The following is a 243793-nucleotide window of genomic DNA, read 5'->3' on the forward strand; positions in this document are numbered from 1 at the left end:
GTTCGCAAGGGCTCCTGCCCCAGACCGGCCGGAGACAAGGAATTCCCGATCCCCGCACCGGGGGCTTAAGGCTCTCCGACAGCCGGGACTCTGCGCCGTCGGGGGGATGCCTGCGGTGCGGTGCGCGCCTGGGGGTGCGCGCTGGCCGTGCCGGGGCCGCGGTGGCACCGAGCGGAGCGGGCCGCGGTGGCACCGAGCTGGGGCCGCGGTGGCACCGAGCTGAGCCTCCCGCGGTGGCACCGAGCTGGGGCCGCGGTGGCACCGAGCGGAGCCTCCCGCGGGGGCACGGAGCTGGGGCCGCGGTGGCACCGAGCGGAGCCTCCCGCGGTGGCCCCGAGCGGAGCAGCGCCCGCCGCCCGCCGCGATATCAGCGCCCGCCGCCGCCGCCCGCGCCGCCCATTGGGCGCCCGGCCCGCAGGCGCCGCTCCGATTGGCCCGCGCGGCCGCAGCCCCGCCCCCCGCCCGCCCGCGGGTGCGGGATGGGCGCGGAGCGGAGCGGCATGGGCGATCAGGTGGGGAGCTCTCATTGCGGGGCGGAAAGGAGTGGGAGAGGAGGAAAGGGAGAAAAGAAGGTAGCAAGGTAGCGCTCGTGATGGTGACAGCTAAGAAACCCGCTCCGCGGGCGAGCGGCGTCTCCCTGCCCGAGGAGCGGGCCGGGGGTCAGAGTTTAAAAGCCTCAAACAGCCACCGCTTTTTTCGTTTGCGGTCGTTCCCGTTGCTTGACCCACTAGTGGAAGGTACGCATGGCAATGGTCTTTTTTCCGAGTCTGAAAATGCGGCGGGATCCTTTGCCTTCGAGAATTAAGGCGAGGAATATTTTTCTAGCTATTTTATAGCGTTCCCTCCCTTCAGAGGGAACGTTTTCCACGGACCACTGAGGTTTTTCTCCTAAATAACTTTATTTCCCATGAGTAACTTTATTCCTGTCCCTCCCTGAGGGAGGCTGCTCTTTAGGAGCTGGGTAATGTCCTTTGTCTCCCCAATCAGAGAGCGATCGAAATTGTGACCAAAAAAATCTCAGTCGAGAAGCGGAGAGGCTACAGCTCCGTGCTTCTGCCAGTGAAAATAGGAATTCCCAAGAGGTAGAAACGGACAGACTACACCTCGGCCGCCTACAGCACCGGGCAGGCGAAATACTGGTTTATTTAAAATTTAAACGGATTTTGCCAGGGAAGAAAAATTATAAAGGCATGCGGGAGAGCATTAGTTTCCCACCAGTGTGTACTGATCGAAATCTAACTACTTGCCGAACATATGGCCGAAACTAGTTCCCTAAAAAGGGAAAATATTTTGCTCTTTCCCTGAGAAGCGCGTGTGTGCAATAAATACTGACAGTATTCATGTATATAATAAACACGGGCGTCTACTCGCGGTAAGCACACGGAGCAGCTGCCGGCCGCCGCTTCGGCACGGAAAAGCCCTGCCCTGGCAGGCCTTGGGGACAAAGGCCACCGGGCGAGTGGCGCAGGCGGGCGGCTGCGTGAGCCGGCGGGGGCCCGGCGCCCGGAGCCCCGAGCTCCGCTGCAGCCCCCAGGGCACCAAGGCTTCCCTTCGGCCCGCGGGCTGCGGGCGCCCGCAGGAAGGAGGGAGGGTTTGTTCCCAGGGAGGTTTGTCCTCCCCGGGCGGCGCCGTCGGGAGAGCGGGGAGAAGGGAGCGCATCACCCGACGGCAGGTATTATTCATCTCAAAAGAAAGCCCGGCTACTGTTTGACTTACAAGCATGACTAAAAGGCAAATACCCAAGGAATTCCACTTTCCCCCTTGGGGTCCCTCTTAAAAGGCACAAGCATGACAAAGGACCTGCTAGGTTAGGAAACAGAAGTCGCCTTTGTCTGTAAACCGACACCAAATTACAAAGTACGATTCTGCGGTCCGCTGGAGTAAATTACAAAACAGTTCGCCTCCTGTTTACTTTATCCACAGGGAGCTGTGAAACCCAGCCACGATTTTAAAGCGTGTTTGTATAACTTTCTTCTGCTCCTGTTGTTTGCGCTCCGCAGCGCTTTTGAGCTCCCCTCCAGCCACTCCCCTCTCTCCCGTCTGGAAGAAGAGGTGTCTCTGCCATCCTTCGGCGGGACGCACCCGCGGGAGCAGGCGGAAAGCGACCTCAGGCACTGCCTCTCCTGCTCAGTCCTCCGCTTTGCTCCGCGGTGTCAGCCGTGCCCGCTGTGAGCTGACACGGGCAGAAGAGGCGCCGTGCCGTGCTGGGAAAGGCGCTGATTTCCATGCGAGGAGGAATTTCCATGCTTTGAGGCCCGCGATGTGCAGCTGTGCGTGTACCTGCTCCGCGCAGCCTTCCCAGCGCAATTCCCGCCCTTGCGCCAGCCCCGGTGCCCTCTCGGGGGCTCGGGGCTCTCCGGGGCACCCCCGCCCGTGCCTGCCCCCCTCCGGGGTTGCCGCGGGGTCCCCCCGGAGCCGGGCGGCCCCAGGCGGGGTGTGGGGGTGCCGGACCCCGGCGGGGCCGGGGCCTCAGGCCTCGCAGGCGGCGGGGGGCTGTGCCTCTGCGGCAGCGCCCTTTCCCCGGCGGCGGAGGAGCAGCCCCGCGGCGCTGCAGCCTCGCCTCGCCCGAAGGCCAGCGGCCCCGGCGCGCCCGGCGCTGGGCCCTGCTTTGCATCGTGGACAGGTGCAGGTGCAAGTGCCGCAGTGCCCCGCGCCTGGCCTCCCCAGCCCTCCCTTCCCCCGGGGAAATTTATTAGCGAGGTTAGGGCAGGCTAACCAAACGGCAGCTCCGGGCGCAATTTCCCCGGAGGAATGCTTTGATCCTGCCCTCTCTCCGCGCCGTCGAGGGCAGACTGCAATGACAAACGCGGGCGATCCCAGCCGCTTGTTCGGTCAGAGATGTTACCGTTTAATCTGAAACAAATTGCCCGCGCCCCGCCCGCCCCTTCCTTGCCCTCTGCGGGTCCCGCCGTGCCCGCAAACGCCGCGCCCCGATCCAGCCAGGATCGGCCGCGGACCGCAGGGGCTCTCCTCCACCAGCCGCCGTGAATTTGCTGCACCGAAGATACTGACATTTCGCGGGTGATCTCGAATGCGGGAAATAGGGGAGTCGGATAGGGGAAAATATATAATTAAAAAAAAAAAAAAAATAAAAAGAAAAAAAACTCCAAACCCACGAAGATATCACCTTTTCCCGTTTTATCTAATCATTACAAACCACCGTTTCTTTTGCAGTTTGTTTTTTTTTTCAGTAAAATGTGGATTTTATATATATGTGTATAATACTCAATCTGTCTCTTGTAAATAGCATTTAAGTAAACCTTAGCACTAAAATAAACCTGGGTAAGATTTTTATTCATGACATAGACCTTTCTAAACTGATTGTACTTTTTAAATAAGTTTAACTGATTGAAGTTTTAAATAAGCTAGTTTTTCAGTTTGGATCTGGGTTTTCTGGGGCTTTGTGGGTTTTTTGTTCTGTTTTAAATGACAGTTTAATTTTTGCCTAACAGATGTGTAGGTACAGAGTCAGAGGAAGGGTTTTCTGTTATTCCTATATGCCATTCAAATACATATAATAAATACATATTATAAGGAGGTAAGAAATGTTGAGGTAACGTATTCATATTCACTATATCATGATATGGCAGAAAATTTTATTGAAGAAGGGTTTTCTGTTATTCCTATATGCTATTCAAATAAATATAATAAACACATATTATAAGGAGGTAGAAATGTTGAGATAATGTATTCATATTCACTATATCATGATATGGCAGAAAATTTTATTGAACGTGACAGTAATACCCCTGCCTTTGTAAGAATGTTTGCTTTGGTAAGGAGGGCAAGGGTTAGCCTCTTTGTAGGAAGACTTGCTTATCGTACCAGGATAATCTTCTGTCCTACTAAACTGGAATGATAGCAGAAGCAGTTCAGGTGAACAGAGCAGAACTGCCACTTCTGACACAGCTAGTGAAAGCCTGACAGGCAGTGCAGAGTCTTCAATGGAAGGATTCACATGGACATAGACAGCTTTGGATTCAGCATGGGGTGCAGCAGAGTTTCCCGTTTGCAGTCCTTCTCACCCTGGCAGCTGAAAGGATGAGCTCCCATGAAGGGAGAGGAATAAACTATAAAAGTAGGGCAGTTTAGCCCTCTGTGGTTGGAGACTCTGCCCGCTCTCTGGGGGTGTACCAAGGGGGCAGAATTTGGCCTCTGAAAACAGGACCACACAGTCCTGGAGGTCATTTGTTGAAGGAAGAAGAAACATATCTCAGTAAAAGAGAACTGCTTCTTCTGCAGCCTCCGGATTCACGGCCAGGGCCTATGAGGGCAGACCTGGATAGAATTTAAGTCAAAACAAGTCCAAACACATTCCCATCCAATTCTGTACTAAAATTTTAAATTTAAAAGGAAAAGAAAAAAAAAAAAGAAAAAAGAATCATGAGGAGTGTTTGTGTGCCATTCGTGGCAGCTGTGCTGTGGCTCATAAACAAGGCTGATGTTTGATTTGCCAGCTTTTAACAGGCCAGTAGACATTTGGCAGCTCTCTTGCTAAAATGTACTACAAAGTTGGATCAGCTCTCAGCATGAATATCAAGAATCCACTATGCAAGCAGTAAGCACAGCAAATTGTCAAGTCAGCAACTAATATACTTCCCTATAATCTTCCCAAATGTTCTAAGTAGTTTGGCAAATCTCTTGTTGCAATAAATTCTAGTGAAGTTTCAGGGTTTCTTCTTTTTTCAACATATGGCCTTAAAAAGTAACTTAGCCAAGAGTATTTTTGGAGTCAATGCAAAGTTTGCCGGAGATGTTTTCTCAAAATTTGTTTGCACTCTGGCAGTTTTATTCAAATGTCAACCAGATGCAGAAAGTGTAGAACTTGGGGTTTTATTTTACAGTCCTGGAAAGTAAAGGTCAAGTCTCTGCAACATAAATTGTGTTTTTGATTGCCATATTTTAGCAGAACAGCAAAAATCTTACTAATTACCTGGTTTGTGGTGTTTTGTTTTGTTTTTCTTTCTTCAGGTTGCAATATAATCATATGCAAAATATTTTAAATGCCAATAAGACACCTGCTAAATCAAATAAGTTGGGTAGGCTTAGCAGTAAAAATTCCATTATATAACTGCAACAAGCCAGACTGTAGCATTGCAGTCTCTGAGCAACCTTACTGAAGTTATTAGGATGACCTGAGGTAGCGGTCAGCATGAAAACCAGCATCAAAATCTGGCAATATATCAGTTAAAACAAGCCAGCCAGCCAGCCAGACTCGGGCCAAATGATCCTTGTGGGTATCTAGGCCACACTCATTATACTCCAATTAGCAAGAAAGCTTGTAGAACTATTTTTAGATTGGGCTATTATACCATACTAATACAAATATCAGACTCTGTCTCAGTGTGGATCCACTATGGAGCATACAGGTGCCTGAGGTGGCAGAGGGAGACCACGTGAACTCAGCATGGAGGAGTGAGTGCAAGACAATTGGGCTCTTTGAATATTGACAATTGGCTCTTTGAAAATCTACTGGGCCATATCACCACCTGTGACATTTCCACCAAAGTTCTCAGAATGATTTTACCATCTATCCTTATGAGAACAAACCCTGAAAATCAGACAAGCTTGTGCTGTAGCTCTACAACCAAGGATCTCAGTCTATGCGGCGCACGGGTACGGGAAGGTACTGAGAACTCTCACTCCCGTGATTCTTGGGCATCAGTTGGGAAAACAGCAGGAGATGTACTACCAGTACAGCAAACATGATGCTGATGTGCCTCAAACTCCTCTCATAATTAAAAGAAAGTATCTATGCATGCAGAGTACACTCCCACAAGATTTTAGGTAATGTTTGAGGTAGAAGAGATTTCTGCTACTATACAAATAAAATCAGAGTCCTTTAAAAATTAATTTTTATTTTCTTCTTTTTTGGCTAGTACTTCTGCACATCTTCTGTTTAGCTCTTTGAGACTCGATTCAGCTACAGCAAGGGGAAAATCTGAGAGAATCAGTAAGCATGCAGAGGACAGCGATAGAAGTGTGTATCTTTAAGAGTCTGTAAAAACAACCCTTTCATTGGAGGTGTTTTTAGTACCTCAAACAGACTGGCACGAGTATTCAGTATGCTACACTTGGTCTCTACAACATTCCTATTAAGTATTTTAGAGAGGGGATGAATATGACCCCTTCCAACCTTTGTCTCAGCTGCCATCATTGGGACATCTTGTGTGAGGAAGCAGAGAGATGCAGAGACTCCACGCAGGTGCAAAAGAGAAAACTTTATTGCAAAAACTATGTCTTTTTAAGCAGTTAGGCTTTTATCTACAATACAACAATTCAAAATACAGCAAACATCATCCAACCACCATCCAACAACCACCATACACAACGATGTGAACACACAATGGTTATACAACTTGTTTTTCTATCTCTAACTCTGTTGAGTCACTAGCGGCAGTCTTTTCGACGTAGACGAAGTAACAGGAGTGAGCCATGATTTTACAAGGCTTCCTTTTGTAAAGTTTTACCTATCCGCAACACTCTGGCTGTTCCCAGAGTCAATAAAACGGAGGCCGGACACCAACATCGGCTTCTGAAGGGGTGGTACTGCCATGACAGGAGGTGAAACTCGTGCCCTAGCTGGACACAGCACCTACTTGCTAAGGGACATTTAGGACAATCTCATTTGCTGCCTCTCTTGCCCTGTTGTTTGTGCACTCTTGGTTGCAGTGGCTAAGAAGTGGTTTTGCATACACTCTTACCAGACAGAGGTACATCATCCTGTTTTTGTGAATTTGTCCCATGGCAGGTGTGAGCTGAACTGAAGTATCCATTCTTCTTCTGACTTATATCCATGAAGAGGAATACAGGACTTTTAACTGCTTCAAATCCATTTCTTCTCTCAAGGGAAGCTGCTCATTTGCAGGCTTTAATTTGATTATTGGAATAGATCCTGATCATATCTCTAGGCAGAGAGCACCATTTGTCACTGTGGCTCAAAACCTGCCCACATGTCTGATTTATCTGGATGCACAGTTTTCAGAAATCATCAAAGAGAAAGCAAGCAGTACATTAAATTATTCATACAGTAGACAGACCATTAATAGCATTGAAATTATTATAAATATATATTTAATAAATGATGCATTTATTATTATAAACACAAATCTAGGTGAAAATCCAAGGCATAAAGTGTTCCCAAAAGGTGCGGCCATTGAGTATTCTGGGATCAAACTTTTCCCTTCATTCCATACAGACACCCCATTGAAATCCTTGAGATTAAATGAGCACGAGTCTGAGTTTAACATATTGCAGATGTGTATATACTTATTAAGAACATTGGAAGCATTGTACTCTAAAATGCTATTTTACTTATGGTATTCTTTCAGCACTTATGATTACTGGCAATAATAAAAGAGACTATCCCACAACGTGCACTAAGATCATATGACATAGAGAGGACACTGTCATCTACTTCATGATTTAATATCTGTGACACTTAGGTAATTCATGGTTTTTACACATCCAAGATCATATCAACTATAGAAAGTGTCAAACCATTCAGTGCATAAAGTTAACCAGTTCTAGGAGTAAAGGTCTTCAACGAGCTCTGCTGAAGTCAGTAGAAAACCTCCTGTGCCAGCTGCCCGGGAAATTGGGTAAGGTCCACATTTAATTAATTTTGCCTTAAAAGAGAAGACAACATGCTGGTCAGAGATTGTACCTGCACTGCATGACCAGTTCACTGGCGGTATGATCCACAAAACCCTGGGCTTCAAGAGTTTCTTTCCAGGTCTTCCTTGACGGTTCAGCTCATAAAGGAGGAGGGAGGAGCTGCTGTACCACAGAGCTGGGGCTGAACTGCCTTGCTGTCTTTGTTCTGCACATCTCCATCTCCTCTGTGACTTCCACCTAAGGGACATTTTCTTTAGGGGCACTTTCCGAGTGTGTAAGGGACAACTTCCATCCTGTAGGTGTCTGCAGCACAGAAACACTAGCATGTCAGACAGAGTGTCCATCCAGCTGCACCCATCTGGTTTAGCCACATACTAGAGACCTGGAGGACACACAACTGGGGGACAATATATAGCTATAAATAACTAGCTCCTTCTTCTAAATAGTAATGAGAAAACTATTTCAAACACATTTATGATAGAAAGATACTCACAAATAACCAGTTCAGGAAAGAAAAATCAATAATCTAAATTTTTTACCAAGAAGTAAGAACACATGAGGATATACCCAACGCCCAAGGCAGTTGTTGTGGTGTACTTACCTGCAAAATTTGTCATCTCTCCAACACCGTAACAGATTTTCATGCCATAATGATCAAACTAATGCTGTCTATAATCAGCACACCAAAAGATGTTCAACAGCAGGAGATACATCTAAGCCTCAAATGCTAGTGAGTCAATTCTACTGAGTCAGAGACAAGCACCATAAAATCCCAGCCATGAAATTGTGGAAGTAAACGGCAGTTTGCCCATGACTTCCACAAAGCCAGACTGCATACACTTAGGGACAACTGCAACACAAATGTGATAATCTCTTGCTGCCCAGATTCCTTCCAGATTATCTTTGCCTATACATCATGCATCTTTAAAATCAGTGGAATTAGAATACATTAAAAGGAGCATAATTCAGGGAATTACAGGGATGTCACTGTCTTTCAGTACAAGAAAAAATACTCCTAGGACCTAAAAATAAGTGATCATATAATCAAGAATGAATTTTAATTAAATTTTTACTACTCTTTTTTCAGCCTTTTCTGTTGAGGAACTGCTGTAAGCCTGGGACAATCATATTAGTAAAGGTTTACAATAAGCTTGTCATTGCAACTTAACAGCAAAAAAAAAAAAAAAAAAAAAAAAAAAGGATGCAATTTAACAAATAAGGTCTTGCTTTCATTTGTATGGGAGCAGAATGTGCCCCCCAACACACAGACATCACTCCACAAGTCAGGATTCCTCTGCCTGTGTTAGGGCTGCCTGCTTAGCAGCAGGTAACATGCACAGATACTACTAGCATTGTACACTATTTGAGAACTCTGTCCCATGATATACCACAATAATAATGGACAATAATAAATTAGAGTCCTCGGTGCTCTTCTTTGGCTTAATAGGTCTAGCTGAGTCAGAAAAGACCGCGTCTCATTTTTCCAGTGTGTACTTTTGTTAGGTCAATAGAGGGACTGTTACAGAGTGGTAATGTGAGCTGGGTAATGTGTGCAGGTTCTGGGGCTTTATTGTGTCCCTGCTATGTTAATTAGTATTAGGAACATGATGGATTGGCAACACATGTATTTTCTGAGTCTTAAACCAGCCCTGAGAGTTTAGCACTCCATTAGTTACACATCACAGGAACCCAGGGATGTTTACTTAAAAAAGTATCACTTACAAGAATGAAACACCCTAACTCATTCCTGATAGGAACTGTGGGGAATACCCGCCCAAGAGTCAGGTTCTGCAGGACAGTGCACCAGTCCTCTCCAGGGTCACCCTGGGAATCCCACATCAAAACTTTCTCTGAAACATCTCCCGAGGGAGTGACAGATGGAGAAACACCAGCCTGGAGAAGCAGACGTTTTTTCTCCACAGTTTGTCTGGTAGAGAAGATAAGCTGTGGAGAAAAGAGCTGGGAGTTTGGTGAGAGGTGTGTAAGACACATCTCTCAGCGCAACTGCTCCACAGAAGAGAAATCAGAGGAACAGACAGGGCTGTTGCCTTCCCCTGGCTGTAATAACTCTCTCTCCCCAAGAAATGCTACCATACCAATATACCAGCCAGCAAGAGAAATTTCCTCTCTGCGATCTAGGGGTGCAAATCAGCATGGAGGGGCCAGAATTCCAAAAGAGCCTCAGACCTTCTCTGAGGCCAAGGAGAAGTGGTAGCAAGAGATGCTGAATACAATTTTTCCATAGCCAAATCCAACAAAATGATCCTTCCATGCACCAAATAACATAAAATCCTGGTCCCTGATGATGTGCCTCACTGGAAAAATTCTGTGAAGTTTCCTATCCTTCACTAGCATGGGAGAAGGTCACTTGTCTGACATAAGTTTTCCAAAGAAGCACTGGTACCTCTAAAAGACAACAGCCACTCTATCTCCTCTTGTCGTGCAGTCTTTCTTTCTCTTTACCTATCAACCTCTGGAGTATCAGGAATAGCTGTCTTCCTTGCACATAGCTTTATTCCCCATCCCAATCTCCCTCACCTCAAACCTGGTCTGGCAGGCTAATATTTGTTTTCTGACCATTAATATTAAAATTTCCGCCACAGAAATCTGCAAGTACGGCAACATAAACCAAAAAAAAAAAAAATCATTATGTAGTGCTGATTTTGGCAAATGTCCTAAAACAACTTGGTGTTCTGAATGTATGCATGAGATTATCCTTCATCATCCCAGTTAGAGTGGATAGTAATTAATAATTAGCAGAGTGGGCTATGGTAGACTAGTGGAACTGAGGCTGACCTGATATTTCTCATGGGTCTTTCAGCATGGCTGACAGTAGCTAAAAGACCAATGATGTGTGCAGCCGAGCCTTCAAAGAGTAGCAATTGTAATTGTAATTGTAATGAGCTGAGATAGCTTTATCTGTTAAATGCAATGTGTTGCAAACCCCAGAAGTGCTAATCCAAGTGGTTGATTGCAATCAGAAAAGGAATGTCAAAATCACTTCCAGATTGTCATTGAACTATTTTCACTCTACAGACCATGATTTTATAGTCAGTTATGTCTGTGTAATGTGACAAATTAAATATTCATACCCGTAAATTTGACTTGTTTGTGTCTTCCTGGACAAATATTCTTATCTATAGACAAAGCCACTTTCTCCTGTGTTCAGTTGTCTGTAGGTTTGAATATGGCCTAGTGAGGCCAGCACATTTACAATTATCATGTGAAATTGGCATGGCCTTGGTGATCTTGCCATACTGGCAGTCAAAAAGGAAAGTTACTTTAACTTAAAAGCTAAAGTTGGCCACCCTGTATCTTGGTGGATGCAAAAACATATTCAGTATATTATTTTAACCAGTTTTTGGGGTAACCATACTTTAAGGACTTTTGCGATTTTAATTTTTTTTTTTTTTGGTGAATAAAAGGAGTGCTAGCAGTGCTGCTGTCAACAGCTATAAAGCTAAGAGGCAATTCAAATAGACAAAAACCAACACCATCTAAAGAGATATTTTTTCAGATCTGTGTCACATCCTACAGTGTACAGCATGTCATCAGAGCTCATCCGCCACTCGCTGTCAGACCTTGTCAGCATCTGAGCAATAAATAACACACCTAGGACAAGCCAGATGTGCTGGCATAAATGACCAATTTGTTATTGTTACAGAGAAGCCAGACCACCATGTGGCAACGCACGTGAGCACTGAGACAACTTTGCCACTTCTTAGTGCATAAGAATGATCAAAATCAGGAGTACAACGACCACCTCTCACAGATTGCTCTCAGTCAGAGCCATTCTTGCAGTTGGGCAAATGGTCCTTCAGCTCTGTGCTGAAGTTTGCATTAGGAGGGCAAACTTAGTAACTTGCATTCTGCATCAAACCTTGCACACTGCAATCCTCAAACTTTACAGCAGCCTCCAAGCAATGCCAAAACACAAGCAGGCAAGTCTAATCGTAATCCTTTGCAGGATGTTGTGCTCCGTAGTAATTTCCTGCTTCCCGTAGTAATTTCCATGTAAAGGTAACAGACACAGATAAAGAAGCTGAAATGGGCTTTATAATTTGGCACATCTCTAATAAAACAAGAGCCTTGATCACCTGAAGAAAAGGACAGTTCTGGGATATAAATACTGCAGCACTTTGGAACGGCTGTGGCAAGAGGAACATCTGTTTATTACGTTTTCCAGTGTTTTATTTTCAGTTGCCCAGGACAAAGAATCAGAACTTTTACCAGCACAAACCACTCTCAGTCATAAACGCAGCACTATCCTTTTGAGTTATACCTTGAGCATTATAAAGCAACAGCTTTATTATAGGGAAGTCACAGAGTCAGAAATCAGGGCATAGGAAAGACAGAGAACAGGCCACATTTTATGAAGAAAGTTTTTTACTCACAGGTAAGGGGATTTGTTTTGTGTGAACACAGATACTTTAGGCAGCATGAAGGATAATTTTGAGAAAATATTCTTGTGGTAAAACAATTTACACTGGAGTTCTCCACAAAATCCCTACAACGATATTAACCTACTGACACTCATCTCAAGGAATGAATTTTGGTAACATAAACTTTACTCTGTGTTGTACATTAGCTCAATAGCACTACTGAACAAGAAAGAAGATGTGTTCCAAAAATGTTGTTGTTAATGGGAAAATCAGAAAACACCACTCTCAGCAGTGAAGTCCATAAGGAAATTCACTTGAGTCCACATCCAAGGTATTACTATCCTTGGTTTAGTCTTCATTTTATGTGCACCATTGAAAAGTGTTACATGGTGAACTCACTTCGCTGTAATGAAATGGTTTTTTATTAAATATTCCCCTGATGGGTCTCTGGGTCAGCCAAAGACCTCAGAATGATGCAAACATAAAGCAAAGCAGTCATCTAGTAAAATGAACATCCTAGTCAAACTCAAAACAAACCAGACCAAGATATCTTAAAAAAAAAAAAGAAAAGAAAAGAAAAAAAAAGGCAGTAGCTAACTCCACTGAGAAGGAGCCAAATATGACTTTAGAAAATAAATCTATTTACACAACTAGCTACATTGCAAAAGCTTGCACACTGGAGACAGGCAACCAGCTTTTCCACAGAAACTGTCTCCTAAAACACTTATGGCCTGAGCATCCACACAAAAAGATATTTACAAAGGCAGTGGGGCACTGTGTCTGTGTACTGCTTATTACGGTCATCTCTCCCAACACTAAAGACTTGTTAAAGTACATGATAGTAATTGTGTCAATGCAAGGAAAATATCCCAATGTATATTCTTTTCCTATTGCAGGAATGCTACTGAACGGGCTGGATCTTTTTTTTTCTCCCCAGCATCTGAAGTTGCAATAGGAATTAGCAGAAAAGTAGTGGCAATAGGAAATTCTTATGCTGTTGAAGTGGAGAGCTTAGTTGTAGAGAGATGTGGAAGAAATGTTGGTGACCTGTAATTTTCACAGATCCCTGCCTCCTGACAGGCCAACCCCTACATTTATTCCGGATACAGAAACAGTTAAAAGTACAGCAAATCAAACCCACACCACCTGTCCCTCATTCAGAATTGAGATCTTAGCACTATCAAATAGCGAGGCAGTTAGGATATTTTTAAGGTAAAGGAGAAGAAATTCAAGCCTTTCAGGAGGACTGCTTCACAGACAGGACATAATAGGGACTGTTTGGCATAAAAAGAAAGATAGCCTAGGTAAATCCTACTTCCAGTAGATACACAAGGCATTACCACAGGCACTTTGTTTTGACTGCAAAATGTTTTTCATTTGAGAACACAAAACAAACTGCTGCATCTGGCATTAGTCCTACTTTCCAGCAGACTTACAGTTCATATTCTGATACAGCACACTGAAATAATCTAGTATGAACTGTAACCAAGAAAGATCAAGATAATAAGTACAAAAAAAGGGGCTTGAGATGCCCAAGACAAAGGTAACTGGTTTACATTTTCATATCAAAAAGCAGCTAGCAGCTAGTGGTTCAGCACAGACAATCTTGGTTGAAAGAGCATACACGTCATCCACGTATATATTGACATTGCCAGACATCTCTGGACTGACCAGACACTATCCCACTGACATAATTCAACTGCCTAGTAGCAAGAAAAATGCAAAATTTTGGTTTTTTGATGAGGAAAAGAATAAGCCTCTAGAATGGTAAAGGAGAAAGGAAATATAAAATACCTTGAAACACTGATACACTAGATGAACCAAAGGTTTGTCATATGGCTTTGTCATGCTTTCAGCTGGGATAGAGTTAATTTTCTTCTCAGGAGCTGGTACAGTGCTCTGGTTAGGATTTAGTAGGAGAATAATGACAACATACTGATGTTTTAGTCATTGCTCAGGAGTGCTTAGTGTTAAGTGAGGGACTTTTCAGATTCCTATGCTCTGTTAGTGAGTGGGGACACAGGAATATGGGAGGGAGCATAACTAGGACAGGTGACCAAAACTGGCCAAGGGGATACTCCGTACCACAGAGCAACTTCATGCTCAGTATATAAATAGGGAGTAGTTGTCCAAGAGCAGCTGATTGCTGCTGGGGGACAGGGTGGGTATTGGTCAGTGGGTGGCAAGCAACTGTACCATGCATTCATTACTTTTTCCCTTTGGTTTTATTTCTGTCTCCCCCTGTCCTTTCCATTATAAGAGTTATTATTGTTTTTACCATCATTGTTAGCATCTATAGTAGTTTAGTTTAGTTCAGTTTAATTTAGTTTGAATTTTTGAACTGTTCTTATCCCAATGCTTAAAGTTCCCTTTTTTTATCCAGTTCTTCTTCCTATCTGGGGTCTGGCGGCTGAGCAAGTGCCTGCATGCTCTAAATTGACTGTTGCGGTTAAACCACAACAGGCTTCCTGAAGTATTCCTTCTTTATTTGTTGGGCCCACTTCCACAGTCAAATAGGGTGTTAGACATACCTTTGACGTCTTTGACTTTTTGTGAGAGAGGATTTCAGAGAGAAGATGCTTGTGTGCATACATACACATGCAAGGTATATGGGAACTTGCTGGCTCTCCCACTATGCCATGGGAGCTCCATGCTGCCCAGGAGTAGGCAGAGGCTGCAGTGAAGCCGATGCCTGCTATGGAGTCTGCCTCTTGTCTTCAGGTTTGAAGAAATAGGTGCGATGAGGCAGGAGTCCTGGTGACACCCACCCTGCCACCTCCTCCTCGCCGCACTGAGCTGACCCCCAAAGCAGATGACAAACCGAGCCCTGGCCAAGCTGCCAGAGCCACACAGAATTAGGCAGGGACAGACCAATCCCTCGTCATTATAACATCATCCGACCATTAACTCGCCCAGCCACATTATCACCTGGTCACAACATCACCTGGCCACGACATCACCCAGCCACAACGTCATCTTGCAGCCACAAGGTCATGCGGCCAGAAGGTCAGGCAGCAGCAGCCACTTGCAGCGGGGTCGTGCTCTGTGCCTGCTCCGTGCCCGCTCTGTACCTGCTCTGTGCCTGCTCTGTGCCCGCTCTGTGCCCTCTCTGTGCCCTCTCTGTGCCTGCTCCAAGCTCGCTCTGTACCCACGCTCTGCCCACGCTCTACCCGCTCTGTGCCCTTGCTCTGCCCATGCTGTACCCTCTCCATGCCCGCCCTGTGCCTGCTCTGCGCCCTCTCTGTGGCCTCTCTGTGCCCGCCCTGTGCCCTCTCTGTTCCCTCTCTGTGCCTGCTCTGTACCCGCTCTGTGCCCACTCTGTGTCCACTCTGTACCTGCTCTGTGCCCGCCCTCTACCAGTTCCGTGCCCGCTCGGTACCCGCTCTGTGCCTGCTCTGTTCCCGCTCTCTGCCCGCTTTGTGCCCACCCTGTGCCCGCTCTCTGCCCGCTCTGTGCCCTTGCTCTGCCCATGCTGTTCCCGCTCTGTGCCCCCACTGTCACCAGGTGGGGCCATCGGCTGGAGGCACGAGGGCTGGGTCTCAGCCCTGCTCCTCCCGTCCCAAGCTGGTCACCTCTGCTCAGCCCTTGCAAATCCACCCGGTATTTGGCTGAAATACAGCCAGACCGCCTTATTTTTATGTGAAGACAAGGCCATGCTTTTTATGTCCAGATCACGTAGTGCTTGACAGCATTTACTTTAGGTATTTGTTTTAATAGTATATGTTATGTGGTCGGAGTAATATATGTTACAGTCATTTGCAACTGACTTTTTCCACTTCTAGTCTCAACTCGGGTGAATTCAAACACAGTCGCAATTCTAGACATTTGGAAGGGAAAAATATAGCCTATTTCCCAAGGAGCTCTCAAATATCTTGTACACACAGTTCACATTTTTGCCTGGACTTGTATTTTCCCTGTTTCAGAGAAGATAACTGTGGGCTGGAAGACTGCACTCACCGGTTCTTCACCACCACTGATTATTTAGGGTACTAGTGAAATAAAAATAGCAATTTGAGTCCTTTCAGGCAGCAATTTTAATCCTCTGCAGGTGAATTAAAACCAGGTCAGAGTAACTAGCTGACCAGCATTTTCAGGCCTCAGAAAGTGTGCAAAAACATTGGAAGAATGGTGCTGCAAAGGAGCTGAGAGGCAAGAGAAGAGCCACTAAAAGCAGGATGGTGGTGATTGTACTGCCTCTCACCACACCCACTACCACTGTTATTTCTACTGTCAGAACAAGAGAACAGCAGGAAAAAATTATAAACTGTTAAAACAACAGAGAGCAGTGATGGCCAAATCAGGAAATACATGAATGCCAACAGATAATTCAACAAGCAAGGTGTTTGCTTGAGTTTTTCTATGTCAGAAAATAAGCCATTCACCTGGGAATTGGTCATAGCTTTTCATATGCATACGCCATGCAAGTCTGCTAAAACCTTATGCAGTGAACTTTCTGGGAGAGGAGGGAGGCTTGAGCACAGCACGGGCAGACCAGCTCCTTTCATCCCCTAGCTCTGGTATAGATTACTCTGTTCCCTTTTCAAGGCAACAGCAATGTGGGCATAAACTCTGATAGCTCAAGCTTGGGCCTGGGAAAGACCCACTCCCCAGAAGCTATTGAAGGTCAGAAATTATCCTTTCCTTCCCTCCCCTCTCCCTCCCCACCTCCTCATGTGTTTCAAAGCTCAGCAAAGAAGTTCTAAATCCAGCCCAATTTCCACTTGTGTGCAAGGGCTGTACCAATTGCTGCCTGTAGTGTGTTCTCACCAATATAGGCGAGAATTGCTGAAGGAAATATGTGTGGGTAAGTTAAACTAATGGTATCTTCCCTTTGGAGCCTTATAAAACTGACCAGTTTTGTTTCGTAAAATTTTTGAGAAAAATTAAAAATAAATTGACTTCTCCCTCATACCATCCTGTTCCTGAAAATTGATTGTTTGGCAATGGAGGTAAAAGAAGAAAAATACGTGTGGCCAAATGTTCCTTTTGTTTATATCTCTGCAGACCATTAGAAAAACAGAAGTTACAGGAGAAAGGGCAAGGAAGAAAATTCATGACTTACACATAGCTGACCATAATTCTACTAGTGACTGAGTCACATGGTCTGAAACATAACGACTGGGCTGAGAGTTGAGTTTAATCTGTGAAGGGTATTGAAGTCTCCTGAAGAGGGTTTGAAGAAAGGATGAATCCATGTAGGATAATTTTCTGTAGTTTAGGAATGTTTCTCTTGAGAGCATGTTGTTTTTTTCACACACAGAATATGTAGGCATACCAGACACTGAGCATTATCCTTACTTTACTAGAGAAAAAGGCATGTTCAAGGTGAGAATCAACTGATTTTGGTCCCAGGAAAGTTGCCAGCTGTGCAATGTGAACAGCTGCAAGTACCCTTCAGTAATCTGTTCCTAGTGAGTCAAGATATTAATATGCAGAGGCAGAGAAACTTAAATTTTTATCACAGTTCTCCCTCAGGTACAATGGCCTGTGAGGATTGCTTCTGTATCCCTCATCAAATGAGTCATTTAGCTCTTATAAGTGATAAAGAGATTGAAAAAATCTAGATTTGACAAGTAGCACAGAAGTATTTCTGAGTATTTCAATGTCTCCTTTATGTTTTCCTGCGGATGGTGTGAATTTTATCTCTCATGAATTTTATCTCTCACTCACCGTGTCAAGAAGGAATGTCAGCAATATGCAGAGGGACTAGGCTGCAGAGAAAGATGTTTCCAAAACTGGTGCATGCAACAAAGCAGGAGAGCTTCTGTCGGTTACCACAAGCATCTTCACAGCCACACTACTCCCTGCAGGCTGCCTTCCTCCCGCTGGTGTGTGCCCACTCCTGAGGGGCTGCAGCCAAAGCTGAGATCAGACTGCTGGCCTAAGTGCCAGAGCATGCTCACCCTCCCCAGAGAGAGGAGGGGAAGAGCAGCTTCTCCTGAGCCTGCACACTTCCCTGAGCCACAGAAGTCCTGGAAGAATGAATAGATTTGTTTGTCTCTCGAATTCTGCTTTTTCACTTCTCTTCAACCTTTTACTGATTCCTGTATTCTCTGACTCTTGTGGGGGGAAAAAAAGGCAATTAGTACAATTTTGTCTCAAGATTTCTGGTTTTATCTAGGTGTTACAGAGGAGAAAGTTGGAATGCATAAAGTCAACAAACTCAGAAGAGGGAGGAAGAAAGAACCCAAACAGTTTTTACCTTAGGTCTCACAACTTTTAGCCATTTTGTGACAGTTGTTTGCTCAGGGCTATCTAAGGATAACCCTAAGGCTTTCTGGAAAATTCTTGCTGAAGACAGTCACAGGTCAGACATTGAAAAGCTATAGACTCTCACAGAGAAAAAATCAGAAAGAGAATCCTACATACATCATCTGGTAAACACTATGTTCTACTCTCTTACTTACAGAACACTTAAACTCTTTGTGAATTTTCAGATAAAAACAATTAAATCCTTGTCGCAGTTATCTTTATCTCACAGGAAGGGAAAATTCTTCCTCAGAGTGTAGGGCAGAGCAAGGATGTAACCTTGCAAAGGTTTCTCCTGTCTATCTCTCATCTTAATCTCCTGCACAGCTTGTGAAGAGATAAAGTAGCAAACCATACTCCTAAGGTGTTGTAAATATTTTCTTTCTGTTGCAGCTTGAAGAGCAAGAGAGCTCTGGCAGGAGGCCTCTTTAAAGCATATCTCCCTCTGCAGAGACCAAATCTTTCCGTACATTTGATTCTCTGTATCCATCCTCTACATGATCTGGTAGTGATCTAAGGGTTGGATTCTCCCCTTAGGGCTAGGATTTGGCCTCTGTACAGGCATGTTTAGTGAATAGCTGTGGCCATGGCTCTCTAGCACTGCTGCTAATGTGGAAATTTATTAAATTAATCTCTAGTGAGGAGCACAACCCTTAACCAATACTCCTATGGATGCAACACTGAGTCATACATGAAATCCATGACAGTGCAGAAATGTTGCAGGGAGCACATTAACAAAACATCATTTAGGGTAAAAAGTCCTGTCTTTGTTATCTTCCAGTAGCCAACTAGTGTGAGAATGTTAAATATTGTATTAAGTTAGTTTTTATAGGGAAGGGAGAAGAATGATGCGTCAAAGTTAAATGTCCACTAAAATTGAAGTTTAGATAGTATGCATTCAGAAATAATTTTATTTTCCAGTAATGACAATATGCAATATCACGTAAGAAATGAAATTGAAGAATTGATCTTATTCTTCAAATACAGGATAGCTTCAATATTAAAATTAACATATAAATTTAGCATAAATCTTATTTCCCCACTCATGTCTGCTGAGTAAATGCACATAAAGAATGAATCACTGAAACAGTACACTGAGAGAATCAGAGTCATTTTTCAAAGATGCCAGCACAAATGTGAGGTGAGCCTGTTCACCAAGCATACAACAAATATTGCAGAGGTGGCCCTTCAGACCCACTAGCGGGGTAAGTCAGGGACCCCCAGAAAAGCAGCACAACACCAGCAAGAACAAGGCTAGGGATAGTTTGGCACAGGACATCCCCATTGTGCTGTGCTTACCCCTGCCATCCCTCTGACTATTCCCTTATCCACAGGTATGAGAGATACCGGAGAACGTGAGCATCACACTGGGGCTCTCCATGGCATTTGAGGGAGAAATTATTATTGTTACTGTTTACGTCATTGTTTGCCTTAACCACCTTGTCACAGCTAGAGGTCAGCTAGCGGGGGTCTGGCAATGTGCCTCTGGGGCAGCTGCCAGCCTCTGCAGAGCCCACTGCCCTGGTGTGTGTCAGGCTGCACAAGCAGACCTGTGAGCAGAGAGAGCTTTCTGTGGCATATCCCAGAGACCTGACAGTGAAATCACCTCTCTGACAGGAGAAAAAGCAGTTCTGAGGCACCCAAAAAAGGCTCCTGAGGGGCTGTTCAGACAGGGGCAGGAGCTGTGCAGAAGGCTTGGTGCTGAAGGTCTCTTGCTCCCAGAAAGCCACAGCCGCTCTAGTACCCCAAAAAAAAGGCTTTAAAAAAACCCTAAAAAAACCCCAACAACCCGTCGGACTCTGAGATCTACAGAGACCTCACCAAGCTCAAGGCGTCCTACTTGATATTTGAATTTTTTTTTTTTTTTATTTCCTCGGGGTGTTTCTGAGCATCCACGCTTCCAGCTTCACCCCTCCTCATCCCGATGCCCGCTCTGCCTCAGCTCGGACGAGGATATACCCTTATTGGCCACAAGATGGAGCAGGGAAACGCAAGTTCTAGGCGCTGCCGGGCCGCGGGGCCGAGGGAATCCCAGGATGCTCCCGACGCGGGCGCTCCGCGGGCTGAGGAGCATCAGCTGCGGCGGCACGGCTGTCGCCGCCCTCGGGGAGAGCACCGCCTGAGCCAGGCCGGGCACCGCAGCTCCGGGAGCCCGCTGCGGGCCCGGAGCGGCTCCAGCAGGAACGGCGCTCCCGCTCCCCGCGCTCGCCCCGGCTGGAAGGGTGGGATGGGGTGGGCAGCGCCCAGCAAAGGTCTGAGGAACAGGTCCCAGCACCGTGTGGGCAGAAGATTCCTGCCAATATGCCAAGGGATCCTTAAAAATTTCACTGCCTGCAGTGCCAGCCTGGACAACACAGCTGGATGAACAAGGCAATTTCTCAAAGGTATCATTGCAGGCTCGAACATATATTAAAAAAAAATCTTCTTGATAACTAAAATATTGCATGGTCAAACAAAAATTAGTGTTCAATACGAAAATTTGCGTTTCTTATTTTGAACACAGATATATTTGCTTTATTTAAGAAAAAAAAAGTTTGTCAATTGAGTCAAGAGTTATTTTATAACACGAGAGACAGGATTATTTTAACTTGTTTCTTTTTTCAGAAAACGGCTTGTCAGAAGAGATAGAATTTTAAAAATCATACCGTCAAATTTGCATTTTTCACCACAAGTGTGATAATAGTTCATTCCATGTTAGCCAAGGGTCATCTTTCTTTGAAAGATGTGTCCCAATGCTAAGATGCCAAAATTCAATTCTCTGAAAACCCACAGACCACAGAGGGTATGAGCTTTTGCAGGTATCACAGTTTGGTCTTTCTGCTGAAGATGATTCAACATCTGTAGCAAAACAAACAAGCAAAACAAACAAAAAACCTCCACTGAGATTTCATTTAAGGTACAGGGGATGCCTAACATTTCTGCAGGCAGGAAATCTGCTCAAAACTGGAGCTCCAGGGCCTGTCTGCTCTTATCTAGCCTTGACAACTTCTCAGAAATGTGTCAGAGCACCGTGCTTCACTGCCACCTGCCTTTCTGCTTGCAAGATCTATTTTACATATTACTTCTCCCTCTGGAGTGGCTTTAAGATGAATTTGTTTACAAATGCCATGGGAATGCAGGAAAATCTGTCACTGCACAACTGAAACCCTGCATTTAGGAAAACTCCGGATGCTTGCATTTCTATATTTCCATATTTCCTTAAGGGAATTCTTTTTTTTTCCTCTCTTCCCCTGCTTTTATGTCTTTGTAGCATAATCAATAAAATGCTTTTCAGAACAGGTTGGAAAATTATGCAAGATAAAGTATCTTTCAGTTAATTTATCCCCGGAGGAAAATAAAGTCATTATTTTATTCTCCTTTTTGTGCGTATCCAGTACCTTTATAAATCATGTGCACAAGACTTACAGAACATGAAATGCTAAATGAGAACACAGGCATTCGTATCAACAATGACACCAGATAACATGCCTGATACACTTATATAACAGTTTTAAAGCCCATCTGCTTTAGAGTCCAACTTCAGGGTGGCCTCACCTTTCTTTTGAGGTGTGGGACTAATCCCCAGACCTGAAAGACAACAGAGACATTTCATCTGCATTCAGAGGTGTGTTTGGTAAAAAGTCAATTGTTAAGCATACGTAGTCACTTGTGAACAGTTGAAAAAAATTACACTAAGAGCTTAACAAACTTCTAAGTGGACATTAAACTTAGAGGCATTCCTCATCAGAAGCAATTCCTAATGTTACTCAGACACACATAAGATATGCAGTGTAATCAGTGCATGCAATCATGCAATAAATTGTTCAAACCATTACTTTTCTAGGGGAAAAGGGGAGCTGCCATTTGGCTAAAAATTATTTTAAAGAAATGCCCACTATTACATCCTATTCCCGTTTGGGTTTTTTTTTTGGTTTTCTACTTCTACAGAATAGGAAAAAAAGACACTTCTGAAGCATTGGGAGAGCCTTTTGTTTTCTGCTTTCTGTGATTGTAGCAAGCTCTGCTTTATGCAGCTGAGCTTGGAAATATCTGCAGTACAAATACAAGAGACCTCAGCTTCCCTGATGACAGCTTTTGCCTAATCTCAGTTGCAAGTTACAAGTCACAGAAGCAAAACCCAGACTTGGAAAAAGAGGTTTCCCCTGACTGCAGCTGCTGGAGCTGGACATTTTAACCCCGGCTCTCTATCTTCAGAATGTTATTTGCCCAGTATAAATGACATAAACCAAGATCATCATCTTAGTTTATTTTTCTAGAGTCCTTAGCATGCTACATTAACCTGACAATGCTTAATCTGGTGTTCATTTCACAATACACTTCATGCAATTCACAGCTGTAATTGGTTTTACACTGACATTACACATTTTGACCTAGCCATGGGAAAAGAATAACTCTTAATAATATTTCTCTGAAAAGTGTCCAAGCTCAAGCAGCACAGAAGCAGCTCATGTTAGTTACATGTGTGTATTTCTTTCTTCTGCCTTTTCTTTCACTGCAAGGATGATCACTGGCATAAGATTATAACGTCCTTGTTTTAGTCTATTTGCAATTGAACTATGTTTGCTTGATTTCTTATGTCCTGAGGAGTTCTCAATTATAAAACAGCATTCAAGTATTCTAGTTTAACATCCCCATTTTTCTGAGTTAAGGAACAAAGTAGACCTTGGGCTTCTGTTTCCATTATGAGTCTTCTAGAGTCCCATAACTGGTAGCCATAAAGTCTTCCTTTGCAACACACACTCAGCACTAAAGCCAGAGTATTGCTATTTGGCATTATCCAGTGAAGTGCAAGAAATTAAATAAGTTACGTCTTTATTGCTATAGTACAATACCAAGCAACTTTCAAATACAATTGCAAGAGTTTTGTAGAGTACATGTCCCTCCTCTTAGGGGCCAGTAGTTCAGCTGCACTGTGAGTATCGCTTAGCTGTCACATGCCAAATGTCAGTCTAAGAAGATGTGTTGAGTATTCTTGAGTCTGAAGAATCAGACCTGTCCTCATACTCGTCTTCTGTGTAAATTGGTTGCTTAGACACAATTGGGCAACCATCATCAGGAATTGAAATCCTAGGATCTTCTGACGAGCGGGAAGGAAGGACAGGCGAGCTTCGGAAAACAGCGGCTGAGTTGCCAGAGAAAGGACTGACATACTGGGACCGCAGCTGGTACTGCTGCTGCAATGTCATGGTGTTCCACAGGGTGACGTCGTTGGGCAGGAATGGGCTGGACTGGTTTCGCGCCAAAGTGTTCCTCAGCATCAGCGGGTAGCGTGGTGGCTGAGGAAACGGGTGCTGCAAAGGTACGGCTAGAGGATTTGGCACAACATTACTGGAATCAGCAGAGAACCTCAGAGTGTCGGGAACCCTAAATGCCGAGCCCACAGACCACTTGGAAGATGAAATAGGATAGGAACTCAATGTGTGTTCAAAAATATGCCCATTGGAAGGCAAAACAAGACCATCCGATTCTGCAGAAGTTCTCTCTCCACTGGCCACTGACGACCGACTGGATAGGAGAACCTCTACAGCACTCACCAGGTCACCGCCACACCCCTTCAGGATCAACTCTAGCACAGCTGGCTTTTGGTTAGGGAAAATCTTTTTCAAGACTTCAAGCGGGGGTCTGTTTGCTTTCAAACTGAATGGTAAAGAAACTGTCCCAGAAGGACCTTCTATCAGGAGGTGGTTCTGCTCTGGGTGGTACTTGGGGCTCTCTGGACGGTTCTCTGTGCTCCCAGCATTTTTCTGAACTGCAAAACCGACCTCATCCACTGAAACAATTTCGGGGCTTTCAGGGTTGAAACAACTTTTGGCTTTAGTCATGTCTGGGGAACTCCTTTGGTCTGTGTCTTTGTCACTGTAGGTCTCGGCATTGTCTGCTCCACTGGCATCACCCAACCGCTCCTCATTCACGTCTGCAAAGAGAAGTCAGAGAAGTTAACAGAAAACTGAGGCCAAAAGCTTTTTACAGAGATTTGAGGATGCTGTCTTCTTAAAATGAACAGACCAGGACTCTAAGGGGGAAAAAGTGCTTTTTCTCAGAGACCCTACAAAAATTAAGGTATCTTTGCAACATGCCATGAGAATAAAACTGCAAAAGGATAATGTGACCTGATCTAGACATACTCTGTCTCATTCTCCCATGTGCAAGCAAAGAATGTGATCATTTTTCTGCTGCATCAAAAGTGCTATATCTATCCTTTCTCACTGGTTACAAGGCAGCAACCCACCATCAAACTGCAAGATTTCTCAGAGGAACTTTAGCGCTCTCAGATCATAATACCTCATTAGCACCATCTCATTATGTGTGAGCTGAAGAGGGCACTTAGGAGATGAAAATTCCCCTGCACTTACAACAGCATTGGTGGAACCACTCCGTTGTGACTACAGATTGAAGGTTTTAAAAGCCTTCAAACAAATAAATGTATTACAGCTCTAAGGAATTGCAGCTTTTCCTCTAAACCCTTAAATATGTCTGATGCCTTGTACCATCCAAGCAGATATTCTAGAAAAGTCTGGTTTGGAGAAGACATCTGGAAGGCATTTGGTCCAACATCCTCTTCAAAGTGGGAGCAGCCTTACACAAAGAGCAGGTTGCTCATATCCCTGCTTAGCTGAGTTTTAAATAATTCCAAGGATGAGGAATTATTCCTCACAACCTCTCTTAGCAATTGTTCCAGGTATCTTGCTTTCTATATGCTAAACTAAGAAGAATGAGAGCTGAGTATGGAGCTGAAAACAAGCCCATTGACCATGCTGTCTCCAGATGGACACTCAACACTCTTTGGTAATGCCTGACCAGAGTATGGACTCTTTGAAATAAGACTGCTTGTTGGCAAGAAGAAGGGAAGGATGCTTGCTTATGCAAAAGAGGATCAATGTACTTGCTTGAGATTGTTCATTGGTACTTCCCAAGAACGCAGTTCTGCTGGCTTTCCTCATTGAGCAGAATGTTTACATTCTTGGGAAGCACCAATGCATGGAGCGAGGATCACTGTCTAAGCTGCAGCTGACAGTCTACTTTAACCACACAGGGCAGTGCTTTTGAACACACAAATTGGAAGGACTATCTGCAAAAACCAATACAACTATTTTCTTAGTTTTCCAAGCTGCTGACAAACACCCCAACTAGATAAAGTATCTGTTAGAAGCAAGCAAAGTTTCCTAAAATGTGCTGATGATCCCACCTGCCCAACTGAGATGGAACCAGTTAAGATATGGAGTTAGAGGTGTGCACCTGAGTTAGAGTTTAGCACCTGAGCCTCACTGCTCACCATCTCCTACCTTCCTCTCACGGCAGGAAAAAGCAGAGCATCTGCTCATCAGTTAGTGGGCTAAGTTTAACATTTAACAGATCAGCATGAAAAAAAGACTATTAATGGAATTTATCCACTAGACAGAAAGAAGTCAGGGTCTGAGCAAGCCTGAGCTGAGCGAGAAGCCACTGTGCTCGCCACAGTGGGAGCTATAAATAAAGAAGAGATCCTGGCAGAGCACAGCCTGACAGTGTGAGCATGTGAGCAAAGAAAGGTTCTCCTCATGAGGATGGCTGTACCTGGCAGAAACAATGGGCCATCCCACAGAGATGTGGGATGCTGCTAATTTGGGCTGTGGAAGATAGGTATGTAGCTGAGGAATACAGATGCTCTTAGAAAAATCTCACTCCCTTCAGCAGGATAACCCATTTTGGCAACTGGTTTTTACACTGGTTATGCCACCTGTTATCTGCTAACAGGGAAGCAGTAACTCTGCATGTTTTATATTAGTGAGAAGCCTATGTACATTTCCTCTTTCTCATACGTTCAGCGCATCAATCTTGCTTTAGCAGCTAAAGCAGAATGCAGGAATCGCTTGCCGATGGCAAACTGGCACCTGCATCCTTTTGAGGAGGTGCTAAGATATTGGCATAGCTCATCCATTATTGAGAAAACGTGAGACTCACACTACCTTTCCCTTCTAATCCCTTCACTATGTATTTATTACAAATCTTGGTGAGTGGACTGTTTATACAGTCAAGGCTTAGCGGGCAGTCTGAGAACATCCTTGTCCCTATCTTGACAGAGTTAGAGAAGCTGTTTAAGGAAGATCATTGCCCTAATTTTCACATAAATAAATTGCACTGTGGTGGTAAATATCACCAAATGGACTGAAAACAAGGAGAACATATTTCAGAATTACCTCAGGCTCACGTTTAGAGTGTATCTTTATGAGATGAGAGCAAGTATGGCTGTGGAGAAAATATGTGTTTATTTAAAAAAACCAACAATCAAACACCCTCAGATCAGGTAAGTTATCTCAAATATATTCCCTGATCCTTACAAAATGTTATTTTCAGGATATTTCAGATTTTCTTCATTTTCTGTACTCTTAAAAATATTCTTATGAGGCTTGCCTAAAAAATTTTTATCAAATTCTGAAAACTTGTCTGACTGAATTTTGCGTCTTTATCATCAGGAGACCACGCAAGACGCTGGGTCTTAGCTGTTGTGCAGGGGCAGTCTCGTCATACAGCACAGGTCACAGCGACACATCTCACTAGGCTGCGATACTCGCAGGGACAGAGCCAGAAAACAAGCCTTCGTTGATTTTAAATCGAAGTGGCGCTATTAACACACAGAGAATTACCCTCTGCTGGCTACCACTGAGCATGGAGGCTGCTGTGTTTTTCCCTCTTTGGGCGCATTTCTGGGTGCCGGTGCCAGGCAGCTCCCAGCCCGGGCTGGGGCGGTGTCGCACGCCGGGGCCGAGCCTGTCGCACCCGCCCGGCCCTCGGGGCTTCCCCGTCTGTAGGCTGCGCTTGAACTGCTTTAAACACCCCTTTCCTGCTACGCTGAAGGCTCGGGGAGGATCAGGCGAGCTCCGGGGACTGTCCCCAGCCCTTCATGGGAACCGCCGCGACCGGGATTTGCGTTCGTTTAAAATTGGCACAAAACAGCCATCGTCAAATAAACGAAAATTTGTGAAGACGCAAAATAGCCATTGTCAAATAAACAAAAAATTGTGAAGATACATTGCAAATGTCCTTATGTGGACACTGAATTTTAGGAACATTATATGCATGTATAATTACAAATGTTTGTATTTTCAGGTACAAAAATAATTCTGTATTTAGAACGTACTGCTCCTCACCAAAGCTTTTTTTCTTTTCATAATTCGTAACTTGTACATGAGGATATTCTCGGCTTCAAGAAAGAAATCTCCTCCTCAGATATTTTTTACGATTTTGGGGGTTTGGATATTACATTTTGTCCTGTGTGAGCTCTGAGCTTTTTTGCTGTATTTCTGGTGGTGGCTGTGTTTTGGTGGTTTGCTCTTTTTTTGTTGTTTGTTTTTGGGTTTTTTGTGGATTATTTTTGGGTTTTTTTTGTTTTGTTTTGTTTTTGTTTTTTGGGGTTTTTTTTGTTTTTTTGTTTTTAGGGGGAGGGGGGTTGCTTGTTTTGTTCCTGTCTTTTTGTGGGGTTTTGGTTTTGGGAGGGTTGTTTCTTTGTGTGGCTCTGGGGTTGGATTTTTGTCTTTTGGGGGGGTTGTTTTGTTGCATGTGTGTATGTGTGTGTGTGTTGGGGGTGTTTTCCCCCCAACACCTTCTATTTCGAATTGCCTGCATTGAAGTATCCAGTTCGTAATTCCTGGAAAAACTAAGGAAACTATTTTCCTACTGATACAAAAGATGGGGATATTCACCTAATAATATGCATGCAGGGAGAGATACCAACCCAGATCAGAGATGCAGTGCAAATACAGATACACATGAAACAGAACAGTGGGAGAACCATACATGCATTTACAGTAAAATACAATACAAATTCAGCCCAATATTTACTCCAATTCTTCTTGACCATCTCTACATTAATAACCATGAGCCAAATGTTGTAAAGGGGCCAAATAAAAGTAAAATAAATGAGAGGGAAAAGCTGTTCTCAAGTTAGTAACTTGTCTGGAAAACTTTGTCTAATATTCTGGAACCAAATTTGCTTTTCCGATATTCCAGCTGCTGAGTCTGTATTAAAACAGCATGTTCTTCGATTGTTAGAAAATCTTTTTTCTCAGCACAGATTTTCTTGTATCTCAAAAGTACCTGCTACCTTAATTGCATTATTAGGAAAGGCTGATACCAGAACTAGCATAACTGCACATAAAGCTAAGGCTATGTTTTTGGTGGGGGCTTTTTTTGTTTGGGTTTGACTTTGTTACTTTTGCTGTCTGTTTGGAAGAGTGGGGTGTTTGTTAGCTTGATTTTGGTTGTTGGGGCTTTGTTTAGGTTTTGGTTTTAATTACTTTCACTTAGACTTTCTTCCCTATATTCAAAGATCTAAATACTCTGTAGGAGACTAATCACTGCTCTCAAATTAATACGGGGACAGCTGCACTGCATTAAGAAACTGTCTCTGAAATATCAGATGACAAATATAGCATTATATTGTTAACAAGTCTTGATAACTACTACTAAGACAAATATAACAAATATTCCCTTCCCGTGGGCAAGGGAAGTTCCTGAGCACGGTATCAGGAGGAGGAATCAATCCAGGTTAGCAGAGGCAGATGCAGCAAGGGTAGTTTCAGAGCTTCGCAATTGTCCTACCGAAATGGCCGATTGTAGCGGGAATAAAAGCAAACGGATCTGATTTTACCATATATTGGGAAATATCCCTTCGACAATGAAAAACTTTTCACGAGAGTAACATCCTCGGGGAGGAAGGAGTGCGTGTGTGTTTTAGAAAGTGGATGGACAGCAGGTTTATCCTCTGTTTTTACGGCAATTTTAATGCAGTTAATGGAAAGAGAAGAAAGAGAAAACCCTGCTACTCAGAGCACACAGGATAATTGGAAATAAGCAAGTCGTGTGGTCAAACAGTGTCTGGTGGAAGGTGACAGCAGGCATCTCTAAGGAGCCCATTTTCCACCTTGCTCTCATGCATTCTCTTGTTCATAAAAAGTGAGGGGGAAAGCCGTCTGTGACAATCAGGGACTGGGGACCACTGACTGGGTGATGTCTGTGGGATCAGAAAGGCTCCCCGGTGGTCCTGGGGTACCTCGGTCCCCCCAGCCCGGCCTCACGGGAGGGGACGGGGGCAAGCACAGCGCCGAGGGCTTGATTTATGGAGATCTACGTTGTGGTTTGTTGTTTGTTTATTTGGGTTTTTTTTTTGCTCCGTAAAGCTATTATCAGAAAGTGCTGACTAGCTGGCAAGGAAGAATTTCTCATCAATACACTTCGATTGTATTTTGCAAACAAAATGCCTGTTGCTTGGTAACATTTCACTTGAGCCTGACCTTCCCCAAAAGTTATTGCTATCAGATTCGATTTACACTCTCCTCCCGTGATTACTGTAATCTTTTAAACCGGGAAGTTCATACATCAGGGTGAAGGAAAGTTGAGCGCGCAAGTTAATATCGTTCCTATCTGGCAGATTTATATCGTGCTGGCGGATGGGAACTTTCATTTTCTCGAAGAAGCAAGGCGGGTTTTTCCTCTTCTCTCCCCATCTCCTCGGCCTTATCCCCCGCTACCTGCACACAGGGAGGAGAGCGCGGAGCGTCCGCGCCGGCGGGAGGCTACCACCAGTGGGAAATTTGGGGAAAGACCCCCATGCCCGGCCCTGGGGGGAGGCCGACGGAACTGCGCCGAGATGTGGGGGAGGGGGCTGCCGGAGGGCAGGCAGGTGGTACCAAGGGCCGGAAAATGGGAAGCGGGTCCCAAACCAGCGGCATCCTCGCCAGAGTGTCGGACTCAGCCGTGCCGCCGCCTCGGGCCCGCTGCGTGTCCGCTCCGGTGCTGGAGGAGCAGGGACCTATGCTGGAGCCCTGGTGGACGCCTCCGTGGCCGGACTGGCTCCACAGCGCACACGGCCCGGCGCGGCGGCAGCACGGGGCTCGCCGCCCTCGTCCCGGGGCAGCAGCCTGCCTGCCGAGCATCCCTGTCGTGAGAGACAGCTCCCGCTCAGACAACGCACGGAACGCGACTGCGGCTCCGGAGCGTCAGTTTTGCCTCCAGAAATGTGTGCTAGCGACAGGTCGCGCTCACCAGGGGCCCATTGCAGGCGGTAGTTTCGGCACCCCCGACCTCTCACAAGCCGCCCCGGACGCGACCCGAAGGGACAGGCCTGTGCAGGAGGACTGCCCCGCTCAGCCCCCGCCACCACTGCGCTTCCCCCGGTCGTCACAGCTTCGCAGAAGCCTTCTTGCAGGTCCTGTCCCGTTCGAGGTCCTGCAGCCCGGTGCCCGGGGTGCGGGGAGCGGGACAGCGACTCCGGGAGCGGGACCGGGAGAAGCAGAAAGACATGCTGCTGTGATCCACGCGGGATGCGGCCCGCTCTCCGCAGACCTGAGGAACGGGCCCAGAAGCGGCACGTCGGGGGCTAGCCCATTGGCAGCCCTCTAGTTGTCTCTACTTGTCTCGGTGGACGCGATTCTGGCTGGGGAGCGGGCCGGTCACTTTGCGGCTCCATGCTTTTTAAGAGCGATAAGGTGTACCCGACGGAATTCCTCTCCATTCCCTTCCCACGGAGCCCGTCGGGTGAAAGGGAAAGCCTTCGCCTTTACTCGTTCCGGCCCCATCCCCCAAACCCCGCAGGCCGGATCCCTTCCCTCCCGCCCCGGTACCGCGGTGCCCGGCCCGGCCTCACCTGCCTTGGGGAGCGGCCCCGGGAGCGCGGGGGGCGGCTCGGCGGCCCAGCGAAGGGCGGCGGCGGCGGCCAGCGCGGCGCAGGGCGACGGCCCCGGCGGCGGCGTGGGGGGCTCGGTGCTGCCGGGCGGCCCGGGGAGGGAGCGCAGGGAGTCCGGGAGGAGGCTCTCCAGGCTTTCGTTGGCCTGCTGCCGGCGGAGCGCCACCTGCGCGGCCATCACCCGCTGCCGCTCGATGATGAGGATGCACTTCTCGCAGGTGCAGTCCTTGAAGCGGCAGTAGCGCTTGTGGCCCTTCAGCCAGGACAGCACGCCGTGGTTGCGGCACCGGGCGCACTTCGGCGTCCGCTGCAGCGGAGCCCGCGGCGGCTGCGACACCGGGCCGCCCATGTAGAGGTACGGGGAGCCATAGCCGTTCATGCCCGCGGGAGGAGCCCGGCCGGCTCCGGGGTGGAGAAGGCCTCAGCGAGGGCGGGCGGAGGCCGGGGCGATGGAGGAGAGGAGGCGGGCGGCTCTGCGGGGGGCACCCCAGGCCGGCGCGGAGAGGCACCGCCCGCCGCGGTGGCACCGGCGGGCAGAGCGCTGCCGCCGGCCGGAGCGACAGTGCCGCTGCCCGCGACCCTCCTTCCCCGGCGCCGACAGGGGAATGGAAAGATAGAGGAAGAGAGGGAGGGAGAGAGGGAGGGAGGGAAGCGGTGGCGGGGGGGCCTCTGCCCCGCCGTCGGGGCGGCGATGCCCGTGCCGTGCCGTGCCGTGCCGAAGGGGTTCGTCCCTGAGCGGACCGGGACCTCGGACGTTGCCACCCACGCCCTGCCCCTCACGCCCTGAAAGCACCCGGGGCTGACAGACGAGCAGGGTCTAGGAGGTTTCTCCGCGTCGGCCCCGCCTCGAAAGCCCCGCTGCCTCGGCGGCACGGGGCATGGCTGCCATCGCCTGTGGCACGGCGTCGCCAGCCAGTGGCGGGGCGTCGAGATCAAAGTTTTGCCAAAGTTTTGCCGCTGCAAAGAGATGCTGAGAGCAGGAGCTGTCCGGAACCAGGAGCTGCCCAGAACAACTGGGCGCAATCGGTCTGCGGCCGCGTCCCCGCGGGATCGCGCCGCAGAGCGGGAGAGGCGCGGCAGGCACCTGCCCCGTGGGGTCCGCTGCCTCTCCTGCACCCCGCGGCAAGACAGCTACCCAAACGCAAACGGTGGCTGTAGAAAGGAACGTGAAATTCACGGCAAGTCAGGTTGCTTGAAACCTAAATGATAATGTCTGATGCGGCGGACTTGTGTTCTGCATTTCCCTACGCCGAGGGGTTTCTCGCTGAAACACGGGTATTTCCCGTGTGGCAGCGAGAACCTTGAATCCAAATGTAATATATTGGTGGGAAAAAAATACCAAAAAGTTATATGCATTTTGGCTGGAGGGAACAAATTTACCGCAAGCGTTCATCTGCCCGCGGCGTAGCGTCCGCGGGCGGGCACGGGCTGCTGCTTGGAGCCGAACCCATTTCGTTGCCTCAAGACCTTCCCTGCTCTTCCCAGGCATCTTTCCACCATAACCGCTACACGAAATAAAGATTTTAGCGAGGCTACGTAATTAGGAAATCAGATTTAAAACTCGGGGAGTATCTCGCCGGAGAGAATAAAAGGCACAGTGGTACCTACGAAGGTATTTGCGTGGTATTTCATTACTAGGCTCTTTCCTCGTTACTTTTCTGCTTCTAGAGGAAGAGTGATTCTTTCTCCCCCGGGCTGGGCGCAGGGTGAGAGGAGGATGAGCGCTCCACCTGTAAATCGCACCGAGCCAAGGAGGTGAATCGGATCAGATACGGGGAGCAGTGCATTTTCTGTCAGTAGAACATAATTTTTTTGCACGCACTGAACCCTGCAGCTCGCAACTGACCTCCCCCGCGGGGCCTCTTGCGCACTCGGGAGTCCCAGTCGAGGGGAGAAAAAGACAGAAGAGGACCACCCATTCAACTATCACAGAATTACGCAAGATGATGCGCACCCACTCTTGGAAATCCCTCTAAACGAAGAAACGGGGTGCAACTGCCTGAGGCGGTGGTGATCGTGGTGGAAAACCCTACTTCCCCACTAGCTGCAGAGGGTCCTGCGGGGCGCCTCCGCCACCGCAGCCGGCCGGGCGGCTGCCAGATCCCGAGCCGAGGTGCGGCGGTAGGCTGGCGGAGGGAGGACCGGGGGCCCCTCTCTCGCCTGGCTGCACATCGGGCTCTTAGGCTGAAATGCCCGTTTGATATAATACTGTAATCCTTTTCTCATATTTGATGGGAATGGTTTCCATGTCCTAGTATTTGACAACATCTACCCACAGGGCCAGATTCGTATTTATGTTAGCAAAACGTCCCCTGTCTGAAAGTCCATTGTAACCCAACACCTGACAACCCCGGTTCCCATTTCTGCTCGCCGAAAAGGTTTATTCAAGCACATAATGGGATCCCAGCAGAAAGCTTTTCAGACGAAGTGGCGATGGTAAACTGCGCCACATGAACTCCGTTTCCAGGGCTATTAAGCTTTTAATTGCAAAACAGCAGAGGAAATTTCAAGGTGACAATGAGGTGTTAGCAGTTAGCGCCCAGAATAATAGACCGAAAGAGAATGAATGTGCGAAACATATGCTCCAAATAACATTTAGCGGAAAAGACCGGCTCAGCCAAAGGGCCAAAGAACCCCTGCCGACCGGGCAGGGCGGGAGACGAGCTGGAAACCGGCCCGAATCCGCTGGCATTTCGCGACTTTTCGATGTAGAGCCATGCGGAGGACTCGGCGCTACCGCCCAGTAGCTGCTGGAAGCCGCCGTGAGCCGCATCTCTGCCGGGCGGACAGGGGCGGCCGCAGGGTCTGCTGCGCCGGGGTGCCCCGCCGGCCCCGCGTCCTAGGGGCGGAGGAGGGGGTCGGAGGAGGGAGTGCTCGGTAGTGCTCGCACTGCTACAAAATAAGCTTTTCGGGAGAGGGCGTTCGCGGGATGCTGGTGACCACTTGAGCGAGTGCGAACGGCAGGATTAGTTCGCCTCGCCCGAACTGCTTTAGGGCATTACCGGCGTTACAAGGAAAAGGCAGGAATAAATTAGGCATGATTGCCCGCTCGGAGAGTGACTCTCGGTGTCTCTGACCGTCTGTGAGGGCACACAGTAAGGAGGTAGAGGAGCAAAATGCCAGCTCTGCTGGGCTGCGTGGTGGGGCGTCACGCTAGAGCGGGGCGAAACTTTCATGGATGACTTCGAGGAAAATGTGAATTCCGCACAGGGTCAGGCAAATCAGCAAAGCTGCCTGGCGCTGGGCGAGGAACGCGGTTTTTGAGAGGAGTAGCATTAATAAAGGTCACTGCTTACCAACCAGCTAGAGATACTTGGGAAGAGGGTGACTTGCGGTGCGGTGGAAAAACAAAATAGTAACAACAAACGAACAAACAAAACAACACCCCCAACCACAAAACCCCCAACCAAAAAAGGGAACAGAAACAAAACAGTCGCAACAGAGAAACCAACCACAGACACAGACAAACCGAACAAAACCCAACCAAACCCCAAACTGCCCCAAACTCCAAAAAGCCCGTGAAAAGTCTCCGTGCTCCATGCAACAGCCCCGTTAGTTCTGCTCGGAGGCGTCCCAGAGATCAAAAGGAGGAACGTCCCGGGCCGTGCAAATGGAGAGCACCCATGGACAGGCCAGGGAGAAGTGCCAGCTCCCCGCGCGGCCGCGCATCCAGCATCCACGGGGCAGCCGAGCATCCAGCCGGGCCGGCGCTCCCAGCTACAGCCACCGCCTTCCCACGGGAGGGGGCCCAGGCTTTCCCGGGACATCACCCCGCATCTTCCCACTCTTGGTGGGGTGGGGCGTGAGCTTCTCAGCCGTCCTTCATCGGCGATCTTTTCCACCGAAGTTCCCTCCGTGATGAACGTGAATTACTCTCCAGGTGCTCCAGGCAGCATTACCCGTCTTCTTAAGGATGCTGTTTGTTCCCCCCATAAGTTACTCTCAACGCCCTTGTCACCAACCAGGTCCCACACTGGTCTACATAAAAGCAGGCTTTTCCCCCCACTCCCCGTGTGCCACTGGGCACGTCTGTCCCCAGGGCTGCTGCCCGCTCAGCCGGGCAACCAGAACCAGGCCCAGGCCGCCAGCGGCACAGGTTTCACCGAGGGGCATGCCCCTCCCGGGGCACCTCCCGGAGGGTTTGCCGAGCTCGGGAGCACACGGACCCTGACCGCGGCAGGAAGCACAGCCCGGGGCTGGCGCTGCACCCCTCGGGATGCTTTGCGCTCGGGGACGGGAAGGGGAGAGCGGAGGGGAGCCGTGAAACCTACTCCAGGAATTAAGAAGCTGTATTTCAGCAAGGCCTGAGGACTGACAGAGCAGGGGTGGAAGCGAGCACCTGCCTCCGTCCGGGTCCCGCCTGCCGCGCCCTCCGGGGAGCCGCGCCGCCGACACGGTGGTGGCAGCGGCAGAAGGGCACGGAGCCGCGGGAGCAGGCTGACAAGTGTGATAAAATGATCTTCCTTAACTAAACTCGTAAAGCACTGGGCAATAAAACTCAATCTTCTGTAAAATCCAATTAAGTCATTATCTGACTGATTGTATCTTTAATTGAAAACAGAAGTGACAGTAAATTTCTGTGATATATCAGGATCAATCGATACCGCTATACGATTCAGCCTCAAGAAGTGATTTATAATGTCAAACCTATATAGGTAACTCCACATTATTCTCTCTAAAACCACTGGTGGATGAAATTAAGAGTAAGTGCATTTAATAAAAAACAAGATGGTCAGGTTATTGATTACAACAGATGGGGGTGAAATCAAATAGATGTTTTCAAAGCAGAGAGCGAAGAAAATACAAGTAATTTCTTTTTTTTTCTGTTTTAATACAGCTCAACAAATATACACACAAGAAAATTCAGTCATCAATAACATTTTTATTTCAGGTACAGCTGCAACTACAGAGAACAATGAATTTTTCTAGACTAGTTTCATTTCAGATTGGCTTTGGTAACAGGAGGAAAGAACACCATAGCCCATTTTTAACAAAATAACAAACGTCAAAACTCATGGCAACTCTTAAGGGACTTACTTGCAGTTTAGACTGCAATCTAAGGCAAGGCACTCAACTGTAATATGCAAAATATGTTAATTTGGCGACATGAGAAGAAAACTCCCAGACCAAGCAGCAGCGTTAGCCTGTAAGGAACCGTCAGGAAGACATAATAGGATGATGTTTCCCACTGATGAGTTATGGGTCCCTGCACGGGGAGGGGCCGGCACAGGACTCCCTGTTATCTTGGCTCCCGCTGCCCGGAGCCCCTGCCCGCATTTCGGCGACGCTCTCCCCGCCTCTGCCCGACGGCGGCCCCGGCCCGAGCCAGGCGGCGGAGGCACCGCGCTGGCTTCTCGGCAGCACGATGCGTCAGCCGGCCTGGCGGCGGCGGCGAGCCCCCACGGCGGCCCCCGGGGAAGCTGGCGTCCCGCCCCGCACCTGGGAAGAAGAAACCAAACACCCCCCGCCCGTCCCCCGCAACCCCCGAAGAGAACAAGCAAACCAGAACGCTGCTGCTGTACCGCCCCGCCCGGGCCGGGGCCGCCGCGCCGCGGCTACTCGCCGCTCTCCTGCACCGGGCTCATCGCGAAGTTGCCGGGCTCCGCCGGGGGCTCGCACTCCAGGTCCCCCTTGGTGCTCTCGCTGCTGCTCGACAGGCACCCCAGGCCGGAATCCTGGCTGCTGGGCGGCGAAAACACTGCGAGTGAGGGGAAGAGAGAAAAAAACCACAGTGCCTGAGATACCCCTGGCCCCGACCAGAGGAGACTCACACAGATCTCCCCTCTCCGGGAAGAGGGGCGAGCTGTTCCCTCGTGCACGCCGGGGTGCTGGTCTCCCTCCTCCCGCCAAGGTGAACGGCGGCAGGAACAATGGGAAGAAAACAACTTCAGGTCTGGGGGCTATATCCCTCCACCCACAAGGAAGCTACTTGCCTACAGACCCTGCCCAAGGCTGAGGCCAAATATTATGAAATTTAAAACTAATGCGGTGCTAGGAACGGTTGCAACATTGCAATTTGCAGTAGATACAAAAACCATGTAAAAGGGTCTCTGACCTTCCTAACCTTATACGAGTTGAGATCCACCCCCAACACTCCCTTCCTGCCTACCATGAATATAATTAAGGGGAAGCTGCACTGGTAATTTCTCTCCTCATTAACTTCCTGATTGGTTTCAGGCTCAAGATTCCAGCAGCCGGCAGTTTGTCACCAATTCCAAATGGCCAATCGTTAATACTAATGTTTGTGTAGCTAACTGCCAGCATCTGCCACGGCTTCTTGTACAACAATAATAGTGAAAGGGTAACATTAGTGCTTCCCGTGTTAATTCAGATTCTGTTCATCAATAGGAAAATCTATGATGTAATTAGCAAAATGCATCGGTAGCTGAGGCAGTTGGAGGGAAACTAAATCACAGCAGGAGCTCCATGAGCCCCTGACACCTTTATCATCAACACTATGTTCTGGATTTTACTGTTCAGTGGAAAGTATTACCAGCCTGTGGTCTTTTAAAAGAGAATATTGTTTATAGCCATTGCTGGTTTCTTAGAAGCCATGATGAATCTAGTACAACTGCACAAAAACAAGGAATACGGAGTTGAGGCTTAAACTCTGTCCTGAAATCACACTGCTGTGCCTAAGCGAGCTGCTCCTCCACACTTGAGACCTGGGTGCTTTCACAGTGGGGACTTCTAGTAGTCCTGAAGTTCAATGAAAAAGATGAAGTCAGGCTTGACTTTATAGCCAGTCAAACTCAACAGGATTCAAGGAAAGTAAACTGCACCATGTGGGTGCAGAAAAAGCCCACTTTTTCCATGAGAAAATTAGAAATACACCCCCAAAAAAAAAACATTAAAAAAACAAAAAAAAACATTCAATTTCTCTAGAATCCTGTGTTTCTGCAGAAACTTCCATTTGCAGCTCAGTTGCCAAATTTGTCCTGTTTTTAAACACAACACTGACCAAGAGATTGAAAAGACATTATGAAGTTGACATCACACACATACCATTTTCACCTACTTAACCCACGAGCAGACCAAATAGCCATTTCCATTCCTTTCAGGGAGTTTTGACCATTTTTGATATTGGAGAACCTGACGCCTTGATTTAATGCAAGTGTCTCCTTTGATGCATATAAGGGATGACTAAGGCTCTAACATCACTCTGCCAAAGCAGACCCTATTATTGTTTTTTAGAGCTGACATAAATTTTTTAACTCTAGGGAATGGGATATTAACCCTGTATTACATTTTTTCCCAGATAAAATACAAAGAAAAGAACACAGTGCTTAGACATGAGAGAGTGACAAGGTAGTCAAGGCAACTTCCAATAGTTTTTATATATTCTGCAAATGCTAATTGTTTAACAACACAGAAAGAGGAATCTGGTCTGCAGTATCATGTATTCCTTTGCTGTATGGTCAAATGGACAGAACTGCCAAACAGGTCTCCAACACTTCCAGGACTGAAATAACCAGTGTACTGATTGCACTGATTTGCACTTGGAACAGGCTGGAACTGCACCTACATAACCTGCAGTTGGGAGCAACTGTTTAGATTTCTACCTTTTCTAGCCCACCAACCCACCAACCCTGAAAGTAAGTGTTGCAGAATCAGAAATGATCCTCATGGTTTCCAAGAGCGATCCTTATGGTTTCCAAGAGCGAAACTCTCTTCTGCCGTAAGGAGACCACCAGGAGATTCCTAATGGTGTGTTACACCATTATATCATCCTTTTTAGTGTTTAAGCCGGGCTGGTATCAGAGTCTAAGGATAAGCCCCATCTCCTCAGTGTCTGGATGAGGATACCACTTCTCTTTCCCCTTCACTTCCTCTATTAAGTCATTTCATCATGGCCTAAGAGCTCCTAGAGGACTTGAACCAAGTGTAAACACGCAGATTACAGGAAACAAGCAGAACAGAGAAACATTTCTGTTCCTCTGCAAGGGAAGCAGCACAAACATAGTCACTGTATGGCCCAGTCTGCACCACACTCCCATGATCTGAAACACACATTGTGCACTATTTCAGGTGAGTATCTTGTTGGAGTGGTTAATCCTTTGACTATTATGTAGTAACAGAGCAGAGATGCTCTGTAGGTCCACATGCCAATATCTAAGGGGAAATCACTAACAGAAAATGCAAAATTATCACCTGTCCTGATGTGTTCTACAGACTAGCTCCTCAATGGTAATTCACAGCTTTAGGTTGTGCCTGCCAACAACTGCAGCTTTGGTAGGATATGGCCAGGTCTAGCACCAGGAATCATCTCCTCCTCCATAAGGTGCCTTTGCATTATGTACTACTGCAACTGGTATCACCTCAACAGGGCTGCTGGCTCAAGGGCTCAGCTCTCCAACTCTCAGAACCTCATTCTGCCCTGATTTAGCAAAGCCCAAGGTGTGTGAAGGATTAGGACATACTTGTAAGGGTTTTGTGTGTTCTTGGACTCCAGGACAAAAGTATGAGGGAAGTGACTGAGGTTAAAAGGGGATAACTTTTTGTTTAATCCCAAGTACCCAATGGGCAAGAGGTTTATTTATCCTAAAGGATTTGTTAATGCTTCTAAGCATGCATATGCCTGAAGTAATGTAAAGGCCCACTTTTAAATACTGAGATCTATAAATCCCTGCAACAAAGTTTCAGAAAGTGGTTTTGTTTGGTTTTTTAAAACTTATTTTCCAAACACAAAGAATCCAACAGATTCAACATGCTACAGTACAGATGTTAAAACCCTAGCACAGCAAAACTGCCGCTTTTGTTTTTGTTGTCTACTTTTTGAGCAGCTCTATGTTAGTTTGGTACAGACCTGTGGAATGACACAGAGGACAACTTTCTTTGGTAGACAGACAACCAAATCTGATTCTTAGCATCTAAACTGGTGGCTCCTAAGTCTCCTGGACAAATGAAGCTTCACCAGTTTTTCCACTGACTTCCAAATTAATAAAAGTTTTGCTTATTAGGCAATTTGGGCTATATACCCTGCTCTCTGAATACGTGTAAGTGTATGTAATAAGAGCCACAAAGGTTTTAAAAACAATCTGTCACTACCAAGATTTATCTTGAGCAGGTAAGACTGCTACTTCTGTATCCAGACCTGGACTGCTTTATTGAACAGACCTCCACTGCAGTCAACAGTCACTAAAGTCAAGCAAGGTGCAATGCTGATAGAAAGTACAAGATACTCAGATTGGGACTTGTAGCTATAAAAAGGCAGCAAAAAGGAAATAAGCCATTTTGTTCCAGTGTTTTAATCATACAGCAATAAAATGTAGAAATTCCAAGTTCAAAGAAACAAAACCCATGTTCTTTTTGACTTAAGTATATGAGTTTCATCTGTTTGAGGCTTGTGGCTGATCCTCCCACAGTTGTTACAAAGCCCTTATCTGTGTAAATAACAGTACCAGAATTGGGACAATGACAGTTTTTAAAGACCATTCCTTAATCTAATTAACTTTTACCCTTGGGAGAGCACCTGAATACTTTTGAGCCATATGAATCTGAAAAAAAATCAGCTAATATCACACAGGAAAAGTAGTGAGAAAGATCCCAACCACAGACACAAAACCTTATGTCTTCTGACACTGGTAAGTGCATTGACTTTTAACTTGAGCGATCCCCAAAATTTAGTGGACTGAAAAGACTAATACACTTCCAGTGATGCAAGAAATCAGAAGGACATTCATGCTTGCAAAGTATATATTTTCTTGAGTACACATTTAAAAAACGATCAAACTCTAAATAAGGATTAATTTGTAAGGATTTAAAACTGAGTGGTACAATTAATTTTTTAAAACTCTCACCTTTCTTAGGGAAAGTGAGTAAGCAGGTCAGGCCCACACACTGCTAAGGGTCATTCATTTCTTCCTGGTGTGCACAGTTGTGCAGTGTCAACACAGCCACACATGCAGCATCTAGTCAGATGCCATTGGCAGTTTGATGGCATGGGAACATCACTAAAGCATGCCTAAGTTTTTGGCATGAGGGTGGACAGAAACTGCTCTTCGTAGTACCTTCTCCTCCAAAACACTTTCCTTCTGCAAATACTACTGCTGTTCCAAGCAGCAACTTTCACTACAGAGATCCCACATCAAGGCTCCTGAAAACCAGACTGGTCTGGGAAACCACTGGCAGTCAAGCCAAAAAGCAAGTCATGATAGACACCTGCACAAACAAAGGGCAGAATAAGAGAAAATGGCACTGGCATTCTCCTCAGGATCCCAATTCAAACCACTAGAAGACATAAAGGGTGCCTGGCCATGCTGGCTGACTTGGTGGCTTGGAAATAAGCACAAGTCAAATTCAGTTTGACAACAGTCCCGTTTCCACCCAAGTCATAGGTACCCTGTTACTCTCCTGCTCAGACTGTTGCCAAAAGGACCGACTCTACCTCCCAGAATCAGCCTGCCAGGCTACAGCAACTAAGGTAACACTAAGGTCACTGCTTGACAAAGCATTAAGTCAAAAGCCCCAAATCAACCAAACCTCCAAAACAGTCAGCGCTGCAAAATCAGACATTAGGAATTTAGAGCACTATCAGAATCCTCAGCTGCTGTCTCAGCAACTGAGAAGACATAAAAAAAAAAAAAAGACAATGGGAGAAAGGATATTTTTCCTGTTATGAAGAAAACATTAGAATGGCAGCAAGAGTGTCAAGGTCTGTCCTCATGTCGCTGTAGATGATAAGATGGGCAAGATGCAGCCTCCAAGTAAACACATGCAAGAAGGTCAAGTAAATTCTCCTAACAGTGAGAGGCACTCACCTTTGGGAGTACTTAACCCTATGTTCTTGAACAAGGACTCAACTCCTTAAGCAGAGTTAACTACCAAATGGTCAAAAAGAAAACCTACCTCTGTGATACCGCTCATGTGATCCATTCCTGTGTGAATGCTCCATTTAAAAAGATGGAGGACTACTGACTTACGCCAGGGTGAAAAAACTGGTGAAAAAACATAAGCTAGCCATGCAATGTGTTCAGTCTCATATTCCGGTATTTGGCCCTGTGCAGATCTAAGACACCAACAGTCAAGAGCCTATAGGTCCAGGGGTTCCTATTAGGCCACAGAGAAGCTTCAAGAAGAGACAAACTTCAATCAGCTATGTTTTCAAAATTTTCTTTTGAAAATTTTCTGAACACAAAGATTCCAATTTTGTAAAGCCTCAGCAATGCATGTTCCTGAAGGACATTTGCACTTGGTGAATCCCAAATATATTTTATCTCTTTTGCTTCTACTCTGTATGAACTAAAGTAAAAAAACCTCCAACATTACACTGGAGGTATTTTACTTTAGGTAAAAAAGTACATTACATCTCATTACATCTTTCTTGCTCAGGATGACTGCAAGGATGAAATGGCTCTTACTGAAAATTCCTGCCAACATCCACAAGTGTATAAATGCACTATGCATTTCTGTATTGACTGTCCTTCCCCTCTGTCCTTTGGGCCTACCAGGGGACAGCTTGCACAGGGATAAATCCTGGAAGCCCACTTGAAGCCAAGGGCTTCTGCTTGCTGCAGGTGGTTGCCACAACATAGTGTGAGTGCAGACTTCTTCGCAGCAGTATGATGCGCACCAATGTGTAAGATGAGGAGGCTGATACTAAGCAGTTTACAAGAGAAAAAAGAAAACTCAGCTATGGGTCTGCCTTAAAAATAAACTCCACATATTACTTTGATCAGCTGAAATGTCTTTGTGGCTGTTCCTGTGATCAATCTGTAATGGATTCATCTGTGCTGACCACAGTGCGAACTGACTTGCAAGAACACAGGAGTGATGATCCTTTTCTGCTTTGCAAACTATTAACACAATGGGAACTTGTCCCATTCTAGAAATATATGTCTGTAGATTTTTTTCTGCTGAAAACAAGTTACAGGAGCAACAAAGAGAGCTGCTTTTTGATGCAAAAATCAAAACAAGCCTAAGGATCTTGAAACAAATGCACACTCATTTGTGTCTCTTAACACAGGTGTAGTATTTCACTGCACTGCCCTTCTCCCCTTCTTAAACACCCACTCTTGTCACTAACATTTAAGGCAATTAGGATTATCCTGGATGCCTACACTAGGACACATTTATTGAGTATTTTCAACAAGCATTAATTTCTGGCATTAGGAACCCAGAACAAAAGGTAAAGATCTAAATAGAGATCTTTATTCAGTATGCTTTACCATGGATTACTGCAATTCTTTTCCAGTTCATGCTTGCAGTTTCAGCAACTAAGAAGGTAGGACTATAACTGATGTAATTAGAAACCAGAAGCCAGAGAAAATATTCTCCTGCTGACTCCCTCACCTTAGGTTTCAAATTCTCTTACAGTAATATGTGAAACAATCAAATAAGGCTTTCCACTTGTCACCCACTACCAGCTAGACAAACAAGTTGCTAAAATGGTACTTGGGAAGCTTAGGCTTTTTACTCAGACTCCAAAACATAGCTTGAAACTATACCAATCTTCTATAAAGCAACTGCTCTTCATGCTTGCATGCACAAACTGGAGCAGAGCAGTACTGATGGACCAACGCTCTCTCTTATCACCAGCTTCACATTCTGAGGCTAACTTGATGTCATTAAGCCACTGCAGCAAGCTAGAAAAGGCACAGGATGAACAACCTCAGGAAAACTTCAGGTGTGCTGGGTGTGTACCCTTACTTTGAATGACTGAAAGGTGGCACACAGAATTCAGCTGATAGAAGCTCTCTTTGTTTGGCAGACATGAATGGCTACTTGCCTCTTGTGGATGTACTCATCCCAAGTGCTCACTCTACCGAGTCAGGTCCCAGCTAGGTACACCGCCACAGAAACCTCCCCAGTTTATATTCCACTGCCAGGAACCCTAATGGCTAGTCCTCTCCAAAAGAAAGCATTATTTTAATAATTTCAGAAAGATTTTGTGCTGGAAGACATGAAGCGAAATGTTCTCCAGCATCTCAACATAAAGCAGGCATCTCCCACTGTTGGGTAACAAGGTAAACCAGGCATTTCTGTAGATTGTTTTTGAGTCACCTGTAAGTGAAAACATTCTGTACGATTACACATAAAGCCTGACCTACACATAAAACCTCAGCCACAAAAGAGCTGACAGTCACAGACTTGACCTACTTTCAACGTGGTAGTAACACTACTAAGAAAGGCGTCATGATTTAATAGAAAAAGTATCTCCCTTTTCCCTCCCTTCTTCTCCAGTCCTTTATTTCATCCTCTGTGTTGTCCTGGGCACACAATTGCACAGCAACACCGGGAATTGTAATGAAGAATAGGTGTTGTAATTGCCAGTACTGCAGAGATACACATGCTTCTCCTTCAGGCTGTAACTCTTGACCAGCAGACCTACTTCTAGAGATCCTTACTTCCCTCAGATATTCACGGCCCACCAGAGAACCCAGTGGTTTGCACTGCTGTACTCTGCATCAGAATCCAACAGGAATTTCTGAAAAACAGAAACCAGGCCACCAACAAACCATTTACAGATTCAAGATCAGAGAACAGCCACAGAAACATAGGAGACGGCACTGATTTCCAGAAAAGGAAGATTTAAAAAGTGGCTGTGAAGTACAGGGGGTATTTGGACATCTGTCACTAACTGAGGAGCAGCAAGGAATCTCAGAGGAATGAAGTTATTTGCTTCATCATGTAACAAGACTGTGACAAAGATGGGACCTTCAATCTCTCTATTCCTGGAAGTCAGATACTATTTCTCTATCCTACACACAACACTGGAGACTGATTCTCCATCAAAAAATATGTCCTTGGTCAGAAGACTGACAAAAAACAGGCATCACTAAGAAAAAAAAAAAGAACTTCAAATTGACTCTTTGGACTGTCATTCTTACTCCTACAGTAATCAAATTCTAACAACAAGATTAAAATATGAACATATTTATTTTGTGGCCACTTTCTGAAGTCAGATCCATGAAATGAATTGTGTTTACAGAGGTTTGTTTGGTTTGGGGTGTTTTTTTCCCCCATGAAAAGAGAACAAACCATTCCACAAATCAGAGTCACAAGAGGCCACACAACCACATGAATGGCCAGCAACCCTTGACAGTAAGGCAAGAACAGCAACGGACTGCCTACAACTCCGAATCTTTGACAGGAATCATAAAACGGTTTGGTTGGAAGGGATCTTTAGGCCATCCAGTTCAACTCCCTTGCAGTGAGAAGAGGCATCTCAAACTAGATTAGGTAGCTCAGAGTCCATTCAACCTGACCTTGAATATTCCTGTGAATGTTCCCACTTGTGAACTCTCTGGACAACCTGTGCCAGTATTTTACCACCATCATTGTAAAAAACTTCTGCCAGTATCTAGTCTGAACTTACCCTCCTCCTTTAGTTTAAAATCATCATTCCTTCTCCTATCTACTAAAAAGCCAGTCATGCCCTTATCAGCCCCCTCTAACTAACTGAAAGGCCCCAGAAATGTCTCCATGGAGGTCTCTTCTCCAGGCTCAAAATGGACTCATCATCTATGTGATACTGCTGAGGAAAGCAAGCTAGCTGAATCCTCTGTTTGTTCTGTTCTAAGTTTGCAGAAATACTTGATTTCAGCAAAAACAGTAAGTGGGTTAGATTTTTCCAAGGCAGAAGTTTCTATCAGAACAACTTCCAGCCAGCTCTAAAGAAGAGAACATGGTATTGTCTCTTGTCACCCTTGAGTTCCCTCAGACAAAGTTAGGTGACTTCATGCTAATTTTGTGGAGACTGATTACTGTCCATCTCCTCTGGGTTCTGCATATTCTCCTATGCTGATGAAACAGGCTTTTCCACACATCCCAAACAACACCTAACTAGCAAATAATGCCACACTGAGGTGACTGAACAGGAAAAAGACTTTTTTGTGGGATGACTGCTGACACTGGGGATGCAGATGGAGGTAGGAACTGCTTCCTGTTTCAAGGGAAGACTCACAGCCTACATCTGTCTCCTGGATCAACACAGGAGACAACTAGGGAGTCCCAACTCCTGGGGCATATGCCTCTGGGCACCACTACAATAGACCTAAAAATGCACTGCCATTTGCAACAGCTGAGGCAACAAAATGTTTTTTGAAAAAAACGGTTAATTTTAAAGGAAAGAGTACACTTGAGGCTCAAGATAATGTTACCAAGTAGCAGAGTATGTGGAGACACAAAAGGCACAAAGTTCCTCCCTTGTGTAGCTGTGCTAAAGGAAAGAAACATGATTCCAAGAGCTTTAATAATCACATAAAACCTTTCAGTATTTAGCACAGAAATCCAAATACAACATTATTTTGTCTGAATGTCTCTCCACTCTTGAGTCACAAAGGCTGTTAACCTTCACTAGTATATCAGGAACAAAAAAATAGTTTGCATGACACCAAGACTAGCCATGTAAATGTAAGCGTTAATTCTGGTCACTTCTCTTCGTATTTCATCATTGCCAATGTCAATTTATAAAACAAGGATGAAATCCATGCCCAGGATCATCAGTCCTAATGCTCAAAGCATAACCAAATAGTTAATAATCATGGACTCAGCTCTTTCAGGTTTAACAATTTTTTTTAAAAAAAGCACTGTCTCAGTGCAATAGTGCTGTATTATACAGCTTAGATTTTTTTTTGGACATAACTTGCAAGCTTTTGGAAGTCAAGAGGTTACTAAACAATCTGTCAAATTACTAGATCTAATGCAAGTGATCTATTATGGTAAATACAATGTATTTTCAACTGGAAAATAGGTTCATTTACTTTTAAAATTCTCTTATAATTCAATTGTTTCTGCTAGGAAGGGAGAAGACAAAGATCTGCAAATTGCACCACACTTGCAAAAGGAACAGGAGGTTTGTCACAGACCTCAGCATGAGCAACACTATATTCACCTTTGAGTGTGACCAAAATTGAGTAAGATGAAAGAAAGAATCACTTACATCTTACAATTTAAATTAATCTGCAATTTAAAAAGCTCAGAAGGCTTTAAAGTGACTTAGTATTACCATGGCATTATAATTTCTACATTTAACTTTAATCTGGATGCAAGTTCAGCAGATCTGCAGTAAAATGGTTCAATGAGTATTGATGAAATAAACAGCACAAGATGGGTATGTGCAGAATAAAAATGTTGCTACTTGTTTTAAAGTGAGATTTATTCCCCTCAAAGTTTAGGAACCTTGATGCAGTAAGTCACAATACTTGAGTAAATAGGGACAAAAACAGAACACAAAACATTTTTGAGGTAGTCAAGTAAGTTAAATGAAGTTTCACACAACATTAGGCTTAAGACAGATCCCGTGCTGTATTTATATTCATTTCCATGAACACAATACAAGTAATACTGAGTGTGTGCCATCAGCTGGAGGGCATGGGCTGTGTCTAATGATGCTGCTGGTGCTGCCAGCTGCATCTCCACAGGCCCAATGATGTCTTGCAGCCCACCTGGTGATGCCCACCTGGTGGGAAGGTCAGCCCACCAGTAGCCAGCATTTTCTTCTGGATCCTGACAGCAGCAGCCTTGCTAGGAAGGACCAAAACTCCTCTGAGATCACACTGGTTACACTCTACATGCTGTAGAGCCTGCCAGTAGGGCCCAAACTCCTTGGCTGTGTTAGCTTCCTTCAAGGGTACTACGTCCTCTTGTGCCATCTTTCCTTACTAACACTGGAATGGGAGCAAGTCTAGCCAAGAAGCTTCAACATGCACTTCCCTGCCCTTGCCTGGCACTCTCTGAAGTCCAGACAGCAATAGTGGCAGGAAAGTTCAGAACTTTCAGAACTTTATTGTTGTCATCTGTTGTATAGAAAATTTTAAGACAGGTCTCTAGACTCAATCCAGACCCTGGTGGCAGTATTGAAGACTGCCCACCTCCAAGGAAACCACTTCAACACTCCATCTCAATTGATTTCAATAGTACTGACTGCAACTCTGGTCAGTAAGGTGGTTCAACACTCTAAGGGCAAGTCAGGGTGAAGGTAAGTGAAAACTGGAGCTCATCATCTCCTGCATGACACAGCCCTGCTGCAACCCACCACAGACACGGGGCAGTGAAGAGCGTCAAGAGCGTGGGCTGCAAGGAACTTGCACAACACACTAACTCCGTATGTGGTGCTGTTCAGGGTCAAAGCAGGGGTTTTCCCTTTCTTGAAAGACGGGGAAGGCAGCCCTATTCCACACACATGCGGCAGTTGAAAGGCAGAAAGAAAAGCAGCTGAAATGGTCCAAGCTGGAAAGTTCAGAGTCACAGTTATGGATGTCAGCTCCACAGCTGAGAAGCGCAGTTATTTTCAAACTAGAGGCCTACACTCTCGTGAGCCTTTTAAACTACAATTAGGCAGCAGCATATTGATTTCGGGAAGTCCCAGGGAATGAATGTAGCCACCTAACAGGGAAACACCAGACACCACTTAACAAGCCAGCGTTATTTCAATCCGCTATAGATTCTGTTTGCACAAACCTGTGCACAGTGTTTATGCCTTTGGAAAAATCAGAGACTCAATCCACAAAATTAAAGATCCTGAAAGCACCTGTGATTCAGGGAAGCACTGGGGCAAGATGTATTGGTAGAAACAGCTTTATGAACTAGAAGTTCCTATTTATCCAAAGGAGGAAACAGCAAAAACTAACATGAGTGAAGCCTTGATTGAGAGTAACCAGAAAAATTTATTCTATAGTTACAGATACACATCTATTTCAAATCTGCCTCAAAACTGAAATTTATCAAAACGTGTTTCATAAACTCAAAGCCAATACAAAAACAATCACTAAAACAAAAAACCTGTGTAACAGTTGTCCAGGGTGGTAAAACAGAACCCTCCTTGCAGTGACTGCAATTGCTCAGAGACAGAACTTGAAAGGCAAAATGATTTATAAACAAATGGGAGAGAGCTCTCATTGATTTTTCTTTGCCTTTTATGTTCAGAAAGGAAACAAAACTACTGGCCAACTAGACTACGAACATTCTTTTACTTTCAGCAGTCTAATATATGACTAATGCTATGCTTGGAATAAATAACCAACCACACACAGCATAGAGGGTGTGATTCAGACCTCAGACAAATCTTCAACTTGAGAAATGTAACTGATTTAACAGATACTGTGAAACAAACATCAGGCACAGAGCTCTGAAAGTGACACTGTAAAATTATGAGAAAGGAGGGAATAAATGCAAATATGTAAATGCCAGTGTTAAAGAAGAAACTAAATTAAAATTGTTTATTTCAATATGAACTACACTGAATACTCTGTATAAGTTGGCTCCCATTTTTTCCTCATCACTTAGTAAAATGAATCCCCAAGAATTAAGTATTCAATTCCCAACATAATTGGAAACCAATCTCAAGATTTTGTCAGACTTTAAAGAAAAGTGTATTTCAAAAAAATAAATGCTCCCCCCAATCCCGTCAAACATTTTTTAAGGGAGCTGTAAAATCACACACAGAGGCCTTCAGCTTTTCTTCCATCAGCCTGTGGGTACCAAGTGCAGAACCTTTAGTAGCACAGGCAGGGGCACACATTAGGGAAGGGTAGGGAGCTGCTGGCATTTGCTGCTGCTGCACCACTGTGTGTGTAGTGTGACACAACAGGAATGTGCTCAGCAAAAGGCAATCAGTGGACAACCACCCTAGCGGAAACCACCAGGTCTCTTTGGTCTTCTCCTTAGAACACCAACACCAACAGCACTAAAAAGGTAAAACACAGACACTCTCCTAATTACAAAGAGTAGAGGTGAGTCTCTCTCCTATTCTGATTATTCACAATCAGCATTAATATTTATATATGATCATAATTTACACATGTGGAAGCAGTAAGGGGAAGCAAATACTTTTATGCATGCAAAACAAGTTCACTGGCTTTGCACCAATATAGCATTACAAGCCTGGTATTTTTCCATTTTTCCAGTGAAGGCACATTTTTTCTTGTTCTTTGTGTGTTCTCAGTTCTGCAGACTACCAAGATGTCACAAGCAAAAAGCAGCTGTAACACTGGCATGTCTGATCTACTTCAACAAGTTTGGAAGAAACGAAATGTAATATATTATAGCCTATTTATGTCTGCAACAATTACCCTTCAAAACCCGAAGGAGAACAATGTAATTGAAGGTACATGCCTTCTTCCCTGCAGAAACCTCAAACAGCCTCAGGCAAGAGCCAATACAGATGTAGTACAAGGCATTAAGAGTGCTGGATGCTGTAGCTAGCAATTATCCTGGTATTTAAACAAATCTATCGCTCATCAGGAAAGCGTTTAGTGCAGTAGTCGGAGCGAGACAGGCTGACACGGAGCACAGCCACTTAACTGTCCCCTCCAGCGATTACACTTCCTCAGACTGAGTGTCATGTCAAATTAAACAACTACACATTGACTTTTCACTTCTATAAACATTAAGGTATGATTGACAATTCTTGGATGCTATAAGGTAGTCATTATAATCACCCAGCGTACTGTTAGCTAATTTGTGGCACAGGTTTTTTTCCCCTATTCTGAGCCATTTCTCTTGGACTATTTTTACAGTGTCCTATAGATAGCATCTGCTTTGGCTTTTTTCAGAGTCACCATAATAAAAGGTCATTGCCACCACAAGACCTTCATGTAAGAAAAGAAAATAAAATAAAATTAATAAGTGACTTAAGCTCTACAAAGTAACATTTTCTTCTCTTAGTCCTGGCCCACACTTACCCATTCAACTCAAATTTAGAGATGTCTGGACAGCAACAATTGGATGCTAACACTGCAGTAAATACTGTTCATATGGCATCTAGAATATTTTTTCTAATTCCTACCCTAAGTCATGGAGATCTCTTTGCTCTATGTAAACAGACACGGCAAGAGGAAGAAATCACCTGGAAGAAAGGGAAATTAAATTACAAGCTCTACAGAAGTGTTCTGAGTACATATTCGTAAAGACCTCAGGCTTCCTGAGGCCATTATAGCACCCCTATGACAGGGCACCACTTACTAATATCTGAAGGCTGCAGCTTAGTAAAGTTACTAGAAATTGAGCAGATACATAAAGCAGTCAAGGTTGTGAAGAAATACACCCCTTTGATTTTACGTGCAACACTGTGCTGCCTGAAACCACTATGATATAAATGACAGCTTTACTCTCTATCCCACTAATTCAAGCCACAAAAGTAATGGTGTCCAAACTTTCCCCTCTCAAAATAAAAGGAGTAAAAAAACCCTACATAAATAATACTTAACACTTCTACCACCAGTGCTATCACCACCTTCTGCCCATCCTCTACACTCCCTCCTCCCTAAGAAACCTCACCAGATTTGTTAAAGCCTCTGGTAAAGAAGTAGGTGGGATTAATACTATATCATTAAGCTAATTATTGTAGGAATGTAAAAAGGTAAAAGACTTTAGAAAGCGCAAAAGGGCTTCAGAAAGTAGACACAAAGCTAAGAAAGGCTGGGAAATTTCTAAACTTTCTCATGGGAAACGAAGAAGTTAAAAACCTTTATTTTGGCTGTAGCAGACCAGAAGATCAATTTCACAGTGTTGGCTTTTTCAGGTAAATGTAACAAATCAACCAAATAAAATTAGAACTAATAAACACATTTGTGAAAACTGTTCTGAGCTGGAAAAGTACAGTTTCACTGCAGTATTAGCACTTAAAACAAAAACAAATGTAGGAACTGACAATAGGTGAGGAGGACAAATTAAGTGTAGTTATCTTTCCTGTCTGGTAGTTACAACTGCAGTTCCAGTCCTTTATCCACTTCTGAGCTATATATAATACCTGAGCACAGGTCTCAGAAATATAAAATTAAATATAACAGCATTTCAAATATATCTCCCCCTCTGGTTGAAAAGTCAGGCAATAACAGAATAAAAAGAGTTCAGTGAAGATTCCACAAAATGACAGCTTTGTTTCAACCTCAGGAGATAAAGAAGTCACAGTAGTGAAGACAGTGACATATAACTTAATTCACAGGCTTTGCAGAACAGCACTGAACTAAAACCACACAAAATGACAGGAAGCATTTAAAAACTTCACTGTCTGTCTCAAGTATTTTCTTTCTTTTTAATCCTTTAAATACCACCAAAGTACCTAAGTTTTCCTGAAGCAAGTTATTATCCTTGTCTGTAAGGCCAACTAGCACAGCGTGCTAGTCCACTTTATACAGCTATTACTGCTTACCTCAACTCCAGAAGTGATTCTCTGAGACCACCAGCTGCCCAAGACAGCACATTTATCTCCAAAGACTTAGTCTTAACTTACTGATACATGAAGTGTTTTGGTTGTATTTTGCACTGACCTCCCACTTATGTAATTAGACAAAGGCGCCTACTATTTTATCCTATTCTCAATGACCTTGTGTCCACACTGCAATTGAAAGGACTAACACAAGCAAGGAGCACATCAGCAATTCCAGCACATGGCCAGGTGTACAGTAACTTCTGTAGTTTTTGTACTTTAAAGCTTCCGCCTAAGTTTTTCCCAAATCTTCTGCTCAAAGCTTCACCTTCCAAGCTTTAGGAGACATTCACAAATAAAAAAATCCCACAAAACCCAAACTTCTTCAGCTCTTTTCACTGGTTATCAACCAACTGCACCACCTCTACTGTAGATAGAAAACTCTTTGAAAAACGAATTTTTTGAAAAGAAATGGCTACTTCGCTGAAGAGATAACACTAAAATGCAGCACTTTAACAAAATACTGAAATAATTACTAAGAAACAGCATAAACATAAGACAGGGTCCTGTCAGAGAAACCTGTGAGCACATGCAGTCTTTGTATACAGAATGTGCACATAGAGTATGTGTATCTACATATCCATGTATATCGATCTAGGCACCCACACACAAGTGCAGATATGTGTAGATTATATATATTATATATATAAAGCTAACTTTCAGTCCTCAGAAAACAAAAGCTATCCCCATATAACAGCCAAATTCCTACATAACTCAATTTCGACATCTCATCTGGTGTGAACTGCACTCATTCCTAGTGTAAACCCCAGCGCGCTCTGCAATGATATACTGTAATGTCACATCGCAATCTGGATTTACTATAAAGGGCTGCTGACGAGTTTCAGAGCAGTAAACATTGCTGCGAGGTGTATTTCACACTGAGCTGGTTTTTATGAAGAACACTTCACCGCCCAGCCACAGCACCCAGATGATGAATGGTGAAAGATGCATGACAAGCTTCATCATTGTTTGTAAATCTTAACTGTTCCTGCTCACTAACTCTGCAGGCAATTTTCAAAGACAGCGGCCGACAGAAGGACAGCACAGCTTTCCTGAAGGTTATTCAACTTGTACTTGGCCTGAGCTATGCCTGTGAGGAGCACTGGAAATAAACTCATTGGCTACACTGAATCATAGAATTAAAAATGTCTGATGAGCAGGCACGCTGATGGTTGCCAAATTAAGAAAGCTGTTAAGTAGCCTTGGTATCTATTCCCTATCCTGCCCCACAGGACTACATGCATCAAGGGCAGGGAACATACATCACTATTATTTACACATGCAATAGAAATATCTGTATTTATAAACAGGCAGAATTAATTATGGTCCTGCTCCCACGTGATGATTCCCTGTTATCCTGCGCAGTTACACACAGTGCTCCAACATCCCCCAGCAACTTTGCCCGCTTGTAGCAAAGCTACTTCTCCTCCGTCAGAAGTGACAGGGGAAAGGAAAAGACAGAAAACTACTCATAGCATGCAAGCATGGCAACGGGACAGATGCAACCCTTCTTTGTTTCCCCTGAGATAATTCAGGGAGCAACACCATAGATGCAACAACCACTTGTGAAGAGTCACAGTTAGCTCCCTTCAAGAGGCAAGGTCAGTCTACACTACAGAGCCTTACTAATTCCTTTTCTTTTCCCTTTTTCCTTTAAAGCTCAGCAAACACTTCTGCTAGAGTCTCTCACAATCTGCACAGGCCTCTTTTATAAGCAGAAGAACTAGCTCAGATGGAGACTCTCACCTGAGCTGCAAAATGGGCATGAACTGCAAGGTAGTCTAGAGAGGCTCTCCCATACTGAAAAATTATAGCTAAATATGGAGTTCTCTCTTCTCTTAACTAGACAAGTTACAAGGATGCAACTGCACATTAAAGCAAAGCAAAGAGGTGAGCGGTATCACTGTTACAATTACAAATCATGCCTAGATAATCACTACTGTCCTGGCAAGATGTCTCCATTTGTTCTATCACTTTATGGAAAACTCTGATAGTTGATTTCTACCAATTTCTGTCACAGTGGGAAAAATTCTGTATCCAGAGGTAATAAATTCAGAGCATCAAAGCCACACCAGCTGTAAAAGAAAGCAGCTCAACTGACAGTGTTGATTTTTTTCAGTGAAGGACCCAACATCCTTTAAAGCATGAAGAAAAACCCCACACAGCCTCATCAGCTATAGTAACATCCACCATCTGACACAAAAGAGCAGCTCATACATGCACAAAGTTAAGTCCAGGAGTGCAGCAGGTATAAGCCACTGGTCACTCAATATATGGCTCTAAAATGCTTGTAACTGCAGAAGGCACTGAGAAACCTTCCTCTGCTACTAGAATGTGAAGCAGAAGAGGGAAGGTGTCCAAGGAAAGCTAACAGAGGCATTATATATTACAGGATAGCACCCTGGCAGGCGCACAGAGAGATGCTGATGTACTGTGCAGGATCCAGTGCAGCGGCACCACTCTCCCACTGCTGGGTCTCTGCTGCCTGCTCAGCAAGGCTTTCCCAGCTGGGATTGCTGTGACACTGCAAACTTCTTTTCATAGAAGGAAACTGAAGAAGTAGAGATTTTGGCAGTACACATAAATGCATTGCTTTGGATCTGGCAACCTGCATCTGGTACCACTGATTTAAGTTTCTTCAGAATAGAAGGACTTTCTTCAAACCCTTGTTTTACAAACTCAAAGTCTGAAACTTGTAACAAAATGCAGGCTTCAATTGCAAACATACTGCATCCTTTGATCCACACAAAATACTAAACAATGGACAAATACATCCAATGAAGAAAAACTCAGTTTCTCCGACAACTATGCACATGCATGTGGTTTTGCAGGTGGGGGAGGACAGGGTGCCACTGGCAACTGCTGAGGGTTTGAGCTGTCCCACTCTCTCTTGCTAGGATGATGAAAAATGAAGGCATTCCCACACAGTTTCCACAAGAGCTTAAAATTCCTGCTAGGCGATCCTAAAGCCTCAGTCCAGCAATGCCTATGTTTCCACAAAAACAGGTGAAAAGCCTTCAAAAATACAGTTTTGTTCTACTACTCTGGAGGCAGGACCACTGGCTGCTTCCAGGTCGAACAGCAGGGGTTTGTCAGTCGCCCTGACATGAATCAGCAAAACCTGCAATCAGAAAAAGTCACTAAACAAGCCTGTAATTCTGCAGCCATCCAATGCAAAGCTGTTCTGTGTGCTTTTTAGTGTTGCATTTAAATAAGAAACTAGTAAAATGAGCCTTTTAATCAGGTCTGAATTAAAGAGGAATAAAAAAAAAAAGAAGCTTGTATTACTTTATTTCTAGGAATTCCCATCAGACCTTATAAACTTATTTTAATATTGCTCAAATCTTCACTAGTACAACCTCATTTATAACACAGGCCAGTAATTTATAAAATGACTTCCATACACAGAAAAATGAGCTTATATTGCATATGGCTTACATTATCAAATATATTTTGACAGCTGCCATTACAACTACTGAAATTATCAAGTATGATTAACACCATCATGAATCAGGGTTAGCAACCTCACTAGTTTAAAAGGTAAAAAAAGGCCATGCTCAACAACTGTCTGTTCAGCTACACCCAGAATTCCAATTTTTAATGAAAATGATATGTTAAAAAGTCATTTGCCTAAAGAGATCTATAAAACATTACAATGTGCATGCAACATAATTAAGGCATGCAGAAATATAATACAAAATCTGCTCACCATCACTGTAATCAGTACCAAAGGGAAGCTGCATGCAGCATAGCCACTGAGGACTGCAAGATGCAGAGATGAGAATGCACAAAAAAATAAATAGCTGCCCCAAGTTCAAGTGATCCACTTGAACAAACTCGAAAATCTACAGATTTAGATCTTTACCGCTTTCCTCTTCTTTGGTGCTATCTCAAAATCTGTTGCTAAGAGTTTGATGTAAAATGATAGTGGAAACTAGAGTCTTAAGTTTTCAGCAAACACTGCTTGCTCCTTCATCATTAAGGACAGACATTCTTGAGTAGAGGTCACTTTTTAAGCAAACAATACACAGATAGACACACATACATAACACACAAGCTAAATACTGATGAATTTTTGGGTGCAAAATTTTATCCTCCCCATACACTCTGCTGCTGAAACCCTTCCAATCTCAAGATGATTTCTGGTGATGCTCTCCAAAGAGGTGCACAAAAAAGCAGTAGAAGTCTGTCTCACACCTGAAACACCTGGACCGCCTGGGACTGAAAGAGCTACTCTTCATCTTACACAGATTGTGGCTAGCCGACTGACAAAACATAATTTGGGCTATTTGCTATAGTTGTTTCCTCGTTCCTAAACACTTTATTAGTACAGCTTTGTCAGTGCATCTTACCAGCTAGCTGCAAATTAAGAGCAGACAGAGGCAAGGCTTTTTGCTATTCTTTGGGGTAATTTCTCAGCCATATCAAACCAGCCAGCTTTGTTTGCAGTTCCATCTTTGCAACTTCAATGCTTGCAGAAAGCAGTTCAGATTCATGGAAATGGTCTCAGTGACCTTTTGCTTACCAGAACTTCCTGACCTCTCTGAACTACAGCCAAGTGCCACCTGTGGCTCAGAAGTGTTACTTGTTTGTCATGGCATTCACTTCTGGGACATATATTCACACAAAATTAAGATATATAGAAGGCCGGAAAAAGTTTTGGTACCAAAAAACCCAGCTGGGAAGAAAACATCCAATCTGTGAATCTCTCAAGCACGTTTCTGGAGCACATAGCATTCCTTTCATTCCAGCAATGTTTTTGTCAAAGTGAAACTTTTTATCTTAAGCAGGCAGACCTCTTCCAACATGCCCTTTCTTGCGGAACTACTGGAAGAGGCTCTTTACAGAGCTGCTCAAGTTTGGCTGGGCTTCTCCCATGGCTCAGTACTGCTGTTGATACAGCATGCAAGAACAGAAGCAAGGCCAAGTCTCTAAATGCAGATTCCGAAAATGTCTGTGGCGCTTTCAGTTCCCCAACTGTAAAACGGTGCATACCTGCTGCATACATTCTAGAAAGCACTGTGAAAGGGCTGGAAGTAGTTATGCTGACACAGAAAACCTGTTACGAGAAATGTTCTTCTTCAGAAAATGATGTTTGCTTATTTACACAAAACTGCTGATGCTTTCTGCATCAAGATAGAGTCTTTTCTTACACATCTTCAGACTCCTGCTTAATGTTTAAGCTGCAAGTACAGCACTGCTCCAGTGCTTAATTCCTTGTATTTCCAACACCCATGACACTTAGGACATGAAAATAAAAATTCAAAACTGTCAAGCAGCTGGAACAGAATCTTAATGCAAGACATTTTTTTTCACCATAGCCATATAGTGTAATTATCTCAACATTTCACACAACGATGACACAGAGGAGGTTTCACTCCATGCTAACTTTAAGACCAGATAACTACTCTAAAATCTGAAGTGTCTGCAGATACAGGGATGTTTTATCCTTTGCATCTTTGAATGTTAAATTTTTCTGCCACTTTCCTAAACCTGGTTAAACACTTTCATAAAGATAAGCAAATGCTGCACTTTCACGCAGTGTAAACAGAACCCAGAATGAGACACATGACTTGCATGTGCTTTCTTGCTCTCTCAAAGCAAGGCTTTGTGCAAGTTATTTCATAAATATTGGAGAGGCTTACTAAAAATCTAAATCTTACTGAAAATCTTACTGAAAAAACTGAAACGTGGAAGGAGAGAGACTAATCTGGGTAGTGTGCCAAACCTAAGAAGCTTCACTAAAAAAACCAAAACCAAACAAAAACCCAACAACAAAAAAAGCATGCAGCTGTCCTACAGGAATCAATGGGAATAAAGTGTTTGGATTTTGGAGATTAAATACCTTAATACTCTCTCTTCTCCACTTCCCAACTTGTCTTCCAAAACTATAATTTTGCATGTACGGATTTTGGAGATTAAATACCTTGTTGTGACCCACTCTCTCTTCTCCACTTCCCAACTTGTCTTCCAAAACTATAATTTTGCATGTACACGCATAAGATTTGACAGTCTTTGCATATGCACTTTCCTTCCATTGCTTTTTCAGAAAAAAGGAGACGGAAATATTTTGCAGTACTGAGTATAAAATCTCCCTCCCACCTAGAAATTACCACCTAAAACTTAAAACTTGGTGACCTAAGGAAGCCCTCTAAAAACATTCTTTTGCTGTTCGTCACTGGTTTATCAACTTTTTCTCCCCTTTTTTCCCATTTTCTGCTGAAACAGCAGCAGCTGTGCTTAGCTGGAAGCAAAACATGTTACTTGGAAACACTTCAGACTGCAAGGAGGTTGTCTTGATGGTCTTTTGCCACTCAGAAAACATCAGCCCATTACTATATGTAAGACACTGTAACATGCCATGATGGTCCTGTACAACTGCTAGAAGCTTCCAGAGATCTTCACCGAAAGAAAGAAAGAGAAAGAAAGAAAGAAAGAAAGAAAGAAAGAAAGAAAGAAAGAAAGAAAGAAAGAAAGAAAGAAAGAAAGAAAGAGAAAGAAAGAAAGCGTAGCTAGTTCATTTCTCACCCCTTTTATTGTAACTAGTCTAAGCAGGCAGATAACTTACTAGAACAGAATTAGTTAATGGTCTCAACTCAAATACCATGACAACACATGAACTGGCAAAGCCTCTATAATGCTGAAGCTGCAGCTGAAGTGCAGGTAACAGACTGTATGTGTGTGTAGTAAGACCACTGCAGATTTGTGCCTGGGAATTTAACAGCCATTTTTGCTAAAGATGCAAATTTTGGATGTTTTGAAAATGTGGCTAAAACATCAGTGTTTTATTTTGACCTGCAGCTCTTCTAAGCACACTGTTACCCTTCTGCAAAATTTCTGGGTTAGCAATACATAAGTCTTCACAGTGGTCTTAAAAATATAGTCACAGGTTTGCTGCAGCAGTTTAGGTGACGTTTTAGAGTCTACATTACATAACAAGTTTAATTAGATGATCCTAATGTTCCCTTCTAGATCTAAAATCCATCAATACATATCTTTAAAAAGAAAGACTCTGAGCATGATTACCACTTCAAACATATAAAAGGAATGAATAAACTATGATTTGCATTTTTAAAAACGCACTAGAGTTGTCTTCAGCAAGTAGCAACCTCTAACGCTGCAGAAACATGTGACTTAGACTTCATAACAAAGGAGTCAGGCACTGAAAGGACAGGACAAAAAGCTCAGCCCAACGATCAACAGAGAAATACCTAAGAATGTATCTTTTGCAGGAGACAGCAACTGCAACATGTGCAGTCAATACTTTGGAGAAATGATCCACACTCTTTAATACACATGATCCACCCAGCACTCACACAGGTGACAATAAAGAGGCAACAAACCTCTAACCCTCTCAGGTCTTTGCAAAGCAGCCGAAGAAAAATGTAATGGAAGAGTAAATAATATATTTCCTGAGGATATTCTTTTGTCTGTAGACAGAAACAGTAAAAACATCTCCTCCAAGAACACACCTAAGAAAAAAGAAGATGCTTCTAAGAAGCCTGTTGGCTATGATCCTGCTCACGGGTTCAAATTTCTTCCAAAAACATTGGTGCCTCTTTCACCCACTAGCTCCCTGCTATGGAAAAACACTTCTTCAGAGTCTGGAAAATGCTGTTTGATCTCAGTAAATTACATCTCACTGCTTGTCGGTTTCTGATTGATGGTGTAACTTAGGGAACAATATCTGTGTGTGGAATAGTGTCTGGAGAAGCAGTCAGGGATTATTGAAAATACAGTATTTATGCAGTTTAAAAATCAGTAGAACATTACGTATAATTTTTTTCTAGAGTGATGAAAAATTACTGAAGTGCATTTGGGAACAAAGGGTATAAGGTCTTTTGTCTATTTTTAAAAACACTTGGCTGGTAAGACCTCTTAGTGAGTTAGTAGTGATGGATGCAAGAAAAAGTGTCAACTGCAGTTGAGCATAAAACCAACTGCTTCTCCAACCAATGGGCAGAAAGGAAGACGTCACTGTTCAGTGGTGGTTAGAAAAGAGGGAATAAAATAAAGCTGAAGAAAAGAGAAGGAAAATGAACCAAGGATCACTGATTTCTCTAAGCCATTTAAAACTACTGGAGAAGTAGGAAAAGTCTACGGTTTCATCACACCATATGTTGTTTCTTCATCTATCTAACATGCCACAGTTAGTTGGAAGACTTTGAAAAACAGCCCCTATGAAAGAACAGCCACCTCCTCAACAGAAATGATTCTGGAGTTAGTGAATACAAGGGCTCGGTGCTGACTTACACAAGGTATGACTTTATACACACTTCACCTTCCAAAACATCACTTGGATCCTTAAGGTCCTGTCATGACACGATAGAAACAGACACCAGGACTTCAGCCACAGAAAGACCACGACTGAGAGCAATTATGGAACCTATACAACATACATCCTTCCACCAGACAGAAGGAGAAGACTAATTTCAATGCAGAAGGAAAGAGAAGCAAATGAGGATGGATGCTGTTATCAGTGCTGTGACTCAGTAAAATAAAAAAACAAACAAACAAAAACAACCCACTAAAACTTGGCAGGTATAAAGTGAATGAAAAAAAAATACTTCCCACAGACCATACAAAATTAAACTGCCAAGTTCACTGATTGGTACAGAGAAACAAAACATGTGAAAAGCTTATTGTCCTGGCTCAGGATATCTTGGAATGCTGGAGAATGTCAAGATCTTGTTCTCTGTTTCTCTTATTTCTCCAGCATCAGTTACTGACCTGATTCAGTGATGGAGAGGCAGCTCAGTGGAGTTGGATTACTCCAGCAGAGCCATGTTAACGCCTGTCTTCTATGGGAGTAAGGGAACAAGGAAGTGTGAGAAACACTGTCTAAACCATGGGGTAAATCCACCAGTGCTGGAACTTACTGAGGATTACAGTAATCCTTAGGAGAGCCTGAAACACAATATGAAAAGAAAGATTCATCTGCAGTAGTTTTAAATTAAGTAACATGGTATGATGAGCTTGAAAAAAGAAAACAAAAGCAAGTCTGCAAAGGGCTTCATTATATGGTTGGGATGCAGAAGTAGCTCCCACTTGTGGTTCAGAAAGGATGGAAAAGGTTCAGTGGGAGGCCTGTGAAAAAAATCACAGTATTTCTGTGAAGAAAGGTAATTCTGAGGTTGAAGCACAGATTGTTATTTACTCCTGTGAGGGAGCCTGGTGGTAAGCACCAAAGACAGCACCTCAAGTGCTGCACAACTTAAGGGACATACCTAAGTGCAGAAGGTAACAAGTGATTTGACTCCTGAACCATGAGGCTTCTAAAGTGCAAGACTGTATGACTGTACACCATCACTACAAGCCTTCCCAAAGTCAGCCACTATCTTTAAACAGCTGTGTGATGATGCTTAGCTTCCTTCCCAGCAGCAACCCACACCTCCTGGGTGTAGGTCCAAAGCATGGTGGTGCCACGCGCCCCAGTGGGTGCACTTACCTCTCGCTTTTGACTCCGAGGAGGAGGGGATGTCCTCAGGGGTCAGGATTTGGGGGAGGCACATGGGAGCGCCAACCCCCTGTCCCAGGTAGGAGGCAGGGGGGTAGTAGGAACACATGCGGTACTGGGGGCTGACGGCGTGGTGTCTCTCCATGCCCTTCACCTGTCAGGACAGAGAAATGCAACAGCAGCCTGTGAAAGCAAAGCCCCAGTGCCATGGGGGCACCCTGCTATCCCTCACCCCCACCCCTCCACGGCTTTGAAGGAGGTCACAGTGGGTGCATGGGAAGTAAAATTCTGACATGCTAGCCTTGGGTTTTTGATTTTTTGATTTTGATTTTGATTTTGATTCACAGTCTGCCCACATTGATCAGCTACAGATGGTGTGGTGTGAGATGTGACCCAGCAGCAGCAGCAGCAGCACACCTATGGCTGTTTTACCTTACTGCAGATAGAGATGCATCTGGCACACAAGCAAGTATCCTTCACTGCAAGCAGCTTCCTGCCAAGTCCCCAGCTTATGGCACATTCAAGTGTATACACCTGACCAGTGTCAGAAGTGAAGTGTCCATCCAGCTTCTATGCCTCTTCAAAGACTAACCCATCTCAGACTGCTGATAACTGCTCTGCCAGGGACCTGACTGGGTGGCTAAGGAGGACAGTCCTATCAATCGATTCTCACAAGATGTGCTCCATGGCATTGAGCAGTGACACACCCAAACACAAGTACACTGTTTTTCTTACAACACTGTAAGATGGGAAAAATATTTTCTTTTACTGAACAAAAACCAAGCTGTGTTTAGACACAAGAAGCTGGTTGCGAAGCCACAACTGGACAACAGCCAGCAGATCTGCCATGTCATCACAGCATCAATCAGATATCCCTTTTCCCTTCTACAGATTGCAGCAAAGTGGCAACACTCAGAAATCAAAGTTTTTTCTACTCCAATGCCCTGATATCATCCAAACTGATCTCCTCAGAGGTGTGGTAATGCTTTCTTAAATTGTGTTTTATGAAAGAACTAACAACTTACTATTATTTGTTACAAAGCCCTAAATGCAACATGGCCTCTGTGCTCCAAAAATGCTGCCAAAACAAGATTAACAGAATTAACATTCTCAACAGGAAAGGTAAGACTAGCTGGTTTCTCTAAGTATGCTGGGAAATGAGTGACTGAAAGACGGAAAGCTTCTAGGCAGAGACAAACTGTCAGAGTTTTGCACTGGTTATGATAGTAGCAGTGCCAACAATAATGCACATCCAGCCATGCAATTACACAACGTCTGTAAGCAGACATGCCTGACAGCCTTTTCAGCTAGGTCCCACCTCTGGTCTGCCTGCTCCACTGTGGCTCCCTTGGGTCCCTGGAGCCCTGCCCCCCAGCCCTTCCCAGGCTGCAAAGCTGAGAGCCAGGGAGCAGGGGAGGCTGGGCACACACCTGCTGTCCCAAGCCAGCACACCTACAGCATCTGGTCCTAGCAGTAGGAGCCACCAGCACCTCCCAGAACCACTCCACAATGCAGTCACCCCTTGTTTTCCAAGGGGAATTCCCTGTAAGAATGCCATATTCATTTTCATATGCTTAGCTGCAATTAATGGGGCGCAAGCCACATAAAATCCTGTTGGTGCTCTCTGAGGCATGTTTTCAGTGAGATTAGGTATACAGAGAGAGAATGGTGGCTATTTACAGGAAGCAAAGTGCACTTCTGCCTGATTTCTGACAGCAGCACCCTTGCATATACTTGCACATGTACTGAGGGACTTGCTTTTAGCCTGTGAAAGTTAAGAGCTTTTCTCCTATAAATTAAAGCAATACTTAAAATTTTTGTTTTTCTACCTTCGCATGCAGAAAAAGTTCAACATACACTGAATTTTCATCCAGAGTAAACAGTAAATTGCTCTTCAAAAATTTAATGAGTCATCCTGAGGAAGTCTGAACTCAACCACTGACATTGCTTCTCTTCTGACAAAAGGCACTCTCCTTTTTGGAAACAAGACTCCCTCAACAAAACAGTGCCTCTGTGCAATACAAACTGCCCAAAAGCACAGTCCAAAGGGCATTTTGAATCTGCACACTTGCAAAGCTCACCAGCTCTGGAAGTACTGGGGAAAAGAAGTTAGGCAACTACTCTCTGTCTGCTGTGTTGCACACAGTTTTCCTTGCCTTGGTGGGGCAGGGCAGCATCCACAGACCTCACATCTCCTCTTCTCCCCCTTACGCAAGGCCATGTGTGCACACATACAACCAAGAAAAGGCTGCCTGCCTTTCAGGAGACAGATTATGTCAGCTGTAGCAAAATGGAGGGATCACTCCCTGGCACAAACTCAATCATGCGCACATTTCCCCTCCCTGTAGAGTGGATGCAGTGATCCACCTCCTTTCAACACTTTTTTTAGGGGTTTTCTCAATTTCTTAAAAAACCAACTCACCTAAAATCCCTAGATGCAATGAATTACTACTACTATTATTATTAGTGTGTGGTAGCTGACTAGCAAGAGACATGTTTTATAATCTTATTACCCACACCAAGTCTATGAACCACAGTTCGACCGACACCCAGAGGCTTGGCTCTGCAAAGAATATGCCATGTAACCACTGAAGAAAATCCAAAAGCCTTTTTCTTTTATCAAACTATTTAGAATCTACACCACAGTAAATCTGAACTGTAAGGTTTCCTTTTTACAGTGCTTAGCAATCTTATTTTACAGTAACAATAAAAAAACCAACCAGTTGTAAAAATTCTTGACCTTAGTGCTGCATTAAAAAGGGGGCATAAAAGACCTGTATCTCATGAGAAGGGACATTTGGTCTGTATTAACTCCTGCAGCTCTGTGGAATCCTTGCAGGTTTTTGGGGGCCAAGAAAGGAGATCAAGACAGCCTTGGGGAGACCTTTGAATATTCAGATTATTTTCATCCTGGGGCAGTTCAGCTTTCAAAGTGCTAGTCAGGTACCAGGTTTGGGATCCTGCGCTAGTTCTGTCCAGGGGGAATGCTGGGGTCATGCATGGATCATAGGAGGAGAATGCCTGGCCTTCTGGTGTTTCCTGCCTCCCTTGCCCCTTCCATCCCTACAACACAGCTGAGACAGGAATGAGCTGGGACAATCCCACAAACCACTCTGGTTTGTATCACTGCAGGCTACATGCCAAAAGAACAAGGCATATTTTAGGTGAGCAAGAGCTGTGGAAGGGAAAAGCATGCATTAGTCTCTGCAGAGAGCATCCTGAGCTCCTAAGTTGCTTCCCTTCCAGCCACACAGTGCTTGTGCTCTGCTCCAGCTGCAGCATTCACCAAGCAGCTCACAGACTTTAGTGGGAGACACATATCATCACAGCAGCAGAGTTGGCCTATGCAACATTTACAGGTTCCCCTAAATTGTACAACACAGCACACACTCAGTAATGTTTTAAAAGATATACTGCAAGCAATGGTGAGATGCTTACAATTCATGAACAAATAAATATGGTCTGATTGGAAGGCCACGAGTGCATTGGCAATTCTTTCCCTGTGCCTTGAAAAGCCACTGTGAGGAACTGAGAGGCAGCTACAGTTTGCCCTTGCACAGATAAGCTGGAAACAGGACTTGGTCATCACTGAGCAAAATGGCCAGTGCAGCCCTCAGCTATGTCCAACAGTGACAGCATACATAGCAAAATCCAGGGAAAACATGAGGAAAATGCTCTTGCATCAGACCATTCCTGTAAAAAGCCTTTCTCAACAGCTGGTGGAAGAGCACATAAAGCCCAGTGCCTCTTCCCAAGCTTCTGGTAGCATCTGCATGATTTCTACATATCTTCTTCATAGAAAAAGAGCTGAGGAGAGAAGGTGGCCAAACCAGAAACAGGGAGGTGTCAAAGCAGGCACCAAGTGGTGACTCATCTCTCTAGCCTCTGAGATTAGAAAATTATTCTGCTCTTCCCAGATATTTGTTTAGCAAAACATCACCTATGTAATTCTTTTATTTGCAGAAGCTGCCAGACACAACCTCTTTGTGAGCCAGCCAGTGTTATCTTCACACTTTACAGCTGATCCCAACTATGGAGCTTGTTTCCAAGAAAGACAAACAGGATGAGGTCATGGATGCTATTCCTGGGTGACAAAGCCTGCAAAAATGTATAAGCAACACGGTGCAATCCTTCAGCTCTGCCACTGGTGTGCCACATGATCTGGGCCAAATCACTTTACCCAGGATTTCCACCCTTTTATTTTGCCCATGACTCAGCAGCAACTTACAAATCTCAGTAATTATGGAAATATCAGAGAAAACTGAAAGTTTAACATGGTCTCCTCCTTCTGTCTTGATCTTGATGTCAATTTCAGTGGGCATAAAATTGCATTTGTGTCACTGCTTGCAAACAACAGAATTCACAGGTTGGTTTCGTTGCCACTGGGCAATGAAATTGAAATTCAGGCATCAGTAATCCCCCCTGTCATCTGTGAGCTGTGTGACTGTGGCAAGTTATTTGACACTTCCCTGCCTCAGTTTCTGCAGTTATAAACCAGGTTTGCTGCTACTGTTCCACCTTGCAATATTACTGCTCATGTGCTGACCACTCACAACTACTGTTGCACTCATACTGCCCAAGGTGTTTCATTCCTAAAACCAGCTAAGCATGTTTTCCAGAAAAAAGAAAAAATGAGTCTATGATACCCTGCCTTGACTTACTTTGATTCTAGCACAGAAAATACAAGACACATCTATATCTGTCCCTCCTTGATAGACAAACTTAATTAACCTTTGCTATTCTGTTCCAACCTATTCTTTTAGACAAAGGCAGTGACCCATAAACAATATGTTACCATCAGAATCTCAACTGCAGTGACACCTAGAGATATAGCCCTATCAGCAGTATTGGAAAATAAACCACTTAGATTAGCTCCTCCAAGAAATATGGATTGCATTCATGTCACACATGAGCTGTCAGAAACATTAGGATACTTTTAGCATAAATCTGTAGTGTGAAGGGTATGTTATGAATACAGTACATAATTCACTGCTTACACATAAAATTGGGACTGTCTTGGGTGACTTGCACAATGTGTATATATTTACACACACATGCACACATTTCACACTGACTTCTGGAGAGTAAGACTGCAATTTCTATGAGAGACAGGCTTTTTGGAGGAAAACCTGGGCCAGAAAACAGAAGTAGGTGGAAGAAGCTGAAAAGAGACATCTTTTTTTTACTAGCAAGTGGCTATTCTTCAACTTCCTAGCTGTCCTGTCACAGCCACATTCTTCTGTATTTAGTAAAAGAGAATTTTTCCAAATTTGGTACTTCTATGAAATCTTTGCTACTTCTAAGAAATCCTTAAAAATCAGTTTCCTACATCAGCAATACTAAATACTTTACAGATGGTAAATGCAAATCCCACTTGCTAGAAAGCAAGTCAAAATTTCTCACAAGTTATTTTTGTTCTAAACTGGTGTAAGGAAAGAAGAAAAAAAGTTGAGATTCTGAAAATGAGAACACTGGTTTGCCAACAATGGGAAGGGAAGTTCTGGGAAGGAAAGGAAAAGGAAAAGGAAGCTGAAGTTCTGAAATGTGTCTCAAATGTCCACCAGCCTTAACCTTCCCCAGGAGCAGGATTCCTGGAGCTACCAGAATACCAAAGAAAAAGCAGCCACTGGTCCCAAGGTGTGGGGGCACATTCTGCATCTTGCCAATTTTTAACGGTTTAGCTGTATGAACCAGAAGTTTTAACATTTTTGGGGGATGATGTTGACTCACAATGACTCCAGATTAGACTTGTGTTATGGATCACATGGCAGCAGTTTGTCAGCTTTGAAAATCAAGTCTGATTCAGACATGTCCAACAAGGGTCTACTTTTGCTGTGATAGAAAAGACTGCAATCACCTCATATTTTCCCATTGCAGTGAGAGAAGTTTCAGAAGCACCAACTTTCAAGTACACCATCCCACTCTGACATGCAGTACTGATGTTGGCAAACTGATTTTACTGTTAGTTAGATGGAATTGGATGGAATGCACACAAATTCCCATTGTAAAAAGCAACTATAAGAGCTTCAAGGGAGAGTCTAGATGCTGACACAGGACTGGAGGAAAAGGAGAGGTACAGTAACCACCAAATCTGCTACATTTCCTACCAACCTAGGCTTGTCTCTTCCTCAGGTGCAACACTAGACATATGTGATTATCTGCCTTAGCGCTGGAAGGAGCAGCAGAATATAAATGACCAAAGGAGAGTCAACCAAAACAATAATCTTCATTATGCTTATCAAATCGTGATGGATACAACTTCTGGTGTGACTGTATATAGATGAGGAAAACCTACAGAGAAATACATAAAATATTTGCACCTTTATGAATCCACTCGAGCATGCCAGCCTCTGCAAAGAACAAAGACTAATGAAATCTGACATTAATCTACATTAAAGATTCAGCGATTCAGTTTATTTGCCAATGCTCAATGATGCATTAATCCTCATCTCATCCCACACACACTCACATGTTTCCTCCCTGGCTATTCTCTCTTGCTCCCTAAATTCTGAAACAGCAGACAGCTGGGCTGCTCAAGGCCTTGTCTTAATCCAGAAGTTAAATATGCAATTCTCCCTGTGTGGTTGAAGTTAATCTAGGATCTGTGAGCCTTCACCAAGTGAGCCTGGAAAAGCCAGGTATCTTGTCTACCCAGCTTATACTAGAATACCTTCCAGTGAGCACAGTGACTTCTACCATAAAAGAAACCCTCCTGTGAGCTCACACCTTAGCAAGCTGCCTGCTGTAACCTAACTTGGTTACAGCAGGCACTGCTGAGCTATGATTCTGGCAAAGAAAAAACAGTTAACAGCCATACAAGTTAGGCAAAAAAATGCACTTGTACTGGAGTCTGGTTTAATAAAGCCTGTACATGCAAAAAATAAATTCAGTCAGTACAAGCAGCCCAGCAGAAGTCCCAGTGTAGGTAACAGCTATGTGTTTCTCTGAGGAGGATAAGCACACACAGGTTTGCCAGCCAAACCTCCTGAATGTAAGCAAGGTCTGATTCCTCTTTGAGGATCATTCTTTGAATGAAACTCTCCTTTAATTCCTTACTGCGCTTGACAGAAAAGCTCGTTAGTTATTCATACTCCATTTATTTCTATTTCTGTGATGTTCCCTTGCTGGTAACCCGCGTACGCAGAATTTATGTAAAACCACGTGCAGCAATTGAGACCTTATTCCTCTAAAAATAAACCATCTTCAGTGCCACACAGGGTTTTACAACCTCAGCATCACTGTACCCACTGCCATCAAATGTTTTCTAGCCTCTCACTAAAACTTATCATTATTTGTGCAATTTTATGCTGTTTTAAGAGTACGCAAACTCCAAGACGCAGAACTCTTCCAGCAATAACTATCCTACTTGTAGATCAGTCTGAAAAACAGCTTTTAAGTTACAAAACATTGACCTTGAACTACACCCTGCCCTGCAGCAGGGAAGAAGTTGATCCTCGTTTCAGGACATTTAGAAGCTGGGGAGACATCAATTCTGCAGGCAAAAAGCAGCACCTTTTTTCTCACTTCCTGGACATTCAACTAAAACAGCACTGAGGGATCCCAAAGGTCTGCTCTGGAAAAATTAAAATCTTAGATGTGGTAGACACTTAAATTCACATAAAGGTGAATGGAATAATGTGGCATATCCCACAAGAGACATTCACAGCTTTGAGCCTACTCAAAGGTGGAAAGAAAACCGTCCTTTTTGACTTAAACCATGTAGTTTTTTCCTTACTTACCTCTTCAACATCTCACTAATTTGAATGGCACTTAAGCAGAAGTTAGTTTCTGTAGGGCCTGAAGAGAAGAATTACGGAAACCACACAGTTGTTTTAATTTCTTTAAGGGGTGTCAAAGGTTCCACAAGCAGCAGGTGATCTCACAAGTGAGACACAGACTTTCTAAGCCAAGGCTTTCTATATACATTACAGTACCTGCCAACACAACTGTGGAGACACTACATCTTCATTCTAAGGTTTAACATGTTTTAAGATACTCACGTAACTCTTCCTCGAACACCATGTGCTAGGTGAAGTGTGGGACTAGCAACCTGCAAGAACGTTATTTTCACAAGGCAAATGTTGCCACCCTTCATTTGTGTTGTGATTGTGTCTCCATGCATCAGCAAGCCAAGTCCTGCAGATGCTTGAGAAGTAACCTTCTATATGAAATACTCTGCTATACCAGGCTAACCCAATCAACCAAAATGAAAAAGTTGAAAAAGCACTTCTCACCTCACCCCATAACCATGCACAAAATCCTGTAAGTCGCCTTGACTAATTTTTCCCTTGGCCTGGTGATTGAAGTCATCAGCTGGAGAGGATGCCACCAACTGGAAAGGTGTACCTTCATGTATCAACACACTAAGAGAAGAAAGCTCTTATGGCATGGACTTGCACTGCAGAAGGATGGGAGATAGCTCTTTATCCCCTACTGCTGAACTCACAGCAGAAAAAGGGACGCGGAATAGTGGCAAGTGCTACAGTAATTGCAATCACTCTGGCATTAGTTTCAGCTCCCTGGTATCAAAAATTAAAATGCCCTTTCAGAGCTGGTCCCTGTGCCAGAAAGACCTGGCTAGAGAAACTCCCTGTCAGCAAACAGGATGACCTATCTGCTCACTTACACAAGGAGGTTTCGGTGGACATTTCACTGTTGAGTGGTTTCACAACACAGCCTTTGCAGAAGCAGCCTGCCCTGTCTTGATGCTCCACAGAAGAGGTCTGCCCTCTCCTGTCCTTACACAAGGGACACAGGCATACACAGACTCAGAGGGTACAGCCTTACCAGTTCAGTCTCAGACAGAAAAAGCATCTCTGCTGTCCAAAACCAAACAGTCCCAGAGTCACTGAAATGTTTCCACTTTGCCAAGAATCCCCCATATTAGCAGATTTTCCCTTTTCCAGTTTCTGCCTGATACTGAATTGGAGGCTACAATTATCAAGTCCTAGAGTGAGAGGGCTTGATTTGCTTTTTGTCCTAACAAAGTACATAGAGCTCTGGTTTGAACCTCTCAGGTACTGCCTGAAACCTGAACTACATGTGTAAAAATCACAAGCTCTGGAGCTGCCATTGCCAGAACACATAACTAGCAATATGCCACGTCACATTCAATAGACTGCAATCAAACCACTGGACAACAGCCTATCTCCCAAGTCACTTTGGCACCTTGGATGTGAAACATGGAAAAACCCATGCTTCTGAAGAGCAAAGCCTCCCAGAAATTACACCTTAGACTCCCAAGATGTTATGTTGGGCAATTGAGTTGGACTCTTTTTTCTGGAAAACAATTCATAATGTACTGTCACATAGGAGATAAAATCAAGTTTGTACCGTTTGTGCTTGTGGCAATATATCCATACCATTATTACTATCCAACTATGTAATTACTTTCGTTATGCTGCATTGCAACCACCCATTTTTGTCTGACTTTCTTAAAACAGGTCCTAATGCCACCCCGGAATATGATTCTGGTTTTGCACAGCCATGAAACCAGCAAGGCGGAGATCATACCTGCCACTGTTTTCCTGACTGGCTCGGCATGTATGTTGCTGGGAGACTCCGAAGGCTGTTCTTCATGGCTGACCCTACAATTGTACCCCCTGTCTCACTTGAGGAAGGCTCACTGGCCACTGCCATCTGGTACTGGGAGTAGTTGTACAGGTTGTTATAACAAGGATACAGAGAAGGCTGGTAAAAACTGCTGTAGTAGGCGGAGTCCACAACCAACTCAGATGTGCTCTCCAAGTGCCCTCTGCTGGGGATGGAAGGGATGTCCTGAATGAGCATCCGTCCCTCTGGAAAAGAAAAAAAAAAGAACATTATGTTTCACCTTCTAATGAGCTACTACTCCTCCTAAAGGCTGGAGAGAGAGTGGTAAATAAGAAGAAGTAGGAGCTGAAAGCTAAACATGGCTGAGTGTTCGCTGGAAACTCAAGCGGACCAACAACTACTCACAGTCCACGATGCCACCTACACACACCACAGACTGCAAACCAGCAGACAAAACCAACTGCAGGTTAAGACAATGCTCTGAATCCTCAACCAGTGTCAATGGTGGGGACAATGATTTACATCGCCTAACTTTGCAGTCCCCTACAACTTTTTAAGCTGTAACAGTGTGCCAAGTCTCTTGTAACTCTCTAGAAGCAGAGAGGATCTACAGAATGCTACAGAATGACTCCTCCCAGCCAGTGTCCTCAAGGTGAGAGGACACCTTCTGAACATGCCTCTAGGAAGGGCAAACAGCCACAAGGCAAGAGAAGTTTCAGTGGGCAAAATACCACAGGAATAGCCAAGGTGTCCAAGGAACCCACATGCTACCTGTGAGCAGTATTGTCCTCAATCCTTGCCGAGCCTTCATACCCAAATTTAGCTCCCATACCTAGAAAATCACAGAGCAGAACAAGATCCCCCAACCACTGGCAAAAGAGGAGGAAGAGGAGGAGGAGGTGCAGAAAAGTATTGCTTGTGACTTGCTGCATCCACTCTGGACTGACTCCAGATCAGGGGTTAGCTGGCTGCACTCCCCACAGGCAAGGTATGCCTCCCTGTCATTCCGAAGACGGGGATGCTTCTCAGACAATGAGAAGCCACTACACTGTCAACCAGGGCCTTGCAGTATTTGCAGGCTTGAAAAATAGAAGGTGCTTGTTGGTACTATTGCATACCCAAGCTCTCTCTCTTGGCATCAATTACATTGCCAAGCCAGACACAACAAAAAACTGCCACAATCTTATATGTACTTTTACAAGGGAAAAAAAGGAAACATCCAGATCCCTCCATATCTGGCTCTAGTTTGCATGTCTGTGACCCTGCCTTGTACCAGTTCTTTGTAAGAAGCTACTCTTCTCCCCATGATGTTGTCCAACTGTTTTGTAGAGAAGAAAACTATGTGGTTTAAAGCATACAGATGAACTCCCAAGAGCTATTGGTATGGACATGAAGCAGCATGGGCAACAGGCACATAGGAAATAACAGCCCTAAGACACATTTTGGGCAGGTCTAGTTTGTTCTGGATCTTTCTCTTGATGTACCTGGTATCTTGGTTACTTACCTGTGGAACAGCCTCTCAGTGTCATAGTAACAACATCCACAGTCCTGTGTATTAGCTGCATATTAGATCAATCATCAGTTTTACCCATTATTGCTATTTACAATACAATTGTGTTTCACTTCTTCAGCTATAATAAAAGCTTTCTGCAATCATGGATCATCTCCTTCCAGATCACTAAATTACACAGTGCCCCCATTCAGTTCTTGCTGCCATTCTGTTGACACCAATGAACTATTTATTAGCAATGACTGTTTTATGCCTCCTGCACCTGATTTTTCTGCAGACCCATGTTAGCTGGCCTTGTTTATCTGGAGTATTTCTCAATTTTCCACACAAAACAGAAGTGTCTCCAATGCCACAGAAGACTTTTCACAGTTTGTGTACTTTCATTTCTATAATTTTTAAAATTGTTATTATTCTGCTTCTAGGCAAGACTCATAGATCCTTTTGTCTGCATCTGATAAAATCAGAACTTAGACCACAGACACAGCGCAAGCTTGACTCCCCTCCCTAAATTTACCTCTCAAATAAAGCTGCATTCCAATTGCTCTGCTTTAAATGTTGCAACATAGAAGGCAAAACTAAAAATCCTCCAACACATTCCTTGCTGGGATATAGATTTCAGATGACAGAGACATGCAAGGCAGTCACCTGCTGAACTTCTCACAAGGCTATATTATGTTGCACAAATGCACAATTTCTTCTAAAATCTCTGCAGTGTCTTGCAATTTACAATGCATCATTAGAAGGGCTACTACTCCCTATTAAAAATACTAGCACCAGGAAGATGAGGCATTTTTACACCTGCATGATCTGGATGAGATGATCAAGATTATCCTCAGTCAGTTCACAGACAACACTAAGTCAAGCAGGAGTTCTGATCTGCTGGAGGACAGGAAGGCTCTACAGAGGGATCTGGACAGGCTGGATCATGGGCCAAGGCCAGTGGTGTGAGGTCCAGCAAGGCCAGTGCTGGCTCCTGCCCTGGGGTCACAGCAACCCCAGGCAGTGCCACAGGCTGGGGCAGAGTGGCTGCAAAGCTGCCACAGGAAAAGGCGCTGGGGGGGCTGCTGACAGCAGCTGAACATGAGCCAGCAGGGCCCAGGTGGCCAAGAAGGCCAATGGCATCCTGGCCTGGACCAGCAATGGTGTGGCCAGCAGGAGCAGGGCAGGGATTGTCCCCTGTACTTGGAGCTGGTGAGGCCACACCTTGAGCACTGTATTCAGCTGGGCCACTTACTCCAATGAAGACACTGAGGTGCTGGAGCATGTCCAGAGAAGAACAGGAGTAGGGAAAGGTTCTGCAACACTTGTCCCATGAGGAGTGACTGGGGTTGTTCAAGCAGGAGTAAGGGAGGCTCAGCGGGACCTTACCACTCTCTGCAACTACCGCAAAGTAGGTTGTAGCCAGGTAGGGTTTGGACACTTTCCCCAGGTACAAAGTGGCAGAATGCCAATAAAGGTTCATACTGGACATCAGAAAGAACTTTGTGGAAAAGGTTGTTAAGCACTGGAATGGGCTGCTCAGAGAGGTGGTAAAATCACCATTTCTGGAGGGTATAAAGGAATGACTGGATGTGACACTAGGTGCTGTGGTCAAGTTGACAAGGTGGCGATGGGTAAAAGGCTGGACTCAATGATCTTAACAAGGCTTTTCCAATCTAAATTATTCTGTGATTCTTATTCTCTAATACACAGGAGAGATCAGTCACCCTGGGTGCCAGCAGCTAAAAGGAAGAGGGGGAGAAAGTAAGAGGTTTTGTTGCAACCTTTGGAAAGGTCTTATGCGCTACACTTCCTAAGATGGGACAAGATGGGTTAGGCTGGAACAGAAAGCTACCCATAGCTATCCACCAAATCTCACAACCATTCCTGATATTCCTGCTGCTTCTGTGACATTCTGGCAGCTGTTAGTGGTACAGCTCCCTCCTGAAGAGCAGCAGTGGCAGTATTCTGCTCTATTAAGGAGAAGGATAAAAAAAAAAAGCTTTTCAATCCTTCTTTTTTCTATCTGTGGTTTGGGCTACCATCATTTGGCACCAGCGGTGCAAAAGGCTTGACTTGTCCCGCATTTTCTTTTATGTAGCTGCAGAATGTGATTCTTATCCACATCAGTGAATCAGAGTTCAGGGCTGTTAAAACTCAGCAGAAGTGCTCTCTGCTTTCTTTAAGCCATCGCTCCATGCTCCAAGTCCTTACACTACTATCAGCTGCTATGTCCAAAGCTGGTCTGCAGAGCTGGCTCAGGCACCCATATGCATAAATCCCCAAGCATAAGCAACCTGGGGCATTTTTTTCCCTTATAAACCCAGAGTTATGAAATCCATGGTCCTTGTAACATCTCTGGAATACAACTATTCTGAGCCACAGGGCCACTCTACAGACATGTGCCCAGCAGATTAACAACAAAAAATAGGAGCAAAGGGAAAGGTAAAGTTCAAATGAAGGGAAAGACACTCCCAGCTCCTTGAAGAACTAGGACTCCTGTGACACTATCGGAAATACAGCCAGAATAGTTAATTTTCCCTAAATCCAACAAGACACCACACTTCTAAATGTGGAAGGACAGATCTGCAGGAATCAACATCTATAACTATCTAGCTGGGGTAACTCTGGTTGGTCTTTGGCCCATACCTGTACGGGTAGACTCCTACCTACTGGCTGAACCTTCCTACAGCCATGCCTCCAACCACTCAACCAAGTAAGTGTTCTTCTTAAGGAAGCTGTCAGCCTGTGACTGTGACTGTTTTCTGCCAGCAAGCAGAGAACACCAAGGTTAAAGAAGCAGCTTTCAGCAGATTTCTTTCTTTCTTCCAAATTCAACACATCTGAACGGCTCTCCTGGCAAGAAGAGGATTCTCCCTTGTCTTAAAGCTTGCAGCATTACAACACCTGCATATCAGGGTGAAATTTTTGAGAGGAAAAGCTCTCAAGAAGTAACCCCTACTGCACTGTGAAGCTCCTACTCTGCCCCTCCACATGCACTTAAAAATATGAGCTTTGCTGCAGGATCTAGGCTTATGCCTTGGCTGTCTTCACTCTCCAGACGCAAAAAGTAGGAAGGGCACCTGGGCCCTTCCCTTGCTGTTACACACAAATTTAATATTTCGGAAGTTGCAAACACAACATGATAAAGAATGGGACTGAGCCTGTACAAGGATATATGGAAAATAGAGTAACAGTAGCAAAAAAAGAAAGCAGTTTAAATTCTCACTCAGATTTCAGAATACCAAGTCTACTATGTAGGCCATCACAGGCTCTTCATCCACGAGCAACACTTTTGCAGCAAAGACAACAGTACCTCTTCATGCAGCTGTGCCCTTGGATCTCTTAAGTTCTATGTCTTTAATAAGTCCCATAGAGAACCGATGCTACTTTTTTGCACTATGTACACAGTTTGAAATATGGCCCACTGTTTCATAGAAGATCAATATGATGCACAATAAATACTGGTATGGATCTTTCAGTGTTGTAGACGACTCTCCAACTCTATGGCATATTAATAGTAGTTAACCAGTAATTCATTTCAGGGTGGCTGGTATTTTCTTTTAAACAAGGTGAGTACTAGGGGTCAGTTACACATATATATCTTTTACATTCAGTAACCTATGATGGGCTCCTGCCTTTGCTTAGCAGAGCACAGTGAAAAACACTGGTCCAGTCCTTAGGTAATGTAAACCAGTCTCAGACCATTTACTTCAATAAAGCTATGGTGATTTACACAAATTACGGATATGCATGGCAAAATCAACACAGAGGCCAGTATATAGATCATTTGGGAGAAGAAAGGAGAAAGACCAGGTGATTTACAGGAATTTCCATCATCATCTCTTTCTCACAGATGCAAATGCATTTTTAAGGTTATATACTGAGAAGTAAAAACACTGAAGTTTAAAGGCTGCATAAAAGCATAGACTATTTTCTATTCCTACTGGTACTGTTAAAGGCCAGTTTTACATCTTATTATGTGCTGGCAAAGGTAATTTAAGTATGTGCGGGTAAGCCTCTGATATGAGGTCAAATGACATAAGAGTCCCAACTATTAGACTTTCTGAGCAAGTAAAACAGGGTGGTAGCACCAAAGTGCCCATTGGGAACCCACAGAGAAATATGGGGGATATTATTAGTCACCTTACTTGTGACAGATGCACACCAGCAACTGTTTTATAAATCAGGATAGCAGAGCCACATTTCCATGTCTGGGAGCATGCTGTAGCATGGTTCAATTTAGTCATGTGGCATTAGACTGGATTAGTTGGGAATTTCAGAAAAGGGATTGGCATATGCACTGTGGCAATCATGAGAATTTCACTGCCCCCATTTACTGGCATGTGTTCTTATATAACCCAATGGTTCACATTTATTATTTTTTCTATGCCTACAGAGACTCTGCACATACACAGCTCTGCTGCTGAAAATACAGAACTGGGAGTACTCAAATAACATAGTGACTCAACAAGCAAGTAAGCACTGCCCAGTGAGCAAGCTGAACTAGTGGTAAGTTTACATTTCCTGCAGTTTTCAATTTAGAGTGACTGTTTTCACCACTTTTAATACTTCCTGCAACCCAGCTTCTGCAGCAGGGACAGCTACACCATTAAAACACAGAAAAAATTATTCAGTCAGGAAACACCTGCCTTCATATCTCAAAAGAATCTTGTATCTGACAATTTCTCCTTGCTCAGTACATAAAGCATTGACACACTCCTATTAGCTGGTTTAGCAATATTAAGCAGTGCAATGCATTAGTTTAGTTCAATTCGTATCTGGCTTTGAGGTTGGACAGTAGCCTTGAACAAGGCCAGTGTGAAATCACTCCCTAACATCATAATCAGAAACTCTGGTACAATGTGTTTCTCCCACCACACAATCATGACAGAGCTATTTCAGATGTCAAAGAAAGCTGGCACTATTGCTTTCTGCTGAGAAACGCTGCCTCCCAGGGTACAAAACCCACATGCATGCTCCGTCTTTGAGAGGAGTATTTCTGCTCTCTTCCCATTAGAAGTTGTGGATTATCTTTGGTTCCAGCATTCAACTTTTAACTTGATATAAAGTTAATGTGCTAGACAATGTTCATTTCAGGCAAGGCTGTGGGGTTGTGTAATTTTCTGCCACCCCCAAAAAAGGCCATTATCTGTAATTACCCATTACCATGCATAATTATTTCTTCTATTCTGGTCTATGGCCCCCAGGACTTCATGATGTTACAGCTCACTGCATTATCTTATCAAATTTGTTAAGGAAGCTTTTTTGACCTTTCGAGCACTTGTCACAGCATATACAAAAGCCAGCAATAAATTGTCTAAGCATGTACCATGTGATTTATTATTTGTACCTTGCATAGTGATACCGTACAAAATATTACTAATTAACATCTTCCCTATTCTCACTCCCTGCTTTAGATCAAGTAAGAAGAGGAAAAGAAATCCCTCTAGCAACAGAAGGAAGGGAACGGAAAAAGGCTGGAGTCACTCAGTGGGAATTTAAGAAGCATGACAGCAACAAGAAGCTAAACCGGAACATCAGCCTCTGAAGATGAGACCCCAGCTGCTCTCTTCTCCAGTGCCACCTTTTCTCTTTCCTCTTTCTCCACAGAGTCTGTTTCATCTTGTTTTCACACCTTTGTAACCTGCTGATCCCTGCTCTTTCACAGGAAGTCGATTTACTGCTCCTTTACTATGCAGAATACAAACCACCCCATTCCCCACTCACAGCTTTGGTTAATGCAGTATAGGTTCTTGACAGACAAATTTGGTCCACTATGACATTCACAGGGATTGTCTTTTATGTACACTGATGTGAATGTGCAAAGAACCAGGGTTTTGTCTACATTACTCTCAAAGCTCCCAGAAAAGGACCAGGCAGTGATCAGCATCCCAGCACTACCTGCTTTGGCTAAGAGCTTCACTGCACTATAAGTCCATTTACTATGCCCCTCTTCTTCCTAAGGGCACCAGAACTGGAGGTGACAGAGCAGGGCACTCAAGAAAACAGGAGAGATAATGCCCTGTTAGCCTGACTTTTGTCTTCCACTTAGTTCCCTATTTATCAATATACTCCAGAGACTGCTTTATCCTAAAACCTCTTGTTTAGGTGCTTGTATGCATAAAACTCTCAACTCACATCTCTATCTGCAAAGACATACTGATGAAATTATGACTTAAGAAACTGTAGTACAAAAAAGAGGTTTTGGTGCTTTTGAACTATGTCGTTAAATATATAAACTTCCCAGGAATCAGGAAATCTGAGACACTCTTCTATCATGACAAATAGAAGGAAACATCAAGGATCAGGTACTTTGTACTAAAAGAGAACAGTATGAATTGCTGTAGCACAAGGTATGCAGAATCATGCCTTTCAAATCTGTCAGTGAAAGCCTTCTCCCTTTAAAAGAAGACTGAATCAGGAGACCCCGGATCCCTAAAAGTAATCCTGAATTCAAATGCTAAGAGGTAGCTACTCAAGGCACTGCTGTGAAGGTAAAACCTTTCTGTGTTTCTCTGCAGTTTGCAGATCTCTGGCCCTTCACTCTGTGCTGCCTCTCAGGCAAGTGGGGAGGTGGAGACCACTCTGCAACCAAGATGATCCAGCAAACACAGGCAACAAGCAGGGTCCACAGAGCAGAAAGGGAGATCATGCTTGTACCTCTGTCCTGGAACCTGGTTTCTGAGATGTAAGGGCTCTTTCTCCTATTGAAAGCCAGATCTGCAGCACTCCAAATTGTTTTGGCCGGAAAGCTTTTCAGGAAACTGTGTCTCTTCCTCTCTCCATCAACTGCCAATGTTATGGCTATTGTTATGGCTACGTTGAGCTCAAACGTGAAATCTGGTGGTTCTTTTTCCTTTCTGTTCAGACTACCTTCCCAGACAGCCCTGGGTATGGAGCTGCGCTCTAACACCTGTTAGAGACAGAAAAATAGCAAGTACCAGCGATATCAGTCACGAGGGCTAACAGCAGCTATGTCTCCAAGTTAAGAATAGCCAAAACACCTTACTGACAACCCAGTACCTCTCCAACCCAAACCAGAAATATACATTAATTCTTCTCAAAGCAGGAATACACATTTAAAACAAACCCCAAAGTGTGTGGTGTAACAATTCTGAGCCTCTTGCGGGCCTCTGGCCTCTTCCCTGAAACTGGAGTGTACAAGGACCAATCTATTCCACCTCTTTATCGCGGCCATGCGTTATCACCTCCCAACTCCTACCATTTGCTTTTCACCTCCTCCCACCACAGCAAGACAAAACAATCAGTCATTGCAGCTTTCCTGCAGTGGGTCTGAAAACTGTATGGGTGTCATGAAAAATTCCTTGCTAGGTGCAGCTGCTGGACCATTGAGTTCAGACAGCATTATCAGTGAGGAGCTGGCATAATGGCAGCAATGTCTATGAGTACAAGGCATGCTTCTCAAGGGCTACCTGACTGGAAGAATTCAATTTCACCTGGAAGGAACCAGTATTATTTTTTTCTCCCTTCTAGAAAAGGGAGAAAATAACTGCAGAGTGGTCTTTGAGCAAAATGGCATTTACCTAGTTCTACTTCTGAAGAGCTAAACCAGTTCTAAGTGGGACAACAGATTTTAAAAAGGATAAAACTTGCCAGAAAGAAACACTCTATGATAAATGTTATGCAAAGAGGACAACACATTTCAGCGAAAGTTAGGAGACCTCAGAACTAAGCTTATTTCCTATAGGCCTTCTTGAGCCTTATGGTGAATTCACAGGATTTTGCATCCCCAATGCTGCTGCTGTTCACAAGACCAAACTTAACTCCATTAAATAACACAGAAAACTTTAACTGGAGCTGGCATAGTCTGGCAAAGGCACAAGCAATCAGAACAATCATATTGGAGATCAAATAAAGGTTACCTAAGGAGATCACTAAAGTGCAAAATAAACTGCTTTCACTTCAGTACATGTTCTCTGGTCTTTCAACAATTTCTTTGTCTCCTCCCTGAGCTCTTCCAAGTTAAAGTCCAGATGTGTGGGTCCAGACCATTGCTACATCCCCACCACTAGCTATAATGAGAAACCTAGACAACAGTATGAACAGGGAAATAAGACTACTTCCCTTGTCCCCTCTCCTAACTTTACACTGGTTTTGATTCAATTATGCCCTCCCTTCCAATATTCATTTTGAGCCCACTTTCTGGTATGTACCATATTCTCAGGGCAGGAGTCCCACTAGCACTAGTTTCATGACCACCCCACCAGCTCCCCCAACCACATACCTGCCTAGAAGGACTGTGCCAGTTCATCCTCTTTCACCCAGAACCACTAACATTCAGCACAGTATCCCCCAGGATCACCAGCTGTGCAGCAACAGTGTTTCTTTTGGATGGACTTCTTAATTTTTCACTTCTCATATGGTTAAAACAGCTTTTGCTTTTATGTGACCATCATCTAACTAAGTCTCCCTGCACTGCACTTTTATCTTCTGCAGTGCTTGCCAGTACTATCATCTAAGTCTCCCTGCACTGCACTTTTATCTTCTGCAGTGCTTGCCAGTACATGTACCTTTCCATATTACATACCAGCATACTGTGATGATGCCAGATTTCTTTCCAAGATACCAGTGAGATGACTACAGCAAAGAGCACGTCCCTGTGAGATGCCTCCAGAAACAATGATTTTCTGTCAGTTCAGGTTTCTAATCAAGATGCCAGGTGATACAAAAATCCAATGCCCTACAGGATTTGTGACTGCATGAGTATGTAACTTCACCAAACAATTTTGTAACTATGTAAGATTACCAACTTGACAGAATTTTTACCCATAAACTTCTGTTAATCTATGCTGTGTGAACATCATTTGACAGCTGCATTTCTCCCTTTCTTGCATATTTTATTTTGCTGTGGATTGTTCCACTATTTTCAAAAAAGTGATGTCAAGCTGATAGATTTGCAGCCACATACCCTACCACACCCACATTTCTTGAAGTCTTGGCATGACATCATCTTTCTTTCAAGATTTAGGAACATTCTCAGGGTTAAAAGATTTACTGGAAATCACAGACTGGGGCAGGTTGGAAGGGATGGCAGGGAGTCATCTAGTCCACCAACCCTGCTCAAGCAGGGTCAGCCTACAAGACATTGTACACTATTGTGTCCAGGCAGTTCTGGGATATTTCCAGTAAGGGAGACTTCCCATATCCACAGCCAAATTACTGTTCTTTTCTTTTTTCTTCTTAATATTGCATATTGAGTTGTCCAGTCCTGCTGATTTTAGTTCCTGTTGGAACTGGAATGTCACCATCTCCATATAAAGCTATAATACTACATGCCTTTTTGTAAAGTAAGGACCAGAAAAAAATTACTGAATGTTTATTCCCATCTTCCATATGTAGAGTTATTACTCCATAATGGGTAAAATTATTGCTAACTCTGTATATGTGTTTCTAACACAATTCAAAAACCCTTTAAATTTCAAGATTTTTGGTTAATTTTAATCTTCACACAAACCTGTATTTTAAAAAAGAAAATGTAATTTGTGCAAAGAAAAAAAAACCCAAAACACAAGGAGAGAGCAATTTCATCCAGAAGACTGCAGCCTGGCATAGTAAATTTCTCAGCCCCACACACAGCCCCAGTGCAGATCCAGCTAACAGCTAAAATATGCCTGATTTCAGTAGAACTGGAGAAGGAACATTTTGTTCACATTTAGTGTACACTTAATAAAAATGATCTGCTGCAAACATTTAGCATGCAACTTAACAATCCTCCTAATACAGTAGTAGAAATAAAACCTACAGAAAATAATATTTCAATTCCACAATTAATTTAAGCTCCAGGCCTTCAGTAAGATATCTATGGCAGCAAATTCAACTTTCAATGTCTCTGTCACTGACTATAGCAGAGTAGTTGATCTTTTTACGTGAGCTGGGGGGTTAATGCTTGTTCTTTCTTTTCTTGCACTTTTGTTCATTATAACACAGCTACAGTGATCATATTCAAATCTTAAGTGGAAAAAATATGAATGGCTTTGGTAAATAAAATACATTCAAAATCTTTTAATATGGCTTTGACTCTATTTTAATGCTCAGCATACGTTTGTCCACACTGAACTGTAACAAATTATTTACAAATTATTTACAATTATTCCTCTGTGAAGGTGGTAGGCACTATTTTAATGCTCAGCATACGTTTGTCCACACTGAACTGTAACAACAGGATTATTTACAAATCTGAAGTTATTAGCATGTCAAACCACGACACATGTGTGATAGCTAACAGGATCAGGACCAAATTATTTACAAATTATTTACAATTATTTACAGATTATTTACAAATCTGAAGTTATTAGCATGTCAAACCACGACACATGTGTGATAGCTAACAGGATCAGGACCAATAAAATAAGTGCTTCAGAAATTAAGGGCATGAGAACAAGGACCATTTTCAATCCTCAGCATAAAAGCTGGAGTATGACTACTGTGTGTGCATATCTATGTCTACATGTTATTACTCACCTTGAGATATACAATTTCAGAAGGAAATTTACAAATAGTTAACTCTTTGTGTTCATGCTATCAAATCCAATATGCTACTAAAGTGGGTAATGGAAACAAAAGTAAAATCACAATTTTTAAAAAACAGAGGAAGAAATTAAAAATTATAGGAAATTAGGAAAGAAAACCAGATTTCTGGACAATGATGGAAAACAGCCCAGACACCTGCATGGGCAAAGAAGCAAATTCAGAGGAGGAGAAAGAAACTCGGTGTGGATTAAATCTAAAGGGATTTAAGTCATTAATGAGAGATCAAAGAAAACATTAGAAGGGAGGGAAAGCTTCACAAGTGTCTGAGATAGGAGACCTTGGAGGAAATATGACTAGGTTAAAATCACTATGCCTCACACTAAAAATAATAAAGGGAGTAGGACAATGGTTGGAATTAGCTGGAGCCCATACTTGGTTGTAAGCTATTATCATGACAGAAACCCAAAAGTTTCTACAACAGACCAACTGGAAATAACAGGAGGGCTTTTTAACTCTACCTAGTATGTGATGCAAAAACTAATAGCAGGTGTAGTGACAAAGCACTGCAGACATCCAGCAGACCTAACAAGAGAACAAGAATCACACAAATGTGCATAACTTTTGTGCATGATTGCCAGTGTTGCATGGGTGCAACAACATTTGCACTCACATAATTGGCTTCAATGCAAATGGAAACTGATCACTAAGGAATGGTGTTCATGCATAACTGACAGAAAAGCACAGTGACAGGAACTACAGTGGCTTAGCATCTGCTGAGGTTCAGTTGTGTCCATTACTATAGACATCCAAATAAGCAAACAGTGGCCTAACCTGTAAGCAATAAAATCATACAAATAAATACTGGAGACAGGAATTAAAAACCAAATAATCAGACATCCATTCTCATTGCAAAGGAAGTCAAATTCAGTATTTAACTAACTCTCTGCAAGTTCTTCAAGAAAACACAAGACAGATGTGCACGAACAGTGTTTGTTATTTAAGTAAAGGAGCTGTTCACGATCCTGATTAAGACTAGCAGGTACTCAAACTCAGAAGAAAGCTTAGTAAAGTTCAATAAAGCAGAGGAATGAGAAGAAGCATATGAAAAGGCATTCCTACAAAAGAAATGTTCAAAACTGCATTTTAGTTCTCATGTTATTAAGTGACAAATCTACTGTAAATGGAAAATGGTTGAACAGGCTGAAATAGGAAGTTATTTGATAAATTAAGCAAATGAAAGCAGTCTTCAAGGTACAATAAAGCATGTGAAACAAAAAGAGAAGCAAGAAATCAAATCAGTGCTCAGCTAGGGAAGCGTGCAGTACTCCTTCACTCCTCACTTATATCTTTTCTTTAAAACAAAGAGCCCCACACATTCAGAGAAGTTATAATAACTGTTTCAAGGACACAGAAAGGAACAAGAGATTAGCTGCAGATAGTGAATAATGTGCTCATGGATAGTAAATTCTTAGAAACTCCTAGTACATTTTCTGCTTCTGCTCCATTACTTATCTCAGTATTCATAATAACAAATGAAAAGCACAATCTGGCACAGATAACTCTCTAAATCTGAATGCACATATGCAAATGCCAGTGTTACAGAGGAAGAGCTTCCAAGGCAAAAGGAACAACTGGATGTGCTGACCAGCCCTAAGGTATTAGGTGGGAAGGAAATCTGGTGCTAGGACACTGTACAGAGCAAAGTCTGTCCAGCACAAAGCAAACACCACTCAGCTGCTACCTTGCTATAACCACAGATATATGTCTGGAAACCTCATGTGGTGTGAAAAAACTTGGGACAGCAAGATGCTGAAAACACAGACAGCCCTGTGGTGAAGTAGTTTTGAAAATGAAGTAAAAACCCTAAAAAAAAAGTTCTACTGAAAATCCTTCTGGGGGAGAAAAAATCTCTTCCGAAATGTGAGGAAAGGACAGAAGTAACTGCTGAGGTTTATGTGCTTTGCCTCCATCTTAGGACTGAGCAGCCTTTCTCTCTCAAAGTAAGGAAGTTGGAGTAGGTCATGACTGGTCCCTGGCACCCTTGCTTCCCTGGCATGCTGCAGAAACCTCTCCCCAGTCTCTGCCTCTGGTGAAGACAGCCCTAGACAATGTTCAGAATACCACTTGCACACAAAAAGAAAAACAATATTCTCTGAGGATTTTCCAAATCTGTTTATAATTCTATTTGTTTTTACACTTCCAGTGAAGCATCACACAGGACTGAAAGCCTGACAGGAAAAATAAAAACTTCTTAATTCAGACATTTTGAGAACTGCTGTTAGCTCTACCTTGTTTCACCAATACAACTGCAATACCAGCCTTTTGATGAGAGTCAGTGCCTCACTGAATGGATATGTACAACACTTCAAACATTAGCTCAGTTAAAACACAGGCACACACACATGTGTGTTTGCAAAGCTGCAGTAACGAATACTGCTTGAAAAGAGAAGCAGGAAAACTGCAAACTTTGCAAGTGAACTGGAGAATGGACTGGAAACATCTAATCAGGGATGCAGAACCCTGTAACATTATGATTTATTTAACACAGTCAAAGAATGGCTAGAGGCAATGAATCATATAAGAGATGACAAAGCTGTAGGAGATTTCCGTCATCTACTTTAACCTGCACATTGATCAGAGTTTACCCCCATATTAATCACTTGAGATCATAATCTAACACACTCTTAAACACCTCTCCTGATTACGCTTCACTTACCCCCTTGTCCTTATGCAGGTCACTCTGTTGCTAATTGCACTACTCGTTAGGAAAAAAAGTGTCTAGTGTCTAATTTAATTTTGCCTTTTTTAGTTTCAAGCCGTTGCTCCTTGTTATGCTGTCTCAAGCACTGTAAATAATCCCTCCCCCTCCTCCATATTATTACCTCTCAAATATTTATAGACTGTTTATATCCACCCTTAGTCTTCTTTTCTACAAGCAATGCATCACTTTTGTCACCCTTCCCTCTATCCTTTCAGATTTATCTATGTCCTTTTATAATGAGATGCTCAGAATTCCTCTACCATTTTCCCAAGTACAGTGAACCCAAAAAAGCAGAGAGAAGCTGAAATGCCCACTCCTTCTTGTTTCACAACCAACTCCTTGTTCCATAACTCTGAGTGAAACATGTTATTTTGATAGGAATTGAAAATTATAAAGCCATGGTCACCACACTGTGGAGTGCTTTGTTCATTGCATACTTGTATCAGCCTGGGATTAAAAATGCCTATTCAGGATCAATTATATCCTAAATCAAGGGAAGATTGTTCAAAGCTCCTGTAATATTTACTTAGTCAAGCTTGAAAGAGATTTAGTAACTAAGAAAACTACTACACAGGCAGAAGACCACTTCCAGCAACTACTTCCCAAGACAACTTGTGCTGTGGAAATCATGTCATTCCAGGAGGGGTAAGAAATCCACAAACTCTTACAAGAGACACAAGCAAATGTGATTCTTTTCCTCTCACCTTAACCACAATGAACTGGAGAAAACCAGATGACGATGATGATGGATTAGTTATTCATAGGTGAAGGACAAAGAACTTCTCTCTGTGCTTGTTACAATCCAGTAAAGACAAGTCATGTTTAACTGCAGTCCTCACTTTTTAAAGAGATTTGTTGACTCTGAGAGAAGACAGGTAAAAGCACGAGGAAGCAATGGAAGGAGGTTGGCAGGACCAAGAGGCAGCCAGCAACTAAAACTGGTAAAGAAGCAGCCATGGGTGCAGCAGGAGAAAATCATCCTTAGAAAGTAGTGAGGAGATCAGGAGAAAAGTGAAGAGCAGGAGGATGGATCGAAAACCACTGCAGACCCACCAAGGTCTCCGAAGGCATGCAGCCATTATGTTAGTCCTAGCACAGGCAGGCAAAGCAGCTAATGCTGCCTTCTCACTGCCAGCCTTGTTGAGGCTGCCACCACCTGAACTATCAATCCCTTCCACCAGCTTTCAATCCCCACAATGCCAACTGTTTGTTTAAAAAAAATATCTACCATCGAGCATTGCTGGGTCAAAAGAGTTAAGATTTCTTTCACAGGCTTGCAAATGCTTATCAGTATTGAGGCTGACTGAACTTCAAATTTAAGTATGTTGACTTAATGTCAATGCAAGCAAGTAGAAATTTCAGTGATTCACAAAACAGTCTAGCTTGGAAAGGATCTTTGGAGACCAGCTGGCTCAAACTTTACCCAAACCAGAGCCAGCTTCCCAGGTGGATCATGTTGCTTATACACCATCCAGCCAAGTTCTGAGTCTCCCCAAATATGGAGACTCCAGAACCTCTCTGGATAACCTGTTTCAGCCCCCAAGCACTCTCACAGTGAAATGGCCACAGGAGCTCCACAGGATCAGTTGACTAAAATGAGACTTCTTTGATGAAACTGAAAGTTTGACAGCACATTACACTATACTATAAATACTGTTAAAGAGCTTTCTTGCAAAAAGAAAATTTCTCACTTTTTTAAACCAGGCTATGCTGTTTTTCCATTATAACAACTACTTTTTTTTAAACTCATCACCTATGCAGCACAACAGCTGCAAGATCTGGCATCAATTTTTGAAATCACAACACAGTGATCAAGAAAGTAAAGGAAGAGTAAAGAAGGCATGGTGGGGTTTTTGCAGACAGCTAGGGCACTATAAATTCAAAGGAATCCTAGTACCATCACACATTAGGCATTCTATTAGTGCTGACCCCACTATGGTCTGTATTTATGAGTAGATAAAACCCCTTCTATTTGTCAAAGAGTTTCAAAGTGAAGACAGCAGCTACTTAGAGGAAAAAAAAAAAAGAATACTATTTTGTTTCTGTCAAACATAATAAATGTAACAAAGGGAAATAACAAATACAAGCTTACTATTCACAATTCTTGAAAATTATGTTTGTCAACCATTGATACTAGGAAAGCACCTGAACACTGCCGTCATTGCAACTACAACAGGGGAATGACCACAACAGAGCATAGGACCAGGAGCTGGCATTTTGCATCACACAGCAGCCCCATCTATACTGGATGCTTCTAAACTGGGCCAACGAGAGTGCAGAGCAGCAGAAATAAGGGGTGCTTTCCAGCACCTTCCAGTCATCTGGTGATGTATCATGCAGCCACTCCACTGCCAAATGCCAAACATGAACCTAAAGTCTGTGACAAGGATCAAATATAATGAAGCAAAGCTGAAAATGCATTCTCCTTCATTCAGTATGAGCAGCTTTCTTTTTTTCAGTAAATCCCAAGGTGTTTAGTGACCTCATCTGCCTCGCCTCTCTGACCTCCGTGACTGCTAAATATCAAAATGGCAGAGGCTCTAAATTGACACAAACCAGTGAAGAACACAGATGTTATGAGAATGTCTGAAAAGCACATTCTACATGCTTCACCATAATCTTTCCTATATTTTGCATATCTGTTAACCTAACAAGATATACCTATCCTACAGAAGGGAGGACAACTACATCAAATGCTCTAAAATAACGACTTTTGCTACTCTGTACAATTAAATGGCCTTTTCTTTCGGCAGTCGACAACTTTTTAAGGGGAAATGCACAAGAACAACAAATTCAGTCTGTAAGACATTCTACTAATGCCCTGAGACCATGGTCTGCTCCCTTCCAACTACCCTACAAATTCCCAGTTTACTTTTTTAGTGGGAACATACACTCCAACCAAAGTAAACATGCCTGACATGGTTAATGTTCAAACACCTCTGACCATGATAATTCATTTTTCCCTTTTCAAAAAAAGCATGTCACAACGGGATCTGAAAAACTGCCTCTGGTATCCAGGTGTCATACTATTTCTGATCTGCTAATAAAATGGATACAGCAAGCAATGACTCTCTCTCTGGCACTATGTCTGATTTGTGTGACTCCTTCACACATCACTCCTCTGCTGGGAAACAATGCTCCATGTGATGGGAGTCCGAGAGAAGAAATGTGCTCATAAGCCAAAAACCTTAGAGAAGGAACAGAATTACTGCTGTCAAAATCATCTCTTGCCCAATCTAATGTGAATCATACAGGACACACTGTACTCCCAGAAGCCACCACTTCCCCTGGGGCTTGCAGGGAACTGCGGACTCCCCTTGCCATGAAGGGTTTCACTTTCCCTGCTTCCTTTAATAATTACTGTAAGTTCTTGAAAAATCAGCACCTCAGCCTACCAACCTGAGACAATGACACTTGCTCCAATGGGGTCTCTCATTTGCTTGCAGTTTAGGGTACTAATAAAATCATAAAACAGCAATACAAGAATCCATCAAGTATCTGGTCCTGAAACAATCCAACATCTGAAGACAGAACTTATGCCACCTGCAACTTTTTCATCTGTAAAAAAGATTGTTATATGCTAAAAAGAAAAGCATGGGGATATTTAGGCTATGTTCCTCACCAAAGCTGGTACTCAAACACCTGACAAACCACCCCACAGATCTGGATAAATGCACAGCAACCTTCAGCTTCAGAGCCAGCAGACAGTCACTGGTATAAAGTCAAATCCCATAAGTACTTACACTGTTTTCAGCAGATGAACCTACCAAACTATTAGGGACATAACTTTATTTATGCAGTGTAGTCACCTCTGAACTAAGCACAATGTCTGTTACTACTTAGGTGCCCAAAAGCAAAACTATGAATCTGATTTCCTATTTAGTCTCAGATGCTTCCATTTCTGGTGAACAAGGTTGATGCTGTCTTGATTCTTGACTTGAATCACATCTTCTTTCTGGAGATGAAGCTGTGTATTTCAAATGTTGTCACTCACAAACAGTTATTTATTTGGACACAAATAACAACAGTTAGTTATTTAGTAAAATGCTTGAGAAACAATGTATTTAAATTGCTCATTGTAAGAAAGATGACTGCTCTGACCAAAAATAGTTGAACAATTCAAAAAAACACTTTAAAATTAGGTATTTTTATGTTTTCAAATACTTATTCAAGCATGTGAATTGCTTTAAGCCTGTTTGGTCAATGCTTTTCATTAAAATACTAAAATTCAATTAAATTAACTAATAATTATTAAAATGGGATTAATAAATTAAATACTGTCATTTTAAAAACATTAAAACTTATGCCAGTTTTGTCAACAGTAAAATTATTTCATTCTTTGGCCTTTCTGTACAAGCAAGGATCTTCTTGTTCTCCTGAGTTACCACAATCTCTATATATTACTGAATATACTACTTTAATCTTTAGCCAGCTTTTTCCATGTCTATAGACAAAGCATGCAGTAATGCAAATATGAAAGGAGTAACTGCATCAATTCAAAGGTGACACTAACATAATGAAAACAAAAAAAGCTAATAAAAAGCTATTTATTGCTTTATTAAGCAGTTCCTTTAAAAGCTTCCCAACAAAATTCCTCTACAATGGTCTGAAACTGCCTGTCTGCACTAGATCCAACAAATCCATCTGACATACTTTTAATGGCCTGCAAAACAGAACAGACTCACTTGACAGACACAAACATGCACTGTCTTTTTATTAATTAATGCAAGGCATTGCCCACTTTAGAATTACCTTTCTATCTGGCAAGTATACCTGTATTACTGGCATGTGTAGATTATTAAAAATGAATAAAACTTCCTTTTCATTTTATCTGTATTTGTTTGCTTTCTTCTGTCTATACACAAGAAATCAATTACACCAGCTCCTTTCTTCTACGTATTCAATCACTGTATCTGTCAGGCATAGTTAGAAAAGGGAAAAGGCAATTTGCATAGGAAAAAACATTTTGCCTAGAGTCTCCACTTGCCTAGCCATGATTTTACTGAATATACAGGTAAGATAAATACTGTTTCTTCTTGTTGGTTTTTTTTTTTTTTTGGTTTTTTTTTACAAGTGTTAAATGCAATACAGTAACTGTAGTGAAAGAGAAGGACTACATCACTCTTTTGTTGTGTTGCACTAGTTTATTTAGTTGTTCTTTTACAGTGGGTGATTGGGAATTTGCACAGAGTAGTTTTTATATTGCACTGAATAGCTTATGCTATTTCACATGGTTTGTTATCCCTTTCCCCATCACAAGGTCTTTCCCTCACCCACTCCAGTAACCCCTGGTGGTCTCTTCCTGAGTGAAGAGAACCTCCCCTCGCCACTCCTCACTGGTATCCTCATTGGCTATGGACCTCTCCCTCTGTCCCCATCTCCGGGGTCTGAAAGTCCCCTGCCACCAGGGAACACCCTCTTTCTCCCATGGGTTTGTCCACTTGACATGTCTCTTGGAATAAAGGAGAATGTCTCCCATGTGGAGAAGAGCGCTTCTCAATTTTTTACCTTTGTCTATGAAATATTGCGTGGGCAAGAGTCTATAGCTAGCCAGAGTGGACCCTGGCAGAAACCATGTTAATTCACTCTTTCATAGTTCATCACACCACGCCACACAGAACCAATGTGCCACCACATCGAGTTTTGTAAGGCTGGCAGATCTCTGGTGCTGAGGTCAATAACGTTACCTATGTACTTGGCTTCTCCATAGTTGTAGAAACTCTTGAATTTTTAAGAAGCTACACAGGCAGCCAAAACCCATTTATTATGACTGTAGTAGGAGTACATGTTTTGGGAAAAAGGACAAAAGCTTCCCATAATTCTCTACTTGCAATCACACACCCTATAGAATTTTATATTTGGCACCAGTCCATTTGTAAGAAATTTTGATTTTCAAGTAAAAATAATCAAATAAAATATTAAAGACTGATACTGGATCCTTCCCTTCTGCTAACTGTACCAAAAGTACAATGTTGTTGGGGAGAGGACTCTCCATAACCTGTCACTGCAAAGAGGGAACAGGCATCAACAGCGGGCATAAGCAGAGCTGGCCATGGCCCTCGGCCGTGAGCACCGCTCTCCCAGCACCTTACCTGGTGGTGTACTGGCTGTTGTCATGGCTGTACCTGTCGAGTGCATTGGGCTGCTGCTTTCCAGCGAGAGGCAAGAGCTGCCACCACTGTTCTTCTTAACAAACGTCTCAGGGACACTGGGCAGGGGCACTGGGTGGCTGATTCCCAGTTCCTCTTCCTGAGCTTGCTGTCTTCTTAGGGCAACCTAGGAATAAAATAAAAGACAAGAACAACCTAGGAATAAAAGACAAATCATAGAGTACGCTCTGTGATTTGAGCACAATTTATACTGGCAGCAATGAATGACTCTGATTCAAAGCTGTTTTTTCACTATTCCTACTATAGAGTAGTAGGAATCACTAAGGCTGGAAAAGACCTCCAAGAGCACCGAGTCCAGTTTTCAACCAAACACCACCATGTCAACGAAACTACACCACTAACTGCCAGGTCCAGTTGTTTCTTGAACAGCTCCAGGGACGGTTCCTGGTTTCAGTACTTGACAATTCTTTCCGTTCCTCCTGATGCCAACCTGAACCTCCCCTGGCCCAGCCTGCGCCCATTTCCTCTCGTCCTGTCCCTACTGACTGACTGCCTGGAAGAAGAGGCCAACCCACCACTTCCTTTCAGACAGTTGCAGAAGGTCCCTCCTGAGCCCCCTTTTCTCCAGGCTAGACAAAGTCAGTTCTCTCAGCTACTCCTCACCCAACTTACTCTCTAGGCCCTTTGTACAATCCAGCCAATGGGTAGAGAAGTATATAAAGCAAAAACCAACACATTTTTGCGTACAAGCACAAATGAACAAGCCTACAAAATGCTGGTGACAAACAGATCTTCCCCCACTGAGGCCAGATGAACACGTGTTGCAGCTGACTACACTCCCACAACACAGCTGCTCTTGGGACAAGCACACTGTGAAGAGTGTAGTCACTACCCTCCTCTCTGCTGATACACAGCTGCTGGGATTAAGAAGTTAGTCTGCTTGCAGGGTTCTGCTGTGCCTCTTATCAATATAAAACAGCTTTTCATGAGGGCTTGTACCTGCAATCTGCTGCTCTCTCCAGGCCTGCTAGGTTCCCTGCTGGCTCTTTGCTGGAAATGTTGTTCTTCAATTAAATTTCAGCATACAGTACACTGTACAGAGAGAACCATTATGGAAGAAGCACGGCAAATGTAGGGTGCCATCCTGCAAGCATCTCAGACAGCATCACACACATTGAAGAGAGCTGGGCAAGTCTGGAGAAGCTGGAGCTTCCCATTTCTTTCCCAATACTGACAATGTTCCAAAGCCTAATTGGCACTGGCCAAGCCTGTAGGCACTACACAGTCTGGATATGGGTGCAAACAAACCATATTCATTGCTTGCAGACAGCCCCTTCTGCCTCATCCGAACTAGTAGATCAATTTAACACCCATGCCATATATGTCTGGGGAGTATATATGACACTGCTACAGCTACATACCCTGCTACTTGTGAGGGGACTGACTTGCATCTTTACTTGAACCTTGGAAATTTGTTCCAGTTTACAGACTGGGATCATGGACATTTCTTGCAGGAAATTCTCCTGGGTATCTGGGACAGGACTTCCCTACATTTTGATGTTCAACAGCCACACTTTTTCCTAATACAGATTTATAACCATGTTAGTTAATATTAGCCTTTGCAATAAGAAACATCCCGTACAGGAGGTGCAGACTTGCAAACACCACTGGAACTTCAACTTCACAAGCCAATAACCTTGACCTGTAAAATTCCACCAGCATCAAGGGGCTTACTGCAGAAATATATCAAAACGGGGAAAGACAGACTTTCAATGTGTAACTCCTACACAGATAAGGTTTAGCAAGGGAGGCTTTCAAAGCTACTTTCAAATACTCGGCAGGGAAGGGAGCACCCCCAGGAGGACCATCACTGGCGCCTGCTAGCAGGAGGCACCCACTGCCTGACAGAAGCAGCTGAGCAGCAAGATTCTGTGCCCACGGGGCACTTTGCACGGGGAACACTTCACTTTGTGCTCCCTTCCCCGAGGCAGACAGAAAAGCAAGTCACTTTATTTTTCCAAGGTTCATACCAAGCAGAGTAAGTCAATGTACTTGGGCATAACAACAATTTCTGGACTGCCATACCACCAACAAAGGAGGAATTGTTTAAATGAACGAAAACTTACTCCTATTGAGTTCTGAGGACGTTTTATATACCTGCACTGAATAACAAAATTTAAAAAAAAAACCCCAAAACAAAAAAACAAACGGGGATTTAATCTGGATTTAATCTAGCGCTGCTTAGGTTTTTAAAACCTGTCAGCCCGACACACATCTTATCCGGTATCACGAATCTCTGAGCAGACAGCAATTGCAAGCTGATGGGTGGGTCTGGTGATGTACCTTCACTCACACCAGGAGCTGAAAAGCCTCGTCAATTATTTGCTGGCAGGTGATCGTTTGCACTAACGAGGGCGTAAAATGCCCCTCGCAGAGCTCAACTACTCCAGCAGCCGCTCCAGTACACGCCCAGGACCACCCTTATTAAAGTTGGCAAGATAAAGATCACAAGGGCTAATAAAGCCCTGTATTTACACCTCCAGAACGGTGACTTCAGCGGGACGACCCAGCGAAAACGTTATTCCCACCCTGGACTGCACACCGTTTGTGTTCTTAGCCTCAGAATACGGAGCCCTCGTTGATGCACCTGCACAGCTATGTCAGGAACTGCTACTTGCAAAATTTCTAACAACACCGTTAAAAAAAATCCCCCAAAAAAGTTAGAAATGAGCTCAACTGAAGCCACCAGCACTAGGAAACGTAGTTTACACCGAGTAAAAAAACCCACCAGCACAAAATATTCCCGATAAGCAATTTGTTGGCTAGATTATTCATTTTCTAGTTAAAAGCAAGCGGGAAAACGGCACTGAGGGTAGCTTAGGTCCTGCTCCATGCAGGTTCCACAGCCCCCGGGAGCTGTCCACAGGCCCGGGCTGTACCCGGCCCGGGGGAGCGGCGCTGGGCCGTGCCCGGCCGGTGCAGCTGACCGCTCACCGCTGCCGCTCGCCCTGACTGCAATCCTCCGCGCCTTCGGGGCATCTCCCATTTTTTATGGAACGCCAAAAATTAATAATTTGCGAGAAATACGGTGACAAGTCTCACTAACACAGGAAGACAGCGGTGTAACTCCTGGCTCCTGCCCGGGGCGAGGCTACCCGCGGCTGCGGTCTCGCAGCGCACCGCATCTCGGCGCGGCCGCTCGGCCCCGAACCCCCGGGCGCGAAGCACACCCGGCTCGGACACAGCTCACCTGCGCTGCCATGACGCGCTGGCGCTCGGCGATTAGGCTGCACTTGTTGCACTGGCAGTCCCGCCACATGCAGAAGCGCTTGTGCCCCTTCAGCGGCGAGGAGTAGCCGTGGTTGCGGCAGCGGGCACACTTGGGCAGTCGCGGCCGCTTCTTCCCCGCTGCAGCGGCGCCACTGTCCGCCGGGGCGGCCGCCATGGGGGCCGCTGCCTTCCCGAAGCTGTTCGCCTTGTCCCCCGGGCCCGCGACGTCCGAGGGCTTGCTGAAGGCCGGGGTGTCACTGGGCATCGCAGCAGGCGGGGGGCAGCTGTGAGAGCAGCCTGCGCGCTTCTGCCCCGTCCCGTCCCGCCACCCCGCGCGTTTTGGCGGGCAGCACCGGGCGGGCGTCGCTCCTCCTGCCGCGCCTCCCCCACTCCTGCTCCGGGGGGTCCGTGGCCGCGAGATCCTTGCTACCCCGAGGGAGCGGCCACCCTTCCCTTCGCGCTCCTCCCTCCCCCACCAGGCCGGCCTGCGGCGGGAAAGGCGGGCCCCGTCCAGGCCGGTCCCCGGCAGATGGAGGGCGCGGGGCCGCGGCGGCCTGGCGGCCGGAGGTGCCGCGGGGGCTCGGCTCGGGTTCCGCACGACAGGATGCCCTGGCCCCCGGTCGGAGGCTGCTCCGCGGCCGTCCTGCGGCCTCTGCCCACCCTCCGTGCCCCGCAGCGGCCAGCGCAGGCCGTGTTCATGGTGGTGATGCTGGACGAGGTGTGCGACAGCAAGGCGCAGTCGATCCGGAGAGGCCGTGTTTGGGCCCAGTGGTCGCCTGGGTTGGGCAGGTCAGGTTTGGGCAGGCGATCAACGTGGCCTGGCCCAGGGAGAGGTGAGACGCCGATTAAGACGCCCCAGTTGCCGCAGCCCAGCTGCTCTGTCATGGGGCTGCTGGCGTCTTGCTGGACTCCATCCTCCCTTAAGGCATCACCTCGCACTCGTATCGTGCAATGCGTATAAAGACATCTTGGTCAATATCTGTGTGGGCAGGTGATACCAGCAGGTATAGGGGCGAGTGAGAGCACCATGATAAGTCGGTCGCCATCACCTCTGGAGCTGGTGTGGGTGACAGAGTGGCTGAACTCTGCAGGGGAAGACAAGCAAAGATGCTTTTTTCTTCTTTACATAGGCCGCCCTTCCAACCTGGCACTATGTGATTTATAAACACATGCAGCTCTACAGATATTATTTACAGTATTAATATTTCCTCTGTAACACCTTTAAATCTTTCTGGGCTCAACTTTAGATGACGCTATCTTCATGCTGAAATGAAACTATTAAATTACATCTCAATCTAAGATGAATGACAACTGTCAAATGAGTGAGTCAACAGAGATGAAGCAGAAAGCACCTCAGATTATGTGAGGCTGATTTATAAAGATTGCATAAAGATTTCTATAACCCCAGCTTCATGACTCAGCATATCAGATGGCAGTAAGTTACAGTAGGTAGAAATTTATTTCTGCTAGAAGAAGCCAAGAAAGGCATCTCTCTCTTTGTGATCAGCTAACTCCAAGCTAATTCTGCTCAGACTGAGCCCCCATGCTGGAAACAATGAGTGCCTATCTTAACCTGAAGAAAGCCCCAGATCCTTGCTGCTTGATGCTTTACATTAGCTTTTAATAAATTACATTTAAAGAACTTGTTTCTTCATGGTGCAAGATTGGAGACATTTGTGGCACTTCTCATTCTCCAGAGAGATACTTCATTCAGACACTCCTGTTAAGCTCCAATCGCAACCAGTCAGATGGTGCTCAAGTGAAGGCTGAGCACAAGCTGTGTGGGCTTGGTGTGACCATCATTCAGCTCACAGAAACTGAAACTTTTCCCTTGCATCACTTTTCTGGGATTGACATTTCTGATGTCAGTATCTACACATTTTCCCACAAGACAGAAGAAGATGAACATGATCTTTAGAGGAACAAAATTAGGATTTGCCTTTACATATAGTGGTGCATATCACTAATATTTAAGGTGAACAATGTAAGCTTCGGATATCAAAATATAAAATTCCTCCCTGAATGAAACCAGTTGAGATCTTCTCAAGTTATATGGGCATTGAACAGTTTCCAAAATTTTGAAGGGAGCAAGCCTTGAATATCCAGTTTGTGAAGTTCATTGCATGGTGGAGCACACACAGAGAAATATTTCCAGGAGCTCCCCTACAAATTATCTTAAGCCAACTGAAAATGCAGATTAAAAAGTAGATGAAAGGAGGCTAAATCAAAAGACAAAAAAAAGGCAAAATAAAATAAACCCAACAGAGATAGGAGAAGAAAATCAGAAATGACTGCAGGAGTGGAAAAGGAGAAAAGATAAGAGAGAAGGACAGCACATAAAGCAGGCTTTTCACTAGAAACTAAGTGGGACAGCCAACCTCAGAGATGAAGTACAGGATGCAAAAAATGCAACAGTTCCAAGAAGAACATTCATTCATCACTCTTTCACATAATTAGTATTCTCTACTACTGCCTTTCAGGCTAACTACACAGATCTTTATTATCCATAATGTTACAGAACATACCATACAGAACAAAATATTAATGTTGTTAGTACCTGTCTGGTATTTTGCGTTTTGGATGAATATCACCAAAATATTTAGATGCCTTAAAGTACCTGATCAGTCATTTAAAATTAATTGTTTTAGATTTGCTAGCTCAAATCAGACTTTGAGTATGGTTTAGAGTGCAATGTTTTTCTCCAGTTTTTTTTAATGGGTGTATGGTGAGGTTGACAACACACTTCTGAATTTGTCATATGTGGAGTAATGAAGCAATAGGAGATGGTCATAAACTGCCATTAGTCCTAAGACAAATCATAATAACTTCACTGCAAGTCTTCAGGAAATTTTGTCATTCATTTAATTAATGTCTGGGCAAATCTGGTTCAAGTCGGTCCAGTGATGATGTCAGTGACTTAAAATTACTGCAGTTTACCATCACCTTTGCAAATAACTGTAATTAATATTTCTGATTACAAAAATAACAATCAAAAGACATTTTTTTTTCTTTTGTCTTAATAGATATATGATAGTTGCCCTTTAAATGACCTTTTTCTTTAAAGTCCCTAATGTCATCTCTTAGTGATCATCTGTCCTTTGCATGCCTTTGGCTGATCCACTGAACCTGGCAAAAATATTTTATTTGCTAACAAGACTATCATTCTGAGGGTCAGATGTGAGCACAACCTGATCCTACCACCACATTTGGTATGACTCAGCAAGCCAGTGGAGAGATGACAAATTAAATAGGGTTTAATTCTAACACTGTTGCCTGGAAAGTGAAGACCTTCAATTTCCCAGAAATCAGTGCAGTTGAGTGGATTTCATTTTAGGATCTGCTAGACTTGATTCTGTTTAATTTTTGTTTTGTGGGTTGTTTATTTGTTTGTTTGTTTTTGTCCGTGGGTCAAATCAGAGAGTTTTTGAGATATTTTTTGACTGTGACAGATAATTTCATAGACTGTATCCCTAGGGCTGGTTATGGACTCCCCAAAGAGCCTCAGTGACACGAGTGGCAAGGGATAGAAGATAAAGCATGCACACTGCCAGTCTGCATTGTCTGGAAACATCAACATGTCCATAAACACACTCTGGACATTCTGAACAAAATATCAAAGACAGCCAGAGGGAGTCAAGCAAAGGAGGGAAACCATGCCAGCACATCATAACCGTAATTTCATAGTCCATAACCAACCCTAGGGCTGGTTATGGACTCCCCAAAGAGCCTCAGTGACACGAGTGGCAAGGGATAGAAGATAAAGCATGCACACTGCCAGTCTACATTGTCTGGAAACATCAACATGTCCATAAACACACTCTGGACATTCTGAACAAAATATCAAAGACAGCCAGAGGGAGTCAAGCAAAGGAGGGAAACCATGCCAGCACATTCCTTGAGGCACTGATAGGAGCTGGGAAGCTTCTCAGTGTTGAACTTTAATGCTTGCCTGCAGCTTTGGGTGTCTGGGCTGCCCTAGAGCCATCAGCTTAGCAGAATAAACAGGTGTAGAGCTACCCTCCTCTCTACTCCTCCAGCTATGTCAGTCTGTACATGCATTTACTCATGTGTCATCAGCTGGATTTCAGCTGCTTTACTTGAGTGAGTAGTCTCCCATGCAAGCGTATTTGCTGGAGTGACAGACACATAAAACACTTGAAAAGACACTTCAAGAAAAATCCAGTAGGTGGCATAAATAAGCTGTGCTCTTTTTTTTTATTTTTATTTGTACATGTTTGCCATTCTCATTCATTCTTTATTTTAATCCTTCTTTAACTTAGAGAGAAGCTGAAGTTTTGTCACTCGGCTCTTAAAACACAGTCCTTCAGACAAAGTTCTGTATTCGAAGCAGAGGATTTTCTTGATGCTTTCTGGCAGTGTATAGGTCTTTGGGTTGTTTTTTCCCCCCACCTCTATATTTATGTTTCTAACAGTTTCTGTTTTCAGGTTATACTACCTGCAGGTCTCGAACTGCCAGCACCACAACAAAAGGAAAGATTTTCTTATTGGCCATATATCTGAACACAAACCTTGCCTTGAAATGCTCAGTATTTACTAGATTTTAAAGTTGGCCTTACAGCTGCTCTCTCAGACATTTCTCTGATAATATACAGAGTATTGGCACCAGGAACACTACTCCAGATCAGTGAAATCTGATGGCTTTTGGTAAAAGTCATTTCAGTGAAGCTGAATCTTTAATTCAGACCTAAGATTTTAAGTGCTTCAGTCTTCCTTGCTCCAAAAATATTTCTATGGCATGGGCATTTAGGGATCTGGAGTTTCAGTGTGCTGCTATGTTCTCTTTTCCTAAAACTCCTTTTTCCTTTAGGGTTGTTTTTGTGTCTGGTTGTTTGGGTTTTTTTTTTTTTGTTTTGTGTATTGGGGATTTTTTGTTGTTGTTGTTGTGGATTTGGTTTTTGTTTAGTTTTGGTTAGGGTTTTTCAAACTCCTTTTTCCTTTAGGGTTGTTTTTTTGTCTGGTTGTTTGGGGGTTTTTTTGTTTTATGTATTGGGGATTTTTTGTTGTTGTTGTTGTGGATTTGGTTTTTGTTTAGTTTTGGTTAGGGTTTTTTTGTTTATTTTTTTGGGGTTTTGTTTGTTGGTTTGGGGTCTTTTGGGTTTTTTGGGTTTTTTTTTGTTGGTTTGTTTGTTTTGTTTTGGTTGGGGTTTTTTTGTTTGTTTGTTTTTTGGGGGTTTGTTGGTTTGGGGGTCTTTTGGGTTTTTTTTTGTTGGTTTGTTTGTTTTTGGGGTTTTTTTGTTTTGGTTTGGGGTTTTTTGTTTGTTTGGGGTTTTTTTGTTTGTTTGTTTTTGTTTGGGGTTTTTTTTGTTTTGTTTTTTTCATTTTTTGGTTTTTTTCCTCTGGTGCCCAGGGCTCCACTCTCACTGAGTGAACAACTAAAGCAATATATAGTGCTGCCACCATTTGGCTCTTTGCTGCCTTTCCTCAGCGGGGGTAAGAAGAGTACTTGGGGTGGTGGTCCACAGCTTGCCAACAGTGAAAAAGCTGCTGTGCCCGTCTCCGCTTACAAAGATCACTGGTTGTTAGCAAGGTGGGACAAATTGTGTACACTCTTCAGCATCCTCAGTTCACATTCTTTCCTCTTGGAACAAATCCATACCCACTGGGAAGGTAAGATGTAGAAGGGGACCCTTCTACAAAGAGTCTTCTGCAAGAAGGAATGTTGGCAGGGGGCAGGGAACAGCATCACGTGTATTCAAAGGTGAAGAACAGGCCTGCCATAGCTGGTGAGAAGCCTTAATGGCCTCTGAAGCAGCATGTTTATTCACACTCCACTTACTGGTATTCTCCCAGTAAGGAGAATAGGGAAAGAGAACCTTCTCATCAATTACTTTAGGTGAGCCACAACTGAGAAGAGCCACCAGCAATGGGTACCTAAGCAGAAATGTTTGTTTGCAAGATACACACTAATCAGAATCTAGAGTTTAATGGTCCAGGCTATGGTAAAAATTACTAACATAAAAATAAAGAAAACCTTGCCTGTTACAACAAATGGCTCTTCCCCTTCATGGCTGGGAGCCCAGCCAATGAGGTTGGCCCACACTGCTCAATAAAAACAGGATTCACTGGAAACAAAATTCATGTTGTTACATTATGCCAAATATAATACAAAACCAAAGCAGTTTTCAAGTTCAGTGAAGCAAATAGAATGGAGATATTTTAAAAATGTACATGTTTATCATGTTTTCACTCTGACTAGTTTTACTAAAAATATGCATAAAGAAGGGGGGAAAAAATTACCATTTTTTACACTAACACCTCCATTCTTCCTTTCCTCATTTTTTCATGCAAATTGGAATAATTTCATTGCAGATGTAAAGGCTGAAGAAAAAACACTGTCAGCTCCTTGGAAATTTCAATCATTGTTAATAATTGACTTGGATAGCTATTTGAAAGCATTATTAGGTCCAACGTATAAAATAGAAGTTAAAAAGTGAGTGTGGAGAAAACCACTGAACTGCTTCTTCTCAGTATTCATTGTTCATTTTAAGCACACTTGAAAATTAATTGGATCCAGTGACTTAGAACATTGAAGACTGTTGCATGACTCATTAAGCTGACATTTCTAACATTCCTAATTCACACAGTAAGAATGATAGAGTCCCATGAGCCATCTATACATTTGAGCTCCTTCATCAGGGTAGGACTACTGAAGAGAATGCCCTTACTTCTGAATATCATCATCAATTCAGCTCTAAGACATCTGTAATGGAGCTGAGTTTGATAGACTGCCAGAATATGAAAAACTAAGCTTCAACATCTTAAAAATAGGCAACACAATTAATTGCTACTTTTTAATTTATGGTCTTTAATGTTTTCATGGATACAGTTAAATTTCCACTTCACTGGGCAAGCTAATTGGTATGTAAAGGAAGAAATAGATCACTGCAAATTATAAAGCACTTGCTTTATTATCTATGCCTTCTCTAAATGGTGCAAGTTTTTATTATGTTGCATTTTTGATCTTCATAAACTTAAAACTGTTGAAACTCTGTATTTTTGAGGGATGGTAAGTAAGCTGAAGTAAGGGAAGGGGTAGGTTTTCCTATGTAATGTACTACCCATTTTTTATTTGTTGCTCCTAATTCTGATGCTCAGTAAAAGCAAAGTTATTGTTACAATATCTCCTTCTGATTTATTTCCATCTTTTTTCCTTAATCCTAAATAAATATATTTTACAATCATATACATGATATACTGCTCTCGGGGGAGCATTCTGTAAGACCTCCCATTAAAATCAGTGAGTGTAGTACACATGCTTGAGAGCAAAATATTGTGCTGCTCTTCCCTCATTTCTTGCTGTTTCCTGTAGGGAGCCTTTCAGATCCAGTGAGTGGGGAAGGGTGTCAGAAACAACTGAGCTTTTCCAAATATTTTAATCAAAGTCAAATGACTGTTACTTAATCAGCCATGCTGTGAAATGATCAGATGTGAGCTGCTGAGCTTTTGTGTCCCCTAGCATGGGAAAGAGGCTTTCTTCTTTGCTGTCAGCCAGCCTTTCTTCCCCTGGAGCCTCTCCCATTCCAGTCTCCATACCACAGAGCCCCCAGAGCAATTGGGAAGTTCAGAGGTGGTCCCCAAACGCTACAGCAGTGCATTGGGTCTTTCCCCCTTCAAAGGTCTGTGTGTCCATCCCACCTCCACGCTAGGAATACAGTTCAGATGGGAGATCTGGGTCCCAGGAAATGTATCAAGTAAAGCTTTACTTAGTGCTATCAAGGTACAGATAATCAGAGCACTTAGTTGGCTTCCTCAGACAACAATTTCCTTCTACCCCTTGTGTGTCAGTCAGCAGTGTTGGGGTTGATGATCTCTGTACATCGTATATGCGCATTTGGTAATTAAGAGTTCCTCTTATACTATTGGTGAGAAGCTGGTAAGGAAGATGACAGCTGTTACAAATTAGTTCAATTGTCAAGCGATTAATTTTAATTAGGCTGGCTTTGTCTTGACACTGAGATACCTTGAAAGGTGAAGGAAACATTGCATAAAAACTAATTAGACACCTTAATTTTCTATCATTCATATGCAAACAGGGCCATTTGCAGATGCCAGAATAAAGGTGTTCTGAGCCCAGCTCAGTCATCCCAGCCAAGTGCATGAAAATACTCACATTGTGTGAGTAAAATATTGTTAAATATCCTCAGAGTTTGAAATTGTAACAGATAGCACATGATGAGGCTGAGAACAAAGAGTATCTTTTCTGCATGGTTGTTTAAGTCATTATTTTCTCTTACCTGTTTTCAAGAAACCAAGGCATGGAGATTGCCTTTTCACTGGATGGCAGTTTCTGTGAATTCACAATAATGACATCTAAGAAGATTGTTCATTGGGCACCTAACGTAAGTAGGGTACACCTCTACTATTGCCTGAGTTTCTATTATAAATATAATAGGCCATAATGCCTCTCTGCAGGACTCACTGTGTTCTACTGTCTGAATGATACATACCTTAAATACCTGCCTGGATACTCACTTTGCTTTATGGCCCATCTGATGTTTTTTTATGCTGATGTTTTTTCCCTCTGGGTGAAGAGCGCATGCCACCTTTGAGTAGCTGTTTATTCTTATGTGCTGCAGTGAAACCCCTCCTGTCTTTTTTCAAAACAAATTTGAGGAATAAAGGGAAAATTACACATACAGACAAACGTATACATTTTTCTTTTTTTTTTCAAAAAGAATACTTACTTGGTTACAATAATGATATTGTTAAAGTAGGAGCTGTTATCAAGGGTGGCAATGTTATTAACAAAGAATGTGTTGTACTTGTCTTTTATTCCTATTCAAAAAGATATCTAAAATAATTGTTATTGTCAATATTAACTTCTAGGGGGCACTGATAAACTTCCTAAGATGGTCAAAATAACTGATTGTCCGAACCAAGTCATGTGAGATTGCACTGTTAATCATACTTTGGAAGGGGACCGGTGATGGTGGTAAAGGGCCACAGCAGAACACTGAAATTCAGAGTAGCATTAAAAGACTGACTAATACAACTGTTTTCTTATCAGGGGACAGAAGGAATGACTTCTGCACACTTAGTTATGTTTGGATGCTATTGAAGTAGTAGGAAACTCCACCTCATAATGATGTGAGACTCATTAGTTTCCTTACTTCAGGTACTTTCAGGCAGTCTGTATTATATTTAAGGATGAATTGTTTGGAATAGCTAGTTCCTCAGCTCAAGTATTTATGTGTTGGAGAAGCATACCCAGCTCAGCTTGTTTTCATGTTTCTCAGTGAGAGGGCATGCCAGCAGCAGACTGTTGGAAGCCCTGTTCAGGTCCATGGTAGGTGATAGCCTGTTTTTCAGGTTTGTTCCTGCCTTTGAATAACCTATTTTCTTGCACACTTGAGGAGAATAATACACAAACCTTTCTGCAGTTGGAAAAAGTTTCAGAGCAGAGATAGATCTCAGAGCCTGAGTAGCCATCCTAGTCTACCTCTTGGGTAGACTAGTTCCATGCAAGAGAAACCAGAGATTTCTTAGAAGGTAAAGTCAGGCTCCTTCCTGAACTTCTTCCATGTTGACTTGGGAGAAGAGCTGTAGAAGTCTTGTGGTTTAGCACAGGGTTGTATGGCGGGGTTTCTTTTTCTCTCTGTGGAGCTTACATTTCTGTTAGCAGCCGTTTTACAATGCTTATCCCTCCTTCCAAAGGTAGTTCTGGGCTACAGGGTACAACATTTTTCCATCTCCTGACACCAGATCTTATGAGAATACTGCTTGGTCTCTTGGCACAAAATTTGGTAGAAAGCAGTGGACTACTAATTCAGCATTCAATTAGAAAATAGTTGAGACCAAAATTTGCATATATCAGGTTATACATGCAGTCCTGATATGTCAGTAGTTGAAAGGGGATTTTTAAAAGAGAAAGAATAAATGAAACAATACCCAAATACTAAAACAAACAACAGAACTCCAACTCAACCAATCCGAAAACCCCAACCCCAAAAAGAAACACATAAACAAAACCCCAACAAAACTCTGTAACTACCTGCTGTGTCAGAGAATCTAGTTGTCTCCCTCTGCACGCCTGCAGCAATGTTGGATTTATCCTGTCTGCAGAGGTCTCCCCACTCCACAGAAAAGTCACGGGGGAGGCTGTGGCAGACGAGGTGGGGGAACAGCCAGCATCTCATAGGTTGCAGCTGGGCTGTCCATCAGATCTACAGGGCACAGTGGGAAGGCACTGGATTTTGTTCACCCAGCTTAAAGGAGGCATTCACAGTCATATCTATAGCATGTTTTCTCACACACATACACATACCCATACCCATACCCATTTTCATATAAATATATCTCTTCTTTGTTTTTAATTCTTGACTGTGTTCTGACCAAATATGAGTTGTGTGCCAAAATAAGCAGTTACTATATGAGACAAAAATGGAAACAAACTCAATATTCATTTAAAAACTCACCCAGATTTACCAAGAACTAAAACCTGTTTTTGCAGAATGAATCTAAAGAACTTTCTCTATATTTTGCCTGTCTCTTTGCAAACCATCCACATGGCTTATTATTTCAGCACTCATATAATGTGAGACGTTCTAAATTCCTTATTTACAGGATTTATCTCTTATCAAAACAAAACTACGTTTTAAACTTCTTCCTTTTTTTTGAGCTTTCTACTTTTTAGCAGCTGTTGTTTGTTCTGTTGAGAGTGGCAGACTTTGGACCTGTCTGCTGGAGCACTGTGACTGTAAATGGTGTCAAGTTGCATTACATATTCCAGTGTCAGGTGCCTCTTCTCCATCTGAAATGGACAAAAAATGCACAGACCCTTTTTTTTTTTTTTTTTTTTTGTTCTCATTACACTGCCAGTTCTTGTTTAAGCAGCTCTCTGGCAGGTTCTCTTTCAGCATTACAGATTTCCAACTTTCTATCGTGCCCACAAATTCATAATCTTTTTCCTCAGTTACTTCAATCTGGTTTTGCTAAAATGAGCCTCATTTTGTCATGATATGTTTCTAATCTCTCCCAATCTCTTTGTACAGCTGTTCTGCTCACAAATCTCCCAAATCAGCTTCCACTGCAGAAGGCATTAACATGCTTCTTGCTCCTCCTGCTAGGCTGGTGATGCAGATTAAGCCACCACAATAAAGGGCCTCTGAACAGATGTATCTGGTTGGACTGGAAAATTCTCATGATAAATTTGCAAGAATGAGTGCATGGTGGTGGAGTGAGGGCAAGCCATTTCCAGGGCCAGCGCCTGCCTGCTCAGTTCCAAGGGATTGTAACTGTCTGACTCCAAGTCTCACTCACCCTTGGGACTGGAGAAAAGTTGCCTTTCTAGCCCCAGAAAATGCCCAAGAGCAATGCAGGGGTGCTGCAGGATGACTGCCAGACACAGCAGGTGGCTTTTAATGCCTCAAAGAAAGGTGTGATAGCATAGCCAGGAAGTAGAGGAGGATCTTCCCTAGTCTATCTGTTCCGCCATGGCAAGTGAAATCTCATGAAATGGAATCTCACGTCTTCATCTTGGTGAAAATAATGTGTGCTCAGTGACTAAGGTCAATATTACTGGTGGAGCATGAGCTACTCTGCAGCTAGACAAAGCTCTAGAGAACACAGCAAGGAATGTTTCTGCAGCAGTGCTAAAGCCATTAAATGAAAGGCTGAAAAAAATTACCAATACATCTCTTAGAAATACCTCTTTGCTACTCACATTCAGATCAGCTCTTAGAGATTTCTAAGCACATACACAGCTTTGAAAAAAATGTTACCCCTCATGCTATCTAAATAATAATACTGCAAATGAATGTAATGTTTAGAGTACATGGACATTGAGGTTTGTCATTCATAGCTGAATGTATTTAATCATACTCTGCTTAAGTATAATGAGGCCCTTATTTACAGGTCTCTGCATAGAAGTCCTTGAAGGGCAGTTTTGTATTGCAAGAAATATTTTAAAAGCCAGTTTATTTTTTCTGGTGTTGGCTAACGAAACATGCACGGACATGGTTCTCAAGAAGAATGGCTACCAGTTGCCCAGTGGCAGAGGGAGAAGCAGCAAAGCACCAAAGCACTGGTGGATAAAATGAAAAAGAAAGGTGAATCAAGCTTGCCTGCAGTGCCTCATTTGCTTTAAAGCTCCAGATGAAGCACTCACAGCAGGCACCAACTACCTAAAGACACCTGTTTTCCCTAATGACCCTCTCATTCCTGAGATCTCTTCAGGGATTATGCACAGGGTGGGGGGGGTTTGGTGTGTGGAAACAAACTATTTCCTTTTTTTTTTTCAATGGGAAGAATTTAAAACAGTTAAGGAAATAGAACACTTAGAACAGAAGTTCTGAGAATTCATTAAGGAACCATCTGATATATTGACAAAGGTTTGTTGTACTGGATTCATATGGCCAGGTTTGGGTAGCAGGGGTGCTAGCAGCGTGACAAGATGCCAGACTCTTCCCCCACATGCAACCGAGCCAGTGCCAGCTGGCTCTAAGATGGACCCACTGATAGCCAAGGCCGAGCCCATCAGTAACAGTGATAGCTGTTCAAGCACAATATGTATAATAAAGGGTAAAAGCTGCTCAGCAACAGCAGCTGGAAGAGATGAGTGAGAACATTTGAGAGAAACAGCTCTGCAAACACCAAAGTAAGTGGAGAAGGACAGGGAGGAGGTGCTCAAGGTACTGGAGCTGAGATTCCCCTGCAGCCCCTGGTGCAGACCATGGTGAGGAAGCTGTGCACTTGCAGCCCATGGAGGTGACAGTGGAGTCAAGATCCACCTCCAGCCTCTGTAGGACCCCATGGCAAAGCAGGTGGATACATGGTGGAAGCTGTGGACCCTGTTGGAAGCCCACTATGGAGCAGTCTCTTGGCAGGACCTGTGTATCACGGAGAGAGAGCCCATGCTGGAGCAGTTTGTTGGCAGAACTTGTGACCCTGTGGGAAACCCACACTGGAGTGAACAACTGCAGCCTATTGAAAGGATTAATCATGGAGAATTTGGGGAGGACTGTCTGCCACAGAACAGGTCCCATGCTGGAGCAACAAAAGCAGAAGGAAAAGCAGTGGAAGCAACTTAATGGACTAAATACAACCCTCATTCCAGTCCTCCCGTGTCACTGGTGGGGAGGAGGCAGAGAATTCAATAGAAAACTTTGGCCAGGGAAGAAGGGAGGGGAGAGGGAAGGTGTTTAAAGATTTGGGAGTTATTTCCTTATTATTCTGCTCTGACTTGATTGGCAGTAAATTAAACTAATCTCTCTGTTTTGCCTGTGACAGTAACTGGTGCGTGATCTCTCCCTGTCCTTATCTCAACACACCAGACTTTTCTCTTTCTCCCTGACCATCAGAGGAGGGGATTGACTGAGTTGTTTTGGTGGGCATATGATGTTCAGCCAGGACCAACCCACCACAGATGTATACAACTGTAAGACAATATACTTTGAGCATAACTTATGTGCCTTGTTTTTGTTGCCTAACAACCTGACAGTAAAACAGATGTACTCTTTTGCAAATAACTTGAAGAAGTTGTTAGAATCATCTTTGAAAAACAGAAAAAATGCCAACAAAATCTTGTTAGCATTTCCTGATTAGTTTCTTAGAGAAAGGTTCCCAAATATTTGTGCAAGTAGCATGCAATTCTTCAGCTCCTTCAACAGCACTTTACTGTCCTGTGGTACTCAAGGTACTGATGCACTGGATGATGTTACAGGAACTAAAACCAACCAGATGGCTCAGCTTTAACCAGGCACTTCTGTTCAGTGTATGTGTGTACAAAGATACTATGGCCAAAGTGAAGTAATTTTTAAATTGAATTCCCCAGGCATTGCATTAAACTGTGACTAGTAATGGCTAATTCTTCCACAATTCCAAAATACAAAACAAGCCTGAAACTGGGTAGCCCTTTCCTCTAATCTCACTGTGGCCATTTCTAAAAACATTTAATGCAAAATCCTCCTTGCAGGTCTTCCAACAGTGCTCCTTGGCCCCTTACTTCTGTCCCTTGTCCCACATCAGGCCTTCAGAGACAGGCCCAAGTATCACCATATGAACCGAACAACTGAAAACATCTCTTTTTAGTGAGGAAATGTTTGTAGTTAACCCATCCTGGGTGCCCACAGAAGAGCAGGAAGGGATGAAGTTTACAGGCCTGCATACAGGCACAGAGCCCACTGAGGAGAGTTGTCTGCAGCTGCAGTAAGAGCATGAATGCTGTTTTGGCCAGCTTTGCTGGTGCCTTTCAAAGGCAGGAAGATGCCTGTAATGTTTGGGCTGCTTCCATTCCAGGAAACAGCTAGTCCTGTGTGTCAGGGATTGACGCCAAGGCTTGCATTAATTCACGCCATGGTTGAACTGGACTTCTAACAGACAGACGTCTCAGCCAAAAGTATGAGACACCAGGAGAAATGGACTAAAAAGCTATTTTTAGAATAACTTGAGTTCTTCCAGCTGTATCAAGAAGATAAAACCTGTGAAAGTATGTCTTGCAAAAAATGTTTTCCTCAGTCATTGATTTTAGATGAATATTTTGTTGGCTAATTTCCATAATGTAAAACTCCATACCAGTAACTCTCACCTTTCAAGTGACAGAATCACTTAATGTATGACAGTGTAACTGGAAAAAGACAGTGACATATTTCACAATCTTGAAAAGGTGCCAATCTCTCATATATTCACTGACAGTCAGAGTTCAAAGGTGATGACATCACATGTGTATATACTGAGAGTCAATCATCATCTAACCTGAAAAACAAATGCCAGTGAGAGTGTATAGGGGGAACTCAGGTCAGAGCTGGTATGCATGGTAAACCCCTTAATCCCAGCACTGATGATAAATGCCATCCAGCATTAGTAGGTGGAATTAAAGTTGGCTTGCAGAGGGCATCAGTGGATGCAAACACTTTTGGGAACCTCTTAACTATTTCCTGGGGAAGGGCCCAACCTCCACAGATGAACTGCTTCAGGTGTCACCTCTTGGAGCTGGCAGAACCATTTAAGAGAACAAAATTTGAAAGGAAGTAATTATTCTTATTTGTACTTTTTTTTTTAAAGTGCTGAATTCATTAAGTCTACCCTAATAGAATTTTAAGCCAGAAATGACATTCACTGACTTTAGTAAAATAGTCATGTTAATTTTGTACTTTTCACCTATATTCACTAACATTTCCAAAATTTTGGTTCCTTTGGCAATCTTCCTGATATGGCATACCACTATAGCCTACTTCACCATACAACTAAAACTGGGGTCACTTTTCTTTAACAAGGCATTTTAGCCCAGGAAAATGATGTTTTGGGGTGAAACTGAACATTGCACAGAAATGCAGAGCCCACAGCCTCACCTAACATTTTCTGAAGCTCTAGACAGTTAGTTTCTTTTGCTTACCAGGAAAATGGCACCTAAATAAATCCAGGCACTCCAAGTTACATGGTCTGACACTTGTATGGTGTTACAGTGGTCAGATTCCTCCACAGATTTCTGTAGCTTAGTAAATGTTTTAATTTCTGATATACCAATTGTATTCAGGATTGGGGGGAGAAAACAAAAGAAAAAAAGGAAGGAATGTTCATTCCACATTACTGTCCTTATATATTTGTTGCAGGTAAGAAAAAAAGTATTTAAGTACATTTAGTGATTCTCCCTGTGTCATTATTCACCTAAACTACTGGACTAATTGTTTTAAACCCTTCTATGATAGCTGCACATCCAGGAATCCCATCATGCCCAGGATGCTCATTGATTTGTGGAGGGAGAGACAGAAATCTGTTCCGACATGGAAAATAACAGTCATGGCCCTCTGCTGTGGAAAGCCATTATTCATGGACATTTCACATTCTTTTTTTAGCTCCATTATGTACAAAGAGGGGGTTAGGCTACAGTATGTACAAATATCATGTGCAAATGAAGCTCAGTAGCACAGCAACAGAGATCATAGTTTAAAAACTACTTTTGGGGCAAAGACCTATTAGACATGTTACTAATTAACCTATTTCCTACAGCAATACAGTGGCACTACTGAAGAGTACATTATTGGATGGCTTAGCATACTCTTTATCAAAGTCAGACTTTGGAGCATAATCTACATGCTTTAAAACTGCCATCACAGTGTCACAGAATCACAGCATATCTCAGTTTAGAACAGACACATGAAGTCCAATCCCTGCTCCTCTAAAGATTACCTAAAACTACTGTAATGAGATAAAGCCAGAGTTAACTGTATGATCACTAACTCCCTTAAAAAAGCAGAAGTAGTCTAGTTTTGGTCAACCCAGTGGTAAATAAAAATTATATTCTTGGTAAAACCAAAATTAGAATCCTCTTTGTTCTCCAAACTCTGTCCTGGCAGCATGTCTCTCTGCTGGACAAGAATTTAATCCATGAGATACAGGCAAGCATGTATTAATTAAGTGAACTGGATTTTCTATAAAATTACATTAAATTCTGGAGAAGGATTAGAGCAGTCATCCATTTTCTTCACGTCTTCAGCTTGATTTGTTTATCTCTAGCCCTGTGAGTATTTTAAACTCATGGAGACAAGAACAGCTTATCTTGACTTTGCTTTCCAGACAGTTGTTCAATCTGGGGCAGGAGATGTCAGTTCAACAGATCTGAAAAAGACTCAAAAGCAATTCTTGCCATGCCCAAGCCAGGGAGATCCAACTTGCACTAATTCTGTTTAATGATAAAATCACCCAGATCCTAAGTGAATGAGGAATTCACTGGGAAGCTTGCACTGTTGTTGTGTAGGACATGTGACACAACCTCAGGTTATTGGGTGGACCCTTGTGTGCAGCGCCTTGCTATGCAGGACAACCTGCACCCACTGACTCCTAACAGATGGCAAAGTGAGGGGCATTTTTCTGGTGGTGTGGGGGTTTTTTTGGTTTTGTTTTGTGTGGGGTTTTTTGGTCTGTTTTGGGGGATTTTTTGTTTGTTATTTTTGGCAGCTGCTGCTGCTCTTTGCTGTCAGTCTTGTGTCAGAGGAAAGACCTTACTTTTCACAGTAATTTGGCTTGCTGGGTGATGTGCCTCTATACCTAGCCTGCATCCACACATTAACAGATGCTAAGTGATGAGTGAGAAGAAAAGTTGGCCAGAGAGGTGCAAGAGTAAAAACTGACTGACATCAAGGGGTGGAGATGCTTATTTGGGACCACTATGCTGTCTCCCCCTGTCAGAGATATTTCAGCTGCCCTCTGCTCATGAGACACTCCAAGCACTGGGTACTAGTCTGGCATAGGTTATCACACCATACCTGCAGTGCTGGGCCTAACCACATCCGGCCCACAGAGACTTCTTGGCATGCCAAGTCACCGAGTCAATGTAGGCCAAGTGAGAATGGCTTCAGTGAGTCCCTATTTCAGAGGGACTATGTAGGAAAAGCTGTTTGATAAGGACTTAGGGGGAGAAGGACAAAGGATGGAGAGTAACGGAACTGTTCAGATCCCTTGAAGGAAGGCACTGAGGTGTATTTCTGTCTAATCAGGTAGGTCAGAAATGACAAGGATACACAGGCACTAGCTTAGGACTTGGTTCCATGCCATGTAAAAAGCATCCCCTTCACCAAGTTGTCACAGGGTTGCTTGTAAGATAAAGCTCAAAGGCTTTTATTTCAGTTAACTCCCTTCAGTTCAAGTGAACTGCTTGAACACAGTCCTTCAACACCTCCCTAGGATGCTTCACATGGCTGAGAAAGGTCACTTCTTAACCAAACAGCAAAGGGTGCAGCCTGTGCAAGACAAGCAAAGGCAGATCATCTTGGGCAAAGTTCTTCCAGTCAGCAGTTTTTTCTTTTTTCCAGTTTTTTCTTCCAGGAAAAACCTCATGTGGGCACTGTCCTGTCCTCCCTGCCTTGATTTACCAATTTAACTTGTTTTCCTGCTGCAGTTGTAATGTGCAGCCTTTCTGGATGATGGCAAATCACAAGTAAAACAGGAGAGGAGTAAAACAGCATAATGAAATTTTATTCTGAAAATATGGCAAGAGTCTAAGGCACTTCAAACATTTCAATACGCTTGACTAAAGTGAATGTGACAAGGTAATAGCATTTCATAAATACACACCAAGATGTACACTCAATTACACTCAAGGGGAATATACAGCTGGTACCTCTAATTTTATTCTCCAATAAACATGTATGGAGCTTATAGACTGAAACAGTTAATAAAAATATGGTAACAGGACATGTGATTCTTCATGTAGGTTTTAATTATTATGGAATACAAAATGTTGAAAATACTGTGTGAGTTAATTTTATAGATACTAGTATCTTTTATATAAAAAGTTATACATTATCCCCAATTAGAAACAACTTATTTAGTGAACTTCAGACCTGACAAGAGGCTCTATCCCCAATACCTACCCACTCACCCACCAGCTCAAGATCCACGGAACTGACTACATAAGCAACTGCAACTTTTGAATTTCAAAGTAATTAAAAACATGAAAATCATGTTGGAATGAAATTTATGAAAAGCTTACTGTGATGAAGGCTAGGCACAGTAAATATATTCTAGAATGACTAAAAATAAGCCACTGGGACACCCCTGCATGGATAGCTTTGGAAGTCTTAGTCTGCACATAACATAAGAAAGGACAATCTACAACAAAGAAAAACAAGATTTATGCCAGTGTACAGAAAGATGAGTATGTGAGCAAGAGAACAGTTCTGGCTAAGGTTCTCCACTGAGCACTACTTAACTATATGCTTGCTTCAAGTTTACAGTTTTCTACCTTTAGCATTAGATCTCTGCTTTCACTTTGCTGGTGAGTTCAGGCACAAGACAATTACATTCAGTATCTGTCTCAGTAAAACAGTAACATTTAGCAGCTTAAAGGTGGCATAGAGATTTTTTACAGATATTTATACACTACTACTCAAATGTGGCTCTGTGGGTGGGACCTGGAGATGTCCTTCTGCTAAGCCTAGGAGTGCCCTGAAAGAGAATGAAGAACAGTTAATCAAAGAGAAATTATTCCAGCCAGTGGATGGAAAACACAACACTCAGAATTACTCTGTTCAATTCCTTACCTTTAATTGTACAGATAATTTCTTTTTTTTTTTAATTTTAGGAAGAAAAGTGCCAGCTATCATACAGCCCACTAACTGCGAGTGCATATTGTTCAGACACTGAGGTTTTAGCAGCCATTTATCAGTAGAGTGAGTCAGGCCTAGAGGAGAGGTGGATAGCTGCCAAAACACCTAGAACAGCTATGTTTCAGTTTCCAGGTCAATAACTATCATTAAAATAATACAACAGCACCTCTGCACACTAGCCAGAATTAGTGAACCTTGCTAGTGAGCTATCTGTACCCCATGGTAATTAGGAGGAGAAGCAGGAACTATCCCTCAGCCAGACTTCAACCTTCTGCAGCCAACGTGTATTTTAAAAAGTACATTCCACTTAACAGCACAGAAATTGTCTTGCAAATAAAAGTCAAAATTTCATGTGCTGTACAGCTGTCAGGGAGTAAATTTCTTGTTTACATTTCACTATTATGTTTAACAGCAGCAAGTTAAAACATAACCTACAGGAGGTTGTGTACTAACCGGTGACTGGGTTTTGGAAAAGTTCACATGTGCATAGAGGAGAACCGCTATGTCCTTATGTCCAGCTTCCAGGGCTATTGAAAGTGCTGTGCTGCCATCCTGAGAGAAGAAAGGAAGAAACAAGAGAATTAGTGCTTGTATGCTTTAACAGATCTCTTAAAAGCCCCATCAGCCCACAGAGAAATGAAGTTACTAAGAGGAGGCCCTACTGCTCATACAGATGAGTTCATTTAGAGTCTTGCTTAATTTCTTTTGTTTTAAGCCTTGCACTGCTGTTTTATGAGGCAATCCAATTGTCAAAGCCTCATAATTTCTCTAAATGAGGAGTCTCGATTATTGCTGTGGAAGAGTGAGCACACTATTATCACAGTACTGTTACATGTAGTGCTGTGCAAGACCAGAAGATTGGGCTGTCTCAGAGAAACGACAATGTCAGTAACAAGTAGAGATGATAAGGGAGGGAAAAACACTGGCCAGATATAATGATAATTGCTGCATTAAAATGATAATTGTTGTAGTATAGCTCCTATCAACACTAAGAGAAATTGCACTCATATTGATGGAAGTCTAAATACAAACAAATGGACTTTCCCAGTCAAATACTGCCACCTTAGTTTCTCAGAAGATTCTATTGCTTTCATAAACCACAACTGATGAGGGTAGAAGCAAAAAGTGCTATAGCTCAAAGTGTATTCTACTAATCTGCTTTCACTAGTGATAAGAGTATTTTGTTAATTTTCCTTTCGACCATATTTGGTCCAGAAAGACATGGATGTCAGGCAACCTGTGATATGAATTTGGTGCGTGGTTCACTGCCTGGCTTTTGGCTCTTGCACATAGAAGCTGCTACAATAATGCCAATATTTGAAATGTCTCACAGCGATGAAGCAGACATTCCAGCCACTGCTGTAGCACTGGTATGGGAATGGTTGGGACCGGTTTTGAAATGTCCAGCATGGGACACAATGGACACATGGAAAGTCTTCTTATCAGACCAAAGGCAGCAATTATACATAAATCCAATTGTCCTGAACAGACAGGGAACTAGAAGAGCTGTCTACTACTGTGCAATATAATGCATGACAAATGCACAGCTAACACTCTCCAGTCAACACAAGTTCTTAAAAGAGAGGTGCTGAATCACTGTGGCACACATTAGTAGGATGATGCTCAGCTTACTACTGATCATGCAGACTGGAAAAGCATCACTGTGACACTCAGAATAGCTTGGGGAATACTCAAAATCTCAATCCCACAGGACAGACAAATCTGTGAATAAGCAGCAAACTGTGCTGGGGAAACTATCAAACTGGCCACAGGAATAGTTAAGTTATCATGTCCCCATAAAGACTGTAGTTATTGATTTTGTATCTGGTAATGCTAACAGCATCCAAGCAGCAATAATCTAGATTGCTTCTGAAAGTGTTTGTTAGACTGAGGTCTTCTTACGTTTTCCTCTCTGGCCAGAAGTTCCACACCGCTAGCACTACAAAGAACTGAGCTGCCCCCTGCAGCTGGTGGGTGAATGAAGAGAAATTACGTCCTTGTCTTTCTGCAACAGCTTCAACAAATAACCACCCGCTGCCATCCCAAATCCTAAACCCAGGCTCCGTTTCAGTGTTCGGTGGGTAAAGCAATAGGAAGAAGGAAAAGCATGCAAGAAATATGGTTAACAACAACATAGCAAGAAATGAACTAAGTCAATGTATTCAAGCTTGAGAAATCTATCGATCAAATTGTCTGCTGACAGCATAGGCTGCAATGGTGCCTGCAGACAAGAAATACACAGGTGTCTCACTTGGCACTGAAGTCACAGTCTGTATCTGTTTATTGTCAGGACAGTGTAGCTTCATGACTAAGACTGAACCTATAGTCTCAAAAGTCATGGTGTAGGAACAGTGTGAGTATAGTTTAAAAAAAATTGCAGGGCTGATCTTTGCCAAAGGCACAGAAAAGCAACACAATGAGGCTCTAAGTCACCAGGTAAGGTCCTAACTGAAAACTAGAAATCTCCTTTGAAAGGGGGAAGGAATGTAAGCGGGAAAGGTGTTGAACTAGCTATGAACTAACAAGTGTTTTTTTTCTTTTCTGACCACTACACACCTACAGCTAACCACAGAAATAGCTACCAGGTGTGTCTGTTAGAAAAGTAAAAATACTAGCCAAATAATCACAGCACTTGCTACCAATTAAGCAGAAGATTCATTGTGGTTGCACTCTGGCATTCTGAGTCAGACATTGACCCAAGCAGATTTCAGAAGCATTGAAAGGCAACTCACATTGTCCTCCAGGGTGCTGTTACACCCAGGCTGAGCCAGCAGAAGCTTAACAATCTCCACATGTCCATGCTCACTAGCGCACATCAGAGCTGTAGAGCCCTCATCATCCTGGATATTGACATCTGCACCACAGGCCAGTAAAGCTTTAACCATGTCTATCCGGCCATGACTCACAGCTAGCATCAGTGCAGTCTGACCAGCCTGCATGGAGAGAAGAGTAAAACCCAAATAACTACAGAGACAATCAGTGACAAAGCACAAGCACTTTTATTTTTTTGAGACACTGTGTTTCTTATGGGGGGGAAGTTGTTTTAAACAGTACTCTCAAGGCTTTGATTGCCATTATTTAAATACCTTTTATGTATCATATATCCCACGTTCACACAGCTATTTACTGAATTAATGGAAGATATCCAATCTGGTTTCAGACACCTGTAGTTTATTCAAATGAGCTAAATGCTGCAGAATTTGTAAATGCCACCCAAAATTCAGTAACAGTTCTTTCACACAATGAGCAACCTTCGTTTTTAGAAGAGGTCCAGATTTGAGGCTCAACTGTTCTTCCACAGCTCCATTTTGTATATAGCAATCAAAAACATACATAAAAATCCCACAAATGATGAAAGCAAATGAGAGCAACATTTGAGCTGATAAGAGCAGGGATGGGAGCATGGAAGGAACCATAAAAAGGCACAGGAGTACAGCAGTAAGAACTGTGCCTCATGAACCATTCAACTGACCTGGCTGGCTTTAGCATTCACATCCCCACAGCTGAACAGTTCCTCCACTATCCTCATGTCCTTCTCTGCTTCCACAGCTGCAAGCGCAGCAAGCATGATGGGGGTATAACCAGCCTTGTTCTGATGATTTACATTACAGACATCTGCAGAGGGATGACATAATTTCTTCAGAAAGCAAGTACCCAAAAAGCAGTAATTGTGCTAATCAACTGAATAAACTGTCAGTACAGCAGCCTATAAAAAGCAAAAGTAGCAACTGCTTTCATAATGGATGCAATTCAAGAGAAGGTGGAGAAGAAAAAAATTAACAGAGGAGCTCTTGAGCCAGACAAAGAAAATAATTCTTTTGTACTATGTGTACAACACAAGAAAGAGCACAAAAACATTTTATATGTCATCATTTAGGGCTTTATTTGTGCATTATTTTTTTCCTTTTGTAAAAGCAAGTGGCCTGAAATTTAGCATGATATTTAGAAACACTGTCAGCATAGTCCTTAAGCTCTTCTCCCAAGGGCATGCATACTGCCCAGAATAAAAGTGGTCCAGCAACATGGTCAATGCAAAAGGTATTTCTCTTCAGCACAAAGCCTGTGTCTTCAGAATAATTTCCCTGCAATTAGTGTTATTTAAAAATCTGCAAGTGTACTTCAATATGTTTTGGAAATGCCAAAAAAACCACCCCTTTAAATTAAAGACAACTGCCAGTTCTATAGTGTATTTGACCATGAACAAAACTGCTCTGGGAACAAATACAGGCAAGTTCTCTCACCAGTGCCAGCAACCAACAAGAGTTCCCCTTTTTGTTCAAACCTTGCCTCCAGTCTGTCTCTGTTCCTAAAATTCTGCAGAAATTCAGCAGTGCTTATTGGTTTACTGGGCAGCAGGGTTTTCAGTGTATGCATCATATTGGAAAGCAGAGACCCAGATTTACATAAACATTATCTGCAGACTAGAGGTTAAATTGCACCACAGATACCTTAACAAGCAAAAATGGTTCAGAAAATTCTTCAGACTTCAGTCAAAAGAACATTTCAGAAGTAATTTGAGTGCAGATGTAAGATATTGCAAATTTTTTTCACGTTAAATAGACATCGGTGATGAAACCTTATAACCAGTAGACCAATACTTCTTTCAGACATCACTTCTGTGAAGCCACTGAAGCCAGAGAACACAACACTGCTAAATGCATTACATCCTGAGTAATGAATAACTTTTTAGAAGTGGTGTGCTCCTACTCTGACTAGACTACTTCAGCAGAGTGTGTTTTCTGAGGTCACATTTAGCTCCTTTTCTATATGGCTGAGAGAAACGGTTCTCCTTTGTCCTCTTGGTGACTCTGCTTCATGCTATGGAGGATTCTCTCATCTCATCCTGTCCACTTTTCTCACCAAACACAGGCACAGAGTTCTTGGTCTAAGAATCTACCTGTGATATCACCACACTGCAAAGCTGACCACAGTGACCATTCAGACACAGTCCAGAGGAAGACTGTTGAAACCTGAAGGAATCTGCCTATATGCGAACATTTTCCAAGTGCTGGCATGAGCAATTCTCTCTTTCAGAGTGACCTACGTGGGACTAGTCATGATTATTACATTTTACAGGCAACACCCCTGGTGTTCATGGGCATACACTAGCTGCCATAACGTACAGGAGTCCTGATTTCCAGCAAGAGATCAGCATGTTCCTTCTCCTCTGAGACACCTAGGGAAGCAGAGGGGCAGCTTCCTCCTACCACATTGTGCTGTAGAGCCAGCCCCCCCGTTTCACCATGCTCCTGACATTCCCTGCATTCCCCTGCTGTGACTCACTCTTCCCAAACACAGACTGCCTTCAAAAGGACCAGAGATTTCAAAGTGCTCACTTTCCTCTTGAGGAAGTCTCTGCATGTGTGACACATGTGCTAGGTTATCAAAGCTGAGATTTGTATCATTTATATCCTTGTTTATCTGATGCTACCCTTCTGGATTCATGAATATTACTTGGCTTACACTCCAGACATGTCATTGGCCTAGTAAAGCTTTCACAATCAACTGTGACAGGTTTTTTAACTTGTTTGGAGAAACAAACTTCACTCATAAAGCAAAACTAGGATTAAACAGATTAGACATCCAGCCTGGGACCAATTCCAATGTGTGATACCTTCTGCTGGATGCCATCTGGCACACTGAATGTGGGCAGCAGACACTCCAGAGTCTCCCCTTTGCCACTACTCTTTCTGCATCTGTGTTGCAAGAGGATCAAAAAATGAGGCAACAAAAGCAACCACATGAAGCAGCGTCAGATTGCTTACGGATTAGGAAAATGGTCTCTGTGACAGAATGCCATATTGCTCCAGTTTTTCAGGAAAGTAGCATGGATGAGTCAATGTGGTGGCCAGAAAAATCTTCTGCACAGATTGGACATAGCCAGACTAGCTTGTGTGTTTAAGATGGTATTTTTACCTCACTGCATCTTCCTCCATCAGCACCTTACAGAGTGCTGAGCAGCAGCTGTGCTGCCTCCAGAGAACACTGCAGGAGACCGGTGCTGCTTAACTTGGGACTACAGTGCAATAGTCAGGAATCTAACTATCTATCTCAACTCTGTATATAATTTACTTAAGTGTTTTTTTAACTTCTTCAAGAACCTCCAAAGCTAGTACTAGAAACAAAGATTCTCGACTACCTAAGTGAGCCACCCTATAAATATTAACAATTAAAACACCTGCTGGAAGAAGACTGAAGTTGGCCTCTAGTCCATCAAGAATTTCATCCATGACAATTGCAAAACCACGAATAATTTTAAAAAAACCCATAAAGCAAACTTACTTGCATCCAGAAGAAGCTTTACAATTTCAAAGTTAGAATGTGAGACACTGTAATGCAGAGCTGTGTTTCCATTTCCATCTGCCATGTTGATGATATGCCTTAGGACAGCAGGAGAAATCTCTTCAAAAGCAGTTATGTAGTCTCCAACCATTTCGGGGAGAGCTGACTTCTGACTTGAGACACGAAACCACTCATGCTGGATGGTATTTAAACAAAACCTCTGTAGAAACCAAGACAGAAAATTTTTCGTATGTACAATCTATTTAAAAGATTTTCCATCCCACATGTCAGCAATGCAGGTCAAATCTTTTTTAGTTCAATGTGGGAAGAAAGTATTCAGTTCACAAGTAAGATGAAGTGTCCCTTCTGACTAAAGTCTGCTTTAAAACACCTTTTACTTCCTCTCACTTCACCTGACTTTCACCTCTAACAGCACAGAATTTCAGGATGAGAATACTCCCAGAATTAACAGTTATCAAATACTGGCGAATGAAAAAAAAAGACTTGCGTAACGATTTCCATCAAATATTTAACTATATTTATAAACCACTGAGAAGCTCAAGACTTTCTCACTGGACTTAAAACAACAGCATGCTAAGTCAGATAAGCCCAGTTCTGAGGCACAAATTATCAAATGCACAAAGTATATGAGAACTGGCTGCACAGCAGTTCTGAAGAAGAAAAACTGATCATTACAATTACAAACTGAACCAAACATCACATCGTAATGCAAAAGGTAAATACTGTTTTGGAGGGAATAAACCGATTTATGGCTTGCATGGCATGTTATGTAGTCCCTTCTTTCTGCCTAGGACTGTGAAGACAACACCCGGACTACCTTGTCTGGTCTGATCACTGAATGACACAAAATATTTGGTTGAAACAGTTTCAAAGATAAGCAGCAAGAATGAACAGAAGTCAAGGAAATCTGACTTACTGGACAGACAGGAAGGACTGGAGAGGCGCTGCTGAAAAGAACCGCTGGGGAAAGAAACCATGTAACTTTTGTTGCAGAAAACAGGAAAAAAAGGAAGAACCTGTTCTTCACATTAAGGCTGGCTGGCTTTAGTTGCAGTAGGAAGGAGCAGGCTATACATTCAGGATAAACTTTCCCATGGGTATGGATTGCAAGTGGGGGAGTAGGAGCCTCTTAGGCCAGGTGACTTGTCTGTTGTGACAAGGTAGGTAGAGCAGGTCTCAATGTGAGCCAAGAAGATTTCCACATTCACCACCAGCTCTGACTTTGAGACTTTCTCTAACATGGAAGAACCACCATATCTTTCTCATAAACCCTCACCTGCAAGGCACCCAGTAAATTCAAGGGCAATTTTGCAGAGAAGACTCTCAGAAAGTTTATCTAGCCTCTAGTGAAAACACACCAGTAGCTCTAGACGTAGTCTGTGTCTGGTAAATAGAAAATATTCTACACAGACCAGTGCTACCTATGTATCTGTACTAAATAAACACATTAACAGAGTATTTTACATCAGTGCTATTATAACGTGATGTATGTACTCTGTAAACATAGAGAGTTGAAATGCAAAGGTGGCCATAAACTGGCACATACAATTTTTATATTTATTTCAGGCACTACTCAGTGCAAAATACCACTAAGAAAATATTTTTAGTCATGGTATCACACACATTATTAAATAAACAACACACTTTAAAATTCAATTAATCCATCACATTCAAAAAGATGCAGTCCAGAGCTCTTTCTGGTGTAAACAGCAGCTACAAAGCTGAGTATGCTGGAAGAGGTTGGGACAACTCATACAGATCCTTAGCTATACTGACATTTAAGCTGTTTGGACAAGACTTCTTTATCAGCAGACAGAGGACAAGAGCTGATTAGTCTGTAGCTTCCATCTACAAAGCACTCCTTGTGCTGGAAAGCACTTTAGGCACAAGAAAGAAAAACATAAATTCAAATTACACTTCTAAGGCAGAGATCATAATCTGGTTTTGCCATTTTTGACACTTTCAACTCCAAGAGGGCCTAAAGCATTTGTTGTTTGAATGCCTACACTAGTCCTGAAGGACAAACACAGAATTAAAAACTATGTGTCACAACTGTATGAGACAACCCTTCAGAACATTCCCTGGACCACAGATGTCAGAATTGGACACAGACAGTACTACTGTGTCATATAGACAACACTATTGTCTTTAAGAAGCTGCAGATGCTCTATAGTAGAAGAAAATGACACTAAATTGTTGCCTTTTATATCACTGCACAAGTGTAACAAATGCAAAATTCAATTTCATATAATTAAGCAGTGTTCCTTTGCTTTCAGATTACCCTCATAGAGTAGTGCAGGCAACCCTTATCTGAGGCATTTCCAATAAGGCAAATACAATTTTATGTCCTGAGACTTGAGTATTTGTTAAGTATTAACAATCAATCTTCCTCATTCTCTGCAGCACTGATAAAAACAGCCAGTGCAGTAAACAAGACAAACAGCATCCCTGTGCTTAGAAGAAGGCAGATCACCTAGTGTTTCAGAACAGACTCTGACGTTTCTTCGTAGGATGCAACAGAGTCTTCACCCGCTGAAGTCTCCTAATGTGAGGCCTGAGAGCTACCCACACCAGTACTAAACCAAAAAACCCACAGGAATAACAGAGGAATGCACAAGTGTGTTGAAACTGTATTTTCATGTTACTGTTTTTATGCGTGTGCCCTGGGACAACAACACTGAAGCACACAAAGCACAAGTATATTCTCTGGATGAAAGTGTCCTGGTAGAAAGAGCTTTGTGACTCTTGCAGGAAAGATGAAATCCTCTTCTGCCTAGCCACCTGTGGTGCTGGTCCTGTAAAACCAGAAGTTGCCTCTTCCTAAAGTTTTTTTATTGCATCTCAAGATAAAATTTTCACCTGTACTGCTTACCACATCTTTGTTGGTTAATGCCTTGGGGTCATCAATGTTGTTTCTCAGCAGGTTACAGGCAGAAAGCATCTTTTCACTTAGCTCGTACCTGAGGGAGACAGCAAAATACATCGCATGTCTCAGTTTTTATCTTAGCATTTCAGTATAGAAACATTTGTTTTCCTGATAGTTCTCTGGGAATGAAAGTTTCCAGGCGAGCCATCTGCTCCTACCATACAGAAGCCACCCTGGCAGCTCTTCTCACAGACACTCCCTCTACACTGAATGGAGATGAGTGTGGGAAAAGCAACAGGAAAGGAGAGTGGAAAACACATCACTTTCCTGCTGTAAGACTTGGCAACCCTTCTAGTGGAAATTCTCACCTACTGCTGTATGCCTGCAGAGCACACTTTATATGCTGTGTGCTTTGATTACTTGATTGACAAGGAGAAATGCCAATAGTTGTGATGGAAACAGAATTAAGCAGTGGGAAACAGCTCAAGAGGTGCCTGCTTGCCAGCTCCCATTCACTGGAACTAGCCTTTCTCATCCCACCCACTCTGGAAATTTACTCTCTTTCTCCATTCCTCTTTAATTTTTACTCTGTTGTCATGAAAAATTTCAAAACTCATGGTAGGCCAAAAATAAGGTCCAGACTTGTGCCACATGTCATACCAGGCTGTGGCCAACCATCCTTGCCTAAAATCTGGAAAAACAGAGGATAATGGCAAGTTTTCCAGAAAATTCTCCCAAAAAGCAGAAAAACGAATACACTCGTGTGTGTAAGATGGGCATTTTAGCCCTCATGGATTACAAGCCAGCTGCTAGTGCTAACAGAGGAATGAAGTTCTCCACCATTGCACAGACCATGGCCATACATGGCCACATGCCCTGACTCTTCCCCTCAGAGGGCATTGCTAGGGCAGTCAGCTTGCAAGGAATGTGCTCCTTAAGTACACTGGCTATCTAAGCTATTCTGCTGCTCTTCTTCCCAATTACCTCTTGCTACTGTAAATATAAATTAGAGATGTCTTTTGAGAGACTGCCCATCTTTCTATGCCCCCTGTAAAACAACAGGCTATCCTACAGTACTGTATAAAGTAAGCTCAGGGCTCTTCAAAAAACACACAGCTCCAGGGCCTCCAAGCTCTTAACTATTAATTCCTGAATCTCTTTTATTTAACAGCTGGCAATTATAGACAACTTGCTGCTCTCCAGTGAAACATAACATTAATTTTGTTTCAGCTCTTTTACTGTTATTATTCTACCTACATAATCTTCCAAATTAGCACACTGGCCCCATTATCTGTAAGATATCCTTTCACTGTCTTGGTTCATACTTTCTTTTGCTGTTTGCTAATGAAGAATCAGTAAAAACTCACTGCTTTATTCTCTCCATATGCCAAAAAAGCACAGCCTTGTCTGTCAAATTCTACCTTACACAGCAATTTGAAAAGTACCCTAACATACGACTTGTTGAACAACTGTGTGATGGCAGCCTTGAATGTGTATTACAGTCTATAATCTCATATCACATGAAGCACAGGATCTCAGTGTCCTCAGTGCTGTACCCCCTCATCTCACTGTGCCATGGCCGAGAGATGCTGTGGAAGGTGCAAATGCAAGATTCACTCCCAGCAGCCAGCTGACCTGGTGTGCATGGCTCAAGATTAATTTGTTTGCTTACACACCAGGACGTTAACAAGGCATTGCCTGCTCCCAAGCGAGTGCTGGTTGTGACCTGGGAGAGCCTCTGCTAGGGGAGGCACCAGGGTCTTGCTGTTATGAATAATTTAAAGTCAATGCTGGAAAGGATACCCTCTGACACCTTCCTGCTCCCACACAGTCATTTTGCCATAAAGCTGCCTCTGGCCACCCACTTGAGGAGGGTGCTGGAAAGGATACCCTCTGACACCTTCTTCCTGCTCACACACAGTCATTTTGCCATAAAGCTGCCTCTGGCTACCCACCTGAGGAGGATGCAAGTGGGCAGCAGCTGGCTGTGCTGGGGCTGATGCTTTCTCCACAAGCACAGCCCACACAGCTAGCCCATGACACGAGGCAGAGGTGCCTCCCATGAGGCAAACTCTGGGGAGGGTGGGCAGTGTACCTCTCTCTGATTTCCACCTCCTCGGCCTCACACTCTGGGAGGGGACTGTCCTTCTCTGCCCCCACAGCGCAGACCTCCGCAGCATGGGGGGTGGGCTGCTTCTCTTCTCTGTGCTGGTCGCAGGAGTACTCCTGGCTTTCACACTCCTCCTCTGAATCCGAGGAGGAGCTCTCCTCGGAGCTGGAGTCATCGCTGGATGTGGTCTCATACCTACGGGGAGAGCGGGCAGGTGCAGAGGTGCTTGCTCAGTGCCATTCTGCAGCAGTCAGCACCTGCTTGCATTGGCACTAGTGGAAAAACATCCCGCAAAAAGCTTTGTCCTCCTGTTTTTTCCTCAGAGACCTCTTCTAGTCACTGAACTCAGTGTTACTGGCAAATGACGCTGTCAGTATTATGTACACAGAGTGTAATGAAAGAAGAACAATCTCTTTTAAATGTAACTCTTAACATTTTGCCAGACCTTGCCTTATCCCCAGAATCAAATTACTTTGTTCAGAGAAAACTGTACTGCCTTACTAGGCAGATATAAACAAGGAAGCTAACAAACCTATGATAACTTTCCCTCACTATATGTAACGATACTTTTAGCTAATATGTAGGCTATATACCGCACAAAAAACATTTGTACTAGAGAAAAACTAATCTGAGGAAAGGGCTAGAAAAGCTATATATAAACAACTGGATGAAAGCATTTTAAAACTCTTTGCAACATTCTGCAAGGCCAAGTAATATTTTAAAAGAAGACAATTTTCCATACTATGTTCTGTATTTGTATAGGAAGGTCTCTGTACATATTTAACACAAACCCAGAAAAATTAATTCTAGGGCAATGGCATCTCTTGCTGTATTGTTTAATAATATACTGCTGTGCTTGTCAGCTACCAAACATACATGTAAGTTTTCCTTACTACAGCATTGCCTGAGAAATGTCCTCATGGCTGTCTGAGATTGTTTCACTTTCCTGTGGTAAATCAGCAATCTAATGTACAGATATTTGAGACTGATGCCACATATGACTTGCAAGCACTAGTGGATTAAGAGGAGCTCAGCATTCAATTCTTCCTTGTGATGCTTACACTCAGTGCTGCACCTCAGCCTGAAGGACAGGCCAAACCTATGCATGTGTTCCTGGGTTCCTTCTCTTCTCCCCACTGTCAAAGTGCTACAGTAACAGATGTTTTGGAGACAGGTCTCTTACCCGCCATTAATGCCAACAAACTGCAGGTTCTTCTTGGTGTTGCTCAAATCCTTCTTCCCATCTCTTTTCTTCATGATAGATTTAAGTGTGTTCTCATTATTAGTACATACTGTTAGAAAGGGAGATAAAGCATATGTATCAGTATAAATCTGTAGCCAGCTTTGAATGCATCAGCATTTGAACAGCTCTCTCTCTGTAATTTACCATCTGAAGCTGGGTTTTCTAATATACATACAGTCATGGTTTGACATGTACATTGTAAATACAGAAGAACAGCTTCAAAATCAGCTCTGGAACTAGTTAAACCTAACTTTTCCATCTTACAACATGCTAACGTTTCCATCTTACAACTAGTTAAGCCTAATTTTCCCATCTTACAATCTTCAAAACGCTTTAGAAAACTTAAAGAAAAGTCATAAGCTTTTTTCTCTGCTATTAGTGAAAAACTTTTAACATTGAAATCTGGTATTCTTATAGTCAGAGAGCAGCAGCTCCTTGCCAAAATGAAGACATTAATACAGACAGCATGTTTAACAATACATACAGCATATTTAACAAACTATTAAACAGGTAGGTTCAATCAAAGATGGTCTTTTAGATTTAGCATTCATTGAAAAAACTTTTAAACCATTCTCTATACAAAGGACAGGTAAAAGATGCATAAAAATGTAATTATTTTTTAAATTATTAACCCTTTATCTTTCAGTACATTTTTCTTAGGAAGACACTAAATGGTATTTCACTGATGCACTACAATCTGCCATTTAAAACCTAACCACCACCTGCAGATACACAGTGTCACACTGTGAATTTCGCCTCAGCTGCATCTTTTCCTGCTTTTTGCATTTTTGAGAATACTGAAAACCTTCTTTAATTGTATTTCATATTCAGACTCCACCGGCATGATGAAAGGTGAATGTGAGCCAGTTATTACCATAGAGACCTGAGGCAAGCTGATCATCCGTCAGATTAATTGGAGTGAGAGCTTTATCTTGAGAAGAAAAAGACTTCCTTCCCCGAGCAGCTTCCACCAGGGGAGTCTTCCTCTCCTCCTGAGTGGGCACAGTGTCTTGCTCCAATTTCAGCGTTCGCAAATTTGAAGTTAAGTGTGTGTTTGCAAGTTGGCCATGAGGGATGTACTCCAAGGTAGCACCTGCCAAAGAAGACAGCAGGCGTCACGGATGAGGCAAACGATAATATTTCCATCAATATTGTGATCCACAGAGGGAAAAAAACCCAAGAAATTAGGGAACAAAGCTTGTCTTTTAGCATACTCTTTTCTGAGGACCTAATTGGAAAAAGACTGTGATCATTTTCAGAAAACACAAAAAAATGGCTGTGAGTTTTTCTTTTAATAAAGATATACAATGCAAGCACAAACTATAAAGATATTTGCTTTAAAATGCGTGAAAGGAACAGTCCTTCTTTTTCCTTCTCTTTCAGTACGAGCATGTCACTGCTCAAGGAGCAGTGACCTCAGCTCCTGGCACCCTGGTGAGGGTGGGCTCACTGAGCTGCTCCTTGATAACATGCTTGAGGAGCACAGCACGTTCACAGGTCCTTTCTGCAAGAACAGTAACCTTTTCATTGTACTTGTTTTTTAAGAAATGTCATTTTCCATGAAAGCCTAAATTTTTCAGGAAATTTTCCTTTTTTTCCAGTACTCAAACTAATTCTGAAAGCTATGTGCTTTGCCCAGTTACTGAGACAACTGTAATGGACTCCCACACACTAAATTTCTTTCTTTTTTTTTTGGTCAGGATTGTACTGAACTAGTAGTTGTACTTAAACCAAATTCCAAATCTTCGGATTATACTTTTTTCCCCTTGCTGATCTGCTGGCGTTCACTCACTTTTTCCCATTGTGTATTCAAAAGGCAGTGCTAATTACGCACAGACTCTTACAGATTCCCCTGGAGTTACTCCAGCTGTGCTATTACAACTTGTCTACAAATCTGCACAAATGCTTTTGTTTGTGAAACAGAGTGTTTTTTTACACACATATGCCTCCCTAGTGATCTTGTTAGCATTCAAGGGAAAAAAAAGCTGAAGCTTAACTTGCTTTAAACACTACCACTTTTTTTTCCCCAAGCTTCTCTTCTTCTTCTTCAATGATGCGTGCCTCTGTATTATTTTTTGCCTTTGTATTTATCAAGAACTAAGGCACAGCTTTCTCATTCAAATATAAGTGGCACTGCACAGGGTGATAACAGACTGTAGTAGGGTAAATTCCAAACATTAATTTTTAGACACACAACTACATCTCTCTAGCTGCTCTTGTTAGACTTTCCCCCTTGTTACTTCACCTCAGTGAATTTTCCCTACAACAGGACATAACAAAGCTGATTTTTCCAAATTTTTGCTCCCAATCCCACTCAAGTCTCTGAGCTTCCAACCAAGTCTCACCCTGCATACATTTCGCAAAGCACCCTTCTCCCACAGTGAGGCCTATTGCTCAGCTCCACCAGTTTGTAGCTCCTCTAACATACAGAGGAAGCTGTCTGCAGGAAAAGGCACGCAGCAGGGTTTTGACCGTCATGTCACTACAAGCACAGCAAAAAACCTTTTTCTTAAGAGTGAAACGTGTGTGGTGGGGTGTGTGTGTGTCTGTGTGTGTGTAAGAAGGCGGCAGCTTCCCAGGGCTCCCGGGGTAGAAGTAACTCTTCTAGACACATGTTTGAGCACCTGGACACCCATGAAAAGCAAGAGGGAAGCTCTGCCCTTGTTCCCCCACCACTACCCACTTTGCAGCACCGACTGACTTTGGTAAGGTGTCTTCCCAACAGCAAGCATCATCCCTCATACAACAGCTGAGAAGAAGAAGGCTGCCAAGGTGATAGAACACCAAGCCAAAACCAATGATTTTTAAACTCCCTTAGCTGAAAAACATGAGAACTGTCTCTTCGCTTGCTTGGAGCTGCGACAGGTACAAATAAAGAGTACCAAGCACAGTAACCACTTCCAGCTGCAGCTGGTGGTGGCTGCCTGGGCTGGTTTTACCAGGCCACCCCTTCTGCTCCAGACTGGCCTCTGAGGACATGGGAAGGAGTGAAGGAAACCTGCTCTGAAGTATCCAGTGACATGGAAAGTTCCAAAGATGCACAGGTTTGCTTTCAGCAGAACTGTCTGCATGGCCTGCCAGACAACAAGGTTCTCCTACAAAAACAGCTGTGACGACCATGGTGTGTCTGGAGGCACAGCTGGGCTTGCGCATGCCAGAGTGGAGGACAGGACTCTGGCAGGGCAAAGTGGGGTTCCAGCCTGTGGTGAACCCTGTCATGACCCCAAAGCCTGAGCCAAAATTTCCTCAGGTGTCTCCCTCATGCCCTGGGATAGGCAGGGGAAGGAGCTGCAAGGTAGGACAGATGGAAATGAGGACAGTAGTAGACTTCTCTCCCCTGACTCACAGCCTCTCCTGAACCTGCCACTAATGCAACATAATTTCCATAGGTTCCCTCTTCTGGTACATATATCATTGGGTAAGAAGCCACCACACTGAATTCAGTATCATGATGTCCATGCCTTCCAATGAAAAAGAAAAGGGTTCTGCTCAGCTGGCCCCTGGCACCTAACAAAAGACTTGATCAAGACTTGAGAGCAAGGAGACAATAAATGTGCATTAGGCAAACCAGTCAGTACATTCATTCTCCCTGCAAAGCTCTTAGATGTCTACACTTATTGCATGCACAGTACCCACTGATGAGGGAAAGAGAGCTTTGGGTCCAAATCAGTATTAATTCTGCAAGCCATTAATTAGCATTTAATATCAGCTCCCAGGCCTTCCGCTTTTCAAGACAGCAAACATGAAGACTCTTGGATAGCACCAAGTCCAGTCGCTGAGAAAAACAAAGGAAGGAGCTGTACCATTCAACATCATGGTCCATGATTTAATAGATTAATCTACTGCTGTGCAAACCAAAGAGCCAAATGAACTGAGTTCCTTCTTCCTCCAACAGAACTGCAGGGCCACTCTTATGGCTGGAGGTAGCGCACACCTCTCCAGTGTGGAAATGAAACCCTGAAGATCACCACCAATCTACACATTTCTTAACAAATACTTTTCCTCTCACTTCACAGAGATCTCAAGTATGCTTGAGCAGAATCCTTCTCCAGGTTGCGGTGCACAGCAGTGACAGCAAATGGGCCAACTTACTCAAGCACTGCCTCCAGACAGAGACCCTCAGGACCCTCAGAGACCCTCCAGACAGAGACCTGCCTTGATGACATCCCTTAGCCTACTGTTCCAGGCAAATCCTGCAAATAAGTTTCTAAGTATTGATATAGAACAGCAAACTACAGAAGGAACCTGTCAAGAACTTCTAATGTATTTTTCAACACAGTAGAGGATTTTGGAAAAGTTCAGGAGTAATTTAGAGGCAAAAGTATGACACAACAAAACAAAAGAACTTGCTAACTTCATCTGTACATAAACACTTATGCAGAAAGCTGCTCTCATTAATTTCAGAGGGAAACAAGTGATAGGACCACCTTCAGGGGTTTAGCTCCAGTGGTTTGAAGGAATGAGAACACCTATTTTTAATTTTCTAGAAGGAATCTCCTCACATAAATCACTTGTGCTTATTTTGAAAATCTCACCAATTTCAACCAAGGTGACAGCAAAGTTGCTACAGAGAAGCAACAAATTACCCATTCCATTTCTGGCACCTATAATATAATGTTGTTAGGATGCAATTTTCCTTCCTAATTGCAGACTTTCCCTCACATTTATGACAGCAGAAGTAGTCATGCTGTTAGCTGGTTCAGGGAGCTCAACAGATTCTTTTGAATTGGTGATGAACTAATGAGAACAGAAGTCTGGTCTTCACTTCCTTTTGAAAATTTCCATTTAGTTTGATGGAAGCAAACCTAAGTATTATCATAAAACACTTTAGCTTGACAATACTTTTATCCCACTGGAAATCAAGAGAAGTGCAAACAAGGCCGGGGGATTAATACCATCAGGATGAGAACCCAGCTCTCTGGCTGGAACATCATAGGCTTCTAGCTTAAAAAAGTGCACAAGCTTTTTTTTATGTGGTAGCTGCACAAAGATTTTATTTTTAACCTTTTGGTCAGTGCAAGCATTTATTTGCACAATATGTTTATAATGGTCAGGGATACAAGTTATACATTCCCCACTAGAGACAGTGCACAAATGCTGTCTGCAGTAGCAAGGAAATAATTCTCTTTCACACTGCATGATTTCTTTACAGTAACAATAAGCTCATTACAAAATTATTTTAACTGAAGCATTTTTAAATCATCATGCCTAAATAGCAACTTTTTAAAATATAAATTATTTTAATCCACTTTCAATTTGGTGTACTTATCAGAATTGTTAAAGAATAAAACCCATTCTACTAAGGTACATAAAAAGGCAGTAATGAGCAAACATGTTATGTTTAAACATTTACAGCGATTGATAGTAACCCATCCAACTGATTAATGCAGTACCTTCACAAGACTAGAGAGTAGTTTCATTATAAAAGGTACTTTTGAGCCATTCCAGGTTAAAAGTCAGTGAACTTAAAGTTTCAAAATAAAAAAATTGCCACACATGAGCTTTTTATACAATAAACTGAGAGAAGGCAGATTCTCTTGGGGCCCGAGCATAGGCAGATGCTGAACTATCATTCAGCTCCAGGGAAAACACTTCTTCTAATAGGACGAAGGCTCTAGTAAGAGAACTGCAAGAACAATCTCATTTTCATTCTTGTTTTAAACATTTTCTCTGTGCTGAAAAGTTGTTTTCTATCCCCAAATTAGATTGTGAATCCAGTTTGCTGAAACTGGAAGTTAAAACCAATTCTTTTCATTAAACATGACTGACAACAAATGATCACACATCTTTGAAGCAGCTAATCATCTTGTTTATGAAACACTCTCTTTTCCAAGACAATTGCACGTGAAGCTTGGTGAAATACAACCTTCATCTCCTTGAGGAGTGGTGGATCAAAGCATCTCATGATGCTGGGTACAAGTAAGAAAGTCAGCTTGGAGTACTTCTTCTTTCTCATTCATGTGGATTTGATTTTATCAGCTGACATTTTATTGTTGCTGAAATATGACAACACTTCCTTAGAAAAATAGGAATCTCTTGCTATTAAATATTCACAGCCTGTTACCATGGGAGTGGAACTCCAAACAGCTCAGTGCCTGAACATTACATCCCTGTGCCACACTATTAGGAGGGAACTGGGGCTCTAACAGACAACTTAGCAGGCTGCAGATTTCCACTCTATAAGCAGCAATAAGTTTTAAGGGAAAAATAATCTATACTGTGGCAAATTATGCTCTCTGCTAACTGAAGCAGAAGCCAGGAGATAGAGCAGCTTTTAGATTCAAACACTACATGTCGTGCTACCATTGAGTCAAACCAGTAAATATTACAACGCTAATCATGACAACAATAATAAGCTTGTGTTAATGTATGACCAGGGAAGGTACATCAAGCCTCTTAGAAGAGTTTTATGGAGGCTGGTACCATTTTTGAACAGCATTCCCATTTGTGCTTCCTGTGTTGTCACAACTAGCAGAAACCACCTGCCACAGTAAACATGCAGAGGAGGCACTGTATTCTCTGAGACACCAGCCAGACACATGTAAATAAACAGTACTCATGTAGCACTTGGGTGGGACCATCTGTGTGGCTGTTTTGCATCATGCATGACCTTCCAGGAAATGTGGAAAATGCTCCACATCTTCCCAGCAGACTGATGGATGTATCCTGTTAGTTACAGCAAGAACATCTGTACAGAAACTTAACGTGGTGATTAAGGCATGCACTTGTGGCAGATACATGGAGGTGAGGACCTCTTTCACCTGCCTAGGCACAGGCACAACCACTGAGATTTGGAGCAACCCAAAGCTTTACAGGATCACCACCACACCTGTGCCACATCAGCACAGACTTCTGTGCCTCAAGCAAGCCCCAGGTCTTCAGCTGTAATAGCATGGTCCATGCTGCCAGGAGAGAAGTTACTAGAAGTTACTAACCTGTCAAACACCACATTCTTCAAGAGAAAGGTGTCTCAAACAAAAGAGCTGCAAAGAAAAACAGCTTTTTTCCAATTGCCTGCATTACAACTGACAGCACAGAAGATGACGACCATGTTCACATTGCCTCATTAGTCCTAGACAACAATTTTGGGGAACCAGGGCCTTCTCACATCACCATCATTCTTCTGGTCTTTCCATTGTCCCTCAGCGTGCTTCCCCAGCACTGGTTAAAATGTAAAAGCTGAAAACCTTGGAAGATTTTCCGCCAGATGGCACATCAAGATTTCCAGACCCTCTAGACATTCTGACATTACATACTTCCTATTTTCTTTCACTCCCTGAAGTTTAAACTCAAGAAGCTGCTTCCTTCCTCATGATGACTAAGTAATGTAATGCTTCTACTGGGACACTCAATCTAAAATGCTCTAAATGTGACAAAAAAACTGATATCTGAAGATCACTGAGGCAAAAGAGCAATGCATTTTCAGGACAAGTATGCTCAGGTAATTTTTCAGGGCAATGGCAGACCAGTTTTCTTAAATACCATTCTTGAAAACTCCCTGCAAGTGAAAGACGGGCAGACTTGTGAAAAGTCTGGGTAATTAGAACCTGTAAAAGTGACATTAAGCTTCTGGTTGGCATCATATGAGCATTCAAATACAATATCCTGAAAATTCTTTAAAAATCTAGTGCAACAAACAGAGATTAATCCACTCGCCTCCCTTTAGGCTTCCTATATGCTGTCTAGTCTAAGAATATGGATCAGGTAGCATCTAGGTTTGTGACCCACATCCATACGGATAAGCTGGACACACAGGCTGCCAAGGCCAGCTACCATGACTTTGCAGAGTGGGAATGTGCTCATCTGGCCAGCGGGTTTGAATTCCCTAAGGGCTTCTGAAAGACAGTACATATGTAAATGTTAATAAGAGTTGCCTGGCCAGCGGGTTTGAATTCCCTAAGGTCACTAGGGCTTCTGAAAGACAGTACATATGTAAATGTTAATAAGAGTTGCCAAGTTACAGAAGGGAAGGTGATTATTTTGCTTTCAAGCAAAATACCAATTGCTAATAGACTTGGCCCAGAGATCATCTCAGTGGTCTAAGATGTCCAGAGATGAAAACTGCAAGCCTGTGTCCTGCTCAGCAGGCTCCAGCTTTCCTGCCTGTGTCTCCATCACCTGCCACAAGCTGTGTCAGGGAAGGTGAGATGGCAGAGGGCCCTGCAGCACACCCTATCTCCCCACCAATAACAGGGAGACGAATCTGTACAGCTGAGAACTCTACTGATGTGAAGAAACTCTAAGATATACTTCCTAAGGATGCTCTTTGAATAAAGCATTACATATAATGCTTCTGATGCTAACTGGAAACTGACACTTCAGCCTGTTTTTCTATAAAAAACCCCAAGGTATGTGCAGTCTCACTTCCCTCAATACCTTCAACTCAGTTGCTTATTTGAACTGAAGTGGAATAGAGACTCAGTGCTCTGAAGGCTTTTTGTGTTTATAAAAGCTTTACAGAAATCAGAATGAGATGCCAGGCCTGGAGAAAAGGGCACTGGCTGAGTTCACACACACACCTGGAAAGCTACATCAAAAAGATCTAAATGTGAGGAAAAAGACTTATTAAAAGCTCACAAGCTATCATGAAATACTGATGCATGGAAAAAGAAAGGCTCTATTAGTTCCAGTGATTACAGAATTATTCAAGTTAGTGCTTCAATCAACAAAAAACACACGCTGTAACACACGATCTGTAAAACCACAGGAAAGGGCAGCAGGACCAGCATATAAATGTATTAAAGGCAATATTTTCAGAATTAATAGAAAGAGATAGGGTAACATTTCAGGCTTAAGACCTCTTTTCCACTCCAATTCTCCATGGGTCTAAATTGTTATAGACCGTAGCTTGATTTATGTATGCTGTCCAGGCATCCCTCACCAGGGACTAAAAATAAAGAAATTTTACACTCATCATCCACAGCTAAAGATAATGGCATCACAAGTTAAAATAAAATTATTCCAAAATAATTTTATCAGGAATGTGAAATCTGAATCCACGTATTAACATTTTTAGTAAATATGATCTGTTGCTCCACCTGTGTCTAAATGCTTTCAAACCTCTTGACTACACATTTGATACTGTGCAGTAAAAGCTGGGAATGGAATTAAGGATTTACAGCTAGTGATAACTTTGGTTCACTGTTTTACAGACACTTCTGATGTCTGCTAGATACACTTATTATTATTATTATTACTACTTGTAAGAAGACCGGAATGCAAAGTGCATACCAGAAAGATAATTATATTGCTTATACAGTATCATATTGCATGTATGCAGACAGAATATCATATGTTTTCCCTACGACTATATAAATGTTGCTTATTCCTTCACTATGAGAACCTAAACCTTTTAGGTTTTTTAACTCAGTTTATTACATGGATGGTTCTATTTAACACATCAACAGATGTGCTAAAAAACCATATTTACCAAGCTGCATTTTAACAAAAATAGGCACATTTTAAGACAGTAAGCAAGCTGCAAGAGCTTAATATAACTATTTAGATTAGCCAATAACATTATGCTGACATTGAATAGTACATACTCTGGGGTTTTTTTCCCTATTCAGCATCTACAGGACATGCATTTGTGCCACCTCCAGTTTTTGCCACCTCCTTAACCTCTTGCTTCAGTCACTGTATGGCAAGAGCAAGAAGAAAGTACCTAACAGTCACCACCAGGCATTACACATTGTTTTCCAGGAAGCCACCATTTATAAATTTAATAGTAATGTGGTTGGATTCACCGATATTAAAGAAAAATGGCTAAGGTTTAAACTAGACTATCAGACACATTAAAAAATTTTTTAAAAGTATTCAACTCTACCTCAGGGAATAAAAAAATCCCTCAAAATAATCGTCTGTATTGTTTAATTAATAAATCAAAGGCAAGGAGTGTTAAATTAAAATTCTTGCCTTTCCTGAGTGTCACCAAAACTTCCAGTAGTAGTTACGCCTTTCAAACACGAAGTTTTAAGTAGGGATTACAACAAACAGTTACTGGAACAGAGAAAGCCCAAGATGTGGTTTCTGTGAAGCACTCTGGAGTTGCCTACTATAAAGCAATCAGCCCTGCTGGAATAGGGAAAGCACCCATAGCTCTCTGTCTGAGCAGCACAAGGAACAAAGGCAACGTGACTTTGGAATAAACACTACAAAATCTAGGCAAATGTCTGTGGAAACAAATCAGTTTGATACCAACATTCTAAGTGACTTTTGGCTCTGTCAAATCTGACACTGTTGTTTTTAAAAACATGCATGCCAAGTTTAAAATTCCAAACCCATGGGCATTAACCTCAAAATTCTTAAAAGTTATAACTTTAAGTCAGCATGTTGCAGTGGTTAAACCTTTCAAAAATTTTAGACACCCCTCTTACATGGTCAGAGCCATAGCACCATCATCAACAGGACCTTCAGAGCCTGCTGGACTGGGAGAGATAAAACTTTGCTTTTTCAGCTACCAGCAATGGCTTGGACAGAATACCCAATGCTATGCTCTGTGCTTCTTTGGGGAGGGCTACACAGTGGCTTCCAGACTAAGAGAGAGCCAAATGGGCAACTGATCTGCAGCCCTGGGATAGATGCAAACAATGCACCAGATGGTGCCCCAGTGCTGGGCTTACCTGATGGGGTGCTTCTCTCCATGCACTGCTTCTGAAGGTCCAGGCTACGCAGCTCCTCTGTACTGGCGTATTTCATGACAGAGTTGATGGAGGTGAGGGTGCTGATGAGTTGTGAATTGAGAGATCCAATCTGGGAGTGGGGCTCCCCAAAGGCTTCTGCCAATTCACTGTAATTTTCAGCAAGCAGCATCTGCTGTTCCTGCAGCAGCTTCTGCACACGTTCAATGTAGTGATCCAAGCCAGTCCTCAGCTCAGATGGAGGCAGAGGGCTCTCCGACTGACCAGTGACTGGGTCACACACAGACTCTCCCCCAACACCTATGCTCCTGGTGCCAGTTGGGACAACAGGCAACGGAGGGGGTCCACAGGCAATGCTCCTCATTTTCAGACCAACCAGATAGTTCTCATAAACACTTATCTGTCCAATGCCACAGTCTTTGGTTTTTATTGCAGAAGGCTTTTCAAAGCCAGGGTGGCTAGAGAGCACGGTGCCCACTCCAACCGAACGCATCTTAGCAGGCGCGTGTATGTCCTTCACCCGGCCATCCCCTACTGCCACGCTCCGCAGCTCCACACCGTCCGTGCTGGTCTGCTTATCACAGCTGCTCAGAGTGGTGTTAGTCCCACAGTCTGCCAGGCAGGCCAGCTCCGTGCTGGTGCACTGGCTCACCATCTCCAAAGCAGTGCTGGTTTGCTGGCTAGCTGTGGAAGGCACGGCCATCACCATTGCCTCTGCCCTGGGTACAGCCTCTGTGGCTGTTTCACGAGACACGTGTTCCTTGGGCACACAAACCACCACGTCCACCGAGCAGTCCCCGCAGCCCACAGTCCTCGTTGCTCCAACCGCCTGAGCCATCTGGCAAGGGCTCAGCACCTCTGACGGCTCCTCTGTGTTGACGCCTGTCTCACAGATGCTTGTCTCTGTGCCCACTGACTTATCATGCAGCTCCACGGACCTCTCTGTACCCTGATCTTGCACCTCTGCCCGCTCCCTCACCAGCCACTGGCTCATCAGGAGCTCGGGGCCCGCAGCCGTGCTCCGCATGGCAGGTCTGCAGGAGGTGCCGATGCTGCTTGTCTGCAGATGGTTTCCCACTGACGAATCAGCAATGTCCACGTGGTCTCCCACCATTTGGTCTCTTGTTTGTATGACAGCCTCCACCATCCTACTGACAACATGGGGCTGAGCCATCATAGCTTTATCCACCTTCTTTCTAGACCCAGCTGCCTGCAACTCCTGTTTTAATTTGGTCATTTCCCTGTCATGGGTGGTTTCCTTTAACTGAACCTCTAGTCTATATATCTTCTCCTTAAGGGCTTCGATGGTCTGCTGCTGAAGCTCTATCTCCTTCTCAACCTCTGTAGACAATCCAAGCATGGCCTCTGTCACCCCAACTCCACACTCCCTCACTTCTTTCTCTGTTCCCACAGCTATTTCTTTGTGTTGCCTTGCAGATCTGTTGTATATAACAACATCATTCATGTTCTCATCAGCACCCACAGCAACAGATCGGGCTTCTTTTGTCAGGCTTTCTCTGTTCACTCGAAGGTTTGACAGACTTTCGTAGTTGCTATCTTGGATTTTTTTCTCTAGGGCTTGCATCTCAGCAGTCAGCTGCCTGAACTCCTCTATCCTCTGAGAGCTCTGCTCCACACTCTCCATCTCTTCCTCACAATCTATATAAAGTTCTCCACCTCTTCTGACCTGAGACATGTGTTCCCACTGCTCTGCATTTCCTGCACTGTAGGATCGCTTTCTGAAACCGTATGTGTCATTTTGAGTGGCTTTCCTGTGGTTTTTGAGTTCAGCCATCATGTGCCTCTTCTCCTCCTGCAACACTGAGATTTTGACCTGTAGCACAGGAATAGTCTTGACTTGCTCCTCGAGCTCCTTGAGACGCTTGAGGGCAACTGCCATTTGCTCCCTGATGTGCTGCAGATGCACGGGGCTCACATTGGTGACCGGCGTGGATATTCCCGAGCTCATGGGGCTGTGACGAATGGAACTGCCCAGTGAGGAGCTGAAACAAGCACCATAGTCGCCGTTCCCCTGATACCCATTCTGCAGGTGCTGAGACACATGACTGTACCCACTGGATCCCACAAAAGACGGGAGGGAGCTTGTGGAGCCCATACCTCCAAAACTGGAAAGTCGAGGCCTGCGGACATCTCCAGGAGTGACCTGCATCATCCTCTCCTGCTCCAGTCGCCTCCGTGTTTCCATGAGAGTTTTTGTTACGAGAAGGTTGTGCCGAGGAGGCTGGGGGGAGGGAGGCGGAAGCTGTTTATTCTCTGGGACAGTTAAGTAGGTAGGAGATACTTCAAAGGAAACTGAAGTTTTGGCAGGGACAGGCAAGGTTACTTGACACCTCGTTGCCAAAGACTGCTTGTTCTCATCACTGTTCGATGAAGAGAGAGACTCTGTGGAGGTCCAGCCACTGCACTGGCCACCAGAGTTCTTGGTACCCACCGAGGCTGGTACAGCTTTCTTCCTCTTTCTTATATTTAGTTTCTTAATGGTATTCCCCTTCTGTATATCATCCACGTACTTCAGAAAATCCAAGTCTAGCTGGTAGCCATAAGGCGTTTCCACAAAATAGGGGTCTTTTCGTTCTTTTTCATCTTCTCCATTTATAGTAACTTCCTCTTTTTCTGGAAAAGAAGAAACAGAATCAGCATTCAGTAAACTAAATACTCACACACAAGCATAGAAAGATGGGTGTTCACTGCACGCCTGAGGCAGAAACTGCTGCTGCAGCTCAGCGAACAGACCGACTTTCCGCTGACTGACCCTTAACACTAAATCCTGATTAACTTTTTAAAAGTTAATCAGTGGGTTTTCAAATGCCGAGAAGTGCATACCCACGTAAATGTGAACACATGCATACACAGAGATAGTGTCTGCTAATGAAGGGGTGCAGCCAGTATCTCAAATCCTTCCACTCCTTGCTCAAATCCTTCCAACCTTCCTATGCCTCACCAAGTTTTCACACATGCTTTGTTATCATGTAAAGACCACAGGATTACAATGTACCACACGAATCGTCTGCACACCAGCTTCTCTAGAGGGTGCATTCAAGCAGGCGATAGGAACTCTGACCCTGCTCCTTATGCAACTGATGCCACTGGACTTTACACAGCTCTGCAGCGCTGTTCCATGGCTCTAGGAAGCACTGCTGCAACAGCAGTAGCACCGATTTGCTCTCACCTCAGCTCACATTACTTCCACCAGCACCTCTGCCTCTTTCATTTTAAAGTCTGTGAAGCTCCTACCACCATGACAGGCAAGCAAGACCGCCTTCCAGCAGGGTCCCAAATCCCACTGCTCAGGACGAGCGTCATACAAGAGGTGCACCCACTTGCCCTCCAGCCGCACGACTCACCTGTTTCCTGAAGCAATCTAAATAAAAAGTTCAATACATTTGCTGCGTTTTCTCAGGCTGTGTATTTATATGCAGCACTGCCATACAAACTGCTCTTCCTGGCCTCATACTTGGCAGGAGGAAAAATACAAATAAAGGAAAAAAAAAATAAACCAACACAACAACGGAAAAACAACTATTGCAAATTATGCGCTGGAGGAATAATAAAAGCCAGCTTTCCGGTTACCTGACTTAGCCACATGTCTCTGCCCCCACACTGCAAATTTTCCAGCCACGTATGGCTGTCCCAGCTTCATGTGTCACACGCCGGAGCCCTGCCTCCCTCGGGCTCGCCCCGGCTCCAGCCCGTAAGGAAGAGCCGGCCCGGCCGCGCCCCGCCCGCCGCGCTGCCCCGCCGGGGCTCCGAGAGCGCCTTCTTAAAGCAGCACCGGCTCCGGGGAAGGAGGAGGCAGGGGCAGAGAGGAGGGGGGGAAAAAGCTCTAGCCTTACTGCAACTACAGGAAGTGACTTAATGTTGTACTGAAAAGGTTTTCGGCGGGGGGGGGAAGCTCCTGTTTTTCCAGCCTCCTTGGCATACTTAAGAAAAGCTTTGCCTGCAAACAGTGTAACTGCTTTAATGGCGACCCATCGTGCTACCACGGGACATCCCGAGCTGTCGAAGAGCCTATGGAGGCGCAGGCAGGCACGCAAGTGTCACGGCACAGCAGCGGGGCCGGCCAGGTCACCTTAGTACCTCGGTTCTGTAGTGTAGACAGACGGTTCGACAGACACAAACAACCCCCCAGACCACATGTTTCTGCTGAAAGACCGGAGTGTCAGTATGGTGTGGTATTTACTTACAGATACACCCAAAATAGCCATCTAAATACCACTGGAAGCAAAAATACATGCATACAAAAACACTTCAGACATATGAGGACACACAGCTCTGTGCTGTCCAGTAGGACTGCCTCAATGTCAGGCAGAGGAATTCAGTCTCTAGGACTCCCACTGCCACAGACAGAATGAGAGCATATTCTCTAAATTACTCCTCTTTCTCCCTGAAGTCAGTACTTTGTTCCCAGATTCTCATGCTGGCTCCATTCCCTGCGGACAAACAACTCTCCTTTCCACACCCCACAGCTCCACACCCTAGGTTGGTCCTGCCTGCACCCTAGGTTTGTGCCCACTCTCTCCTTGACTCTCATTCCCTGTACCCTTCTGGATTCTTTTTGCCTTCTCCTCATACTTTGTATTTCTCAACCATTTTCTCCCTGTATTTCTTACATCCATTTGCTTGCACCACCAATTATAGACCAAATTCTGGTTATACTCTCACCCCTCATCTCAGGTTTAGTTCTAGTCACTTTACACAGCCCATGTAAATTCAAGCTCCATCAATTTTACCTGTTGTCCCATTTTCCCCAGTTCCTTTCCTTTACTTGTCTTGCTCCCAGCAACATCTCTGATTTTCCCATCACTACACCAGTGAAGCCAAACAGTTTCTCTAAACTGGCCTTGGGCACAATGTGTGAGTGTTGGATGCGGGAAGGATCTCTGTGAAGGGCCTAGGACGTAAGAATTAATGCATCTTTGGAAAAATATTCATAAAACGTCTAAAAAGACATGCAAATCTCAAGTTCAGTCATGGGAGTCAAACTGGGCTCTCTTATATATTTTGTTCTTCATGGAATTAAGATTGCTCAACAGAAACCTACAAAAAATAAATAGTAAGAAAGAAACAACCACACTGACACTGAATCCCTCACTAAACTTCTCTACAACACGTGCAGACTGCTCGGTGTCTTCACAGTGGAATCTCTCTGGTCCTCAGCTTAGGCTGGCAGCACTGCCAGGAGGCAGTTTTTTTGTGGTACAAGCACAAGACGTGCCTGGAGCTGAGTGCTCCTGCTTCTCCTTAAAACAGCACAGTAGCTGGCAGCACTGCCAGGACGCAGTTTTTTTTTGTGGTACAAGCACAAGACGTGCCTGGAGCTGAGTGCTCCTGCTTCTCCTTAAAACAGCACAGTGAGCATTCCACCCATGCGATCCCAGTATTGTCAGCTGACTCCTGGAGAGCTTCTTGATAGTTAAGACAAAGGGGATCGGGCATGCAATCCACTGCCACCACCAACACAACACTGATGCGACATGCAGGAGCTATGCCAAGCCTTTGTGCATTTTGTTGTCTCAGAGAAAAGGCCAAAATGGGTGTGCCTGCTGAACGTGAAACAAAACAAAATGGATGCCTGTTTTGAAGCAATAAATATGGTTTTGTTGGTTCCACAAGGGGAAAAAAAAATCTAATAACAATGAAATTAATAAACACCTGGTAAGGTTGCAGCCTTTTCAGCCCTTAGGTCATGGATGAACCATGGATACACTTCCTAGCTGTGGTGGGTGAGTACCAAACGCTACACCTACAGGTACCCCAGATTAACCTCAGAGGAAGCAGTGTCCCTTCATGCCCAAAGACCTCAAGTGAGCAAAGATTCCTATGCCCACACATACAGAAGTATTGCAGCAAACACCACACAGTACAAACACTCTTGTTAGGCTCCTTGTCTCATCCTTGCCCAGTTGATCATGGACACTGGTGAAGTTAGAACTGTTCCCTAGCCTCTGTAGTATATCAGGCAAGTATTAATCACAGGTGCACAAACACATATACTTTTGTCTGTACAAATGCTGCAGACACTCTTCTTTTCATAGAAAAGGAAGGCTGGAAAAGACTTGTAAGACATCAAGTCCAAATGCAACGAGACAAACACATAATGTTTTAAAGCCAGTACCAGTGAAGTGGAACACTCTGTGAAGCATAGAGACCTTGTTGTGGTACTGTCATTATTAATGCATTTCTCCAAAAGTACACAAATACTTCATCTCCCTCTCCCTGCTACAGCATAACCATGGGCAGGACACAAGTAGCATTTTAAAAATGTACTCCTCACTTTCTGTAGCACTGGGACTGGCTCTGACCAAACATTCCAGTCTTGCCAACTTCTATTAAATTATATTCTATCCAGTGCACCAAACAAGAACATCAGTATATTAAAATATTGAGTCAGCTCTACCTGAGTCCACCCTAATCATGGCAGCTTTCAGACCAGGAGAACTGGAAAAAGAATAGAATATCTAGTTTCTGTGCTACAAGAGTTCTCAGGAAGACAAAAGCAAGGGAATTGTGGGCGCACATTGAGTTTTGGTTCTGCATGCTAGAAAACCTTTACTGTAGAGCTGCCTTGGAGGATCCAAGAAGGGCAAAGAGAAGCAACTCAAGACATATTTCCAACTCTGAAAGTCTGAGGTGCCTTGAAAAATACAGGTGTCATACGTTGAGCCTGCTCTCCCCATCTGATTATGTTATGATATCTGACGCATTTTTATCATGGATCTGACTACTACTAAAGTAGTGTTTTTCACTGAAATATTGTTATGAATAACAGTCTCCTTCCAGAGTTACGGTGTAAGGCAATTCATAAAGAATGTTGCAGAGGAAAAAATGCAGAAGCAATAATTGGCATAAATGGAATCAATCTGTATTTTTATATGCTCAACTTCAAATTAAAAGCTTATCTGGGGCAGAAAAAGGAATTAAAAAAGAAAAGTTCTGACTTTTTGCTTCCTACAATGGAGAATAAATTGGTGAATTTTCCTCTTTGGCCCCCACCTCCAAAATACTACTTTTGTCCTTTCTGTTTTCTTCACTTTACTATAAATATCAGTCTCACCTTCTGAAAAGATCCAAAACTCATGAGGCCAAGCACTTTCTTTTTTTTTTTTTAAAAAAAAGCAAACCTGAATATTTGACCTTTTTTATTTCATTCTCCTTTTCAAGTGTTGGGATTTGAATATAAGTTAAACAAAACAACCACATTAAAACCTCTTGGAAAATAGTCCTTAACCTTTCACACCCATTTTATCAGTTTTCTCTTGCCTAGCAATATACAGGAGATGCCATGAAACTACTTGCTCCCCAACAGTTCAATCTAGGTCTTTATTGTTTTCAAAAGTGCTGGTGGGGAAAAGTCCAAAAACTACACAGTTGACCTAAAAGATTTTTTTTTTTTTATTCCAAGAACCTAGAGAGAAAAACTTACAGAAACAGCAAGTAATTTCTGTACTTTTCCAGACACAGCAGGGGCATCAAGTGTTTTATTTTCTCTTTGCAGTTAAAGCACAAAGTGGCAAAGTGAAGCACACCACAGGTATGGAATACACACTGCCCCAGCAGGCTGCTCATCTTCTGCAAGGAGCAGAGGCACGGCAGTGAAAGCAGTGAAGCCAGCAAGCTGCTCACCTGGTGCTGGGTGCTGGCCTCAGACACCCTTCCTGCAGCACGAGGCTGTGGTGCTGGGATGGCCCAGCTGTGCTTGTACGAGAACACTGCACAACTGCCCAGAATGCTACACTGTACTGTGGATGTGGCTGATAACGCCTTCATCTCCTTTTCTGCCATGGAAAACTAACCACTAAATACTGCCTTGTAATGAAGGTAATCTGTTTTGTTCATACTCAGCTGCAGCCTGATGCACCTGACACTGTTGGGTATGGGGTACTACAGTCCAAACCAGAACTCCCCAACCAGAACAGGCCCTGCTGCCAAACCCATGCTTACAGGGGTGGAGGATTCTCCTGTTACAGAGGAGCACTTACTGCACATTTTACCAAACAAATAAATCTCCAGCATAAAATGTTTGCTGCAAATTTAATTCGGAAAAAAAAAAAAAAGAAAAAGAGAGAAGCAGAAAACTGGGAAAACACTTACATAAGGTTCTTAGATTACTTTTCAAAATTTACATGTCAATACCCCAGCTGGAGAGCTGACTTTTAAACCTGACATCTAAATACTCAGTGCTTAGGGTGGGGGTTGTAATCAGAAAATGGGGGACAGCAGCTTTCCTGATAATAACAGAGAAGGGATGAAGCTACACCACTGTATAGTATTTATATGGGTTTTATTTCACAATGTAGATGCTCCAGCTCAGGTATTAAGCTGCAGAGATGTGAATTAAGTAAATTCAGAGTACAGTCAATTCTTTAGGCACAGAGGTGTACCTTAAGTCACTGAACATAAGCAACATCAGTTGAAGAGAGGTGGTTCAGATGGCTGCTGTGTTTTGCTTGCTCTGGGAACAAATACCAGGGCACTGGGCTAAGATGGCCCATTCACCATGCAACATTGGTAAAAGAAGGAATTTAAAGAATTCATCTGCTCTTTTAATACCATGCTTTTTCTAGAAATAGGATGATTACAGCAACAGGAGAATAAACAATCACAGCCACAATGCAAATAACATTAAAAGCATCACTTCATGACCTCATAGAAAGTGCCTTTCCAGCTTTGTTGCAGGCCCCCCCCATATGTGCTAAGAATGTTGCTGGAAGGTCTCCCTGGAGGCTTCACTTCTCCAGGCTGAACAACTCACACTCTCTCAGCCTATCTTCATATGAGAGAGATGTTCCAGCCCTCTGATCATCTTAATGACCCTACTCTGAACTCACTCCAGCACGTCCACATCCCTCTTATGCTGGGAGATCCAGACGCTGACACAGTATTCCAGGTGGGGTCTCACAAGAGTGGAGAATGACCTCCCTTGACCTGTTGGTCACACTTCTGTGGATGCAGCCCAAGATGCAGTTGGCTTTCTGGGCTGCAAATACACATTGCTGGTTATTTAAAGCTTCCTGTCAAACAGCATCCCCAAGTCCTTCTCCCCCAGGCTGATCTCAGTCCACTCTCTGCTCAGGATTGCCCCGATCCAGAATCTTACACTTACACTTGAGGACACAGGCCCACCTCTAAAGCCTGTCAGTCCTTCTGGACAACATCTCTGCTCCCTGGAGTGTTGATTACAACATATGGCTTGGTATCCCTGGCAGATAAGCTGAGGGTACTACCACTGATCATGTCACCAATAAAGACATTAAAGAGCACCTGTCCCACTACTGACCCCGGGGAAAGTGTCACTGATCTTCATTTGGATATTGAGTTGTTGAGTCCAACTCTTTGAATGCAGACACCCAGTCTATTCTTTATACATCCATCAAATCCACGTGTCTCTGGTTTAGAGACAAGTATGTCATGTGAGACAGTGTCGAACGCTTTGCATAAATCCAGATAGATCATACTGGATCTTCGATCTTCCCTCATCCCACTATCCACTGTAACCCCACCACGGAAGGCCCCCACATTTGTTGGGCATGGTGTGCCCTTAGTGAAGCCATGCTGCCTGTCAGCAGCTAACACCTCCTTATTTTTCACGTACATCATTTTCAGGAGGATCTCTTCCATGATCTCACCTGGCACCAAAGTGAGACTGACTGGCCAGCTCTCGCTTTGGTACTGGTGATCTGATGGGTGCACTCGTCTGGATGTCCCACCATCACCTCCTTCTCAGCGGTCAACTCCTCAACCACAGAACTATTTCTTAACCTTGTAGAGGTTAAGAAGAGACTCTAGCCTTTATTCTTCTCTTTGGAACATGTTTGCCAGCTATAACAGAGCATTTTGGTGTCACATAGAAAATGCTCAGAATGCTTACCAGCCAGCTAATCAAAGGAGTATATACGTAGTGAATAGCCCTTTTGGTGTTAGAACAGGGTCTCTCAAGGTCACATTGCCCATTTTTACAGTGTTAAGTGTTTTCTTTCACATGATACAAAAAGACTTACCTACAGAATTTATATCTGAACATCATATACTCACAGCTAAAAGTTATTTCTGTGAGCTAAAAGCAAAAACCACCTTCCAAAACCACACTTCTTCACCCTTTCTAGACCTTTTAACATCTCAAACTTTTACTTCTAGAATCTGTGAACTGAAAACTTGCAGCTCAAACAGAAGTTAATTTAAACTAGAAAATACATACTATGAGGAAGTTGTGCAAATTAATTAATCTTGAATAAAGAGATAATATTTTTTAAGATAAATATGTTCCTGGGGAAGTAAAAGGCACAATCATCTTAAGAGTGACTGCAAACTGCCCCCCTATCAAAATTCACAAAATCTGCTTTATATTATTGACAACTCCCTTATTTGAGGCTGATAATAAATCTACTTTTTAACATACTTGGAATTACTCTGTATCTGGCAGTTTTGTGTTGGGACATCTTGTGTGTGCACGACCTCAAGGCCATTAACCACAAACACTAAGCGGCTAGGCTGTTTTGCCTCCATCCCAGTTTCTGACTCAGAGGTCCCAAGGGCAGCGAGTGGCAGGAAGCAGGGCATGGGTGGGAAGGGATACAGTCATTAGCTTAGTCTGCTAAGTGCCCCACCAGCAGCAAGGAACAGCAGAGCAGAAACCATGGTGGTGACTGCTCCTGTTACCAACTGCACTGCCACCTCTGGACACAAAGAACTGAAAACAGGGGCTACTTTGGCAAATTGTTGTCGCAAGTCCACCTGTGGGGTGTCCTGTGGCTTTGAGCATCACCAGCAGGTCCACTGTCAGGCAAGCCAGAAACAGCCTTAGATGCATTTCAGTGATGTGTTTCCCACATCATCCTCCACCAGTGCCCCATTAATGCCCATGTCAAGCAATGTAACTGAGAAAGAAACACCTTGTCTTACACTGAAAGCAAATGATGAACATGAGGTTGACTCCCAGTGTTGGTGAAGCACCTTGCTGTCCTCTGTGACACAGGATAAACCCCACAGTTCCCCCACCTCCCTTGCCAACCCTTGAAAACGTAGCACACCTGCCCCACTCTTCCAACAGCATATCATCCCCTGTTGTTTCATTATCACAATACAAGTGACAAAGGAAAAAAATAGTTACAAGTCCAGGGCTTGAATCCGCACAGTAGGATGCGCTTCACAATACTGAAGGTAAAACGCTGGTAAAGCAAGAGGAGCAAACCCCCAAATTCTTCTCTTCCCTTCTTACTTATCCAAATCATCTCCCCAAAGAAGTTATGGATGTAAGCAGGGTGTTTGCCTGAAAATGCATTTTAGCACAAAGGTGCATCAGTGTTACCTGCTGAAGCACAAGCAAAGAAGGCTGTATTCGCTTTCTATCCAAGAACAACTGAATCACACAAGCAAAATATTTAGATCTATAATGTCATTACCCTTCTGTACTTATGAATCTCTGAGGGGGTGAGAAGTGGAGAACAGATACATAAGGCTATTGTAACAGGAATAACCATCAGGAAAGAACCTGGACTCCTGGGATATAAAACTGCTGTGGAGTATTAAAACTGATTTACAGTTTCAGTTTTGTCTTACAGCTGTGCACAGAGTGGAAAAAATGGAAGAATTGTCTTCTGCAAGAATGGTTCAACAAATATTTGTTTTTATGAGTCCTAGAAGGACATTACTTTGTCACATGCTTGCCTCCATAAGAAATATTGTTTATGCTGCATAATCAGTATGATATTTCAAATACTGGGAATTGTTCCCTCCTCTCCTTCTTTATATTCATCTAGTACTGATTCTTTCTATGAGATGCGTATTGCTTTCCTGACTTCAAAAGCCTAAGCAATTTGCATTTGCCAAAAAAACTGAAAGCTTTTCCTCTACATTTAAAATAGTTCAGAACAACAAATAGATTTGCTGCAAAAAAAGTTAAAAAATAACTAAAACCAGTGGTTTATAATTGAAAGTCTATGAAAAATACTCAGAATTACCAACTTTGACAGCAACAGCTACCTTTCTGCTTTTAAAGTGATGCTTTGCAGCAAATAGGTGCACAGCCCCACTCCCTTCTCTAGAGCTTTCACAACACTGATCTTCCATGTGAAAATCTGGGCTTGTTTAAGGAAACAAACTACTTTGGATATAAGGACGAAAACAAAGAGGCTACCAGAGGTGCCTGAAACCCCAAGTGCAGACTCCCTTCAGATGGCAGCACTTGTGAGACAACCCGACTAGCCCAGCACCATTAAAAACATGAAAAACCCCTCTACCTATCCCACCTTAATATCCTGTCAGAACATCAAGGGCTGGTTAGCAGAGGCAGCCCCTCATCCAGGCCCATCTGAGGGTCCCACTCACCGATCCATGAGAAGCAAACCCCTGGTTGTTACCGTGTTCCGTTTTTCAGCAAATTAAGGCTGAAGCACACTTTCCTTTGCCTTAAAGGGACTGCATAGTCCTGACACATCAGCAGGCAGGGAGCCCAGTGGTTGCTACAGAGCATTTATTTATACTCATGTGGAATTTCCTGAGACAGTCCCAGCCCGGCAGCCAGCCCAGCCCAGCGCCAGTGGTTTCCTTCACAGCACTTCACATGCTGTGAAATGCCTGTGGTTCCCCAAGGGTTAAAATACATTAAATCAGTAGCAGGACAAAAGGAACTCTACAAGGTGACACACTAACATGATGTTTGGCTTCTGGGCTTTTTTTTTTTTTTTTAATGTTTGGTGTTGGTGGGTTTTTTTTTCCCTGAAGAAGACAGATGTAATTCCCAAAAGGGAATTTTCAGTTCAGGTCACTTCTCTTCCACCCTGTGCTCTCCCTTCACCCCCACCCACCTCTCAATTCTCACTCCCACATGTGGACTGAGAGCACAGAAAGGTTCATTGATATAATTCGGGCAGAACAATTACCCCTCTTGTAACCACCACTGCTTGCAATTTTGTCTGTGTTACATTCAATCTTGTTTTATTTATGCTTCTCATATGCAGGTTATAATTTGAGGGATAAAAATAAAACTTTTAGTATATGTTTTCTTTTTTTTTTCTGAAACACATCCAAAATATACAAGATATCTTTCATGTTAGTAAAAGCACTTAGAAAACAATGCACAATTTTTCCATATTCAATGTTTTTGTTTCCACATAACACCAAGTATTAACACAAGAAGGATAACTGGGATTCTAGGTGCAAGAAGACCCACTTCTCAGCATAATAAAAAGAGCCTCAAAGCCCTCAGCTCCATCTCTCTTCACCTCTGCTTACAACAGTTGCTCTTGAAAGGTGACAGACTCATTTAACAAGGGCAAAGGTCCTAAGATTTCACAGGACTAAAGGAAAATAATTTTATTTTCATGTTTTGCATGCCGGTTCTCAAGAACAGTTTAAAAAAAGGGAGGGGGGGGAACATGAATTCACAGAATAATTTCCAAATTCATTGCAGACTGGAAGAGCTGTGCTTCAAACAGAAGGAGGATCTTGTGCTGCATTGGCAGGAGCAAGGTCCAAGTCCTCCACAATACCTTCAGCTAAAATTGCAGACTTCCAATAAAGTGTTTCCTGAATGTCTTGATAGTTTCAGTGGCATTTAATAAGGAGCAAAGTAATATACAATACTTCCAGGCACCAGCTTTTGGACTCTAAAGTAAGTTCTGCCCTCTAGGTAATTTTAAATTATTTCCTTGAATTACAAGTCATTGATGTACCCAGTATAAACCATAACCTCACAAAGTAAGTCTGAAGAACCCAACTTGTTTCATCTATGAACCACAAAGGTATTGAATTTTAAATGAACTGAGTTTGGTCTGTGCTCTAACAACCCCATGCATGAAGAAAAGCAGCTCTCCACAAAGTATTATTTGGGAACAGTTCCTAACCATGGTCTAAAGCTTCTGCTAGGAGACAGAAAAACTCTAGGGCAGCTGACACTCAACCCATGTTTTCAATTCAGGAAAAATAAGCAAAAATTCAGGCCTTTAAACACTGCCTGGCCTGCAGCCACCACTATGTGCTTGCTGCTTTTTAAGCCCTATCTTTCAACCAGTCAGGTGAGAATAAGCAGTGCAAAGCAGGACTGTGTGTTAGTGGTGGGCATCTCTAGCTCCATCAGCAGGGGAGATCATTAAAATAGCCCTGTAGTTTTCTGTTGTCAAAACAAACGTGACACTTGGAATAGGGAAGCAAAGAGAAGAGAATGGCCAGAACATTATTCTCAAGTGTTAGGATTCTGCTTAGAGGAAAAAAAAAATCTTAACATTATATGGTTTCGTTTTTCTAAAAAAAGACAGCATGATATCCTGTTTAGAGAAGAACAGATTTTAGCAGCCATCTGCACATGCTCCATCTGTTTATCATTACTCTGAGGTTTTGAGGGCTCGACATTTGAACAGGCACTTCATCACATGCACCTTGAGTGGACTGTCCTCAAAACTCTCTTAACTCATAAGTCCATATAATAACCCAAAGTGTGTATCAGCACATCAGCCCTTGTCCAGCGATTCAAATATGGAGGCACATGTCTGGGTTAGCACCAGTAAAACCTAAAGGCAAAGAGCATATATGTATTTATTTTCTTGGCCTTTGAGACCATTAAAATGTAAAATAAACTCATTTAGCTACTGTTTGCAGTAGAAACAAAACTGAGGTCAGACTACAGCTCCCCAGCGACCAAAAAACCTGACTTGGTCGAAGCAGAGGGAATGTAAGGTTTGGTGCATGGGCAGCCATCCAGCTGATAAATTCTTATCTAAAAAGCAGGTTATTTCACACCTCTTTTGAAAACAAAAGGCAGAGAGAGCACAATGGATCTGTGAAAGGCGATGGATGAAACACAGCTCTTTAAAACACATGCCTCCAACAGACCATTTCCTTAGCAATGGTGTGGCTCTGCTTGGAAAGAATGAAATAATCTGCCTGATTACAAAGATCCAGTTCAGGGGAGCACAGAGCTTTGCCATACCCACTACAGTCAGGTTTATGTTCCTATCCCTAAAAACAGCTGCTGCATTTTGATGCAGACTGGATATGGTGTTCTTCTAGATTTTAATTTATGAGAGAGCAGGCACGTGCTATTCTGGTTTTATTTCTTTACAGCCTTCCAGAATTTGGCAGCTGGCTTCCACAGAATTATTTAAAACCTGCTAGCCATTGAAATCAGACATAAAACTAATCTGCCCAGCCATCTCCTGTCTAGCAGATACCTCTGGAAGGGCATAAGAAGCAAGCAAACACACTTCTTCCCTTGGTGTACAGAAACCTGCAACTCAGAGACTTCCCAAGCTGGGGTGGTCCAGGATGGCTTTTAAATCACAGTTCAAATATATGTTTTCAGGTGCAACTGATAAATGCCCCCCATATTATTGTTAAGTGTCCATCTAGTTTGCCAGCACACAGAATGAACTTCAACTACTTGGTATTTTGTGTATCCTCAGGTAAGTAAGGCCAATGTGATTGCTTGGGAAAGCTTATGGTAAGAAGTTTTGTTGTGGGAGCAAGTAGACAATGGTGATTTTTTTTTTTTTTTCTTAGAATCACATAATCACTGACATTTTTAGATTGAAAAAGACCTTTAAGATCATCAACTATTAACACTTCCATGTTCACCACTAAAACATGTCTGTTCCCAAGCCCCACGTGTACATATCTTTTAAACACCTTCAGGGATGGTATTTCCACCACTTCCCTGAGAAGCCAGTTCCAAGCTTGGCAACCATTTTGGTGAAGAAATTTTTCCTATCCAACCTTCCCTGGCACAACTTGAGGCCTTTGACTTTCATCCTGTCACTTGTTCTCTGGGGGAAGAGGCTGACCCCCACCTGGCTACATACTCCTTTCTGGCAGTTGTAGAGAGTGATCAGGTACCCCTGAGCCTCCTTTTCTCCAGGCCAAACAACCACAGCTCCATCAGCTGCTCCTTAAATGACTTGTGTTCCAGACCCTTCCCCAGCTCCACTGCCCTTCTCTGGTCTCCCTCCAGCACTGTCGTATCCTTCCTGGAGTAGGTGGTCCAGAACTGAACAGAGGATTTGAGGTGCAGCCTCACCTGTGCTGAGCACAGGGGACAATCCCTGCCCTGCTCCTGCTGGCCACACCATTGCTGGTCCAGGCCAGGATGCCATTGGCCTTCTTGGCCACCTGGGCCCTGCTGGCTCATGTTCAGCTGCTGTCAGCAGCACCCCCAGCTCCTTTTCCTGTGGCAGCTTTGCAGCCACTCTGCCCCAGCCTGTGGCACTGCCTGGGGTTGCTGTGACCCCAGGGCAGGAGCCAGCACTGGCCTTGTTGAACCTCACACCACTGGCCTTGGCCCATGGATCCAGCCTGTCCAGATCCCTCTGCAGAGCCTTCCTGCCCTCCAGCAGATTAACACTCCTGCTGGAGTTGATGTTGCCTCTAAACTGCGTGAGAGTGCCCTTGATATGCCCTCATCCATATCATTCATAAAGATGAAACTTTAAACTGAACTGACCCCAGTGCTGAGCCCTGGGGAACACCACTGGTGACTGGCCACCAGCTGGATGTAAATCCATCCAGCAGCATCCTCCAGCTTGAGGCCTGGCCATCCAGATAGTTTTTTTCCCAGTGAGCAGTGGGTAAAGCCACTGAGCCATGAACAGTCTTTTTCTCCAGGAGAATGCTGTGGAAAACAGTGTCAAAAGCCTTACTTAGTCCAGGTAGAAACATCCACAACTTTTCCCTCATCCAGTAAGCAAGTCACCTTATCAGAGAAGGAGATCAGGTCAGTTTACCAGGACCTGCCTACTGGGATCCACGGGCAAGAATAGATGTCCTGTTAATGTGCCATGTGACCGATAAACTGATAAACATATACTGTGCATGCAGGACATCACACAGTAGCAGGATTGATGATGGACAGTAAAGCTGGACTGGATGAGGAGATGCTACATACAATTTCACAGAGAGATGTCTCTCCTGCTGCTGTGGTGGTGACTTGTTCTGTGGGCTGAGATGGTGTAGCTGAGCCCCATTTTTGTTTGCAGAGTTGTAGTTTTATAACTTTTCTCTGTAAAGGGACAGAAAAGTAATTTTCTCCAAATTGTCAACATTGCATTTTCCACAGCACTGAAAATGGGTTGTGAGGAAGCAGAGGCAGAGGAAGGTTTGGTACAGGGTACAGACTTGGAGAAGTCCCTTTGCATCCTTGGAGAGAGCTCGGGTGAAATCAAGCACTGGAAAAAGGCAGTGAGTATTAGGGAGCAAAAAGGGAAGGACAAGCGTCCTGGATAGCAGACACATTGTCTGAGGGAGAAGAAGGGAACACGCCATAATTAATGATGACAAGAGAGAATGCTGAAAGTCTAAAGGGTGATGCAGTGGATACATAGCCATGCAAGCACACTTGGGTCCTGACAATCTTAAAAGCTATGTAACAGCCATCTGTCCCCACATACAAAAAACAGACAACAGGAGGAGAAGATAAGAGAATTGTTCTAGACAGGAATACCTTTTTAACTTTATAACTTAAGATATGGAAAAAAATATCTAAAATGAAGGAATCACAGTTCTGCTGGAGGGAGGGGAGAAAAGGGAAGAGGGAGAAAGGACTTAGGCATGGACTTACTGAAGTAAAAAAACTCTGGTGACATTTGTAAGTCCTTGAAACCTGACTGCCCTGATCTTGCCTTTATGCTTGTATCATATGCAAATATTAGTCAATTTTTTTAACCATGGCCATGTGCTTCACTTTATTTTCTTGCCCTGTACTTTTTTTTTTTGGAAAGTTGCACATTTTAGATTTACAACGGAGTGTACCTGAAGTGCTAAAAACTGACCTATTTGCTAGTATTAGACCTGAAATTCCAGTAACAACAGCAGAGTTGCACAAGTGTTTCCTTTCTATTACTTGATCTGCAAACCATATGACAGTGCTCCAGGCAGAGAGGTTGGTTGTGTGAAGCAAGGGTAGGGAAGGGGCTAGGAATACACCAACATGCCCCTCAGCAGTAAGAGGCTACTCCAGACAAGGCATGTCTGGTTTACATAGGGAGTACAGTCTGCTCCCAATTATCAGGTAATTTGATCCTCATCCTAATCTGACCAAACCTTCAAACCCAGATATTAAAAAGTGTGTGTCCCCTGTCTTCCCCCCCTGCACCCCCAACTTTAAAACAAATACAGAAGGGCAAAAATATCAGACAGACCCTTATATGTTGAAGGAAATAATATACTGTTATAAAGAAAAAAGATACAGGAAAATATTAATTTTAAAAAGAGGAAACAGTTACATAAAACATTAATTACAGTGCAGGATAACTAGGGAGGAGACACTGGGAAAATAAAGGGATGGACTGTGAGAAGGGGTAAGGGTCACATTACCTACTCCTACAGGTAAAAAGGTTTTGCAAAAGGTAGGGAAGGACACACAGAAAACATGAAAGAGTATGACTAGATTGCACACTCACCTACTTCTCCAAGTGTCTGAGCATTTATTTTTGTCAAAGTCTGTATGAAGAGTCAGAAGAAGAAAATTCTCAAGAGACTGAGAATATGCTCTAAAGAGTTTTAGAGAGATAGGGAGCAGGACAGCCCTTTTTGGATCTGGTTGATCTGCTAATTCCCCCCAGACACCCCAGCTTATATCCCAAAGCAGAAGTCAACCACTGCTTTCTGCCAATGTGGGAAGTGTAATTTCTGGATGAAATCAGAGGAGAGAATGGCAGAAATAAAAAGAGGAGGATGGACACAAGCATGCTGCTGTCCCAAACCTCAGAGCTGGTTACACTGGGACATCCTGGCAGGAATAGTACTCTGCTACCAAGGGGAGTCATGTTACCAGAGGAAGGAAATGGAGATACAGCAGCAATGCCAACGTGGGAAGTCCAAGTGCTCCCTCAACCCCTAAAAGTGCTCTGAAAACATGATACAGGAAGGACTGCCCTTCTGTCATCTCTAATACAAAGCCTTAAAAATGGCTCAAAAGAGGGGGAGGAGAGAGGTGGCCACTACAAGAAGCTTCTCAGGGACTTCTACTCCAGTAGTAACCCTTTTGTAAGGAACATGTCTAAATGCAGGCACTGACGTGTTTACAAACAGAAGGACAAACAACTGTCATCAGGCTATTTTCATCCAAGTAATTTTCCTGAGGGACCATATCCTTTTTAAAGGAACAAAATATCTTCCCTCCCCACAGGAGGAAATTCATATGCATTATTCATTAACTGCTTTCTGCAGAACAATCTGGGAAGTGGGGAATACTGTAGAATAGATTTGGGGAGAATTTACTGAGTTGTGTGTCTTGTAAGTAGGGAAAGGCAGACAAGGAAGAGCGAATAATTTTTCAAGTCTGGAAAAAGTTTATTCTTGGTGTTTTTCCTGTGACATGTGCCTGTCCTGTTTCTGGTGCTTGCTCCTTACCCTCACCCTAGCTGCCACGAGACAGTGCAAAGCAGTGACTTCCACCACGAGAACTTGGGGGTTTTGTCACTGTTAATCTCTATTTCAGTAAGGCTGCATGGTACCACAAACAGCAGTACATGCCTGACAAGTCCCTAGAAAACTTTAAAACGCAAGAGGAGCACCTGCCTCCCAGGGTGTAAAGGGCATGCATTTCCACAAGGAGCAGCAGCAGGCCACATGAGAACATCCAGGTGCTGCCCCCACAAATGCATCACAACATCCCCGAGAGGGAAAGCCTGCATTGCTCCATGAGCAAGCTTCCATCAGACAGAATGAACACAGTCCTCTGCCTAGGTGGGATGTAAAGAATCTGGGCAGCTACAGCAGGTAATCCAGGAAAAGACACAGCTGCAGTAATCTCTGACAAAAAGACAGATCAATTAAACCTGTTCTTTTTCCCAAGGCCACTTTGTCCTCCTGTAGAGCATCAGCATCTGCATGTCACTGTTTTGTATCTTGGGCCATCTCTTTCCCACCACATGCAATTTCCATTGCTAAGGACTGGGCTACCCAGAGCAGACTCCTATGTCCCCAGACTTTCTATGACACTGTATTTATTGTATCCTTTGTAACTTCTTCCTGATCCCTACCTTTCCACCAGAATCAGACCTGTAGCACATTCTTTGGACAACAAGTCCTGAGTAAAAGAAGACATGTGATCCCTGGCCCTCTGCAGTCTCATAAAGGCCTTTAAGTTGGGCAAATATAAGTCAGTGAATTTTTAAGCTTTATGCTGCAGAAGCAAATGCACCCTTGGATTTCAGTCATCATTTAGCAGTTGCAGAAGCAATTACTAATTCAAGTAAAAAGATGACATTCACTGTGAGATCATGTGCTTCAGCTCCAGCCATCTGTCCCAAAGGCAGATCTGGCATCAGTGAATGTACTACAGCATACTGATGAAAATTTTGATACGATTTGTGATAGATATTATGTGAAATCACTGGAGGCTCACTCACCCTTCTCCCCATAGATTTCAGGGTCCCACCCTAGCTTGTTTTTAAATACCGGGCAGTCACCACCAGAGTGACTCACAGGATCACTTGTGGGTGAGGCAGGAGCTGGATCCCAGTGACAGCTATCTGCCCATCCCAAAAGCTCAGGACTGCAGGCCAGTGGAGCAGGCTCTCCTGATGGCAAGAGCCTTTCACCAGCTACTAAAACACACACTTGGGCACACACCCATTTCCATTAATTCTAAAAATTATTGGAAACAGGCTTGGTGCAGGGAGCATGGTAGGGGAGGAATAGGTTTAAATAGTCTGTCATCACACAGTCCTGACTCAAATAAATTTTCCTTGCATGACTGATTAGGTAAAAAGACAAACTCTCCTGAATCCTGGTCGCTTGCATCTGCTAAATGAAATATACTCAGAGGCTGCTGAGAGAGCTTGGTGTGCCAGTAGCACTGCAAGCCATGCCACAGTGACAGCCACCGTGCAGGAAGCAGTGAGAGTGCCTGGGCTCCGGGGGCAGGCACCTGCACTACCCAGGAGGAAAGGCTCCAGCAGATGGACTACTATCCGGCAATCAAACACTTTCAACTGCTAACTCATTTAGGTCCGTAAGTTCCCAGATGGATGGCCTGTAATGAAGAATGGTGGATATTCTGCTGAAGTTAGTCACAGTGGTAATGTTCTAGTGCACACTTTCTGCTTAGACTATATCTACATCAGAAGGCTAGAAATATTGCAAAATTCTGTGCATATTACCTAAAATTAATGTGGAAAATGAAATCAAAGGAGAGACTGTAAATCAAATAATACAGTAACTGAAAGAAAAGTGTGTCTACAAATATTTGGTAAGAGTTGTTACAAATCAATGCAAAGGACATGTGTGATAAAAACATTTGCTCTAAGTAAATGTTTTATTTACTGGCCTCAATTAAAAGGGTTAATAAGTTAACTGGGGTTTTCATAATACTTTTCAACAGTTGCTTAAGCATTTATATACCAGCAGATGGAAAACACATTTATTAAACATTTGGTCTTTGAGTCATGCTGACGTTAGTATCTCAAACAACATTAATTCAGGCAGCAGCTTTTCGTAATGGCCTCAATCTCTGACTAACTGGTGTATAGTTATTACTTCATGTAGGAGTTAAGAAAACTGCTCAGATACAAAGAAAATCTGACCAGAAGCTGACAGGGTGCTCCAGTGTAGGTGTGCACATATAAAATAACTAGAGGATGCCAGGCTGCTGCAGAGAAAACAGAGGTCCAGATATGATTTGTATCTCTCATCAAAGCACCTGTGGTCCCACAGCCCTGGCTTGCTGCAAGGAAAGGAGGTGAATGCCCAGACCAGCTGCGAGTGAAAGGAGTACCCTGGGAGCAAAGACGCTTGACAACCGCAGACTGGCTGTCACAGCAGCAGCTCCTTGCTTAACAGGTGCAGGGAGACTAACAGTAACGATGATGTTCAGCTGCTACAATGCCACTGCTTTAAGAACTGTGCAGGAATCTGAAGCATTGAGCAGAGTTAAACATGCAGGTAAACAGTTCAAATGAAAGTGTGCAGGATGCTGTATGTAGAGAAGTATGTTAAAAATGGAGCGGGAAGGCATGGAAACATAAATCCATACACTAGACTGAGGAGAAGGCAGAGACAAAAGGGAGGAAACAGAAAAGAGCAGGGAAATCTCTGAACCTATGTACAGAAAATAATATGCATTTGCTTTAAGCAAAAGTAAAGAAAGGGCTTGTGCAATAAACCGTCTTGCTATACTGACCCCTGCAGCCCATCCTACTCAAAAAAACTGGAAATGCTTTTTTAATGCCTGTTAAGAAACTACTAACAATTCTCCAGTCTCAGGATATAGAGAATGAGGTGCTTAGGCAAGTCAAATAAAACATGTTTTTTATTATGGTTAGTGACAAAACCAGTTTTTAATCCTTTATATTTTCTAAATCAGTCTCTTATGTTTGTTTTGCTGCTTCCTTGTTTTCCACATCAGAATAAATAGAATTAGACTGGAAGTTTATGTCATGCAGTGCCTTTCAGAACATGTGTTTTGAAAAGAAAGTTTTCACAAAGAGGTTGTTAGTGGAAGGACTGAAAATCCATAAAGAGATATTTCCAAACTGCCCTGTAAGTTTTCTGCTCATGCATTGTGCTTTCTGTAGCTGACTGGAAGACATTTTTACAGATATCACTACAGAAATGTTAGCAGAGCCTTATTAAATAGATGAATTATGCATCAGTCCTAGCAAGCACAGAAGCTAACAATTACTGGAAGTTTCACCCGGCAGTTAATGGAGACACTAATACTATTTAGAGAAACAATCACCTCATTTATTTTTACTTGTACTATGCAAAGAGAAATTAATTTGTATCATGTACCAAACCAACTGCAGACTCCCAATAGCTCCCCACAGACTGAGGGTACTTCCCAGCTCCTGAGGCAGCTTCTTGGATGACTGCACAGCATGCTCTGGACTTGCACTACATTCCTTAACCCTGGTGAGTTTACTGGACTGAGCAGTGAGCTCACATGCCACCAGGGAAGACTCTAAACAGTTATCCAGAACCTATAACTAAACACTATCCAGCAGCTCATAAAATATAGCAAATTTTTCTGCAAGCACCAATTTATTCAGCTCTTCTGAGCAGACAGCACAGCTTTGACAATCTAGTCCAAAATCAGTAAGAAGTCACAAAAACTTCCAAATTGGATAAAAAAGAACAAATAACCTTGCAACCAAAGAAATACAGTTCACTACAAGACCTCTGTGAAATGAAACTATGAACAGAGTAATAAAATTTTGAAGTCAGCAGCAGACAAAACTATTGACAAACAGTACTGAAACATAAATCACAGACTCTGTCATTTATTCACACATTTAAGGTTAATGTCTTTACTGAGATAGGCAAGAGATGGAGAAACTTATGATAGGTGCTTTCATGATAAAGTCATCACTTGCTTTGTAGTTTATCTCCTATACACACTCACTAAAATACTTACAGCAAATCTACTTCCCATAAATATCCCTTTAAAAAAAAAATCTCTACACAAATGCAAAATAGCTAGATCCTTTCCTGGAAACAAGTTCCAAATTCTAGCATTCCTCTACAGATTTCATCCGCAGCAGCTGTAGTCCATATAGGCTTGTACACTGAAAAAAAATTACTGAAATAGCACATAGGCATAATTATTTGATAGTGCAAGTACTCACATTCTCGAGTTAACCAAAGCAAACCACTGCTTGCTTCTTAGTCACTTCATACTTGAATGAAGCTGAACATGTGGTCAGACTTGCCAAAATATTCAAGTAACATAAGTGCGGCTTAGTAGTCCCTAACAAGTCTTTCTAGTTCTTTTTCCTGCTGCTGATTGATTCAGAGGGCGCAGAAAACACCACCCTGAAGTTTGTCTTTCCACTTGTAGAGCTCCATGCAATTAAGAAACTTGCTTCAATACCTCCAACGCCCAGATCAGTTCCTGCTCATCCAAAGGCATTCTCTCCCAGGCAGCACAGCAGCACAACAAATCATAGGTATTTGCCACCCAATATTTTGTCTATTTTGAACTGCTGAGGATTTGGAGACACAGGCGTACATAGCTGCATGTTAGAACACCGGCCTCAAGGGCTTGCAAAGCCAACAAGTCCTGACAGTATCTGCAAAACGTTGTCCAATTTACTTCTGAATTAAATACTTGTAATTTATTACAGCGTCTTTCTACAAATAAGGGAACAAACAGCTTTATCCTGCAAGAAGCCTTGTTTGCATAACAATCCTGAAACTAAAACTTCATCTTTCAATAACAGCACAAGTATTTATCTTCTTTTAGACTTACACGTCAGCCCACCAACTTTTTCAATAGACAGTTCTACTGCAGGGAGAAAAAAAGATTAGTAAAGCAATCAGTAACACTCCATGCACAATTTTTCTTTCCTTGTAAGCAGAGGAAATCTTTCCACATGACTTAAGTTAAAGGCATATTACAAATAAAAGTCAAGTTACATGGGGGGTTTGGACAGCAAACAGATACAGTTAAGTCACACACCAGAGGTTTTGCAGTCCATCTTCTCAAAAGGATTAGTGAAGATTACAAAAGGATATGGTTTCTATCTTAAAGAATATACTTCTAATTATATAAAAGGGGGTGGGGGAAGGAAATAGAAATATTTTATTTCAGCATTCTCAAGATTTAACAACATTGGTAAATTTAACCTTAAATCAACAACAGATAATAGTAATTCCAAAGACTTTATTCAACTTTCACTAGCCTTTAAAAACCACTTCTTGTTCTGCATAAACTGCACCTAGTTTATGTGCATAAACTATCCACATAAAATCCATATTTCTAATATCCTGCACACAAAATGTTTTAATCCCATGCTCTAATTAAAATAATTCTACAGTGAGCACAGTGAGCAATCCACAAGCTCCTGCCATGCACCTGACATTTTCCGTGTAATCCTATTGTAACAGCCTCAGCTTTAGTGGGCTAAAACTATGTTTGTGCAGTGATCAGAAGAGGAAAATATTGACATAACTGCAGGAGGAACACTACTGCTGTGCAGTTACCAGTTGTTTTGAAATTTCTGTCCCCTCTTGACCTGCCAGCCCTCCTCAGCAACCTTTGAACATGCCAAGCAATCTATACCACGGAGTATCACACCACCAAAACATACAGTTCAGGAAGTTCTTAAAAATAAAAAAGTGAACACCTCTTCAGGATATTGCTTGAGAAATGTTTTTATGCTTTCTGGAGAAGCAAGCAACAAAAATTAGATTCATCAGTAAGGTTGACCAGGAAGGGCTGGGGACTTGATGCATTAAGAGCTGGTTAATCTCACAAATTATTACAGACTCAGCGTAACAGCCACATGATTCTGCAGCAAAGCCCTAGGCCTCCCAGACTCTAAAATAAACCCCTCTAAGTCCTTGAGAGAAGAGGACACTGCATGCTGAATGACTGAGTGCCAGCCATTAAGTCTTCCCAAACTACTTTGCACACTATAAATATTTAAAATATTATTGAGGTGGGGGATGGAAGGCGGGGGGGGACAGAAGAGATGGGCTCTGATCTACCAGGAAACTGTTTTTCAGTATTTAAACTGCCATTACTTCCTTTTCCTGCTCACACAACATAAGAATTCTTTTAATTAATAATCCAAAGGGAGAAAGTGTTCCCATTCAGTTACCTGTAGCACTGCCGTTAGTATTTGCTGGGTAGGCCATGTTTGCTCAGAGACACATCCACAGCTAGGCTGTTTGGTGTCATGCAAATGCCATGCATCAAGTCCAACCAGACATGCAACCTGGAACAAACAAGTAAAAAGCAGTTAAAAACATGTAGTTTTAAGAAGTTAGGTACATTAAGCAGTAGGCATTTCTGACTGTTTAAAGTCTCGTCTTCAATGCAAACTTTAGCCCAGCAGCAGCATGCTTCTCTTAAATCAGCATCCTAGCTATCACAAACCCCAAGGGTGCCCAAATGACTGAAGCTGAACTGTGGTTCTCTGACAACCTCCGGATCTGTTGTCAGTGGGATGCAACTAGCTGGACCTGCAATTGGCCTTGGTTTTTCTGGCCTGCCCTCAACTTTTTTGCATCTGGTCTCTAAACTCCCTTGCACCACTGCAGATTCCTCATTTGCAGGCATGTGTATAAAGTTTTAGATTACCTAACATCTTATGAAGGCAGGGTTAGAGGATTTTTTAGGTGAAGAGCACCTACAGAAGCACTGTACCAGTGAGCAATCTCTGAGCTCAGATGTCCCCCTGGGGAGGTGAGGGTAGAACCCTCAGGTGCAGCCAGAGCAGGCATCTCTGCCTGACAAACCCAGACACAGACAGCTACAGTATGGAAGCCATCAGGGTGGGGGCACCAGAGGTGGCACGGATGCTGTCAGGAATGGTGCTCATCTGACTACAGGACCTCTCCACTGCAAGTTCCAGCAGCAACGGGTTCTCTGGGTGTTGTGTTTTCTTCCAACTCACACATGGGAGATTGAACCAATATGCATGATTTGCCTGAAGCTCAGGCTGCAGGTACAGAGAAAGGGCACTGTCCTCTTGGGTGGGTGGCTGCTGAGATGAAGCCAAATGAGAAGCAGAGGCCAAATCAGCAGCAGTTCAGTGGTTTGCTGGCTGGGTCAGCAAAGCCAGAATTGTTGGCTCTGCAGTAGGGCTCCTGTTCCCTCTTCCCTGCCCACCTTCAGTGCAAGGGGCAGCCTGATCATAACTCTCATCTTCACGGCAGAAGATCTGACTCATCTGGGGCTGCAGAGATGCCTCTTCCTGAGGCTTTGAGTCTTCTACAATCCAAACAGCATTTTATTTTGTTGACTCAGATAGGTGGAGCGTAGGCATATGAAGAACACACTGCTTTGCTGACCCCCAACTCCTCAAGAAACTAGTCACATTTTTCCAATTATATTTCATTTAGCTCTGACAGTATGTGCACACAAGTATTTAAAAGCTAAGCAGATTAGCAAAGTAAAAGAAAATCAAGAAATTAATGAGTGCAGGCACCATGTGAATTTGAGTCAGAGATATACTGACTGATAGAGAAGCTGACTGTCTTTAAAATCTGACAGAGCTCCATCATACAAGCTAATACAGCTTTTGCTTTCTCCTTCAAGAACACAAATACCTTCATTTTTAGTACAATCCTGATATCTATTTTCCAAGAATGCAGAAAGAGCTTCATTGCAATTCCTCCTCCCCTAGCTCTGCCTTATACATTGAAGTTTACCATCTCTTGTTCAGTGGAGGGCAGAGCATGAAGCTGCTATAAAGGTTGAATAAACGAAATGAACAGCAATACAAGGCAGGAATCCAACACAGACCATGACGCTTAGAGGCCCATCACAAGATTCCAAGCCTAATGATAATTATGAAATTTCTGAAACAATGAAGCATGGAAAAAAAAAAAAACAAAACCAAAAAAGAATCAACCACCAAAAAAACCCCAAAAAACGAAACAAAACCAAAAACCAAAACAAAGCGAAGCAAAACAAAACAAAACAACCCAAAAAACCCAAAAAAACTCCAACCCATTGTTGGCAGAGTTTGCAGCTGGGACAGAAGTTTTAAATATGTGAGCTTTTACTAACATATTAACTACTTCCTTTCAAACAGAGAGATTTTAAAGCATCACTCCTGTCTCTGCTTGCTATAAGGATATAAAGTCATGCTTTAAGCTGAAGACAGGTAATTTTTACTGAGTCACAGTGAATGCTTACTGAAAAATTATCATCAGCCTCCATGTGAGGCTCAGGATGTGTCCTGAAGCTCAGGACAGCCACTGTCTCAGGGCAGGCCGCACTTACCAAGGTGTCAATTGCTATCATTGCAACCAAGGGTAAAGAAAACTTAATTTATTCACCCACTTCTAATTTGTTTAGCATAGCTCTGTGCTGTCTCAGTAACACGGTAACAACAGGCATGCTTCCCTGCTTTCATTATATACACTGTACAAGGGGAGGCCTGGGAGCATAGCATGCACCCAGGGATGGGTATGGACAGATGGGTGGGAGGGGATCCTGGGGTGGGGAGACATCTCTTTTAGGTGCAGTGCAGTCCCAAATACGAATGGGTCAACCACAAAAATGAGGCCCGACTGTGGTGTGCCTCACCGTAGGTTTAAAAGTAAAATCTGTTATAGTTACCATTCGCAGGCACAAATGATGAGAGCTTCCCAACAGCAAGAAACAAACGTAATTGAGGTGAGAATTGACACAAAGTTAATAAAAATAGTGCTGAAAATCTGAACAAGGCCTGAGATCTCCATTTTGTTGTGGCTTGAAGGGATGAAATTGACCTGGTACAAACTGCCTTGTGAGTATGCTTCTGCCAATTTCAAAGCTATGCATGCTCACATACCTCAAGCAAACTCACTTGCTGCTTCTGAGCTTAAGTGAGGATTAATAAAATAATTAAGGAAGCAAATTTAGTCCAACAGATAGAAGAAAATGAAAAAAAAAACCAAACAAAGGAAAACATAAGATCTAATAATTTGTTAGCTAAGTGAAATAATTGATTCCTGTGTTTTCTGGTATGGTAGGGTGGTTTAGGTTTTTTTTGTTCTGTTTTTTGTTTGTTTGTTTTAGATTAAATGTAGCAGGAATTGAAAATCTGCCTATTAAACAGCTCTTCAAGTACATAAGGAATCTGATCTAGCCCAGCAAACTCATGGAAGTAGGGAATTTTGCTAAAATGTGCTTTGAGCCATACATCGGGAACTGAATTCCTGAAATTGCACCAACACATACATGGATCATTTTTAGAACAGTGCCACATGTGATTCCCCAGCTGCACACACCCCAGAAGCTGCATTTGGACACAAGTCTCTCATGTGGGTAAGGCGCAGCAAAACACCAGAGACCAGCTAGAACACAGAGAGGAGGAAAACTTAGTCTCCTCTACAGCAAAGCATATTCTCCGGCAGAGACATCTTAACACAAGAAAATTTGTAGAGGAGCTTGTATATTCCATCCCAAGTCTTCAACTCTTTGCCTATGTGTTTTTACATGCTCAACCCATGCTTGCCTGTGAATACTGTGATTTACAGATCCTAGGGCAAATGCAAAACAAGCACAGACTAGCTGTATGAAGAGTTATTGCTCAATGAGCAGTTGTTAAAAGTGTTTTGCATTAGATATTCAAACTCTCTTCTGCCCTGAGGTTCAATAGCAGAAACCTTAAACACACATGATCCTCAGTTTCTACAAACATTCATGACACTCCAGCTTTTACAGGTTTTTCCAGAATGACAATTTTTTAGGCAGAACGTAAAGCCTGTATTTTAGTCCTGTCCTAGTCACAAGGGAAAGGAACCTTGCTCCTCTCTTGTGCTGTGTCTTGCTAGGTCACTGGCACCTATTCTGGTGTTTCAGCACCAGAAGTATCTGAGTATGTATAGATCAGTTCTGGCATCCACACAGAAGAACTACAGAAATGCAGAAGCCTCTAGAGGCGCAGACCTTGCAGAAAATCCAGACTTGCACTTTAGTCTGATGCTTGCAGGAGACACTTAAGATAGAAAACAGTTGAGGTTTGGTCTAAGAGCAGCTGTAGAACAGCATGTCAGCAACACAGTAATTAGAAGAGAAATATAACTCAGCTCTAAACCCAGAAAAGCAGTCCTGAAAGTCCTCCTGTCCAGGGCTGAGGTCACATGTGGAAATGGTGATGGGCACACACTGGTTTGTGGGATTCAAGGAAACAGATTCTGGCTTCCCAGGCAAGGAGGCTTTAGGCTAAATAGATGCATATGTAGCTTTTTTCTCATGGCACACACAGACTCTTAAGAGCAAAAAGCCACATCAACCATTCCAAGCAAGCTCCAGATCAGCACCACATTTTGAACTACTCTGAATGTGGTTCAGACAGTACAATTCTGTTGTTTAAGACCTGGATTAAAAGTGGGAGCACTGTAGGTCAGAACTGTGAAGGATCCAAAGGTATGGGCTCCCAATTGTTCAGATGGATGTAGACAGGGAATGGTTCCAGGAGAAAAACCAGCTCTGCAATCCTATCCAGCAAGTGCAAAGTGGTGATTAAATAGGTCTAGGGTAGAACGGTTTGACAGAGCAAGCCGACCCATGAGATGCAATACTCAAGAAGAACTGGTACTGCTCCATTCCTGCTATACATTAGTGCAACAAGACTTCTGCCTGAGACTTCCCTCTCACATGTGGGTCGTCCTGGCAGTAGAACTTGCCCAGTTTCATTCTGCAAGACACTGATATCATTTGCAAAGAAGAGACAAGATATATGCAAAACCCATCTGAAAACATAGATGGTAATTTCTCTAGCTGCAAGAAGAAATTGGCACCGGGAATCCCTCCTGCTCAGCTAGAGTGGCAAGCACTTTTCAAACTTGTGCTTCTCTACAGGAAAGAGGAATGTCTACGTGTACTAAGTATGCCAGGTGCAATTTAAATGAAGCAAGGTCTGAAGCCAACAACAGCAAAAGAGAAAGTATGTGGGGAGTTGCTCTGTGGTTGGTATCTATCCTGGGATAATGACTGTATCTCACTGATACTTTCTTTTCAATCTTACCCCTAACCTTGGTTGTGTTTTTCTTATCTTTGTGTTTATCAAAATGAGCGGCCAATAAACTGAAAGGCAACACTTGTAAGGGAGAAATATCTTTTTTTTTTTAATATATGCTACTTTAGAATTAAAAGCAAAAATCAAGTAAGAATTCAGACACATAAGGATTTTTTTTTCAGGTCAGACACAGAGTGATCAACATTGAGATAAGGGTAAACTGTGAATGATTTTAAATTTCACTTAATTATTTAATCATGTAACAATTCACCCATTCATATACTTGCTACAGCAAATGTCTTTCTAATGTTGCATCCAAATCACAAGCAAAATTATGCAAGCTGATGTTCAAGTCTCACTAACTGAAAAAAATAAATCAGTAGCTAGGCCACCCTAAAATGCAGAACTAAAAATCCCTGAGACCACTGTTTCCTGCAGCTCCTCTCAGGCAGCAGTCAGTTGTGCTTCAGTCTCTCCATCACAAGACAGAAACTATTCTTACTATATGCAGTATGACAGCTAATTCATTTTGGACAATACTTAAGCAGTCAATCAAAAGAAGTCTCCTCTCACTATGTGGTTGGATTTTTTTTCTGCAGAATCTGCAGTATGACGAGACCAAAAGAAGCCTTGTAAATCCTTTCAACAAGCAGGTTAATTAAAAAGATACGGCTACGGTCAGCATGAATTTACCTGCCTGCCTTCCTCACTCCTTCCACTTATGGCAGTGGTCTGTAAAAAGGTCTTTCTTTACAGCAGAGCTCCAGGCAAAAACTGAGCTAAGCTCTGTTAAGAAGAGAGTGATGGCTCAGAAACTCTGGGACCTGAGTCAGCAAGCTGAAGAAAAGAACAGTCAGAGTGCTCCTACCCAGGACAAATGCTTCACTTCTGACATAAACAACAACAAAATATCAGACCCAACTCTAAGCTTTGTTGCTTTTGAACCCCAAAGTCTGAGCTAATGCCATGCCAGGCTACAGTTCTGGGTTGGAAATAATCATAAGTCAGTTTCATGGGGATTCCTTCATTGTCTTCTCCCCCAGCCCCTTGCTTAAGCAGACTTGCATCAAGCTTGTCTGCCCACCTTGTTATTGCTGTAAGCAGAGAATAAATCTTCAACCTTCAGTATGTAGGGGTCTGAGGGGTTTTCTTCTACATACTTGAAAATGGTCTTCTCATCTCCTGAGCTGAGCTTCTACAAAGCTTCTGCTTCACTCTCCCAAGTCCCCTACCCACAGCTCAGGAACAGGGCTTTACTGGGCAAGCTTTCAGTATAGAAAATGCCTCTAGAAAATGGATATATGTGAAAATATTTCAAAGGTACTGGGTGCTTCTAGCTATTTGAAATATCCCACAAATTTACTGAATTTCTGCAAGTATTGCTTTGTCACATTTGCTAGCAATAGCAGAAATGGTCTACCATCAGCTTCTGGGTTTTTGTTTCCCTTCCACATGGAGTTATCCCAGTTGTGTCTGGAGGATCCAAAAGAAAAATCAGCTGTTCACATAAGCCACTGGATTTGTAAAGAATTTTCAAAATTTGATAAAAAGTTTATATAGTTTTGTACATCTGTATGTAAACAGAGATAAGGTGTGTTAATTTAAGAAGGTTATCTCTATAGAAACAAAACAAACCCAAAACCTAACAAACAACAACAACAACAACAAAACAAAAAAAAACCAACACAGAAGGATTTCAAAATAGTACACAGCAGAAACAAGTGTAACCATCATTCTGTAGGGTCAGACAAATGATCCATGCAGACTATCTTGTTTTCAATAGTAGCAACAGCAGATATTATTTAAGGAGAGTTCAAGCGTCTTATGATGAATCCATGCTTCTGTATTCTCCCAGAATCAATAATTATTATATTGGGAATATTTAAAGGTATGTCCTGACTATGTAATTTTAATATTCACATAAATTGCCTATGAATTTAACTAGCCTCTTTCTGACCCTGCTGATGCCACCTGCTTCTGCTGCCTTGTGGAGCAGGAAGTCCCAGGTTGAATACCCACCACAAACTTTTTTCTTATTTTAGCTGATGTGTCACATATTTTACTGCCACCAAATTCTTGCATTGCAGGTCTTGGTCAAAATCAGTGCAGATTCAGCTTTTTCAGATTCAAACCACACCCTTTGTGATTTTATTAACTATAATCTTCTCTCCCAGCTCATAGGCAATACAGTCCCCAGCTCGTTTTACTTTGCCCTTTCTTTACCCTTTCATGTATGGTCATCTTGTGGAAGATCCTGGTCATGAACAGCATCTTACTAAAAAGTTGTTGGCAAGAACAATCTTACAAAATTAGTAAGATACATTCAATATTTTTTAGTGTAACCAAGCCTGGCTCTAACATCTAGCTACTTTGTGGGAAGGTAAACCTCAGCTCTATTAATTCTTGTCAAGCAGTTAAGAGAAAACCGAACTTACCTGCAAGCACAAGCAGCTTTCTCTAGCATAGGCCAGAGGTTGGACACAGCCCTCCAGAGCATCCCAAAAGATATCAGGTCAGCCAAGTGGACTTTTGGTAACCATACCTGTTCTCAGACCCTCCAGCAGACTCACTGCCAGCCAGAAGCGGCCACTCTTATGGCAGTGGCAGCCCTATGTTTTCACTATCAGGATCACCGCTCATTAGTAAAAGAAAATCTTTGTATGGGTTCTGTGAACCACTGATGGGATGCTTTTGTCACTTGTAATAAGGAGGACATTCCATACATACAGAACTGGGCTACAGTCTGATGACTTGGTGGTCCTTGTCTAATGTGCAAGAGCATGATCTTCGCTTGTGATGTGAGCCTAAACACAGACAGGTATGTTTGGATGACACCCATCACACAGTGCTGCAAGGCCCCCCACACCCTGCAAGCATTTTCAGACCACCCATCTCTTTTGGAAATCATTCCTGACAACATCATTGTCATCACATTACATTACAGAAGAAAAAAAAAAACACCTTCAGAAGATTACGTGGTGCTGCATCTCAGAAACCCATTTCTGTTTATGTTAGAGAGAGAAAAAAAAAAAACAACTAGAAAAAGAAAGGCAATCCACGGTAGAAAATAACCAACTTTTTTTTTATACCTGAAATTCCTAATGGGTGATGTAGAGGACACTCCCTTTTATTTATGCCAGTGAATAATGAGTCACATAAAAGTACATGAATTCAAACCTGTATGGTATTGCTATGGGTTGTAATGCTTGCTGTGACAGGGAGACCAAAGGATTCAACTGGGCTATCCATATTTTTCTTGTGGAAAAGCAGGAGGGATGAAACTTTCATGGCTTGAAATAGTTCAGTCTCCAGGAGGGAAATGAAACGAGTGCTGAGCAGAATTTTCATCTGCTCTCACAAAGACTGAAATCTAGCATGAATTACAAGTGAAAAGGCTTCCAAAAAGTTGGCAGAGGAAAGAATGCATCTTGGGGATGACATGTGCATCCCAGCACCAGTATACCTGTGGTCTCCCAGAGCTGACAACCCTGGAACTGCTTTGCCTGGGATGAGAAGCAGTTCTACCTTCCTCTCCATAGCATGTGTATGAACTCACATCTGTTCAATCAATGGGGCAGGACAAAACACAGCACCCTTTCCACTCTATATTTAAAGATTAAAAGTTGAACAACCATTGGAAAAACACATATGCATATCCCAATAATTTAAAATTAATTCACTTATTCAAAGAGAATTTACAGGTAGATAAACTTGAAGGCTGAGATGAACAAACCAATCAAGGATGTTTACAAATAGTTTATGAAATGGACTGTGATCTGGTTTGGACTTTGCATCTAAGACAAACTGCAAGGATTTTAAGGCATAAACTCTGGTAAATAGAGAAGTCTAACTCTTCTATAAAGTAGCCAAGTATTTAGTCTTCAGTGACATTGCATATATAATGGCACAAGCATGAAACATATTTAGAGGCAGACAGTCAAGTATCAGTCTGTCTCTTCTGCTGATTTAGGTCTGAGATGCTATACATAACCACACCAACCATAAATCTGATATGACAAAAGGGCAATAGTATGGGATGGTTGGGAAGTTTAAGGACAAATACTTTTGTCTAGGAGCATTTGCTCATGTAACTGTGACCTCAGCTGAAGGTGTATTTTTACCTGAGAAAGCTCCAGCAGATCAGCTTTGTCACCATATAGCCCTAAATGCTGCTCTCCCTATGCAATAATGCCCAAATCCTGGAATCTCTTCCTTTTTTTAACTGCTAATATGGGTACTGTGGACAGTGGTATCAACCTTACATGAGCAGGAGAAATTATAGGCTTTTTCCACAATGAAAGTGGAAAATTGTAGGGGCAAGGAGACAATATTGCAAGGACCAGGCTCTTGCTTTCATATGCCACAGTTTACATGAGAGGGCTTAGTGTCACTCTCCATTAGACTCTGTCTACAGCCCACACTGCCAACATCTATCCCCAAGTGCTAGACTGTATCTACAACCTCAATATTAACACGGGCCCATTTCTCTTCAAGCTGCCTGAAGTGGCCCTTCAGCAATACAAGTGGACCCTACTTACCACAACTTCTCTATGGAGACCACAACCCCACAGCTTCAACCCATTTCTCTTCAAGCTGCCTGAAGCGGCCCTACAAGTGGACCCTACTTACCACAACTTCTCTATGGAGACCACAACCCCACAGCTTCAGCATGGCCAGGGAACACAGTCCACATAAGCTCCAGGCTGCTGTCCCTTCCCACTCCATCACACAGCATCCCTCAGAAACAGCCAGCAGGTGTGCACAATTACTTTTACCTCCTTGCTAAGCCATAAACCATCTCTTGTGAGGCTTTCAACATTCATGCCACGGGTGAGAAGGTTTCTCTGGTCCTGCCTCCAAAGCCACCATATGTCCACACCACAGCCTATGGACTGCAAGCCTGCACACTCTGGCAAGAGAGAGGCAAGATATCTCTGCAGCAAAAACCTGCCAGTCACCCCACCACATGCCATATGGGCTCTCCTTACTGAGATGCAGAGTCACCAAATCATGCTAACACTGTGATTTGGAGCTGGCATGAACTCGCTGGAGACCATCTGGCAGCAGCTGCAGCAGAGCATGATGGAGCCAGTCTAGCTGGGTATCTCCATACTCTTCCTGCTCAACAGCTCATAGAGAAAGACATGTCAGCTTGTCAAACAAGTGTCACTCAGCCTCTGCACTGAATGCAGCCAAAACCATTTTGCTACATGTGGACACCTGCAGGGAACTTACCCACCTAAAGGAGGGGACCACAAGTTGGGGCAATGCACTTGTCCCTCACAAGGGATGTTCCTCTCTGCAGCCTAGTCAAATCAACATTAAAACAACCTGTTCCTAATGCTCTAGGACTCTGTAATTTAATCAGAGTAATTGAAATCAGCATGGAGTTCACATAACCTGTCTTCCTCCTTCTCAGTCAGAGAGTGGCAAGAGAGTCCAGTGCAGACAGAAGTGTGGTGATCAACTTAATGCATAAGAACTTTTCACCATAGGAAGCCAGGACTCAGTGAATTATGTCTCTCCCCTGAAAATTGTAATGGACAGCCCTGCATCTGGCAACTGGCATGAAGCACACCACTGCTGTGCCACACGGTGCCAGGGAGCAGAGGTGCTGACACGCTGCTGGGACGTGTGTGGTGCGACTGCCATGAGCAGCATCGAGGCTGGCAGTGCTGACTCGCATTTCTACCAGTCACATCCAAATGAACTCAGCCTTCATTCACATTGTCTGTCAGCCAAAACTGTATCTCAGCGCTGACACGGGCTGAAACAATAACAAACAAGGGCTCATCTATATCTTGCACCATGTGTCAAGTTAGAACCAAATCTGTAATCCCCAACTGGTGTATGGATCAGAAACACTCACCTTGTTGTAACTCTGAGACAGTAGACAGTGGAGTCCACCATAATCTGCAAAAATTATGCCTTTCTATGGAGATCCATAAATATGTTACCTTTAGTCTTTTTAGTTGGTCTCTTGTTAGATAGTAGAACATTAATAAATAAATAGCAAAATAAAGTATGTTTTTATCAGTAACCACATGAGCAAACAGACAGATAGCAGTGCATCTTGCACAACAAACCAAATGCTGGTAAAAAAGCAATGCAAGAACTTAAGCTTCTGAAGAGCAACACAGCAGGACTGTCATTGAAACAATACATCTCAATGTGATTCATCTGTTTCTCCACAGAAAGCAAATCCTAAGCAGAAAACTATGTGGTATAAATAAAACTAAAACTAATTCAGATGTTCTTAGTAACAAAAGAATGGCTTTCATATTCACTTGTATTATTATCTTGAGAGCAGAATAAGCTGCTGCACAATTATCAATGCCCTCCTGAAACCATACCACAAAGGTCTTAGCAGAGGGGCACTTTCTTTATTCAGGTTATTCCCATCCACATGGTGCTTTGCCAGAAAGGTAGGCCATACTTTGAGCTCTCCTCAGCCCCAGTACCCACAAATTTCTGATAAACACACAGCCACAGTGAACAAATCAATACATAGCTTTAAAAGCACATCCATCTATCTTCTTGCAAGAACTGCAGAACAGAAAATACACAATTTATTTAAACCTGTCCCCCTTCTCCCTCATTCCATGCATAATCCAGAAAACAGCAGCTGAATTTGAACAAGGGTAGTCCCAGCCAGATAAAAAGGAAAATTTGTTAGATTTAGGTTCTGGTTTTTTTTCAGTCTGAGCAGATCTTAAGGGACCCTTCTGCAGCCAGTCTAATTTCCTTACAAAATTTAAAAATAACACTTTTTAGCAATACAGCTAATCTTTTACTGATTTAAAATATTGAGAAAAGTTCTTATAGGAGAGAGCAGATGTTCTCTCTCTAGCTTTTTTCTTAAGATATGCTGAATTTCCTTTTCCCCACCTTACTTATTTGGAGGAACTGCTTATTTTTACTGTTCTGTCACCAAGGATCTACATACCTCATTTGGGGCTAATCTTATGTGCTCCCCATTCCTTGGAGCACATAATTTTATTTGCTCCCATTCCTTGGATCAACAGATCCACTACCTAAGCAACAGAAATTGTTACACTTCTGTATATTTTTACTGCAAAGGCAGACAACAGACAACCAAAACCATTACAAAGCACGACAGGATTAAAGACCTTTGCAAGTCCTCCTCTTCCTTTTATTTATGTTTCTAAAGCTATTTAATCACCATAAGAGGAAATACTAGCATTTACTTTTTACTCTTCACTGTACTGAATAACCTCTTCTTCCCCCCTCTCCTCAAAACAATAGCAAAAGCAAGCAGAGAGTTTATAACTGAATGACTGTGGACATATGTATTGCTAATTATTAATTCATGTTTTGCCCTTTGTTTCTAATAATGTACATCCAGTATCAAAATGTTGTCAAGAAAATTAACAGAATGAAAGCTGTGTGCTGATGTTAGCCTGTAGTGAAGTTTTAAAAGCTGAAAACATGTAAGGAGGCAAAATTTTCCTTAAGTAAACAGTTAATTTTCCATTCCCTACATCTAAACGCCATCACATATCTTGTGATGCACACATGCTTACACAGAGGGCATTTTCCTTTTGTTATGAAGCAATAGGGTAAATAATAGATTTAAGATACTAGATTGCACAGTATTTAAAAATACTCTGTATTTCCCTATTCATAAAAGCATTTCCTCTTTCAGGGAGGAAAGCTGCCATCAAGGTGGAAAACTCTCTGCAATCATTTAAGCTGGGCAAACACCTTGTTGAGAAGGTGATCTGATTTTACACAAGTACAGGCACAAAAACTGCTTCAGTTTACCTCCACCAGAACAGAACTGTCAGTACAAAATATCTGCTTGTAAACTGGACAACATTATTTCCAACACAGTATATCTGCTTTGCCAGAAAAATGTAAAGTGAAAAGAGAAGAAACAGGCAAATGATGCTAAGCTTGCAGAAGACAAACATTAAGAAGTAAAGTAAACACTATGTGAATTATTATTTCAAAAATATTATTTAGGAAGCAGACTATATTTATTTTGCTATACACTAGTTATTTTATAGCACATTCATAACTGGGGGAAGAAATACAAACCCAAATGAGAATTACTTTGAGTTATCTGAGGACATTGGCATGCTTTTTACCTCCTGCCATCACACTGAAAAATAATTGCTATGAAAACAGGACCTTTCAAAGAAAGAAAACACTAGCTAGGTCACACATAAAAATTAAGTCCTTAAAGGGTGAAAACCAACATTAGTTTCCTTATAAATGTAGCTAAATTAATCATATGATAGCTCAGGCACATGAGCCTTTGAGGGCACACAGACAAGCATTATTTTCATCAGCAGCTGTCAAGTAAGGCATGTTCTTTAAGGGCCAATTTTAAGAAAGCTAAATGGCACTTCAACAACAAAACTCCTAAGGAAACTTACTCAATTTACATTGTTTCCATTCCCACCAAAATTAGGAAAACAAATGTTAAACATGGTTAAATTTGGTCAAGCCTTACTGGGCAACATGCACCTCACAAACAGATGTGCCAAGTCACACCAACTTCTACACTGTGAGGCATGCTTGCAGCTCAGAGTGAATAAAGAAGTGGGTGGTTGCAAATTTTATCTTTAACTGAAGTAGCTGCAGCGTAAGACTTCAAACCTTTGCATGCCTCTCTCTTTGCTTAACTAGAACCAACTCTCAGTTGATTTTAAGAGAATTGTGGTGCATAGATCACACATCATCAGTTGCTCTAGAATAATAACTAGATGGCTAATAACTAGATTATTATTATAACTGTCAAAATTTGTGGTGGGTGGCTTTTTTGTTGTTGTTGTTGTAAATAAATACATGGGAGCTTAACATATTGTAAAGTAATATAACAAAATCAAGATTATTTTATTGTATTATAACTCAGATACCAGAATACATTCTTGAAAAAGTGTGACAGAAAGAGGAAGGATTAACAGAGTGACAGACACTGCAGCACAAAAAGTAGACTGCAGATTTTCAGTGGTATTTGTCCTTCATTTTCCTTAGGGAGCTCATTGCAAGACTTGCAGAAGCAGAAAAGGACTTTCAAAGCTTACTTGGAGAACTGCTGATAATCAGATTACAGCACAGACCACCAGAGTTGCAAGATATGTGAACATCCCTCTCTGATCTAGTCTGCTCCCAACTGCAGGGAAAGGAGTAGCATAAAAAAATAGTTGAAACAAATTTCTTAGCATCACTATTTAACAGCAAGATTTCTTGGTCCGTAACTAATGAGATTTTTGTCCCAAGTAGGAGTTGGCCTCTCACACAAGAGCTGTAGGGATGAATCAAGGCTTTCAAGGTGCCTCCCACCACCATCTGTTCAGTGACGCCCACAAATGCACTGGTCTTCATGGTGTTTACCTCTGCCGAGAGCTTGAGGCAGCTAGCCTTGCTGCAGGACAGGCACATAAACCCTAATGCCATCCATAAGGTGACCTACAGCTGCTCTGGTGGTACTCCCTTTATGGCTGTGCATTTTGGAGTGGGCAGTTTTTAGCTCATACGGAAATAAACACAGCTGTGTGTGTGAACACCACTCCATCTCCTCCCCTCCTGAAAGATTTTACGGGCGGCTGCTATGCTCAAAAAAAGCTGCACAAACACTGCCAAAAGTGCCAATTAGCAAGGCAATGTGGGAAGGCAAAACCTGAGCAGGTATAATGGTTGGCATCAGCAGCTCCTTGCTCAGAAACCAAAAAGTATTAAAGGTTAAAAAAAAAAAAAAGAAAAAAAAAGGACAGCTTTAAAAAATTCCACTTTTGTTTTATTGACTTGGCAGCAGTGAACAGTGGCAGAAGGAATGCAACTGTGGAGAGAACATTTTGTTCATTCTCAGCAGCACACAGGTTTTTGAGGCAAGGTGGGACAGAACAGGAGAAATCACTCCCTACACTCTCTAGACCTGTGAAGACACCAGCCAGCCCCTCCCATGAGATTAGTGTGTATTTATGTTGCTGCAATAACAAAATAGCATTCAAAGCAACAGGGATGATAACACACTTTAGGAATCACTGCTACTCTATGCATATGAATATTATCTGTAAATATAAATTTCATCTTATTAAAAAGTGTTGATAAATACTGCAAGATAGAATTGACTCATGAGGGAGACAACTGCTACCTAAAGAAGTAATTAATTTCTACTGTGAACATCTTTAAAGGCATTAGTTCCAGAAAAATAACTATTGCAGTCTGAGCTTTGCAGTTACTTAGAAATTCAACATTACTCCATTTGCCTGTTCCTGAAGGCAGGACAGAGTAAAATCAGAGACAACAGGCAGCTCGAAGATACTTGGACAGTCCTTCAGAAACATTATTAGTTTCACTCATTCATCATGCAGGGCAAAGTACTGTTGGAAAGCATGTTCAAGGAGCCACTGTGCTCGTATGCATTATCACTCATGATGAACACGACACATTCTTGAGCTCTTTTCTCTGCAGCACTGACAAGCACTGGTCTTGCCAATTTCAACTGCTGATACTGAATAGAGCTCATCTTAACAACATCCAGTTGGGCTACTGAATGCCATCCTCTCTCCAAAAATGGGACATGCTCTCCACAATGCAACTGCAATCCTGTGTGATATCACCCAGTGGCAGCTGCACAGCTTTATCCTGTGTATAAAAGAACTTGGAAAAACCTGACCCCAAGGAAAAATAGCACCTCAGAGTCAGATTTCAGAATACCAAAACAGATTATTTCAGAACAAAAGATGGTTTCTACAAGAACAGAAGTTATTCCAATGTACCCCAATGGTGATCACATTTTCAACAAAAATTAGCTTTTTTTTTGTTTTTAAACAAAGTTTCACAGCTCCAGAAAATTACTTAATTAAAAAGCTAACCATGTCTCCCTCTTCAGCATCCAAACAGTGACTAATGACAGTAAAAATTCACTTCTAACATTCAAACCACAACACTTAAAATCTGTTTGTGGGACACTATAAAGCAATTACTTTATTTTATTTTCAGCTTTGGTATCAAGGCATGTGGTTTCTGCTCCCAATCACCTGGAACCTACACAGTTAATTCCTAAATTTGCCAAAATCATCAGTGGGCATAGCAGTTCATACCTCTACAGAGCAACCACTAAAGGGAGTAGTAGGGGGAAATAAACATCATGCTTTTCTTACTATCCCTCAGGGCCAGCTGTGTTTTGCACCAGCTCATAGCTGCAGCATGGGCGGAAATTTGCATTAGAGAAAAGTAGGAGGAATAAGTAACCGGAATAAAAGATAAACAAATCTCACAGCAAATGTGTTTTAATTATTTCCTGCCAACTCTCTCACACCAACCTCTAATCCCAGATGAGATTCTTATTAATTTTATTTATTGTCTGTTCTTTATGTCCTAATCAGTCCTGGTCTTGATCTTGCCAGATCTGTTGATTAAACGACTGTTACTTATGCATATTACAAAATCAAAATGCACAATGACCTGTGGCAACCCAGTAGCACTAGTTTTGCAAGCTTTTGTCAGAAAATTTCTGAGTCTCTGTATAGGTGTAAACAGGGAAAAACTGCTGCTCTTGGCAGAACTGTAGCTCCTGCCCCCATAGCACAGGCACTGAAGCAGACTGCCTAATATTCCCAACCAACGCAATTCAAAGGAAAACAGGATAGGGAGATATGCTGCAAGCCAAGAGGTATGCTGTTTTTACCAGGAACATCTTCTATGTGAATATGGAGCCTAGTCAGCTAACAGCAAGATTTAATGGAACAGCAAGAACCCTGGTTGATGTTAAAAAGGCGGGGATCCACTAAAGCAGCTAGGCTAGTAATGTGCTAGCTGAACCTGCTACACTTTAACGCTCCTGAAAGACTCTGAATTTCGACCCAAATACCAAGATCTGTAAGCCTCCCAAGATGTATGGAACAAGTTTCACAGGCGACGGTTGCTGCTCCCACACAGCTTGTGGTCTGCACTGCTACTGGTTTGCAGTGCCTGCCTTTGCTCCTGCAAGATGGTTAAGATCTCACCACAGGACCATTCAGAGTGAAAACAGCAGCAAAAACACCCACAAGGAGACACTGCCAGTTTAGTAATTGAGCAATTTATTTCCCAGACCAGCCTGCAGCACTGGGACCTGCTAAAAGCTGCATGCATATGCCCCAAACCAAAGCCTGGGCTGCCCCATCCTGCCCAGCCATTTCCTTTAGCTTTATTCCAGGGGATAGGGGGAGCTGATAAACTGAAAGCTAACTGCAAGCACAAGGTATTATTATTCTCTCCTATTTTGCAGAATGTCAGAGGGAATATTAACAATAGGCAAGCACAGGATGCACAAACACCCAACTTTCCCAGGCATCAGCGGTAAAAATGTGAAAGCAGTGACCCATGCCAACTGATAAGCAGCTGTTTCAGTAAATTCACAGCAGAGTTGAGCCCAGGTTCAGAGCAATTGCTGTGAGCTCCCACGAGAGCACAGTGGCTGACCTCATACATATGGGTTTGCTTCTGGGGATGTAACCCAATCTGAAAATGGTTTAATTTCCAAAAAATTGACTGAATGATTGAACTTCATTAAGTGAAACCAGAATTGTCAGACAAAATTTCTCCCAGATAGAGAAATCAAAGTTGTAAACTCTATTTTGCTACTCTCTTTCTAAGCTTGGTGAACCTCTTTGGCCAAAGCATTCAAAGTAATGACCCACCTTCTCAGCTGCAGATACCTCTAGCATTTTGCAAGGTGTGACCATTTTCCATAAAGTAGTCCAAGACTGTAAAATAAAAAGGTATATCTATTTTTTTTTCCTCTACCTGGAAAATACAAGTTCTTCAGCACAACTTAAACTATGGAGCACAGAACTGGCTAAGGCCAGTGTAAAACCTGGCAGTAATATCAATCTTACTGACAAATGGTGAATAATCAACAGATAAAATGACTACAAATCTCATTTCCCAGCATTATGTCTACTTCTTCAGGAAACTACATGTTCCTCTCAGTTCAAACTAATTCAACCAATAGGTAGTCAAGAGAATTTTCTAAAAATCTGTGCTAAGAGTACTGGGCAGAGTTTTCTTTGCAATAACCCAATCTTTTCCCACAGAGGCTTCACCTCTGTGGGAGGTGTCCTATCAGCTGCACAAATCAAGCTTCCTTTTGCCCCTAGTGAAGGCACAGACGTTTAACAATTGTTCCTGTCAACAAATTCCTCTTCTTTTACTCACAGAAATGTACTTGACTACAAGCACATTCAGCCCAGTGGTTACAGTATAATATAAACCAGTTATTACTCAATTTTCTGTAACTTCTATATTATAGCACGTCTGCATTTCCATTTATCTTTGGTAGACCACAGTCTTTTCATTGGCACTGCTAGCTCACTTTTAAGGTAATTTGTAACTCCCAGCTGGAAGGAGGAGTTGACTTTTCTATTTGTTTATATGTATTTCACAGTGTGAAATAAAACCCAATAATTCTTAATAAGCAGGCTTGGGGAAATGGTCATCCAGAAATATTCCCCTATACTGCATACAGGGCCAATAATGTCCTGGTAGAGGAGATCATGAAAGAGAAACAAAACAGAAAGTATATGTATTTTTATTTATTTATTTTTGCTAAAAAAAAAGGAGAGGAGAAAAAGTAATATACACTAGTTTTGTTATACTTTTCAAATACAAGTCAGAGAAAACAGATGGTTTGTATCTATGAGGTGAAAATTGAAGCATCTTTTCTCCTTTTTTTTTTTTTTAAACTTGGACATGTTGTGCAGTTCATGTACCAAACCAGCTGCATTCTCTTACCCAGAATATCTTTCCTAACTTCTGCGCTGAAACTCATCACTTCTTGTTCATTTCAGAAGGACAGCTGGACACTTAGATATATGTACACTAATCTACCACATAATATGTTGTGGCACCTCTTTATCTACCTCAAAACAAGATAAGGCTAGAGATTGGTTTATTCTCTGTTTAAGCAAATCCTAGATATTGAGTCAAAAATGACACTATCTTCTTATGATGACAACTAAATGAACTGTGCCCTTGTTTAAATCACAACATTAATTAGTTTAACAGTTAAGCAAAAAGTACATTATTTTAAATGGCTGCAAGTCCAATTTTATTAGTAGGATGAAGGATGGCAACTTTCAACTTGTCTTGTGAATTGTGGCAGAGCCACGTTTAAGAGGGGAGCTAAGGCAGGGGTGACAAATCAAGCAGGTACCAGCAGAACCACAGACTAGTACCAAGTCCCTGCCCAGCAGCCTGCAGAACCATCAGAAAGGTTAGCTGAGGCTGCAGTCACAAGCTCTGCTAAGATGAGACCTGCTTCTTCAGCAAGAACCTAATCTTTGTCTGTGTTTTCAGTTATCTTGTACTTAGAAGAGGGCCCTTTTTCAACCAAAAAGATTCCCTGGAGCAGCAAGATAAGAGTTTCATGTCCAAGCAGTAATTGTTTTACGCAGTCCTCTACCTTAGCTACTCAAGCAAAGCAGAACAATTGCAGAAGAAATTATTTTGTAACATCTCTGCTCCTTCTTTGTCTGCCATGTCTCCCCACACATACATTTTAAATCACTGTCTAGGAGGACACAGCTGTGACAGGGCACCAGCATTCTGCAAATTTTCATTCAAGGCACTGAAATGCACATCAATCCTCAGCAGTGCCCCTTACAATCATTTAGAGAGGGCAAGTAAATGTTACTCAATTTGCTCTCTCTGCTTGAAAGAAATGTAATTAGTATCTCAGTATCCAATTGCCTATACCACAGAGCAATTTCTGCCTAAGAAACTTTATATTAAGAAGCTTAATATACAATAGGCAAAGAGCAATGGACAACAGAGAATAATTACTCATTCCAATAGCATACATTTGTGGACAAATGCTGAGTTGTATTCATATTAAGGAATAATGCAGTGTGTTAACTAGCAGACATCTGAACTAGACAGGGAAAGAATATGGATCCTGCAAATACAAAAATTAAGCTTGTCAAGTGCAGTCCTGACCATTTTATTTCTAGTTAACTGACATTAAGGACTAAACCACTTTTTTATTAAATAGATTTAAAATATTTAAACATATTGAACATATTTAAACCAATAAAATGTATTTTATACTTAATACATTAAGAACATCAATTAAATAATTTTATTCTTCCCAAACATGCTTGCTCTCTTCTCAGTATTTTTACAAAAACAAAGTGTATTCTTATTTGAAAGGTTTTGTTATAGACATATATAACATTATATAGACACATATAACATTGCATGTGTGCAAGACAAGATTTACTCCTACTGTTGATTGTCTGGGTATTATTATTATTATTATTATTGTTATATTCTTTCATCTCATACAAATTGCACAAGCCATGGAAAGATGCAGTTACTTTAGTGTAAGAGCAACTGGGTATTGGATACCTATTTGCAATTAAACGTTTCACAGTTCTCTCCCCATACAATATAATTAGCTTTACCTTAAAAACTTTCTGATAATTGATCTCAAATCACTAATCTTTTTTTTTATTTATTTTTATTATGTATGAGAGCTAAAGGATATGCCACAAAACACTTGCTGAAAATACACTTTTATACATCTGAGACAAATTTTTGCAGAGATGCCTGTGTGGTACTTTTTCTAAATGTACCTAAGGGCTAAGCTGAATTGAACCAGAGAGCAACTGTTTTACCTAACTCAAAATAAATGCAAGTGGATTTGCCAATGATTAGCTAGATTTTCTTTCCAGGTGAAACCCCTTCTCTCTTCTGGTAATCAGGTCTTGCTAAAGGGAAAATATGAGACCACAACCCCCACCATCTCGAAGACCTATGCCTTTGCATAAATGGCTCAGAATAGGGACCATTATTTTTTCCAGCATCCAACAGGTTCATGACCATCTAGTCAAAGAAGAACTTCAGATACCATGTCTCAGTTCAGGTCTGCCCTTCAGTTTCTTTCAGTGAAAAACAGCACTGCTGAATTTCAATAAAACATTGCTGGTATTCACCAGGATTTAACTCTCACATTGGCACTCAGGTATGGGACACACATCCTGATTTAAGTTTATCTACTGTGTTTAATATTTCACATGTATAAAAGGATGCTGTGTTTTTCTTAATTATGGCTTGATTTTGATAATTTGATAAAGTTTCTTCAAGATATGTGCAACTTGATACACCTATTCATCCACTGCTAATCCCTGGCCAACAATGTGTAATTACACTCAATCATTTTAGCATACTTCTCAATATTTAGTAATTGCCACTCTTCATTCAGCAGAATCCCCCCCCAGGCTTGTGTCTGAGGGACAGCAGCAACACATCTTTAGAAGTGTGTAGGTGAACACTCAGCCCAGTAGGACCTCAGCTCTTCTGAGAGATAAGAGGAGAAATGAAAAGGAGAAAAATGCAGTAATTTGCAACTCTGAAAACTGGCACCTCCTACACAAGCTTTTCAGACCTGGAATACACATTTTTCCCCAGTACAAATGTGTGATGGACAAGCAACAAAAAGCAATTTTGCCATCACTAGAAAGTGATTTTTTTTAAATGTTGAATACTTTCTATCATCAATCTTATGATTTTTCTAAATAAAACAAGTTTCCCATTGAACCATCCATACTGCCATCTAGTGCAAGAAGCTGGGTTGTAGGGATATTTGTAAAAAAATAGGTGAAACTACTAGCTTTAAGGAAGCATATTTTCAGCATGTTACTGCCGTACAAAGCAGCAAAAAGGAAAAAAAATTGCAAAACACTTCTGTATTTTCAATGGCCAACAAAAATTATCTCTACTTTTAACTGCAGACTATAATAATCAAGGGTGTGAGATCAGCATTGCAAAAAAAGACTTGTTCACAGACCGAAATGAGAGGTTATTATTAAATCAGGTATTGGGAACAGAAGAGGTTTTTCTGTTCCCTTTTTTAATAAGTACATCAATTATACAGACACACCAGGGTGTGTCTGGGAACCTAACGAAATCCATCTAGCAACTGTCAGCCCACGGGTAAAACACACAGCCTCACCCTGAGAGGATGGCAGATGTTACAGCAAAATTATTATTTGCGTGTTACACCAATCATTACACTACATCTGAAGCCAAAGCTCTGCTGGCTGTCACGGCTGTCAAAAGCAAACTGTACAGGACAAGGGTTACACAGCTCTCTGCTTCCTGCAAAGGTTTGTGAGCCACTGCTGCCGAGGGCACAGAGGGACAGGAAGGAGCAGGGTAAGGCAGCGAGCGGCACCTTGGGTCAGCTTCTGCCCATCTGCCTGCTGGGGCAAGGCAGGGACGTGGGACACAGCCCTGCTCACCTGGTGCTGCACACCCTGCCAGAGCCGCTCACCACGCGATGCTGAGGGGCCCACACCGGCTACTTAGCCACCCTCTGGTCAGGAAATCATATTGCCAACTAGGCATAGAGTCTGGCTGATTAGCACCCAAAAAAGATACATACTGTTAAGTATGGGTTGGTTCCTAACCAAGGAGTTTTCGTGTCCCTAACGTTTAGCTCCCCCTTTAGTATTAAGTGTGAGGGCTTTCTTCTGTCCATGAGGGGAAGAGATGGAGCTCCTCCCAAGAACTGGGGTCAAAACTTAGTGAATGCTGCAAGTTATCCACTGCAGGAGCCTGCCAGCTTCCTCCACCAGCTCATAAAGCTGATGAGGAAAATGATGAAACCTGCCTCATGGATGATATGCCCAAGTTATGTGACATTTATAATCCATGACGCTTGCATTTCACTTGGGGTGAAGTGATGCCTTTCCAGGACACTGAATGCATCTAGCTGTTAGTATTCTAAGTTTTTCTATATGATAAGCAGGAATGTTTGTGCACAAATTAATGTTTTCCTCTGTATGGCATCAGAAAAAACTACCTGTAATAGTGAAAAAAGTCCTTAGATCAGCAGCCTGCTCACTTGTGATTTTACTATGCTGCTGAATTAATCACAAAAAAATTATACCAGAAGATCTGGTATCTAAGTAAGCCTCCCTGTGCATGGCTCTCAAGCAGAAAAATAACACAGTTACATTGCTTAGTAACTCTGTGAGATCAGAGTGCTTTTCTTGCTATGAAAGAATGGCTCTCCTTACAGTGAGCCTCCCGCATAAGATTACTTCCCACCTTGGGACTGGAGGCGTTGAGAGCAGTGACCCAGTGATGCTCACTCTCTCAACAGCATCCCAGAAAACAATGGAAAGTTCTTTCAATTTTGTTACCAAAAAATAAGTTCCACCAGTTTACAAAAATCACACAGGTGTGGAATCTAAAGCTTCTTAAAAGAACAAATTCTTTGCTAACTTACTGTCACAGTCTGAAGGAGACTCTATACCTTTATCAGATATTAGAGGATTTCTCTGTTGTCCCTTAAAAATCTTTGAAAGGATCCCATGGAGCACATAAGCACTTGTATACCATGGAAAGCGGTTGCTTTCACTTGCACAGCTGAACAGGTCAGAGGGGTAAGATCAGTAGCCAGTGGACATGCCTCAGCCTGGCACTTTACTTTCAAGTGAAATTACAAGGCTTTTTTTCTTGGTAATAGGACAGAGTCTGCTCCCAGGGACGTGGATTGCTCTGCAGAGAAAAGTAAGCTAGTCCTTGGCACAGACAGCTGCCTGGTAAATCCTGTCACCTTTGTGACCAAAAGCCTACAACTTTCTGTGTGTGGACAAGGCACCAGTCACTTCTGTCTACCCTTCTGCTGTCTTTCAGCAACAGAAAAGCTTTGTCTAAAACTGCATAGATCCATTACCTACAGTTGAGCCTTTATCCAAAGGTTTAAAAAATCCCAAAAACAAACCCTCACCTTTATGAACTTAGCAAAAAGTATCTTAATGACACCATGGAAGCTAAAATGACAGCAGTAGCTATCCTGAAGGCAGTCACCACTAGTTCTGCCATCTGCAGAAGCCATGGTGGTTACAGTCTCTCTCAAAGTCACAATGATCAGCTGGTACAATGAATTTGGGAGACTTTACCTGCATCTCTGTACCTGCATCCAGCCTAAGCACAGCCCATCAGTGGTCACCAGGTGGTCACCTGGAGGGACAGGACTCGGGTCACCTAGCACCAAGCTGACTCCTCAGTGACACTTTATCCTGCAAACAAATCCTACTGAAAAACTGATCAGTCATAAGGCTGGTGGGAAGGAAAACAGTCTTTTGGTTTGGGAGGGAGGAGGATTTGGCAACTCCTTGGCCAGCTCACCAGATTGGCAACTCAGGTCTCACCATCTGCAGGCAGAGCTGATGAGTGGTGATGCTGCTGATGATATGGCAATTAAGAAATCAAACCTGAGCTGCAAGGAAGGAGAAGAATTTCACTGTCAGAGAGTTTCCTTCTCCCTCACGCTAAAACAACGATTACCAAATGCTATGAAAAAATAAGCAACTCTTTGTTAAATATTTAAAATCCCTAATCTCTGCTACTGTGTGCACAAGCAGAACAGGATCTCCTTAATTCCTGTCCCCCTCCTCCTTACTCAGTGCTAGAAATACTCGAAATACTTCAAAATGGAAGACAAAAGAAATATGTCTAGAAGATACACAATCATATTTTTACAGTTTAGAAAGAAGCCTTTGACAGCAGCAAGGAAAACCAAGTATTTTTCCTAGTATTGAGCCATCAAAACAAGATTGGGCAGGAAGGAGAAATAACGTATTTTACTAATATACTCCCCTACACCCCATTTTAAGTATTCTCTAATTTACATTTCAGTAATTTTTTTAATTATGATCTGAGATACAAAGATGCTGCTTGCCACTGTAGGGAGAAAATTTGTGTGGCCAAAGCTCAACTGGAGTTGAAGCTGGCCAGTACTGTGGGAGATAATAAAAAGGTTTTTTAATACATTGATAACAAAAGGTAGTGCAGAAGTAACATTGGCCTGTTACAGTATGAATATGATCACAGAGACATGAACTTCTCAGGATCTGCTGCTCCAGCTGAACCACTGTAAATCTATGGGGCCTAATGGGATTCTGAGAGTATTTAAAAAGCTGCCTGATGTCAACTACAAGGCCTCTCTCAATGATTTCTGAATGGTTTTGGGAATCTGGAAAGGTCACAATTGACTGAAAGCTGCTAACATTGTCCCAGTTTCCAAGAAGGGCAGGAAGGATGAGCCTGGAAATTACAGGCCTGTCACGGTCTCCTTTTAGTGACTGACAAAATTTTGGAGATTACTCTGTGAGATATTGAAAAACACCTGAAGGGAAATGCAGTCATTGGTCACAGCTAGAACATGTTCATAAGGGAAAAATCCTTCTTGTCAAACTTAATTTTATGACAGGGTAATTCACACCGCTCATCAAAGGAAGACAAGTGATATTCAGAATTCAATAAAGTTTTTGATACTGTCTCTCACAGGATCATGCAAATGGGTGAACAGCTGGCTTAGTGGCCAGCCACAAAGGGTTACAGTGAAGGGGGCATCAGGCTGGTGACCTGTGACTAGTGGAGTTCCACAGGGCTCCTCCTTAGGGCAGTGCTCTTCAACCTCTTCATAAATGACTTGGGTACACAACTCAAAGGGGTACTAAGCAAGTTTGCTGACAATTGGGAAGAGCTGTTGAAGGCAGACAGGCCCCAGCAGAGAGACCTAGGCAAGTTGCGGGACTGGGCAGTCACCAGTGACATGAAGTTTATAATAAAGACAAGTGCCACACCTAGCACCTGGGACAGGGTAAGCCTGGATGTACTGACAGACCAGGACATTAAAAGGGTGGGAGAGCAGCCTCTTTGAAACACACCATTGTGTCCTGGTCTGTGGCAAGCTGAACATGGTCAGCAGTGCCCTGGCAGCCAGGAGAGCTAGCCATGTCCTGGGGGCATCAGGGACAGCATCACCAGCTGGGCACGGGAGGGATTGTCCTGCTCTGCTCTGCACTGGGGCAGCCTCACCTCGAGTTCTGGGTGCCACAATAAAAGAGCCAATATAAAGCCACTGGAGAGTGTCCAAAGGAGAGTTGTGAGGATGGTGAAGGGCCTTGATGGGACCCCTTATGAGCAGGGGCTGAGGTCACCTGGTCTGTTCACCCTGGAGAAGAGGAGACTGAGGGGAGACCTCACTGCAGTTACAACTTCGTCATGAGGGGAAGAGGAGGGGCAGGCACTGATCTCTCCTCTGTGGTGGCCAGTAACAGGACCCAAGTGAATGGGCTGAAGTTGTAGGGTGGATATGGATAGGAAAAGATGGATTATCACACAGCTGGTGGTTGGGCACTGGAACAGGCTCCCCAGGGAAGTGGTCACAGCACCAGCCCGGCAGAGTCCAAGAGGCCTTTGGACAACCTTCTCAGGCCACTACTCTCACATGGTGTGATTATTGGGGTGTCCTGTGCATGGTCAGAAGTTGGACTTGATGATCCTTGTGGATACCTCCCAACTCATGATATTCTATGAACTTTTACTGATGTGAGAGAAAGTGAAAATTCCATAATCAAAAAGACATTAAATATGTGGTTTAAAAACTATGAACAGATTTACAGGAATAAAATGTTTCTCAAGTTTGCAAAAACTAGGGGATATCAGGCAGGATAAAAAGAAAACCTAAAAATTAGGTGCATTCACAAAACCCAAGTAGTTCATGAAACTCCTTGCCACAGGATGTTATTGATGGTGCTAAAAGTCACCCATACTTAAAAACCCCCAGATGGAAGAAAAATACCATGTATTTGTCCACCAAAGGCTATTGAAACAAACAAATACCTTCTTATGGCCTAAGACAGTGTTGGATTGCAAACTGCTAGTGATTAGTGGCATATTTTAACAGTGTACTGTGTGTCTACCCTGTTCTTATGTTATATTCCCTGGGCACTTTTCTCTGGTCACTGTCAGGGAACAGACTAAACCCTGTGGACCTTGACCTGATCCAGCAGAGACAGACCTGGATAAACAAAACAGAATAAAGTGACAGAGGGAAAGCACCACTTCAGATCATTTCTTCCACTAGTGGCAGCCTTAACAGAAGTGGTTTGAAGTGACTGTGTAGTTTTGAAGTATTCTACCTCATCTTTTTATGGACAAATCCATGCTAAATTCTACAACTCTAGAAAGAGTCCAAGGATAATGTAGCATACCTGCGCGTCTCAGAAAGCCTTCCAGACAGCTGGCTTCCCGGTTTCTTCTTGTTGTTTTTTTTATTTTTTTTTTTAATCAACACTTAGCATTTTTAAACAATTTGGAACAACATTTCAAAGATGGCACAAGCATCCCATCTCCAGACACATGCCAAAACTTATCCATAATTGCTAACTAAATTTCAAAGGCATGGAAATATTTTACTAGCTCTCCATCAGGTTGTGCAAGTGTCCAGAGACAGACCTTGTTTGTGGGGGTGTTGTTCATCTACCAATAGGGCATTTTGCTAAGGAATGCCTAACCTAAACTACACATTTGAGAGAAACCTGGCAAATCTACAGGTTATCACAGACTAGGAAATAAAGGGTCTTTTCACTCCCACAGCAAGCAGTGCTGAAAATTTCTTTTTCTGAGATGGAGAGGAAAATATGTGCACCGTTCTAATTATAATGATTTATTTATATACACACTAAGTTATGAAAAACAGTGTTTGCAAAGGAGGCCATCCTGTTGAACAGAGACTGAGAACATCCTTCAGGGCATACTCATGCAGATTTACACTGATATTACCTGATAGCTGAGTCCTAAAGCAGCCTGGCTCTTGAGAAAAACAGACGTGCCTGCTGCCAAACTGCCGAGGCTGCTCACCCTCCTCATGATTGTTACATAGATTCCTGGGAATTTCTGAAGGTTTCTTTGTTCATTCTTGGCTTTTCTTCACTCTAAGTTTTGTATCTTGATGATTATTTCATGCAGCACCTTCTACTCTGCTGAGCTACTTTACTGTATGGCACCAGGATTTTCAGCAAGGGAAAAAGCCAAGGAAAGCCAAGCCTCTGGAGCAGTTTTCTGCCCAGAATATACTAACACTTAAAAAGCAAAGTCTTTAACGTACTTTTTTAAACTGCTCACTCAGGTTTATCGTGAACATACATGAATCCCAAACTGCATCACCTGCCACCTGCAGGCAGAGGGGCAGCAGACTTGTACGCACAGAGTGCCCGGCTCTCACTCAGGCCTCAGCTGTGTCCTCATCACAAATACCGTGGATGAATCTCTGGGTTTCAGTAACTGCACTTACTGTACAGACCTATGAATTCCATCTCTGTTCACCCTTCTGCCCAGCTGACCCCTTGTGGTTTCTGCACTAGGAGACAAAGGAGGCTAGAAAGAGACTGATTAATGAGTCATCCAAACACTTTGACTAATACTCTTGCTTATGATATGGAAGCCAATGCACAATGATTTGTATAATCTTAACACTGTGCAGTCAGTATTAACACTTTTTTTTTAAACAATCCATTGCAGGCTAGATTAAGAACAATCCTATTTTCACATTGGTTAAAACTGTCAGTCTTGCAAGGCATCTGACAGCTAACAGATCAACTCATGTACAGTATCTTTCGAGGGGATCTGAAGACTCACTCAGCATATTTTGGAAAGACTGACTAAGGACATGACATCCTATAGAACAGACACAGCCATGAGTTATGGAAAACCTTAGAGACAGAAGGAAGCATGTGGGTAACATCACATAGAGATGATGTTGCTGAGTGTAACAGCATAAGCAATGCCCCACTGCAGCCAAAGGAGGCCAGCAGGCCCATGGAGAGAGCAGGAACTGCTGCATTCAGAGAGGCACGGCAAGGACTGCACAGTGACACAGGCTCCTGTCAGGCCTGCTGTGCAGGCAAGCGCAGAGGGGACTCCAGGATGACACAAGGTTCCAAGGGCCCACCAGTGAACAGCTGCTGCCCTGACTGGGGACATGCCTTTGCTCAAAGCACAGAAGGCACCAGGAATTAGGAGAGGCGTTGAAGTGCCATGATGGTGCCAGCTCTGCTGCCACACAGGTGTGCCAGGGAGGGCTTTGTCTAATTCCTGGGATGGGATCCAGGCTGCTCGGTGCTCCTGGACTGAGGGCAAATACTACAGCATACCTCTGATTTCCTTCCAGTTCAAGGCTGTAAGACTCAGCAGCCCATAAATAATGCAAAGGTCCACCCACTCCCCTCTTCCGCCTAGCAAGAAGATTTTTGGCAGCATTGATATGGATCACTTCGAATCCCCTGGGAACTGCCTCACTATATATCACTGCCTTTAATGCTTTCATTGTGAAGTGAACCATGCTCTTGAAACCTTAAAGCCAAGTTTCAAAACTTGTGATTATTTTGGAAGCAAGCTGTGCTTTTATGCATAAATACCAGGAAATAACAGAAAGACTGACAGAATTCAGCAAGAAGTTAATATACACACATGGAGACAGTCCTTAAATGCAACTTTTAATCTTCTCATTACTCAAAACTTGCATATGCAAATACATATGTAAAAACCTAATAAAATTTTTAAAAACCCCAGCACACCAACATGGAGAATTTTCTCATATCTGTTACTGCTGTCATCTAAAACCTACAATAGCCCTGCCAAAATAATTTTCTTTATTAAGGACAGAATCTGTAGAAAGCACAGAAGAAACCAGGAGTTACAATCACCCAAGCGCGTTAGAGCTGCCAAACTATCCTGCCTGGTCAGACAGTTTAGACTAATTTTCCCATGATCCATGTGCGCCTAAAGTCTTTGGTTTCCTTCCTAGGTTACATGCATCTGGTGACAGTGTTGTAATGGAGATTTATGAAAATGCTTTCAAGCATGAACTACTGCACTGTTGGGATTAACACAAAATTCTCTTAACAAAAGAACATTCCACCAGTGGAACAGTTGTTGATTACTAACCAGCAATAACTTAAGTTGTACAGTAAACTCCACTATACTTCCATATATCCTATGCAGAGCATCAAATAAAGACAGAGTATCCAAGCAGTCTTACAGCAATTAAACCATTTTGACAATGCTCCCTAGTGTGTGTACTGTCACAAAAGACAAATGGGGAATCATACATACCAGATCTGATAGAAACTGTGTATGTTGGCTGAAATAAAAACTCCAGTTAAATTTATTTGCATACTATCTCTTGGTAAGGCACCAAACTCCACAATAAATAACATTATTCCTTGTAACTTTGCCACTGATATGTGATTCTTAGTATCTCAGGTTTTTAAAATCTTATCTCCTCCCTTACAGAAACCCAAGCCAGCAGCCCTACTTTCCTTCAGAAAGCTATTTGATCCAAGTGGACTAAAGGAAAAAAGGGCCCCATTTCCTCTGCAACCTCTCCTTTAAAAAAGTGATGCCTGTGCACTGGCATATCAGTTGCTAGGAAAACCAGCACCTCTGCTGCCTAGACAGGGCAGAGAGCAGAGCAGGCAGCAATGCATCCCCTTGCAGCCAGCCAGCAGCAGTCTGTAACTCCAGGGTGCTGCACACACCTCAGCTCACCTCGCAGCTGTGGGAAGGAGAAGTCTTTCCAGCCCTGCCACTCTGCCTGAACCTGGCCCCCTGGGTGCCTTTCTACAAGCTAATCAGGCAGATGAACAGTCAGATCTGCCACCTCCTCTGCTTTGTGCCTACTCTTTAAGATGACAGCAAGGAACCAACAGGAAATTTGTGCTCCCCCTCCCTCCACTGTTCTCCCAAAGAGTCTGTTTGTCCTGCTTGCTGTTCAGGGTCACGGCAAGTAAATGCTTCCAAGGCTTCTCCCTGGGCTTCCACAGATAGCCAAAGGAGGAGTCTGAGAGATGAAGAAATAAAGCGTACAGCTGTGCTGTATTGCTGCAGCCTCAGGAAGCAGAGAAATGTCAAATACAGCAATTATCTTAGTTGCCTTCTCTCACAAATCTTCAGAGCAGCACCTCTGGCATTACCCACAACTTGAGCTTGAGCAGTGTCCCCTTCATATGGAGGACAGCATGTAATGACCAGTCTAGCCATCAGGCATAAACCAGCTAACTGTCCCTGTGGTAATTCCAACATTTTTGAATTGCAATTCTTATTTTCCGGGATTAATTGCCCAAGAATGAAATGGGACAGATTAGTCCACTCTGTGGTTATTCCTTTGAATGTGTCGTCTACACATTCAAAGGTGTATCACCTGCTTCCTCATTTTTATACCAGATTTTATTTTAAAGAACAAACAATTTGTTTTGTAGCAGTATTTTGCAGATGAATTTTGAAGCAGCCTTGCTCCACTTGGGAGGGAACCATAAAGAGCTTTTGTTACCTTTTCAGTTTCTAATGAAAAGGACATTTTTTTGTCATGAAACAGCATAATCATTTTTCAGTGCCTTGTAACAGACAATAATGCTACCTCCATCTTATCTCATTTGTGGAGTGTGCAACAGAGAACATTTTATAACAAGGGAAGTAAGCAGAGGCAGGACAGTATTTGCAAGGCTATTCAGGATACCAAAACCTACCAGTTTTTGAGAAGGTCTGAATTTATGCCTTTGATTTGTTCTAATTGCCTGACAGGACACAAACACAGCTAATGCCTTTCAAAATTAGCCTGCATGTAGTTGAAAATGTATTTTCCATAACCGAGAGCCACCTAATGGACAATGTCTGCCACACCTGCCTCAAGTGCAATTCCAGGCCTTGAAATCATCTTTATAAAGCACACAGAGGACAGCACTCTGCTCCTACAGAACTTTTACTGGGTTCATGACTTTGGGAACTGTGACACCTCAAAATCTTGTGAATTCCACAACAATGTACCATTTTGAAAAACAGACTCACACAGATTAAGTGACAAAACCACACCGTTTCCTGCAAATAAGTTTTCTTCCTAAACATGCATGTTTTTATATGCTGTGTGTTATATTCAAGGAAAAAATTCCTTGCTTCCCAAAAGAAGAGGGAAAGCAATCAGAATATGGATATATTCGTGGCTATCAGTATCTTATACAGAGATGCCTGAAAAGCCTGTACAGGTATTCTAACTTTTCCTGAACACACAGGAGGAAAGAAGATCACAGGTGCCCAAGATTATCCATAGTCTGATGAATAACAGCTTTCACTGGCTACAGTAAATGAACGAGAGACTGTACCCCATGACCTTGGACATGTCTGAAGGTCATTTCTCTAAGAAATTATTTTTATTGACTGAAGCATTAACAGCTACTCTCTCCTGAAATGAAACTGAGTAATTTTGCATTTCACTCTTCATTGCTTAAGAATCAAATGGACTTTTGCAATTGCTCACTGAAACCTGGCACTCCTGAATTCCTCTGTGTGAAGGAAAAAAAACCTAACAGTGGACTTCAAAACAGAAAACAATTAAGGTAAATTAGCACTGTCATGATGTTCTGTCCTATTCATTACCCAGGTTCCCCCTCCAAGTCTCACTCAATTGATTCATTTCACTAACACAGTAGAAATCTTTCTTTTGTCAGGTTAGTTTTCTGAGCAGCATGCTGAATTAGCATTGCTCACTTTCCAAACTGTGCATTTATCTTGCTCTCCCTGTCTTTTCATGGCAGAACTGTCCTACCTTTACCCAAACTAGGAAATCTCTTCAGCTAAAGAACCTGCTGGAGGACAGTCTTCAGTATGCAGAATTCACACACATTCTTTATTTTTCCATTTACACTAAAGAAAAATATTGTCCTAGTATTCCTGTCTTCCTGTGATATCTGTCCAGCCCAATCTGTGCCCTCCAAAACCACAGTACAATACAAACATGTACTTCCTGCACTCAGTAAGAGTGATACCAACTCAGTCCAATAATATGCTTCCAAAACATATGCTAGATACTTGTAGGGGGAAAGCAAAGCCACTCTTGTTTTTAAGTCTAGTGCTAAAGAAAGGCGTATGTTCTGTAACCTCAGTAACTATGAGGCTGTCAGTAGGGTAGGATATACAACTGCTAGATCTCACTGATAAGCTGAACAACACAAACAGCCTTGCAAGAAGTGTGATCACTGACCATCTGCTGAGGTACTGCCCCCTGAGGTCACTCACCCTCCTACTCAATGAAAAGCTCACAACCAAGGCTGTTCTCCAAGATCAGTGCTGCCCTGTCTCTGCAGCACACACAGCTGAGGAAGCTCAATAAACCTGAGCATGACGATGTGGAGGGACAACTCCACACATTAACAATTCTGGGAAAAATCTACTAAATGCCAGAAGATTGCCTAAAGTCTGCATCTCTTCCTTTCCTACATGTGTTTTGTGGTACAGTGTATTAAGAGGGAGAGAATATTAATACAGCTCTTTAACTGACTTCCCTTAAGTCAGTTCCCTTGACTTACTTAATCCATTTCATGCCACTGCTTCTCAATGGGCACACTGGCAAAATAACGTGCTGCAGCCACGCTAATGATACAGTTATTGAATCAGAATGCTGTTCTAAAGCACCCAGTGGAGAAAAAATGAGGAAGACAGATTCTAGAATGTACAGGAAAAAGAGAAGAAAAATATTACAGAACACTAAAAAATTCTTTTACTTTGTTTTCTTTTCTCTCATGATGAAGGAGGACCCATCAGCAGCGAAACAACAAATAAAATCTGCGAAGTTCCTGCTGTGTTCTTACTGAAGTTTTGTTATTCATTCTGCAAGTGCCAAAACAGTATTTATTGAGGTTTACAAACAAAAACAGCTGTAGGCTGTACATATTGACTGAAACTACAACTACAAACAAATTTTAACCACATCATTACTAAACAGAAACTTTCACAACTTAGATTTGGGATTTATAAATTAGTGACAAACAGATCAGCTTTCATAATTTTAAACACTTTTTTCTTTTTTTATATTCTTCCTTGTCATAAGGAGAGACAGTTGTTCCCTGATTGAGGAGGAATCTTAGCCAAAATTCATACATAGGACAGAATCACTTCTGTTCTGATATACTATACTTGTTCTCAAAAAACCCAAAAACTTACAATGTACTCCATCTGCTTCAGTAGAATATCAATCCATTTCTCCAGGTTTGACTGAAAATTAGTCCACCCAGTAAAAGGCAGATAAAAAAAAAAACATTAAATGAATCTTTATCAGAAATTAGAAGGAAGGCTAAAAGTCACTTCTGAGACACAGAATGATACTGTACCTCTGGGAACTAATTCTCATTTTGGTTTTTCAACATTAAAAAACCTGAGTAGAACGGGAGATAAACATGTCATAGGAAAGATGTGTGCTAACATCTTTACAAACAATTTGATGGGTGAGGGTCTTCAGAAGCAATGGGTGGTAATATCTTTGAAATGGGTCTTAATGTCCCTGCAAACCTCAAGCTGCAAGTTTGTTACAGAACCTAGACAGTTTGGCTCCTGAACTTCAGGCTAACAGACAAACCGGTCCACACAAAGTCTACTTCAGGACCCAGCTAGCCTGAACTTCTGAACTTTGGGGTAAAATGACAGGTTCAAGGGAGCATATGGGGTGGTTCAAGGTACATATGGGGCTGTACCTTCCTAGTACCTCAGCCAATGGGGAAATGACGAGGGAAATGTGCGGCCGGGGTTTAAGATAAAAGGAGGCTGCAGCCTCTGAAACCCCGGGAGAGAAATCCCCGAGGGCGTGTGCCCCAGAGGACTCTTCCCCCTTTACATGAATAAAGTTAAAGGACTCCTCTGTCTCCTTCACGAGTACTGGCTTTTCATACCGTGATTTTCTGCACACATGAAATAGTCATAATCTGTTAATCTGGATTAAAATGCTATGAAGAATGTTAACTTTCAGATCCTCCATCTCTTTCTTTTCACCTCCTTACAGTCTAGTTCTGAGATACTTTTTGTCTTACAGTAATGTAAATATCCTCAGGTTTCCCAGAAGACTGGTTTTCCACTATGATTCATACACCATTACAAACTTTACACTGCATCAAAAGACTTCACAAGTGAAACTGTATTTGGGCTTGTGGTCCTCTCTTAAGTCCTATTATCTCCTACACATCCTTCCTATCCCCTTCTTCCAGACTCTCACATTGTCCCATTATGTGCTTCTGCATTATTAATTTCTTCTGTAAAAGGGCACACTCATTTTGAGAGCAAGGCTCAGGGTACAGTTCTCTGGCTAACAACTGCTGTGGTCAGCTCCTATCTGACTGAAATGCAATCTGCCCATCGCTCTTGGAGAGCCTTTTCAGAAGTGCCCTACCCAAGAACAGAAGATTTTGTAGGGCTGTGTTAGACAGCTCTTAATTACCTACACAAGAGGAAGCATAAAAGTCAAACTCTGAAGCTCCTTACGGCTGAAATAAATGCTTTCAAAATCTGGGATTAGAGCTTTTGTTGCTCAATGCATTAGGAATCTTGAAATTTAAAAAGAAATAAATAAATAAAAAACAAAGCCTTATCTCTAAAGCATGTGTAGAAATATTTACATAATTTACATCAAAAAACACTTGTGCAAAAAACACTGTAAAGGCAGGTTAGCACCACAGCTAATGCTGAGCTAGCATGAATTACAGTAAATGACTCTTCTAAGGAGCAAACCTGACACAGAAGAGGTGGTCATAGCTACAGAGTGAACTACCTTCTCTCTCAACTCCTTCAGACCGGTTCGCTGCCAATGTATATCCCTAAATTCTCCTGTGTTTTTAAAGTACCTTTGCCTTCAAAATTCCTTGATCTTCCAATCTGCTTTTTTCCTAGGTGTTGGTTTGAAAAAAGACAGGTGTCTGCTTAGGAAGACAGGAGCCTCCTTTAAAATGGAAAATGTACCCCTCCCCCTCTGAATTACTGTAATTTTAAAATTAAGGGGCTCTCAGGCAAAGATATGGTAATAGGAATAACAGTTCTTTACAAGGAAAATTAAAATACAAATACAATAGTACAAAATAAAAAACCCTACTGACAGAGTCAGAATACAACCCGACACCCTGTTGGTCAGGGTGTTGGTAGCAGTCCCATTAAATGGTGGCTGCAGTCCTCCTGCAGTGACAGGTGTGGTTCTGTTGAAGCAGTGATCCTGTGGAAGGGTGGGGTTTTCCTCTGAAGGTCCAGTGGTGGTGTAGATGGGCCTGGTCTTCCTCTGGAAATCCAGTGGAGAAGACAGCTGCACCTCTGGGAATACAGTGGAAAAGGCTGCTGTGGTGTTCCAAATGTCAGATTGTATCCAGGTAGGAATGCTTGGCTCCTCCCCCTGGGCAGAGCATCTCACAGTGGGATGGTGTAATTTTATCAGTCATGCAGTGGCACTCAAGGGCGCATTAACAGAAGATAACTCCCTGAGGGAGGATTGGTTGTGGAAGAGACAAAGAAAAACTGCCCCACATGGTTTTAACAGGTGGCCAATTAACAGAAGGTAACTGCCCCACCTCTAAGAGCAGGTAATAACACACACCCCGGCCACAACTTGCAACCCAAGACACTAGGTGTCTACAGGAAAACCTATTTCCAACACAGTTTGAACAATTACTCATTGACCACCGATATATCATAAATTGTTTCAGATACCTAGCAAAGGATATAATGCCCTAGTAGCCACTCCTCTTTTTAAAAGAAAAATTATTTTGTGTTGTGCAAATTTTAAATACATTACTGATTCTTGCTTCTACGCATTTTCAATTAAAAGAGAAGCCCAGCTAACCATTCTCAACAAAGGCACATTGTTGTGCATTTAAATCTGTGATTACCTGCTTAGTCTGCTCCCAGTCACGACTAAAAGGAATGTTACAGGTAGAACCCACAGCCAAAAGTTAAATAAATGCAACACATAAAATAATGAGATGCATACTTCTGCTGTAAAGTTACACTAAACAAGCCAAACTCCTCCCTGAATTGAAATGCCATCAATTACTGACTGTGAGAGGCAGTCACCCAGATCCTCTGTATTTTTAAAACACTGTGAATCTTCCTGAAATGCCGCTTTTATTATTACTTTTAAAGCAGAGGGAGCTAGAATTTGAAGCAAAATGATGGGAGCCATTAACCTCAAGTGAAAGAACAGAAAGAGAAGTTTAGGGTAGTAGCATTTCTCACAAATGAGGGGTAATCTGGCAAAAAAATACTTTCCTCTTTCCTACAGTTTCTAATTTGGCCAGAACAAGCCATAATCCATTCTTCACTGAGGACAGACTTAAAATAAGATCTCTTGCTACTCTGTTGAATTTGGCACAGGAACTCTTTTACCCTTTGGGAATCATGGGCACATTCCAGCAATGGAATGGAAAAACGTATTTTTTACCAACCTTTTTTAAGTTATTCTGAAGTTTAAAAGTTGGTTCAGAAAAATCAACAATGCAACATTACAGATTTACTTATCAGGGAATTAACTTTAAAGCCTTTGATGAATATTTCAACATTGTAACTACTGGTCTTTTAAAAAACTCAAGGACAAACTTTCCTTTTATACTCCAGGGACTGCCAAATACATTCAGCTAAAATAACTTCCAAGTGCCTGTGCCCAGATTTGTCTTGCATGTTGATGACATTGTTAGCACCTGAAACTTCATTTTGATCTTTGGGAAGCAATGATGTGCATCTTTACTTTGCACCCTTCTTTATCATGGAAGGTAATTTATAGTTGCTGCTGCACCTCTACCGAGGCTGCTGTGGAAGAAAAGCAACAAAAGATGCCTAAACATTCAAGGCCAAGGCAAAGAAAACAGAAAAAGCTGGAATAAAAGCTGAAATCACTTGTAATTTTACCCCAAAGTAAACTACAGGCTCCTTAAAGTGGTATGCACCTCAAAACTGTTTGGGGGAAAACTCCTTGGGTGTAAGACACATTAGGCCCAGTAATTCATGGTGTATCTTTAAAATTGAGTTCTTCAGCCTATTCTGCATCTTGAAACCTCACATGCCAGCACTGCCTTTGCTATAGGCAGCCTACAGAAAGCTTACAGGAATGCAATTTGTCTAGCACAAAATAAATCAAACAACAGAAACAAAACTGCATTTTTATAGCTCAGTTTTCCAGGTGCACAAGAATATCACAGGTTAAATGAGAAGAAGGAAGGGTGAGGAACCTTCAAGAACAGCTGAGGATCAAGATGGATCCAAACTTTATTTACTAAATTTTCTATTTCATAGCAAATTTCAGCACTAAAAAAAAAACAAAACAGATAATGTTTCAGATATTTAAAGCCTGCAGTGAAGCAACACATAACCACTCATTCAATTATTTTGTAATTAGCCAGAAGTGCAATCATTTTCCCAAACAACATAACGTAGTTTTTCCCTACCTAGCAATTCTTCTGCCATATTTAACAATGTTTTGCTTTTACTGCATCCAGCTTAGATGTGTTTGTTTTGATGTATACTGGGAAAATCTGTGCTGTCATCCACTAGCACCTCATTAAGAGCAGGACAAAAGGGAGGAGGGAAAGGGGAATGGAAAGAAAACACAAGAGCAACCTACAGCTCTGTGTTCTGTACACACAGTAGAGATGTAACATGCCTTGACCACCACATTTCATGGAAACTGCATGAACATTACCAACCAAAATGGTTGTTGGGAGAAAAAGGGTTAAAAAGTGCTCTGCATTTTGCAAAGAGGGTCTCATCAAGTTCACAGTGGAAAGATCATTAATAGGGTCTTCTAGAAAGACAAAATGTTATTAGTTATCGAGGTTACAGGCATGAGGCAAGGACATAGATCTACCCAAAACATATTTTGCAGAGAATTAATTACTTTTACAGCTGAAAGTTCATGGCAAATACAGTAAGAATCAGTTTCTGACAGTGCAGAGCCTCTCAGAGCAGATAACTGCACTGTTGACACAGTAATTTGACAGAATCAGGGTAACTCAGTGTGCTCCCCATCTCTTTCAACTTAGTGGAGGACAATATAGTGTAACAACAAAAAGGGGAAAAGAGATTTTGTTCACAATTATGACTGTTCTGTGATTCACAGAACAACTGTGTACTGCAGCGTGGCTGGTTGAGGTAATGGAAGCACAATGTACCCATGTTAGAACCAACATGGTTTTGTACTACTAATCAAACCTGGAAGAGGCCTCTGAAGTTTATCCCACCCAAGCAACCTTAATACTTTTCTTTTGTACCAAGAGAGGGGAAAGCAGTTTTCTTTTCCTTATAGTAGGGCATACTGCAACCTGTCAGAGACAAAGCATTTGGCATTACTCCTGGGGTGGGGATAGATGCAGCAACACATGTTTTGCTCTCCTACTCTATGCTTTTAAAAAGAAAATATTTTAGGGTGAACGATTCTACCCCGCCCCTGTTAATTCCTATACTGGAAAGAAAAAAAATTAACATCCTCTTTCGATGCATTTGAAAAGGAATGGGAGATACCACATTAAAAGTAGCAGAAGGTTTTCAGATAACTTCTCTTCACAAGTCACCGGCCTCACTCTTCCCCTAGGACTTTTTTGTTTATACTGACTGCTAGCAAAACTCTCTAGTTTTCCTTATAAAAACTGACCTTTTTATATTTTATTTACTTGGTTTTTTTCAGGTCCCTTTGCATCACACCATTCCTGCAACCTCTGTAGCTGTCCCTGTATTTTGAGCAGAGATCAGCTATGTGAAGCTGATTTCTTACAGCCTCATCCATCCCACCTTCCTCCACAATGGCCCTCCCAAGGGACAAGCATTGTGGATGGTCACCCGCAACACTCAGGTCACTTGCCCAGTACATTTCTAATCTAGTACATTTCTAATCTAGGTAACTTTCCAAAAGTCACTCAACCTGGCTGGACCAAGGCATGTTTCGTTAGTATGAAGAAAATAATTGTCAAATTGCATTAAAGCTCTTTTGTGTTTGTCAGACTACTGATTGACTCCCAGGGGGGCAAATGAAGATGTCTGAACAACACCACCATCCATGCACTGCCTAAAGAGAATGTGCAGATATGGAGGAGCATCCAACTCTATTGTACTCTGGAGTATTTCCTTATCTTACAGTGTTTTATTTCAATGGGTTCTAATAATGCCAGTGAAAGATGTTCCTTTAAACAAACAACAGGAACAAAGGATTTTCAAAATTGTATTTCACTACCAAAGTATACTTGTTTCAAGAAGAAATTACACACACACTCATACTCCCAAACTGTCTAAAGAGAATTGTAGTAACATGGCTGAAGCCTGCCCTTCTCTAAAAAAAAGATAGCTGCACAGTTGCTCCAAGGCCAAAATCACAGGCAAGTCAATGTCCACTGTTTGTGTTTTCTGTAGGATCAAACCAAAGCTATCCTCTTCAACCAGCACAGGAATTTTTAGATGACTACATAATACCTGAATTGTGTAAGTATTTAAACTATAGCAAAATTTGCCACTTTGATTTATCGAATTAATTACCACAGATCTACGAGATGACCTATGGAAAAAATCTCCTGTGCCTCTTCCATGACAACTTTCTATGCAAGCAACATAATTAATGATGCTGAATATCAAAATAACCTTCCTCAAGAGTTGAAGCTTTCATCTAAATATTCACAGCCTCAAGAGTGCTTTAAGATAAATGATTTTATATTAACAGTAAAGGAATCAGATTTACAAAGTCAGTAAGAATTCATAAGTTTTGCATTTTAATCACTCATAGCCACTGTATTTGATTTACTCCACAATTTCCATCAGAAAATGAAAAAGTTTTGAAGAATGACTCATTCTCAATGTAAATCTCTAGCAAGCCTCTGTCAGTCATGTTAGTCCTTTTACCAATGGTTTTTCCTGCCTTCTTACTGCAATGACATAACCAGTTTAATTACTTCATTACTTAATGACTTCTAACCTTAAAAGACTGCAAATATATGGAAAGTTAAACTAATACACACCAATTCCCCATGGAATGAAAGAAACCATTATAGACATCAGTATAACTTGTGAATTCCCTACCCTGACACTTTTACAAAGACAAAAAAAAAAATCTACATATATAGATATATATCTGTAGGGGCCTGGGATGCTTCTACCAAAGGATATCTATCTACAAATCTAATAGAGGGAAATAAAATTCCATAATTCTAATACAATATTTCCTTGGCACAAATTGTACATTCCCTTGGCTGTATTACAATAACAACCTCTGGGAAGCTACTCTTCCAAAAATTATAGCTTAAAAAGAAGCTTCGGTGCTGGACATCTGTTGGGAAGACCAAATGCCTCATAGTTTTGCTGGCAAGTTTTTTTTTTTACTTACATATTTATTAATTTGCAGTTTTCAGCAATTCATTGTACATTCATTCAACTACAGAGAAAGAACTGTTTAGTTTACAGCACAGTTTTATATGCAAATTATATTCAGTAGAGTCTCTACTCATCATAAGTGTCAACAGGAGAAAAGGCATGACAGATTTAAGGCTTGAGAATTTTTCATAAACTTTGAAGGAACACTGAAATTACAAAGCACACTGAGCTCACTGTAAAGCATTTTCTCTAAGCATATGCCAAATGAAGTATATTAAAGCGTTTTTTCTTCTAAATGTACTGTGAGACTTTATGATCCATTTTGTATTTCTAAATATTTGAGATAATTAGGAGAGTCCTATCTTCAGCATGGAGTCAAATTTACTGTTTGCTTAGCTCCCTCTGAGCTTAAGTTTGTTTCTACTCTTTGAAAATATTTCCATTTCCTTTAGTAACAATGGAGACAAAGCAAGTTTTCAACCCCAAACAAATGGAAATTCAGAAAACTCAGAGTTCAAAATGAAGAGATATTTTACTGCCAATAGGAGGGGGAAAAGTCTCAACAAATCAGCCAGTTGTTGCACTAACAACATCAAATAAAGAAATTGTAGAGCTTATTCTACCCTTTATCAATAATGCATGGCTGTGCACAGACAATTTATAGCTGTTTTCCATCACTGGGTATTGTGCAGTACTAAATAAGGTTGACAAAATTCAAGGACAGTCCACCCACACAGCTACTGTGAGCCAGCCAGGCCACTTTGAATAAACATTTTAAAGGCATAAAGTGAATTTTATTAGCATGCTGAGACACAGTTCCTAGTGGACAAAGCATCTCCTTTGAAAAAGTAGAAGTACCTTTAGCAGAAAGAAAGATGAGTTACTCTTGTGCGTCCTTACATGTAGAGAAACAGCAAAAGGCAAATTAAGAATATATAGATAAGAGCTCAAAACCCTGAACTCATTAAGATTAAAACATGAAACAAGAGAATTTACTTTCTATACTAGCAACTGATTGTCATTCTCAGAAAATCCAGAGAGCTGCTGAATTGCTGTCAGGTTCTGATGGCAAAAGAACTAAAATCCAAGGATGTTTTGGTGGGATATTTTTTTATGTTTAGGTTGTTCCAAAGATTAATAGACTTATTTTTTAATCACTCACAAGTCTCATAAATCAGAAAAGCACACGAGCCTTTCATCAATATAAAGAACTAGTTACTGTACTGAAATAGCTCAGCAGCACTTATTGTGCCAGTAACATTGAGGAGTGGGGTCCCTTCCACAGACCAAATTCACAAAAATGTAGTATGGCACAAGTTAGCTGCTCTTGGTCAGCAGCACCACTTCCAGTCACAGTGGTCCCAGCACCTGAATGCCTGAAATGCAAGAAAGCATCAAGGAACTTGGAGCACACGTGCTGGCCACCAGCAGCAGAGGATGCAGACACGATCTGCACACCCTGGGCTCAGTTTCACCTGGGCCCTGCTCAGCAGTGGCCAGTCTAAAGTGGGGGCTCAGCTTGGCTTCAGACATGGAGTCAGGTACAACCAGCCACAAGACGGATGGCAGCACCACCAGAGGTGGGTTTGGGTCACACTGCAGACTTCTACTGCTGCTTCCTTTGCAGTCAGGCTGCACAGCAGGCTTCCCTCTAGAAATTGGCAAGCACGAGGTGACACTGTGGCAACCTTTTCATATCCAGAGCACAAATCCAGGTCTCTCTGGCAAGTGGCATGACAAGATGGCTCGGAAAAAATCCTTCTGTACAATGTGGGAAAGTGGAAGCTGTAACACAGCGCGGCTGTGCAGCTTGATGGCCTTGTGGCATATTTAAGCACAACCAGAAATAAGGGGAGGAAGGACTAAATAACCAGCTTTAACTGGTTCTTTCTTTCTTAAGTTTAGCTTAAGCTACAAATGGTTTACATTAGTCAAATAGAAATACCTGGTCAAATAAAAAAAGTGACTGCGTGTAACTGTGCAGGTGTTAGGAAAATCAGCTCTTTTCAGTGGTATTTGGATTTGAGCAAGCTTAACTGCACTTACAATACACATATTTTCTCAAAAATCAGATCTCCCTTGCATGTGAAAGTATATCAGGGACCTCTGAAGCCAACTAATCAGTGTGCAAAACTCCAATTTAACTGGTCCAACAAGCACAGAAAACTCAGAAAGGCCAGATTAAAAGAATAAGATAAGATAAACTGAAGATAACCAGAAGTGTAAAAAAGCTACAGCTTAAGTATCAGCTAAGCAAGGTGATTGTTGAGCATTTGTATTTCAACCAGTCTGTATATTCATCTGTCGGAAGTGCAAGACTTTCTTCGTAAGGTTGGTTGCTGTTTTGAATTTTTTTCCTCTTAAAATAGGCTGAGTTTCTGCTGTGAAAAGTGAAAATGCTGTTTTAAATCTGATAATATTGCAGTAAATCCTTTCTTTTTACTAAAATAAAAGCTAAATTAAGGCTACAGGACGCAGCTTTGAGAAACCCCAGGCAATCCCAATGAAGCAACCATGGTTTATAAATGGAAATTAATTTTAAGTCTGTTGCTCATCTCACATTGCCAGAGTCTGTGATCCAACTACAAGTGCAGTGCTTTAATCATCTGCACAGGGATCACATTCAGTGAAGTTCAGAAACAGACAAAACTCTTTTGGGCCCTCTCCATGGAGTGTATCACACCAGTGAGATGCAGGCTTTGTAACACACAAGCAAAAAGCACTGAGGTGCTCACATTAGTATTTCAAGTATCCATATCTGTACAAATGCAAAATGCCTTGAGCACAATGAAATGTTGTGTTACATGCCATCATACCACACCCAGTTTTCAAATACTGTGCTTTGCAGAGAGAAATTACGCCCACTTCTCCCAAGACTCGCTAAATTACTAACCCTACCTTGTGTCCTGACGTTTAATTGGTAGCACATCTCTATGCTGACGGATACTGCCAGTAATGCCTGTGTTCCCCTGCCCTCTGTGAGTGCCCAGACCTGCAACAGGACAGCGTGTAGGGATAAGCAAAGATAAATGTATGTGCGTATGTGACTTGAGGGGGTACCTAAACTCAGAGCACCTGAAATGGAAGTATCTTCTTCATCCTGCTCCTCTCCATATCCACAGCCTTGTGACAAGCCACTGACAAGAGTCCACTTCTCATTGACTGTACCTGGTGCTCCTGTGCTTTCCGAGGCAGTAAGCAATCATCCCCATTGTCAGCCCCCTGAGAGCCCATACAAGTCTGCTCTGGATTTTCCAGCCTTTCTGCAATCTGCAGTCTCTTCACCTCTGTCTGCATGCGTTTCCCTACAGCACCCTCCCCTCAATTCCCACCCTGTACCTTGCAGGGCCCCCCACTGCACAGCAGGCTGTGACTGCACTCCATTACTGGCACTGGCTGCAGCGCACTGCCAGGGCTGGGGGTCCGCAAAGGCAACCTGAGAACGCCTCTGGGCATATATGCACACATTTCCTCCACTTAGAAACCCATGCTTGGCTGACGTTGACCACTTCTATAGCCAGGACTGGCTGCAGCACACAGCCACACAGGAACTGCAACCAGCCTAGTCACAGCAACATAAGTTTCCTTATTTTGCCTGTTTAAGCATTTCTCCTGCTGTATCAAAAGACTTTTCTGCCAGAAAAGATAAAATCCATGTACTAATGCTTTTCCTGGTAGTAGAATAATCTCCAGAAGAGCAAGAACCCAGGTACACCCAAGAGAAGAATAGCATCCTCCAATGAGGAACAGACACTGCTCTATGAGCAGGAGCCCAGGGCCAATCCAAAACGTGCTGGTGTAAGGCCTGCAGAGGAAGTGCACACAGGCTTCCCAATCATGGCCGCTTGTCTATTGCAGAACCCTCTGCCCCCTCTCTGAAGTGCTTTTACACAACAGAGACAGAGAGAGTCAGTGGTGTCCAGGTGCTTCCAGCTACTCACACAAATCCACATCTAAACATCAAGTTCACAGAGTAACGAAAAATGGCAGGAGATCAGCTTTTCCAGGAGATCAGTTTCAAAATTTGAGGAAAACCAGCTGGCGTCCTCATGTCTTTTGGATCACTAGATTCAGGAGCCCTTTACCTGCCCCATAAGCTGGCAGCAATTCAAGTCTACATCTGGAAGTACCAGATTTACGCCACAGTCAAAAGCAAAAACAAGCTCTCCACACTCAAAAGCCAAACAAGCTGTCTCCACTGCTTGTTTATGTTCTGATTAAAGCTGCAAAAGCAGCAGAAGAAAAGCAATTAGCCATCCCAGGTAATCACAACTGTCAAAAGACTAAATCCTTCCTCTTCAAAAGAGAAGTTCAGTTTTAGGTGTGTCTCACTTCTCATTCAACTCTGCAGCATATTGCAGTGCATGTAATAAGGTGGGCAGGCAGTGACACTCTAAGTGTAAATGAAAACAGAATTCAACTGCCATTCAAACAGCAGCTGTCAAACCTGAGGCAATTTAGGACTCAGTAGCAAAGAGCCTTTACACAGCCTTTACTTATCTAGGTTTCCTTTCTTAGAGATTTCATTCAGGCCATCCCTTTGGTGTTGCTTTTAACCTGATGTTTGCACAGAAAAGAGAAAAAAAAAATACATAGCCCCGTTCTGCTGGGGTACTTATACCCAGTCACTGGTCACCATAACAACTTTGCAGTGGTAAGAGGCCACGCTGCTCACTGGGCACAGCATAACCCTGGTACTGACTGACTCTCTGCCCGTCTGGTCTGTGCCTGGTCTGCTGCACTCTGAGAAAATGCAGCAGCACTACAGTGCAGCTGACAATGCAGCCATGAATCCGAATGATGTACAGGAAACATGGGTAATCAATGAAAGATCACAGCAGCAACTCCAGTCAAAGCAGAATGGTGACTTTTCTAGCTACAGTCATGTTTAGCTTCACAGCCCTATTTTTCCTGGTGAATTTTCTCAGCATGGCATTCTATAGGGACTGAAGACCACTACTACTAAATAATTCTAATACATAGATAGAAGAACTAAGGCACACGAATGGAAAGATATACAAGCACTTGTATAGAATTAGTGATTTAGGAAAAAAAATAAATTGTTTCTTCATGGATGTTTCTTGAAATTGCATGGATTGTCTTAGTGAAGTCAGTGAATTTGCTTATAACCAATACTGATAGCTGGGTCCAATACAAGACCTTAGGTTCATGTAGTTTTGTGCTGATTTTGACTAGGGTGAAGTTAATTTTCCTCATAATAACTGATAAAAAGCCATGCTTTAAATTTGTGTTGGTAACAGGATTGATAACACATGGACATTTTGATTATTGCTGAGTTCATGCATAACGACAAGGCTTTTTTTTGCTCCTCATACCACACGACCAGCAAGGAGGCTGGGGGTGCACAAGGAACTGGGAGGGAACACAGCCAAGACAGATGACCCCAGCTGACCAAAGCAATATTCCAGACCATATGGCATCATGCTCAGCATATGAAGAAGGAAGAAGGAAGAGGGAACATTTGTAGCGATAACATTTGTCTCCCCAAACCAACTTTATGTGTGAAGGGGCCAGGCTTTCCTGGGATGGCTGAACACCTGCCTGCTCATGGGAAGAGGTGAATTAATTCTTGTTTTTGCTTTGCTTCCATGCATGGCTTTTGCTCAATGCACACGTTTTTCACTTTGACTCTTCTGCTTCTCTCCCCCACCAGAGTCAGCAAATGAGTGAGCAAGTGGCTGTATTGGACTAAACCACAATAGGCTGATTAGAGATCAAGAGGTGGGACTAGGACAGCTTGTGGAACCACATCTGTCTTCCTCCCTCTGCCCTGGCAATAACATCTTACCTTAAAAGACTGTAACAGAAGTGCCAGTCTCAGTCTCTACTTTCATTAGGCCTTTTTAAACATCAGAAATAATGCAGCAGATTCAGCTAATTCAGTGTGTCAGCATTTGACATTCAGGAACCTGAGGTCATCCTACAAGAAGAGAAATGAAAAGCACCAATTAGTCCATATGTTGTGCAATATATCTTGTGCTTAAAACTGCTGATACCTGGTAGAGCCATGCTACTGAGCAATGAAGTAATTACCACAAAAATGAAAGGCTAAGTTATTTTTTGTTTCCAAGGCGAAATGCTCAAGCACATTTTGGCAACAGCACCATGGTGAGAAAGCATGCATCTTGCAATAGCTGCATCACCCTGCCCTGCCTTCCCAATTTAAATCTTTGTTCAAACAACAGTCCATGTGAATGCACAGAAACAAAGCTCCAGGCATGTCAGGATATACAGACACACCAGTTACAGAAACACAGCAGTAAATGTTTGTAACCCAGATTAGTTTGAACTGGGAAATGCATCAGAAGCCCATGTGAGTAAAGTATTAGCATGTTATAAGTGAGGCTCTTGATGTATGTGGAAGCACATGGAGGTATTATATAAACTACAGGAAAAGGAGAAACATTTACAGATGGACTTGGTTCTTCCCCTGGATAGGCTTTTCACAGAATTCTCATCCTGCAAGCACTCAACCCATAATGAGTGAAGCTGCAGCAGAGTTAATGCCTGCACCACTACAGCATATAAGACAGCTCTCATCCTCCACAACAATTCAGCAAAGATATCCACCACTAAGGTTTGGATACTTGTTTTTCAGCTCCAGTCGATTTGGTGTGCTTAATCCTCCAAATGAGCAAACTTCCCAAAACTAGAGGCACACATACATACACGACAGGGCTCCTTGCACTGAGATATCCTGCCGAGGGCCTCTCACAACTACAGTCCAAGGTAGCTGCACCCTGAGGTGGTGCTGATGTGGAACTGTTGCACAACGACACCGCTTTGACATTTGACAGCTATGGAGTGATGGGCCAGCAGAAAAACTTACCTATCTATAGCATGGTTACTCAAGAGAGCTTTAAAGATTATTTTCAGGTAAAAGACTTCTCATCATCCAAGCTGTTAAGTACTTCCTTAAAGCATTGGTACAAACATAAAAAGTGACCTCTGTCCCAGTTTGTAAAACTATAGAGATGGGGGCTTAATTGAGTACAAGCAAATCTATCATGTAAAAAAATACAGAGTTTTTATTACAAATTAATAAAAAATCTAGCATTGAAAGCATGGCACAGGCCAACGTGCCTATACAAGCAAACATATTGTTCTAATCCTACACTGTTTACAAATCCTGAAAAAAGCCTCATAAGGGTTAATTATCTTCATAAACTTAAATTAAAAGTAGCATTTGAAGGGAAACTACAAGGGCCCATGTCTTTGGGAAGAGTGAAGAGGGAAAATAAGTTGGAAACCTACATTTGTTAAAAAAAACAGAAATCCAAAAGCCCCAAGCAATTTCTTCCCACCCTCCCCCTTTTCTAACACTTTCTCAGTATATTTACTTCTAATTTTAGCTATTTTTGTAAAATATTAATATTTTATACAGCAAGTTACCTAGTTATGATACCTTAAAAATGCCTTTCTTATAATAAGGGTATAGTCTAAGCTGATTACAAACATCCCCATTTACATAACAACAAAGACTGCAACTGCATATGGAAACTTGAGATTATAGGAAACAAATAATATCCTTGGAGCTCTATATTCACAGATTATAGGAAGCACCACAATCATTGCTTTTTTTCTACAGCCTCCTCCACTACACTTCTCTTTAAAGCAGCACAGCACTTTCCAGATGCTCAGTCTGGAAAGTTATAGTTATACACAGTCATACACCCTGGGCCACTCCTCAAGGACACAAAACCTTACTTTCAAACCCCTGCTGCCATGTGTCCCTATACCATGGAGTCAAGACCATTGAGGTGTTTCTCATGATTTTTTTTTTCAACAGATGTCACATTCTGCTCATTGTCCAACAGCTAGCACAAACTCCTTACCAGACACTTACACAGTCATACACCCTGGGCCACTCCTCAAGGACACAAAACCTTACTTTCAAACCCCTGCTGCCATGTGTCCCTATACCATGGAGTCAAGATCATTCAGGTGTTTCTCATGATTTTTTTTCCCCAACAGATGTCACATTCTGCTCATTGTCCAACAGCTAGCACAAACTCCTTACCAGACACTGTGTAATTCAGCTGAAGAGAGTTTATGCCCACACCTGTTCCAAATCAGTCTAAAAACACAGTAACGGTTCAACTCCAAAGGCCAGAACCAGGACAGGGCGTGAGCCCCAAGACGAACTAGTAACAACGTTGGGGGAATTTTTCCTTTTTGTCAAAGAGGGCTGACCAAAAGTCAGAAATCCTTTGGGAGCTAAGACTTATCACATACCTGACTGCTTTCCACACAAGATGGAAAGAATGCTTCTGTTTCACTTTTTACCCCAAACAAATCACAGCACGCATGTGTACACAATCATCCAAGCACGACCAAAACAAAAAACAGTACACTGTATACCCATTTTTTCCCTCAAGGGGAGAACAAACCACACCTAACAGGTATTAATAAAAACACCAAACATCAGAGAACATTCTGTTACAATGGGTATTTAAAATAATATGTGTAATACCAAGCAAAATTTTAATCTGTACAAAATAGATTAATGTATCTCGCATAAAAAAGTAATTGTTCTTCAAAACTGCCTCACAAATGGCAATCTCATTTTATTTCCAGCCAGAAAATTTACTCAGTGATTAGCATAACTAAGTATTAAGCACAAGGAAAGAAAAGCAGAAATGAAAACAAACACGGTCAAACAGTTAAGCGGAGATATTGACTATACAATGGGAGTCCATTTACTGATAAAGTTGTAATTTTTACACAAAGTTTTAATCTTCATAACATTTTAGATTTAAGCTAAAGTTACTATGCAACAAATATTCCTTAAAGTCCCTGAGACGTGGTGTCAATTTTTAACAAAGGGTCCATGTCTCATGGAGTATTTCACTAGCCTGACACGTCATCAGATGGGTAACACATGTATTCCATCTTCTCTCCTTTTCCATTCTAGCACTGTTGAACACCTCCGCCCACATGCTCCTCCAACACGCACACTTCATTCCAGCAGACAGCAGCCTGATTCACTTATCTAAAGAGGAATTTATGCTGGCCTGAAAAAACACCAGCCCCCTCAAATGCACGGACATGCCTAGATTGGTTCTTCAGATATGCCTCAGATGTTGTGTCCAACAAGCACTGCTAAGTGATCTAGAAATGTCCTGTATAGCACCAGAGGGGTAGTTACATTCTTAGTGCGAAGGAGACTTTTTTTTAAAAATAAATTTGAATGTAACATTTTCAGTGGTGAAGGCACTATTTCCTGGTGAACATGTTCTACATTTTGGGACAGGAAAGCCTTTAAGTAGTCAAAAGCACTATTCAGCCTTGGTACATTTCACTGACATAAGTTCTCATAATTACTAAAGGAAATAACTAAGGCTGTGGCTGGGTGGCACAAAGGACCATGCTAATTACCGCTTCAGAGACACTAATTAATCCGGGCAGGGCACCACAGTAACATGACTGCTCCGCCTTGGGAATCTCACAATGTTGATGTATTGCCATTTGGATACCCGCTCCCACCCAAGCACTCTCTTTCACGTGAAAGAGTCTTACACCAAAGATGAGCCTTCCATAGAGAGGTGTTTCCTCCCAGAAGCTGTGTTTCATTGAAATCTGCCACCTTCAGCACACAATACTGAGCTGTACACTGCACCAATTCTTGAAAAACAGTAAAATAATCAAGAAGCAATTACTGAGCATCCTCGGCTGCTGGAGGAGGCATGCGAGAGGCTATACCTACAGACAGTATCCTGGGCTCCAGAAGAAAAGGTTCAGGGCAGCATATCAGAGGAGCTATGTGTAACGATAATGGTGATTGTCTGACAATCAGCTGCGGCAACTCACACCACATTTAAACAGACACCTTTAAAACGGACCAAGGAGAAACCCTCTAGCACTAGCGTACATGTTCTCCATTTAGTAAGCTCCAAGTAGCGGGTAATAGTGGGGTTGTTAGCAGGGTAGAAGTTAAATTGTTGCCAAAGTGACTTTGTTTTCAACTTTCTGGAGATAAAACAAGTCCTGGGCTAAAGCCAGAACACTTTATCTACTGTACCTGATGCCACCTCTTGGTACCAAGACATGCTCTTCACGTACTTGAAATGGACTTTGATCTCCTTTTGAATTGTCAAAACACATACAATAAGGAATAATGTACACAGCAGTAACGTCCCAATAGGTAAAAGCACCTGTCCCAACAGGAACCGGAACCAGAGAGCGATAGGGAAGGGGAACACCTGAGACACAATACAACCTGCAGCAGAACACAGCCTCCTACCTGTCCACAATAAAGAATGAAAGACTCAGAAGGGTCATTCCCTATGGCACAAACAAACCACAGTCAGAAGTACTGCCATGCAGAACAGACAATTTCCAATACTAAAAGCCCCTATCCAATCCCCTCTTTCTTCTCCCCACAAATATACATTTAAAAATGAGTAATTTCTGATGCAATCCTGTTCTTATGGCCTCTCTCAACAGACACAGATCTTCTGCAGTCTCATGAATTCAGGATTTACTTAAGTGAGACGGCTCATGTTGCAGGTAAATGGTATACACCAGCTCACCTAGAAGCTGGCAGGCAAGGCTGGCTTCTCACATGTCTGTCAGCTCTGCACAGAGGTCACAGCACAAGGAAAGACAGCTTCACCTTGGGTTTGTACCATAGCGCTCCGAAGCTGGCAACTGGTTTCAGCACGTAGGCTGTTTCTTGTAGCAAAAGCACAGGGACAAGTGTCTAACAGAGTGCATTGCCTTGAGACAGGGAGAAATCACATCGATTAAACACTATCAAGAGTCCTTGAGATCTTCATGCTCTTAGCAGAGAGAACAAATACTCAAATAAGTCTGCCAGATGAATAAAACACCATATAAAGCATAACAATGCACTTATGAGTAATTAAATTGCAGTAAATTAAATTGGTGTTAAAGCACGATTTTCACACTTACAAATGCTTCAGCTCATGAAAAAGTAGAAAGGTGCCATAAAAGACATTTGCTACTCAACCCATTTGAAAATTATTCACAAATGTTGTCAAAACATATGGTGGTGTACATCTGAGTTTAACACTACCTAACAAAAGGCTCTTTCCTTCAAAATATTTTTTTTTACCCACAGGCTGATAGTGAATTGTACACAGTAAAAAGTGGCAACATAGGTGAACACTTCAGTCTTCAAACAACTAGTCAAGGTGGTGACAAAACCCAGCAAGCCATACAAACGTGCACTGAATCTCAATAGCTTCTTAACAGCTGCCACGTGGGTGAAGTTAACTCAGCATCCAGTGGACACGCAAAGATCAGATGCATGTCCCACTCCCTCCTCCAGAACCTTCCCTACAGAAACAGTGGAGCTCATGCTGGCCTTTGCTTGGTAGGAGAAACAAGACCATGACACAAGCACCACTGCAGTGGAGAGCTTCAGCTGGCAGACAGAGATCTGAGTCTTAACCAGAAATGGGCAAAGAAACAGAACGAACAACAACGAAGGCCGCTTCCAGAGATGAAGCTTCACTGACAGTGCTAGAATTCACCCAGGACTTTCTTTTCTCCCATCTTTACTCTTGGACTTCACTAATATAGGGATTCACACCCAGTGACTGAGGAGATAAAGTCAATAACACACACAAGTTTTGTTTGTGAGCATTTTTTTCCCATACAGGCCCCATGTGCATGCAGACGTAGTCCTTTCTTTGTTCTCTGACTGCAAAACTAAGCTAGCAAATCTTAGTCCAGATTTAAAAACATAGTGAATTGTCTATGGCTCCAAAGCAGGATGTGTTTAACAAGGCCAGTTTAGATGGGACACTTGATGTTAGGCAAGAATGGAGTGAGAAGAGGGTGTCACAACAGAAGCACTGGCATAAAGTTACCTAAAAAAGTGATTCAAGAAAGAAGGAAAACTGGGAAGACCCTCAGCTACCTATCTTCTCCTTTAAACTTTCCTTCATACACCAATTATATCCTATACTGCATCTCTTATCCAGATATATCCTTTGCTTGTTTACATCACTGTATCATAAATTACTGCTGATAAGCAACAAAAGACATGATGAATCTGTGCTTGCTTCCTTAAGGCAACCAGAGATTAGGAAAGGGCACGAAAGTATTTCTTTTGTCTTGCAATGAAAAGGAACTGCAAAGGTGGGGAATGAAACTGAAAGGGATCATAAAACACTATCTTGCTCGCCTTGTTCCCAGGTGAGACACAGGATGCTCCTGAGGAGAGCCACTTGCTTACTCCTCTGGTCCCATCTCAGCTGAACAAGAAGAGGAAGGGAGGGAAAGGGATCTGGAAACTCTTAAAAGGCAGAAGATATTTCACTAGATATCTTATCCTTTAAAATTCAGTTAAAGATACAGAACTGATAGATATTATCTCCAGAAGAAGATCTGAAACACTTTATGACTCCCGAAAATGTTTAGTTGCTAGATTTCAAGTGACAAAAGCAAATATCTGTAAAAACTCCTCTTTGTGCTCTTTCCCCATCCTCACAGAATATGAAAACAGTCCCCAAATGTTAGTCATCACTACACATCTTCCTGGTGTCACACAGCTAGAGCTAACAAAAGGCAGCTGGTCAGGCTAGCTAGAAGCATGCCAAGAACCTGCAACTTAGGGAATTCCTGGCTCTCACATATCCACCTCCATATCTAGGCTTCAAGGCTAAAGCTCCACTTCATTAGGGACAGGAAACATCCTGAGACTTCAAGTGAGAATAAAAATCAACAACAGAGCTCACATCTTTCTCTGGCACCAAGTCAAACCCTGGAGCAGGTCAATTTTTGCAGCTTTTCCATATGCATGTTACCTAGCTGCCTTTAGGGATTTTCAAGAGGATCTTATGACCATCGTCCTAGTGATATTCTAAAGTTTGTATTCCTAAAGGATGGGAATTTTGGAAGGGCTGTGGACTAGGGTTTGGGAATGATCCTCAACACTCTCCACACACTCCTGGTAACAGTTCTGTGGAAGTTATGACACTGAAACAAGATGAGAAAAAAAGTCTCCATCATATTTTCAGCCTAAAACTCTGAAAACACAATGAATTTATGAATCCCAAGCTGCACAGTGCTGTTGGGCTGCACACACCTCACTACAGCAGACTGCAACAAAAAGGGACCTCAGAAGTCATGTATCATTCAGGGCCATTGTCATGGCAATACTGTTTCCCTTGTACAAAAAGAAAAAAAAAAGATATGACAGCTGTCTCATCAGATGTTCTGAATCAATTGCTTGAAGAACAGCTAAAAAAAAATAAGGTAATTCTGCATTTACCTCCTGTGAAGCAAACTAATCTGTAATAACTACTATATGTTCCTATGCCTTCAACAGCACTGTGTTCTAGACAAAAGAGTAAACCAGACATTTTAGATGAGAGATGGTAGACAAAAAAAAAAGACTTCCAAGTGTTCAATAACCAGGAAAATTAAATAACCAAGTATATTGCCTCCAAGGAAAAGGACAGATTATTCCCCAGAGTTCTACCACCAGCTCTCAACAGAACAGCTTTCTCCAATTAAACTTCAAACCCAGTCACAGTAAGATATTTGTTGGTGTCCCTAGGAAACAAAGTAGCTTGTTCTAGTATAAGGAAGACAAGGGGAGGAGAAGCAGGACACAGGTACTGGTGGTCAGGATGTTCTTCTCTTCTCCAACTTACCATGGCTTGTATATTCAGCAATGGCATTGTTCAGGAACTCTACTAAAGGCAGCATACACAAATGGAAATACTTTTGGAATCACAAAATGGTTTGGCTTGAAGGAGAATTAAAAGATACCTGGTATCTTTTAATCTTACAATCTCCCTGCCATGGACAGGGACATCTTTCACTAGACCAGCTTGCTCCAAGCTCCAATCAGCCTGGCCTTGAACATTTCCAGGGATGGAGTATCCACAACTTTTCTAGGCAATCTGTTCCAGTGTCTTACCATCCCCTCAGTAAAGAATTTTTTCTTATATCTAATCTAAACCTACCTTCTTTCAGTTGTAATCCATTTCCCCCATCCTGTCAGTACATGCTCTTGTAAAAAATCCCCCTCCATCTTTCTTGCAGGCTCCCTTCAGATACTGAAAGGCAGCAATCACATCACCCCAAAGCCTTCTCTTTTCCAGGCTGAACAATCCCAATTCTTTCCAATTTGGTACATGCTCTTGTAAAAAATCCCTCTCCATCTTTCTTGCAGGCTCCCTTCAGATACTGAAAGGCAGCAATCACATCACCCCAAAGCCTTCTCTTTTCCAGGCTGAACAATCCCAATTCTTTCCAATTTTCCTCACAGGACAGGTGCTCCATCCCTAACCACCTTAGTGTCCCTCCTCTGGACTCCCTCCAGCAGGTCCATGTCCTTCCTGTGCTGGGCCCCAGAGCTGCTGCAGCCCTGCAGGTGGGGTCTCAGCAGAGCAGAGGGGCAGAATCCCCTCCCTGGCCCTGCTGCCCACCCTGCTCTGGATGCAGCCCAGCACACGTGTGGCTCTCTGGGCTGGGACTGCCCATGGCTGGGTCATGTCCAGCCTCTTATCCACTAATATTCATGTCCTTTCTGCCAAAAAAATAAGGAGTGAATCTCTCCTTATAATATTAATATACCTTCTCTCTCTCTCCACATACAGAACACCGCTGTCCCTCTCCAAAACCTTAAACACTAGATTTTCATACTCCAGCTCATGGACATTAAGGTTGTAGTCTAACAACAATCCTTCAAAGTAGATTGTGGAAAGCACACGTACACACAGTGTGATTGTCACTGTATGTTTCTCTTGAACTGCTAAAAAATGCCACCTACATGCAAAATTTCCATCTACCCACACAGTGCACGAAACCCAAAGGTCACTAAGCAATGTGAACCTCAACCAACTCTGTCTGAAAAGTTGTAGGCTCCCATTTGCAAAGGCAGCCAGCAAAAGGCAGGGGAGGCAGAGCACAGAATGCAGATGAAAAAGCACAAGCTTTGCAACGCTGCTTTATCATCTCAGCATACTTACAGGTACACCAGGTCACCATGGATGAAAAATCACCAACAATTACATTGTTGTCCCACTACCGCTTCTGCTGAGCAGAATTTGACTTGTGTGGGACTGTCTGTGTTGCTGCAGCAGTTTGCAAACAGTCTGTGCACCATAAAGAGACACCGACCAGGTGCGCATACACACACACACACACTATAATACTCCTTCGACATTAAGTACTGCTATTCAAAAACAAATCACCACTACAAGCCACAAGCACTCTCCCATTCAGATATATTTTAAATAGTCCATTAGATTGTAAATCCAAAACCTACCCAGTGACACAAACCTAATCTGATTTCACTATTTCCTGAAAGAGCAAAAAAAAAACCAAAAAAAACCTGTATTTAAAAACTTACAGGGCTGTTAGTCCACCGTTTCTCTCTGGCACACGGTACATTATTTAACTGCAATGCCTGAAACAGTAACTTGACCTCTCTGGGAAGGTGGGCGGTATTATTCAAGCTGAAACATTAGAAACATGCATAATTACTCTGGGTATTTGCCACACATTCTTTCATCCGTAAACCAATATGAATGGAAAAGTCACACTGACACTCCAGGCTTAGATCATACCCCAACCATCCATTATGAAAATTTTTCATGAGGTCTCAGGAGAACAAAATTTCTTAGGGCCAGAGAAATTTTCTCTGGACTTAACTGTGCATATGTTAAATGCTGCACATGTTAAGTGCTGCCAAATCCAAACCAAGACTTCAGTGGGCTAAACCATGACTTTTGATCATACTGCCCACCACTGACAATACTGTAATTTTCTTTTCCTTCAACCCCACAAACCCATTGCATCCATTCATGTGGCACTTCTAAGGATGCCTGCTGTAACACCAACTACATCCCACCACTCATCATGCACCCGTCCCTGCAGGGTGATGCTTCACACACCTGTGTATTGCCTGCCTGCTCCTCAGCAAACCCAGGGACCTTTGGCAGAACCAATCCACAGGGCTGGGTGGGATAAAAACCCACTGGATGAAGGCAGATGAAGCACAAAGAAAAGAGACCATGCTTGCTCCTGACTCCAGAGGCATCCACTTCTTGCAGCATGGCTGCCTATGCTTATGGCATTTCCCCCTCCACACCAGGCATACTGAGTGTCCTCTCTATATAGCCTTGTCTTCCCTTCAAGGATAAAGCAGCAATCACCTTTCAAGTTTTGGGTGGCGGAACCACCTCCAAGAAAAATGAAACACTACAAACCAATATTCACAGCTGGAGCTGTGAAATATATAACATTTTCAGTACTTTTAAGGTTTTCAGTACTTTTTAAGGCTAACAAGACAAAATGCCTTTTTTTTTTTTTTTTTTGAAAAGGGAGAAAAAGCTGTTCACAAGAGAGAACAACAGCACACACATGTCAAATAACAGTCTTCTCTAGCCAAGTTCTCATACTCCTCAAAATCAAGACCTGGCTGCACTCCTGACCAAGTGAGATGCAGTAATACCTATAGCTATTCTGAACCCAATTGCTCCTGAAATTATTTTGATACCAGCACCTACATGTTGCTGTTCTGGGCAACTGACCTGACTAAACCCCTTGCCTACAATGGAACTTCCAGTGTCCTTGATTCAGCTCATTTAACTGCTGGTGCTTGCCACAAATATATGTGGAATACAAGGTATTAATTTCAGCTAATTCCCCAGACATTAGGGACAATGCATGCATCCGGAACACCGTTCCAGCAATGACACGTGAATAATTCTGGAATCATTTTTCTGTTTTGTTTTCCAAGCAGTCCAGCTCCCTGCATCTTGTCCATCATTATAACACTTCCAAAACTTTGGAAATTATAGCAATGCACACAGTCAACCCTCTTGATATTTTAAGTCAGATTTTGTAGATTTGTAGATTTTGTGTTTTGATTAACAACATGTTTTCTCTTTATGCAGAATAACCATGTATGTCAGGGAATACAAGCTGCCACAGCAACCTCATAGAAAGTAAAATTTCAGGGCAGTATTTTCCACATCTATTTGAAATCTCAAGATAATGAGAACTGGTCAGTGTTGTTTTCACCATATAACCAGAACTTGCTGGAGATTTTTTTGGTAGATTTTAAATATGTTTTTGTAAACAATGGTTTATGCAGAGTGTAACACCTGTGTATTTTCTTACAAACTGATAAAAACTGTGGACAGCTTTATTTTGAAGATTCTCTCCCTCTTCCACATAAACTAAAAAATAATTAAAAGATGACAGAGTGACCATCTTAAGCATTATCTAAAATATCTATTCAAAAGGTCTAAGTTATGCAATGAAAATGCTTTAAGTCAAAAAAAAAAGTGGCTTGTGGTGAAGAGAGGAAACAGAACAAAGATCTGAGTTTACATCAAATGTTTGTTGCAATCATTTAATTGCCAGTGTTTAAGAGCAGGAATTTCTCCAGTCTGTTTTAGTATTTGCTATTCCAGTAAACACAAATAAAGGGAAAAGTCAACATTATGGTTTTCCAGTTTCAAAGTCATTTGATAACAACCTTCCCCAAGCCATTCTCCTGGGAAAGAGCTGTAGAGAACAGAGCTAATTAGGGCTTGTCAGTTAAGCTCTCTCTCCTGCTTTGTTCAGAAAACCTGGACAAATAGCTTATCCATGGATAGACCTGGGGGCCTTTCACAAATATTTTGTATTCCACAGCAAGCTTAGGCACATTGCATAAACATCTGGAGTACACACTAGAAACATGAACATCCCTCTGTTCTGCCCTGCAGCGAGTGCCTTCGTGACACTTTCATCAACAGTGACAGAAAGAAAACAGTATTATTGTGGGCTTCCATCCAAAAAAAAGTTGCCATGTATAGTCTGTCTGTATGGACATGAGGATTTGGGGTAATAGGAAGGAGGGGTAATTCAGGTGCATAAACAAGTGTTCCAGTCTTCCTTCTCAATATCTATGTGCTGAGGGAAAAAAGGAAAGAGCCTTGTATCGTTATTAAAAGAAAGACTATTTCCAGAATGACTGGAGACTAAGCTGCTTTGGGGGGAACCAGCAGTGAAAACAGGTATGTTCATATTTTCCCTGGAAGTGCAGTCCAGTTTGGAAGTGCTCTCAGCACACAGAAGTTAAAGACAAATCATCCTGAGGTACTCTGGCACCACCCCAGACCAAGAGCACAGAGAAAACCACAGACACTGCATCAAAGAGGGGCACCTACAATATGTCCCTGCTTTGTTGACCATGCTAGGGCCAATGACCGATAAACCAATAGCTCACAACAGAGCAGATACTTTGATACCACATTTCACAGCATAGCTGGATTGAAGCCAAGAATCTACTTGCTCTGGGAGCCAAGCTATATATAAGGAGAGAAAGGCACAGAGTTCTCTCTAGCATGCTTTCCCCAAAGTCCCAGAACAGCAACGTCTCTGTCTTCAGTTTTGCTGCAATTCTGCAGGCATTTCTGCAGTTATCAAGCCTAACCACTGGACAATATTTTTGTGTATTTATTCTTCAAATCTGTAGAGCTGTACCTTACTGTACATTACAGCAACTGCATAATAGCTGCAGTTTAGCTACATCAAAATATGACCAGGGAAACAAAGTCCTACTCTTCCCTGCTACTCCACAGGAGAGCACTGAAGGCTTCTGGTAAGAAAGACAGAAGGAATAGCAAACAACCAGCGTCTCCAAGAAGTAGTAATTAGTCATTTAAAAATACACAAAATCCATGCATGTGTTAAACATGAAAGAAGCTGTCCTGAGAGCTAGATGCTCTGAGATCACATTTCAAAGCAGTGCAGCATCATTCTGTTAATCTTTTGGGAAAACCAGCATGGATATTCCACTGCAATGTAATTAAGGCAGGAATTCCAGCTACTCCATTGTGACCTTCACAGAAACCCCAGGGGTCAAGAGTAGCAGCCTGTACCCTGCTACAGTGCTAATATAGCTGTACTATAAACAAAAAACCTCCTGCAACAATAGTACCAACAAGTTTCAGGGAGGTAAAGGGGACACATGTAGATATGCTCAAAGACACGCTGCCACAAAACAGCTTCTACCACAACTGTAAGTGAAAAGTTGTTTTTCTAAAGGTAGCTGCAGGAATTCCATTTTTCCTGTGTAGGTGGAAAAAGGTTGAAATATTTACTTTCATGTTTTATTCTCAACAAATATCCATGCTTATCAAAATAGTAATTAAAGACTTGCCTTCTTAGAGAAATAATTAGTGAACAAAATGAAGCCAAGGGAAAGTGACTTCTTGTTGTAACAGTGAAGTTCTACACAGAGAGAGAGAGGGTTTGGAGAAAGTGTTTTTTCAGCCCTTGAGCCACAGTAACTCCCTGATAAAACCCCACGGCTGTAACAGTGAAGTTCTACACAGAGAGAGCGAGGGTTTGGAGAAAGTGTTTGGTTTTTCAGCCCTTGAGCCACAGTAACTCCCTGATAAAACCCCCCGGGCACAGGCAAAGCTGCAGCCCGCAGTGACAACGCTGATTCTCACCCTTCATGCTGCAGCAGTCATGCCCCCTGTCCCCAGAACCTCCCAGCAGTGACCGACAAGGACAGCACGGGCACAGGCAAAGCTGCAGCCTGCAGTGACAACGCTGATTCTCGCCCTTCATGCTGCAGCAGTCATGCCCCTGTCCCCAGAACCTCCCAGCAGTGACCGACAAGGACTGCACCAGCCAAAGGACAGCACGGACAGGCAAAGCGTGCAAGGTGGGAATGGCACGCTGCAAAGGCCCTGTCTGGTGCAAACTTTAACTGAACTCCACCCAGAACGCTTAGGCATAATCTGTCTGGGGTGGGCCAACATGAAATCAAGAGATAACCAGGTAGGCTTTTTTCTCATTCTTACCCTTTGCAATCTGAGAACAGTGAAAGAGGACACCACCTAGCAAGAAGGTTGCTAATTAATTCCTCCTCACCCAGGCACTGTAAAGCTTCTAGCGGCAGAGTATGTGCCTATCTACGAATAAGCACGTGATAGCATTTTAAGAACTGGCTTCGTTTGTTTCGAAAAATGCCATTAAAAAGACACAATCACCTCAAGATTTTCTCTATCAGCAGCAAGAAGCAGTGAAAGTAAAGCACCATTGCTCTTGCCTGACTAAATTTCAGAGCACCAACTTACCTTGCACTCTGAGTTTGGTGAGAGGTCAACATGCCAAAGGCATAGATGCTTTCAAACGTATAATGAGAGGAGATCTCATATCTCTTAGTTGAACAAGTTTCCCTGAAATAAACTATTTCTGAACAAGTTGCAACAGGGTAGAGATGCCTTGCTGTAAGGGCAGGACCAGAATGCAGTTGCAAGTGACATGCCAGTTTAAGACATGAGTAGCTAACACACTTTAAAACCAAGGAAGCAAGACTCTGTTGTTCTAAGTGTCAGTTATCTTGGATCAAAGGCTAAAAAAAGCTGCTTGGATATAGCACTAAAACAAGAGATGAGTCACACAGAAGAAACAATGGAAAAAACACTCCACAAAAAGAGTTCAGCACACTTTTCATACTATGGATCTCAGGCATTCTGCAAATACTGCTCTGTTAGTACCATCACAACACAAACAACAGAAGTACTAATAGCAAAAGTCAAAACTCCGGGCTGTCATTAGGCAGATACATCCAGAAGTCAAGTATTCTCTGAAACATCTGCACTCAGCTGTAGCATTTTGGAGTGGCAAAGGGATACCACAATCATTAAAAATGTAAATAAAACTTTCACCTGCCTGAACAAAGACTCAATAATCCAACATACATTTTGCCTTTTCAGTCCGTTTATGACTGAGATGTCCCTCATTTTAGCTAGGACAATAACCATAGAGTTTCTTAAATTATTATTTTGTGTTTGTTTGTTTTTTTTTAATGAGGAAGGACAAGCTATAAACTTGTGCCACACCCAAAGTACCTCTAATCTCATTGCCCTTTTCCAGTTACATTAGTAACACCCAGCACTACTTCTCTCCATCTTTGCTTTACCCAGAGTGAAGCAGGAGCACCAAGACCACATCCTCACAACTGCATGAGCACAAGTGGGCAACAGGCCAACTGGACAAACACAGGCGATGGAAACTATCTTTGTTTTGCATGTTATCACCCTCTAGATACACAGAGCTCAATGCACTGGAGATGTGCAGCCTAGCCAGCTGTGCTTTCTCACACAAAGTTTTTATCCCTTTGTCCCCATCCTTTGCTTTGTACCCACCCACACAGCAATTTCAGACACCAAAAAAAAAAAAATTATAGTTTCTGGTCTTACAGCACACACATTTCATTGAAATCTGAGAAGCAAGAATGTTCAAACCTGAAGACACCTGCAGCTCAGTCTCAGGTGAGTAATTCAGAGCCAACAATAAGAAAATGAAAATGTCAAGGACCAGGTACTTCCTTGAAACAAAACAGACTTTGTGCTGGGCAAACAACAGGATTACTATTTGTTCTGCTTTCTTTCCTTTTAAAGGAGAGACCTTCATTATAAGATACATCATTCTAGGTTAATGAGCTCTTCAAGCTCTTCTCTGACAAACTGACTGGCTTTCTTTGGACAAGAAATGAGGAAGAGGTCATTTAAAAGACCCTGAAGATGTAGCAGGCTGGATCAAGAACGCTGATGTCCAGAACACAGGCTGGGTAAGCAGCTGCCCTCTGATTGATTACCAGGCATTTCCTAACAAGACTATTCCATCTGAAGAACATTACAGGGAACAAAAGGCATAGGGACACATTTCCTACTACATTCTGTTACTTCTCAAAAGTAATAAAATGCCCCGGGTTTGAGTGTAAGAATGAGGGCTAGTCCTTCCATACTTGGAATAAACACACTTGTGCACATTCCTTCCTTTTGTGCTGTGTACATCTCTACTTGGCATTGCAAGCTGTTGCAAGATGACTCAGCTTGTTACTGATTAACATCTCACTTTATGTCTTTTCTGTGTGCCACGATCCAACTCTTCTCACATCCATCAGGCATCCTGACACCATGCATTTCTTTCCATTTCTCCCTCAGGCGTACCAGACAGACACCAACTCAATATCATGGAGTTCACCACATACAACCAATTTTCTTCTCCCTTCTCCAGAGCACAAACCCCCCTCCTTCAAGCTACACAGTGGTGCAGCACAAGCCATTCAAATGCCCAAAGGCACTGCAGGCAGCAGAGCAGAGTTTGCCACAGCAGATTTCCATGCCTTCTTTTCCTTCCATACAGAGTCAAGAAGAGGTGTCAGATGCTTGAGAGATCCTGGCAGCTGAGCCACCATGCAATGGATCATCCATTTGTTTCTGGAGAGCAGGGCCGGGCCCTCTTGCCCAGAGAGGAGATGTGTTCCTTCTACATTCGGGGTAGGGAATTACTTTAGGGTGACTGAGAAACATGGCATTTCAAATCAGAGAGCAGGAAAAGAAAGTGCGACTTGCGTTTTGGGTATGTTCCACCCAAATACAATTTTTATAGAAAAAAAAAATCCAATTGATTCCTAAATATTGAAGAGAATGTGTCCATCCTTCATAATGGGACTGCTGTCTCAAATAGTCATCTAGAGCTGTGTGCTCTCATGGACAAAAAGAATCACCACCCCTGCCCCCAAGAAACTTTCTTACAACAGCTTCTGAAGAGTGATGTTACCCAGCCACCACCTCACTGCCTTGCACCCTGACCTCCCCCTGCCCACCTTCTCCTCAGGCATCAAACACAACCTTACTCAGCTTTATTTCCTCACAGAACACATTCCCTAGCTGAAGACCACCTCCCTCTGTGCCTGCAGCTCATGCTTCTCCCACCAGCACTGGCACCTGCAGAGACACGTACACACCTGTCCCAACAACTACATGGGGAGCAAAGGAATCCCAGGCACAGGATCTCACCCCTTCCCTCACTCTACTCTCACAGCATGGCATTGCCAATAAAATATTTGCCAACACACAGACATACAAGCTGTGATCACTGCCAAGTCCTCCCAGGGGGTCTTACTTCACTGCATTTTTGCATGGCACAATGAGCACCTGCAAACCCTGCAATTCCCAGAAGCCCTCAGAGCAGTGCACAGGAGAAGTCACATCCCCACAGTGTCACAAAGCCTCCGAAGGCCAACAGGGCCAAGTGACATGCAACTGGCTTTCAGAAACAGAGGCAGAAGGGGAGGCAAAGAGTCTACAATGGCTTTCAGAATTAAGCTAATAGACCTTTTGCCACATACATGCAACTTACTGGCACACCTGATCTAATTTCCAAATGTGATCTCTAACAGTCTATGCAGGCTGCTCTGTACAATTAGCAGTGTCAAGCCCAGTTTTATTCGGGTTATAGTCCAAAATCACTCCTGTGCAAGGATCACTCCGTCCCAATAAATATCAGACAATATTTACATACGCATCAAAGCTACAGTTTGGCAAAAAACAGTTAATTCAGCCAAGAGTGCTTTGATCCTCTGACAAATCATTTCCTGATTAAAGCTGAAACAACAAAAAGGACTTTGGACACTAACCAGCTGTCACACTTGTGTTGTGAGCTGGCACTAAATCCCACAAAGCCTGGGAGGAAAGATTTAGGTGGTGGGAGGGGAGCAAACGGTCTATTTGCATTCACAGCATGTGAGAAGTTTCCTTCTGGAAAGGCAAGTCCTTCTCTTGCTACCTATCTGAAGCAAGCTAACAGAACAGGGACCCATTAAAACTCATCAAAAGGAAAGCAAGCAACTGCAGGACACTCTGGCAGTACTGAAGCATTGCAAAACTTGTTGGATGTACTACAGCTGGGGGTGTTGTGTATTAGAGGAGGGTTTTTTTGTTTTGTTTTTTTGCTTTGCTCTCCAAAGCATGTTTAGAAACTGAAAAATTTCCAAATGAAATGACCCATTCGAAACCTTTGGGCCTGAGCTGAGTGAGACAAAAACAAAAAATGAGCTTAACAAAGATCTGAGACTGCAGCTGGGAAAAGTGACGGCAGAACTGAGGTTTAGTAGTATCTCCTTTTTTCCTACTAAAATGAAGCATTCACAGTTACTCATAACCATAAAAAAAGTCCTGATGCTAGCAGACTTCTTTCAACATTCTTCATCAGATAGTCTGTCAGTTATTAATATTTTCCCATGCTTCTACTGGCAAATAGAACATTTGGCAATTAAAAAGAAATGCAGCTTGGGGGGGTTGCAGCTTAGAAGCATATTTTGCTACATAGTTCAGGTATGATGAATTCTTAATTAAAAAAAAAAAAAAAAAAAAACAACCCAAAACCCAAACATTATTAATCCAAGGTGTTGAAAGAAACAGTCCACAAAACTAAATAATTTCATCCAAACTTCAGCCTCACTTTAACTGATGTGTTTTATTACCAGGCTTTGAGAAATTGGTTCTACAATCTCATTAAATCAATAGGCCATAATACACAAAATAAAAGAGACTGACTAACCCTTGAGATGCTCTTGGTGTGTTGGTGTTTATTAACTTACTTTTACTAGTGATGTCATAAAACTGAACTCCTGAAATCTCTCCTTGTGACAGACTTGTTACTTTTCTATTCTTTCTCATTAAAACAAGTTTTCTCGGCAGGCAACTCTCAGATGTGCTGCTTGACCTGCCACCTGCCTACTTCCAACGAGATCAGTATCTTCAAACCTTGCAGCACAAAGGGACCAACTTGACAAAACTCATGCCTGGCACTTTGAACTGCCCAACACCAGATCCAGAGCTGACATTACTGCAAGCCTTTCACAGGGCTCTGTTGTGATGCAAATAAAGTACAATCCCCAGACACAAAAAAGTCATTAAACCGGAATTAGGAGTTATAAGTAACTGGCAAGCTGAAGGAAGAATCTGGGTTAAAAGGAACACCAAAAGAAAGACCTACAAAGAAAAAGGGAAATGGCTGTTTACAATTACCCCTCAGCAAGCACAAGGGAACAGGTATGGGGACGGCAGTGCTCGGCAGCCAGCAGCTCCCACCGCAGGCTCACATCCCATCATCAGCCTTCTGTGTGTGCCACCCTGCCTGCCTGCCTGCCCCCGGGCTCCGCGCACCGACAGCATTCCAGCCCCGCAGCTCCTGCTCCGCCACCAAAGCCAGCTCTGTGCGTGAGCTGCAGCCAAGGCCAGCCACGCTCCCAGCAGCTCCCCAGCTGCTGACCAAACAGGGAATTGAGCAAACTGGGCAACGGCAAACACTCACATGCTATTAGGTCAGGAGTTAAAATATCTCAATGACCTGCAACTTCCATCATGAACAAGGGCTGATAAATGCCAGAGCCTTAGGGAATACAAACTCATCTACAAAAAAAAAAAAAAAATCCAGGCTCTGATGCAATTTCTGTCACTTCCAATAGACAGCACGACAAAAGTAAGGAAGGTTTTCCTTCATGCCGAAGAAAAAGAAAAAAAAATTTAAATAATGATGTAAAATGAAGTTTTCAAGAAGGGATCAAGGAAATTGGAGACTTCCTAGAGATCAGAGAGAAGCTCAGTATGTCAGTATAGCAAGACAAATACTGCCCCTTTTTTCATGGTAAGAAGCCGTGGAGCTAGGAACCTCTTTACCTGTAACTCCATCTTCAACATCAGCACTAATCACCTCATCCATCAGCACCATCCAACTTGAGTCCTGACTGGGCCATGCAAGATGAATTGCAAATCAATCATACAGCACAACAGCCTTCTTTCCACAGCAGCAAAACATAATTCATACAGGAATAGTCCCAACACAGACTGGGGCTATTCTTGATCCAGAACATATTCAGTCCTGTAGCAACCAGCTGTGAATTAGCATATTAACAGTGAAAGAAAATCAAGAGATCTGTTAAAAAAAAATCATACATAAATCAGCCTAGAATAGTGTTCACAGTTAAGAAAACACCAGATTCTTGCAGCAAGCAGGAAGAGCTTAAAAGAGCATGGTTCACAGCCCATGGCCAGAGGAGAAGGCAGTGAGGGGGCTAATCCACAGCCCCTACTATCAGCTGCAAAGAAGAGAACTCACTAAAGCAAGCATGGCACATTTGTGCTGTGACCCCTAGCCACTATGTGGTTTATTCCAGGTTGTGTTCTGCTGAAAAGATGACAAAAATGCAAGTTCTCAGACACTCAGGGACAAGGCAAGGTCATGCCAACATTCCTTACCAGAAAAGTTTTCTCTTCACACTGCCAAAAAGTAGTATGTATATACCTTTAATTAGCTACACAAACTTTCTTTGCAATGCTGAGCATTGAACTTGGTACTAAGAATAGTCCAGTATATCTTATTTTTAAATTTCCAAACTAGAACATTTTGTAAGACTGCAACAGCCTAAAAAGTCATGGCAGTCACCCACTGCTGCTGTGTTACAGTGAGAGGCAGCTGAATATTTTTTTCACCCCTCCACTTCTAATGACAAGAAAATGAATTGCACTACTGGCTCATTACTCCTGCTCCTGCAATAGCCTCATGAGACAAAGTTCAAAACTAGCAGAAATTTGATGACAAGCTGAAAATGTGAAGCAAAGGACAGTTTCTCAAGGAAAAATTATACTTGTCAGATTAGACAGTGGAGCCTGAATTCTGTCAGAGACAGCTCTTTCACTTCTCCCTTTTATTTCTTCCATTTTCTTCACGGTGACCCCCCTTTTTCTGGTATTGTCTTAGAGACTTTGAACAGAGCAAGCATTCAGGGGCAGGGTGAAAGAGGAGGAACAGGCATGACTTGATGGGCACTGAACAAAGTGCACGCTAGATAGAAAAGTTACAGGAAATAAAAGGAGTCCGGAGAGCTGAGACAGAGGAATAGCAAAAGCATGAGAACAGCCAAGATGCTTCACAGACATGTCTGGGCAAACGTTCAAGGCCACGAGGTAAAACTATCAGAAGCCAGGAGTTACATTATGCTTCTCTCTGCTTCAGTAAAACCTACCCTGAACAGCTCCAGGGAGAGATCCACAGGCAATACCACAACTTCCACTCAGTGACTTACTCAGAGATGGGAGAAACCAGCTGTGTTAGACATCCAGGACTTCCCTAATCCCTCTTAATCAATAAGCAGCTGGTAATCAACCTGAGTTAAGATGAGGCAATGGGCACAGATGGGCAATGAACTCACAAGCTTAGTCATCAGGGTGGCTGGCCAGCACAGACTAGTTAGTGCTGTGCATTGAACATGTTTAACCTCCAGTATCAAAACCAGTATTTCTAGCAGGGATGTTTTCAGACTCTTCATATCTCTGCAATGCACTCAGAAAGTTTCTTGTAGCTGTCAGAATTATTCACCCAATTCTCCAAAACCAGCAGGAAATTGATTTCAGTTTTTCTGAGAAGACTGTGGTGAAACTTGTATCACCATGAGCTGCTTGGCTATCCTACTCTGGGCACATGGTGTTCTCTTTGTGGCAGGCTAAGCAGGTGGGCAGAAGTACCAGTTCAGAGGTATCTGACTTGAATTTACCTGTGCATTCAGGTCAAAACCACTTCAGCCATGGCCAGCCTACTTCTGGCAAAAGCCAGGATAACATGCTGCAGTGAAATCTGTACCTGAAAGCCACCACTGCTTTAATTAGATTCAGTCAAATCCAGGTCTTTGCAGTCTAGACATGGTTTAGCAAGTGCTTTTATGTGAGTAATTCATTGAGAAAGAGCACATGTTAAGTGCTATCTGGAGCTTACCTTAGTTTTGGCAAAAAAATAGCTGGATTTTGACAGGCCAAACAGCACAACATAACTATTCAAGCATTGTTCCAAGGGAAGATTTTATTTGACAAAGGAAGGAAAATGTTCCTCCTTGGGCCTAATGCTTTTCCAAAGTTTAGCCAGACACAAAAGGCGTTTCCATTCAGAGCAAGAGCAACAAACAGGACAATTTTACAACACAGCACAGACATGAATCTTGGGGCAATACAGAATACAGACTCCATGCCTTACTCTGGCCCCTCCTGCAGTCTCTATAATACTCTGGGTTTTAGACAAAGGTCCAGAGATTAATAGAAAGGAAAGAGAAAAAGCACAGATGGAGTAACTGCTGCTTCTGACCTGTGGTACATATACAGTGGTCACACACCTATTTACAGCAACTTTATGCAGGAGTGTCAGGGCAGCCTTGTGGCTTGACAACTTCTGCACTGAAATCAAAGTGATGAGATGCTCCAGCTCCAAAAAAAGCTTTGACTAAGCTTTAATATAGATACAAATGGCTGTTGGCTGACAGCAAATTGTTAGTGCTCCTAGCTGTGTATAAATACATTACTGCTATTTTTTATTTGCTCAAAGAATCTCTGGCTTAGCAACAGACATGGGAAACAGCCCACTGTTTCTGAAGACAGGATGCGCAGGAAAGTGCCTTACATACCCAGCTAGTTCTTCCACGGGGCAACACCAGTATCACAGGCCAGACAGTTCTCCTCCTTGCAATGAAACTCTCTCAGCACTGATGAAAGACTAGCTGTAACTGGACATTGTGATAAAAGAATATTAGGCAGTTCAATTAACAGTTATACTTGAATGCACCACTATGCATAAAGCAGCCCATAAATCGTGTCATTTTCACTCAGAGTTGAAGACAATTGTTATTTTCTGAAACACAGTAAGGAGACAACCCTGGTTCACTTTTGTGATGTAAATTAGCAAGTTGCTTGGAGGAGGAGGTGGGAAGGAAAAGTCTTTTAACTGAAATGACAATGAAACTTCCTCCCTACACAAAAGCCACAGACACCAGCTCCAGTGGTGTCTCCTCCAGGACCCCAACATTCTCCTTCAGCCCGTGCACAGCCAAACCTCTGGCCACTTACTGCACACTCTCCTCACTGCTGCATCTGCCATCTCACTCACTTGCAGTCACCAAAGGGACCTTGAACAACCCAGAACAGCCACCAAGTGCATTAAAGAGGGGGACATAAGCTGCTGCTCTTCCATGAAGATGTAGCTACAAGGAAACTTTTATTACCAAGCAGGAACGGCCTCCAAAGCAAAACACCATCCCAAATGAAATTCGGCTCCGGAATGTGAGCTATGTGGGCAGGGGGGCTCTGATGGATATAAAGGGAGGACAGGAGCAGGCAGGCTGCTTTCACAACAGTGGTTTCCAAGCCAGAGCAGAGGACCAGCTTAGCCACCTCCCTCATCCCACTGAGCTCGGGAATGTGAGCAATGCGGACTGGGGGCCAGGGGGCTTTGCTGCTCGGGAGAGAGGGATGGGAGGGGCTACCAGGGGAACAACACAAGAAGACCAAGAGGCAGCCGGGGTTGCTGAGGAGTTGCAGGGCTCCTTTTAAGCGGGGGGTGGTCTGTGGAGGGGTCAAAAGGCTCAACTGCAGACTGCAAACCAACAAAGGTCCCTTCCTGTCCCAGTCACCCTGTGCTTGTGGAAACAAAACTACAAATGTAGCTTTGCAATAAAACTGTCATTAATCTCTACCCCCTAAAACAAACTGCAGGCCGTCCTGTTTTTTTGGCTAGTTGCATGCATGAAAAATATACCAGCATTAAGACTAATAAATCTATGAACTTAACACTTCCTGAGCCAGATATTCAGCTGTACGTGCACAGACCTTCTCTGCCCCAGGCCAACAAAAGATGGAATTGCTACAGGTAACAGTCCTGAAACCCTCTCAAGCCTACTTCAGCCAAAACCAACAACCCCATTACCCAATGCAAACAATACTCTGTCAACTGCTTATTTATAAGATTCTTGAAGAACTCCATTTAATTTCGACCACATTTTCTTGATCCCCACATCCCAGTCCACCCCCTAAGTGACAGGGCACTGGCTATCTGGCGGGAGCAGCAGCCTCCCAGGAGCTGCACCTCCCAGCGCCGACTGCATCTCCTTAGCACGCCTACCGCACAACTCGTGACAGTCATGATGTGTGCACGGATACAAAGAGGGGCTTGTTTTCCTTAAATTTCCTCCGCGACAAGGCTCCCGGCAGCCACTAGTATTTTCATTTATGTGATCCTGCAACACTGATTGAAAACACGACAGTGGGCACAAGCAGCAGTAGTGATGGGATGAGAAACTGCTAGAAAAACACAAAGGAGACAAAGACTCGGTGCTAAATCACAGATGGCAACTTGCACTACACACATCGGAACCCTTGTCTACTCAAAAAAACCCCCATGCGTAAAGCAGCCCATAACACCACTAAGAACAAACCAAGAAGCATGCATCAAGTTTGTCAGCCCAGGTAACTATGCTAACAAGATACATAAACTGCAGCTAATCATGTCTGCATGATTTCCTGCACCTCGTTGTTTTAGAGAGATTTCACCTTGGTCTTGCAGGTGATTGATTATATCTCCCCTTCGAATGTTACTGACTTGTCATGCACAGAAAGCTGCCTGAGAAGGCTGCTGGTAAAATGTAAGTTGAGAAACGGTCAGTGATGCCAGACTAACATTCATCTGAGGAAAGAAAACCCTTCAAGAGCTTATCATCAGGAAAAAAACAAAAAAAACCCCAAAAAACAAACAAACAAACAAAAAAAGGCAAAAAAAACCCCAACAAAAACAAAACAAAGAAAAAAAAAACAACCAAAAAAATCCAAAAAGCAGCAACTTCAAAGTTTACAAACAAGTTCAGCCCCACATATCAGGAAGGAATGGAACTTAAGCTAAAAATCTCTTCTTGTATTGCATTTTCTGAGTCTTAAGATTAGTCTGGGAAAAAGACTATTGTTTTAAAAGTGAAGTTATTAACTGAAAAATGTGAAGTGTGGTTTTAAAAAAATATCATAAAGCAGCTTAATTCTAATCACGTTCCTGTAAACCCAAACTGAACACCTGAAAACAGCCAAATGACTTTCAATGTCTTAAAAAATTGAAGAAAAAACACCAAAACCTGTCTCCCCTACTCAGGAACTCTAGCATTTTACAGTTTGGTTTGGATTTTTCCCCCCTCTCTTCTTGGGTTTATTTGTGCAAAACCAGTTATTATGAACAGAGTTTAGAGCACCTTCAAAACTCACATTTCCATTAAGTCCATTGTGAAGCAGCTTCAAAACTGAATAGTGACAACTGCTTTTCATTCAGCAAGCCTGAATTTTCTGTTGCTAGCAAGCAATTTTCTGTTGCTAGACTCTACAAGGCAAAGTGCTACTGCCAGACAGACAGCTGAATAATACAGAGCAGCAAGAGAAGGGCTCTGAAAATCACAGGAAGCTATGGAAATTCTGCTTCAAATATAGCTGTAAAGTCCCACCTGGGTTAAGCTCCACGATATTCCATAACATCCAGATCAACTTTTGGCAACTGTCCTCTGCTTTGTTAGGATCTCTCCAGCCATTCTGCACCCATTTTTTACTTCTGCTCTCTTGTGCACTTACAACACACAGAACAAAAAAGCTAAGCCTGGCCTGCCAAATTACTTCTGCTTCCTGTCCCTGTTTGCCCCAGAAACCCAATTACAAAGTTAACTCATGCTAATGGAGCCTGAAGGGACGGGCACTCACACTCAGCTACATGGCAGGTCGCAATGAATGAACAGTCTGATTTTCACCCTGGTTTGGTATCTGAAATGTAAACAATGCACACTGAAGCTATCTGTTGCGGAACGGCAGGTACATCTGCGAGTATCTGTGGCTAATCGGAGCTAAAAGTCAGATTCCAGCATATGAGTCATTCATTACCCAGTAAAGCACTCTCCTTAAAAACAAAATAAACCCCTCACAGTGGGATTCACCCTCATCGAAAGACCAGTTTCTACTCTGAAGAAATCAGCTAAACGAAACATCTCTTAGTAGGTATTTTGCTGTAGCTATTGAGGTAGATACACCCTGGGGAAACGAAAAAAGCAAGGCTCTGCTCTAGTGCAGCCCTCCAAAAACTGAGCTGCAGCGGGAAGTAGAACATATCTTAATGTATCAGTCTACTAACACTGCAAAGGAACACTGATGAATTGAAACAACCTGCCTACTAACAGGTGGGTTAATAACAAAGCACTGGTCAGAACATACTAACAACCTTAAACTGCGTTTGCCAAGCTGCAAAACTCAGAAGACCTATCAACTCTTTCATTCCGATTTCTCTTCTGCTGGAAGTCTGGAAATTGGGAGAAAAATTCTGCAATATTGCTTCATTTAATAACTATGCATGAGTCAAGTGCCCCGGCTTTTGTCTCACGATCAGTATCTTGACTGTCCTTTGTTACTTTTCATATTCTAATTTTAAAACACCCAGAAGTGTCAACACAAATAGACAGAAAGGTTCCCTAGTCTGAATCTAAACATTACTTTCCCCAGTCACTCCACTTCTTCGTAAATTCCATTTGCGAGAAGTACTTCCATTGGAGAAGTACTGAAGAGCCACATAAACATTCATGTATATATCTTTCTTTCCCTATCCAAATTAGGTTAGTTTGGTATAACTCTCCGAGATCCTCTGCGTATGCTGAGACAGAGATGAAAAGAGCATCCATCATTCACAGAGATTTCACTATTGTCCGAGGTCCTTGGGGCCTTTTTGACACAGCTGTTCCAAAACAGCTGAAGAATGAGCACCATCCTTTTCTCATTTAACAGCTCATGAAGTGAATGAAAACACTGTGATGGAAGCCCCACCATGCACAGCCACGTTTATGCACCTAAACAAACACATTCAACCTCTGACATTATCTCACTTCAGGGAAGGCTTCCAGCCGTTAGCTGGGAAAACAGTTGTGGTTAAAAAAAAAAAAAGGATTAGACTAGCTCGGGGGAGATAATTAGTTTAGTTTTAAACGGATAATTAGTTTAGTTTTAAACGAAACTCGTTAGTCTTTGAGACTAACAGGTTGCAGGCTGGCAGCATGATGAGTAAAAAGAGCAAGGTGAGGAGCTCTCCCAGTCCCACCCACAAAGCAGGGCTTGGATGATCAGTGCTCCTGACCCTCATCTACCTAAAAGGTTCTAATGCACCAAATTCACATCACATGGAATTCCAACTCACCGGCTCGGGAGGCAATCACAGTACCACGATTTCATGCCCATTAATTTCTGACATCCCCGTACTACCGCTGAGGCTTCCCACCCTCTCATGCTATGTTGGCACAGCCCGTGGGACACTGCACACATCCAATAGCCGGGGGTGAGGGGAAGGAGGGAGGTATTCCAGCTCATCTGTTTCCAGCCAGATCAGTGTTCCAATCTGTTTTGTCCCACAGCCACATTAATACTAACACCAAGAGAAAGAAGGTGGCAGCAAAAGCGCAAGGGCTGCTTTTGGCCAGGCACAGGTTTTCTGCCTACTTGCAGCCCCTGTAAAGCCCCTGCAGCACAGGCAGAGCCAACAGGAAAGAGCCAGGAAGTGTGGAGACTGGCACGGCTGCTGAATAAAACAGAAACATTTCTGGCGCCACTCGGCAATTCGTGGTGCAAAATCATCCGAGTCAATCTGGGCAGCATCCTCCCCCTTAAAAATGACCCTGCAGAATTGGGAAGGGATCAGAAATACACATAAATCGTGAAAGAGGCTTCACAAAGACAGCTCAATCTTTAACAGACCAAACTACATTATTTGGAAGGGGCTAGTGGATTATGTAAAATAATAGATGGTGCATAAAAGCTAAATCAGTGTTTGGCCTTATGTCAAGAAGTGTTGATCAAGTCATACAATTAAGAGGCTGAAATGTGTGCACACACGCTACAGAATTTATTGTCAGTGCACAGCAGCCATAAAGGCTAACAGCTTAGTGAGACCAAGAGAAGGACAGATCACTTGTGTGGGTAACAGCCCTGTCTGGAGCTAAACTTAGGAAGACTACCTGAAATAACAAAAAAGCAGGGAAAAAAAGTCCACGGACTTAGAGTTTAAAAGTCAGTGTTAACTAGTTACAGACTCATACAAGACATACAGGATTGATTAGACATCATCAGTCTTAGATGTATGGGTACCTCACATTTGATAAGAACCTCTGTTACAGAGCCTCTCAACCCAAAGCAGCCTTAATAAGTGCCCTGTCCAATAACCAACATTTTGGCTGTTTGCATCTTCTTGCAAACCTCAGCAGCAGTCTAACCTACTCCTGCCAGGGCACTACTGTTTCATGTAAATGCACAGGACTCTTTGGGCCCAGAAGATGATAGACCAGTAAGAAAAAGCAAGGTCCTTGGGATGAGGAAAGGGTACCAAAGGTAACAATGAATTCAACAGTAAATCCTTCTAGATTTCTACAATCAGCAGCTTAGGGCATCTACAGGCAAGGAACTTCAGAGCACTAGCACATGATGAAACAGCCTAATACATCACCAGGCCAGTGCAGACCACCAATCCAACCCCTAAGTGTGGCACTGCAAACATTTGTCCAGGAAATCCAGTGAGGTGCACCCACTGCTCTCCTGGATACCAACCACCCCCAAACACCACAAAAAGCTGCTATAGCTCATGGCATACACAGCTGCAGGGAAGATGGAAAAAAGACCTATGATGCATGTAGAAGACCTCTCTCACTGCCACTTCTTTGTCTTGAGCTCTGTGTGTCACACAGCAACATCTCAGTGCTCCAGGACGGCACAACATCTCTGTCTGTGTGAGGGATAGGACACAAGCACTATCCCTGGGCCCCAAAGCAAGCTGGGACACCCCCAGAGCCCAACTCCTCCCACCATCCCCTTCACCAGAACATTTTCTGGAGATGCCTTGTTTTAGGGAAAGGTAGTTACCCATCCTCCAACCCATCAGGGCAAATATCTGGGTCTACTTTTGGCTCCTGTGTGCAACAGGGAGCCCATACATCAGAAAAGTATGTCAATAGCAGCTTGGCTTTTGAAAAGACCAGACTCAGTTTGACAATGCTTATCCACAATTAAGTTCCAACTGATCTTGTCCGACTTCTCTGTCTTCAGTCTACTCACATCTCTAAAGAATTAAAGGGACATTGAAAACACGCATTCATGACTCATGTTTAATTGCCAGCTATCCTTCCTCAGTACAGCTCTAATTAGAAATCAGAAACACATTTTTGAGCTCAGAAAAACACAAAAAATTGGCACTAAGTGACAAGGGAAACCTGTGGAAGTTCTTTAAGTCCAACAGGATGTCGCCTTCTAAGTTATGCTTTAGCCAGACTAGTCATTGGGTTTAATACAGGGTTAAGAGCCCAGAGTCCATGGCAGCCCAAAAGAGAGATCAGATGCTCTTGCCACCCCTCCTGAATGACAGATTTTTTTTTCATTATTATCAAAGCTCAGAAAGCATTTCCCATGTTCACTACAGCACATTATAAGCTATTTCTTTTTTTCCTCATCATAGACAAGTACACCATTAATAGTGAAAAAGTGACTACCACCACCTACATCTTTCTGCTTTCTGGAGTTTGCCAGGGAGCCTTTGGTGAAGTACAAATATGAACATGGCCTGAATCACTATTCAGATTTAACCACAAGTCTCAACGCTACTGTCATGACTGCAGACACAGTTTCCCAAAGTAAAACACATGGGCAAAATTCGCAAACACACTAGATAGACCTTACAAGTACAATTCACAATACAACAATGCTAGGAAAATATATAAACTGGGGGGAAAAAAAATCAATTATGCCAATTGTTAATTCCTGACATGTATTTATTTCTCTTCAGGTACCAGTCTTTTGATAGCTGGGAACAGTCATATAATTTGCATGTTACTTCCCCTCACTATATAGCCTCTATAATGGGAGCAAGAGACAACTGTGGAGTGTCAGAGTTGACAAGCCTAAGTAGTTTCCCTTGAGATACATAAATGCCTTTTTACAGCACTGCCAATTATTCAACCATGCAAGCAGATACTATTAAGATACTTAAAATGAATCATTTCCCACTAGACTCAAACACATTATAAACCTCACCATAAATCTGAATCTCTAGTCAAGATGAACTTATTTAATAATGTTCATAAATATTTTTATTTCATAAAGGCTTGTGAAATATGGTTATATACAAAAGGTTTATAAAAAGACAATATTATTTTTAGATATTTTTATATAGTTTAAACAAAAGACTTCTCAAATAAATTCTATAAAAAGTTACAGCTGGCATTTCAAGTCATCTCTAAACTACATTTACTGCATCTTTAAGAAGTAAGGTGGAATCATAATTTTTTGTAAGTTCTTCGTTGCTACCTCTTGTTGCAATTCTACATTAACGCCTCATCATCATTACAACATGAAAACCTAGTCATCAGCTTAACATGTCATCTTGACACAACCCACAAAAGTTTTAGATAAAATTCATACTTGTGCACATACATACACACACACACGTGCTTTCAATCCACTTTCCAACTACTATTTTTCTCCCCTTTCTGAAGTGCAGAGGAGAATTTGGATGGATAAACAGTACAAGCAGTTATGCCCGAAAACACCTCCTTCGGCCCATTAGTCAATTCCATTAGCTAAATGACTAGGGAAAAAACACTTCGTCTCCATGACCTACCACTTCAACAGGTGCTGACACCACAAGAAAATCTGCAACTCTCCTCAGTTAACAACTGATGTTTTAGCAACTGAAAGCACGATCAGATGCCCATTCCCGACAGCTCTTCACAGTAGCTCTGCATCATTTGCAAAACTGACTCTTCATTTGGACGTTTTCATTTCACTTTCACCATCTATTATTTAGACATGCAGCACACTGCAGAAATTGAGACGACAAGGTGTACCAGAAGCTTACAAACCTGAGAAAACTGCGAGAGTGAGAAAAGGCAAACAGATACGAGGGGGAGCTACTGGATCAACTCATCTCAAAGTGAAGTCATTTGTGCTACAAGAAATACCTCCATAGCAGGTTCTCCCAAGGAGGTGGGGTTTTTAAAGACACCCTGAACTGACACCTAAAACCAGTTCACATTCAGTTTTCAATCAAGGCTTTCTCCAGTGCAATTTTGAAGTAAAGCCCAATCTTAAAAGAAAGCAGGTGTGCACTAATTAAAAAACTAAGACCCTAGGGACTCCTGTATGGGCTGGAGTGCTACAGAAGCTGTCAACAAAACACACTTTACAATATGAATTTCCTTCTAGTTAGATTGCTAGCAATACAAAGGGAAAAACCACACTGTGATGTCAGACAAATGAAACAGAGTCTAATGTAACACCAAATTCCATTAAACACATGGTCAGCAAAGCTGCAGATTTTGAGGCACACAAGAGCATGTGTCCTTACCTATCCTTAAGCCCAGGCTGCACTCTGCCACCACCTGGGGCTGTGCCCCTGGCACTGGCGTGACCCACACTCAGTGCTGTGTGGAATGCAACAAGTTTCCCACCCCACTGCCCCACACCAGAGCTGCAGAGGTGCACCAGAGGTGCAACCTCTCTCACTCAAAACCAGCGGAGGAAGGACACAGGCTGTCTCGTCATGTGACAATATCTCATCTCCTGTTGAGGAGGCAGTTTTGGGGTGGAATCCTGTTTCATCTAGTCACTAATACATGGCAGATGTTCCCAGGCAGAAGAGAGACATGACTTCAAAGATACTGCTTGCACCACAGACTGGATGCAGCCCTACTCCTGTCAGGCAGTACCACCTCGCCCTACTGGCACCCACTCCCTTTGGAAAACTGACTCTGGATGTGAAGACCCAAGCAGCACTTCTAAGTCAAGCGAACAAAAATGTCAGCACTTTCTCTGGACATCACGAACACTTTCTAAATTAGTTTGGCCTTTGTAAAATTCACACATTATCCCGATTAGCCTCCTCTCACTTTTCTCATATTTTCCTTCCTTCTCAATAGACACCCCCACAACTTCTAATAAGACCCAGTCACTCTGACAGAAGGGGTGAAATAAAAGGGTAAGATACAGTCGATATTTTTAATCAGCAAATTGTGACGGTATCTTCTATGGCTTGCCAAGATAAAAGGTGGTCAACTACGCTACTGATATGCCAAACGGGCTCAGGTGCTACTTAGATGTTTGAGAGCTTTAACAAAAAGCACACCATACCTGACCTGAACATCAGTACAAGAAAAGTTAAATTCAGCTTGGTCTAATGTGCAACTCGGGGACAAAGCAGTCACAAGAAAGCCACTATCATTACTGAGGCTTTTAACTATATCTGAATCAGTTTTTACACGTAAATGCGTATAAAGTTACTGGGTCCCAGAACGTTGTTTCAGAAAAATTAAGAGTGTTTTCAAACACTTCAGGATGTCTTTAAGAGTTTGTGAATTGGGCCTTTTCTTTTTTCGTGAAGAGCATTCGCGAGACTCGTGAAGAGCAGCCAAAGTTAAAGCACTTTTGTACTGAGCATCAAAGCCCAAGACCTTCCCCTTCGCCCATCCCCCTACCCAAAAAAATTCTCTACTCTTTTGAAGTGCCGGCTCACAAGTTAGTGACGGTCCATTTAAACAAAGCACCGATGAACACTGCGCTCACATGTGACCTCTCCCCTTCCCAGGTATTCCCACCGCACCTGGCAGCGCCTCCCTCGGGGCCGGGGGAGCTGCCGGCGGGGCGCAGGGCAGGGTCGCGGCTCCGAGAGCGGGCGGGATGCGGCGATGCTCGTAATACGCGCGTCCGCGCCTCGTTTGCCATAATCAAGGATTTTTACTAAAAACGGGGAGGCAGACCAACAACTCTTCGCGACACGCTCACAGACCGGTCCGCCGGGACCGCCGTCTTCCTACAGCGGGGCAGCGCCGTAGCTGACCGTCCGCTCCCCGCTCCCGACATTGCCGGGAGCTCTCCCGGGGCCGGGGAACTGCGAGGCTCCTCGACGAGAGCGGCGGCAGCAGCTCCGCCGCGCTGCGCTCGCCCCTCGCCCGAGCGCCCACGTCCAGCCCATCCCAATCGCATCCCCGCCGCTCACCTCCGGGCTCCGCGTCCCGGCGAGGAGGTTGGGGGAACTCCAGTGACCCCGCAAAACTTCAGCTGTTTGCCTGTTTCCCTCCTTCCCTCCCTCCCGCCGCCGCGCTGCGAGCCCGCGGAGCGCTCCGGCCCCGCTTTGTACCCGGCGGCGGCCGCACTGCGGCTGCGCGCTGCCCAAAACCAACGCGGCGCCTCCGGCCGCCTCCCGCTCCGGGCCGGGCTGCCTGCCCCCGCACCCCGGCACGGCGCTCCTGCCGCCGCGGGACGCTCCGGGCCGGGCCGGGCGCGCTGGGTGGCGGCGGAGCGGCGGCGGTGCGCTGGAGTGCGAGCGGCGGGGGCAGACAGGAGTTCTCTTGCCCCTCGCCTAAGAGCCTGGCTCGGCGGCCGGCCGGGATGCGGGAGCTCCTCGTCGAGGAGGGTAGTTTACCGTCGGGGCTGCGCCTAGAAATTCGGCATCCTTGGGAAGATCTGCCGGGGGCTAACCGCAGTGGAGTCCGCGATGTGTGCGGGTTGGAGGGGCTGTGCGGAGCTCAGAAAAGGAGTGTTGGCCCCAGCAGGTCTAATAAATGGGGTCAGGTCCGATACCTGTCCTAGGCTGGTACACAGCCCAGTGCTGAGGATTCCCCAGTGGAGTCTCTCGCGTGAAACGCTCTTTTCATGTTGGAGCCTCGGCAGAATGTGCCCTCCGGCTGCACTGGGTTTGCTTTTTGAAAGCCCCTCGGCAGGGCTTTCAAAAAGCAAAATGGGCATCAGCTCTCTCTGCATTGTTTTGTGAACCTCCCCTTAGAAACAAAGTTTTTAGACTTGTGCCTTGATTTTTACTGGTCAGAACAGGCCATCTCTAAAACCTTTTCAGCTGCGAAAGGATACAGTACTCCCGGTTTTTGTGTGCCTTGAATTTTTTCCCCCGAGGGCTTGAATATTCGGAACGGATTGATGGTGTTTTCTTTCACTCCTCCCACTCTTATCTCAAGAGCTATCTCCGTTGCCCCAGGGATCCAGTGTCTCTAGGAGTAAATCATTCAGAAGCTTTGTGATGATGCCAGGAAGGGTTTCACAGGACAGTCCCTCCCAAATAAAAATCAGAATCCACAGGCCAGGAGTAAGCAAGATGCAGGAGACTCAGCAAAGTCAGGAGTGTACAGAAAACAATCCCCGGTTTTCTTTTCCATTTCTGGATATAGGACCCTGCAAGGTGATTATTGTGAGTTACTCCACAGAGCAAAATGACACAGCTGGGGTGCAACACTCCTTGTTTTTTCTGGTTTTACATGTAGTGTGCTATCAAATGCTGGCGTCTTCTGATCCCTTCTGATTCCTTTTTTCTGTGTAATTCCTCTGCT

At 42.8% G+C, this 243793-nt stretch overlaps 4 protein-coding genes across 9 annotated transcripts in view; all 4 read right to left on the bottom strand.

Moving 5' to 3' along the window:
* Window positions 1-145, bottom strand: part of DMRT2 (doublesex and mab-3 related transcription factor 2) — a 4165-nt gene extending 4020 nt beyond the window's left edge. Inside the window, exon 1 of the mRNA XM_039729803.1 lies at window positions 1-145. This exon is cut by the window's left edge and continues 46 nt beyond it. The gene's annotated coding sequence lies outside the window, so the exon portion shown is untranslated.
* A 23052-nt stretch (window positions 146-23197) lies between these two features.
* On the bottom strand, window positions 23198-31288 carry DMRT3 (doublesex and mab-3 related transcription factor 3). The gene is made up of 2 exons (XM_039730043.1): window positions 30871-31288; window positions 23198-24162 (listed from the first exon to the last, which is right to left on the bottom strand). Exons 1-2 carry the CDS (start codon window positions 31286-31288, stop codon window positions 23198-23200), a joined length of 1383 nt encoding a protein of 460 aa, XP_039585977.1.
* A 5146-nt stretch (window positions 31289-36434) lies between these two features.
* Window positions 36435-95602, bottom strand: DMRT1 (doublesex and mab-3 related transcription factor 1). 2 transcript variants are annotated; one of them, XM_039730045.1, is made up of 5 exons: window positions 95174-95602; window positions 91906-92089; window positions 71031-71314; window positions 61509-61671; window positions 36435-36607 (listed from the first exon to the last, which is right to left on the bottom strand). In XM_039730045.1, exons 1-5 carry the CDS (start codon window positions 95456-95458, stop codon window positions 36465-36467), a joined length of 1059 nt encoding a protein of 352 aa, XP_039585979.1. In that variant the 5' UTR covers window positions 95459-95602; the 3' UTR covers window positions 36435-36464. The 2 variants fall into 2 exon arrangements, with proteins under 2 accessions (XP_039585979.1, XP_039585978.1); XM_039730044.1 differs by having other exon boundaries at window positions 91939-92089; window positions 95174-95587.
* A 17500-nt stretch (window positions 95603-113102) lies between these two features.
* KANK1 (KN motif and ankyrin repeat domains 1) lies at window positions 113103-242578 on the bottom strand. Of its 5 annotated transcripts, none has more exons than XM_039729720.1 (13): window positions 242452-242578; window positions 209597-209728; window positions 162970-163086; window positions 137402-140053; window positions 127654-127872; window positions 126720-126828; window positions 125522-125731; window positions 123433-123520; window positions 120540-120759; window positions 117730-117872; window positions 116990-117190; window positions 114711-114809; window positions 113103-114096 (listed from the first exon to the last, which is right to left on the bottom strand). In XM_039729720.1, the coding sequence occupies exons 3-13, from the start codon at window positions 163004-163006 to the stop codon at window positions 114034-114036; spliced, it is 4041 nt and encodes a 1346-aa protein (XP_039585654.1). In that variant the 5' UTR covers window positions 163007-163086; window positions 209597-209728; window positions 242452-242578; the 3' UTR covers window positions 113103-114033. The 5 variants fall into 5 exon arrangements, with proteins under 5 accessions (XP_039585654.1, XP_039585656.1, XP_039585657.1 ...); XM_039729722.1 differs by lacking the exon at window positions 242452-242578 and adding an exon at window positions 232046-232144; XM_039729723.1 differs by lacking the exon at window positions 242452-242578 and adding an exon at window positions 228624-228747.
* Window positions 242579-243793: the final 1215 nt, after the last annotated feature.

The sequence above is a fragment of the Passer montanus genome, unplaced genomic scaffold (assembly GCF_014805655.1).
Source record: "Passer montanus isolate IOZ18808 unplaced genomic scaffold, ASM1480565v1 scaffold7, whole genome shotgun sequence".
Lineage (NCBI taxonomy): Eukaryota > Metazoa > Chordata > Aves > Passeriformes > Passeridae > Passer > Passer montanus.

Bases quoted from the DNA above. Each gene is read 5' to 3' on its own strand.
- DMRT3 (XM_039730043.1), bottom strand. From the start codon at position 31,288: ATGAACGGCTATGGCTCCCCGTACCTCTACATGGGCGGCCCGGTGTCG. The intron at 24,163-30,870 runs GTGAGGCCGGGC...TTCTCTTTGCAG, and splicing joins GGGGCCGCTCCCCAAGGCAG to ACGTGAATGAGGAGCGGTTG.
- DMRT1 (XM_039730045.1), bottom strand. From the start codon at position 95,458: ATGCCCAGTGACACCCCGGCCTTCAGCAAGCCCTCGGACGTCGCGGGC. The intron at 92,090-95,173 runs GTGAGCTGTGTC...TTTTATTCCTAG, and splicing joins AGCGCGTCATGGCAGCGCAG to GTTGCCCTAAGAAGACAGCA. The intron at 71,315-91,905 runs GTAAGGTGCTGG...TTTCTTTTCCAG, and splicing joins AACAGCCAGTACACCACCAG to AGGGACGGATGCTCATTCAG.
- KANK1 (XM_039729718.1), bottom strand. From the start codon at position 141,080: ATGAAGCTGGGACAGCCATACGTGGCTGGAAAATTTGCAGTGTGGGGG. The intron at 120,760-123,432 runs GTAAGCAGTACA...TGGTTTCTACAG, and splicing joins CATTAACCAACAAAGATGTG to AGGTTTTGTTTAAATACCAT. The intron at 117,873-120,539 runs GTAAGTTTGCTT...ATCCCTCTGCAG, and splicing joins AAAGCTTCTTCTGGATGCAA to ATGTCTGTAATGTAAATCAT.